The sequence below is a fragment of the Bos mutus genome, chromosome 20, assembly GCF_027580195.1.
Source record: "Bos mutus isolate GX-2022 chromosome 20, NWIPB_WYAK_1.1, whole genome shotgun sequence".
Taxonomy (NCBI): Eukaryota; Metazoa; Chordata; class Mammalia; order Artiodactyla; family Bovidae; genus Bos; species Bos mutus.
The window spans coordinates 3,711,951-4,000,308 of record NC_091636.1 but is presented as its reverse complement, the minus strand read 5'-3'; the positions used below and the strand labels follow the sequence as shown (position 1 = coordinate 4,000,308).

At 45.6% G+C, this 288,358-nt stretch overlaps 3 protein-coding genes across 3 annotated transcripts; 2 read left to right on the top strand and 1 right to left on the bottom strand.

Annotated features, from left to right (window-relative positions):
* The first annotated feature begins 48,498 nt into the window (after positions 1-48,498).
* On the top strand, positions 48,499-172,172 carry SH3PXD2B (SH3 and PX domains 2B). The gene is made up of 13 exons (XM_070357423.1): positions 48,499-48,725; positions 83,678-83,758; positions 100,837-100,912; positions 107,773-107,849; positions 119,666-119,757; positions 127,557-127,582; positions 135,456-135,590; positions 141,266-141,370; positions 146,383-146,500; positions 149,533-149,759; positions 151,357-151,406; positions 152,278-152,403; positions 165,743-172,172. Exons 1-13 carry the CDS (start codon positions 48,651-48,653, stop codon positions 167,339-167,341), a joined length of 2,787 nt encoding a protein of 928 aa, XP_070213524.1. The 5' UTR covers positions 48,499-48,650; the 3' UTR covers positions 167,342-172,172.
* Positions 172,173-206,797: 34,625 nt separating this feature from the next.
* On the top strand, positions 206,798-268,559 carry UBTD2 (ubiquitin domain containing 2). The gene is made up of 3 exons (XM_070357422.1): positions 206,798-207,294; positions 250,008-250,244; positions 266,060-268,559. Exons 1-3 carry the CDS (start codon positions 207,225-207,227, stop codon positions 266,455-266,457), a joined length of 705 nt encoding a protein of 234 aa, XP_070213523.1. The 5' UTR covers positions 206,798-207,224; the 3' UTR covers positions 266,458-268,559.
* Positions 268,560-281,720: 13,161 nt separating this feature from the next.
* Positions 281,721-287,277, bottom strand: EFCAB9 (EF-hand calcium binding domain 9). The gene is made up of 4 exons (XM_005909134.3): positions 287,142-287,277; positions 283,856-284,004; positions 282,882-283,058; positions 281,721-281,915 (listed from the first exon to the last, which is right to left on the bottom strand). The coding sequence occupies exons 1-4, from the start codon at positions 287,275-287,277 to the stop codon at positions 281,721-281,723; spliced, it is 657 nt and encodes a 218-aa protein (XP_005909196.2).
* Positions 287,278-288,358: the final 1,081 nt, after the last annotated feature.

The window sequence follows — 288,358 nt, the reverse complement described above, 5'->3', positions numbered from 1 at the left end:
ATTTGCACCCTCACAGCTCTTGTAGGAGGTTGGTGCTATTACTATCCCAGGTTAGGTGTTTTGCAAAGTCACACAGCTGGAAGAGATGGGCCAGGATTCAGGTCCAGACAGACAGCTAGTTCCAGGGCCTGCAAGAGCTGGAAAATGCTGCTGGGGTAGCTGGGGGAGGGGGCAGGTGGGGTCTGTTGCATTTGGGATGATGGGGACTGCCAAGGGGAGGTCCCGGGAAGTGAGAGACAAATGCTGGAGACAGGAGTTTAGACCCATCCCCCGGGGCAGAAGTCTGCCTCACTCTCACCGGTGTACACGGGCTGTGTGCCAGGACCACTGCTTTTGCACCCCTTGAAATCCTCCCCCAGCCCTGCAAAGAGGCAAAAATCATCTTCCTTTGGGGGTGAGGAGGCTGAGGGCATCACCTTGGCCACCCCACGCTGCGAGGGAGGCAGGGAACGCAGAGGCCCTCAGGCTGAGTGCATTGCCACCCCAAGGAGGAGCAGAGTTTCGTTCACCAGGATGACTTGAGACATGGCTGTCTGGTTGGCAATTGATAGTATCTGCCCCATGGAGGTTCAGAGAGGTCAAGATACTTGCCCAGAGTCACAGAGCTGGTAAATGTCAGCAGGGATTTGAACTCCCTTCTGTCCACTCTCACGGAGCACCCAGGTCCCGGCTCCAGCGCCTTCCCAGGAATCTCTCCCCACTCCTTAGCATTGCGCTCAAGCCACCATCCACTCAGGCGCCCCTGGCTCACCCGTCACCCTGCCCCCAGCCTCTGCCTCTGATTCCTGTGCGTTTCGTCTCCTGCTACAACTGCTCTAAAAACCTCCCTCGACACAGTGCACACACCCAGAACTCTGATTCTTGTTTTCATCTGTCATTCTTTCCAGATTCTCGGCCCTCTAGCCTTTCCTCCCCCTCCCGCTTTCCCCAGAGGCCCCAGAGGCCACCGAGGATAAATTACATCATCTGTGCTCTGGACCTCACGGGGCCCAATTATCAGGCTATAAGTGGAAACGCCCTGCATTTTCCCACAGGAAAGCGCGCTCCCTCACTCCTGGCCCTGCATGCTTCTGGGGATCTGGGTAGAGTCTATGGGCTCATGCCTGAAGGAAACCAGTGCCCCCCAGGGCCTCTTTTTTATCCACTGCAGACCCTCTCAGTTTCTTCCACGTGGGCATGGGTGGCTTTCAACAGAAGAGAGGCAGCACCACGGGGTCAGGGAAACAGCAGTTTGGGAGTCTCATAGACCCACATTCCTGCCTGCTAAGGCAGGAGACAAGAGATGCAGGTTCGATCCCTGGGTTGGGAAGATCCCTTGGAGAAGGAAATGGCAACCCACCCCAGTATTCTTGCTTGAAAAATCCCATGGACAGAGGAGACAGGCGGGCTATAGTCTGTGGGATGGCAAAGAATCGGACACGACTGAGTGACCAAGCACAACAGCAGTATTCCACCAGCTCCTCTGCTTTCCACCTTTGGACAGGTGGCTTCATGGCTCTGGGATTCTATTGTCTCACTTTTAAGTTGGGAATAATAACAGACATCATCTCACTGAATCCTGTTAACAATCCTCTGAGGTACAAGCAACGTCCCCATTTGATAAGAGAGTAACCAGGCACAGAGAGAGTTGGACATTAGCCCAAGGCCACAAGCTAGCACAAGGGGACGCCGGGGCCTGGATTAGAACCTGTGACATCAGGAGAGCTCTGAACTGCTAAGGAGTGACCCGGAGAGGTGGGCATGGTTTTTTGCAGCCCAGATATGCGGAACCTGGGCATTCAGTGGAGTGAGGTCAAGTGTCAGGGGACATCCAGATTCCAGAACTGACTCAGCCCTTGCCCATTGTTGGGGAGAAGGAACTTTAATTTTTCAGGACTCAGCTTTCCCAGCTATAAAATGTGGATGACAGTCCCCACTCCAGAGCTATCGTGGGGATCACAGAGGGTAATGCTCCCAGACCTCCACCACGCCTGGTTTATAGGCCTCATCTCCCCAGCATTGAGAGCCCTTGGACAGCAAGGAGATCAAACCAGTCAATCTTAAAGGAAATCAACCTTAAATACTCATTGGAAGGATTGATGCTGAAGCTGAAGCTTCAATACTTTGGCCACCTGATGCAAACAGCCAACTCATTGGAAAGGACCCTGATGCTGGGAAAGATTGAGGGCAGGAGGAGAAGGGGACGACAGAGGATGAGATGGTTGGATGGCAACACCAATTCAATGGAGATGAACTTGGGCAAACTCTGGGAGATGGTGAGGGACAGGGAAGCCTGGCGTGCTGCAGTCCATGGGGTCGCAAAGAGTTGGACATGACTTGGAGACTACTCCCCTGCATTAACCACTAGAGGCTTTTTCTTTAAATGAACCACAATTTATTACTCAAATATATTTATAGGAACTTTATTGAAACTAACTTCCTGTTGCTACCTTAAAAAGGAAACCGGGCACATTTGCCACAAATAGAAGGTATTTAAACAGTGAATGCTGGCAAACAAGTGTTCAAGTGTTAAAGCGTTAGCGCCCGCTCTCACAGGCAGCGTGCGCTTCCTGCTCCTTCCCATCTCCAGGCTGGGTTATCCAAGGCCGGATCCGGAGACCCTCCGAGTAACTTGTCACCTCTCTGCGAGCACACAGGCCACGGCCTGGCTTGGTACGCAGGAGATGGCCAGAAACCCGAGTTCCTCTCTCCAGCCTCACTCCCCAGGAACAGACCTCTCACAGGAAAAACTGGCCTTCCTCTTCCAAAGGACAAAGTGGCCCCAGCAACAACCTACAACTACATTTGAGTTCCCTCTCCACCTCCACTTACAGAGGGCTGAGGTTTACTGCTGACCGTGACTCAGCGTGGCGTGAGATGTGGCGGGCCACGAACTGTTGTCCCCAGCCACCACCCTGAGGCTTCTGGACGGGAGCTAAAGCGCTCCTCGTGTACTGAGAACCGGCGGTGCTCCAAGACCTCCGTGGCTCCCCAGTGCCCAGAGGAGCATGTCTACCTCAACACATCTACCAGCAGCACCCTCCCCGTGCTCAGTCAAGACACACTCTCTGCCACGGCCCTCTGTGCCTGAATCTTTCCGCAGCTGTCCCACAGGTTGAATGCCCTTGATCAAAGCACTCAAACTCCCTGAGGGCCAGACCCCTGGGAGGGGAAGGGTCTCTGTCTCATTAGCTTGTCTTGAGGCCCTACCAGCAGAATGTCCATGGGCAGCACTGTCTTTGCTTCCCAAAGGGCCCCTCAGGGCAGCTGCACCCCCTCCGGCCATCTTAGCATGCATGCACTTGGCAGTCTGCCTGAGTTTCCTCAGCACGCCTCCCTCCCTTCTGCCAAAGGGCTTTTGCACCACTGTTGCCACTGCTCAGAGTGCTCTTCCTCCACCTAGGGGCCCTGTGACCTCCTTCATGCTCAGCTGTCAGTTCAGGGTCACCTCCTCCAGGAAGCCTTCCCAGACTTCAGACCAGCTCAGATCCCTGTTACTGCTTAGGGAGAAACAAGCACCCCCTAGTCATTTGAGCTCCAGCCCCATCCCTGGACTCCATCTGGCCAGGAGCATTTCCCTTTTGTTGTCTCTGTGGCCCAGCACATCATACAGAGCCAGGTACAGGGCAAGAGCCCCCCAAATAGATGCCATCATTAGACTATTAGCATCTAAGGGCTTGTGGGAGGAGCTGGTGTGTTTCCCCCTCCATCCCTTGCTCCTGCTGGTGCCCCTACGGTATATGTCCGTCTCTCTCCTCTCCTGTAACATCTGGCACCAGTTAGATTTTCCTCCCTCTGGATGCTCACAGCTGCCTCGTGAGGCAGCAGGGAAGATTGTCACCCTGCTTTCAGGTACAGAAACTAAGACCCAGAGAGGACCCTCGATTTGCCTGCGCTCCTGAAGCTGAGAAGTGGCCAGATCTTGAGGCAACTGTGGTCTTCAGACCCTAGTATGAAACTCAGCCAGGGTTTAGGGGTTTTTCCATCCTTCCTTGTCCCCACAATCTCTGGGACTCCCGACACATGACTCCTCTTCCTGCTCAACTCATTGCACAGATGTTTAACTGTACCTCATTTCTTTCTCATGGCAGCCCCCCAGAATGCTGTTACCATTCCCATTTTAGAGGTAGAACAGAAGGATCCACAGGCTAGCAACCCACCCCCTACCACACAAGTGCTGAGAAGTGGAGCCTGGAGTCAGATCTAGGTCAAGGAAGGCGTGGAGTGATCTTCCCCCTCCACTGCCCTCGTGCTGGCAGCCTGGTTTCCTATGGATTACCACCTCCCACCACCCATCTCGCACACAGTCCAGCAGGGCTGTCCATCAGGGTGCTTCAGCCACCCTTGACCCAGACTAGCAGAGGGACTCCACATGGTGACCTTTGCTGAGTGCTTCCTGTGAGAGTGTCTATTTATCCTCACTGCCTGGATCCCCAGAGCACCTGCCCTTTCAGAAGCCTCCAGCTTCTCTGTGGAATCTGGGAGCCACACCATATTTTTCCAGTGTGTTCCTTTGAGCTGAAGTTGGACAACCTGTTTCTGTTGCTTGCAACCAGAAGCACCGGCTGCTTCCCCCAAGCTAGTGATGAGATCCATGAGCCTTGCCTCACGCTCCTTTTATATTCTCCTTGTGCCTGGCCCAGAGCGAGGCAGCTGGTATGTGTTGGAGAAGCTGAGAAGCGTGGAGATCCTGGATGGTGCGATCCTTCGCCATTCTTAATGTCTTCTTTACGTTTTGTGTCAGTTTCCACATTTTCTACAATAAACTTGTATTGCTTGATTTTCTTCTAAAGAAATAAGCTAAGGATCCCTCAAAACAGTGACCACTGAGTCCCCATTGAAGTGCTCATTGATTCCCCAATCCTCTGCCTCTGTGGGAGCTTTCAGGAGGTGTGGGATTTCACAGACAAGTCTACTTTGGATCATCAACTGCACACCCTCCAGAGAGCCCCAGGTATGCATGAAAATCCCCGGCTTAGGAACCTGATGCCAGCTTAAGCCAAGGAAAATCTGCCTCACTCTCCTCCCCAAATTACAATATACCCACTGGAAAAGGGAAAGGTAATATTCTCATCTTGGATTTTTAAAAGATATTTTTCCTAAGTACAGAAGGAATGCAATTTGTTTTCATATCTATATGCATGCATGCGTGCTCAGTTGTTCCAGTCACGTGCGACTCTGCGACCCTATGAACAGTAGCCCGCCAGGCTCCTCAGTCCATGGGATTTTCCCAGCAAGAATACCAAAACGGGTTGCCATGCCCTCCTCCAGAGGATCTTCCTGACCCAGGAATTGAACCTGTATCTCTTGCATCTCCTGCCCTGCAGGCAGATTCTTTACCACTGAGCCACCGGGGAAGCCCATATATATACTTCAACTTCTTTCTCATTGTATTACCTGCTTTTAATTATCTATATGTATTACCTCCATTGTTAAAGTTTCTAATGCAAATTGAAAAAACAAAGTCATTTTTAATCATAACACAAATTTTTAAACAATGCAGAAGAACATGAAAAAGAAAATTAAAACCACCTGTTTTTGCTGCACTCAGAGGTAAATATTAGGATCAGAATGCGAATGTATTTCCTTCCAGTCACTTTTCTGTGCGGATGGCTGTGCTTTCAGGGTGGCTGTCTTTCTGTCTCTTGGCTTCTTTTTTACTCTTAGAGCCGCCATCTGCTTGAATCATTGTAAAATTATGTATGAGCGACATACTTATAATAAAATGTCACATTATTGTACAAGTATTGTTTGTCAGGTATCCACACACATTTACACATATACCCACACACGTGCACACAGAGTGCTGTGTTCAGGTACCTGGGTACCTTGGTATGGTTCATATACCATAGTACCTTGCTAGGTACTTGTATACACATGTAAACACTCATATAGATGTATTTGATTTGTGCTCACCAACAGGAGGTGTGTTTAAATATGTAGGAAAAGAATACCATATTACAAGTAGAACAAATATGAAACCTTAAATAGAAGTATCAGGAAATTATAGATCCCTGGGTACTGCATGAGTCATCGGGGGTGGACTGATAATTTTAGGACCAAAGTTGACGGAAGGAGTTCACCACATCTTTAACTTCCTGCTTCAAATTCCATTGCATAAAATAATTTAAGGGGACATTTTTTCATGTATGTATGCTAGTCTTTTTCTAATTGTCCTTCCATGTCATAGTACTGAGATTCACATCCTCCTAACTTGTTCTATTTGCTGACTCTGCCCTGTGGTTGATCGCTTTTCTTACATATTAATAATTTGTGTGCTGGGAATTTTGTGAGAGTATCCTGTGCCCGTGGAGAAGTGTCTTTGAAAACCAGTTTTACATTTTCTCTTTGGTGCTCCCGAGTCTTCGCTAGTCAAGATTCAGTTTCTACAATGTTGTCTTGGTATGGGCTTCCTGTTCTAACTGGATAGCATAAATTTAATCTCTACTCTCTCACATGGTACAAGCTTGAGATTTCAAATTCTCCAGGGGTACTTATTCATTTCCACCCAGAGCTTGAAGTGGAGACCACATTTTGGGTGAAGGTCCTCCAGCCCCTCTTCCATGGATAGTTATGGCAGTCGGGAAAGGAACAGTTATGCTTGGTGATAAACAAGCCCAAACTCTTTGTGGCTCAACACAGTAAAGGTTTATTTCCTACTGATTCCCCATATCCATCAGGGATCAGTTGAGAATTCCGTTCAATGTGTCCTCACCCAAGGACCCAGGCTGATGGAATAGCCATTCCCAGTCTGGACAATCTGCACAGGCACTTAAATGCTCTAGAAGTTTTTGGTGAACACTAGGAGGTTCTTGCTTCATTAACATGTCTCAGTTCTATCTGCCACCAGAGGCATGTCAAGCCCATGTCTTCTGTCCCAGTGGGGATTTCCCTTTATTTAAGCTCAGCTAAGTTTTTTAATACCTTTGTTTTGTATTATCCAGCACTTCTAGATGTTTCTGTTGGTTGAGGAATGAGAAGTGTCAGCCCAGTTTGCCATTTTGTCAGAATCAGAAAAATTTATATCAGGTCTTCTAGATTAGAAATGTGCTGTTAAAACCCTCTTTCATCTAACAAAAGATTATAATGATTTTTTCATAACCTTGCATATTCTTCGGAAGCATACTCTCCTTTTTTAAATTTTATTTTATTTTTTATTGTTTTTAAGGTTAATACTTATTTTTTGTTTATTTTTTAAAATTTATTTATTTTAATTAGCAGCTAATTACTTTACAATATTGTATTGGTTTTGCCATACATCAACATGAATTTGCCACGGGTGTACACATGTTCCCAATCCTGAACCCCCCTCCCATCTCCCTCCCCATACCATCCCTCTGGGTCATCCCAGTGCACCAGCCCAAGCATCCTGTATCCTGCATCGAACCTGGACTGGCGATTCGTTTCTTATATGATATTATACATGTTTCAGTGCCATTCTCCCAAATCATCCCCCCCCCCACAGAGTCCAAAAGACTGTTCAACATTATGCAGTAGTCTATGAATATATCGTCATTTATTTAACCAGTCCGCTCCTGTTGCACACCTAGGTCGTTTCCAGTTTCTTCCTATTAATGTTAGGGGTACAATGAGCATCCTCACACACTGAGTGACTTTCAAAGTATGTGACAGCTGGGGGGATCTGGGCTTAGACACCAACCAGCTGGAGTGTGCAGTGGTCACAAGTGGCTGCTTTGGCAGCGCTGTGTATCCCCACTGCACACACATTTTTCTTTGCACACACCCTGTGATTTCCCCTGCATACATTCTAAGAAGCAGAATTTCTAAGTGGCCCAAAGGATAAGGGAACATTTTAAGATTGTGACATCTACTTCTAAATGTCTCAAGCCTCACTCTCACTTTAGAAGAGATTCTAAAAGAATCTGAATGATCCTAACAGAATTCCCATTTTCCATTTTCCCAGCTGCTTATCTGGTAATCGGTCAAAAAGGCGCTGGGATGGAATTTCTCACCAACAACTCCCTGGTCAGCTGAGCTTGTGGTTCCCTAGAAGAGGCTGATAACGCTCACAGCTGATGGGGTGTCTAAGGTCCCCGTAGGAAGCCCAAGGGAAGGAGGTTGGAGATGTGAGCATCCAGGGAGCAAGCACGCCTTGCTTCAGCGGTGGGGGGCTGTGGGTGCTGTGGGTCTGTGGGGGCCCCAGCAGCAGGTGCATCAGGTCTTCAAAACCTGCCCCAGGTTAAGAGCATCGTCTCTGGTGTCTGGGCTCGAGTCAGCATCAGTGCCAGCTGTGTGACCTCATGGCTGTCTTGATGAGCCTCACTTTTCTCATCTGTCGCATACGGGTGCCTCCTCCCAGGGTCGCCACGAGCATACATTAATCAAGATGACGTGCACTTCCCCAGGCCTGGCACCAGGGAGCTGAGCTAAAGAAAGGATAGGGGTGAGGCAGAGGATGGTGGCCGCATCTCTTCTGGTGTGCAAAGGCAGCCTTGTGAACACCCATTTCCTTTCTTCCGTAGACTGAGTGTCCCTGGTTCCTTCCTGGTGCTTCAGAAGGGAAGGAGCCCCAGAAACCTGGGCTGACCTGGAGAGGAGACTGTGAGGCATGCAGTACCAATCTTCCCACTCGGCGGCCCCAGCACCCTGTGTTCCTGCACACATCCGTTCTCACCATGGCCTGCCGGGTCCCCTACATCCCGGCCCCGACTCCCCGTTTAGCCTACCGCCCTGCCCACCTTGCACCTCACCAGCCTTCTGCTAGCGCTTTGAACACGCAAGAGCCCTCCACCTCAAGGCCTTTGCACTTGCTGTTCTCCCAACAGAAATGCTTTTCTGAATCTTTACAGGATCGGGTCCCTTGCTTTATCCAGGCCTCAGTTCAAATATCACCTTATTAGAAAGGCCTTCCTCAGTCACTCCATCTGTGACGCAGCCTGTCCTTGCCACCATCCCGTCCCTCCTTCTCTCTGTTCCCTTACCCCATCTGTTTTTTTTTTTTTTCTAGCGCTTACCCTTACTTAAAACTATTTTTATGTTTCTTTGTTGCTTGTTTATTGCCTCTCACCTCACTAATAAAATATAAGCCCCTTGGGATGAAGGCCGTGCATAGTCCCCCACTGTGTCCCCAGCACCCAGAGCCATGCCTGGCGCACGGTAGATTCTCAACAAATACCCACCCCCTTTCACATGAGTGACCCCTTTCACTCATTCCCAGTTTGGTCACTTTATAGCAGTGTGCTCTCTGCTCTCTGCTCCTCAGTTTTCCCATCCATACAATGGGGCTAACTAGTCTTTATACACTGCGCAGCTGGCCGGCCATAGCATAAAGGTTGCAGAAAGGCCTGGTGCTGAGGAAACCTGCTGCCGCGTGCCCCTCCCAGTGCAAATCCTTGAGGAACAGGCAACCCAGAAAGCTCCTGCAGCTCAGTTCCAGGAAAATAAATGACCCAATCAAAAAATGGGCCAAAGAGCTAAACAGACATTTCTCCAAAGAAGACATACAGATGGCTAACAAACACATGAGAAGATGCTCAACATCACTCATTATCAGAGAAATGCAAATCAAAACCACAATGAGGTCCCATTTCATGCCAGTCAGAATGACTGCTATCCAAAAGTCTACAAACAATAAATGCTGGAGAGGGTGTGGAGAAAAGGGAACCCTCTTACACTGTTGGTGAGAATGCAAACTAGTACAGTCACTATGGAGAACAGTGTGGAGATTCCTTAAAAAACTGGAAATAGAACTGCCTTATGATCCAGCAATCCCACAGCTGGGCATACACACCGAGGAAACCAGAATTGAAAGAGACACGTGTACCTCAATGTTCATTGCAGCACTGTTTACAGTAGCCATGACATGGAAGCAACCTAGATGTCCATCAGCAGATGAATGGATAAGAAAGCTGTGGTACATATACACAATAGAGTATTACTCAGCCATTAAAAAGAATACATTTGAATCAGTTCTAATGAGGTGGATGAAACTGGAGCCTATTATACAGAGTGAAGTAAGCCAGAAAGAAAAACACCAATACAGTATACTAACGCATATATATGGAATTCAGAAAGATGGTGATGATGACCCTATATGTGAGACAGCAAAAGAGACACAGATGTATAGAACAGTCTTTTGGATTCTGTAGGAGAGGGCAAGGGTGGGATGGTTTGAGAGAAAAGCATTGAAACATGTAAATTATCATATGTGAAACAGATCGCCAGTCCAGGTTCGATGTATGAGACAGGGTGCTCAGGGCTGGTGCACTGGGATGACCCTGAGGGATGGGATGGGAAGGGAGGTGGGAGGGGGGTTCAGGATGGGGAACACATGTACACCCATGGCAGATTCATATGAATGTATGGCAAAAACCACTACAATATTGTAAAGTAATTAGCATCCAATTAAAATAAATAAATTAATTAATTTAAAAAAAGAAGGCCTTAGCTTAGCTCCCCATGACTGGAGAGGGAACCAGCCTGGAGGGGCTGCCCCTGGGTGAGGCGCCTCCCAGTTCTCACCCTATCATCCCACCCTGCTCTCCAGCTGGGCTTTTCACATGGGTTCCTTTAGGCCCCATGAATAATAAGTGATGTGTGGGTCCCTTTTGAAGCCTCTCATAATCCGTGGGTTGGGGGAGAAGCCTTTCTTTGTCTTGTTTTGATGCCCTGTCTTGGCCTCCCTCTCTGTGCATGAGTCACCCGTACCCATCCTGCAGCTTCTCTGGGCGGGCGGCCCAGAAGCCTCGCCTCGGAGCCCCAGAGGCAGGGCTGGGGGAAAGAACCTCCCAGGAGTGTGGGCAGATTGGCCCAGGAGTGGTGCACCCAGGCTGGCCTGGATCGCTCCAAATGCAGTTCCAGCTCAACCTACAGACACCAGGCAGAGCCCCCATGCCTCTCCAGGAGGAAGCCTGGAGCCACCGTGGGGGCAAGCATGTGCCCAGGGAATGGACCATCTGTCGCCCCACAGGGAGCCACGCACACTTATTGGGCAGTGGCCATGGGCAGGCATCGTGCTGGACACTTCTCATATCTTACGTCGTTTCTTCCTCCTGACCCTCTGGAGAAGTAGGGGTGATTGTTCTCATTATACAACTAAGGGGGCAACAGAGGTGAAGTAACTTGCCCAAGGTCACACAGCCAGCAAGTGGTAGGTCTCTCTGGCTCTTCATCCACGTTCTTTCTATACCAGAGAGACAATACCAGGAATTCGGGGTGAGCTTCTGGGATTGCCCACCAGGAGGTGACCCGAAGCCTAACAGACAAGTGCCTGGGGCCACTTCAGACTAGAGAGGGCTAAGCCCACCCTCAGAGGCAATGCCCTATGGCACATACACCACTCACCTCCACCTAGGAGCAGTTACCCACCTTCCCTCCCCCCAGGGGTGTAACTTTTGGGGCACCAAATTACACCACCCAACTGAGCACTCGTCCCAAAATTAAAAATCTTAAATTCTACCATCAACTGGATCATAGCACTTCTGTGTGACCCAGGCAAGTTATGACTTTCTGTTTCCTTATTCATGAAATAATAGATCTTGTTCTCTGTTGGGAAATCTAGTTTCTAGAAGCTATGATGCTTGTAGGTGATTTTTAAAGCACTGCAGTGGTCATACCTCTTCCATGTACAGACACAGGTGCCTCAGTCCTCACCTCTGTTCTACTGAAACTCACCCCATCTTCCAGCCTTGAGTATGAACAAAGGGTGAGTGTTCCTACAGCCTTCAACGCACAGGGGGTTAGCTGCCCAACATCCTTCCCAACCCTTGGTCCACGTGACAGTTGGGGAAGTTGGCTGACCCCACACCAGGGCTGACCCATGAATGGCCTGGCCAATTTAAGTACCCATGCACCAGCTAGCCTGACTCGTTTAGGGAAAGCCTGGGACCCAAGACGACCCGTCAGGATGGATCTCAAGGTTCTGCTGGAAACACTGAATTACGTGCTTGTCCTCTGCTCAACAGGAATGAAGAACGATGTCACTCTGGGCTGCTGGCAGCCCTCCTGGGACCACAGAGGAAAGGCCTGCTTGAGGCAGAGCTTCATGGAAGCAGCCAACCCATGAAGCAGATAGAGAGAGACACAGGAGTCCTGGACCGAGCTGCCCTTGTCTGCTCAATTACATGAGCTTTTTTTTTTTTTTTTCCTGTCATGTGCAACCGAAAGCATTCTAATGGTTATAGGCATGCAGCAGAGGACGGATACATGTGCACCAAATTGAAGTTAGCTCCAGAGCTCAGCACCACGACTTGACAAACAGCGGGACCCTTGATCTAAGAAAATAAAACCCAGGCTGGTTGAGAACCCACTACATGCCAGGGACAGAGGGTCGTCAGTCAGTTAAGAAGTGAAGGCCCAAGAGGGGACTTTCCCCCAAATGCAGCATTGGCCAGTGAGCCTTGGGTCCCCGTTGATCCGATTATTAATTCCACAGACGTGGGATAAGAAGGTGGCCCTGTTTCCTGTGGTCAAGAGGCTTACTTCATATCTCAAGTGCTCTTTTTCCCACCCAGAAGCGGCCTCCAGACTGGCCTCTTCTCTCTGAGAGGCTACTGTACAGCTCAAATCTGCTGCGCTGTTCCTCCCGCTGGAGTGGCTCTGACGGGCCACTTCCGCATTAGACCCCCAGGAGCCTCCCTTCCGAGGCACTACTGGGCACAGAGGCAGAGCTCAGGGTCTCTGATGCGGTGCCCAGGGGCCTGGGCAGAGGCGGTGCCTGAGATTGAAGTGCAGGGGCTCTTGTAAACACCCACTGTGTGCCAGGCAGCAGGAAAACCAGGAACAGGACAAAGGCAGTGCTGCCTCAGGGGGAGCAGTCTATGACATCAAAGGACAGTTATCCAGTGTGCACAGCTGGCTCCTGGCGCGCCTAATAACCCTGCACAGGCATGCACACAAGCGCAAATGTACACACACGGTACATATACACAGTACACACACATGCACACATGTGTACACACATGGCACACACACATATACAGCACATGCACAAATGCACACACAGTACAGCATACATGTACATGTATGCGCACATGTGGCTCACATATATATATAGTGCGTGCACACATATACACGTACACACATGCACACACATAAATGCACACGTATATAGAGGACATACACACACGTACACACAGTACATATACACTGTACACACATGCATATGTGCACACACGGTGTACACACATGTGTACACGGTGCATATACACAGTGCACACGCCTGCACACATGTATGTGCACACATCGTACACACACACATATACAGTGCCTACACACATGTCCACACAGTACACAACAGTGAAATACATTGTTTTAAGAGTACGAATAACTAGATACAAAACGCAGGGGAGAAATCTCTGCAGGGACCCATATCAAACTGCTAACAGTGGTTACCTCTGTAGATGAGGGCTGTCCAAAGGGACTTGAGCCTCATTTAGAGTGCTTATCCCCCGAGGAGAATGTATTCTTGTTTAATTTGTGCTCTAAAGATTAATTTAGAAAAAAGATCAAATCCGGGAACATGGTTAACTCATGATAACTACGTTTTTCTGGGAAGAGCATCCAGGGTGCTGACCGCTCCTCTCAAAGCAGAGTGGAAGAAACACAGGAGGCGGGGATAGACTCCAGGGAGGAGGAAGCCCAGAGGCCCCGCTGCTCCCCACCTCTAATCACACTGGGCTTGTGCACCCACGTCAGTCTGGCCCCCGGGACTGGGGAATTTCCCGGAAGCCTTGACATCCTGAGAAAACCCATCTTCTCACGGCCTTTGGGCAAAGGGAGTTGGGTGAGTGTCTTTGAATTAGCATTTTCATCATTTTTTCTGTCTTTTACAAAATCCAGCATATGATGAGTGGTCGTAGGGGTGAGGCTTCAGAGAGGAGAGGTCAGGATTTTATTAGGTCTGGTACCCAGAAGAGAAATGTTTTCTAGACAAATCTAACCCCAGGGTCAAACAAACTTTTGACAATGATTTTTAAAAAATATTTTGTATTCCATGTTTGAATGACACACATAATATATGAAAAGATTCTCTTAAAAATTAAAACCATCTTGATGAAGTTGAGATTCCCTCTGCCCCACATTCCCCATTGGGTCCCCTCTTGAAAGTGACCATCCTACCTGACTTGATGAATGTCCTTCGGAACTTTCTTGAGGCCTTTATATACATACACAGACCTATCAAAACATGTCATTCTGGCTTGGCTCTGTTTTTTTTTAAGTAGTAGCATGCTATATATATTCTTCTGCAGCTTTTTTTCTCTTAACAAGCGTTAGAGATGTCTGCTGGTTCATACACATCTTTTTTCTTCTTTTTAAATCCTATAAAGAACCATAGCATTGAGGTGGCGTACATTATTTAACTATTTAATGCAGTGATTATTTAAAAGAAAATGAAAAGTGTGTGTCAGTTTATAAAGAAAACGAGGTCTCTCCTCCAACCACAGACCCAACTCTGAACCTCAGTTTCTTCATTTATAAAACGGAGTGTGTGTGTGTGTTCAGGCGTGTCCACCTGTTTGCAATCCTGTAGACTGTAGCCCAGCTTCCTGGTGGCTCAGCAGTGAAGAATCCACCTGCAACGCAGGAGACACTGGAGACACAGGTTCAATCCCTGAGTTGGGAAGATCCCCTGAAGGAGAGTATGGCAACCCACTCCGGTATTCTTGCCTGAAAAATCCCACGGATAGAGGAACCTGGTGGGCTATAGTCGGTGAAGTCGCAGAGTCGGACACAACTGAAGCAACCGAGGATGCGTCACACAGACTGTAGCCCGTCAGCCTCCTCTGTCCATGGAATTTTCCAGGCAAGAATACTGGAGTGGGTTGCCATTTCTTCCTCCAGGGGATCTTCCCCGACCCAGGGATCAAACCCGCATCTCCTGCGTTGACAGGCAGGTTCTTTACCGCTGACCCACCTGGGAATCCCATAAAACGGAGGCATCAGCCTAAATGATGTCTGCAGGCACTTGGGATTGAAAACAGCTTCTCTGCCTCCTGTGCTACCCTCGCTGGAGGCCCGCTGCTGCGCCTGGCTTCCCCTCTGGCCATGACTTTGCTGGGGTCTGGGTGTGTCAGCCTTCCTCCCCTCACCCAGCTCCTGGCCTGCTCCCACCACACCAGCTTCTCGGGTTTGCTCCAGCTCCTCTGACAGGCCTGTGACAAGAGAGTGGACACGCAGCTCCCACAGCTGCCTCAAAATAGTAGGTTTGTCTCACCCGTGTGCTCCTCCAAAGCAGTCACACTTGGTTTTGTCTAGAACTGTCTGGAATCGGAGACAATGGGCCCTGTACATGGTCTCCAACTCTCAGAAACTGGAGGCTTCAGGCAAAGGACAAATCCCTTACACCAAGTGTCCTTTCTGATCAGTGCGGAGGAGTGGGAGGCTCAGGCAGAAATGGGAGGCTCGAACGCACCTGACTGCCTGCTTCCACTTCAGCAGGGCGATGGCCAATGTTTTACTTGTCCTGGCTGCCCCCCAAGAGGGCTGCCCTCCGGAGGGACAGAGTTGGCGTCTGCCTCTGCACAGCTCCATCACCCACAAAATGCAGGCATGCTCCGTGTCTTTGGTCATGTCCCCCTCTTTGTGACCCCAGGGACTGTAGCCCACCAGGCTCCTCTGTCCATGGGATTCTCCAGGCAAGAATACTGGAGTGAGTTACCCATTTCCTCCTCCAGGAGATCTTCCTGACCCAGGGATCGAACCTGCATCTCCTGCATTACAGGCAGATTCTTTACCACTGAGCCACCTGGGAAGTCCTCACAATATAGCACCTGTGTGTTGTAAGTGCTTTCCATCCATACGCTCACTTCGTGATGCAAAAACGTTGTGAGTAGGTTCTGCTATTGTCCCCATCGGCAGATGAGGAGGCTGAGGCAGCACCCCGGGTAAGCGCAACTACGCAGTGGCAGAGCCAGGCTCAGGCAGCCTGTCTTCCAAGCCGTGGCGCTAGGCACTCCCTGTGGTCTCACCCCTTTGGAGGGTGTAGGACCTTTGCACATGCTATTTCCTGGCCTGGAATATTCTCTCCATCCTACCCATCCTCTGCTTATCTCCTTTTGCCTAATTCTTCCCATGGCTGATCTTTGTAAGACTTATAGATCAGAGCTGGGCATAAAATGTTCAGCCAAGTGACTGGCACATAGTAGGTCTTCAGTAAACAAAAGAGAGGCTTGGAGGAGTTCTGATGAGGCGCCACTGAGGACGTGGAGGTGAGAGGGTTTGTGCGTGGGAGTGTGCAGAGCAGGCAGCCACTCAACTGTCTCCCCCACCCCACCCCACGCTTCTGGGTGCCCTTTTTCCAAGGCGGTGAGAACAGAGACTAATTCCCACCTCCTGAGCCATTTCACAGAAAAATTACCGCAAACCTCCCAGCTCCTTAGCGGGGCCCAGGCTGCTCTGAGATCTCCATGTTGTGGTTGCCATGGCAGCCAAGTGGGTTCTCATCCACCTCAGCATCCTGTTAACATCGCTGATACTCTCTGTATTCTCTGAGGCAACTTTGTGCCAAGGCCTGGGCCAGACCTGGGACATACAGAGGAAATAAGACGTTCCTGAGTCCAGGCAGAGCCCAGTAAGAAGGAGACATGAAGGAGAAGATTGGTGACTTTAGTGCGCCGCACACACACACACACACACACAGGCATGCACATATACACTTGAGATCCTTGAACACAAGTGAATTAAAAATCAAGGCATTCACAAGCTGGTTGCGGGGGAAGGGGAAGAGACATCCACAGATTATGGAAGTGATGTTCTCATTGTGACTTACAGGCCATAGGAGGGCAGCCCCACGGTAGCCAGTGCTGTGTCCCAGCCGTGTTAGTTATCTACCGCCACATAGCAAATTACCCGCAAACTAAGCAGCCTAAAACAACAAACACTGATTACCACCCAGTTTCGGAGGATCAGGTATCTGTGAGCAGCCGAGCTGGGTTGTTCCTGCTCAAGGCCTCCCAGCTGGTGGCAGCCGGGTTGTCAGTGAATGCACAAAGAAGAGGCGACCGCACGGGACATGAATGCCAGCCTGAGGGACCACAGGGCCGCCCTGGAGGCTGACTACCACACCCAATAAAAACCTTTCCTCGTCTCTTGCTAATAAAACCCCCGTTTCAATCAGACAATCCCTCCTTAGCTCCAAGGAGAATATATGATTTATTTGATTTAATCAGATAATCACATATTCCTTGTTGGTTTAAAACAGTTGATCCAGATCTGTCCAAGGGAAATTAAGAAGCTCTTGAGAAAGCTTTTGCCCCCCTGCTACAAGGAAGAAACTATCGCACCTTCTTCAGATGTCATATGCCAATTTGTCTGAAGTTATGGCAGCCATTTTTCAGTCCTGAGGAAAGTCACCACCATCAACGAGATGCAACAGAAGAAAGACCTAGTTGTGCCTAAATTAACCAATTCTGGAACTGGCCTATCTCTAGACTGCTCATTAAGTGAAGTGATAAGGTCCTCATTGCTTCAGCTTCTTTTCATTGAGTGTTTTGTTGTATTTGACCAATAAAGTACGGCAATAGAAACAGGCGCCTTGCCAAACATTGGGAACTCAGGGCAGGCTTCTGAGAGGAAGTGCCTCGATGAGTGATTAGAAAGTCACCAGATAAACCAGTGGCAGAGAGCATTCCAGACAGTGGGGAGAGCCTGACAGAGGTCAGAGGTCATGGGGTCAAGCTAAAGTGGCTGGACTCTCTCCAGAGGGTGATGGGAGCCGCGAGGAGGGATGTGGTTTTGCTCTTCAGAAGGGCCTCTCTGGAGGCAGCGCAGAGGGCGCAGAGGAGGCAGAGAGGCAGGAGAGAAGCAGGTGATCCCTCTCTGGCTCATGTTTGGACCCGTCCAGACCAGAGGCCTAGCTCCCTGCAGAGGGGTGAGCCAAAGGGCTGTATCAAGGCCCCTGGCCAGATTCAATAGCCTTCAACCCCTAGAACTCTGAGGAGGGACTTAGCTCTAGAAAGTGACAAGGTCAGGTCACATCACACCACTCCCTGCTCTAAAACCATCCTGTGCTTTCTCCTCACACAGAGACTAAACTCCAAATTCCTCTCCTGGCCTCACAGGCCCCATGGGATCTGGCCTTGGCCAACCAGTGTCTCTGGTCTTGCCTCACCCTGCTCTCCTCCTTGCCTAGCATGTTCTAGTCTCTAGATGTGCTGGCCCTCTGCATGCACGAATTCTTAGTTGCTCAGTCATGTCCAACTCTTTGTGACCCCATGGACTACAGCCTGCCAGATTCCTCTGTCCATGGGGATTCTCCAGGTAAGAATACTGGAGTGGGTTGCCATGCCTTCCTCCAGGGGAATCTTCCCAAGCCAGGAATCAAATTCAGGTCTCCCGCACTGTAGGCAGATTCTTTACCATCTGAGCCACCAGGGAAACCCAAGAATACTGAGTAGGTAGCCTATCCCTTCTCCAGGGGATCCTCCTGACCCAGGAATCAAACTGGGGTCTCCTGCATTGCAGGTGGATTCCTGACCAGCTGAGCCACCAGGCTGCTGTCCCACAACTGTGCCAACCCTGCTCTACCTCAGGGCCTTTGCACGTGCTCTTCCCTGCCTGGAATGTGCCTCTGTGGCTTCTCATTTGCTGCCTGTGGCTCAACCTTCTGGGCATGCTCAGAGGCCACCCTCTAAGAGGGTCCTCCTGGCCTCCACAAGCACACTAGGTCTCCTCTCCCCTGTTACCGTCTGCTACATCACCCTGCTCATCCAGCGCTGTTGCTGCTGCAAAATGCCGTGTGTGTTTTCCACTTGCTCTATACTGTCTATGTGATTGCCACTGGCCCCAGCATCCTGCTTCCTCCTCCTCTCCCTAGTACTAGAAGATCCCCAGCACAGCTCCTGGCACAAACTGGGCTAGATAAATATTTTTCAGCTCATATGCACGTCTTTGCCTTCATGTGGAATATGAAGCCATTTAAGCAGATAAGGAACCACTCTCATAGGCAGGAATATTTCCAACCCATTTCCCCATCTTATTGCTGTTATGTCTGAATCAATCCCTGGCAGATGCCATAAATAACTTCGAGGACAGAGACTGTGTATTTAACTCCCCACAGGGTCTGAGTGCTGTGCTATGTAGAGATATGTAACTAGCACTTGTGTGTTCAAACTGATGGTGATGATGATAAGATTGGCTTTTACACACCAATTTTCAGAGATTGCTCTGGACTTTGTATTAGTCAAATCATCAAACTTCTTGGGACCGTGGAAATAGACATGTGAGGTAGAGCCCTTACCCTGAAGAATTTACAATCTTAACAGAGAAGCCAATTGAAATTCCAAAGGTTACAGCACAGGACAGAGGAAAGGATATGGACTCTGGAGTCAAACAGGCTTTGGTTTTAAACTCCACCTCAACCACTCACTGCTGTGTGACCCAGGAAATGCCTTAACCTCTCTCTATCTCTTTTTCCTTGCCTACAGATGGAGATAGTCATTCTCACCTTAAAGGGTTGTAAAAACATAGCTCGGTAGTTAGGATTGCCCCCCAAAAATGGTCATCAGGTATATAAGTGTAGCTAGATTATAACACCGGAGAAGGCGATGGCACCCCACTCCAGTACTCTTGCCTAGAAAATCCCATGGATGGAGGAACCTGGTGGGCTGCAGTCCATGGGGTCTCGAAGAGTCAGACGCGGCTGAGCGACTTCACTTTCACTTTTCACTTTCATGCATTGGAGAAGGAAATGGCAACCCACTCCAGTGTTCTTGCCTGGAGCATTCCAGGGACGGTGGAGCCTGTTGGGCTGCCATCTATGGGGCCCGCACAGAGTCGGACACGACTGAGGCAACTTAGCAGCAGATTATAACACGATAGTCTAATGGTTCACTACTGCTTGTGTTTGCAGTCAAATGATCCAACAATCAATAAGCAAGAGCATGTGATTATAATTATTCTTGGAAAACTCTAATGGCGGGACATGAGAGCTCTCCTCAGATCCTGTAAATTTTGTTAAAAATCCTGGTCACAAAGAATAAGCTCCATGAAACCTCTCCAAAGCTATGTTTTAAAAGAGAGACGTGTATCATGATATTTACAAATAAAATACCATAATGATAGGAATTTGCTTCAAGATAATCCAGTGGGATGGGGGCAACATGGGTGAAAAAAGTAATGAAAAAGAAGTGTCTAAAACGTCAACACTGTTGTAGCTACAAGGTGAGGACGTGGGACTTTAAAGTGTCCTGTCTGTTTTCCTTATTTGTGTTTGAAGTGTTTCATAATGGAAAGTATACTTTAAAGCTCTCCAAAGAACCTCATGAGAAAGATACTCTAATTTCTGTTTCACAGATGAAGAAGATGAAACACAGACAGGTCCAGTAACTTGCCCAAGGTCACACCACTCATTTAGCCACAGAGTCAGAATTCAAAACCAGGTCAGCGTGATTCCAGAACCAAACTCTGCCCGTGACACCAGTCACTCAGGGGAAAAAATGACAAGACAAAAATCTGTGCAAATGTTCACAGAAAGATATATTTAGTCAAACTAGTGAAAAAGAACAGTTTTAAGAAGTCCAGACTGAAGTATATGAAGGAAAACATTTCCTCTCAATCATCAATCTGGTGGAGAAGAAATCCTGCTCCTTCTCCTCCAGCCTGGTTCTGTTTCTCTTCCTCCAGGATTTCAGAGAGTAGTAACAAGCAAGGGCTTCCCTGGTAGCTCAAGTGGCATAGAAACCGCCTGCAATGCAGAAGATGTGGGTTTGATCTGGAAGATCCCCTGGAGAAGGAAATGGCAACCCCTCCAATATTCTTGCCTGGAGAACTCCACGGACAGAGGAGTCTGACGGGCTACAGTCCTTGGGGTTGCAAAGAGTCGGACATGACTGAGCAACTAACACATGCACAATAATAAATAACAATAGCAGTAAACAGGTCTCATGTTGCCAGCAGGCTGATCATTCTCCCTATATCTCCCAGAGACACCCACACAGGCCTGGGCACAGCACTGACTCTCCACAAAGGCCGCCGGTTTGGGGCTGGATGGAGAACGGGGAAGGCATCATGGTTCTTTAGCCCGACAACTGGAGTTCAGATCCAGATCCACTCCGAGCTGTGTGACACCGCGGAAGTCACTCTCTCCATCTGACCCTTGCAGGACCCTTAGCACACTGTTGGGCAGGTAGGGCTCGCTGGAGAGCATTTCCTCTCTATCCCCGCCTCCTTGCTCTTACATAAGCAAGACTGGCATAGTCACAGTAAACATGAATCCAGTCCCCTGTGTGAAGCCACCATGAGTTGTGAGTTGTGAAAGCTGACTTACTCAGGCTGGAGTTGAGTCGCCCCTGCACCTTCAGCACCTGTGGGGGCTCAGAGTAGAAGGCAGATGAATGGGCAGAGTGTGCATCTTTGGCGAAGCAGCTCTAGCGTTTTCAAGCTTGGCACTGCCACCAGATGACTCCTCTCTCACATGGAGGACAGAGCAGGGGCTCACCTGTGTACCTGGGCAGCATCTCTCTAGAAAATCGGGTCCCCGTCAGGGCACCTGGAGTGGGTGTGAGCTCAGACCGAGCTCAGAGTGGGGGGCTGTCTGACCGCTTGTTTCAGATGAAGACGCAATCAACTGAGAAGCAAATTAGAATCTGATGGCTTTGTCTGTCATCCAGGACTCTGTCTGTCCACCCAAGAATGCTTTTAAAAGAGGCGACAAAGCCCTCTGGTGGCGAGTGAGCCAGCTCCTGGAAAAGTCTTCTATGAGCATGCGGGGAATAAGAAAGCAGTGACTGCCCCCGTCTGGCGGGAGACAGGAAAACAGGACTCTTGATTAAAGAGCCAAGAGTCCCAACAGCCCCAAGCTGGCAAAATAGCCAGTAAGATTGACCTTTCAATGAGCACCTGCCGCGTGCTGGGCTCTTTCCGTGAGCCTCCTCATTTAATCCTCACAATAACCCTGGAGTGCCCATTATACAGAAGAAAACACTGAGACTTTAAGCGGTTTGCTGCTCTGGCCAAGGTCACTCAGTTGTTCAATAGGAGAACCAGGGTCAAACCCAGGCCAAAGAGTCCCAAAGCCCAGGCTCTATTTGCCAGATGGAGAGGAGAGAGGAAGGGACGCAAACAGCATTTGTTGAGCATCATCTGTGCCTTGGACAGCGTGGCTCCTTTGTGAAAAGAGCCGCCAACACTTCCCAAGTGCTTGCTACGAGTCCACTGTATTCTGTTCTAGGGGCATTCTCCAAGCCAGCTCCGTTCACCTTCACAATAACTCTGGGAAGTAAGTGCTACTGGTATTTCCAGTTTATAAATGAAGCCCGGGAAGGATAAGTACCCAGGATTGCCCAGAGCTAAGCTGGGCCCTGACCCAGGTAGCCCAGAGGCAGAGCCTGTGTACATAACTGGTCTACTGTGAACTTCTCAGATGAGCACTCATCCTTCTGAACAGGGAAAGCTCTCCATGTTTGATGAAGATAATATCCACTAGATTGCTTCATTGTACCCTGGTCCTCTTGTAACTGATGAGTAAAGTGTAGGACAGCTCTGCAAGACCATGCAACAGTTCTGTTCAACAAATTTTCACCTACCGGCTTTAGCATTCACTCAATCTTTGCCTGCAATCAATTATTGCTTACTAAATGGTGATTTTATACTCCTTTCATCCCTTCTAAATGTATTCATTGGTACTCTACTATAAAAGAGAGCTCTCTTTCCTCTTCTTCAGTGTTATTATAGATTCATGGATTTAAAAAATTCGATATATTATTATCCATTTTCATTGCTCTTCTTTTTGATATTTAAGTCATGTCCAAATTGACCAGTGGGAGGCCCTTCAAGCAAACTCTGTGTCCCTTTTGTCCTTCTAACAACTGTCTGTGTGTCTGTCTCTGGCTGCGTCGGGTCTCAGCTGTGGCTCGCAGGCTCCCCGCTGCTGGCGGTGTGCAGGCTGCTCTTCGGTTGTGGCATGTGGGCTCAGCTGCCCCTCGGCGTGTGGGATCTTAGTTCCCTGACCAGGGGTCAGACCTGTGTCTCCTGCATTGGAAGGCAGATTCTCAACCCCTGAACCGCAAGGGAAGAGCCTCCTTTTGGTCCTTTCACCTCATCTTCGTTGGCTTTTAAGCTACAGACTTAACCTGTGCTCTCCGTGCCCCAACCCAGGAATCTCTCATGTCATCAGAGTTCTTTTTGGTGAGAAATGGTGTTTAGAAACCAACACCTAAGGGACAGATGTGCTAACCGCTGCTTTACTTTAGTTTTAGTTATCAGTTTATAATGATTATCTCAATTCAAGCCCAACACCACAGGTTTCCTTGGCACTTTCCCCCATTCCTATTTACATCTTCCTTCTTCCAGAATGAGAACTCCGGCTTGTAATGACATCAATATATAAGTCTGTTTCACAGCACATGCAAACTACTACACCTATATCACTAGCAACAGCAACAACAAAAACGCTACTAAGTAAAGTTCATGATTTACTTGAAGTTCTTTTCATCCTTAAAATATATCTGATGAAGAGTACGTAGTCACCGTCACGAAGCTACTTCTAATCTCTCGGTTGTTGTTGTTCAGTTGCTCAGTTGTGTCCGACTCTGCGACCCCATGGACTGCAACATGCCAGTCCTTGCTGTCCCTCATCATCTCCCGGAGTTTGCCCAAGTTCGTATTCATTGAATCGGTGATGCCATCCAACCATCTCGTCCTCTGTCATCCCCTTCTCCTCCCACCGTCAGTCTTTCCCAACATCAGGGTTTTTCTAAGGAGTCGGCTCTTCACATCAGGTGGCCAAAGTATTGGAGTTTCAGCCTCAGCATCAGTCCCTCCAATGAATATTCAGGATTGGTTTCCTTTAGGATTGACTGGTTTGATCTCCATGCAATCCAAGGGACTCTGAAGAGTCTTCTCCAATACCACAGTTCAAAAGCATTATTTCTTCAGCGCTCAGCTTTCTTTATGGTCCAACTGTCACATCCATACATGACTACTGGAAAAAAATCATAGCTTTGAATAGATGGACCTTGGTTGGCAAAGTAATGTCTCTGCTTTTTAATATGCTGTCTAGGTTTGCCATTGTTTTTCTTCTAAGGAGCAAGTGTCTTTTAATTTCATGGCTACAGTCACCATCTGCAGTGATTTTGGAGCCCAAGAAAATAAAGTCTGTCACTGTTTCCATTGTTTCCCCATCTATTTGCCATGAAGTGATGGGACAAGATCCCATGATCTTCGTTTTTTGAATGTTGAGTTTTAACCCAGCTTTTTCACTCTCCTCTTTCACCTTCGTCAAGAGGCTCTTTAGTTCTTCTTCACTTTCTGCCATAGGGTGCTGTCATCTGTAAATCTGAAGTTATCAATATCTCTGGGTAGTTGGTATCAATTTTACGGACAACTTCATTTGTTTCAATTTATATTTAAATTTAGGGTTGTTTCCCCATCATTTCTATTTCATCTTAATTTTTGATTAGGTAAACTATTTAAAATTCAAAAACTATAAAAGGATAGTGATTCTTCTATTCCTATCTTTTCTGCACCATTCATACCTACTGTCATTGGTAATCATTCTCATCATTTTAGTATTCTTCCCATGTTTCATTTTTACAAAACAAAAAAGGTAAATACATAGACATATATACATAGATAAAAAAGATCATATGCTATAAGTACTTTTTTGCACATAAAAATAAATATTACTCAAATAGCCAAAGCAATCTTGATAAGAAAGAACAAAGCTGGAGGCATCACACTACCTGATTTCAAACTATATTACAAAGCTATAATAATAAAAACAGCCTATCACAAGGGATTAATATCCAACATTTATGAACAGCTCATACAACTCAACATTGAAAAAACAAACAGCCCAGTTAAAAATGGACAAAGGTTCTGAGTAGACATCTTCCCAGAGAATACAACAGACGGCCAGCAGGTACATGAAAACATGCTCAGCATCACTGATCATCAGGGAAATGGAACTCTAAACCACAGTGGGACACCACCTCCCACCTGCAGGATGGCTGTTATTAAAAAGACAGACAACAATTGCTGATGAGGATGTGAAGAAAAGGGAACGCTTGTGTATTCTTGGTAGGAATGTAACTTGGTCCAGCCCCATGGAAAACAAAATGAAGTTTCCTCAAAAACTTAAAAATAGAACTATTATATGGGACTTCCCTGGTGGTCCAGTGGTTAAGAACCCTCCTGCCAATGTCAGGGACAAGGCTTTGATCCCTGCTCTGGGAAGATTCCATATGCTCTGATGCAGCTAAGCCCATGGGGCAGCTAAGCCCATGCACCAACTAAGCTCATGAGCTACAGACACTGTGCCCTTTCTCTAAAGCCTGTTAGCTGCAGCTGGAGAGTAGCCCCTGCTCCCTGCAACTAGAGAAAGCCTGTGAGCAGCAATGAAGATCCAGGGCATCCAAAAACAAATGAATTCATAATTTTTAAAAAAAGAACTACTATGCATTCAGCAATTCTACTTCTGGGTATTTATTGGAAGGAAATGAAAACACTAAAAAAGATAAATGCACTCGCATTTTCATTTCATCATTATTTACAACAACCAAGACATAAAATAATTTAAGTGTCTGTGGATGGTGAAATGGATTAAAAAAACAAATGTAGTATCGTATCTGTATTAGGGGCTTCCCTGGTAGCTCAGATTGTAAAGCGTCTGTCTACAATGTGGGAGACCCGAGTTCAATCCCTGGGTCAGGAAGATCCCCTGGAGACAGCAATGGCAACCCACTCCAGTACTCTTGCCTGGAAAATCCCATGGACTGAGGAGCCTGGTGGGCTACAGTCCATGGGGTCGCAAAGAGTCGGACACGACTGAGAGCTTCACTTCACTTCATGCATATATGTAGGTATGGGCTTCCCGGGTGGCACCAGTGGTAAAGAACCTGCCTGCCAGTGCAGGAGACAGAAGAGATGCAAGTTCGATCCCTGGGTCAGGAAGATCCCCTGGAGGAGGTCTTGGCAACCCACTCCAGTACTCTTGCCTGGAAAATCCCATGGACAGAGGAGCCTGGCAGGCTATAATCCTTAGGGTCGCAAACCATTGGACATGACTAAAGCAACTTAACACACATGCATATATAGGTATACACTGGAATATAATTCAGCCATAAAAAGAAAGAAATCTTGCTATTTGGAGTAACGTGAATGGACCTTGAGGGCTCTGCGCAATGTGAAATAATCCAGAGAAAGACACATGATGCAAGATCTCACTTATATGTGGAAGTAAAAAACAGCATCGAAGAACGAAACATAAATACAAAGAATAGATGGGTGGTTTCCAGAGGCAGGGTTTGGGCAAGAGAGCCAAAATGGGTGAAGGGGGTCGAAAGGTACAAACCTCCAGCTCTAAGATGAAAAAGTCACCGCAAACCTCCAGCTCTAAGATGAAAAAGTCACCGGGATGTAACGCAGAACAATGCATGAGACTGTAGTTAGTAACACTGTACTGTATACTTGAAAGTTGCTAAGAGAGTAGATCTTAAAAATTCTCACCACAAGAAAAAAATTGTAACTATGTGTGATGATACATGTTAACCAGACTTACTGTGGTGATCATTTTGCTATATATACAAGGATTAAATCATTATGTTGTACACCAGAAACTTGTATGATGTTATATGTCAATTATGACAAGAGAAGACTCTCAAGATTCCCTTGGACTGCAAGGAGATCAAACCAGTCAACCCTAAAAGAAATCAACCTTGAATACTCATTGGAAGGACTCCAATACTTTGGCCACCTGATGCAAAGAGACCCTGATGCTGGGAAAGATTGGAGGCAAAAGGAGAAGGGAGCAGCAGAGGATGAGACGTTAAATGGCATCACCGACTCAACGGATATGAATCTGAGCAAATTTTCAGGAGACAGTGAAGGACAGGAAGCCCGGGTGTTCTTGGGGTTGCAAAAAGTTGAACTCAACTTACTGACTGAACAACAGCATGTCAATTGTATTCAATTGTTAAAAATACATCCTGGGGGACTTCCCCGGTGGTTAAGCCTCCACAGTCCCAACACAGGAGCCTGGGTTTGATCCCTGGTCAGGGAACTAGATTCCACATGCCACAACCAAAGATCTTGCATGCCACAGCTAATAGGTTCTACATGTGGGGGTTTTCCTGGTGGCTCAGTAGTAAAGAATCCACTTGCCAATGCAGGAGTCATGGGTTCAATCCCTGGTCCAGGAAAAACCCCATGCTGCAGAGCAGCCAAGCCTGCATGCCACAACTATTGAGCCTGTGCTTCAGAGCCTGAGAGCCACAACTACTGAGCCCCCAGGTGCCACAGCTACTGAAGCCTGCATGTTCTAGAGCCTGTGCTCACCAACAAGAGAAGCCACCAAAACGAGAAGACCACTCGCCATGATTAGAGAGTAGCCCCCGCTTGCCACGACTAGAGGAAAGCTTGTGCGGCAGTGAAGACCCAGCACAGCCATAAACAGATACATTAAAAAAAAAAATCGCATGCCACAACTAAAGATTCCACATGCCACAGCTAAGCCCTGCACAATCAAATGAATAAATAATTAAAAAATAATACATTTTGGAAATTACTCCATATCAGTTCCTAGAGATCCTTTCAATCTATTTGAAAAATTAATCTTTAATGACATAATCAATAATGACTCTCCTCTGGTTTTTTTAAAAGCTGAACCTTGCGTGTAAGGCTGACAGCTCTCTAAGACCCCTCCAATCACCATACCCACGGGCAGCCCTCCCCAGAGTTTGGTGATTATCTTCCTAGGTCTCTCCCCACATGTGTGTGTCACCATATGCATACTTCAGGAAGGTTTCTTTACTACATTAGAAACATTAGTACTACATTAGAAACATCATGGCTGACAAATGTTTTTGACTCAATAATGCATGGGGATTCAGCCATGTCGCTAGGGAACATCCCCCCTTTCCTACTTGAAGAAATTCATCAGCTCTTGCAAGCCCAGATCAAATATCACCCCCTCTAAAGGTCTGCCACAGCCAAGAGTATACAGTGGAGTAGATAGTCTCTTTAGTAAGTAGTCCTGGGAAAAGTGGACCACGTGAAAGAATGGAATTAGAACACTTCTTAACACCATACACAAAGATAAACTCCAAATGGATCTAAATGTAAGGACAGAAACTATAAAGCTCTTAGAGGAAAACATAGGCAGAACACTCTGACATAAATCACAGCAAGATCCTCTGTGATCCACCTCCTAGAGTACTGGAAATAGACACACAAATAAACAAGTGGGATCTAATTAAGCTTAAAACCTTTTGCACAACAAAGGGAACTATAAACAAGGTGAAGGAAGAGCCTCTAGAATAGGAGAAGATAACAGCAAACGAAACAACTGACAAAGGATTTTCAAAATATATAAGCAATTCATGAAGCTCAATACCAGAAAAACAAACAACTCAGTCAAAAAGTGGGTAGAAGACCTAAACAGACGTTTCGCCAAAGAAGGCACACAGATGGCTAATAAACACATGAAAAGATGCTCAATAACACCCATTATAAGAGAAATGCAAATCAAAACTACAATGAGGTATCACCTCACACCAGGCAGAATGGCCATCATCAAAAAATCTACAAACAATAAATGCTAGAGAGGGTGTGGAGAAAAGGGAACTCTCATGCACTGCTGGTGGGAGTGTCGATTGATAGAACCACTATGCAGAGCAGTACGTGCTTAGTCACTCAGTCGTGTCTGACTCTTTGCAGCTCCATGGACTGTAACTCCTCTGTCCATGGGATTCTCCAGGCAAGAATACTGGAGTGGGTTGCCATGCCCTCCTCCCGGATATCTTCCCAACCCTGGGATCGAACCCAGGTCTCCCACGTTGCAGGTGAATTCTTATCATCTGAGCCACCAGAGAAGCCCAGAGTGGAGATTCCTTAAAAAACTAGGAGTAAAACTACCATATGATCCAACAATCCCACTACTGAGCATATGCCCTAAAACCAAATTGAAAAAGACACATGTACCCCAATGTTCACTGCAGCACTGTTTACAAAAACTGGAACATGGAACCCACCTAGGTGTCCACTGACAGACGAATGGATAAAGAAGCTGTGGTACATATACACAATGGAATAAAGCTCAGCCATAGAAAGGATCACATTTGAGTCAGTTCTAATGAGGTGGATGAACGTAGAACCCATTGTATAGAATGAAGTAAGTCGGAAAGAGAAAAACAAATATCCTATATGAACGCGTATATTTGGAATCCAGAAAGATGGTATGATGGACTTATCTGCAGAGCAGCAGTGGAGACACAGACACATACAACAGACTTGTGGTCACGGGAGAGGGGTGGGGAGAGGAGAGGGTGGGGCGAACGGAAAGAGCAGCATGGAGACATACACTGCCATATGCACAACAGGTGGTCAGTGGGAACTTGCTGTATGACACACCCCTCTAGAGAGGTGGGATGGGGTGGGAGGTGGGAGGGAGGTTCAAGAGGGAGGGGACATGTGTGTGTATACCTATGGCTGATTCATGCTGATGTATGGCAGAAACCAACACAATATTGTAAAGCAATTATCCCTCAATTAAAAATAAATCAGTTCAATTCAGTTCAGTCGCTTAGTCGTGTCCCACTCTTTGCGATCCCATGGACTGCAGCACGCCAGGCTTCCCTGTCCATCACTAACTCCCGGAGCTTACACAAACTCATGTCCGTTGAGTTGGTGATGCCATCCAACCATCTCCTCCTCTGTCATCCCCTTCTCCTCCTGCCCTCAATCTTTCCCAGCATCAGGGGCTTTTCCAATGAGTCGGTTCTCCGCACTGGTGGCCAAAGTATTGGAGTTTCAGCTTCAGCATCAGTCCTTTCAATGAATATTCAGGACTGATTTCCTTTAGGGTGGACAGGTTGGATCTCCTTGCAGTCCAAGGGACTCTCAAGTCTTCTCCAACACCACAGTTCAAAAGCATCGATTCTTCAGTGCTTAGCTTTCTTTATGGTCCAACTCTCACATCCAAACATGACCACTGGAAAAACCATAGCTTTGATTAGATGGACCTTTGCTGGTAAAGTAATGTCTCTGCTTTTTAATATGCTATCGAGGTTAGTCATTGCTTTTCTTCCAAGGAGTAAGCGTCTTAATTTCATGGCTGCAGTCACTATGTGCAGTGATTCTGGAGCCCCCCCAAAAATAAAGTCTTTCACCGTTTCCACCGTCTCCCCATCTATTTGCCATGAAGTGATGGGACCGGATGCTGTGATCTTCGTTTTCTGAATGTTGGACTTTAAGCCAACTTTTTCACTCTCCTCTTTCACTTTCATTAAGAGGCTGTTTAGTTCTTTTTCACTTTCTGCCGTAAGGGTGGTATCATCTGCATATCTGAGGTTATTGATATTTCTCCAAGCAATCTTGATTCCAGCACTTTTTTTAAAAAAAGAAGTCTGCCACAGCATGGCAACACTAAAGGCATCCTTGCCATTCCTGGGCTCCCAGTACTTGTGGCTCAGCTTGACTCTGTCCTGATTAGTATACGTCATATACAGTCTGTGACACACAGAAAGCCCTCGGCATGGCCACAGGACAGGCCTACAGCAGGAGGTATGAAAACTCCTGAGAGCAAGGCCCACGCCTTCATTCCATGTTCTTTCAACAAACATTGACTGTGGACCCGCTACATGCAAGGGCCTGCAGTGGGATTGGGCAGAGAGAGGCAGAAAAGGCAGATGTGGCCCGCTGGCCAGGATAGGGCAGTGGGTAATGCGTGGATCCGCAGACAGCTGCCTGGGTTCAGATCCTGCCCCTGCACTTACAAACCGTGTGAGCTTGCTGATTCTGTTTTTATTTAAAATTCTAGTATTTTTTCATCATAGGTTTCTTCACATTAATTTTGATCCCCTTAAATATTGTATTTACATAGTACTTATCTTGATTACTGAGGGTCTTCCTCACCACCTTTAAACTTTGCATCTCTGGTGAATGCCTCACTCAGCTCACCCTAGTTCCGGCTGTGCCTTGTACAAAGGTTTAATTCCTTTGTACCTTAGTTTCCTCATCTGGACAATGGGAATAACAATAGCACTTCCCTCTCAGTGTTGCTGTGAGTATTAAATAAGATGATATAGGCACAGAGGACTTCCCTGGGGCTCAGATGCCAAAGAATCCACCTGCAATGCGGGAGACCCAGGTTTCACTAGTGAGTCAGGAAGATCTCCCAGAGAAGGGAATGGCTACCCACTCCAGTTTTCTTGCTTGGAGAATCCCATGGACAGAGAGAGGAGCCTGGTGGGCTACAGTCCATGGGGTCGCAAAGAGTTGGACACGACTGAGCAACTAATATCATCATCATGATGGTGCACAGAACTAATGCCAGAGCTCCGCAAGTGTTCAGTTCAGTTCAGTCACTCAGTCGTGTCCGACTCTTTGCGACCCCATGAATCATAGCACGCCAGGCCTCCCTGTCCATCACCAACTTCCAGAGTTCACCCAGACTCACGTCCATTGAGTCAGTGATGCCATCCAGCCATCTCATCCTCTGGCGTCCCCTTCTCCTCCTGCCCCCAATCCCTCCCAGCATCAGTCTTTTCCAATGAGTCAACTCTTCGCATGAGGTGGCCAAAGTACTGGAGTTTCAGCTTTAGCATCAGTCCTTCCAAAGAAATCCCAGGGCTGATCTTCTTCAGAATGGACTGGTTGGATCTCCTTGCAGTCCAAGGGACTCTCAAGAGTCTTCTCCAACACCACAGTTCAAAGGCATCAATTCTTCGGCGCTCAGCCTTCTTCACAGTGCAGCTCTCACATCCATACATGACCACTGGAAAAACCACAAGGGTTAGGTGAGTGTTACCTGTCATGTGAGCACAGTGCCAGGCACACGAAGAGCACACGGGGAATGTTGGCTGATAAACAAGCACTACAATAGCTACTGCACGCTCCATATTTAATTCAGCACCTCTTATAATCTTCACAGCAAACAGGGGTTTCCACAGTTCTCTGGCATATGTAATATGTTCAGCGCTTCTCTCGCCCTGCAGTGATTTATTTCTAATGTAATCTCCCAGTTCCTTTCTGAAGGATAAAAAGGTCTTCCCTCCAACCATTCATCTTTGTCCGTGATCGTATCTTACCTTTTCCTGCGGCAAGCTCTCTGAGGCTCCAGGACCCCTTCCTGGATACTGCATCTCAAATGAGATGATTTACAAATGCTTCCCAACTGTCGGGCATCACTCCTTCGTGACCTCGCTTCCGCTTCAAGTTCAGACGAACTCGTGAAGGACATTAACAGATGTGTTCTCCCGTTGTATGTCTTCTGTCAGAGCAAAAACCGAGGTGTGCCCAGCAGCCGGGCCTTTCTCATTACTTATGATCTTGTAACTCTCAGCCATCCATCTTTCAGCTCTTCATTTACGCCAGCTCCTTCCTGTTCTAGTTGGCTTTTAAATACAGCTCAATTATTAATCTTCTCTGATTGAATTTTTCCTTTTGCCTTTCTGACTCCATACATAGTAATTCTTTTCCCCTGCTTTCCATATTCTCTCTACGTGCTTTCAGTTCAGAATCTCGATGTTCTAGTCCCAGTTCTACTCTCTGGCTTCCCAGCCTGTTCAAATTCAAAGGAATCAATATTGATCGACATTTCCATTTTGCACTTCCTGATTGTCCCCAGTGCCACTTAATGCCTCCATTTGGAAAGCCTCTGTCTTCCGGAACCCATTTCCCTCTCGCTGATTAAGTTCACAATACAGGCCCCTGTGCCACAGCCAAAGCCATCATGCTCCTGGCTCCACTCCCAGGTGGCTCTTCTACCCTGGCCTTCGTCCCCGGGTCCTCCCGCACTGCTCTTTGCTTACAGAAATCTCCCCTGTCTGACCCTAACTCTGCTGAGAAAAGAAAATGGCCCGGGCGGCCAGACCCAGAGCGCCTGAGACGCCCTCATCCCTGGGACAGGAGGCAAAATTGCCGCGGGTTCTTCATCACAATGAGAGCACGTTTATTGATTTCCCTCGGGTCCAAGGTCTATGCAGGAGAATGGTTTTTGTTTTTATTTTTTCCATGTATAAGTATGTGGGTTTTTTCCCTTAAACTTGTGTTATTCACATCTCAGTCGTATTGGTTTGTGAGTAAAAGGTATGGACCATCCACTTTCTGCCTTTTGTGTTTAAAGTAACTGTTCTTAGTGGCTTCAGACAGTTTCTACTTTTGTGCTCGGTACATGGGCACCAGAAAGAAGGTATTTTATTTCTTTGCAAAGGACAAGACCCGTGAGCCGCACTATCATTCCAGCGGCAGCAGTAGTAAAAGCTGCCATACGCGCAGAGCCCGCTGTGCCAGGCTCTCATGTAGCCCTCTCAGCGTCCTGCAAGACATGTGTCTTGCTGTTGTTGTTGCTGTTTTGTTTGTTTTGGCTAGGGGAGGGGCTGGTGGTGTGGGGTTTTGTTTTTCAATATAATTTATTTTTGCTTTCCAATTTTTTTATTGAAGTACAGTTGATTCATAATATTCTGTCAGTTTTTAGGCATACAGCAAAGTGATCGGTTATATATACAGATATATGTATTTACCTCTACTCTTTTTAAAAATTCTTTTCCATTATAGTTTATTGCAAGACATTGAATATAGTTCCCTGTGCTATACAGTAGGTCCTTGCTGCTTATCTATTTTATATACAGTAACGCGTATCTTGGAGAAAGCAGTGGCACCCACACTCCAGTACTCTTGCCTGGAAAATCCCATGGGTGGAGGAGCCTGGTGGGTCGCAGTCCATGGGGTCGCTAAGAGTTGGACACGACTGAGCGACTTCACTTTCACTTTTCACTTTCATGCATTGGAGAAGGAAATGGCAACCCACTCCAGTGTTCTTGCCTGGAGCATTCCAGGGACGGTGGAGCCTGTTGGGCTGCCATCTATGGGGCCGCACAGAGTTGGACACGACTGAAGCTACTTAGCAGCAGCAGCAGCAATGTGTATCTGCTAATACCAAACTCCCCTTCCCCTTTGGTAACCTTTTTCTTTCCATGTCTGTTTCTGTTTCATAAATAAATTCATTTGTACTAGTTTTTAGATTCTATGTGTGACATCATATAATATTTGCCTAAGAAATGTCTCTTGTGAGCCTCATTTTACTGATAAGGTAACTAAGGCTTAGAGAGGTTTGCTGCCTAGTATAAGGTTCAGTTCAGTCGCTCAGTCGTGTCTGACTCTTTGCGACCCCATGGACTGAGCATGCCAGGCTTCCCTGTCCATCACCAACCCCCAGAGCTTACTCAAACTCATGTCCATCAAGTCGCTGATGCCATCCAACCATCTCATCCTCTGTCATCCCCTTCGTCTCCTGCCTTCAATCTTTCCCAGCATCAGGGTCTTTTCCAATGAGTCAGTTCTTTGCATCAGGTGGCCAAAGTATTGGAGCTTCAGCTTCAGTCCTTCCAATGAATATTCAGGACTGATTTCCTTTAGAATGTATAAGGTTGCCATCAGAGATGTGGAGCTGGAATTCAAATTTAAGTCTGATTCTTAAGATTGGGCTGAATTATAATTAGAGTCTTCAGTATCAGGAATTCACGGAGCTCCTGCTGGGGGCAAAGAGCGCCTCAGATGTGTGTAAAATACTAAACTACCATCAGATTTGCACTTTTCTGGAGCAAGGGTTCATTGGGCTCATTCAAGTCTGCAAAACGTCAAGAAACATTGCTCTGTGTCCATATGCGGTTGTTGTCTATTTGACCTACCAAAGAAGGAGATGGATGTTTAAACCTGCCCATCCCCTCTTGGGGTTCTTTCTTTTTCTTTCTATTTTGTTTTCATCTTCTTCTCTTCTTTTTTTTTTTTTGGCTGCAATGTTTTCCAGCACACCTAGGCTGATGACTCATATCATCAATTCAAATTGTACCTTTCTCAACATAAAATGACTCTCTACAACTAAATAACGATTTTCAGAATCCAAGTTTACAGCTTGCTGGCTATGTGACCTTAGAGCACACATTCTCTCCTCTGAGCTTCTGTAAAGCAGGGGCCCCATGCCTACCATGGGGACCCTGGTTAGACTCTGCAGAGACCCCCTCAAGCCTGTGAGGCTGGAAACACGTGTCCACAAATGAAGTCCTGTTTCCTCACTATGGACATCCCTCCCCTGACCCAAGCAGGTAGCAGGCTCCACGCTTCCTTACCTCCTGGGAGATTTGAGGCAGGGCTTTTCCCTCTCAAACTCGAGCCTGCTGAGGAGAACAGGATTTGAAGAAGAGAGGGAAACAGGAAGAAGCATTCCTGCTGGACGACAGCTGGCAGCTGGCCTCTTGCTCCTGGCCAGGCTGTGCCACTGCATCCTAAGCATACACAACTTCCCAGAACATCAGTGTCAGATGAGGACGTCTTGTGATGGTGAGGGAACGAACGAAAAGCAAACGTTCCTTCGTCACACCCAAGCAAGCGTGGAGACAACCACCTCTGAGTCAGCAACACCCCCTCCTGCCTGACTTGCGACTGTGACTCTGTTTCTCCTGCCTCCTGGGTGAAAAGCACTGCCCGATCCTCTGAGTACCCCCGCTTCCTGACAGCACCCAATCTAGAACAGACCCCACTTCCTTGGGCCCTCTCCACACCCTCCAACACAGGCTCCAATCCCCTAACAAGCCCTTCCTCACCCTCTCTCCCCCGGACACGAAGCTCCCCATGGTGTATATCCCCTCCCCGCCCCCTCAAAGCAGCAGGTGGCACACTCACAGGTATGTCTGCCTACAGGTGTGTGCTGGGGTGCTTGGCTTGTAGGCATCAACCAGGGATTTCCCCCAGGACAAAAAGAGCCCTCCCTGGGCGTGGGAGAAGCAGGAGGGCCTGCAGATCTGAGAGCAGAAGGGAGCTGTGCCTGCTCCCCAGCTTCACCTTGAGGTGGACTCTGGAATTACCAGTGAGGCTGGACCCCAGGTCTCCCCCGAGATCCTGCGCCCCTAGCAGGGTGTGGACCTGCCAACCAAGGGACATGAAGGGACAATAAGAGCCAGAGCTAAGGGTGACTTGGCATGAAAGGCTGGACATGATGAATGGAAGGAAAGCTACTGAGGCTTTACTTAATGTGAAATTCTGTTAGAACCTAGGGAAGGGGTACCCCAGCAGCGGTTGAGCATGTAGGAGGTAAATTCAAAATGAAGTTGTTCTAAGAAAATTTAGAACTGATGTCATTATCGGACACTTACATCTGTGACCTGAGTTTCATACCTACTGCATGGGTTAAGAAAAAAAAAAAAAAAACGGGGAGGGGGCGGTGGTTAAAGGGACACTGGGGTGCCTTCAGTAACTTCAGGACAGATGCTGTGGGGCTTCTGGGAGAGTCTGACCCCTGCCTAAAAGGAAGCCTAGACTGTGTGTTCCTGCTTCTCCCCACGGATCTGACTGATCCTTTTCTCTCCAGTGTTTCACAGGATCCACCGTTCAGTCCCTGTGGCGGGAGATGCCTCCTCACAGCATCCAGCAAGACTCCTCTCTCCCAGTCTGGGATCCTGGAAAAACAGAACCAGAGGCCAGGGCGAACACTGTGCTGGAGACAGGGGTTCGGGAACCCCGGGGACGAGCAGGAACTGACCTGACTGCATCCCTGACGGTCTTCAGAACCGCTGCAGCCTCCCTCCGCCCGCTCCTGGTCATAGCTGAGCAACATCTCTATCTCTTCCTCTCAGAGTGAGCTTTGTAGGGCCTTTAAGCTTCCCACCACTACGGAGACCTTTTCCTGCCCAGTCCCTGGCTTAGGTCTCTGTGACTCTCCTTCAGATCCCCTACTTTGAGGGTCCACCCCTCAGACTCTTTCTGGCAGGCATTCCCACTCCCAGACCCCTCAGAGGCCCCTTGCTCTGGGAAGGGAGCTTTTACGAAGCTCTAGCCCAGTGCGAAAAGGCTGGTTTAAAACTCAACACTCAAAAAAGAAAAATCATGGCATTCGGTCCCATCACTTCATGGTAAATAGATGGGGAAACAATGGAAACAGTGACAGACTTTATTTCCTTGGGCTCCAAAATCATCGCAGATGGTGACTGTACCCATGAAATTAAAAGACACTTGGAAGAAAAGCTCTGACCAACCTAGACAGCATATTAAAAAGCAGAGACATTACTTTGTTTCCAGTGGTCATGCATAGATGTGAGAATTGGACCATAAAGAAAGCTGAGTGCCAAAGAATTGATGCATTTGAACTGTGGTGTTGGAGAAGACTCTTGAGAGTCCTTTGGACTGCAAGGAGATTAAACCAGTCAATCCTAAAGGAAATCAATCCTGAATATTTATTGGAAGGACTGATGCTAAACCTCCAATCAATACTTTGGCCACCTGATGCGAAAAGCTGACTCACTGGAAAAGACCCTGATGCTGGGAAAGATTGAAGGCAGGAGGAGAAGGGGACGACAGAGGATGAAAAGATTGGATGGCATCACCAACTAGATGGACATGAGTTTGAGTAAGTTCTGGGAGTTGGTGATGGAATGGGAAGTCTGGCATGCTGCAGTCCATGGGGTCGCAAAGAGTCGGACACAACTGAGTGAGTGAACTGAACTGAACTGGTCTGAGCCCAGTGTTTGTTCTGCCTGGTTCTGGAAGTGGAGGCCTCACCTCCTGAGCCCTCTCATTTGGCTCGGTTTTTCATAACACACTTTACCTTCTCATGCGCTTCACAATTGCCTTGTTTCTTATGTTTATTGCTTTTTGTCTGCCTTCCTTACTAGAACATGAGCACCACAGGGAAAAGAATGTTTACCTATTCAGCTCACTGATATATTCCCACCACCTCTTACTGTGCCTAGCGCATATCAGGGGTTCAAGAAAACCTGTTTAGACAAATGATAAATACTTGTATACAAGTGATGTATAAATAGGAATGAATACATAATGGGGCTCCCTGGGCTACCTGCCCTTTGGGCTCATGCTCTGATACACTTTGAGTAGGCGAGGCTGAGTCACAACCTTCATAACCACTGGAACAAATTTATATGGTAACAAAGCACTTAGGTTCCCCTGGGAATGTGGGGTGTGGGAAGCCCTGAGGATGATCAGTCAGGGCTGGGGACCTGATTCTGGTGGTGCATTGCGGCCATTACAGGCTTCCACCTAGTGGCTAAATGAGGAAATGCACCCAGTCTGACTGGGAAGCGGCTCTATGGCAGGTGACCTCTACCTCTTAACACACTCAGTGTTTGCACGTTTCTCTAGGCGCTGTTAACAACATGAGAGTCACCAGTCCCGGCCCTCTCAGAGGTCTCTGGAGTATGTGCCAATTGATCTGAAATGCAAGCCCAAACCCTTTTTGTGATCAGCATCATCTTTTACACACATGCATTCATCCATCCATTCATCATTCATTCAACAAACATTTGCTGAACAGTTATGAGAGGTCTCACACACTAGCAAGTAATGCTCAAAATTCTCCAAGCCAGGCTTCAACAGTACCTGAACTGAGAACTTCCAGATGTTCAAGCTAGATTTAGAAAAGCCAGAGGAACCCAGAGATCAGACTGCCAGCATTCATTGGATCATAGAAAAAGCAAGAGAGTTCCAGAAAAACATCTACTTTTGCTTTATTGACTATGCCAAAGCTTTTGACTGTGTGGATCACAACGAACTATGGAAAATTCTTCAAGAGATGTGAATACCAGATCACCTTACTTGCCTCTTGAGAAATCTGTGTGCAGGTCAAGAAGCAACAGTTAAAACCAGACATGGAACAATGGACTGGTTTCAAATTGGGAAAGGAGTACGTCAAGGCTGTATATTGTCACCCTGCTTATTTAACTTATATTCAGAGTACATCACACAAAATGCCGGGCTGGATGAAGCACAAACTGTAATCAAGATTGCAGGGAGAAATATCAATAACCTCAGATATGCAGATGACACCACCCTTAAGACAGAAAGTGAAGAGGAACTAAAAAGCCTCTTGATGAAAGTGAAACAGGAGAGTGAAAAAGCTGGCTTAAAACTCAACTTTCTAAAAACGAAGATCATGACATCCGATCTCATCACTTCATGGTGAATATATGGGAAACAATGAAAACAGTGACAGACTTTATTTTCTTGGACTCCAAAATCATTGCAGATGGGGACTGCAGCCATGAAATTAAAAGATGCTTGCTCCTTGGAAGAAAAGCTATGACAAACCTAGACAGTATATTAAAAAGCAGAGACATTACTTTGACGACAAAGATCTGTCTAGTCAAAGCTATGATTTTTTGCATTATGGATGTGAGAGATGGACCATAAAGAAGGCTGAGCACTGAAGAATTGATGCTTTTGAACTGTGGTGTTGGAGAAGACTCTTGAGAATCCCTTGGACTGCAAGGAGATCCAACCAATCCATCCTAAAGGAAGTAAGTCTTGAATATTTATTGGAAGGACTGATGATGAAGCTGAAGCTCCAGTACTTTAGCCACCTGATGTGAAGAACTAACTCATTGGAAAAGACCCTGATGCTGGGAAAGAGAGAGAAGGCAGGAGGAGAAGGGGATGACAGAGGATAAGGTGGTTGGATGGCATCACCGACTTGATGGTGATGAGTTTGGGCAAGCTCCGGGAATTGGTGATGAATACGAAAGTCTGGTATGCTGCAGTCCATGGGGTCTCAAGGAGTTGGACATGACTGAATGGCTGAACTAAACTGAACTATAAATGACCAGACACTGGGGGGAGAGGGGAAAGAGGTCCTGCCTTTCCTGTGAAAAGAAAGCCATTCAGTAGTCAGCAACAATTTACCAAGAGCCTGCTGGCTCCATGCTGGTGTTTGTGAATCGTAACTACTGAGACAGAGTAGACAGCCATCATGGAGCCAATCTTCCAGTTGAAGATAAATAAATAACCTTGTAAGACCATAGATAATACATACATTGGTCTCTGCCCACAGTTCCTGGCACAGAGCTCCGAAACCTTTATAATTTCTTAAGTGATAGGAATGCTAGGAGCATCTTATGTTCTAATGAGGCAAGTCTGAATGGGCTGCTGGGGGCCTCCTGGTTGGGGGCTGATCACCAGAAAGACCAAGTCTGATTAGAAGCTTAGAATTTTCAGCCCACCCCAATCTTCCAGAGAGGGGAGAGGGGCTGGAAATGAAGGGGCTAGAAATGGAATTAATGTTATCATGCCTAAGTGAGGAAGCCTCCATAAAGTTCCAGTTGTAAGGGGTCCTCTGAGCTTCCAAGTTAGTGGGTAATGCAGTCCAATTCCACGGATACTAAGAAGCTCCTGTGTGCAAGACCCTCCCAGACTTTGCCCTGTGTGTCTCTTCAACTGGCTGTTCATCTATATTCTTTTTTTTTCCTCTGGTTTTATTGAGATAGAATTGACATACACCACTAAGTCCATGGGGCCTCAAAGAGTCAGACACGACTTAGCAATAACAAAAACTAAGTTTAAGGTGTGCAGTATGGTGATTTGACTCACATATATCATGAAACGACTGCAACAGTAAGTTTAGTGAACCTCCATCATTTCATACAGATACAGAACGAAAGAAATAGAAAGGATATTTTCCCTTGTGATGAGAATTCAAGATTTACTCTCTTAATTGTCATACATAACACACAGCATTGTTCATTACACTTCTCATGCTGCGCATTATTTCCCTAGTACTTATCTTATAAATGGAAGTTTTTACCTTTGGCCACCTTCATCCAATTCCTTCTTTCCCCGCCTGTGGTTTTCCACTCTGAAAACCACAAATCGGATCTATTTTTCTATGAGTTTATGAAGTACAGAAACTACAATACTGTGTTAGTTCCTGTTACAGAACATAGTGATTCAGTATTTCTACACATTTGAAAATGATCATCGTGATAAGTCTAGTCATAACCTGTCACCATACGAAGCTGTCATATAATTATTGTCTATATTATGCCCACATTTCACCCCCATGACTTATGGATTTTTCAACTGGAAGTTTATGCCTCTTAATGTCTGTCACTTATTTCTCTCTTCTTCCCTTCTCTGGATTCTTCATCAGATCCTTCAATAAACGGGTAGACATAAGTAAGGGTGTCTGAGTCCTATGAGCTACTCTAGCAAATTAATTGAACCTGAGGAGAGGCTCGTGGGTAGCCTGGGGACCTACTGCTTAGGTGTCTGAAGTGGATGGGAGCAACCTCAGGGGACTAAATGCCTAGTCTGTGGGACCTGACACTATGTCCAGGTAGACTTTGTCAGAATTGAGTTAAATTGTAGGACACCCAGCTGGTGTCACCGGAGAAGGCAATGGCACCCCACTCCAGTACTCTTGCCTGGAAAATCCCATGGACAGAGGAGCCTGGTGGGCTGCAGTCCATGGGGTCGCTAGGAGTCGGACACGACTGAGCGACTTCACTTTCACTTTTCACTTTCATGCATTGGAGAAGGAAATGGTACCCCACTCCAGTGTTCTTGCCTGGAGAATCCCAGGGCTGGGGGAGCCTGGTGGGCTGCCGTCTATGGGGTCGCACAGAGTCGGACACGACTGAAGTGACTTAGCAGCAGCAGTAGCAGCTAGTGTCACAGACAATTGCTTGACGTTGGGGAAAACCTTCACGTACTTGGTGGCCAGAGTGAAGTGTCCTTTGTAAGTAGTGAAGGAGACAACAGGCGAGGAACAGCTGTCGGAGGGAAGAACCGCTATTTTTCTTCATTCCGATGACAATGGTGATGAGTGCTGTGAAGGAAACACACACGGGAGAGAAACGAGGGGCTACTTAAGGAAGGCCCCCCAAAGAGACGGCATCTAGAAGCCTGCGAGACAGGAATGGGCCAGGTGAAGGGAAAGCACTCCTGGAGGACAGAACGGCAGGTGAGAAGCAGCGAGTGCTCTTGGAACGGAGAGAAGGCCCGAGTGGGTGGAGGGTGTGTGTCAGGGAAGAGGCCAGCAGAGGCCAGATCCAGCTGGCCATTGAGGGCTGACTTTATACAGATTATCCAGCTTGCCTTTTCTTTCCTAAAGACCCATCTAGCTGGGTATGGAGAATGGCTTTACAGGATGTCTTAGTCCTTTTGGGCTGCTAAAAGCAGAATGTTATAGACTGGCTGCCTCATAGGAAAAAGAAAAAAAACAGAAATTTACTTCTCACAGTTCTGGTGGCTGAGAATTCCAAGATCAAGGTGCTAATTTAAAGTCTGGTGAGGGCCTGCCTCCTGTTCATAAATGGTTGTCTTTTCACTGTGTCCTCACATAGCAGAAGGGACAAGGAAGCTCTCTTCAGTCTTATTTATTTATTAAATGTTACATTTAATAACAAAGGGATTTGTTTTTGTTGCTTGTATGCATCTAGATGTCTTGTCTTCTCTTGCCTTATAAAGCAACGTAATGATATAACATTTCACTGTGCATTTTTGCAGACTTGAAATACTTTGTTTCTTTGGGCTTCCTTATTTTCACTCTCTGAAGTTTTTGCTACTGTATATTTACTGTAAATAATGTGTTCATGAATAAATTCAAATTGATAAATTTTGTTTACATTTACATTTGTTAAAATGTTAATTCATAAGCTTATTTTTACATATATCCCATGACATTTTTATTTTATACAATTTCTTTTTTAATTGAAGTATGGTTAATTTATAATGTTTTGTTACTTTCAAGTGAACAGCAAAGTGATTCAGTTACAGATAAATTTATAGTATTTTTCAGAGTCTTTTCCATTATAGGTTATTACATGACATTGTGGAGAAGAAAATGGCAACCCACTCCAGTATTCTTGCCTGGAGAATCCAGGGACAGGGGAGCCTGGTGGGCTGCCATCTATGGGGTCGCACAGAGTCGGACACGACTGAAGTGACTTAGCAGCAGCAGCAGCGAGTATGGATGTGAGAGTTGGACTGTGAAGAAGGCTGAGCGCCGAAGAATTGATGCTTTTGAACTGTGGTGTTGGAGAAGACTCTTGAGAGTCCCTTGGACTGGAAGGAAATCCAACCAGTCCATTCTAAAGGAGATCAGTCCTGAGTGTTCATTGGAAGGACTGATGTTGAAGGTGAAACTCCAATATTTTGGCCACCTGATGTGAAGAGCTGACTCATTTGAAAAGACAATGATGTTGGGAAAGATTGAGGGCAGGAGGAGAAGGGGACAACAGAGGATGAGATGGTTGGATGGTATCACCGACTCAATGGACATGAGTTTGGGTAGACTCTGGGAGTTGGTGATGGACAGGCAGGCCTGGCGTGCTTCGGTTCATGGGGTCGCAGAGTGACTTAGCAGCAGCAGCAGCAGCACACGATATTGAGTATAGTTCCCTGTGCTATATGGTAGGTCCTTGCTGTTTACCTGTTTTAATAGTGTTTATATGTTAATTATGGGTGTCTTTTAAAGGGGCACTAACCCCGTTCACAAAGGCTCCACTGCCCCCCTCCCCCATCTCCCAAATACCAACAAATGAGGGGCTCGATTTCAATGTAAATTTCGGAAGGATGCAAACATTCAGTCTATAGCAGAGGGATGCCTACTTTACGGCAGGGAGTGGATACCAGCCCTGTCCTCAAAGGAGCTCTGACTCCAGTGGAAAGAACAAGGGTCAGGCGGCCCAGCAATTCTGAGTTCAAAGCCCAGCTTCACCACTTTCCCATGCTATAACTCTGAGCAACCTCTCTAAGCTTGGTTTTCTCACAGGAAAATGGGGGGGATAGTACTCACACTGTGGATTTGTAAATGAGAGAAGTGGATACGGAATATCTGGTGCTATGCACAGCACTTGGTAGATGCTTGATAAGAGTTACATTATCACACACATCCCTTTACCAAGTAGAGAAAAGACAGCCACATGCACAATTAATAAACACAAAACAGGGAGAGAGGAAAGCGGTACTAAAGGGACCAGGGCGTGGAGGCCTTGAATGCCAACCTAAAGCACGAAAACCTCTGTGAGCAGTGGAAGCCTGTGAGGGTTTCTGAGCAGGGAGGAGCAAGGACAGAGCTTCTTTTTCAGAGGAAGACCATTTTTGGCTTCCAGAAAAGAGGAAGAAGGTGGGAGGAAGGAAGTCATGATCCCCTTCTTGACCCTGAGTTACAGCTTCACTCACCCTCCTCCCAACCCCGGAAGCTACATCCTGCAGCGGGCACCGGCCATGTTGCCTTAAGGCCTGCTTCCTTCCAACCCACGGCCTATTCCACAGGGCCACATGTGCCTGGCCACTTGGTATTCGCAGGCTTAGCCCTGTTAATTATGGCATCTTGCCGTGCCAGCCAATCAAACAGCAGCTGGGGGGAGAGGGAGCAGGCGTCTGTTTCCAGGTCTCCCGCTTTGTCCTGGAAAGAAGCCTAGTTCCTTCTCAGAGGCAGTTGAGGGGAGAGGCAGAAAAGGAGCAGGCCTCAGCTTCCTGGGCCTGGCTGTCCATCCTGGGAACTTGGGATCTGGTAGAAGTACAGCCTGCCAGCCCGATAGACACCAAAAATCACAAAAAGACCAGAGCCTAATTCAGGCTGATGGACTAAATGCTCCTTGAAAGCGCAGCCCTCCTCCCAAATAAACCTGCCATATGGAATTCTGAGGTCCACTGGCTCTGGCACTGATTTTCCACGGTCTGCAGCTCTCAAGCTTGCAAAGTGCACTCCTGAAAGAGGAATTTGGAAGGATAAAGTCATTCTAAAGCAAAAACAGCAGATTTACCATCTTCTCTACACTGTCCACTCCACACCACAATCAGTGAGAATGCCAGTGTTCCCAGAAGCAGTGGAGCTCGGGATGAAGATGTCTTTTGGGGGTGGGGAGGGACAAAACTAGGCCCTGCCTGGAGGTTTGATTAATGCTGCCAGTGGAGACTGAGTTCCAAGCTAGGGAGGTGGAGTTGCGTTCTTTCATCTTGCAAACATTTCCTTGGGGCCTCTCAACACTAGTCTGTGCCGGATGCTGGGGGCATTTGAGACCCACTCCAGCTCTTTGGAAGCTCAGAGTCTGGCAAAGTCATCAGATCTATAAGAAGGCAGTTACAGCCCAGAGTAATGGCTGCAATAGTACACAGTGTTAGCCACGGGAGGAAGTGATGATATATCTGGGAGGCAGAGGTTCCTGAAGGAAGTGACATCAAGCCGGGCTTTGAAGGCTGAATAAGAGGTCACTGGCAGACAAGGTGTGGAAATAAATAGTTTATGCCAAGGATGTCAGTAGGAAAAAACAGAATATGTTTTCTTCTAGAGATGACAAGCCATTTCTCTGGTTGGGACGAGGAAAGTGGAGATGACTAGTGGGAGATGGGAACTTCCAAGGTGGAGCTAGTGGTAAAGGCTTGCTAACGCAGGAGACGAAGGAAACACAGTTTCGATCCCTGGGTCAGGAAGATCTCTTGGAGGAGAAATGGCAACCCACTCCAGCATTCTTGCCTGGAGAGTCCCACAGGCAGAGGAGCCTGGCAGGGAGAGTCCATAGGGTCACAGAGTTGGACATGACTGAGCGACTGAACACACACACAGTGGGAGATGAGGCAGGACATGCAACTGGGGCCAAAGAGAGGGTGAGCACTGGGAAGAGTGCATGTAGGTCAAGGCAGAGTCAGGATTAAAATTAGGTTGGGGAGACTTCCCTGGCAGTCCAGTGGTGAGGAATCTGCCTTGCAAAGCAGGGGACATGAGTTTGATCCCTGGTTGGGGCAAGTAGGCCACGTGCCACCACCACTGAGCCTGCACGCTGCAGCGGAAGGTCCCACACGAGGCAACAAACAAAAATACTTTAAAAAGTTAGGTTTGGCATCTGGATGCAGGTTAAAAGGAGATATTGAGGGGTATCAGATTGGCTAGTAGCAAAATAACGAAAATAAGACTCTGCTTTAGACTCTGATGCTGGGAGGGATTGGGGGCAGGAGGAGAAGGGGACGACAGAGGATGAGATGGCTGGATGGCATCACTGACTCAATGGATGTGAGTCTGAGTGAACTCCGGGAGTCGGTGATGAACAGGGAGGCCTGGCATGCTGCGATTCATGGGGTCGCAAAGAGTCGGACACGACTGAGCGACTGAACTGAACTGAACTGAACCCGTATTATCTCATTTAGAGCTCAGAACAAACCTATGTGGTCAGTGGGTATTCTTATCGCATCTTACAGATGCAGAGATGGAGGTATGGAGAGGTCAGGTAACTTGCCCAAACTCATACGCTCGGTAAGAGGCGGTTGCCAAGGGCTTGGGGAGAGGAAACGGGGAGTTGGTGTTTAAGGGGTACAGAATTTCAGTTTGGGAGCATCACAAAAGTCCTGAAAGTGTATATATGTCAATTGAGAGAGTTGTTAAAACAGATAGCTGGATCCCATGTGTGAGATAGATAGCTCGTGGGAAGCTGTTGCACAGCACAGGACCTCAGCTCCGTGCTCTGTGATGACCTAGAAGAGGCGGATGGCAGGGGTGGGCTGGGAGGGAGGCTCAGGAGGTGATAGATGTGTACATAGAGCTGACTCATGTTGTTGTACAGCAGAAACTAACACAACATTGCAAAGCAATTATCCTCCAATTTTAAAATGTTTTTTTTTTTAAGTTCTAGGGATGGATAGTGGTGATGGTTGCGCAACAACGCGAATGCACTTAATGCCACAGAGCAGTATGCTTACAAATGGTTCAAATGGTAAATTTCATCTCATGTGTATTTCAGTACAACAGAAGAAAAAGGAAGGGTGGGCGTGGAAGGATGCAGGGATTGTGTCTCTGCTACAGGCAGGTAGGGGGACGGTGCCTCCTCCAGCCAGGCCTGCCGCAACGGAGGAGGGGAAGACACTCAGGAGGACGGAGCACCAGCTCCACTGCGGAGGGCGCAACTGAGGACAGGTCTCATTGCCTTTCTGGGAAAACCGAGGAAGCAGGCTGATTCACAGACTTCCTCTAGCGTCTGCCCTCCACGGCTCTGCCTTATTAGGAAGGCTTGGCTCATGCACACGATGAGGCAAAAGGCACAAAAAAGCCAAGCCTTCAACCCACTGGACATTTCCATGTCCTTTGACTTGTAATTGTGATGCGGAAGAAGGTGCCTTACACGAGTTACATCAATGAGGGTCCCACAAAACAAATGTCACCCACAAACTGGGTTACAGTGGAAAGTTTATTGAAGAGTCTGTTTACAAAGTTGTGGGCAGGGTTCGAAGAGTCAAAGAAGGGCGCAATACAGGCAGGACTGTCACCACCCTTGGAGGGAAGGCTGGGAGAGCTGGTAAGGGAAGGTGGCTTTGGTAAGGACAACCCGGCAGGAAGAAAGTTTGGGAAGTGAATTCCCACACCTCTCTCTCCTCCTGCCCTCAGTCTCTTGCCAAGCCACCCCTCTATTCACCCAGCCCAACACGAAGCCAAAGGACAGGGAACCCATCAGTGAAATCCGTACCAGTCAGCCTCCAGGGTCAGAGTGGGGTGGTAAAACCTGGCAAGAAAGTCAGAGAGGCAAGGGGTGGCACAGAGCTAAAGGGAAACGGTACTGAAATCTCTAGCTGCCTGGCCAGGGCTGCTGAGAAGCATCCGCTCTGAAAGACCCCCACCCACTTTCAAAGGCTGACCTTGGACCCAGGGTGGTAAGGAGCCCTGGGCTCTCACAGGCCCAGAAAGGAGCTGTGTGGTTTTTTGTACCTGCTTACTACTTACTATATGGGAACATTGGCCAGGAGCCTGAACTTCCCATCCCTGCACTGTGTACGCTCATTCAGACGGTCTGTTCAGTCAACATCTCCTGAAAATGACTCACTGCGGAGCCAGAGCTGGGAGGCACTGGATAAAGAAATGTGGGGCGGCCCCAGGCACCCTCGGCTTCAACCCGTGATTGTGCCTAGGGCTGGCCGGTGACAGGGTCTCTCCCCTAGCTCTGTGACTCCAGAGGTTGCTCTCATTTGCCTTCTCGGAGTGTGAGTACTCTTTGCAATCCTATGGACTGTAGCCCGCCAGGCTCCTCTGTCCATGGGATTCTCCAGGCAAGAATACTGGAGTGGGTTGCCATTTCCTCCTCCAGGAGGTCTTCCCGACCCAGGGATGGATCCTGCGTCCACCGGTGCACCTCGGAAGCCCACCTCCTCTATAATATGAGTCAACCACTTTTCCCCCCCACAGTTGGCCTGAGAATTCAAAGAGAAATTATTTTTTACAAAACAGGAGGCACTGGGCCAGGCATGGAGTAAGTGCCCCAAATCTGGGAATCGGTGTTCTTGTTAAAAAGCACCCACTGCGTCTCCCCCCTTCACCACCCTCTTGCTCGGTTTTGCTGCTGTTATTGACATTATACCACACTTGCATACTGGGGGTGGGGGGCTCTTTTCTTGCTCCTCCTTGAATACCCATGGCTTTGGGCTGAGCTGACAATTACCAATATTTATAGTGCACTGACACGCGCTTAATCCTGAAGACAGCCCCGCTTCGAAGGCAGCAGTACTAGGCCCATTTTATACATGAAGAAATTGAGCCCAGAGAGGTTAAGCCACTTGCCCAAGGTCACAGTCGAAGAGCAGCAGAGCCCCCCTCAAATCCGGCGCCAGACCGCGGCTACCACAAGGGGTGAGGGAGGAACGAAGCCACCAGTCAATCATGATCGCAGGGCGGACGCGCGCCCGTCCCCTCCCCCGACCGCGGGGGCGCAGCGCCGGGACAAAGGCCCCGCGGCGGCCGGACGTCGGCCAGCCGGGTCCGCGCGGGGGGCGGGAGCGGGGGCCGGGCCCTTTAAGCTGGGCGGGCCGGCAGCGCGGGGGGCGGGCCGGGGGCGGGCCGGGGGCGGGCGGCGGCGGCCGGGCCGGAGGGCGAGCGGAGCGAAGGGCGGCGGCGGCGGCGGCAGCTCGCGCTCGGCCCGGGCTCCCGATCGCGCCCGGCCCCTGGTTCCCGGCCCGCGGCGGCGCGCCCCCGCAACCCCCGCGCCCGCCCCCGGCCCCGCGGAGGAGCGGCCATGCCGCCGCGGCGCAGCATCGTGGAGGTGAAGGTGCTAGACGTGCAGAAGCGGCGGGTGCCCAACAAGCATTATGTGAGTGCCTCGCGGCCCCACGCCCCCTCGAGCCCGGGCCCGGTCGGAGGCGGCCGGGAGCCCCCCAGCTCTGAAAACTTCTGCCTCCTGCTCTTTCTCCCCCACCGCCCCTGCGCTCCCCCGCCGCCCTGCTGCTGCGCGGCCCGGGTCTCTCCCGGCTCCTCCCTCTCCCCCTCCCCCTCCTCCCTTTTGCCCTGTTCAGCTCCTCCACCCAGTGCTCGGGCATCGCCCCTCATCGCCTCTTTGCGTGCCATCTCCCCCTTTCCCTCTCTCTCTTGTCCCCCAGTAGTCCCTCCCTTTCCATCCGTGGAGAAGTCTGGCCCCAGCCGGTGTAGGGAACGAGAGGCTGAGAGGCGCCTGTTTCTCAGGCCGCCTGCCCTGTCCCTCGTTGTCCGGAGGCGCTCAGACCCGCAGTGCCCAGCCACAGGTAGCCCCGCTGGGGATCACCAGGTTGGCCCCGTCCTTCTGGAAGAGGCAGCCTGAAATCTCTGAGAATGGATCCTTTCAGTGCCTGCACCATGAAAAGGTTTTTTTTTTTTTTTTTGCCCCTTCTCTCCAATACTTCTGTTTAAAAATGTATGAAAGTTTTTTCCTGGTATCTCCCTTTCAAAATGAGAACTTGTTTAGAGCTGGCGAGGACTTGAGAAAATGGGCCGGTGTCCTCATTTTGCAGATGGGAAGGCTGAGACTCTGGGAGGCATTGGGTTCTGTAACAAGGCTGAGCTGCATTTGGTTTTTCTGTGCTTCTGGAAGATGTGCCTGGGGTAGACGGTGACCTCCCCCCCACCCCGCCCCCCCGCAGATGGGAATGGATTCCCTCACCAGCCTAGGAGCTCAATCTGTGGGTTCAGAGGGCCCTCAGAGGGCCTCAGAGGTTCTAGATGAGGACTAGTGGGGCTGGGGGGTGTTGGGCCCTGGGGAGGCCTCTCTGCAGGAGGGAAGGGGCTCTGGTGTCTCTGGTGGTGAGAAGGGGGCAGTGGCAGCGCCTAGTTGCAGAGAAGTTAACCGGGAAGGGAAAAAAGAGCAAGAAGGAGGGAAAAAAATCCTAACAAAGAAGTGTAGAACAATAAAGAGCAAGGGGCGTTGGCTGGCTAAATTCAGCTCCTTGACATCTCGGCAAGTCCTCTTTGGGTCTCTTGTCTTAAGAGGCTCCTTCTTTTAAGATAGATCTACATGCCCTCCACAGATAGTCTACACAATTCTGAAAGGAGATAGCCGGGAATCCACTCTGCACTCCCTACAGAAAGGCTGTGCTGTGTGAGCCTGTATTGTTATTGGCTGGGCAGCCAGTTATTCAAGCCTTAGCCAGGCGGTGGGAAGCTATTTCCTGGACCTGTGGCATCTTTAAATAGAGTGAAGTTTCCCTTGATTCCAAAGCTAGGTTAAACTGTCTTTTTTTTAATCCCTTATTTATTTATTTTTAACTGTTTCAAATGCTGCCAAGTCTTGGTTTCTTGTTTGAGCTTGTTGACTGCTTAACTGAGTTGCCTCTTTGGTATACAGACAGTTTTTACCAACTTGGCAACAGGAGGAAGTCTGAAAGTCTCCATGCTGCCTCCCCCCAGATCTGTGAGCCACCAAGAACTGGGCGTCATCGTCCACGCTCCTGTCCTCTCCTATCACATCAGGTGCAGGTTCTTAATTAAGCCCACTTGACAGATGAGAAAACTAAGGCTCAGAAAGGTGAGGTCCTATGCCTGAGGTCACAATCAGGGCGAAAGCGGGAATGTAAACCCAAGTCTGTTCAACACCAGAAAGTGTTTTCCACCAGGCCACACCATTTTGCAGATTTCATGCCCCATAGTTTCCCTAAGCAGACTCCCCTCAAAGACTAGGAAATCTGCCATCATTTGTGATCACTCTGAGGCTTTTCATTCTCTGCTTAGATCCCTCCCTACCAGTGTTTTGGAGGTTCTGCAGCTCTGAAGGGCATCTTTCTAAGCCTTCAACCACTTTTTAGGAGCCCCTTCAGATAAATCTCTACATATTAACATGGATTTCAGTTTAAATCTTGGCATCACAAGTTGCTAGCTTGTGACCTTGGTTTCCTCATCTGTAAAATGGGGGTAATGGTGCCCACTTCTTAGGGGGAGAGACCTTGTGACTGGCAGGGTTGACATTCCATAACAGCTAGCCGCCTGCCTCCCTGCCCTGTGGTATCCATGTCACTTTGGTTGGGAACGTGCCGACGTCATGTGAGGAGGATTTCACCGAGAATTTGTTTTTCTGCATGTGGGTTTAGTCACTCTTGTGATTCAAAAGGGCCCCCTCCCTTCCAGCCAGGCTTTTGGGTTTATCAGATGAAGAGGGGTAGCGAGTTGAACTGAAGCCTGAGTCATCCACAGGAACAGAGAAAATTAAGTGCCTTGATGGCAAGAAGCCCACCAGAAACTGCCAGTGATCCCCACTCGTTCTCCAGTCATACCTGCCTCCGCCACTCTGGGAACTGGGATGGAGGTAGCTGTTGGCATGAGCCTGAACTTTCTCCCCACGTAGTGTCCCCTTATCTGCAGCTGGCCCAGCCGCTCTGGAGAGAGAGCATGAGCAGGGGAGTTGGCCCGTCATGGGCTCTGCCACTTCCTGCTGTGCCACCTTGGGCTGCTGTACCTCTGTTTACCTCTCTGAGCCCCACCTTCTATATCTGCAAATTGTAAATACTGCTTTCCTCCAGAGCAGAATTTCTAAACCTTCACACTGTCGATATTTGGGGCCAGATCATTCTTTGTTGTTGGGGGCTGGTCCTGTGCATTGTAGGATGTTCAGCAGCATCTCTAGTTTCTACCCCTGAGATGCCCCCCATAGAGCGTCCCCCTCCCTAATTATACCAAAAATGTCCAAAATGTCCCCACACATGTCCCCCAACCTCTAACCCCCTGCTCCAACGACTCTATGAGAATATACAAGTCAGTTACGGAGGGTTCCCCACCACCTGCTCCCCATTTGCAGCTACTTTGATCTCCTCTGCTCATAGCTTGGTTGCCTGAGAAAGAAAAAGTCATAGATGCTGTATCTCTCCAGCTGCACCTGGAGCTTAGGGCTGCCCATCAGGACTGGGCTACTTGTTCCATCTGAAATGGCATCTTCTCCATAATCAAGCGGCATCTTTATTAGGCCTGGTCCCAGCCTCCTTCACCTTATGGGCAGACACATCATCAGTGGGCCCAAGGGCACAGCCAGAGGCCACATTTGGAGAATTCAGGCACAGAAGCTCCCAGGGCCTCCGAGATCCCAATGGATGGGTAGGGATTATTGTTGCCAATAATATCAACAGTATTATCATTTGGAGAGGACTTCCCTGGAGCCACTGCCCTCTGTCTGTTGGCCTCTCTGCTGGCATCTATCCAGGCTTTCTGAATGAATGGAAAGGGGGCTTTCACGTGTGACACCCTGAGAGACCCTCCCAGCTAGGTTATCTTCCAGCTTGAGGGGAGAAGGATGTGCTTCCTGTAGGTTTTGCAGGTTTTATTTGAATTGTCCCAGTTCCGGCACTGGAGAGGGAGGTACAGAAGCCTTGGGGTTGGGAAAACAGTCTCTGTTAGCAGGGGCCAGGAGACACTAGCTTGCTCTGTCTTGAGATCTTTAGATGTTAAGAAGAACAAGATGCTAGGAGTAGTTATAGAAGCAATAATCTTAATAGCTGAAATTTAATTTGTTGCTGTGGGCCAGGCATTAGATGAGCTCTCTGTGTGTTCATATTTAGTCATCAGAGTGGTCCTTTTAAATAAGTACTTTTCTATTATCAGATCAGATCAGTCGCTCAGTCGTGTCCAACTCTTTGCGACCCCATGAATTGCAGCACGCCAGGCCTCCCTGTCCATTACCAACTCCCGGAGTTCACTCAGACTCACGTCCATCGAGTCAGTGATGCCATCCAGCCATCTCATCCTCTGTCGTCCCCTTCTCCTCCTGCCCCCAATCCCTCTCAGCATCAGAGTTTTTTCCAATGAGTCAACTCTTCGCATGAGGTGGCCAAAGTACTGGAGTTTCAGCTTTAGCATCATTCCTTCCAAAGAAATCCCAGGGCTGATCTCCTTCAGAATGGATTTCTATTATACTCATACATAATTTTAAATATACAGATACATGGAATAAGTTAAATATCTATCTACCATCCAGCTGTCAGATCTTTACATTTTTCCGTAGTCAAGTCATTTTTATTTTTTAAGAAGTAAAATCTTGCAGCTGCAAAGCCCCCTGCGCATTCATCCCAACAAGCTCCCCTATAAAACAAATCACAGTATCCTACATTTGGCGCTTGTCGTTCCCGTGCACACTTTAAAAATAACCAACAGACATGATTTTTTTAATTCACTAGCTTTATTGAGGTATGATTTACATACCATAAATTCACCCATTATAAGTATACGGTTGGCTTATTTTTTAAAGAAATGTATAGAGCTGTGCAGCCATCATCTCAATCCAGCTTTATCATATGCCCATCACCCCCAGAAAGATCCCCTGTGCCCTGGGGCAATCACTCCCCTTGCCACCTGGGTCCCGTGTACCTTTTAATGTTCTTACCTTTTCAGCACTCCCCAGGATCTTATATGGAAAGTTTTAAAAACTGTACAAAAACATACTTTTGCGATCTATGTTGGTATATGGAGCTCCAGTTCATTTCAACTGCTGCTTCACATTCCATTTATGAATATGTTTGTGTTGGTTCATGCTTCTGGAGGAGACTTTTAGAATGCTTTCTTTTAGCTGCTTTGTACATACAGCTCAGTATGGGTCAGACCCAAGGCTCAGACCCAGCTTACTGGGCCTTGGGCTTTGTGCATTTTCAGCTGTGCATTCAGTGTCCCTGGGAGCGGTGTTTGTGTGTCTCTTTGCTCTGGGTCCTTGCTAACACTCTGAATTGTCAGACTTCTTGTTGTGGCCCAGTTGTGTCCGACTCTTTGTGACCCCACGGACTGCAGCATGCCACGGTCTGTGTCCTTCACTATCCCCTAGAGTTTGCTCAGATTCATGTCCACTGAGGCAGTGTTGCTATGTAATCATATCATCCTCTGCTGCCCGCTTCTCCTCCTGGCTTCAGTCTTTCCCAGCATCAGGGTCTTTTCCAGTGAGTCAGCTTTTCGAATCAGGTGGCCAAAGTATTGGAGCTTCAGCTTCAGCATCAGTCCTTCCAATGAATAGTCAGGGTTGATTTCCTTTAGCATTGACTGGTTTGATCTCCTTACCATCCAAGGGACTCTGAAGAGTCTTGTCCAGCCCCACAATTCAAAAGTATCAGGTCAGTGCTCAGCCTTTCTGGTCCAACTCTCACATCCTGTACATGACTACTGGATGGACTCACATCCCCTGCATGACTTTTTAGTGGGTACAGAATAGTATCTCATAGCAGTGTGTGTTTGCATTTCCCTGCTCTCTAGTAAAATTAAGCACCTTTTCACACCTTTCTCAGCCATTTGAGTTTCGTCTTCTGTGAGTTAATTGCTTGTTTTATCTTTTGTCCCCTTTTTCAGTATATTGAGTTATTGGTTTTCTGTTAATTTATAGGATTTATTTATACACTTGGGATCCTGGTCCTTCATTAGTGTTCCTGTTTTCCCCTTGAAACCAGAGGTTCAGAGTGGTACAGGCACATACCTGAGGTCACGCAGCAAAGCATGGCAGGGTGGGGATCGATGTATGTGTACTCAGCAGCCCTGTGATCCCACCCCTGAGCCAAGTGACCTTGGGTGGATCATTTAAGCCTCCAGGCCCCAGCTTCTGCATCCTGGCCTTTCCTCATCTCACTGTCCGCCTAGCCTGGATTGACGAAGCACAAGCTGCCGCCAGCCCTTAGTCATTGTCACCCCAGGAAAGCTCTAGGTTGATTGTGCCCCTGGAGTGACGGGTTGGCAGACCCTGTGCTCCTGGCTTTGAGACCTCCCTCCTCACTTGCCATGCTCTAAGAGCCGAGGGTCTCTCCTCTGAGCAGCTGACTTTTGCAGGATGGATCATGCCCATATGAGGCATTATCAGCATTCTTGTTTCAGTCTATGGGAGGCCACTGGCTGGCAGGCTCAGTGGTCTGGAACGAACTGTGAATCTGCTGCCCAAATTAGCTACATTCTGCTTTCCAGCCTCCCCCGCCCCTCCCCCCAGACATCCTGGCACCCCATTTTGCAGAAACATGCAGGGCAGGCCAACAAACTTGAGTGAAAAGAACTTGGGCGTCAGAGACAAACATTTCTGCCTTCAAATTCTGCACGGTCTTGGGTGACTCACTCAACCCCAGGCCTTAGATTCCGTATGTGTAAAATGGGGACAGTGTCGCCCTTCTAGGATGATTGTGTGCTTGTTTAGATAATGTATGCACTGACCGTTCTCCATCCCTCCTGCGGAGGGATAACTGCCAGCTCCTAGCACGTTTCTTACGGCTGCACCATTGCTTTGTGAAGGAAGGACCTGACTCTGAGTTCTCTTCATGAGCTCCCAACCTGGGTGACCTCGCACAGCAGCTCCCCGAGGGTCTGTAAAATAGGAGCAGTAATGGTGCTTACCTACAGGGACTTGGTGCTCCTCACACGCTGCTGAGCCTGATGCCTCCTGTAGAAAAGGCACTCAATCGTTGGCCGTCATGAAAACTACTATTAATGATAGTCATTGCCATGATCCACCTCTCTGCCTCTCTCCTGCCTACTGCCCTGGGGGCCTGCGAGTGTTTTCTCTACTCCGGGTGCTGCCACAGGCAGGGCACTTGCTGTCCTGAGAGAGGCCCATGAGCGAGGCAGAGCCCACCTGCCTTCCGTATAGGTGGGTTCTGCGCCCTGTCTGTGGCACACAGTTAGTGCCCTCAGGAGACATTAAGGCCCCTCGGGTAGGTTTGATTTGTTTGTTTGTTTGTTTCATTGGCTGTTGGCTTTGTCAGCCATGCTGTGCCATCCTGCTCGCTCTGGTCCATGGCTGCAAGGAGCCAGGCCCCTCACCTCACCTGCCAGGTCATCCTCAGCCTGCCAGTCTTATACTCTGGACCCCTGCACTTGTCTGAAGATCCAAGAGGGTGAGGCTATCATAGCTTCATATTTACTTAAATGTCACTTTAGTTCAGACTTTGAATCAGTGCCATTCCTTGCTCCTGGTAAGCAAAGAAAGTGCACCAAACGGCCTGGGTTCAAATCCCGGCCCGGCCACCTCCCAACAGTGTGACTTCAGACAGATTACTTACCTTTTCTGCACCTCATCTCTGTTTCCTCATCTGTAAAGTGGGAATAATAATGGTGGTTCCAGTTTCATTGAGCTGATGTGAGGACAGAATGGTCCTGGCACACAGTAAGGGCTTAATAGCTCTGAGCTATATTAGGAGTGTACAAACGTAGTATCATTTATGATAGTAAAAGTTGGAAACCACTTAAACACCCACCAGTAGAGAATAAGATAAATAAAACACACTATAACCTTGAGCTACAAAGAGCTAGAATACCATCGAGATGGCAAAAATGCGTTCCGTCTTCTGTCACGGGAATGTAAAATAGCAAAACCAGTGGCAAAACCACGTGCTCAGACTGACTCCCACCTGGTTACAAATGAAAGCTGAAAAGATGCGTCGGTGAAAGCACAGAAGCATAGCTCATGAAATATATGTCACTTTCTTTTTGCTCATCTGTGCATTTCTCTGTTTTCCAAATGTTCTGCGGAGAACCCATATTCCTGTTTTTAGTTAAAAATTTAAAAAACAGCAAATGCTCACTTTAAAAGAGAAGCAGTGCCAGGCCATGGCAGCTCCAGCCAGGTTCCCACATCCCCGCCCCACTGTCCTGTCCTGAAGCTGCAGAGTTCTCCAGCTCCTCCGAGAGCCTGTGCTCTGCAGACAGGCTCTGGCCTCCGAGACTCTCCCCTGACTCGTCCCGCGGAGTTGGGGCTCTGGGTGTGGCTTTCCAATCCTTGAGCCCAAGAAGTGGCAAGAGATGAGTTCACAGTTGCAAGAGGGAAGAAAGTCCAGAGCAGATGCTTTTCTGGTTGAAGTGCTCCTTGCTTGGGAGCCAGACCCTCTCCCCACCGGGAGGCCTGGGGTCTCCCACCAGTCGGCTAGTGGGGGGAGCTGCTGCAGCTCCCCAGGGGCTCTTATATCAGTAGTGCTTATACTGGAATAGGTTGGAAGGGTCTGCACCATGAGGTCATAGAGGCACCAGAAAGGTCGTTCAGGTTAGAGGTGTGCCCCACACCCACTCCCCTGAACGGATCGTCCATTGGCTTGTCACCCATCCGGAGGTGCACAGGCGCGTCACACAGCAGAGTCATCACACAGCCAAAAAGGCCTAGCGGACTGTTCCATGCACGGACGCTCGTATCCTGTCGCAAGTCGTCCATGCTTTTTTCCGTGAAGAAAGAGCTCTGGGGAGGCGAAAGGTCTTACTTGGTGGTGTGACTCTGTTTTCTCCTTCCCCTGGGAGGCCAGGGCCAGCTGCAGGTCACTGCAGCTATGAGAAGGGCAGCCGCCAACTGAGCGTCCTGTCAGCCTGGCGGCCGCGTGGCTGAGGCGTGCGCGCCCTGGCCCACGGCGAGGAGGCCTCTTCCGGAGGCCGTCAGGGTGCGCGCGCCTCTGCGCCGAGACTGGGCCCGGGGCTGGTTCTGTTCTTCACTCACTCTGGGACCTCAGCCTTCTCCTCTGGGAAATGGGCGGCTTTGGCGGGGAAGTTTCATGAGCTTTTGTGCAGAGTGCCTGAGGGCGCTGCTGGCACGGCTGTACCTTGGTGCTTCCTGGCCTGGGGTTGTGCCCAGAAACTGGGGCCCTGGGGTTCCTCTCAAGCCCTTGTCAGTGGGGTCACCCAGACCAGGGTGGAGCTGGCATCCCTGCCCTCTGCTGGTTTGTGGGGACTGGCTGATGCGATAGACGGGAGGCCTGGGGTCTCCCACCAGTCGGCCTCTGGGGAGGGGCTGGTGCCACTCCTGAGGGGCTCTTCCCGGAGCCCACAGGCCCGAGCTTTGCTGGAAGCCATCCTCCTTTGGTCCCATTTTCCAAGCTGCAGGTGTTCTCTCCTCATGATTGCTGGCCCAGGTGCAGACCTGCAGATAGGAGATGAACCCAAGCCTGGGGCCTTTTTCATGTAGCGAAGGGACAAGGGACCAGAGGTGCATCTACTCTGTGTGTGTGTGTGTGTGTGTGTGTGTGTGTGTGTGTGCGGCGTTTAGCGGTTGGGGAGGCAGAGCTCTCCTGCCAGCTTTTGCAGGCCTCTCTCCAGCCGTCCCAGAGCCTAGGGCTGCCAAATTTACCAAAGAAAATACAGGATGCCCAGGGAAATTTAAATTTCAGATAAACATACAAAATTTGGGACATACTTATACTAAAAAATCATTCATTATTTATTTGAAATTCAAATTTCCCTGGGCATCCTGTGCTTGATCTGGCAAGACTGCTAAAACTACCACTTTCAATAAGACAACTACCAAGAAACGATCATACTTCGTGATTCTGACAGTTCTTAAGAATTCACTGAACACAGGTAAATCCCTTCAGGGGCCAGGCACTTTTGAGCAAAGAGATGACACCCAGATGTGCAAAGCGGGGATTCAGACCTCAGGGAGGCCAGTGTCCTGAGAGATAGATGGATGGCAGTTTAGGACTAGTCTGGCACTGAGGAATGAGCAGGGGCCTGTGCCCCTGGATTCTGGGAAGCTGGACTTGGAGAAGGCAGCACGGTACCCAAGGCTGCTCACACGCCATAGGAGAGACGCTGCCGAGTGGCAAAGGGTAAAGGGCTTCAGGCGGAGAGGACAGAGGACAAGGAAGCAGCAGCCCTGGCATCTGGCATGTTTGCAAAAAGCAGGAGAGGTTTGAGTGATGGAGATGGAGCTTGATGGGTGGCTGGGGGCCCCAAGGGTCTGGGGGTTTCTGACTGGGCCAAAACCCACAGAAGAATAAAAGCAAAGGGGACTCCCTGACAGTCCAATGGTTAAGGCTCCACCCTATTGCTACCCAGGGCCTGAGTTCAATCCCTGGTTGAGGAACTAAATTCCCACAAGCCACATGGTGCAGCCTAAATAAATAAACATAGACTCTACCTTTAAGAAGGCCATGCCCTGCTCCTCTCACTTCCCCCCCTCCTCCCACACATACATACACACGCACACACACACACATACCCAGCCAGTGCTCAGAATCAGAGGTGTCCCAAATGAAAGTTGCTGGAGAGGTCAGGAGGAGCTGGGACTCAAAGACACTCCCCCAGCTTGATGGGTGGGGGGCACACCTTTCACAGGAGAATGGAAGGGGCAGACACACAACAAACCTGGGAGGCTAGAGGGAGAGAGCACCTGTGCACAGGGGGACTGAACACCTGTGCACAGGGGGACTGAGCACCTGTGCACAGGAGGACTGAGCACCTGTTCATAGGAGGACTGAGCACCTGTTCACAGGAGGACTGGACACCTGTGCACAGGAAGACTGAGCACCTGTGCACAGGAGGACTGAGCACCTGTGCACAGGAGGACTGTGTGCAGACAGGAGAGATGAAGTCAGAGAAGGAGTGGAGGATGGGAAACAGAGAGGGGTCTGTGAAAGCCAGTAGGGCTTCCCTGGCAGCTCAGCAGTAAAGAATCCCCCTGCGGTGCAGGAGACATGGGTTCCATCCTTGGGTCAGGAAGATTCCCTGGAGATGGGGATGCAACCCATTCCAGTATCCTTGCCTGGAAAATCCCATGGACAGAGGAGCCTGGCAGGCTACAGTCCATGGGGTCACAAGTCAGACATGACTCAGCAACTAAACCACCACCACCAACACCATGAAAGCCAGTAGGAATTCTGAAATTTGGGAGGGATTAAATAACTCCGGATTGGTTTGGTTCTCAAGACTTAATAATTACTTATTATTGTTATTATTGAACAGCTTTCATTTACTCAAGTGCTTATTATATGCTCAAAAGCTTTTCATGCTTTATGTCGCAGAATCTGAGCAGCAGTTCTGTGAGATAAGGAGTATTACTCAGGATTCTTGGGTAGCAAGTGACAGAAATGAACCTAGCTAACGTAAGCCAGAGGAAATGTATTGGATAAATGGCTCTGGCAGGACTGGCTTAGCCCCCCATCACAGACAGGACCTGGCCAGCTGGGGCCATCCAGGGAGTTGAAACTGCCAACAGGCATCAGCATCACGAGAAGCAGGCCCCTGCTCCATCCCTCGGTCCCTGTGGCCACTCATGAGTCCAGTTCCAGGGAGAGAGAAACTGATTGGCCCAGCCGGGTCACCTGATCCTCCTTTGGTTAGGAAGGGCGAGGAGCTGTGATAGACCGGCCCACCGAAACTGTCGGTAGTTGTTGTAGGGGACTTGGGGTGCTGTGTTGCTGGAAGAAGTGGGGCATGGCGCCCGAATGGGTGGAAACAATAGATGTCTGCTACGCAGGCACTGTTACTAGCCCATTTCACAAACATGGAAACTGAGGCTCAGATGAAGTACTTTGCCCAGGATCACACTCGGCTCTGCTGCCTGTCACTGAATGTAAAGAATGGTACGCTCAACTCGCCACCACCTCCACCCCTCAGACTTGCCTTTAAAGCACATAAGGATAGGATTTTCTGTTCCGCTTAATTAGGCAGAATTGCAGGGACCCCCCTGCCTGCTCCACTGACAAAGAAAGCCAGAAGCCCACACACTGGCGTCCCCGTTTCCTCCTTCCTGGCCAGGGTGTGAATCAGCAGCAGTGGCGTTGAGCCATCCTTGGCTGCCAGTCAGTTGCACAGATGTGGTTTGTTGTCTGCCCCGGGCCAGGCCTGGCCCCAAGCCAAAGAGAGGCTGAGATGACCAGGCAGCCTTTGTCCTCACAGAGGTCACCATCTGTTTAGACCATGTCACTACGACGTAAGGGCTGTGGTGGGGCCTGCTATAGGGCCATGGGGACAAGGCAAGGGGCCGAGGCCTGGCTTGCCTGTGCCCCGCTAGGACAGAGAGGCAGCATTCTGAGCTGGGGTCCACAGGAGATGGATGTTCCCGGACAATGAGAGCCAGCTAGCAGAGTTCTTAATACGGGAAGAATTTGGAGGGTCCTTGAACTTCGAAGGGGGAGGAGTACATCTTTATCATCAATAACCTCCAATAGCAATTTAGCATTGCTTTCCTTTATGAAGACAGCGACCCTTGGATATTTACTAATGCCTGTGACTTTGTCACAGGTGGAAATTCACAGGTATTCCCACTCACTTTACAGTTGTCTCATGGACCCCAGTAGATCATTTACACTTACCCCTGCTTCAGAATCATGATGCTTTTTGACCTACTGCTGGATTTTGTTACTTATTGCATTAATAAAGTGTGTGTCTATTCATTGTCTTTTTGAAACATTTTTATTCAGTATTAGTTTCATTTGGAATGTTACATGCTTTATTCATTTTTAAGTTATTTTGAGAAGGGGACCATAGATACCATCAGATTGCCAAGAGGCTCCATGGCACATATACGCAAAAAGATGAAAGACTTCTGGGTAGAAGTGTCAGAGTTTGGGCTTGGGAGTCAGGCGGAAGTTTGACCTGGCCCTGCTAGTGAAGTGGCTGAGTGTGTGACCTTCGTAAGTGACTTCTTTGTGCCTCAAGTTTTTCATCTGTAAAATGAGGGTAAGAATAGTACCCACTGTGGGTTATTTCCTGTAAAGGGTTTAGAGCAGTGCCTAGGACATAAAGTACTGAATAGTTACCTGTTAGTATTATATTTATCATCATCATCATTCTCATCCCCTAACGAATGATGTGCATTTTTAATAAGCAGCCTTGGACGATGTGACATGGGTGGTCTGGAATGACCTCACCTTGAGAAACAGTCTCTAAATGGACACACCCCCTCCTAAGATTTAAAAGCAACATTCCCTGAAGATTTATGTATTCGGATGTTTAGCAGTGTGGTGATTAAAATAATATTGAAAATAACATCAGTGCTTATCAGAGGCATGATTAAATAAATGGACTACTGAAGATCCTTCAAAAATTTTTCTCAAAGAATTTTTAATGAAATAGGGACTCACTCACCATATAACACAAGTGAAAAAGATCATATATACAATGTGATCTTAATTTCATAAACTAACGTATAGAAAAAGGATCTGGGAAGAAATACGCCCAAAGCTTCATCTCTGGTGGTAGAAACATGCATGCTTGTTAAGACCTCAGACTCTGCCATCAGACTTCATTACCAGCTGGATGGAACAGGTTACTTCACACACTGGGTCTTACTTTCCACCACTGCTGAGTGGAAACAGTAATGCAGTGTAGCCCCGTAGGAAACACGATGGAGACCATTGGTGGTTGTGAGCAATTACATTGTTTTATATTTTTATGTATTATGCCAGGTGTCTCTAGAGGGGAGAGGACTGGGTTAGGACCAGAGTCAGGAAAGCGTCCTGAAGGGAGGGAGAAGGAGGGACCCCGCTTCCCCTGCTCCGTTTTTTCTGTCTTATAGACTTGTATATGAAGCCCCAGAAGCTGGTGAAAAAGTCCACACAGGGGTTCACATCAAGGCTAGGAGGAATAATCTGCTGGGTGAGGAGACCAGCAGGGCACAGGTACAGGGGTGGCCAAGGAATCCACAGAACCTGACCTTTGGGAACCACATGCAGTTTCATGCAGGAAAAGGGGCTCCTTGGATGTGCAAAGTTTGGTACCCACTTATGCAGCCTCCCCTCCTTTATCTGGGGTGAGAATCCCTAATCCTCTTCTGGTACCCCTAATAGATGGCTGTCCCCAGGGTTTGAGAGCTCAGTCCCTCTACATTCTCATCTGTTTCTTTTCTCCCTCATGCCCTCAAGCCCAGGGGGATAGGAAGATGGAGCTGCACTTACATGGAGGAGGCAGATGTTTAAGGAGTATCCTAGACCGTCTTAATTGGCCTATATCTACCTGTCACCCAACCAGGGCGTTCAGCTTAGATGCTTCCTACTGGACCAAGCCTGTCTCAGTGCTCCTGCATCGGGTCTAGTTGTCTGTTAACTTGTCTCCTCTCCACTAGGCCCTGAGTCCCTCACAGTCCAGGACCTGACCCAGAACAAGTCAGTTCTTGTTCTTTCAATGAACCCTCTTAGTCCCAAGGTCCCATGATTCTAGGGTGATGGCCATGGATGGCATCCTTCAGCTGAGACAGAGTCAGATGCCTTGTGTTGACCCGCTCCTGCCACCAGACCAAGCATTGTGTCATAGTGGATAAGGCACAGGCCTTGGAGGCAGCCAGGCCTGGGTGTAAACCCTGGCTTTATTACTTTCTGCCTGTGCGGTTTAGGGTTTGTTACTTAACCTCTCAGAACCTCAGTATCTTCTTCATCTTTAAATAGAGGAGTCATACCAGTAAGTGACACATAGCAAACCCTCAAGAGTCCAGTGGACATGGATGGAATACTATAACCCTTTGGGATGCTACAAGGTCAAACCGTATGAAATTGCCAGTTTTTGACTTAACAAATGGCAATTTCACTTAGTTCAACCTAATAATCTAGTTTGATTTGGGCCTACGGAACCCACTCTGCTTGCACGGCAGGGGATTAGGGGCCCCCACTCTACCAGGCATCTTATTGAGATTATCCCTTTACAACAGCCCTGAGAGACAGGTAACACTCTTCCAGTCATCCCTTGGTATCCATGGGGGGCTGGTTCCAAGGCTCTTGTGGATACCAAAACCCATGGATTCTGGAGTCCCTTATATACAGTGGCATAGTGTTTGCACATAACCTTGTTCAGTTCTGTTCATTCGCTCAGTCGTGTCTGACTCTTTGCGACCCCATGAACCGCAGCACACCAGGTCTTCCAGTCCATCACCAACTCCTGGAGTTTACCTAAACTCATGTCCATTGTGTTGGTGATGCCATCCAACCATCTCACCTCTGTCGTCCCCTTCTCCTGCCTTCAATCTTTCCCAACATCTGGGTCTTTTCAAATGAGTCAGCTCTTCACATCAGGCGGCTAAAATACTGGAGTTTCAGCTTCAATATCAGTGCTTCAAATGAACACCCAGGACTGATTTCCTTTAGGATGGACTGGTTGGATCTCCTTGCAGTCCCCTTGTGTATCCTCAGCAAATACTTTAATCGTCTCTAGGTTACTTATAATACCTAATACAATGTAAATGCTATGTCAGATCAGATCAGATCAGATCAGTCGCTCCGTCGTGTCCGACTCTTTGCGACCCCATGAATCACAGCACGCCAGGCCTCCCTGTCCATCACCAACTCCCGGAGTTCACTGAGACTCACGCCCATCGAGTCAGTGATGCCATCCAGCCATCTCATCCTCTGTCGTCCCCTTCTCCTCTTGCCCCCAATCCCTCCCAGCATCAGAGTCTTTTCCAATGAGTCAACTCTTCGCATGAGGTGGCCAAAGTATGTAGATACTTGTAAATACAATGTAAATGCTATGTAAATAGTTGCCGGCAAACAGCAAATTCAAATTTTGGTTTTTTGGAACTTTCTGGATTTTCTTCCTCTTTCTTTTTAAATCTGAGCTTGGTTGAATCCACAAAAGCAAAGGGCTGACTGTATTAGCATCCCCACTTACCAGATGGGGAAACTGGGGCTCCTAAGTAGCTTGCTCAAGGAAGTATATAGCCAGGGTTGGAACCCAGGTCTGTCTGAGTCTGTGGCTGTTTGCTTTGCTGCTGTCTTGAGACGGGGCTGCCTGTCTCCCCGTGGAGTGGCAGGAGAGCTCCCAGCACTCTCTTGGAGCCCCTGACCTAGGGGCTGGCAGCTATAGACTGAAACTCCCTGAGCTGCCGCTGTGGGATGCCACGGTTCTTGTTCTGGTTTGGACAGTTGGCTTCTGCAGTTTCTGCTGCAGTGTCTGTAGCTTTGGTTGGGGACTGTAAGGGGCATTATGGAGTCAGACAAACCTGGGTTTGCATTCTGGCCCCCTCCTCAAGCAGCGGTGTGGCTTTGGACCCACCATCAGTTCACCATGCTGTGAAATGGGATGGACGGTAAGCCTCACTCCATAGGGCTCCTGAGATCAGAGTGAAATCCTGAGGATTTCACAAGTGTTCATTAGTGTTGGTCCTCAGCTGGAGAACCCCTGTGAATCCCTCCAGATTCAGAGCCTCTCCAAGCTCCACCAACAGAATTAGCTCCTCCTCCACCGTGCTCCATCAGTGGCTGTAAAGTGCTCCCTGAGGGCCTGTGGCCTGTGAGAGGATTCCACCACTCTCTTCTCTGCTGAGTACCTACTGTGTGTCAGGCACTGTGATGGGCCCTTTAGGTGTGAACCAAGACCCCAGGTAGCGCAGTGGTAAAGAATCTGCCTGCCAGGGCAGGAGATGCGAGATCCCTCAGTCAGGAAGATCTTCTGCAGTAGGAAATGGCAACCCATCCAGTATTCTTGCCTGGGGAATCCCACAGACAGAGGAACCTCGTGGGCTCCAGTCCACGGGGAAACAGAGTCGGACACGACTGAGCACACACTCAGTAAGACCCATGGGACCGCATGTCCCACCGTCCTGGTTGATTTCATGGCTGTGCCACATGGCACGCAGGAGCTTAGTTCCCTGATCAGGGGTTGGACCCGTGCCCAGCCCCCTGCAGTAGAAGCACAGAATCTTAACCACTGGACCACCAGGGAAGACCCCCACAGCCCTGGTTTAGATCTTAACTCTGTCACGTGCTGGCCGTGTGGCCTCGTGCCAGCCAGTGTCACCACTCCCCATGCCCAGTCAGCCAAGTAAACTGGCCGTTTGGATTCTTTTGCGTTACTCAGCTTCATCCCTGCTGCCTGTGCGCTTGCACACAGTGGGTGCTCCAGGTGGCTACCCAGTTCTCCCCGTAGGAGAGGCACTGATTTAAAATCTCTCAGCTGCATTTCCTGCATTGCCCCGGGCTCCTCTGAGGCCTGGCAACCTGGGCCATCTCCACGAGCCCTCAGTGCTTGCCCTGGAGGCTTTCCTAGAAAGCTAGCCTTCAGGTTAGTTTCAGCAGAGCCTGGGCTCCGGCTGCCAACACCTCTGCTTGCCATTGGAAAGTTCCCCGTGCCGCTCCGGCCAGATGTGTGCAAGGCCATGAGCTGGCAGCCAGAGGCCCGGCTGATGCTGCAGACCCGGTCCAGCGAGAGTTTCCACCAGCTCTGAGTCTCCGTCTAGAAGAACAGAGGGGCTGGGCCCCCTGGCCCTGCGAGTGGGTCATGCCCATCCTCTGGGTGAGACCCCAGCAGTGAGGGAAAGATGGGCTTCAGGGAGGGCAGTTGATTGGATTTCACAGCGAGACATTCCTGACTTTTCCCTTTAACATAGCTTGTCTCGACAGATTCGAGTCAGCCTGGAGGGGGCTGGGGGACAGGCTCAGCCTGAGCCTCTAGGGCCCCATCTCTGACAGAGTTATTAGTGATTGCACTCGCAGCTTCCTGTAAGTCAGGCTGTGTGCCAAGATTCTGCCCTGCATTAGCCTGTTGAATCCCTAGCCAACCCTGTAAAGTAGGTACGACTGTTCTGTCCATTTTACAAATAAGAAAATGGAGACTCAGAGCCATGAAGTGACTTATGAAGTCCCACAGCAGCGGTAAGCTATAGAGCCCAGAATCACACCCAGGTACCCGAAAGCCAGTGCCTTTTTTTTTTTTTAATGGCATTAAAGAGTAGTTGTTAATTTTAATTTTTGATTTATATGCATGCATTCAGGAGGATTCGGAGAAGGCAATGGCACCCCACTCCAGTACTTTTGCCTGGAAAATCCCATGGATGGAGAAGCCTGGTAGGCTGTAGTCCATGGGGTCGCTAGAGTCTAACACGACTGCGCGACCTCACTTTCACTTTTCACTTTCATGCACTGGAGAAGAAAATGGCAACCCACTCCAGTGTTCTTGCCTGAAGAATCCCAAGGACGGGGAAGCCTGGTGGGCTGCCATCTATGGGGTCGCACAGAGTCGGACACGACTGAAGTGACTTAGCAGCAGCAGCAGCATGCAGGAGGATTCCCTTTTTTGGTATCACATTCTGTTAGCTTTTGTGCGTGTATAGGTTCTCATAACCACCACCCCAGACAGGAAGAATGAGCCCATCACCTCCTAAGAGTCCCCTCGGCTGCCCGGACTCTTGGATGATGTGAAATGCTGCCTCCACACGCAGTTGGAGTTGCTCCTATGCTGTTCTCTTATTCTCCATCGCCTGCCCAGAGAGGTCTCGGGGTGAAGAGTGGACCTCTCTCCCAGGCTGGGCCCTGTGCCTGCATTCTTCTCTGTAACAAAGCCGATTCTGTCTCTAGCATGCTTGGCGGTTGAACTGTTCACTCAGCCATTCCAAGAGCATTGTTACCCCAGACTCAGAGCCTTGAATGAGGCCACCTTGATTTATGACCGTGTGGCCCTGTCTTGGCTTTCTCTCATTCTGCCCGCCTGCCTCTCCATCTGCCTGTTGGTCTCCCACTGGGCAGTTCCTGAGAGCAGGCGCAGCACAGACTAGGGTGAGCCCTACAGGCCTGGCTTGAGGGCCCCCAGGGGAGTGGGCTGAAGTCATGTGAACAGATTTCCCGGAAGAACATGTGCTGAGCAAGGGCAGCCCTAGTGGGAACCTGGAGAATGAGGGTCTCCAGGAAGGCTTCCAGGAGGAGGCGACCTCTGCACTGACTCCTGGGAAGTGACGAGTTGCTATACAGGTGAAGGGAGAGAAGATGCTCCCTCCAGAGGCAATGGGAGGCGCAGGGGTCACAGGCAGGGGAGCACCTGGTCAGGTGGGAGCGGGAGGAGGCCCCCTAAAGACCTGACATGCCTTTGTTGTCTTCACTGTCTGAGAGCTCCAGAAGGGTCAGGACTTCTGTCTTCCTGGTTCATGGCCGTATCTCCAGCCTTTGGAAGGGAGCCTGGTACACAGTAGGTGCTCTATATTTGCTGAATGAATAAATGAACTGAAGTGTTTGTAGCAGAAGAGAGACTCAGTTCTACTTGCACTTTAGAGATAAACTGGACCTGTCTCCCACCTCCCAGCTTGGCAGCCCTCTGCCCGTAGGCACAGTCTGAGACCAGCCTTATCGCCCACCTGAGCATTTACTGTGTGTCCTAGGGGCGAGGAGTACAGTCAGTCCTGAACCAGAGCGTTCTATCTGCTGCTAACACCACAAGCACTTGTATTTGGGCCCCTTTCCAAGCATTCACTTAATTGAAAAGATTGAAAAGAAAAAACCTTGGCTGCCAGCCGCACTCTGTATGTCACTTGCTGTGGCGCCTGAGCTTGGCAATCCTGACGCTGACTCGGGACAGGAAAACGCTGCCTGGGGCCAGGCCTGGCCTTGGGGATCTGGGAGGAGGAGAAGGGACTTCGGGGGCTGAAGGAGCTGGGCTTGAGACTGAGGTCGCCAGCTTCCCAGCTACCTGGCCTTGAGCATGGCAGCATGGCCCTGGGTTTCCACCTCCCCCACCTGAGGACGGCCCCACCTTCTGACAGGCCTTTCATGATGATTGACATGATGTTGGTAAAATCCCATGGGCAAAGGAGCCTGGAGGGCTACAGTCCATGAGGTCACAAAAGTGTCGGACACAAGTAAGTGACTAAAGAACCACAAAGTGCCCAGCACAGGGTCAGCATGTAGCCAGCAGGTTTCCTGGCATGGATGCTGCTTTTATTTTAGGCCCCCACTCAGCTCAGGAAGATCCCCTGGAGAAGGAAATGGCAACCCACTCCAGTATTCTTGCCTGGAGAATTCCATGGACAGAGGAGCCTGGCGGGCTACAGTCCATGGGGTCGCTAAGAGTCAGACAGGACTGAGCAGCTAACACACACACACACCACTCAGCTTGGTCCTGCCTCACTCTGACATCCTAGGTCTCAAGGGCATCATGACACTCAGTGGCATTTCTCCAGGATTAAACTTAATGTCTGGAGAAGGAAATGGCAACCCACTCTTGTATTCTTGCCTGGAGAATCCCACGGACCGGGGAGCCTGGTGGGCTACAGTCCGTGGGGTCGCAAAGGGTCAGACACGACTGGGTGACTAATATAAATTTAATGGACCTTCTTTAAAAAGAGAAATAACACGTTTCTCAGCACTTCCGGTGGTGATGCTGCTCTGGGGTGTTGGGAAATCAAACATGCAGCAGGGTTTTGCAATTCTAAAAAGAGGTTGGGAATGCTGACCTACATAGGCCAGATGTTGGGCAGACATCTGGGGAGAGCTGACAGATCGGGTACCAAAGGGAGCGCGTGGTCTCCATGGGGAATGGCAGAATCATGTTTCCCGTTAGTTAAGCTGGTGGAGCCTGGCCAGCTGCCCCTGCCCTCTCCCCGCTCTCCCCTTCTCCTCCACCCTTCTCTCCTCCTCTCCCTCCTTACCTCCTGCTTCACCCCACCCCAGCCCCACACCTCCCCGCCCTTTAGCGACTTTGTCCTCCGCCTTAAGCCCTGGCAGCAGATAGCCAGCGAGGTGGGCCTGGAGCCCAGCCAGTCTTTAATCACCAAGCTCTTCCCAGGAACCACCAACCCAGAAACCCAACCGGTGTGGGAGCTTTATTGGGGTGGCCCAGAAGGTCGCAGTTACCTTTCAAAGTCGGTTTCTTAAACGAGGGTTTATAGACTCTTGGGCGCCCTCAGACATATCCCCAGAAACCCATCTAGATCTTGGAACTAACACTGCTGCTTGATTTCAGGGCTGCACATGTTTTGTGTTTAATAAAGGTTGTTCTGGCTGCAGTGCAGGACAGCTTTAGTTATCCTGGGCTAAGGACTTGCTGCAGGAACTGTGTGGTCTGTGAACAGAAGTCATAGCCCCTCAATATGGAGAATTCCCTGGGCAGAGGAGCCTGGCGGGCTACAGTCCATGGAGTTGCGAAGAGTTGGACATGACTGAATGACTGACACTTTCACTTTTCTTCGTGCTGCATGAGAGATGGAGTTTTTCCTCTCTCAATCCAAAAAGAGCTCCCCACACCTGAGAAACAGCATTCCAGATTGGAGCTCCAGCATCCTCAGCCCTCATCCTAAGAGGGCCCTAGATCTGGTTCCAACTCTCCTCCCCACTTGCTGTGTGGCCTTGGCAAGTCCCTTCCCCTCTGTGACCTCATAACCCCAACTATAAAATGAGGGATGATCTAGAGCAGGATTTTTGTATATTTTAAAGTCTTGGAACCCTGTGCTGTCGGCTTGAAGCAGGCAAAGGAAGACCGTGAGCAATGGAGGAGCCTGAGCCCCGTCTAGAGGCTCCACTGAGGGTTGCCTTGTGGCAGTGTGGACCGGTTACACCCTCTTCCACATATAGAAGAGCTAAAAGCGGCAATGCCTAGTGGAAACCAGGGTGGAGAGTCTGGGAACCCACCCACCTCACCAGCAGCCGCGGGCTTCTTGCAGGCCAATTTGACCACTGGCTAATCACCTAAGAACTCTCCAAATGTGAAGTCCTCTGGGGTGTCATTGTGCAGGAGGCCCCGAGGAACGTGCAAGGAAATTTGCATACTACCATGGAAGTTTAAAGAGTCCATGCTGGGAGTGGAACCCCTAGCAAGTCATGACACTTCTCTGAATCCCCATTTGTAGAATGGAGGAGCTGCCCTAATCAGAGCTGTGTGGTACATGTCCGCCCGGGGCCCGGGGCCCAGGGCAGGCATCACTAATGGGCCGCAGAGTTGTGTCTTGCTGGTGCTCCTTTCTCTCAGCCCTTGCAGGAAAACAGCCCCAACCCTGCTGTCCTATTGGTACCCTTGCTTTCGATGTGTTCTTTGGTCTCCCAGGTCATTCCAGGCTCCCCATCAATACTTCAGAGCCAGGAGAGGGCTTTCACCTTGAGAAATGTGGGCTCATTGGCCTGTAAACAACAGCTCCAGACAGATGAGAATGGTAAGGAATTCCACTTAAAACAGCCCTGCCCTCATTGGGGACTGTCCTGCCGCCACCATCCTGCCACAAACCCCTGTACCATATATCCTTAAACCTTAACTCAGTGTTGTTCTTCAAACTGACTCTTTTTTTTTTTTTGACTTACATTATTTTTAAAGGAAATTTTAGCTGTCCACTGTAAGTGGAAAACCAGCAGCCCTCGCTAGAAATAGAAGGGAACTAAATAGAAAGGAAAAAGAAAATCAGCGTGTTAAAGTTCTTCCTGGCAAGGGTTGCCTGCCCTGAGGTCTTCTGTCCCTTCTTCAGGAAATGAGACCAACAAGTGCTGGAAGGGGTGTTAAGAAGCCACGACTGCCAACTTTCTGAGCCAGTCAGGGCTGGAAGGGAATGGCAGAGACTGACTTTCTCACTATGGGATTCCCTGCAGTTTGAGTGCCGAGCCCTGAATCACCTGAAACCCGCTGGTGTGCCCAAGCTCCTGCGTGCCCTGAGACTGTCATCTAAGCAAAGACCGTCGCTTGAGAAGAGCTTGGACCACACCCGTCCCCAGACCCTCCCCCAAATGTAAACCTCTGGCCACCGCACCCCTCCCATCAAAATGAAATCCCTTTGTCCCGTGACTAGTGCAGAAGCCACGCCCCTTCTAATTAACATCAGTGGGGAATTTCAGCCCCAGAAACCCCACCACAGAGATCTGCAGAAACAAAGTGTGATTGGAGGCCATTCCCCTGTGCCTCAGGGATTTTATTCTCAGGGCAAAAACACCTTCTCATGTTTTGTGAGTTCACATGATGAAAGCATATGAGATCACAGCACTCCCGAGGCAGGAAGACAGCTGTTTCATATCATCCTGCCCTGGGGAGGCTGTATCGGTGGAGTTCTGGGGCCTCTCCCAGGGCCGCGGCTGTGGGCAGAGCTCTGGGCCAGTGGGTCTGCAGGGAGAGGGCATGGCAGTTAAACCGAGCTGCCTGGGGCTTGCCCGTTTCTGGGCCACTACTTAGCCATGCCCAGCCCTGGTTCCAGGCATTTTTTAAAGGCCTCTAAACTTTGTTCTAGTTTAAATCTTTATTCATGGGTGACCTCTTGGCTGTTGTCACTTAGAAATGGAATGTAAATTTCTGTGTGTTTAATGGGGTCCTCCAGGCACTGGGAACCCCCAACCCATGGGGCTAGGTTGGACCTGCCAAAAGAGGTGACTGGAGGCCATAGGAAGCATTTATGGAACATTCTCTCTCAAATCCCAGCCATGGGCAGAGATTCTGACCAAGGTAGATTCCATTTCAGGAACTTTGAAAAAAATACCTCATTCAGTCTTTGCCTGTGAGACAAGAAGGACGAGCATCCTTATCCCATTATCCTCAGAGAACACAGAGGCTGAAAGGCGCAAAGGACCTCCCCAAACTTGGAGTGCGGTCAGGGCCGAGGCCCCCCTCTGCCCACTCCCAGCTCCTCCCCGCCCCGCACTCCCGCCTCTGTCCTCAGCTGCATCTGCACCCAGGGTGCTCTGTGATCCGGACTGGCGCACCAGAGGGTGAGCCAGGGTAGTGCGGGAAGCTGGGGCTCGTTCCACCTTGGAGTTCACGGTGCTGAGTCAGACACATTTCTTCCTGTTCTCCTAGGAAAGTGACTTTTTTTTTTTTCCCCTAAAAGAAAACAGACTATAGAAAATATGAAGAAGACTACAAGAAAGCATCAAGAAGAGAAGTTTTTAATATTCATTTATTTTTGGCCCTGCTGGGCCTTTATTGCTGCAGCCAGGCTTTCTCCAGCTGCACCAAGCCGGGGCTGCCTTCCCGCCGTGGCGCGTGGGCTTCTCTCTGCGGGGGCTTCTCTTGTGGGAGAACATGGACTCTGGGCGCATGGGCTCAGTAGTTGTGGCTCGTAGACTTCGTTGGACCCTGACATGTGGCATCTTCCCAGACAAGGGATCAAACCTGTGTCCCCTGTATTGGCAGGTGGACACTGGACCACCAGGGGAGTCTCAAGAAGAGAGTTTTTAAAGTCTAATATTCCTACCAACCCAGAGCAAACCGTGTATGTACATTTATATGTCTATTTATTTATACATATCAGGGGGTTATGTACGTATGCACATTTATATAGAATACAGTCAATCCGTGTTATTTGTGGATTTCATATTTGGGGATTTGCCTATTTGCTGAACTTTATTTCTAATCCAGCCAATACTTGCAGTGCTTCCCCAGTCACTTGCAGATGTGGGCATGTGCATGGCAGCAGAAATTGTGTGCGGCCTGATGTGCGTGTTCCCAGCTCGGGCTGAACACAGCGACCTCTGCTTTCTTGTTCCAGCTCTTAATACTCTGCATAAGTGTCTTTGTCATGGCCTATTTAGTGCTACATTCTCTTCACATTCTTGTGCTCTTCATCAGCCATTTCGCTGTTTAAAATGACCTCAAACGTGGTGCTGAAGGGCAGTCTAGGGTTCCTAAGCCTGGGATGGCTGTGTTGTGCCTTTTGGAGAAAATATGGGTGTTAGGTAAGCTCCTTTCAGGCATTAGTTCCAGTGCCACTGGCCATGAGGTCAAGGTTAGTGAATGAACAACATACACTAAGTAAGGTGTCGTTAAAGAGAAACATACAACCAGGCTGTGTACTGTTGACTACTAGATGAAAATGCTGTGATCAGAGGCTTGCAAGGCCCCAGCCCTCATTTCCCCTGGGAGCGGCAGGTCTGCATTCACTAAGTCAGTAGTCACAGTGACTGTAGAATGTCACTCTGTGTGTGCGCATGCACACTTGCTCAGTCGTGTCCAACTCTCTGCGACCCCATGGATTATAGCCCACCAGACTCCTCTGTCCAAGGAATTTTCCAGGCAAGAATACTGGAGTGAGTTGCTATTTCTTTCTCCAGAATGTAACTACACAGATTAAATATACACAAGCACATGCATACATGTATATATTGTATACATAGTTTTTTTGAGATTGAAATCTGTTCTTATACCTAAGATGATGCCTGAACTTTCCCTGAAACTACAGAATTCTTTTAGCTGCACACGGACCTTCTTCATGCCGGGAGGGGTGTTAACTGGAAGGCCAGTCCCCTGTCCTGTGTCCCAGCAGCCCCGGGCGGGCCCCAGAAGCAGGATCTGGAGAGTGCGTGGGAGCCAAGCAAGGCTCCTGTCTGTCTCCTTCCTTCATCCCGCTCTGCAGACCAGACGTCTGTCGCAAACTGGAGGTGGCTCGGGCTGCAGCAGTATCCTCTCAGAGCCAGCATATTCAGGTCTGATTTCAGGTTCCTGAGAGAGACTGACCATCCCTGGCTGTGGGATGGGAGAGGGGGCACTTCTCATGTAGGGGGTCCATGGATGGATTCTTGGCGTCTCCCAGGGGGCTTCTATGTCTCCCAGAAGCAGTCTGAGTTGAAGAAAAGTGGTCTCTGGAGGCCCCAGGACAGGGTGGGTTCCTGTGGCCCAGGCTTCAGGACACCTAATGGCATCTATGAGCAGGTGGGGTTTCCACCCTGTTTATGATGACTCCTGGCAGGTCACACTGCCCTGGGCCTCCCTGGAATGGTCCTCAGCCCGGAGAGAGGAAGGGTCAGGGCCGCTGAAGCCCCAGCACCAAGCAGGCTCAAGACGGAGGCCAGGGGTTGGGGTGGGAGGGGCAGCACCCTGGCTCATCCAACAGCTGGGAGACCCGTGCCCAGGCCCTGGAGGGGCAGTCCCTCTGCACGGCCGTGGGCCCAGAGAAGACAGTGGAAGAGGCAGGGCCCTGGGGCGATGGGGACTGGAGAGGGGACTCTGGGGGGCTCCCCTGTCAAGATGGAGAGCAGGGGCAAGGTCCCCTCAGCTTCATGTCCCTGTGTTTAGCTCTTAGTGAGGATGACGACGACGGTGGCTTCTCTTCATGGAACGTTTACCCTGTGCCAGGTCCATGTTAGGCACTCTCTGTGCGTTTTCCCATTAATTATCACACAAGCTCTGAGGTTGATGCTATTATGATCCCCCTGTTTTTACGGAGGAGGAAGCTGAGTTGCAGAGAGGTCAGGCCCCTTTCCCAAGACCATGCAGCTAGCTGAGATGGAGGCAGAGGGTGAGTCCAGGCCCTCTTAAGCCCTGAACTCAGAAGCCTCCAGCAGGCTCTCAGGAGGAGCTCTAAGATAGAAAGCGAGCAGGCACCTTGCCAGGTCAGCTGTGGCCCAGCTGCTGGGCAAGGGCATGGTTCCCCGGGGTGGCAAGGCTGTCGGGGTTGGAAGTAATGGGAGGGCAGAGTCCTTGCACTGCACAGCGTAGCTTGTGACCTCAGGCAAGTCACTACATTTCTGAACCTCCAGCCTCAACAGGACAGCGTGGAAGGTGTTCGCCTGACCTGCAAGCTCACGAGGATTTGGGGAAGACCAAGCCCACCTTGACCCCAAGCACCCTGTTATGGCTCATTGCCCCCACCTTAGCCTGCCCCTCGCCACCAGTTCATCTCTCTGTGGACTCAGAGGAAGTAGAAGCTCAGGACGTCTGGTCCTGGTGACTCTGAGCCCCTGTGGGAAACCCAGGCCTGGGGAGTCTAGACTTAGTTAATCATGCAGACTCTGCTGCTGAGATTGTGTAAGAAGGGATTTTGATGGTGGCTAATTCCAGTTTAGAGCCTCCTGTGGGGAGCAAGAGGAAGCCCTTGGTGGCCCTCAGACACCAGTATGGTCTCTGCTTCCTCATTCCCAGAGGAAGGGAGTCCCATGCTGAAGGGAGTCCCATGCTGAAGCAGGACAGAGCCAGAGAGGGCTGGACTTCCTGGCTTCTCTGTTTCTTCCTCATTTTTTTTCCCACAAAGTATAGATTTTTCCATTGACCTCAGTGCTGGGCGTTCAGTGTGTGTACAAGACAGTCATGGTTCCTGCTCTCAGCAATTGCTGTAAAATGTGATTGACTTTGTGATGAGGAGGTGGGTTCCAAGGAGACGTGTGCCACGGAGACCCAATCTAATATTGATGGGGTGGGAGCAGTCAGGGAGGGCTTTCTGGAGGAGGTAGCATTTGAACTCTGCCCTGTGAGTGGACTTGTAAACCATCCCATCTTCTGGATCTGTCTAATTGTTTCCTTTTGGTGTCATTGAGCTTGTTTCTCGACCTCCTGTATTTTCTATGAATTGAAACTTGGGTCAAGAGGCTTGAGATTCAGGTTAAATGTTGTGGTATCGATACTTGACAGATTTTGTATACTCCTACTGTATCACCTCAGGGACCATTCCGTGTCTAATTATCCCTCTTATTGGTGACATTAGGTTTGATCACTGTTACAGTTGTGGTCACCAGATCTCTCCACTGAAAAGGGATATTTTCCCCCTTTGCTGGGAGAGTAATTCCTGGGGTGATATCTTCAGCCTGTGTGACCCTCCCTTTCTCCAATAACCATTCACCCAGTGGTCCAGCACCCATCAAGGATCTTTCCAGAGTAGCTGTGCCACCTTGCTTTCCCAGCAGCAATGTCTGAGAGTTCCTGTGCCCACGTTTTTGTCAGCATCACCTATCTCCGCCATTCTAATGGGTGTATGGTGATACCTCATCATGGTTTTAATTTGCCTTTCTCTAATGCCTAATGGTGTTGAACATCTTCTCATGCACTTACTTGCCATCCATATATCCTCTTCAATAAAGTGTCTGTTTAGGTCTTTTTTCATCATGTAATCAGGTCGGTTTGTTTCCTTACTGTTGAGCCGGTTTTGTGTTTTTGAAAATATGTTCTGGGTATAAAAGTTCTTCAGGTATGCAGCCCATGTTTTGAGGACTACACTATAAAATTATAGTGTCGTGTCCAGGGAGTATGACAGGTACTGTGTAAATTTCTGAAGGATGTCTGCTTATTTATTTATTTAAATTGTGATAAAATATGTATAACATGAACATTACCATTTCAGCCGTTTTTAAGGGTCCAGCTTAGGGGTGTTAAGTGCACTCACATCGTCGTGCTCCATCACCACCATCCGTCTCCACAGCTCTTTTCATCTCCGGAACTGAACCTGCATAACCCATTAAACACTAACTCTCCGTTCCCCTTTCCCCAGTCCCTGGCAACCGCCATTCTACTTTCTGTCTCTAGGAATTTAACTACTCTAAGTACCTACTATGAGTGGAATCACACAGCATGTCTTTTTGTGCACCAGCTTATTTCACTTAGCATCTCATGTCTTCAAGTTTCATCCATATTGTAGCATATGGCAGAATTTCCTTTTTAAGGCTGAGTAATATTCCATTGTATGAATATACCACAATTTGCTTACCCATTCATCCATCAGTGGACACTTGCATTGTTTCCACCTTTTGGCTGTTGTGAAGTCTACTTTTAATTTCTTAATGCCAGGCCACTGGGTATTAAACTGTTTTGGAGATATAATCTAAAAGCCAAGATCAGATGTATTAGGATTGCTTTGGTTGAAAGTAACAGAAACTCACTCAAACTGACTTAAATAAGTAAGGAAAAATTTGGGCCTGTGTCTAGGTAATGTCCAGGATACTGGATCCAGGGATTCAAACAATGTCATGGGACTTGGCGCGTCTCTCTTGCTCTGACCTCTGCTTACTTCTGCGCTTTCTCCATCTTAAGTCTCGGTGTGATGGTCTCCCAGTTAGTTGCTGCAGTGAGGAAAGCAGTCTCTTTCCTGATTGTGCCGTCAGACATCCAGAACTGAGTCTCATCACCCTGGCGTGGGTGACGTGCCCATCCCTGAGCCATTATTGAAGCCAGGGACCGATAGTACCCTGGTAGCCAGGCTTGGAACGTGACACTCTCTGTCACAAAGACAAGGGAAAGAAGGGGCATGGCTTTTCAAGGGGAATTGGGGGCCGCCACCAAAAGGAGAGACGGGGCACCAGGCCAGCCAGGGGAATTGGGGGCCGCCACCAAAAGGAGAGACGGGGCGCCAGGCCAGCCAGGGGAATTGGGGGCTGCCACCTAAAGGAGAGACGGGGCGCCAGGCCAGCCAGGGGAATTGGGGGCCGCCACCAAAAGGAGAGACGGGGCACCAGGCCAGCCAGGGGAATTGGGGGCCGCCACCTAAAGGAGAGACGGGGCGCCAGGCCAGCCAGGGGAACTGGGGGCCGCCACCTAAAGGAGAGACGGGGCGCCAGGCCAGCCAGGGGAATTGGGGGCCGCCACCAAAAGGAGAGACGGGCGCCAGGCCAGCCAGGGGGAACTGGGGGCCGCCACCTAAAGGAGAGACGGGCGCCAGGCCAGCCAGGGGAACTGGGGGCCGCCACCTAAAAGGAGAGACAGGGAGCCAGGCCAGCCAGGGGGAATTGGGGGCCTCCACCAAAGGAGAGACGGGCGCCAGGCCAGCCAGGGGAATTGGGGGCCACCTAAAGGAGAGACAGGGAGCCAGGCCAGCCAGGGGAACTGGGGGCCGCCACCAAAGGAGAGACGGGCGCCAGGCCAGCCAGGGGAACTGGGGGCCGCCACCTAAAGGAGAGACGGGGCGCCAGGCCAGCCAGGGGAACTGGGGGCGCCACCAAAGGAGAGACGGGCGCCAGGCCAGCCAGGGGAACTGGGGGCCGCCACCTAAAGGAGAGACGGGCGCCAGGCCAGCCAGGGGAACTGGGGGCAGCCAAAAGGAGAGACGGGCGCCAGGCCAGCCAGGGGTGGGGCCGCCACCTAAAGGAGAGACGGGCGCCAGGCCAGCCAGGGGAATTGGGGGCCGCCACCTAAAGGAGAGACAGGGAGCCAGGCCAGCCAGGGGTGGGGGGGCCTCCACCAAAGGAGAGACGGGCGCCAGGCCAGCCAGGGAATTGGGGGCCGCCACCTAAAGGAGAGACGGGCGCCAGGCCAGCCAGGGAAATTGGGGGCCGCCACCAAAAGGAGAGACGGGCGCCAGGCCAGCCAGGGGAACTGGGGCCGCCACCTAAAGGAGAGACGGGCGCCAGGCCAGCCAGGGAATTGGGGGCCGCCACCAAAAGGAGAGACGGGGCACCAGGCCAGCCAGGGGGAATTGGGGGCCACCAAAGGAGGACGGCGCCACCTAAAGGAGAGACGGGGCGCCAGGCCAGCCGGGGGAATTGGGGGCCGCCACCTAAAGGAGAGACGGGGAGCCAGGCCAGCCAGGGAAATTGGGGGCCGCCACCAAAAGGAGAGACGGGGAGCCAGGCCAGCCAGGGGAATTGGGGGCCGCCACCAAAAGGAGAGACGGGGCGCCAGGCCAGCCAGGGGAATTGGGGGCCGCCACCAAAAGGAGAGACGGGGAGCCAGGCCAGCCGGAACACCAGACACAGCTCGTGGGTGCTGGGCACTGGACAAGGCCCTGTGTACCTCAGTTGTTATAGTGAGTCCTCGGGGGAAATACTATCCCCATTCCATTTTATTTGTTTTTAAATTAATTTTTATAGTATACTTGATTTACACTGTTGTGTTAATTTCAGGTACGCAGCAAAGTGAATCAGTTGTACTTAAACGTATATCCACTCTTTTTTAGACTCTGTTCCCAGAGAGGTCATTACAGAGTATTGCGTTCCTGTGCTAGGCAGTAGGCTCTCATTAGTTATCTAGTTTATATATAGTAGTGTGCATATGTCAATCCTAACCTCCCAGTTTCGGAGAAGGCAATGGCACCCCACTCCGGTACTCTTGCCTGGAAAATCCCATGGACAGAGGAGCCTGGTAGGCTGCAGTCCATGGGGTCACTAAGGGTCGGACACGACTGAGCAACCGCACTTTCACTTTTCACTTTCCTGCATTGGAGAAGGAAATGGCAACCCACTCCAGTGTTCTTGCCTGGAGAATCCCAGGGACAGGGGAGCCTGGTGGGCTGCCGTCTATGGGGTCACACAGAGTCGGACACGACTGAAGCAACTTAGCAGCAGCAGCAGCAGCAGCAGCCTCCCAGTTTATCCCTCCTCTGCTTACCCCTTGGGAACCATAAGTTGGTTTCCTGTGCCCATGTTAGAGAGGAGGATGCTGTGGCCAGAGAGACTAATACCTTGTGAGTTTCAACCACAGCAGGGCTGGCATTAGAACCCATCACATGGGCTCCTTCACCAGCCCCCAAGCCCTGGGAAAGGCCAAAGCTCTGCAGTGGGACCATTCTTATTAAAAAGTTAGATCTGTGCCTAAAAAGTGAAGCTATCAAATTGTGTTCAGAGGTTGATTCCAGTAAACCAATTAGATCTGCTGCAGAGTTCTTGTACCATAGGGACAGAACTTTAAAAATTGTAAGCAAGAGGTCAAGAATGAATTATGTAAGCAGAATTGTTTTTCTCCATTTATGGGTGTATGCTCTGTGTTGGCTTTTACATCTTCAGTTCTTTTTTTTTTTCTTGTTTTTTAATCCACATTGGCATTGTCCTTCACAGATAGTCATCTAAACTTTGCTTGTACATCCCCCAGGATGGGGGCTTTTGGTAAGGTGCGTTCTGGGTCTCAGTTTACCCATCTGGAAGGTGGGACCATTTGGTTGACTGAGTTCCGTGGTCCCTTTCAGATGCGGGGAAGCCCATTTACTAGTTTCCCTGCCCCTTTTCAAGACCATTTTCTACACAACAGCCAGAGGTATGCCTGTGGGTATATTTATCTATCTATCTATCTATCTATATATATGTATTTATTTTTAAATATACATTAAATTATATCTCATGCTTTTTCCCCAACCCCTGTGCCTCTCAAACCTTCAGAAGAATAAAGTTCCTCGCCCTGGTGTATAAGCCTGCGGTGATGCCTCTGCTGCTCCTCCTGGGAGCACCCCCTTCCCCGCCAGCGCTGTTCTGCCATAATGGTCTTCTGGTTCCTCGACAGGCCAAGCGTTTTCCAGCCTGCGCATCATTGTTTGCACTTCTCTTTCTGTGTGGAATACACATTCCTCAGCTCTTCTCCAGACCAGTTCCTTATCTTTCGGGTGTCAGTTCAGAGTCTGCTTCCTTGGAGGGACTTTCCTTTCCAGGAACGCTCACCCCCACCACTTGTGTCTTGCACTCTCACAGCAGGCTTTGGGGTCCTTCCTAGCACGGACTGTAACTTAAATTATACACATATTTCTTCATCAGCTGGTTTATTGCCCATCTTCCCACTCTCCAAGAGTAGGGTCCGGACTGTCCGACTGTCTACTTCATTCTAGTGAACTAGAATTGGTGTTTTCTTTTTCATAACACTAATGACTATTGGTGTGGCTTTGATAACAACTCTTTTTGTTGTAAAATCACTTTTCCAGGGTGACTGTCTCCCAGAGGATGCCTTGACCTGTTCTTTGGCTCCATGAGTGACCCAGGACTAGTGGGAGAGAAAAGGGCCAAGATACGTGAATCCCTGGTGAAATCATGAAATCATTTCTTTCTAAAACAGGGGCTGGGTAGGCATTGGGGAATCGGGGTGCAGGATACTAAGATTTCTTGAACCTTTCCTCTCTGCCAGGCAAGGAACTCAGAGCTTTATCTCTGATAATCATCATAAAGCTATTTGAGGTGGGCTTGATGACTCCATTTTACAGATAAGGAAACTGAGGCTCTGGGGGTTGGGAGACTGTGATTCAAGAGCCCAAGTCCCTTCCTCCCTGCTGTGCTTCACTGAAATGAAATAGATGTTGGATTTGGAGAGGTCGTCCCCGGTGAACCTCTGAGTTGGGCATTCAAGGGCACCTCCCACCTGGTCCTGATTCGTCTTTCAATTTTTCATCTCTTCTCACCAGAAGAAACTTCTCCCATAAGTCCCTGGTGTTACAGTGGGCTCTGGCTCCCTCTGCCCAAAGCTGCTCCTCCTTTTCCTGTTTTGAATGAAGGTATCCTAGCAAGAACTCATTTGGGAAGAGACTTTGTTTACCACCACCTTGGAAACCACTGCCAGGTGTGGCCCCCCGTACTCCCTGAGCTGGTCTTTGCTCCACCGTCGTCCCCCACCACCCACGGCCTCTTCCTTCCTCTCCTGCTCTCTGGATCGACATGCCCTTCAAGGTACACCACAATGACTTCAAGCTTTAGAGAGCTCTCCTGCCCCGCTTCCTGTGCCAGTCAGGACTAAATTACATGTGTCAAAAACCCAACTCAAACTGGCTTCAAAAACATTCCCGGAGTGTGGGTGTGGCCCGAGATTTACTGGCTCAGGAGGGACCAGGAGTAGACCGAGCTACATGCAAAGCTGGGTCTAAGGGTCAGACCGTGTCATCAGAAATCTGCTGATTTCATTCTCAGGCACATTCCTCCCAAGTGATGATGCTGTGATCCCCCAGCGACTCCAGGTCGTGTCCTAACAGCAGAGCAACCTCAAGGAAGAGAGAACTGGTTTTTCTCAGGGTGGGAGCAGAAGTCCCAGGGCTGGTTCTTAGTGCCTGTGATTGGCCTGGCATGAGTCACGTGATCACTCCTTAACCAGTCACCGTGGACAGTGGTACCCAGCGTGGTGTCTAAAGGACTGTGTTGAGGTGGGAAAGGAGGTTCCCAGGAGAAAAGTCCAGGCACTCTGGTTGAAAGAAAGGTTTATCAACACAGTAAAATAATGATACAGCAGGGGAAGGAGAGGGTGGGATGAGTTGAGAGAGTGCCATTGACATGTATACTCTGCCATGTGTAAACATAACTAGTGGGAACCTGCTGTATGACACAGGGAGTTCAACTCAGCACTCTACTGACATAGAGCTGGAGGTGGGAGGGAGGCTCACGAGGGCGGGAATATATGTATACTTACAGCTGATTCACATTGTTGTATGGCAGAAACCAACACAACATTGTGAAGCAGTTATGCTCCAATTTAAAAAAAATTAAATGCAAAAAATAATGATGTCTACTGTAGTTGATCAGTCACTCGGTTGCGTCTGAATGTTTGCAAGCTCATGGGCTGCAGCACACAGGCTTCTCTGTCCTTCACTATCTCATGGCATTTGCTCCAAATCCTGTCTGTTGAGTCGGTGATGCTATCCAGCCATCTCATCCTCTGTTGCCCCCTTCTCCTCTCGCCTTCAGTCTTTCCCAGCATCAGGGTCTTTTCCAATGAGTCAGCACTGCACATCAGGTGGCCAAAGTATTGGAGCTTCAGCTTCAGCATCAGTCCTTCCAGTGAATATTCAGGGTTGATGTCCTTTAGGATTTACTGGTTTGATCTCCTTGCAGTCCAAGTGACTCTCAAGAATCTTCAGCACCACAGTTCAAAAGCATCAGTTCTTCAGCGCTCAGACTTTATGGTCCAACTCTCACATTGGTACAAGACTACTGGAAAAACCATGGCTTTGACTAGATGGACCGTTGTCAGCAAAGTGACGTCTCTGCTTTTTAATATGCTGTCTAGGTTTGTCATAGCTTTTCTTCCAAGGGGCAAGTGTCTTTCAGTTTTATGGCTGCAGTCAGCATCTGCAGTAATTTCCACCGTCCACATGTTATTTATCTTCATGTATGCACATGCTGTCTCCCCAGCTCACTCTGCACTCATGGAGTCAGAAGCCTTGCCTGTGTATTCCTGTGCCTCTAACAACACCCAGCCCCTCGGGTTTATTTCTCTTTCTAGGTGGCTTTCACACATGTATGTTTTACATGTCAAAATCGCCCTGTAACCACAGATCATTTGTGCAAAGCAGAAATAGATGTGCTCATCCCTTATCCCTTGAGTACCCAGGTGGGGTCCAAGGTCACCAGAGTCCCCAGCCAGAGGCCTCTGACCTCCTGTCGTCACCTTTTGTGCCTGAATTTGTTGTCGATGTATTATTTTCTGTGCGTGCTTCAGTTAGTGACAGAGATTAGAAACATGGCCCTGTGGTTTGTAGAGTGGTTTCCCATCCTCTGCTTTATCGGAGCCTCACGCTATCCTGGTAGGCAGCAGAAACAGTTGTTATTAGCACACTTTACAGACGGAGAAACTGCCCATAGAGGGAAATGATGACTCGGCCCAGGCCCTAACTGGAGGAAATGACACGATGGCTAAGCTTATGAGAAACTCGGGAGAGCTGAGAGCCACAGGTTGCTGTGACTTCTGACAATTCCAAGTTTTAAGAATGATGCTGACAAAATAGCCAGCCCGATGGCTCTCTGAATTGAGTGGAGAGTAAGAAATCCTGAAAATAGCAGCATCTCCTGAGATAAGCAGGGTGCTTATGCTTTCCTAGACTTGATTTCCTGTGATCCTTTGCACAACTCTCAGAGGTGAGGGTATTATACCCATTTTACTGAAGAGGAAGCTGGGTTGCAGAGAGGGCGAGTAGCCTGTCCCAAGTCATAGAGCTGGTCAGGGGCAGAGCTGAGAGTCAAGCCCAGGCCTTGCTGCCTCTAACCCTGGTGCTTTGCTCTAGAGCCCTGGCGATGGAGAGGCTGCCTCGGCGTTAACGGCTGCCTCCCTTCCTCCCTGCAGGTCTACATCATCCGGGTCACGTGGTCCAGTGGCTCTACGGAGGCCATTTACCGGCGCTACAGCAAGTTCTTCGATCTGCAGGTAAGGATGTGGGGTCTCCAGGGAGCTGCAGGGTAGGGAAGAGTGTGTATGGACCTACTTTCCGCTTTGACTTCAGAGCCTGGGTCCTCACCCACAGGGGATGCGCAGTATTTATTTCCTAGACTTAAAAATGATGTCCATCTGCTCACCTCAGCAGCTCACATACTATAAAAATGTAGAGAAGATGAGTCTGGCCCCTGTGTAGGGATAACACTAATTTGTGGAGCATTCCATATTAAAAAAAAAAAAGGTGTCCATCACTTTGGGGACATAAGTGATGGGCTGTATTGCTTTTGCTTTGGTATTCAGTATTTTTTAAATAAAATAAAGTCTCATGTTGCCTGCTCCAGAATGGAGGCTAATCTGGAAATTGTTTGTGTTTGGCTTTGGCGTTCAGATCGTAAACTTGTGTAATCGTGTTTGCTGGTGAGTTACGTGTGATCAGACTTTATGGGGCCATTCTGCTCTCAAGACAGACCCAAATCTTCCTCACCTTGGCCTCCTCTCCCCATCAGGCTCCATGTTTAGCCTGAAACACCTGCTGTGTATTGAGGGCATCGCACTTGCCCTTTCCTAAGGCCTGTCCTCACCTGAAACGCCTCCTGCACCCTGCAGGCCCTGTCGGCTTGCCGCCCTCAGGGCTCTCATCCCCTGGAAAGCCTGGTCTGACTTCACTTCCCAGCCAGAGAGAGCCATGTCCCCTAATCCCCACAGCTCTGTATCCCTTTGTGCTGACTCTTTTGAAGTTGTCTGCCTGTCCTGCTCTAATCTGTGACCCTTGTGGGCAGGAACCGCATCTTCTTTATCCTGTCCCTCCTTTTTTTTTTTTTTTTTTTTTCCTGTCCCTCCTTTGTGTTTTACTCAAGGACACTGTATGTAGCCAGTCAGTGTTTGTGAATGAATGAATGAACAAATGAACAAAGGGACGAACTAATACCCACACCGAGCACCACCAGTCTCATAGGGAGCCTCTGTGGACAGCTCCGTGTTAGCCCCTCCCCACTAGGGCAAAAGAACTCTAATCCATGGATCAGTAGCATTATGCTGACATCACCAACAGCCAGCAGATCAGAGCAAGTGTATCTCGATGAGAAGTCACAGTGCCTGATATCATGTTGCAAATTTCTTTAGGAAACACAGGCCTTAGGAGGAGATGGGAACTGGCTTGGCTTCCTGAATCCACAAGTGTTCCGTGCCTTGTGGTGAGGGGCTCACATACCCGACAGACCAGTGTGAGGGCTCGTGGAGATGACTGTCTTCTTTTCCTCTGTACCAATTAGGCTGCTTTTGTTGCAAATGACAGAAACCGGACTCAAACTGGCCTAAGTAAACAGGAGGATTTAGGGGACTGTTGTAATAGAATGCCCTGGGAGAGGGAAACTGGCAGGCTTCAGGCACAGCTTGATCCAGGGTTTTCCACTGTGTCCTCTTGTCCAGCTTCTCTCTCTTGTTCTGGATTCCCAGTTCCCTTGCATTGGCTTTATCTTGGGTCTCATGTGGTTGCAAAATGCTCTGGGCTCACACTCAGCAGGAAAGAGTGAAAGGTCAGTTCACAGAAGTGCCAGCAAACACAGTGTTTTCTAGGCTCATCTCTAAGCCAGTCAACAGGGCTGACGAACGTGGCGGCCAGTGGACTCGTCCGGTCCCTGCTCTGCCTCTCAGGCACGGGGCAGGGGCTGAGACGTGGCGAGAACAGCTGGGATCCGAGGGAGAAGGGGCACTGTGGGGCCTCCAGAAGAGCCCTTGTCCTCCACACACCAGCCTGCCTCTGTGCCGCCCACCTTCTTTCTGAAGGTTAGGTGATATTAACCACAGGCATCCTTGGTCGAGCAGACCTGATCTGTTCCTGAAAATGTCAAATGGAAGATTTTCAGAGCCTGTGTTCCAGTATTTTAAAGGGGGAGGAGCAATGTTAATGTGCTCTTAACCAGTTTCCCCAAACAGTCACCGAGCAGTCTACATTACAAACTGCCAAGAGTCACTGCACACGGGCCAGCCCTTAACCCCTGTTGCCTAACTACTTAAAATGTGATGAACTCAGTGATGCAATAAAACCAAACAGGGTCATATACAAACTATTTTTCTTCTGCTGCTGCTGCTGCTAAGTCGCTTCAGTCATGTCCGACTCTGCAACCCCATAGAGGGCAGCCCACCAGGCTCCCCCATCCCTGGGATTCTCCAGGCAAGAACACTGAAGTGGGTTGCCATTTCCTTCTCCAGGGCATGAAAGTGAAAAGTGAAAGTGAAGTCGTTCAGTTGTGTCCGACTCTTCGTGACCCCATGGACTGCAGCCCCCCAGGCTCCTCCATCCATGGGATTTTCCAGGCAAGAGTACTGGAATGGGGTGCCATTGCCTTCTCTGATTTTTTCTTCTGGTCCACAGCAAACATGAACCGAATGTCAATACCCGAAGAGGCTCTGTGTTAAAGATGCTAAGATACTATCTAAAATGGACTTGGCAGGGGACATTCCTGGCAGTCCTATGATTGAGACTCCAGGCTTCCACTGCAGGGGGCGTGAGTTCAATCCCTGCTTGGGGAACTAAGATACTAAGATCCCACAAACCGTGTGGCACAGCCAATAAATAAAGGAAGGAGAAGACACAGGCATGGTGAGGGGTGTCGGGTAGGGCTGACCCTGGGGCAAAGGCAGGGAAGGTGATAGCTATAATGCCCAACACCTCCAGACACCATGAGCCAAACCTCAGTCCTGTGTGAAACTGATGGAGATCCACACCCTCTTTCCCAGACACAGAGGGGATTTATGCAGACCCTTTATGGCAGATCTCTAAAGCATAGGTGCTGGGTAAATGTTTTGCAAGTTGTTAGACTGATTTTTTTATGCACTGGGGGGAGTGGGGAGTGCTGCCTGTATTTTGCTTTCAGAGGCCTCTTCCCTGCCTGATGCATCCAAGAAGGAACAGAGGGGGCAGAGATGGGTGACATGGGTGACTGCTCGCCTGGAGAATAATGGCGTGCACAGAACAGACAGTTTCCCAGCTAGCTGAGGCAGACAGCAGTGGGGTGGATTGATGCGAGGAGGCAGGTGTGCCCCCCTGGGACCCAGAGCGAGGGGTGTAGTTGGCTTCACAGGGTCCCGGAGCCAGCAACAGAATGATCCTCCAGAAGCCCCCAGGCCACGTGTCACATGGCCAGAAACTCTCCGAACAAGCTCCCTTTCCTGCCAACCCCTCTGGACCAGCTTCCTCTGCTGGCCCGTTGACCTACATGCCCCTTCAGTCCTGAGGTGAAGTGCCCTTCCCCGTGTCCAGGCAGTGGAGTTTGGGTACCGATTCCAGTGTCTGAGAGAGAGCACCTGAGTGTCAGTGTCCAGGGTCAGAGTCCACCCCCGAGCCTGCCATCTGTGGCCCGAAGGGTGGAGCGTGGGCCGGGCAGTGTGTGGGGAATTTGACTGGGTCATCGATTTGCCCGTTGCAGCTGCGCTCAAGGCTTCTGACCTTGACTTCCGGGGTTTGACAGACCTGGGCTCACATCTCAGTTTGCCGTCTCAGTCTCAGCTTGGTGTCCCACTCTGTTTCTGAGCCTCAGTTTCCCTGTCCTTATGTTGAGAATGAAAGCGCTTTCCCCGCATCTCCCGTGACAGTTCGCTGAGCGGTGCCTGGCTCAGTAAGCAGGAGCAGTCACCTGCTGTCACTCTGCCCAGATGGGACCTGCCCAAAGTGACATCATTAACGGAACATTTGAGGTGGGGTTGGATCCCAGGGCGCCCTGGCCCAGAGCCTGTATTCCCTCCACTCTCCTGTTCTAACTCAACTTTCTTACTTCTCCCAGAACTTAAAAGTGAGGTTTCCTCCCCGCCTCGCCATAATAGGTATTAACTGGAGGTTTACTGTGACATAAAGCTGCCTGAGACTCCACTCCCAAAACAAAGTCGTCTAGAAGCAGGGCTTAAGGGAGCTTTAAAGAGTTCCAGATGGGCAGCTGGAGTGGGAGAGTTCTGAAATTCCAGAGGGGCCTGCCCTGCCTCCAACCCCATACCTGCCTGATTGGGGGAAACTGGAAGAAGTCAAGGCAGGACCCCATCGGCCAACGTGGGCTGATCCCAAGGACCAGGCAGGAGGAGGCCGCCCGCATGGGACCTCAGCACCCTGAAGTCGGTGATTTCATGACTCACCCCACCCCCACTCCTGGCTGGGAGTAGCCTTGGCTTTTTCAGACAGCTTGGCTCAGAGCATAGGGGACAGTCGATCTTTCGTGAAGGAGCAGCTTGGCCAGTGTGGCGTAATGGAAACAGCAGAGGACTCGGTCAGGAGACTTGGGACCCAGCCACCTCTGCTGTGTGGCCGTGGGCACACCCCTTAACCCCGCTGTGCCCACATTTCTTCATCAGTAGCATGGGGGTGGCGATAGTAGAAACAGCTGGCATTGCTGGGATGTTGCCCACTCAGCCTCAAGATAAAATGACTTGTTTAATCCTCTTGTCAAGGTTATCAAATCATACAGATGAAGAAACCCAGGCTCAGAGAGGTTCAGGCATCTGCCCAAGGTCACACAGCCGGTGAGCATTAGAGCTTGGATTTGAAGCTGGGCGGTACCACCGGGGTCCACAGCCTCATCCACTCTGCTGGCCTGTGCGCCCCTCGTGAGTCACTACTTCACAAGGCCCCTCTGGAGTTAAAAGTGATGACGTGTGTCCGGAAGAGGCAAATCCATACAGATAGAAAGCAGATTAGTGGTTGCCAGGAGCCAGGGGGAGAGAGAGAGGAGGAGAGCCTGCTAATGGGTACTGGGTGTCTTTCGGGGGTGATGAAATTGTTCTGGAATTAGATAGTGGTAATTGTTGCACAACCTTGTAAATAGACTAAAAACCACTGAATTGAACACTTTAAAAGGGTGAATTTTATGGTATGTGAAGTATATCTCAATTCCTTTTTGTAGAAAAGTGATGATGTGTGCGAGAGCAGTTTCTGGGCTGTCAAGCCCTCAGCAAATGTCAGCTGTTGGGATTATTGATGGGCATGGGTTGCTGTTAGGAACTGGCATGAAGATTAGAGCAGGAGATGATGCCAGTTTAATAGAGTGGTTAGGATCCTGGGCTTTGATCCAAATGCTGCCACTTCCTGGCCATGAGACCTTGTTTTAGTCAGAAGTGTTTTGGTTATGGATGACAGAAACCTAGTCTGTATGGATTATTCAAAAAGAACATTGATTAGCTAAATGGAACTGAGAAGACTGAGGGTGCTTGGCTTCAGGTCTGCCTGGATCTAGGGGCACAGTGTCAGTGAGGACCTGCCTTCCTCTGGTTCTCAGCCTGCTCTGTGTCCAGACGGGGTGTTGACTGTATGGTGGTGGCCATACAGTTCCCAGCTTATCGAACAACTCAGCTCAGTGACTTCAGGGAAAAACAGAACACCCCAGCGGTTTCAGCACAAGTCTTAGGGGTTCATCCTGGGTGTCTGGCCAGGAAGAGCCCAGGAAGTGGAGGAAGCCTACCACATCCATGCTTGCTGGCTGGCAGAGGAGTAGAAGATCCCCCAGAAGAAGTCAGAGACTTGCTGCCAGAGAAGAGAAGATAACCTGTGGGTGACACAACAGTAATTGCCCCCTCTGGTGGGGGCAGGACACTCAGGCAGAGGGGAAGGTCTGCACAGAGGCCACCAGGGTGGAAGGAAGGAGCATGACTCAGACTCCTCTGTGGGAAAAGAGACTCACAGTTCCCAGCAAGAAGGGCCCCTCTGGCACTTTCTGGGGACAGTCACGCCCACTGCTGCTGCTTGACATCTGACCATACGACTTGTGTGAGGGTGTCAGCGGGAGAGCCCTGGGCTTGGAGTGAAAGGCCTGGTGCCGTCCCAGTCCTCTGTCTGACCCTCTGTGTGGCCTTGGGCAGGCCCCTCAGCCTCTCTGAACCTCCCTTTCTGCCCTCATCTGAGCCTCTCTGGAGAATCTCGCAGAGTGTAACAGAGAGCTGGCCTCAGAGCAGGGCACTGGGCGGGGACAAGAGAGCCCGGAGAGCCCGAAGGGCCCAGGGCGGAGCCTTGAGGAAGTGTGGTTGGTGAGCAATGTAATTTTTTTTGAGCAATGTAATTTTTGAACTGTGGTGTTGGAGAAGACTCTTGAGAGTCCCTTGGTCTGCAAGGAGATCCAACCAGTCTGTCCTAAAGATCAGTCCTGGGTGTTCATTGGAAGGATTGATGTTGAAGCTGAAACTTCAATACTTTGTCCACCTGATGTGAAGAGCTGACTCATTGGAAAAGACCCTGATGCTGGGAAAGATTGAGGGCAGGAGGAGAAGGGGATGACAGAGGATGAGATGGTTGGATGGCATCACTGACTCAATGGACATGGGTTTGGGTGGACTCCAGGAGTTGGTGATGGACAGGGAGGCCTGGCGTGCTGCGGTTCATGGGGTCGCAAAGAGTTGGACACGACTGAGCGACTGAACTGAACTGAGCAATGTAATAACAAACAGTATTGGTGGCTGTTTACTAAAACATGCTAGCTGCCTGATTTATGCATCATTTCATATAGTCCTTGGGCCTCCCCAGTGGCTCGGTGGTAAAGAATCTGCCTGCAAGGCAGGAGATGCAGGTTGGACCCTGAGTCGGAAAGATCCCCTGGAGAAGGGCATGGCAGCGCACTCCAGTATTCTTGCCTGGAGAATCCCATGGACAGAGGAGCCTGGTGGGCTGCAGTCCATGGGGTCGAGAAGAGTTAGACATGACTGAAGCGAGTAAGTGCACACACACGTACATTAAGTCCTCACTCACAGGCATGAAGTCAGATGGGGGAAGGGAAGCTCAGAGAGGCAAAAATCATGTGCCTAGAAGGCAGCGTGGGTGGGATTCAGCCCTAGGGGTGGCTGAGTCTGAAGCCTGTGCTCCTAACCGCTGCACCCCCACCTCCTGGAGGCCCAGGATTGCCTTCGAGTCTGTCTCCTCATAGAGTTCTGCCCTTTGAAGAGAGCTGCTCTTTGAAGGCCCATTTAGCACCTCCTTGTGAGATTCAGGTAGCATCTGTCCTGCGGAGGGCTGCTCTGAGCATGACGCGGCCCCTCACAGACAGACCCTGAGTGTATGATGGATCTGTGCCTTGCGACCTTTGCCCTCTGAGTTTTCCCGAGAGTTCATTGCATCCTCAAGGCTGAGATGGTCGTCCCTGGAACCAAGGGTTCCCTCATGGAGGGCACACTTAAAGGTTTGCTGAGCCAGACTCCAGTTACTGCCTGTCCCTGCGTCCTCTGTCCTAGCCAGGGAACTCAGGCAGGGCTTGCTTCCTGGAGGAGGTGGCAGCTGAGCAGAGTCTTGACTATGAGTAAGGAGTTGCCTCACCGACAGGGTGGGGGAGGTCATCCCACACAGAGGACATCATGTGTGCAAAGATGCAGAAGCGTGAGAGAGCAGGACTGTTAGCTTGGCATCTTGCAGAATTCCCGTGGCGCACGAGCCAGCCGGTCAGCCTGCCAGGCAGGGAGCTGGCGAGAGAAGCCCTGACTGCTTGTGTCCTGTAAGCAGGAGCCCTCCACACTGTGGGGACGGCTTCTGGGCATGGGTGCTTTCAGTGGGGTCTGTTTCCCAAACGTAGCACGTCACAGAGCTGAAGGCAGGCTGCTACATCTTGGTCTGAGCCTTTTGTTTCTCCCCAGAGAAGGGAACTCAGACCCGGAGACGAGAGAGGCTGTCCAGTGTCGCATGGCAAGCATCGCTTGTTTCCACTCTCTGTTGAGATAGGACAGCCCCTGACGCACTTCATGAGCCCTGGGAACTGCCGGAAGCCCCTAGGCTGCACCACAGAAGCCACGGGGAGGGAGTGTTTTCTCCCGTCTTTTCTGGAGCAGGTGTAGGAGGGGCACAGCTGAAGCTCTCGCTCCGCAGGCAGGCCTCGCCCAGTTGGGAAGACTTCCCGGCGAGCTCGTAGCCAACACTTGGCCTGGGATTCCACCAAGCATCTTTACCCAGATACTGTCTTTGCTGGCTCCTCAGACACACTTTCTTTCCCCAGACATTATCTTCTGAAATTGGGGTGTTATACACACCAGCATATTTGTTCCCTTGTGTCTGAAAACCATTGCCATATTGATGGTGTAGAGCTGAGGACATGTAAGCGTTACCTTTCTTCTCACAGCATCTGTGGGAGAATTGATTCCAGGACCGCTCCCTTTCACCCCCCAACAGACACCAAGATCCAAAGATGCCCAAGTCCCTTGTATTAAATATTGTGCATGCGTACTCAGTCACTAAGTCGTGTCTGATTCTGTGGTCCCCATGAGACTGTAGCCCACCAGGCTCCTCTGTCTATGAGATTTTCCAAGCAAGAATACTCGCTCTAGTGAGTTGTCATTTCCTCCTCCAGGGGATCTTCCTGAGCCAGAGTCACACCTGCATCTCCTGCATTAGCTGGTGGATTCTTTACCACTAGTGCCACCTGGGAAGCGCATTAAATAGTGTAGCATTTGCATATAGCCTACACACATTCTCCTGTATAGCTTTAAATCATCTCTAGGTTACTTATACCTAACACGGTGTCAATGCTATGTAAATAAAAGGTAAATGCTATGTAAATGGTTGCCAACCGTAGTAGAATCAAGTTTGCCTTTTCTAGAACTTTCTGAAAGTTTTTTTCCCTCAAATATTTTTGATCTGCCATTGGTTGAATCTGCAAGTAGGGGACCTGAGGGTATGGAGGGCCAACTGCAATTCTTTATTTGGAAAACAGAAAGAGGGAAGATTGTATTGGTTGATTGCATCTAAGGCCCAAACCAGGGCCTGCTAGCACCACCTGGAAAATAACGTCTCCGTTTCTAGACAGCGGCTGACAAGCGGCTGACAATGAACAACCAGTTCTTCATGCATTTGTTCGTCCATTATCCATTCATTCTTTGCACATATATATCCCAAGGGCCTACCATGTACCAGAGAGGAGGTGATGGGGAAGGGGGTGGGCCAGAGGGCCGCCCAGTAAGGGAGTCAGGCTGAGAACATGCTGCCCTGACTGAGAAGGGGCCGTAAGAAGGAGAGAAGTGGGGCTGGGGACAGACAGGACGGACAGCGGGCTCCAGTGGAGACCAGGACATGCCGACATTTAGCAAAGCAAGGTCGTCGAGGGGACAGGATCCCCAGAGGCAACCAGCAACGCACCATCTGTGGTAACTGTAGTCGATGGTAACTGCAGTGAGACAGCTGTTTGCAAGGAGAGGCGATCAGAGCCTGGGAGCTGATTTGCTTTTGGTCTTAGCGTGTCCTGCCCCAAGAACCACATGGCTCCCTGCCAGCCTGCAGCTGCCCGTGACGGTCACCTGGGCCCTTGCACACTGCCTGCCCTGGCTCTCCTGGGACACGGGGCCTTTGTCCCAGTGCGGTAGTGCACCCCTCCAAGTCCAGTCTGCCGCTAACACAAACCACGTGTGGACCTCCACACCAGCCTCCACAATGTTTTCCTTGGACGGCCCGTCTCCTCTCCCTCCACCACAAGCTGCGTCCTGAAAACTGCTGATGGAGTGTTCTCCCGTTCCCTTGTGATGTGGCTGCTTGACGTGGCTCCCTCTCCCTTCCCACCCCCGAGACTGACTCACTTTCCTCCGGGGTTTCCAGTCCTCCTCACTCTCAGCACCACTTCCTTTCATTCTCTGAGGGGCGGGGCATGGACGTCCAGTCTCCAAGGACACCGTCTGCCGTCGGACTTGCCTGGCATGCCTCTGGTCCTGCTGCTGCAGGCCGCCTGGGGTCCCCACAGAGGGTCTGGGATGCTGCCCGTGTCTGCTTCAAAGCCTATGGGGCCAAGTGTGACAGCTCCCTGGCTAGAAGTAGCTTGTGGCCTGTGAACCCCAACACACTGAGACCTAAAGCCAAATAGCTCCCAGGCTTTGCTCGCCTCTCCTGGCGAATAGCCGTCATACAGATTGCAGTTACCACTGATGGGATAATAAAGAAAATGAAATAAAACTGGAGTGGGTTGCCTTTCCTTCTCCAGAAATAAAACTGCTGCTGCTATCGCTTCAGTTGTGTCCGACTCTGTGTGACCCCAGAGACAGCAGCCCACCAGGCTCTGCCGTCCCTGGGATTCTCCAGGCAAGAACACTGGAGTGGGTTGCCATTTCCTTCTCCAGTGCATGAAAGTGAAAAGTGAAAGTGAAGTCGCTCAGTCACGTTTGACTCTTAGCGACGCCATAGACTGCAGCCCACCAGGCTCCTCCGTCCATGGGATTTTCCAGGCAAGAGTACTGGAGTGGGGTGCCATTGCCTTCTCCGATAGATATGGCTAAAAGAGGAGAATGAGTATTATAGTCCAGCCCTGTGCTATCCAATATAGTAGCCACTAGTCATGTGAGGCTACTTAAATTTAAGTTAATTAAAATTGAATAAAATTAAAAGGTCAGTTCCTCCATCCAGTGAAGGTTCCACCTCCAATACAGGAGCTCCCTTTCAAGTGCTTAATAGCAATCCAAGGCCAATGACTACTGTAAGGGACACCACAGATGTAGAACATTTCTATCATCATAGAAAATTCTACTAGAAAGCCCAGCTCTGGCCATTGTGGGGACCTTGATAGTGGGAGGAGTTTGGCCAACCTTAAAACACAGCCTCATGGTGGAATATTATTCAGACCTAAGAAGGAAGGAAATTGCAGTGCATACTACAATATAGATGAAACTTAAAGATATTATTCTAAATGAAATAAGCCAGACACAAAGGACAGATATTTACATATGGTCCCTAGAATAGTCAGATGTAAAGTCAGAGATAAAAAGTAGAGTGGTGGTTGTCACAGTCTGGAGAAGAGGAATGCGGAGTTCGTGTTTAATGGACATAGAGCTTCAATGTGGAATGATGAAGAGGCTCTGAAGATGGAGGGTGGCAGTGGTTGTACAACAATGTACTTAATGCCACTTAATTATATACTTAAAATAGTTGAAATGATCAATTTCATGTTATGTATGCTTAACCCCAAAGTACAGTCTTATAAAATACTGATAATTATTCCCAGATGATTCTCAGAATAGCATTCTTTGTGGGCAGAGTGCAAGGAGGGGTCTTCCTTGTTGGGCACCTGGTGCGCCCCCGTGTCCAGCTCACATGCAGAATCATTTACAAAACCCCCCTGCCCAGCAGGCCGCATCCGTCGGTCTGCAAATGGTGACTCCGACTCACTGGGCTAGGTCTCTGGCCAGGGACACACAGCTGGCATGAAGAAACATCGGGATTAAACCCCGGGGCTGTCTGGTCCTCAGGGATAATGTCTGTGGTTAGACTTTGCAACATTAAACCCGAGACTACTGCTTCAAATTAATAATACCTGCCTCAAATTAATACCACTTGGGGAGACACTTCAGCTCTTTGAGCTCCACTTATGTGGGTAAAAGCAAGTTAGGACAGAGGATGAATAACTTCCTGACCGAGCGGTGAAGACCACAGGGCAACGCAGCAGTGGGCTGGGCCGCTGAGCCTGTGTGCGCACTCAGACAGAAGCGCAGCAGAAGCCTCGACGAGTGTACACAGGCAGGGTGTGGTTGATGGGTTACCAGGGCATACCTTCTAAGAAAATGTTCCTCTGTATTCCAACATTGTCTTCACAAGTAAAATTGAGAGGAAGAAAAGAAGATGCGTACGTGCTAAGTCGCTTCCATCGGGTCTGACTCTGTGTGCCCCTGGGGTCTGCAGCCCACCAGGCTCCTCTGTACACAGGATTCTCCAGGGCAGGATGCTGGAGTGAGCTGCCATGCCCTCCTCCAGGAAAAAAAGGATAGCGTAAATACAAAACTTAAACAGTGCCAGAAAGACTCTGCAGCTGAGCTTGACTAATCACTCTGCTTTTAAACAGAAAGCATACTCCACCTGTGCATGGAACATGAAACTTAGCCTGGCTGATTTTTCATGTTCATGTGATGCTCTGAAGCTGCCTAAGAGAGTGGTCTGAGGGGAAAAGAAGAGGATTTAGGCTAAGATATCTGAACTGGCTGTACCTCCACTTAGCTGTGTGACCTCAGGCAGGTCACTGTGTCCTTCTGCTCTGTAGCTTCTCCATCTGTGACTTGGGGGTTGTGCACTGATTTCATAGAATTATTCTGAAGGACAGATGAATCCAGGTGTCTGAGAAGGCTTGTTAGCTGTAAACTGTCAAACCAACATTCATAGTCATTCATTTCAGTTCAGTTCGGTCACTCAGTCGTGTCCGACTCTTTGCAACCCCATGGACTGCAGCACACCAGGCCTCCCTGTCCATCACCAACTCCCGGAGTTCACCCAGACTCACATCCATCGAGTCAGTGATGCCATCCAGCCATCTCATCCTCTGTCGTCCCCTTTTCCTCCTGCCCCCAATAACTCCCAGCATCAGTCTTTTCCAGTGAGTCAACTTTTCTCATGAGGTGGCCAAAGTACTGGAGTTTCAGCTTTAGTATCATTCCTTCCAAAGAAATCCCAGGGCTGATCTTCAGAATGGACTGGTTGGATTTCCTTGCAGTCCAAGGCTCTCAAGAGTCTTCTCCAACACCACAGTTCAAAAGCATCAATTCTCCGGCGCTCAGCCTTCTTCACAGTCCAACACTCACATCCATACATGACCACTGGAAAAACCATAGCCTTGACTAGACAGACCTTTGTTGGCAAAGTAATGTCTTTGCTTTTGAATATGCTATCTAGGTTGGTCATAACTTTCCTTCCAAGGAGTAAGCGTCTTTTAATTTCATGGCTGCAATCACCATCTGCAGTGATTTTGGAGCCCCCAAAAATAAAGTCTGATGCTGTTTTTCCCATCTATTTCCCATGAAGTGATGGGACCGGATGCCATGATCTTCGTTTTCTGAATGTTGAGCTTTAAGCCAACTTTTTCACTCTCCTCTTTCACTTTCATCAAGAGGCTTTTTAGTTCCTCTTCACTTTTTGCCATAAGGGTGGTGTCATCTGCATATCTGAGATTATTGATATTTCTCCCGGCAATCTTGATTCCAGCTTGTGCTTCTTCCAGCCCAGCGTTTCTCGTGATGTACTCTGCATAGAAGTTAAATAAGCAGGGTGACAATATACAGCCTTGATGTACTCCTTTTCCTATTTGGAGCCAGTCTGTTGTTCCATGTCCACTTCTAACTGTTGCTTCCTGACCTGCATATAGGTTTCTCAAGAGGCAGGTCAGGTGGTCTGGGATTCCTATCTCTCAGAATTCTCCACAGTTTATTGTGATCCACACAGTCAAAGGCTTTGTCATAGTCAATAAAACAGAAATAGATGTTTTTCTGGAAGTCTCTTGCTTTTTCCATGATCCAGCAGATGTTGGCAATTTGATCTCTGGTTCCTCTGCCTTTTCTAAAACCATTACTAATTATTATTTATTATTAGTAATGCAGTGGCTCAGTGGTAAAGAATCCTCCTACAATGCAGGAGTCACAGGAAATGCAGGTTTCATCCCTGGGTCAGAAAGATCCCCTAGAGAAGGGCATGGCAACCCACTCCAGTTTTCCTGCCTGGAGAATCCCAGGGACAGAGGAGCCTGGCGGGCTGCAGTCCACAGGGTCACAAAGAGTCGGACACGACTGAAGTGACTTAGTGCACACACTCATGCATTAGTAAATTGAATATTATTAATCAGGGATGCATTGCAAATATCTTCGCAAATAAGCTGCCCGTATTTCCAGACTTCATTTACGTGCATTCATTGGCTTAGCCAATTTTTATTGCATGCCTACTATGTGTCAGCATTGAAAAACTCTTGGATTAAAAAGGGAAGCCTGCCTTTCCAGCAAGTCCTTTCCAGATGCTGGTAAGCCACAGTTCCCCATCACTGCACAGCATAGCACAGAGTAAGGGCCAGTTGGCAATCACAAATAAAACCACAGCCTCATGGGCAGCCCTTCAGGGTTGTCAGCCAAGCTGAGGGTGACCACCCCCTACCCAGGGGTGTCACACTGAACAGTACTAAGGAGGCAAGGCGCTCTTAAATGACCCTGTTTCCTGAATACTGGGGAGCAATCCTTTTTAATTACCGCTGTAGCATCTCAGAGGCAGGTGATACAATGGCAGAAAAACCATGGGCTTCTGTCTGTGTCCCTGCCCCTTGCTGGCTGCAGGCCCATGGTGGATTTCTTCACTCTGGACTTCAGTTCCCTACATGATAATGTCCGTCTCTTGAAGGGGTATTCTGCAGGTTTTGTGAGAGGATGTGTCCGAAGAATCTAACTGGGCTTGGCATGTATACATGTTTCTCTGCTCTCCCACTTCAGGCCTCTCCTCCGTCCCCCTGCACCATATCTGTGCTTATTTTCCCCAGGCTATTCAAAGCTGCTTTCATGCTATCAGAGGCACGCATCTTTTTTTTAATCACAGTATAGTTGATTCACCAACTTCCCTAGTAGCTCTGTGGGTAAAGAATCAGCCTGCAGCGCAGGAGACCCAGGTTTGATCCCTGGATTGGGAAGATTCCCCTGGAGGAGGAAATGGCAACCCATTCCAGTTTTCCTGCCTGGAGAATCCCATGGGGAGAGGAGCCTGGTGAGCTACAGCCCATGGGGTCGCAGAGTCGGACACGGCTGAGCGCCTAAACCACCACCATGTAGATGATTCACAGGGCTATGTTAGTTTTAGGTGTACAACATATGATTCAGGATTTTTGTAGATTATACTTCACTATAGTTTTACAAGATAATGGCTGTAATTCTCTGTGTTGTACCATATATTCTTGTTGCTTATCTGTGTTATATATAGTAGTGGTGTCTGTTAATCCTGCACCCCTAATTAGCCCCTCCCTCCTTGCCTTTCTCGCTTGGTAACTACAAGTTTGCTTTCTGTGTCTCTGAGTCTGATTCTGTTTTGTATATACATTTATTTGTATTATTTTTTAGATTCCACATACAAGTGGCACCCCACTCCAGTACTCTTGCCTGGAAAATCCCGTGGATGGAGGAGCCTGGCGGGCTGCAGTCCATGGGTTCGCTAAGAGTCAGAAACGACTGAGCGACTTCACTTTCACTTTTCACTTTCATGCATTGGAGAAGGAAATGGCAACCCACTCCAGTGTTCTTACCTGGAGAATCCCAGGAACGGGGGAGCCTGGTGGGCTGCCGTCTATGGGGTCGCACAGAGTCGGACACGACTGAAGCGACTTAGCAGCAGCAGCAGCAGCAGCAGCACAAGTGATATTGTTAATATATAATATTTGTCTTTCTCTGACTTATTTCACTAAGCATAATATTCTCTGGGTGCATCCATGTTGCTGCAGATAGCAGAATTTCGTTCTTTATGGCTGAATACTATTCCACTGTGTCTGTGTGTGTTATATGTGTATATATGCACCCACACACCCCACGCCATCCTAATCCAGTCATCTCTTGATGGGCCCTTGGGTTGTTCCTTGTCTTCGTTACTGTAAGTAGTGCTGCTGTGAATGTTGGGGTGCATGTATCTTTTCAAATTAACGTCTCCATTCTTTTCAGATATATGCCCAGGAGTGGAATTGCTAGGTCATATGGTAGTTCTTTTTTAGTTTCTTGAGGAACCTCCAGACCATTTTCCATAGTGGCCGTACCAATTTACATTCCCACCAGCAGTGCACAAAAGTTCCCTTTTTCCACATCCAGAGGGACACATCTGAAGATCCAGGGTGACTTTCTCCTTGAGGCAAAATGATGGACAGGTTTCTCACATTCGGCCACCACTGTGGGAGGTTCAGGACTCCCTTTTCTTCTCCTTGAATCCTGGGCCTGCATACTAATCAGAGTGGCTTAAAATGGTCTGCTATGAGGCATACAGCAGACACAGGTGGACACGCGGGTGGGAGGGGAGGGTGGGACGAACTGAGTGGTGCCAACATATATACACGCCCACATGTGAAGCAGGTGGTGAGAAGCAGCTGCACAGCACAGGGAGCTCAACTCGGTGCTCTGTGAACCTAGAGGGGTGGGAAGGGCTATATGTGTACTTAGAGCTGATCCACTTCATTGTACAACAGAAACTAGCACATCATAAAGCAGTTACATCCAATTTTTTTAAAAAAGATACGATGCTATGACAGACAGCCTCACTGTACACGCGGTTTACTTCTCGCTTGGGAAATAAAGATTGTCCACAGAGGTTGCTGGGGCCCTGGGCCCTCGCTCTAGGTCCCTTGCTGACAGAAAAGCCACACTATGGAGCATGGTTGTCACATGGCAGGCAGAACTGGAGAGGGATGGGTAAAGTACCACTCCTAGCTCTTCTCCCCGAAGTGAGCCATGTCCCTTCTGCTCACCTTGAATTTGCCGCATCTTATTTCAGGGGGGTGGGGAGGTAGGAATCTACCACGTGCTGAAAGGAAGAACCAGAAATCTGGTGACAGCATTAATGACCACCACATCCCAGCTTTAATCTGTAAAGCAACGCTGGCAGTGGGTACCATTATGGTCACCTAAGGATGAGGCGCAAGATATCACAAATAACAGATCCTGATGATTGTGTATATCCGATCAGATACTTCACATTAATTCCTTAAAATATCAGGGATGCATTTGCTGTTATCAGAAGACATGAAAGGTTTTTGTTTGGGGTGTTCCATCCCTCTTCTTCCTCTGTGCCCACAGCAGTCTGTACTACCTCTCAAGATGCTTCCTACACCACCCGTCAATGATCAGTTTACTTTTCAGTCTCTCCCTAGACTCTGAGTTGCTTCATTGCTGCACCCCATGTGCCTGACTCAGAGCTAGGAACGGAGCTGAGCCAGCCAGGGCAATTTTTCCTGCGGCAGGAGTGTGTCATGACCTCACAGGTGGAGACCTAACCAGATTAACTGAGTCTCCGTGGTTTGAGCACCACCCGGCAATTCTTAGGAAACAGGATGACCTGCCATCCGTGGAATTTGGGGGGCTCTAGTGGGCGTTGTTCATGCTTCAGGTCCTGTGACTAGAGCCCACGGGAAAACTGAGATTGGTCTCTCCCAGCCCTGAGCCTGCACCAGGCTGGCCGTTGCGGATCTAGAGAATTGTTTGTATGGAGATCCTAGGTCTGGTTGACTTTGTCTCCCACTAGTTTGAGTTTTTGGAACACTGAGCAAAGTGAGCTTTTCTCTATCAAATCACGTAGTTCACGTAATTCCTGTAAACTGTCAGAGACGCTTTTATCATTTAAAGGCTTTCATTTTGTTATTCTTCCCATTTAGATGCAGATGTTGGACAAATTTCCCATGGAAGGAGGACAGAAGGACCCCAAACAGCGGATCATTCCCTTTCTCCCCGGTGAGTGAGACGCGTGCTCTCAGATGGGACCTCTAGGCTCTCATACAGCTCTTGGATCGCTCCCCTCTTTGTCCCTGTCCATTGTCCCGGTGACCAGACCTCAGTCTTTTGTAGAACTCAGTGCTTAAGAATACGGGTTTTGGAGTTAGATGCTGTGCCATTTACTAGCTGCGTGACCTTAGGCAAGACACTTCGCCTCTGGGATCCTCAGTTTCTCCCATCTCTGGGAGTAGGGACTTCCCTGGCCGCCCAATGTTTAAGACTCTATGCTTCCACTCCAGGAGGCACGGGTTCAATCCCTGGTTGGGGAACTAAGATTCCACGTGCCACGTGGCAAGGCCTTCCAAAATAAATTAATAACAAAATAAAAGGAATAATTCGAGCTCATGTGGTCTGTGTAGTGAGTGGCACCTATTTTAACAGCTTCTGTTAAAATATTTGTTTTCTGTTGTGCATAACAAATTACAACCCATTTAGCAGCTTAAAATAACACCCGTTTATTATCTCACAGCTCTGCTGGTCTGAAGTCCAGGCAGGCTCAGCCTGCTTTTCTGTTTAGCATTTTAGAAGACCAAAGTCAGGGTCTTGCCTGGGCTGGACAGTTACCTGGAGGATTTAGGGAAGAATCCCTCCCAACCTCATCTAGGTTGTTGGCAGAACTCGGTTCCTTGCAGCTCTAGAACCTAGATGCCTATTTCCTTCCTGGCTGTCCGCTGTGAACTCAGCTTCCAGAGGCTGCCTATATTCCTCATCCACCTTCAGGCTGGCAACAGGGCATGGAATCTCTCCTGGGCTCGGAATCGCTCTGACTTCCCCCGCCTGCCTCCAATGGGGAAAGTTGTCTGTGTTTAAAGCCTCATGGGATTACCTTGTACCCACTTGGCTAATCCAGGATAATCTCCTTCGCTTGAAATGAACTGAGGCATATCATGTAACATGATCCCAGGCGGGAGCTCCCACTCTGTTGACAGGTGCTGAGATTGAGAAGAGATATCTTCGGGAGCCATTTAAGAAATTCTGCCTGCCTGCCCGCCTACCACAGCCACCAAGCACCTTTTAAGGGCCAGGCTCAATGCAGCCATCGCTGGTTCCTGCTCTCAGTACATCCCCCCCAAAATTTTTTTACCCAAGAAATAGCATCAGGGCTTCAACTCAAAAAAATGAGCTACCCAAACCAGTGTTATAGCTTCCAATAATAATAGCTACCATTAGATATCTGCTGTGGGCCAGTCACTGGGCCAGGTGCTTTCGTTAGCTCATTTAGTCCTTAGAACAACCCAGCAGGGCAGACCTTACTATGCCCATTTCACAGATGAGGAAATGAAGACTGAGAGAAATTATGATCTCTTGCACAAATGGCAGAGCTGGGATTCAGACACAGGTGTGACAGGCTCTAAAATTTATGCCTGAAAGTCACACACCACAGGCTCAAACCCCAGTGTCCCTAATCATCCAGTCTGTTCTCTTGGGTAAGTTATGCAAGCACACAGAGTTTCATTTCTACACTTGCACACTGGAGATCATAATGGTACATAAATGATAAACTTGTTCTGAGGATTAGGTAAGTGCCTGGTGTGTAGCTAGCAACAAGTAAGCACTTACTACTACCTTTCTGTACAGATGATCAGCAGATTGACAATCAACCTAAATCACAAATATTTGGAGCTAGACTGGCCCTTAGACTTCCCTGATGGCTCAGATGGTAAAGCATCTGCCTACAATGAGGGAGACCCAGGTTCAATCCCTGGGTCAGGAAGATCTGCTGGAGAAGGAAATGGCACCCCACTCCAGTACTCTTGCCTGGAAAATCCCATGGACAGAGGAGCCTGGTAGGCTACAGTCCCTGGGGTTGCAAAGAGTCGAACACGACTGAGTGACTTCACTTTCCTGGCCCTTCAGTCTTTTTCATTTTGAGGGGACAGGGGGGCAAGCACCAAGATGGGGAGACTCTGAGTCACCCAGGAGCTCGTTCTCCCCTCTCCCATTCCAAGATCCTGCTATCAGCATATCATTGTGTTCTTTCAAATATTGTCATTGTTGAGTGAGTTTAGAGACAGGGTAGATGTATTTGCTCGGAGAAGGCGATGGCAACCCACTCCAGTACTCTTGCTTGGAAAATCCAATGGGTGGAGGAGCCTGGTAGGCTGCAGCCCATGGCGTCACTAAGAGTCGGACACCACTGAGCGACTTCACTTTCACTTTTCACTTTCATGCATTGGAGACGGAAATGGCAACCCACTCCAGTGTTCTTGCCTGGAGAATCCCAGGGACGGGGGAGCCTGGTGGGCTGCCATCTGTGGGGTCGAACAGAGTCGGACACGACTGAAGCGACTTAGCAGCAGCAGCAGATGTATTTGCCAGGCCCCCATTTACTGGGAGCATCGTTTACCTAAAAAAATGAATGTTTTTAGTTCTTCCATGGGGAAAGAACACTGGAATTTTCCTCTATTGGAGATAACCCAGTGTGCCAGCTGCAGGAGTCAAATCTCAGCACCCAAAGCGTGTGCTTTGGAGTCCAGTGGACCAAGTCCTGTGACCTCAAGCAGACAACATCTCCCACCACTGAGCCCCAGTTTACTCATCTGTAAAATGGAACAGTGACCCCTGCTTCATAAGCTTCTCTCCCTGGCACATAGAAGGTTCTCAGTAAAGGCAGAAACAGAGTCCGGGGACATTCTTTTGGAATTTCAGGGTATTTCGTATCATGGAATCCTGCTTAAGTGATCCATCTGGATATTCAAGTTGAAATGGGCTCTGAATGTATATTTTTCTTCAAGACAGGAAAGGAAAGCCGTGAGTTAGAACTCTGCTGGATGAAAGGCAAAACCAGCTCTGGAAAAACTTCCCCGAACAGGGAAGAACTTGAGCCGACCCTCTCCCCAGCCCCTGAAAGCTTTCGTGGTTACGTAATCCTTATCCACCCACGAGTGCATGGAGATGCCGTTCTCAGGGACTCGGCTCCATTGTCCCTGCTCAGGAGACCCACTTGCAGCTTGGAGAGGTCCTGCTGGGCCCCAGGACCCCTGGAGCATCCTTTACCAGCCCACCTCTTAGCTTTTCCTCTAGGCCAAGGCCAAGGGCAGGGACGGGTGGGAGAAACGTCCCCCACTCCGAGGGGTCAGTTTTCTGCCAAGACTGCCGCGTCAGCAGAACAAAAGCAAGTTTCTTGTTAGCACAAAGGCGGGGGAGGGGAGGGGAGAACAGGCCTGTGCAATTTTCCATCCCAGCAAGAGCTGGGGAAAGCCAACTTGGCAGAGGATGTGGCTTGAAAAATAAGAATTACAGTTTGGCCTTTCTCCACTGTGGAAAACAAAAGCTTGCTCGTTCCCACCAAAGGCTCTTCTCTTCTCTGAGGACCCTTTCCATTCCAGCAAGGCTGGCCTGCCTGGGAGGGCTGGGTGCAGGCTCGCTTGCCTTCCTTCCCCACAACTCGCACAGAAACACCTGGACACAGGCGCGGCCGGGGGTGCGGCCCTCCCAGCCTTTTGCCCAGAGGCACCAGCCAAGGGGGTGCTGGCCACGCAGTTCTGCCCCCAAGCCTGAGCGGCACTCCAGCTCTGCTGGGGGTAAATGATAAGGGAGCCTGTCGGTGACAGGTCTTAAGAAACCAAGCTGGGAGTTGAAGAAAAGACATGTGCCCTTCCTAGTGGGGAGTCAGGCAGTGCCCTGTAACTTTTTTTTTTTTTTAATTACCCTTTTTTAAGCACCTAGCAAGGGCCAAGCGCAGTGCCCATGCGTCTTGGAGATTACTAAGACATGGGGGCGGTTCTCCCTTTTTGCAGATGAAGAGACTGAGGCTCCAGCAGGTAAATGCATTTTCCAAGGCAGCGCAGGAAGGAAGAGGACCCCCTGGGATTGGCCCGGGGCGGCCTTGCTCGTCACCCCAGAGCCTCTGTGTGTCTCCCTGGCACATGCTAATCCTGCCATGGGGCTTCCTGCCTCCTGTGTTGGGCAGGGGCCCTGACATGAGCCCAGAGACTGGTCCCACTGAGGCCACACAGGGAAAGGAGAGACACTGCTGTGTCACACCCCAGGAGACACGAAGGCGCCTGAGTTCTCTGTCCTCTCCCAGCCTCTGCAGGACAGGCCTCAGGCAGATTCTCTTGGGCGGTGGTGGCTCCGAGGCGGCCTGTGCTGTTCCCGCCGGCCAGGGCTAGCACCACGGCCGCTGTAAGTCGCAGCCTTCTCAGCCAAGCCTGTACACCCCACTCTGCCCACTTCCTCTGATTTTATAGAAGGGGAAATTATACTAAACGGAGAGCAAAATGTTTTTGATAGGGGCTCCTCCCATTTTGAGAAATGGATTAGAGGCAGGAAGCGTTTGCCCTGTGGGATTTCTCTCTTTTTTTTTTAAAGGCTTAGGACTCTCCTAGAGTTTGTGATCTTCAGGTGGTCCCACCCGTGAGAGTGGTGATTTGATTATCACAGTGACTAGGGCTGGTATGGAAACAGGAAGGCCAGCGGCCTTCTCTGGATTGGAGGCCAAGGATGCAAGCCTCCTGCAGGGCAGGGGCCCTGTTCCCCTACTGGGAAACATCGACTGTCAAGTGTAGAAAAGGCAGGCCCCCAGCACCCTGCACACATGGGGCTCACGCAGAGCCTGCGCCTCGGGAGTAAATGAGGGAATGCCATCAGTTCTAGGGAGACCAGGTTGTAAACCCCTTCTCACTTCCTGCGTAATTTCCTTTCTTTGTTTTAAATGACATGAATGTTTTTGATAGCACAAGTAATCAATGTTTAGGGTAGGGACTTTGGGGAAAGTATAAAGAAGAACACAAGAAAGCTTTGTCTTCCACCCTCAGAGACAAGCACTTTGAACCGTGATGCATTTTCCTCTAGATTTTTTCTCTCTTCTAACAGGCATGGTATATCAGAAATTTGACTGATTCATCAGAATTAAGCCCGTCACCACTATAAAGAAAGGAGATCTTCGTTATTAAGAAATACATGTTTCATCTCCTTGTGGGTTTTTTTTAATTGATGGAAATGAACAAAGAAAGGATGAATATTAGGTCTATCATATGTACCTAATTTCCTAATTGTGCCCTTTTGCCCAAGAGCAAGCTGTCCGATTATTTTACATGTGACATTAAGCATATGGCCTCTTTGGGTGCACATCTCCTGAGCACCTTAGATTGCAAATCTTCAAAAGTCAAGAGGCTGTTTTCCGTTATCCCTTCCGATTCTGTCCTATGACGAAATTCTTTATGGACCTTTCCTGCCGTCTTGTCCCTGCTCACCCAAGCATGACCCAGGCAGACAGCAGTCCCTCCAGTGCCATCTCTCCTCGCCCTGCCAGCTTCGTGACCCAAATTTGTCTCCATGACCTGCCTCCTCGGACCAGAAGTAGGTGAAGTTCTCAGTAGGTCTCCTCGCTCTGCTGTCTGGAGGGCTGTGGCCTGCCTGTGCTGTCCTCTTTGAGCCCTGGAGACCCCCTGGTCGCCCTGCGTAAGCGTGGTGTGGGGGCTTGTCCCCGTCTCCCCCTCCTTGCTGTCTTATTTCTGATTTTGCCTGCCCCCTGTCTGTGTGGTGTGGCCACACTGTCTGGATCTTCAGTGCGTGAACCTTGCCACCATCTCCCCATGAGAAGTGGCAAATCAGAGGGAACCCACTGATTTGCTTGAAACAAACCTCACCTGTAACATTTCAGCCTCTTGGATATTTCCCAAGACCCTTGGTGGCACCATTTATATACTTAGCTTTGCCCGTGACCCACATCCTCTGCCTCTACGTCACACTGGAGGCTCTGGTATCACACCCCAGCACTCAGGTGTCGCCAAGCAAGTAGTGAGTGGACCATCTCTTAGTGTTTGGTGGGGGGAGGCATGGAGCCTCTGCTACACACCGACTAGGGAAGGGATGGGAGGGATTTGTCGTCTTGGCAGGTAGAGTGTTAATTTCTACAGAGAGTGACTCAGTTACACATATATATGTTTTCTCATATTCTTTTCCATTACAGTTTATCATAGGATATTGACTGTAGCTCCCTGTGCTATACAGTAGGACCTTGTTGTTTATCCATCCTTTATGTACTAGTTTGCTCTGCTAATCCCAGACTCCCAATCCACCCCCATCCCGTGGCAACCACAAGTCTGTTCCGAAAGCCACAGGAACTCATAACCCATTTGAAGTGGGTAAGAGTTTCCCAGCAGGGATAGTGGTGAGGTTGGATGGGGAAGGTATTCCAGGAAGAGGGAAAGGCGCAGAACTACGAGAGAGCAGAGCACACCGGGGACACGTCAGGTGAGGGCAGGAAATATACGCAGGAAGAGGAGGGAAGGAGGCTGAGCTGTTGGCTGAGGGCACAGCTGAGTGTTCACTGAACCGCTCACAGGTCTGAGAATGTTATATTTAGACAGGGGGCCTCTGAGCATCAGGTCTTCCTTGCTTCCAGTCTCCCTTATTTCACCAAAACTTAAGCACCAAGTCCAACTTCATCAGACTCTTGTACTAGAGCTGTGAACAAGGTTTTGGGGGACCAGGCATGGGGTCATCCAAACCCTGTGGATGAGCAGCAGTGGGTTTTGATGGCAGCCAGGAATTTAGGGACCACTTCCCAGATGGTGCAGTGGTAAAGAATCTGCCTGCCCAGTGCAGGAGACCCAAGAGACAAGGGTTCAAGCCCTAGGTTGGGAAGATCCCCTGGAGTAGGAAATGGCAACCCACTGCAGTATTCTTGCCTAGAAAATCCATGGACAGAGGAGCCTGACAGGCTACAGTCCATGGGGCCCCAAAGAGCCAGGCATGACTGAGCACGCGCACACAAGCATGCCAGAGGCAGGCACGTCCTCATCCTCCCAAGCCGCTGAGAGCTTGTCACGGCTGCCTCTCAACACTGTACGCACTCTTGTCCTCCGCAGGCAAAATTCTCTTCCGACGAAGCCACATTCGGGACGTGGCCGTCAAGCGCCTGATCCCAATAGACGAATACTGTAAGGTAAGTCTGAGAAATTCCAGTACTTCCCTGTTTCTCGTCTTCTCCTTGGATAGTTTTTTTTTTTTCCCCTTCTCTTTTTCTGACTGAAGGATGCCCATTGTGAAAGATCTGTACAGGTGAAAGAAATGTAAAGAAATTAGAAAAACCAATCACCCATGATCCTTCAACTCAAAGGCGACAATCGTGAAGGTGTTTACATATTTCCTTTCTTTTTGTGTGCCTTTCGTTATGACGTTGAGACCATCCGACGTGTTATTTTTGTCGCTCTTTCTCTTCTTTTGCATTATAAGAATTTCCTGTGCTATTAAAAAATCTCCTTGAACCTGCTTTTCGTGGCTTCATAGTATTCCATTGTGCGTGAATGTTCTAGAAGCTATTCAGCCAGCTCCTGTTGTTGCACAGTGCAGCTGGCTTCCAGTCCCTTGAATGTTCTCAACCACATGGAGCCTGTCTGCCTCTTGCTTTTATTTCATTTGATTTGAGGTTGTGGTTGCGAAAGAAGCCTATTTTTCTTTTATTTAGCTTCCCTAATTTTTAGTATTTGTTTCTCTGACTCAACTAGCAGTTTGATTGGAGAAGGGTGGGAACAGCAAAAACTGCCTTAACAATGGAGCAGTGACCACTTTCTCCCCCGAAGCTCAGGAGCAAAGCAAGTATGATTGCGCTCTCCACCTCTGTTCTGTGTTTTCCGGAAGATTGTGGCTGGCGTAAGCAGGCAAGAAAAAGAAATACAGGGAATACAGATTAGAAAGGAAGAAGTAGGGATTTCCCTGGCAGTCCAGTGGTAGGAAGTCCGTCCTTCCAATGCTGAGGCTCAATCCCTGATCAGGAACCTAGGATCCCACATCTGTGTGGCATGGCCAAATGAAAGGAAGAAAGAAGTAAAACTGCCTTGATTCACAGATGACATGATTCTACTCTAGAAAATCATAAGTGAAATGAAGTTGCTCGGTCATGTCCGACTCTTTGCAACCCCATGGACTGGAGCCTACCAGGCTCCTCCATCCAGGGGATTTCCAGGCAAAAATACTGGGAGTGGGTTGCCACTTCCTTCTCCAGGAGATCTTCCCAACCCAGGGATTGAACCCGGGTCTCCCACATTGTAGGCAGATGCTTTACTGTCTGAGCCACCAGGGAAGTTCTCATAGAAAATCATAAGCGATCCACAAAAAAAACCCTGCAGAAACTAATAAATGAACTTAGTAAGATTATAGGCTACAAGACAAATATTTAAAAAATCAATTGTATTTCTATATACTAGAAGTGAAAATCCCAAAAATGAAATTAAGAAAATAATTCCACTTACAATAACATCAAAAAGAATGAAGTAATTAGGAATAAATTTAATAAAAGAAATACCAAGTTTATACACTGTAACTGCAAAACATTGTTGAGAGAAATTAAAGAAACTAAATTAGTGGAGAGATATTCCATACTCATGGATTGGAAGACTCGATAGTGTTAAATGGCAGTTCTCCCCCAGTTGATCTACAGAGTCAGTATAAACTCTGCCAAAGTCGTAGTAGGCTTTTTTGTAGAAAGGAACAAGCTGATCCAAAAGTATATGGGGAAGTACAAAGGGCTCAGAATAGCCAAAACAATTTTGCAAAAAAAGAAAAAGAACGAAATTGTGCTACCCATTTTCCAAACTTCTTATGAAGCCACAGGAATCAAGATGGTGACACTGGCATAAGGAAAGGCACATGGACCCGGGGAAGAGAATTGAGTCTGCAAATAAACTCTTTAGGTTTATACTCAGTCGATTTTCAACACAAATACCAAGAAATTCAATGGGCAAGGGTCGTGTAGTCTTTTAACAAATGATGGGATCATGCGATATTCGTAGGCAAAAAAAAATTTTTTTAATTAAATTGGACCCTGACCTCACACACATGATTAAAAAATCAAGTCAAAAGCTCAAGCTCAAGTCAAAATGGATCATAGACCTAGATATAAAAGCTAAAACTATAAAATTTCTAGAAGAAAGCATAGAAGAGAATCTTTATGACCTTGGTTTAGGCAAGGAGTTCATAAATACAGCACCAAAAGAAGTGATGCACTGGACCTCATTAAACTTACACATTTCTGTGCTTCGAAAGATGCCATGAAGGAAAGGGAGAGACATGCCACAGATGGGAGAAAATATCTGTAAATCCTGTCTGAGAAGGGACTTGTGTTACGACTATATAAAGAGCGCTTACAACCTCGAAATAAAAAGACAACCAGGCTAAGGCTTCCCTGGTGGTCCAGTGGTTGGGACTCCAAGCTTCCACTGCAGGGGACACAGGTTCAATCCCTGATCAGGGAACTAAGACTCCTCATGCCATGCAGCATGATCAAAAAAATTAAATAAATACATATATAAATAAGTAAATAGTTGTTGTTTTTTTAAAACGCAGCCAGTTTAACAATAGACAAAAGATTGAATAGAAATTTCATCCATGGAGACATACAATGCTTATTAAGCACATGAAAATTGTTCAACATCATGAGTCATTAGGGCAACATGAAATAAAATCATCATAAGATGCCAACACAGCACCCCAAATGCCTGCAACTGACAAGGCACACAAGACCAAGAGCTGGGGAGGATGTGGAGCAATGGGCTCCTCATTCTGCTAGGTGAGTGGCCGCATCACGTGGCGAGTGGGATCTCAGTTCCCCAGCCAGGGATCAAACCCACACCCCCCGCATTGGAAGCATGCGGTTTCAACCGCCGATGGCCGGGGACATATGAGGGAATCTACTTTGGAAACCAGTTTCGGCAGTTTCTTCCAAAGTAAAATTGACCACCCAGCTAGTCTCAGGTGTATACTCTCAAGAAGTGAACACTTCTGTCCACACAGACACTTGGATGCAGTTGTTCATCACAGCATTAATTCATAACAGCCCCAAAGTGGAAGCAATCCCTATGTCTATCATCTGGGGAATAGATAAAGAAAATGTTCAATAGGCATTCAATGGAATATTATTCAACAGAGCAATGAAGATCAGTGCTGCAAAATGAATGACTCTCAGAAACATGATGCTATGCAAAAGAAGCCAAATGCAAAAGGCTACATATTGTATGATTCCATTTACATGAAATGTGCAGAAAAGGCAAATTTCGAGAAAGCAGGTCAGTGGTTTCCTGGGCCTTGGGGCGGTGAAAATGAAGATTGACTGCAGATGAGGTTGGGGAAATTTTTGAGGTGATGGAAAAGTTCTAAAACTAGAGTGTGGTGATGATTGCCCAACTCTGTAATTTGAATTTGAATCATTGAATTGTACACTTATAATGGGTGAATTTTATGGTGCATAAATTTTACTTCAGTAAGTCTACTGAAAAATTTGAAGGGGGACAGTGTGGGGACAGATGCCCCCTCTCTTGGCAGGAGATGTCACGCAAGGGCAGAACATCACTTCTGATTGGGCCTCTGCTCTTTATCAGACATGACCTTGTTTCGTCCCTCCAGTAACTTTGAGGAGGAGGTTTTCTTTTTCCCTTTGTGTTGATGAGAAAATGGAGACCTAGTCAAGTTACTTGACCTAGTCAAGTTACAAGTAACAGTGTTGGAGGCTTTGAGAGTTAAACCCGAGCCTTTTAGGACTCAGCACTCACATACCGCTTACTGCCTCTCTAAGAAAGTACTTGGCCACCTGATGCGAAAAGCTGACTCATTGGAAAAGACCCTGATACTGGGAACGATTGAGGCAGGAGGAGAAGGGGACGACAGAGGATGAGACAGCTGAATGGCATCACCAACCTAATGGATGTGAGTTTGGGTAAACTCCGGGAGTTGGTGATGGACAGGGAGGCCTGGCGTGCTGCAGTCCATGGGGTGACAAAGAGCTGGACACGACTGAGCAACTAAATAACAACAACGAGAAAGTACAAATTCAAGAGGCCCAAAGAGTCAAGCACAAGTTTCATAGAAATAGACTTTTCCCTCTCCTAAGGATGCCTTTAAAAGGGATGGGGATGAGGGGCAGGGCCAGTCTCTCAGGCACAAAGAAACCACTTCTGCCTCCCAGATCTCAGAGGAAGATTCAGATCTTCTTCTCTTTGTCCTTTTTCAAATGTCTAGAGCCTGAAATTCCTTTGTCCAGGCCCTGCTGGCAGAAACTTCGTACTCTGGAGTCATCTTAGCCAACTGGCAAGTTCTACCTGGTACCTTCCCAGAAAGTGTTATCTCTCAGCCCATATGCATTCTCCTGCTTCTTCCCCAGCCCACCCAATTTCTCTCCAGAGTCACACCTTCTTCTCACACCCGGGGTTCCCCGAACCCCTGGACACTTGATTTGAAAGAGGAAGTATAAAATGCAGGAGAAGGAGAAGTAAGGGACAGCGGCAGCTGCCTGCATCTGCTCTGCTTGGAGCAGTCCAGAGATCATGAATTGACCTGGATTAACCATAGGAGAGAAACTGCTTATGTTATATGAGTCATGTAGAAGTTACCACCCCAGCTATTAATGCAGCATAAGAAGCAGAGCAGATATTTGGGGGGTTTGGTTGGCCAGATTCCCTGAACTTGGCTTAGGGACACTGCCCTCCTGGAAGGAGATGAAACCTTATGCCTTTTATCTCAAGGCCTGTGGAGTCTTTTAGAGACTGCATAGACCTTTATGTAACATTTGGGCTCTGTTATTGACATCGTTGTGAGCTGACTTAAGCCAATTTGATCTATCTCTGTTTTAGCATTATTTTGGTCGAAATTGGGCAGTTTCCAATAGATGAAGATAGAAGAGGGCTGTAGATGTCCCTAAAACTACCTACCAGCTAGGAAGTAACTTGCTGCTCTCTTAGACCTATTATAAAGTTTCGGTGATTAACACAATATGCTGTCAGCACAAGGATGGACTAACCATTGCAACAGAATAGAGAACCCCAAAACAGATCCATGTGTATTTGGACACTTTGATACTAACAAAAGCAGCTTTGTAGATCATTGAGGAAAGGCAGGATTCCTCAGTAAATGGATGTCCGTATTGGGAAAAAACAAACAGGATAACTCCTGCCTAGGCAATGGCACCCCACTCCAGTACTCTTGCCTGGAAAATCCCATGGACGGAGGAGCCTGGTGGGCTGCAGCCCATGGGGTCGCTAGGAGTCGGACACAACTGAGCGACTTCACTGTCAGTTTTCACTTTCATGCGTTGGAGAAGGAAATGGCAACCCAGTGTTCTTGCCTGGAGAATCCCAGGGACGGGGGAGCCTGGAGGGCTGCCGTCTATGGGGTCAAGCAGAGTCGGACACAACTGAATCGACTTAGCAGCAGCAGCAGCACACTACACATATAATCATTTCCAAGTACATTAAAGACTTAAATGTACGAGGCAATTATAAAAGATTTTAGAAAATAAAAATAGGAAAATTCCTCATAATCTCAAGGTATTGAGGGACTTCTAAAGACACAAAAAGTTCCAAGCATAAAAAGATTGATTTATCAGACTACATGAAGTTCAAGAACTTCTGTTCATCAAAAGACACAATGAAAACAAGACTCAGCCAAATCCTGCCCCACACACAAGCATTTGTTATCAAGCAGTTCCCTAAACAGCTTCTCGAGTTGTTCTGTAAACTTGGTGAAATACCAGCTGTCTTGTCTGACGCCACTTTGCATGAAAGTTTTCTCAAGACAGATGCAATGATATCGTAGTGGCAGGATCAGCTAATCCTAACCATGGTGTGACAGTAAAATCTTCAGGAAGAGGCCGAACACAGAGGATTCAGAATCCAAGAGCTACACCATGTCGAAGGGTGTTTAATGCTGGGCTCAGCACGTTCTGTTCATGCAAGGGCCATCCCTCATTTTGCCAGTGAAGAAAATGATTTCTGACAACTGTTATGCTAGTGGATAGAGGCTGTGGTGTTGGTCAGAGGGGGATATACCTGAAGCCCCAAAGTTGCCTTTTCTGAAGTGAGAACTTGTGATTAGAGTCTATTACTTGCTAAAGTGTTCATTCCTGATGAAGGTCCTTCAGATATTAACTCACCATTATTAGAGTATAGGTTACATTAACACACACATATGCATTCCTTTGAGTTTGTGAGTGTATATGCTCATGCCATGGTACTTGATTTTTTTATTTTATTCAAGTACAATTGATTTACAGTGTTTTGTTTATATCTGCCGTACAGCAAAATGACTCAGTTATGCACATATGTATTCTTTTTCATAGTTTTCCATTATGGTTTATTGCACGATATTGAATATAGTTCCCCATGCTATCCAGTAGGACCTTGTTATTTAACCATCCTATATATAATAGTTTCTATCTGCTAATCCCAAACTCCCAATCTATCCCTCCCCCACTGCCTCTACTGTGCTGTAGGCAGTGTGGGGACTTCCCTGGTGGCCCAGATGGTAAAGAATCTGCCTCCAATGCGGGAGACCCAGGTTCCATTGCTGGGTTGGGAAGATCCTCTGGAGAAGGGAATGGCTACCCACTGCAGTATTCTTGCCTGGAGAATTCTATGGACAGAGGAGCCTGGCGGGCTACAAGCCAGGGGGTCACAAAGAGCTGAACGTGACTGAGCAACTAACAAGAACAACATAGGCAGTGTAACAACAGTGTTTATCAGACTCCAGTCCCTGAGACCTCACCTGAAGGTTCTTACCATATTCAACCACCTGTATTACTATTAATATTTTTCTTTAATTATTCACTTTTTTAACTTTTTTAAGAATATATATTTTAGAGGAAATTTTATAGCACAATCATAATATAAAACTGATTTCACTTACCCCAAAAGTAAAAATTAAATCAGTGATGCAACAGCAACAAGAAATGTTTTTAAATCTAGCCAGCTGCTGTTACCTACTATTGGAGGAAGGTCTGCAAAGCCTGGTCCTGCTCGTGGGAAGCAAGTTAGGAAGTACTTTCTTCTAGGAATTTTATAGTTTCAGTCTTACGTTTAAGTCTTTAGTCCATTTTGAGTTGCTTTTTTGCATGGTATAAGATAAGGGCGCAATTTCATTTTTTTTGCATATGGGTATCAGTTTTCCCAGCGCCATTTGTTTAAGAGATTGTCCTGTCCCTGTATGTATTCTTCGCGCCTTTGTTGAGGATCAGTTAACCACATGCATGGCTTTACTTCAGGACTTGGCAATGATCTCGTGGATATGGCACCAAAAGTGCGGGGAACAGAAACGAAAATAAAGAAGTGGGAATAAATCAAACTAAAATACTTCTGCACAACAAAGTATACAATCTATAGAGTAAAAAGGCAGGCTATCAGATGGGAAATCACATATTTGCAAATCAAATATCTGATAAGGGGTTAATCCCCCAAATATGTAAAGAACTCATACATCTCAATAAACAAAAAGAGCTAATAGCCCAATTTTTAAATAGGCTAATGGCTTGAATTTCTCCAGAGAAGATGCACAAGTGACCGATAGGTATATGAAAAGTTGCTCAGCGTCACTAATGATCAGGGAAATGCAAATCAAAACCACAATATAATATCACCTCACGTCTGTCAGGATGGCTGGTATCAAAAACAACGGCAACAAGACAACATGCTGGTGAGGATACAGGGAAATTGGAACCTCGCACACCGTGCTGGAGTGCAAAGTGCAGCTGCTATGGAAAACAGTTAAAATTAAAAATAGAGCTGTCACGTAGTCAAGCAATGCTATTTCTGGGTATTTGTCAAAGGAATTGAAATTGGGATCTGAAAGCGATGTTAACACACCCATGTTCATTGCAGCACTGTTGACCATAGCCAAGATGTACAAGCAACCTAAATGTGGCCTGTACATACAGTGGAATACTATTCAGCCCATACAAAGAAGAAATCCAGCCATACACAGCAACAGGGTAAACCTTAAGCCCGTTATCCTAAGTGCAGTAAGCCAGTCACAGAAAGATCAAATATTGTATGGTCCCACTCACTTGACACATCTAAAATAGTCAGATTTGTAGAATCAGAGAGTGAAATGGTTGGGACGTCCCTGGCCATCCAGTGGCTAAGACTCCAGCGCTTCCAATGCAGGGAGCACAGTTTCCATCCCTGGTCAGGGAGCTAAGATCCTGAATGCTGCAGGTGTGACCTAAAAAGAGAAGAGGTGAAACAGTGGTTTCCAGGGGCTGGTGGGGAGGGAAAAGTGAGGAGTTAGTAATCAATAGGCACAAGGTTTCAGTCAAGCAAGACAAATCAGCTCTAGAAATCTGCTGTACGGCAGCCAATAATACTGTGTTGTGCGCTTAAAATTTTGTTGAAGACACAAACTCTGTCTCTCTAGCTGAGGCGTTGTTACTGAACTGAATCACCTTGCTGACTCTAAAGTCACCCCGGAAGCAAGCAGCACACTGTTGTTCTTGGTACAGTCCAGAGGGCCAGAGGGTTAACCACATGTTTATCAAGCAGCTAGTGTGTGATAAACACTTGCTCACTTGTTCTGTAGCCCGAGTAACCCTCCAGGTAGGGTGTTACTTATTTCCGTTTTACAGACTGAAGCTCAGAGGTGCCAGAATGTGGCCAGCGCAGACCCAGGACCTGTCTGACGTTACACAGACAAGCAGGACTTGCTCTCCTCACCTCTCCTTGTGCCCTATGTCATGTAGCCACATCTATCAATTCCACGGGGAACAGAACCAGAGTTTTCCTGGAACTGTGGTTCTCTGTCATTACTGACCAAACACGAAATGATTCTGGGGTATTTCAGAAGCAGAACTGTTGCTGTGCCCTGGGTCATGATTTTGGAAGTATCAAAGCATTTGGAGCCGCCCTTTATGAGTAACTTGGATTTATTTTATGCTTCAGGGGTTTGGTTGGGCTTTTACCTCCTTAGGAATTGCTCAGAAACAGAGAACGTGGTCTTGTCTTCTGTGGGCCTCGTTGACCCTTCTTCACTGGTCCTTTGGGGTCTCTGCCCATTTTAGCAGACAGACCCCCTCCAGGCAGAGACTGTGGCCACCTCCAGGCCTCATCCTCATTTATCCAGCAGACACTTTGGACCAGATATCAAGGCCCTCTCGGCACTGTCGAGGCACCTAGGGAAGGTACAGGAGGAAACACTCTGTCGATTTGAGGTAGAGGAGCTGGAGTCAGCTCCTTTGGCCCCCACGTGGCCTAGTTAACCTCCCCAGAACCTCCATTTCCCCATCTCTAGAGTGGGCCAGCCCTCTGAGGATGATATGACATGATGCAGACAGATGTATTTTAGGAGCCGTCAAGTGCTGAGCCCACAGAAAGGGAATGTGGTGTTTGCAGTCTGGCGGGAGCCGCAAGATTTCTGCCCACGAGGCAGCCAGGACACACCACAGTCCAGCATAGTATGATCAGCTCCTTCATTATGTGGTTCCAATTGCAAGAACTGCAGGATTTCGGAGGAAAGAGCGAACCACAGGGAGCCCCAGGACAGCATGAGAATAAATACTGTTCCAAACCAGAAAGAGGGTCAGAAATGGGAGGTGGGGGTGGTATCCGTTTTCTCCCTCTTGAGCTCTCCGCCTCTGGCCTGGATAAGACTGGTTCTGGGAAGTTGCTGCAGGGCAGAAGATACTTATGCAAGGCTAATAAAAAATATCAGTGAATCACAGATACCAGGCCCTTCAAGCCAACATCCTTTATCCTTCTATCCTTATCCATTGTAGAAAGTTGACAGTGACCAGGAAGGCACACTACTAAAACATGTCCACCCACTTCTCCACTTTAGGTTTGGGCCAGGTCATACATCAGGAGAAGGCAATGGCAACCCACTCCAGTACTCTTGCCTGGAAAATCCCATGGATGGAGGAGCCTGGTAGGCTGCAGTCCATGGGGTCGCGAAGAGTCGGACACAACTGAGCGACTTCACTTTAACTTCTCAGTTTCATGCATTGGAGAAGGAAATGGCAATCCACTCCAGTGTTCTTGCCTGGAGAATCCCAGGGACGGAAGAGCCTGGTGGGCTGCCGTCTATGGGGTCGCACAGAGTCGGACACGACTGAAGCTACTTAGCAGCAGCAGCATACATCAGGAGAAAGGTCCTGTTGGATCAGCAACCCACTTGAATCTCAAGGGGTGAATAAACAAATGTGTCATATACATACAATGGAATACCGGTTAGCCTTGAAAAGGAAGGAGATTCTGGCACACTGCATACAATATGGGTGAACCTTGAGGTCCTGATGCTAAGTGAACCAGCCAGTCAAAAGAAGACTAGTACTGTGTGATTGCCCTCATATCAACGAGGTGCCTGCAACAGTCAGATGCGTACACACAGAAAGTGAAATGCGGTGCCCGGTCAGGAGGGGAATGGAGAGCTGTTATTTGCTGGGTGCGGGGTCGCAGTCTCCCAGGATGAGAAGAGACCTGTGGATGGTGGTGATGGTCCCACCACAGCGTGACTGTACTCAATGCCACTGAATGGACACGTAAAAATGATCAAGATGGTGATGATGTTATGTATATTTTACCACAACTAAAACTTCTTTAAAACCAGAAAGATAAATCATGGATGGGCAAAATACCCCCTGAAAATGCTGTAGAAGGTGCCACAATCGAGACCCCCCAGCCATTTCTCCATAGTCCATCATCGTCCATGGTAGGGTTAGAAAATCACTTCGCGTGGGGATGGCTTTTAGAGCCTTGTTTCACAGAAATTACAAGACAAATCTTTTTCACTCCAGACTCAACACTCAGCATGGTAAGAAGGCACAGGATAAGCACCAGGGAATGAGGCCTTCTGCGGGGAGAGCAGGGTCCTGCCTCACTCCATAGCACAGCTGTGCTGTTTAAATTCCAGTATCTGCACTGGCCCTCTCCCTGCTCGGAAGTTTATAATAAAGTGTGTACATGAAACAGCTCTACTGCACTCAGATTTGCATCCTCAGAACCTGTGCCAGAGGGGGTTTAAGTGAATATTTGCTAAATTGTTTATTCATTTTGGAGCCATGGTCTTTGTTTCAGATCCTTTCATGATGGGATGTACCCTGTAATTCTGTCCTGTTTGACCCAGAAATCAGTCAGTGCTGGGCATAAGTAAATGTCTGTTGAATCACTGAATAGCTGTTGGTAGATAAATCAGCATAAGAAATGCCTGGGTCCACTTTGTTTCCTCCCCCCACCCCCGCTGCCTCCTTATCTAGCTGGTTGGGACAGTTGAAGCTCCTTAAAATGATGAGCCACAGGGGCAGATGAACATGGACATGAGCAGTAGGACGTCCCGGGTATCTCAACCTCTCTGACCTCTACCTAAATCATAAAATAGTCACTTCGCTTGACCCCTCAGATCCGTGAGTTAGGACATGTGGGCAGGTCACGTTGGAGACAACCTAACTGTCACCAGTCAGCAGGCAGCTAGTTGAATAAAGCCTGAGATTTCTATCCAGCAGACACTGAGTGTCCCGTAGAGATGGTGATATAGAGGAATAATGACAGGGCATGAAATTCACAATTTTTAAAAGCATTTTAATTGAAGTTTAGTTGATTTACAATGTCGTGCTAGTTTCTGGTGTACAGCAAAGTGGTTTAGCTATATGTATGTGTGTATATATTCTTTTTCATATCCTGTTCCATTATGGTTTATTGCAAGATGTTGAAATAGTCCCTGTGCTCTATAGTAGGACCTTGTTCACAATTTATTGTTTTGTCTAAATATGTACATATTATTTGTCAAAGTATGCCTGTAATATATGTGTGTATATATTCTGTGTGTGTGTGTTCCCTAAGCCAGCCATGGAGCATCACCTGGAAACTTGCTAGAATTGCACATTCTCAGGCCCCACTCCAGACCTACTGAATCTGAAACTCTGGGGGGTGGGTGATCACGATGGAGTCTTGACTTTCTGCATCCTGACCCCTCTTCCCTTCCGTTGAGCTCGCCTGCCTGTCTCTTCCCCAGGCCCTGATCCAGCTGCCCCCGTATATCTCCCAGTGTGATGAGGTGCTACAGTTCTTTGAAACAAGACCGGAGGACCTGAATCCCCCCAAAGAGTAAGTTGGTTTGTGGATCTCCCTCGGGCGCGTTCTCAAAGCCCTCCTTCCTGCCGGACCAGCCAGCCCAGGATCAATTACAGGAAAGCTAAGTAAAAACGGAACTAGATTCTCTCATTGGAGCCCCTGCCAGGCCTTACCTCTTACGGCCTCCTCAGTGACCACAGGCGGCGTCGGTGAGTTTTACAGGTGAAGGAAGCCGGCCGCATGCACCTCTGAAATCCCTAACGCCCTACGCTCCCCATGGCACGTGAACGGGAGACGGTGAGCCCCTGAGGTGGGACCGTGTGCCCTGTCCTCGAGGGCGGATGTGCACACGACCACCGGGGGTGTGAGTGAGAGAGACCCCGTGGAGGCCCCGTTGCTAGCGAGTGGCGGGACCAGGGTGTGGTCGCGTTCTCCTGCAGCAGACAGCCTGCGCCCCCCCCCCGCCCCCCAACGTGCAGTGTGCATCGCATAGAACCCAACACGCCCTGCCTGCCGGCCTTCTCGTGCCAGCAGTGGCTGGCACCCGCAGGAAACGCTGACTTACGCAAGGTGCTTTTTAAAAAAAGCCCTTTTGGGGGAAGAGGCCTCCTGCCTGTTTGCAGAAAGAAGGATCTGTCTAATGGAGAAGTCACAGTAGAGGGAGTGGAGGACACAGATCACAGGTGCTGGGCTCTCCTGGGTCCTAGGAGCAAGAGCTGGCAGGCTTGGGGGTCCACTGGGACCCTGGCAGGAAGAGCTGAGAAGTGCCAGCCAGGCACAGTTTTGGGAGGAGTGCGAATGTTCCTCTTAGCTCTGAGCATAACTCACTGCCTAGAGCAGCAGCGGCGACCCAGGCTCTCGTGGGTTCAGTATTAGGTGGGGCTCGAAAGACCCACATTGCCTTCTGGAAGTGAATCTGGTGAAGACACAAAGCTTAGTTTTTCAATAGTCCTGTATGGTGAAAGCAGCAAAGAGTTCTAACAAGTAGAATCAAGCCATTTATACACACTCACAGAGCGACACGCAGAATCAGGTTTGGAGGTCACCCAAAGTGAGCTGCTTGCTCAGGACTAATGGCTTAGCTATCTACCGGTGATAAACTTAACTTTCCGGAATAAATATCGTTTCCTGTGACAAGCCCAGCATAAGCGAATATACCTTCTCAGAGACAGCCTACAGAAGTGTGGGGGCGATTTCATAAGGGACCCCAGTAAATCTTTTGAACCAGAACATCACAAGGGAATGCCTTGCCAACCCGTGGATTTTTTTGGAAAGATGCAGAATAAGTATAAATCTGTTCTTGGGCCTGCAGCCCATCCTGGCTGATATTTCCGTTCCTGGTGTCTTCATCATTTGTGCCTGGTCAACATTCCCCAGCTTTTATGGACAGAACAAGACATGGTGAAATATTCTCAAGGGATCTTTGTTTGCAGTGCTCCAGGCAGTCGAGTTAAACTGTCAAGTTCAGGCTTGTAGCCCGTGGCTTTGAGTCTCATTTCTGGGCGGGGCGGGGTGGGGTGGGGTGGGGTGGGGATGTGAATCAAAGGATATGGAGCATAGCGTGTTCGGTTCCTACTTCATTGTCTCACAGAACTGCCAGGGAGGAGTTGTCATTCCATTTTACAGGTGAGGAAGTTGAGGTTCACAGTAATGAGAGACACTTGCCCGAGGTCACACAGAGGAGAGGTGAGGTGACTCTTCCCCAGGTCTCCCTAAGTCTGAACGTAAGCTCTGTGTGTTCCTTCCACCAAAGGGACAACCAGACTAAAGAGAAAGAGTCTGGATTTGCAATCAGGTACATCCAGGTTCAAATCTCGCCTCTACCACACATGGGCTGTGTAGCCTTTGGCCTTGATTTCCATCCCTGTGAAATGGAAATAGCAATGTATCTTATGGTTATAGTGACGATGGAGTGGCTACCACAAGTAGAAATTCCAGGAACCTGCCAAGAGCTCAAAAAGTGGTGGCCCATGGTATGTTTTCCTCTCTGGGTGCCCAGCCATAGCTGTTTATATCCCAGAGTTGTCCAGGATGCCCCTCGGTAGGCCCTCACCAGGAGGATTGCTGGGCCACTGTTAAGCCGAGTGGCTCTGGGCAGGCTGCTGCTCACGCCTGCTCCCATCTCCTGTCTCATGGGGTGGATCTGATTGCACCTCCCTTGCAGCTTTGCTCGAGTCCAATGACAAGATGCAGAGAGAAGTGCTTGGCCAGCACTCTACAAACCAGACTCGGCACCCACGGGAGGAAGGGCAAAACGCCAGCCCCTGAGGGGCAGATCTGACCTGGGTGTGGCTTCCCTGGGCCACTGGATTCCATAACATCCAGATTTTCTTCTGCCTCATCTCAGCATCCCAGGGATTTTAACTTTGAGGAGGATCACAGAACATTTAGAGAACCCAATAAATGCTTTCTTCCTTCTCAAAAAAAAAAAAAAAATGCCCCAGTTTCTGGAGGTCCTCAGTTCTGTCAGATCCCATTCAGGGACCTGAAGTTAAGAACTGCCACCCAGGCGCCCCTTGTGAGTGTTAACACTCGCATGTCCTCAGCCTCCTGCTTGGCGAGAATGGTGTGTGCATCCTCAGCCTCTGAGCAGGCCTCACCCCAGCTCATCTGCAGAGATGGGCGAGGGCCAGGCCTGGGGCAGCCTGCTGTGCTGGAGAAGAGTCTGGCCACTTCTGTGCAAGAAGGAAGGACGCTGCGGCACGCGGGGTGGAAGCCAGCCCCCTAGAGGGCCCGGGGTGTCAAGAGAGGCTGGTGCCATGGCGTGACCTTCCCCACTTACTGGCTGGCTCAGGCTGGCAGAAGGAGCACAGGACTGGGAGGTCTAAAGCCAGTGGTGTTCCCAGTTAGGAGTGCCAGCATTGTTCATCCATCAGGAAATAGGCATCGAGGTCCTGCCCCCTGCCAGGCCCAAGGGCTGGGCATGGGGACATGGAGATGACGTGGCAGATGCAGTCTGTGCCCACAGGGCACTTCTGGTCTGCTGGCCAGGCAGCCAGCTGTTCCCGCCGGGCAGAACGACCCCCTCTCCTCCCCTCCCACCCCACTGACTTCATCTGTGAAACGAGACCGCGTCCCCTGCCCCACCCACATTATGGGGTTACCGGGAGACTGAACAGAAATAACAATGGGGAGATTAGGACATGATCAGTGCTGGTTTTCTGAAGTTTGGGGGCTGAAATCATGATGGTGCCCCCTGGGTATTATTAGAAAATTCTAAACATAGATTTTCTCCAGTTTCCTGGAGTTAGAGTTTTGTTCTTATACTTTTCAGGTGAATCCGTTTCCTCTTAGGTGGGAATAATAGTACTGTCATTATTGACAAAGGAATTGGTTCCAGGGCCCCCCACAGATACCAAAATCCACGGATGCTCAAGTCCCTTATGTAAAATGGTGCAGTGTTTGCATGAAACCCACACACATCCTCTCATACACATTAAATCATCTCCAGATTACTTATGATACCTGATGCAGTATAAATGCTCTGGAAATAGTTGCCAGGCACACAGCAAATATAAGTTTTGCTTTTTGGAACTTTCTGGAAATTTTTTTCCAAACATTTTCAATCCAAGGTTGGTTGAATCCATGGATGTGGGACCCACAGTCATTGTGAGGTTTGGCTGTATGTGTGAAGGGCTTAGCACAGTGCCTGGCACATAGTAGGTACTCAGTTTTCACATCTCCTTGGCTGTCAGGGCCAAGATGCTTGGATTCTGCAGTCTTTTATGAGATGCTAAGAAAGAAGCTAGTTGGTCTGTTTGGTTGTAGTACGTCCCTGGAAGGAGTGGGTACCAGGAGTGGGTACCGTGTGTAGATGCTTGTTCTCCTATGGGAGGACCAGAGTCTTTCCTCGCAGGCCTTCCAGATGGCTCTCCCATCCCCCACATCTCCGGGCGAAACCCAGCAGAGACAGGGTCAACCCATTCAAGTGAGTTAATTTCCTAAATGTTTCCCACAAGTGCCACCCACACTGAAAGCCTGGAAAACAATCCCAGTTCTTGCCTTGGGGAGCCTTACAGGCTGGTGGGCACTTTTTGAGCTAGAAAAGAGGCAAGCTGGTTGGCATTAAAGTTCAAGAGTAAGAAGCTCTTAAAAAAAAAAAAGCTCTTGACTCATGGTTGGAAGGGGAAAATCTCTTTGCTCGGTTTTTCTGTTGGTTTTACTGTTGTATATAGTAAGGAATATTTTGTTATTTATATAGTAAGGAATTAGCTTTGCTGTATTTGTTGTAAATATGTGTACCTTTTATCGTGCATTTATATTTTGTTTCTGGATTTTATGATGTGCATAAGTCTTATATTTTTGCGAAGTCAAATCCGGTGCCCAGTTTTTTTAGTTGTGACTTCTTTCACTTGCTTTCAGTCTAAGAAGGGCAGTTACCATTCAGACACAAGATAGTTCCCTTAATTTTTTTCTAGTTGATTTATGGTTTGGGGTTTCTTTTAATATTTACTCATTAAATCGATTAGCATTCATTTCAACTGACGGTATGTGCTGAGAATCTTAAGTTTTTTTCTACAGCTATAACCTTTTGAGTGCTAGAAGAAATCTTACTGCTCCGATTATTTAAAAACAAAAAATAAAAAAGACTACAACCTATAGTGTTTAATGATCATTTCCCTTTCTTCCCTCAGGAATAATACAAGAGAAATATAGCACCTGCCCTCAGGAGATTTCTATACTTGTGGGAAAGGCTGTGTGAGCATGTGAATACAGGTGTGCATGCACACACACAAGCACACCCACAAATAAGAACATCCACTAAAAATACAAAACACAGCCTAGACTGTACCCCGCAAAAGCACAAGGTAACAGCTAAGATAAGCTAACCGGCATCCTGCGGAGTGTGTCTATCTGGTTCCCAGAGTTTTCCTGGAAGGAAAGGGAAGTTTCCTATCTCTCTATCCATTCCCTGCTTTGTCCTTGGACAAGTGACTTGACATCTCTGAGTTTCTCTTTCCTCATCAGTAAAGTGGGCACAGCTAACCTTGCTCACATCTTGGTGAAGCAATATCCTGCTCGTGAAGGGTGATAATGGTGTCAGGCACACGACAGATACTTTCCTAGTGATGCCTTCCTGTCCTTAAGCCAGACTTTGAAGAGGAAGGAAGGGAGGAAAGAAGGAAGGAAGGAAGTTAGTTGCTGAGAGCCCAAGGGGTGGCTCTGGGGCCACAGCAGACAGCGTCACCTAGCTGTTGTTTAGGGAGTACTGAATTGTGAGGGCAGCCGCTCAGTGGCGTTAGTCCCTTGATCAAGTCTCTGATGCTCAGCCCTGAGTAAGGGCTTGCAGTGGAGATTGGGAGATTTGCCCAGCATTTCTAAGCAAAGACATCATGGGTTCCAAATGGTGCTTTTTGGGAGGGTTTTTGCTGCCATAGCTGGGAAAACTTGGGATCACCCTGAGCAAGTCACACAGAGGAAATAGTGTGCTTGTTTGAGCCCACACCAGCTGCTGCTTGACCCCGAGAGCCCCCTGCCGCCCCTCACTCCCCGCTCCAGCTGGGCCAGTGCAGCGGTAGCAGCGGGGACAGGGCAGGGCAGGAGCCGGGATTTCAGGTGTCCCGGACCACGGTCCAGGTCACAGCCTGGACAGCCATGCGGACAGAGGGCGCTCTGCTTAGAAGCAGACTTTAGGGGCCTTTGCTGGTGTGTCCTGAACCCGGCCGTTTTAAGGATAGCTCCTCCCGCAGAACTGTACGGGGCTTGGTCAGAGAGTGAGCTCCAGCCAGGCCTGCCGGGTTCCAGTCCTGGGAGAAGCGCCTCACCTCAGTGGGCCTCCATGTCTCCACCTGCGGAGTGGAGTGATGGGAGGGTTCTGGGGGTCAGTCGAGGTACAGCGCTCCGACCAGGACCCTGTCCGCAGTGGACGGCAGGGACAGTGAGCGGGAGATTCCCCTGTCACCCTCGCCTTCCTCCACACAGAGTGTGACACTGGGCCTCGCTGGACAACACCTGGCCAGAGGACATCACTCCTGACCGGCCCAGCCCTGCCGCTGCTTCCAGACATGCAGAAGGGCAGCCCCGGGCTCCAGAGCTTAGCTCCCTGCTCCCCAACTTTTCAGATTACACCAAAACATTATTAAAAAACCCAGACTTTAAAATCAGACACTGAATAGACATTTCTTCAGAAAAGATACAGAAATGGCCAGTGAGCATATGAAAAGATGCTCAGCATCCTTAGCCATCAGAAAATGCAAGTCCCAACCACAGGGAGATACCACTTCATACCCACTAGCGTGGCTGGACTCAGAAAGATAAGACAGTAACAAGTGGTGTTGAGGACATGGAGCAATTGAAACCTCCTCATGTTGCTGCTGAGAATGTAAACGGTGTAGCTGCTGTGGGAGACAGCCTGACAATTCCTCAAAAATTAAACCTAGAGTTACTGTTTCATCAGCGATTCCATCTCTATGTATGTAACCAAGAGAAATAAAAATTTGTACATGAAAATTTGTGTATACCGTTCATAAAGCATTATTTGTAATAGCCAAAAAGTGGAAACCACCCAAATGTCCATGAACAGATAACAGTGTGATTTATCCACACAATGGTATCCCATTGAATAATATTTTATTCAGCCATAAAATGTAATGGAACACTGATGTGAGCTACCACATGGATGACCCTTGAAAACATTATGTTACACGGAAGAAACCAGTTACAGGCCACCTATTGTATGATTCCATTCATAGTGCACGTCCAGAATAGACAGAGCCTTAGAAACAGCAAGTGTGTTAATAGTTGTCAAGGGCTGGAAGGAATGGCAATGGAGAGGAGCTGCTAAGCGGTACGGGGTTTCTTTTTAGATGAAAATTTCCTGGAATTTGATGGTGGCAGTGGTTGCACAACTTTGTGAATATTACTAAAAAAACAGTGAATTCTATACTTTAAAAGAATGAAATTTACGCAAGTGAGTTGCATCTCAATCCTTAAAAATTTAGACAGACTTGGATTCAGACCCTGGCCATGCTGCTTGCAAGCTGTGTGACCTTGTGTGAGTTAGTTAGCCTCTCTGTGTCTCAGTTTCCTCATCTGTAAAATGGGTGTTCAGAGAGCACGTATTTCTGAGGGTTATTATGAGTATTAAGTGAGTGAACTCAAAATACCTAGCAGGATCCTGGCACAAGTTAACAGTATTTATCAGAAATTTAAGTATTAGCTAATACTGCCATTGCCACAGTATCTATCTCAAGCCAACCATCTCATCTTACTTTCTGTAACACTGGACAGCTCTTTACCAATGGGATAATTTACTTAAAAGTATGTTGTAAACCCTCATTTGTAACATTGTGTTCATAATGCAGTTGTGTATATAAACTCTGCCGTGGTTCACAAGTATAAAACGTGATTGCTCATTCTGTATGGGTTCCAGCCTGTAATGGTGTCCTGGGTGTCGCCATGAGGGAGGGGTGCAATGTATTCCCCTCACCACCAAGAGTTTCCTGCTCCAGTTGTTCAGCTCAGGGCACTGCTCAGGGTAGGCGAGGCCGCCCCCGAGCCTGATGAGGTGGCCTCAGGCCCCTTGCAGCGTGGGGGTCTACCTCCTGTTTTCAGATTGCATACCCACCCCTGCCCATCAACTCCCTGGAGCACCCTCCTCTACAAACAGAGTGCAGATGCTGTCCCCAGGGCACCAGAGCAAAAGGAGAAAATTAAAAGGAATTCCTTCTTTTAAGGAGGTCTGGGTCCCTGGGGCTAATGTGGATCTTACGTTCATTCACTGGAGATGTTGTGGGAGGGAAAAATCTCCTTTTCCTAATGGAATAACTTGTAGCAATACACAAGAGATACTGACTCATTACTCTTCCCCACCCCCATTCTTTCCTATACAGGGAACATGTTGGGAAAAAGAAATCTGGTAAGAATATTTTCCATTTCTTCTATTGATTTGATGTTTAGTATACCCCTACTGAGTGATGTCCAAGGCCCTGGGCACCACATGGGGGATACAGCGATGGGATGAATGGATGGATGGATGGATAATGAGGAGCACTTGGGGCTGAGGGGACAGCGTGCAAGCTCAGAAATGCGAGTGTGCAGTAGATTTGGGCCTGATCCATTTGCCAGCCTCTGTGCCAGGCCTGTCTGTGTGCTTCCTTCGATCAGCCACTGATCTGGGCAGTGATGACTGCTCTTGCAGGCAGCTCCCGTACTCACTTCCACATAGTCAGTTCTCTGCCTTCTTAATGCACTTTCATTCCCTGGACAGCATGACTCTTTCATCAGGAGCAATTGTGGAAAAAAAGAAGGTGAGATTTTGAGTATGTGCAGAGTAAAGATTGAGTTCTCACAGACCTGGGGTTGATAAGCTTAGATTTACAATCGCCCAACTTTATCCTCCTGCAGCCCAAGAACATCCTGCATGTCTGCAAAGGCCCAAGCCCGTGCCACATCTGGAGGCAACACGGCCTTCAGAGCTTTCCAGAGTTCTAAATTCTTTTATTTATCTAGAACTCCAAGAAGTTTGAGGGGGTTGATAAGGAAGAGAGGAGAGGAGGCCAAGCAGAGATCCCCGAAGTGAAAAAGGATGCCTTCTTTATGATGGGCCTCAGTTTCCTCATCTGTAAAATGGGGATAAGGATAGTATTCTACCTTGTAGGATTATTATAGGATTTATTAATATAATAATATGTAAAGCACTTAGAACCGTGTGTGGCATGCACTAAGGATATATATGCTCTTTTTATGTTGAATAACTCATTCAACGCACAAAGGTGTTCTCATCCAGCATCAGTAATAATGCCAAATTCAACATCTTTTACCCCTTTACTTCCCCCTGGGTACCAGGCTTGTGGTCAGCTTTACAGGCCCCAAGGCTATTCTTGCAGGGAAGAGTAGAAAAGAACTGCATCTCTTTGCCTTAAGGTATGGGGTCATGCATGAACTCCAGCCTTTCCCCCATCAGTCTGTTTATAGCTCTGCTTTCTTGCTTAATAGGTACTGGCCGGAGCCGTGACATCCTGCTAAATCTACAAATAGCCCTTGAACCCTGAGGATAATGATAGGTTTCTTAGAAAAGAGCAGAGAGAAGAGAAGCAGACAGTCTTAGGCCGGTCATAGAGTTTCTGGCTTTGAGTGTGCGGAGACTTTCTTGGAGTGGACGGGTGGGAGGGAGGGAGGAAACAGACAGCTCTGGTTGGTGAAAACCAAGGTATTCAGTCAGAACAGGCTTAATGAGGGGACCAGTCTGGAGAAGAAAGAAGGAGCTCTATAATTTGTGGTGACCACTGTTACATCATTCACCTGCAATGATGGGGGACAGATTTATTTATAGTTCAACTGGGTGGAAAATAGCATCTTTCTTCATTCAGACTAAGAATCCTTGCTGGGATTAGCCTTATTTTTTTAATCTGACCTTTGAACACTTCCTTTAAGTTAGAACAAGCCTCCCTGATTAAATTCAAAAAGGATTTAATGTTGACAGCCCAACCCTGCAGTTTCTGTGCCCGAATTGTGAGTTGGAGAAGGCTTATCTCTCCAGAACGTGCCTGTTGTGGCTGGCTGGCTGGTTCCTGCAGACGTTGGCTAATGTGGTCTCAAATTCTGCTCATCCTGCAGGAAAAAAAAAATCCTCTTACCAAAATTTAACAGAGCATGTGATTATTTAAGGACCATCTCTTTCTGCTTTTTCTACCCTTTACTTATCGAAGTAGTCTCTTGTTTGGGGGCTCTTTCAGCAAGACAGACAGTATAGTGAATTTCTAGAAATAAAGTCCTGCTTTACTATTACTCATCAGTTAAAAAATTCTAAAGCTACCATCATGAAGAAAAAAAAATAGCCAAACAGAAAGCTTTTGTGGTAGGTGAAAGCTATTACCTTTTGAGGATATTTTATAGTATAATACTTCCTTAATGATAAAATTGCCCTTCCACTGTCAAAGCTCCTCCTTTCTCCTGACCTTTCCCTTCTCTCTTGTTCCCTGCTGAACCACAGGAGTGACATTTCTTATCTAGAAATACTTTGGTTTTACGCTTATAACTCCTAGAACTTAGTTCTCTCTGTATCAGCTTCTAAGTACTGTGATTACTATGCATTATAAAGCCTGGTTGCAATATCATAGTCCTCTAGTAGATGTCTCCACCTAACACTTAAATGGCCTGTGGCCTAGTTTGAGACTCCTTGTAGATCAAACGAATGATGTTTTTGATAAGTTGAGTCCTCTGGGTAAAATGAAGGTAACCTGCCCTGGAAGAACTGATGCTGAAAAAGCAGCTCCAATTCTGAGCCACTTAGTGGCAGGAAACTACAGTCTAAAGCTATTGTTAGAGAAGAATAGGAAGGAGATGTAGGTAAGGCTCAGCCCTGGCCCCTGAGCAAGACTTGGAAGGAGTGCCAGCCCTGAGCCCTGAGCCAGCACCTGGCCCGCTCAGGCCAGCGCTGAGTCCCTTACCCTGCCCCCTGCCCTCCTCACTTCCTGACTTCATGTCTTGTTCACCGTGAGTCCCCTCACTCTCCGGTCCCGTCACTGCTCATGGTTATCCTAGACTGGTTGGCAGCTTGGTGAGGAGAGTTGGTGCAGAAATGAATAGATCAGTCCATTGACCAGAGTCCTGACAATTGTATCTGGTACCACTGCACCACCGTCAGTTGTTGAAAGCAGGTGGCAACTGCTAAACTTTCTGAACAGAGTAACCCAACTTACCCGGACCCTGACTTAACCAGAGCCTCTGTCCCTGCCTACAGATAAGAAGGAGTAGTCTTTGGCTGCTTGTGAGGTGGACCGGTGCCTGCCGATGGACTCAGCACGAAGTGTTCTCAGGAAGAGGCCCGAGCTGTGTAGAGCAGGAAGGGTTTCTAGATGTCTCCATCCCCTCTTTGTTCATTCACACCACAAATGTTCACTGAGCCTCTGTGCTGCGTGAATAAGACCAACATGGTTATTCGTTCATTGTCTATTAAGCACCTACTGTGTGCCTGACAGTTTTCTGGGTCCCCAGGGAATGCAAAGGCCAGCATCATGTGGGCAATAACCTCACAGTTGGGTAGAAAAGACAGATGTGTAAACAAAATAAAACTGTAAATGCCGTGTGAGAAGGCATTTGAGTGTCTCCCTGAGGTCAGAAGTCATTTAAAGCTGTTTTAAAATATTCATTCTTCTGTTCAAATATTTATTAAGCCTTTGCGGATGCCATTCATATTCTGGGGTCAAGGGTTGGCAAACGTTTTTTCTCTAAATGGCCAGATAGTAAATATTTTCGGCGTTGCAAGCTGCATACAGACTCTGTCACTAATAGTAATTTTTTTGTTTCCTCTTCTTTTTATTCTCTCTCTTATTCTTTACAAGGTTTTAAAACATAAAAGTACATTCTTTGCTCCCCTTGCACAAGAATGGAGCATGGGCCTGTGAGCCTTTAGGGAGTGTGGGTACAGCAGTAAGCAAGAAACTGAGTCCCCGGCCTGACGGGAGCTTATGTTCCAGAGTAGAAAACAGACAAGGAGACGAGGAGATATATAGAACCCATGACGGTTTAAAAAAAAAGCATGGTGGCACGAAATAAAAAGGCGTGAAGTAGGGCAGGTGGTCAGGGGACATCTCTGATGAGATGCCACTTGAGCAGGAGCCTGAAGGAAGGGAGGGAGGGAGGAAGCCCTGCAGATATCTAGAGGAAACTTGTCCCTGGCAAGGGAACAGTAAATTCACTGTGCCCTGAGGTGGACATTGCTTTGTGTTATCAAACAGTAGCAAGGAGGCCTGAGCATAGTAACTAAAAATAATTGTGCCTTTAAATTTTTAATTGTATTTCTTAGTTCACATTCCATAGATAGTCCAGAAGTAATATTGTGTTTCACAATAGGAGTGACCCAGACTCCTGTCTTGCTGCTTTGCCACACGTGGCCAGCATTTTCTGAGGTCATCTCATGGCCCAAGGTGGCTGCTGCAGCACCAGCCATCACTTGCACATTTTAGTGAGCAGTATCAAGTAAAGGGTGAAATACAGTAAGCCCCTCCTGTAATGATCCTTACCAAGCAGTTACATAGAACACTTCTACTTATATCCTACTGGCTAACAGTTAGTCATGTGACCACTCCCAGTGTGAAGGAGTCTCATTCCAAGTAGCCCTGTGCCAAGCTAAAACTCAGGCAAGTCTATTTATTGCAGAAGAAAGAATGGGGGAGAAGTAGCCATCTGTGCCACCTTGGAGAGAGTGGAGGAGAAGTAACTATCAGCACAGACCAGGGAGGGCTTATAGGCCAGAGGGACTTTTCCTGAGTGAAGTGAAGGCCATTGCCAGGCCTTGAATTTCGAACTGTGATCCACTTTCTTTTTAAGTGTGATTCTTTTAGCTGCTGTGTCCAGAACAGACTGTAGGGGTCAAGGCTGGCAGCAGGAGGCCACTTAGGAGGCTAAGAATAGGTGGTTCCTATTTGAATGCGGAGGAGAAGAGGAGACATCCCAGGCAGAGAAAACAGCTATGCAAAGGCACCTGCATGCTTTCCAGTTTTACAAGTGAGCCAGGAATGAGGTGGCCAAAAAGTGTAAGCAGAGAGAAGAGAACAGTGCAGGTCATGGAGGACCTGAGGGCGCAAGGGAGCCACAGCAGGTGCTGAGCAGAGGGTGGCGTGACCAGAGTAGCGGTTCTGAGTGAGCACTCTGCCTGCAGTGTGGAGGGCCCACTGGAGGGGCGCGATGGAGAGCAATCACAGGGTGCCCCGCCTCTGCACCCCCGGCCCCAAGAAGCCTTTCTCAGACCCTGGTGCAGAGGATGTGGCTTCATGAGGATGTGGGTGAAGCGAGGTGATAGAGTGCTAGCAAGAAGGTCCTCCCACATCAGGCCTGCGGCTCTGGGAGGGTGAGTCCTGACGGCCACCTCTAGGGGCAGCAGAGAACCACCCCCCCACACACACACATACACACATGTGCGCAGACACCTCTTGCCCCCTCTAGCCTGCCCAGAAGACCTGGGCTGTCTGAGCACTAACCCGAGCAGCAGTCTCCGCGTGCAGCCTGACTGACGTGGGCGCTTCTCTAGTTCTCTGTCTCCAGGGGAGACCCAGGGAAGCATAGTTAAAATGAACCCAGCCCCAAAGGGGTTAAAGCAGAAGAGTAGCTGCATTCCTGGGGCTGCAGACCCCAGGGCAGGCTGTATTCTGGGGTAAACCTGTAGACCCATGGTTTCTATCTATTGCATTCACTAGAGAATGTGTCTCCTGCTCACAATGACCTGAGCCAAGAGCCTCCAGCAAGCCAGCGTCTGCTTTACTCGTTCACAGGAGAGTACCTCCTAGGAGCACAGTGCCGGGGGGTTAAGGAGCCGGTCAGGAGGTCACTGTCCAGAAGGGCAGCAGGGGAGACCAGGCACCAGCCTGCTCTGCGGCCACTGAAAGGTGTTAGCGCTCAAGTGGCCGGGCTGGTTTGGGCTGTCTGTCTTGCTTGAGGCTGGGAAGAAGTCAGCTCTGCAGACTGACCTAGGTGAGAGGTAACAGAGGAGGAGAGGGCTGGCAGTAGTGAAGACCCCCTGAAGCTACAAAGAAATAAGACTTGGGGGCGGTCAGGGAGAACCCACAGAGGAGGAGAGCAAGACCTCAGACACCCTTCCTTCCTACCATCTTTTCTTTCTCACCTGCTGCCACCACATGGACCTGCTTCAGATCTGGCCTTGTCACCAGCTGGCTGCGGGATCTGAGGCAAGTCACCTGATAGCTGAGCCTGTGTCTTCTTGTCCATAAAAGGAGAGTGGTAATACCCACCTTCAGGGCGGTTGTGTCGAGGTGGTTTATGAACAGTGGAGCCTGTGGTAGGCGTTCACGTGGGGCCACTTCCCTCCCAATCTTCTGAACCTTCATTCCACATCTTCCATCTCTTTTTTCCCCTCTTTCTCTGCTCTCACGCTTTCTCCACCCAGGGAGTGTGTAGCGAGGTTACCCTGGGGCCCTGCCATTTTGCTTTGTGACCCTCAGCCTGGGAGGGTGAATGGCCAGAGCGTGGTCAGAGAGTCAAAATGCAGTGACCCTTCACCCGGCTACCATGCCCTGCTCTGATTTTCCGCCTCAGAAATGCAGAAAGCATGGTTGTAACAAAGGGCTCTTGTGTTGCTTCTGAATGCCAGAGGCTGGGTGCAGTGGCCTGCTGGTAAATACTTCACAACCAGCCTTCTGATGGAAAGCCCAGCTTTGTAGCATTTGCCAATTTCCATGGTGTAAATACTCCCACTATGGCCAGTTTCAGTAAGGCACCACCCAGCAGAGTTGGGAAGAGATGCACAGACTCAGCTCCGTATGGGTGTATTTGGACACAGAATATAAACGGCTATTTTAGCGGTTTATGGAAACAATATAAGGGAAAATACTTCGAATCAGGACTTTCAGAAAACCAGGCCTGGTGGCAACAAGAGCCAGGCTGCCCTCCCACCACATTCAGCTTGCTGCTCTGAAAGTGCTGCCCCCTCTGTTTGGAGTGTCTGATGTCCCTTTACATTACCCATATCCTGTGATAGCTTTTCATTGATTTATCAGATATGTCTTAGTACTTAACCAGGGCTGCACAGCACTGCATCCTGTGGAAACAGCCTCCTTCGGGTCGCCTCTCCCCCACTGCCCCTGCCCTCATTCAAAGCTACCATCCTGTCTTGTCCTGCAAATCTACAGCCTCCATCTGGTCTGCTGCTTTTTTTCTTGCTAGGCTCTAATCCAGTCTCCGTGTGGCAGCCAGAATTGTCTTTGGAAAGATGTAAATCTTGTCATTCCCTTCTTAAAGCCCTTCAATGGCTTTCTCCTTTAGGGTTTAAAAAAATCCAGACTCCTTGCCTTTCCAGCAGACCCTCCCTGCTCTGGCCCATGCCTGCAAAAGTGATCTCAGACAGGAATGCCCTCTCCTTGCTCCTGGACTTCAGCCACCCCATTCCAGTTCCTAGAAGGCTCCCGGCCTGTCCTGTCCGACAGTGCCTGCGTTGCTCTGTCCCCACTTCTTTATGCCTTCTTGTCTCAGAGGTCTTTGCTTTACGTCACCTCCCAGAGGGGTCCGCTGACCGCTCCATTTAATGTAACCTCCTTTTCCTGCTCATTCTTTGTCTGCCATCTTGGTTGTTTCCAGCAATGCATCAATCAAAAACTTGTTGTTGTTCAGTCGCTAAGTCATGTCCAACTCTCCGTGACCCCATGAACTGCAGCACGCCAGGCTTCCCTGTGCTTTGCTGTCTCCTGGAGTTTGCTCAAATTCATGTCCGTTGAGTTGGTGATGCTGTGTAATCATCTCATCCCCTGCCACCTCCTTCTCCTTTTGCCTTCAGTCTTTCCTGGCATTAGAGTCTTTTCCAATGAGTTGGCTCTCTGCATCAAGTGGACAAGTATCAGCTTCAGTATCAGCCCTTTCAATGAATATTCGGGGTTGATTTCCTTTCGGATGGATGGATGGCAACAGATGGATGTTTGGTTGGATGGATGATGAGTGGATGCTTAGTTGAGTGGATGTGATGGATGAATAATGGCAGATCGATAGATAAATAGATATGAATGAATGAACTTTCCCACTAGGCTGTCATCCTATTTGGGGCAAGTACCATATCTTAATGAACTCTGAATCCTCAGTGCCTGCCAAAGGACGGGCACTTGGTAAATTGCAGTGGTTGAGGGAGCAAATGAGTGAAAGAATAAATGGATGAGGTGACCATTGAGACCAGTCCTGCCACAGCTTCTGTCTCTAATTGGAATATCCTCATGACCCACCTGCCCGCTATTCCCGGCTCCTGGTCCTTCACACATGGATTGTGTGATGACAATTTGTACCCCCAGGGGGCGACCTGACCTCAGTGGACCCCATGGTCTTGGAGCAGTATGTGGTGGTGGCAGACTACCAGAAGCAGGAGAGCTCGGAGATCAGCCTCAGCGTGGGGCAAGTGGTGGACATCATCGAGAAGAACGAGTCAGGTAGGAGGCCTGGACTCCCTCCCTTCCACCCTACACTGTCAGCAAGCCCCTGGGACAGGGAACACTGGGGAGTGCAGAAATGGCAGTAGCCAATCCAGGCTGGTCACTTTCCACAGACCCGGTTGATGACTCTCTAGAAATCTGACCTTGTTTGATCACAGTGCTTGAGTACTCCACTTGGTCACAGCTCACCAGCATCCTTTGGGTCATATGTTATCAACTGTCCTGAGGTTCACATCTGATGGACATTCCTTCTGGTTTCAAAGCACCTGGAGACAGAGCCCCCCATTGCAGCGGAAATTTGCTCTGTTGGCTTGCCTTTGGCTACCATGGGAGTCCTCATGCAGGTTCTGTCAGCTGTGGGCTCTGGCGGGATGCACACCCTGCTTCAGCCCTCTTGCTGTCACAGGAACCTCTATTCACATACCATCAGACCTGAGAGATGTTGCAGATTCAGTTACAGACCACTGCCATAAAGCAAATCATGTGAATTTTTTTGGTTTCTCCAGTGCAAATAAGAGCCCACAATACCGTGGGCTTCCCTGGTAGCTCAGCTGGTAATGAATCCACCTGCAATGCAGGAAACCCTGGTTGGATTCCTGGGTTGGGAAGTTGCCCTGGAGAAGGGAAAGGTTACCCACTCCAGTATTCTTGGGCTTCCCTGTTGGCTAAGATGGTAAAGAATCTGCCTGCAATGCAGGAGACCTGGGTTCCATCCCTAGGTTGGAAAGATCCCCTGGAGGAGGGCATGGCAACTCACTCTAGTATTCTTGCTTAGAGAATCCCCATGGACAGAGGAGCATGGTGGGCGACACTCCATGAGGTCGCAAAGAGTCGGACATGACTGAGCGACTCAGTGCAGCAGCACAGCATATAGTACTGTAATCTGTTAAGTGTGCAATAGCATTGTGTCAAAAAAACAATGTACGTACCTTAATTTTAAAAATACTCCCTTGCTGACCATCATCTGAGCCTCCAGTGAGTCATAATTTTTTTGCAGTACTAACATCAAAGATCACCAATCACAGGGTGGTCCAGTGGCTAAGATTCAAAAGTTTGAAATATTGGGAGAATTACCAAAATGTGACACAGAGACAGAAAGTGAGCAAATGCTGTAAGAAAAATGACACTGGTAGAGTTGCTTGATGCAGGGTTGCCACAAACCTCCAATTTAAAAAAAACATAGAACACATTATCTGTGAAATGCAACAAAGAGAAGCACCATAAAACATTTGTCTGGTTACTGGCCGGGACAGACTGTGATGAGACGCTGAGGCACTTAGCCTGGGTTCCTACCTGAACTCCGCATTTCACAGCCATGCAGGTCGCTTCATCAAAAAGGGTGCTCCAAGGATTGAATGAGGCAATACATAGAGAGTGCCCAAGCCTGTGTTTGGCACACAGCAAGTGCTCAAAAATATGAATTTCCTTCCCTTTTGTCTTTTTTAGCGGAATAGGGCATTGGCACCATTGAAGACAGATCAAGGAGCAGGGCATAAGTGGACCCTCTCCAGGAGAAAGAGGCATAAACCCACTGACTTTGTTGTGGCTAAAATGTGACGTGGGCTGGTATTAGTGGGCCAATCTCTGTGATATCCCAGTGACTAGCTGCTGCTGCTAAGTTGCTTCAGTTGTGTCCAACTCTGTGCTACCCCATAGATGGCAGCCCACCAGGCTCCCCCGTCCCTGGGATTCTCCAGGCAAGAACACTGGAGTGGGTTGCCATTTCCTTCTCCAATGCATGAAAGTGGAAAGTGAAAATGAAGTCGCTCAGTCGTGTCCGACTCTTCGTGACCCCATGGACTGCAGCCTACCAGGCTCCTCCGTCCGTGGGATTTTCCAGGCAAGAGTACTGGAGTAGGGTGCCATTGCCTTCTCCGCAGTGACTAGCTAAGGTCCAACAAAAAGGGGAAAAATCATTTCCAGCAGTCTCTGGATTGTGTTCCCTTTAGTCAGGAGATGAGCATTTAGCCAACCAAAACTCCTTGATTACTCAATATAGCGGTTGTTATTCCTGCTTCACAGCTGAAGACGCTAAGACTCCAAGTGACTCGGTCACTCATCCAGAATCTCGTGACAGGTTGCCGAGCTGGAACTCCTAACCAGTTCCAGCTGGCCCCAAGGCCATGTGACGTTCTAATTCCTGGAAATGAGTATAGTCAGCTCATGGGTGTGACTGGGATGCTCCATGGAGACAGAAGAAGGGAGCACCCCCCCCCACCCCGCTTTGCTTCAGCCCCTTGAGTGATGTTAGGAAGAACATGTTGCTGGGAGGAGAGGAGCGAGCAGGGATGGGGTGGAGGACGAGCCTGGTGTGTCCAGAGGGCAGCAGGGGAAAGAGAGCAGATGCTCAAATCTTCAAGTGGTCCGCAAAGTCAACAATTACTTTTAATTATGTTTTACTTACACAAGTAATATATGGATATGTTCCTCTTGAAACATTAATGATAAAGTTAAAATGTAATTTTCCCCACCAACTTCTTGCCTGGTCCTCTTTCCAGACAGGTTGCTCTTCTGTCAGTTTGGGGTGAATGCTTCTTGATAATTGTATACACAGGTGTATATAAGTATGTGTATATGCGTGTGTACACGTGTGTGTACATATATGTATATGCACAGTGTACACATTTGTACATGTGTGTGTGCATGCACACCTGCATATGCATGTGTACATGTATAACTATACACACACGCATACAGGTCATATTTCATGCATATTTATAGATTTTTTAACCCCAGTGGTGTATCATTCTATGCATTTTGACCTGCAGCTTGCTTTTCCTTTTTTGTTTTTTGTTGTTGTTGTTAAATTTTTTTTATTTTTGGTGATGCCGAGTTCCCCAACCAGGGATCGAGCTTGCACCCCCTGTTGTGGAAGCACAGAGTCTTAACTACTGGTGTATGCTTAGTCGCTCAGTCATAACTGTAGCCTGCCAGGCTCCTCTGTCCATGGGATCCTCCAGGCAAGAATACTGGAGTGAGTTGCCATTTCCTTCACTAGGGGATCTTCCCAACCCAGGAATCGAACCTGGGTCTCCTGCATTGCAGGCATATTGTTTACCGACTGAGCTACGAGGGAAGCCCTCTTAACTACTGGACCCCTGGGGGAGTCCCAACGTGCTCTTTCTTAAGTCGACTTTTAGCTCTTATTCCCATAACATCTGCACCCTACTTGGAGAGATGGCATACCAGAAGTCTTCTCTTCCTCTAGTTTGAACAGTGTATCTATGTATACACTGTGACTGTCTCTTTAAGTTAGAAACCCAGAAGGCTGGCATGGCAGTGGGCTTCGCAGGTGGCGCTAGTAAAAAGCCTGCCTGCCAGTGCAGGAGACATAGAAATATGGGTTCGATGACTGGGTCAGGAAGATCCCCTGGAGGCGGAAATGGCAGTCCACTCCAGTATTTTTACCTGGAGAATCCCATGGACAGAAGAGCCTGGTAAGCTATGGTCCAGGAGGTCTCACAGAGTTGGACATGACTAAAACGACTTGGCACGCACATACCCAGAACACTGCAGGACCATAAGATAGGCACATTTTAAATCTTAAGACACAGCAAACAACCTGCTTCCAAACTGTGGCCAAACCCATTTACTCTTCCTCCAGCAATGTGTGAGGCGTTAGTGCCAAGTTAAGAGCGGAGGCTTCGAAGCCAGACAGGCTGGGTGTGAATCTCAGCTCTACCACTTTCTTTGTGACGTTGGTCAAGTCACTGCCCCTCTCGGAACCCTGCTTCCCCATCTGTAAAATAGGCTCATAATGGAACACATATTGCTATCGTGACAGTGTCTTTATCTGCCACACACATACCTACAAAGATGAGTCCTTAGGAAGACATATATGGCATATTTCCTGATTTTCCACAGGTTTATCAACCCCATTCATTCATATACACACATACATATACACCCACACTGCTCAGCCACCAAAACATGTATTAAGAGGTGCACCCAGTCAAGCAAAGCCGAAGGTGGCTTCTGCTTCAAGGAGCTTGAAAGCCAAGGCCTCCCTGTGAGACCAGGAAGCTAGTTCAGAGTCTGCCCCTTCTTGCTCTTCTCCTTTGGGGTCTCCAGAGCCTGGAGGTCTGTAATCCTGCAAAGCAGATCCTGTTTTTCCCATTCATGCTGTGCATGAGCTGTTTGGGCCCTGAGTTGATGCGCTATGACTGTTGTAATGAGATACCACAAACTTACAGACTTAACACAGATTTATCATCATATGGTTTGAGGGGTTAGAAGTCCAGAATGGGTCCCACTGGACGAAAAGGCACTGTCAGGGCTATGTTCCCTTCTGCAGGTTCTGGATAAGATCTGCTGCTTTGCCTTTTCCGTTTTCTAGAGACCACCCACATCCCTTGGCTTGTGGTCCTTTCCTCCATCTTATGTCTAGCAGTTGCCCCCTTCTATGCCTTTCTTCCTTACCACATCTCCCTCGAACTGTTCTGCCTCACTTGAGATTACATTGGGCCCATCCAGATATGGAGAAGGCGATGGCACCCCACTCCAGTACTCTTTTGCCTGGAAAATCCCATGGACGGAGGAGCCTGGTGGACTGCAGTCCATGGGATCGCTAAGAGTCGGACACGACTGAGCGACTTCACTTTCACTTTTCACTTTCGTGCATTGGAGAAAGAAATGGCAACCCACTCTAGTGTTCTTGCCTGGAGAATCCCAGAGACCGTGGAGCCTGGTGGGCTGCCATCTATGGGGTCACAGAGTCGGATGTGACTGAAGCGACTTAGCAGCAACAGCAGCATCCAGATAAGCCAGGATCTTCCTGTTTGAGTTCAGCACATTAGCACCCTTAATCCTGTCTGCAACCTTAATTGTAACTGTTTGCCACCCGAGTCATTACTCTGCCTACCACAGGCCCCATGACAGCCCCTTCTCTAAACAGGGAGGGCCTGAGTCTGAGTGAACAGCCTCTCAAACTGTTACATCTGCAGCCAGGTTTACCTTGACATGAACAGAGGCAAAATCAGTGTCTCAGATGACTTACTAGGGCAGTGGTTTCCGTGTCAGAGAGCCCTGGGTACAAGTCTCAGCCCAGCCATAAGCTCTGTGAACTTGGACAAGTCTTGTCTCTTGTAGCCTCAGTTTCGTCTGCGCAATAGGGATAATAAACTACAAGTAAAATGGTAAGTGCTTTGCTCACCTTAGTGAAGGTAGCTACTTTCTTCACTCTCGTCCTTTAGAACAACCTTTCTCCACATCCCCACCCCTGACTCCCTTCCCCAGCCCTGTCCCAGGCTCAAGAGCAGGTTTCCTGTTAGCCTGTCTGTAGCAGTTAACAGTCGGTAAACACGGGTGTGCTTAGTCACTTCAGTCCTGTCCAACTGTTTACAACCCTACGGACTGTAGCTCACCAGGCTCAACTGTCCATAGGATTCTCCAGGCAAGAATACTGGAGTGGGTTGCCATGTCCACCCCCAGAGAATCTTCCCAATCCAGGGATCAAACCCACATCTCTTATGTCTCCTGAGTTGTTAGGTTCTTTACCACTAAAACCACCTGGGAAGCCCTGCATGGGTATTTGTGTTCTCTAATAAAGTGGTGACTTTTTTAGCCTCACCCTGAGTGTTGACTCCTCTCACGGCTGAGTCTGTTATTATATTCTGACGCACAGGCCTCATACTTGACCCAACTACATTCAGTCTGCACTCTCACTTTCTCAGGTTGGTGGTTCGTCAGCACTGCTGAAGAGCAAGGCTGGGTCCCTGCAACCTGCCTGGAAGGGCAGGACGGTGTGCAAGATGAGTTCTCCCTGCAGCCTGAAGAAGGTAGGAGGGGCCAGGCCCCCGGGCCTGCTGTGCCGCCGGCCGTCACCCGCGGGGGCCTCCTCACCCAGTGCAGTCTCAGCAGCTTCCTGGCTCAGGCTCTGTAGCCTGTGGACAGGAAGCCAGGCCCTGTGGCTGGGACAGGGCAAGCCCGCCCGCTCTTGGTGGCCTTGGGGAGCCAGCCCAGGTGAGCCTGGCCAGAGCTGGGGCCCTCATGCCTCCGTGGGGCCTCAGCGGGCCCGGCTGGATTGCTGTCCACACCCCACTCATCCTCCCTTGAATTATTCTGATGGCCAAGGTGCTGGCGCTGCTTCTGGCTCGTTTACAAAACATCTGAAGCCATCTGTAAAGATCTCTGCTTTGTCTGCTTTCTGTGTCGGCTTAATGGCCCTGCCTGGGTGTCAGGATCAGAACTGACCCTCTCCACTCACTTCTGTTTCCCAGAGAATTTTCCCCACAGGTGTCCTAAAGAGTGGTTCCTGCTGCATCAGAAATCCTAACCCAGCCACCTCCCCTCCCCTCACCCACCAAGAATTCCTAAATCGAGACTATGAACTCACTTTAAATACTAAACAAAGGGGTTCTGGAGTCAGGCCTGAATTTGACTCTCACCACTGAATTTGAATTTGTACCACTAACTGGCTGAGTGATCTTGGACCAGCAACTTAACCTTTCTATGCCTCAGCCACCTCCTCTAAAAATGGAAATGATGGTATCGACATCATGGGATTCTTTTAAGTTAAATGAGATCCCACATGCAAAGCAGTTGGCAAGAACCTAAAATAATAAATAACTAGGAACGGTTTTTACCACCGTTTTATCAGAGCTGTGGCTTACCTAGGGTTGAATATTTGCTGCTTCTAGTTGACTCTTTTTAGAAAGCACAGAGCTTCTTATGTATGTATTTAACATAAGAGAGAGTGAGGAAAAGGGGTTTCTATGCTCAAAGGTTGGCAAAAAAGCACACACGTGGTTTTACATCTAGTTTTATTACAGCCAGCACCAGCAGAGTAAAATGCATTTTTTTTGCTCTGTGTTTGCAGGGCCACCAGGCTCTAGGGGCGGGGCTAATGAAGAAAAAGTACAAAAACCAACTCAGCTTAAAGATAGTGGTGTGCTGCCTGGAAACTATAGCTCTCTTAGACAGTTAATGATGCCCACCATGGGGCGTGTCTCTGTAAAGGACTGATTATTATCCCCATTTTACAGATGGGAAAACAGTCTCAGAAAGGTAGAAACACTGGCTCGGGATCACACAGCTAGAAGATGGGAGAGGGACCACATTTTCCTAAGGGTCTGTACATTTTTTCCCTCTGCCATGAGGATTTCTCTTAGGGCCTCTTCATAATCATGCTGGGAATAGCACTGTGTCTCCTGGGTGGCTCTTCACTCAAGTTCAGGGCTAATACTGAGGAATTTGGTCCTTCTGAGACAGCTAGGGCTTGGCAGAGACACAGAATTAATTGCTCCTAAGTGGGAGCACGTGCTTGGTGCTGCCTTTGCCTCAAGACCCTGGAAGTGCTTTCTTCTCACCTCTTCCTTCTGCCCTTCACCTCCACATGCTGCCCGACCAGTCTCTTGGAGGTACTGGTCTCTGCCCCAGCCCGCGGGTCGCCGCCGGACACTGGGGGACTTGTATGCCATCAGCTGGCGTCAAGGTGCCTACCTTGGAGTTTTCCTCCCCATTCGGTGTTCAGAACCGGATCCTGCATCTGCATGCATCCCCCTGCTCCAGGACTGCCTGTGCCTGTTGCACGTGAAAAATGGTGATCTGGTCTGTACCATGTGTGTGTCGGCATGTATGCTTGGGAGGAGGGAGCCTGGGGTGTTTCTCGACCTGGGGCCCTAAAATTTCCCAGGTTAGAAAATGATACCTAGAGGTGTAGGTGCTAAAATTAATGAACAAAATAAAAATCCTTTTCCTAAGGTTGTGTTATGTTGCAGAGACAAAACTATCAAAGCCAACTGTATTTTATATCAAATCAAAAGCAAAATATTTAAAAAATAAAGCAAAAATATAAAAGCAAGAAAAGTTAAATGTAAAAAACAAGTCAAATTTATTGCAAGAAGGATAAAGATCATTTTATTCTAAAATAAAATAAAGTAAAAATAAATGATTCCCAGAGGCCTCTATAATGTTGATCCAGTGATCTGTTCCCTGTATCTGGCACATCTGAGTGACAAGAGTAAAGAAACTCATGTCACACCAGCTTAAGCAAAAGGGAAGCGTGTTGACTCAGGTCGCTGAAAACTCTAGGTAGAGGCACCTTCAAGCATGGCTGGATTCGGGAGCTTGAAAACATCTGTCGACTGAAGAAAAATGCACAACCTAACAGCTATGAGTTAAGTTTTATTCAGGCACCTTACTGAGGACTGTAGCCTGGGAGACAGCCTCTCAGATAGATCTGAGGCACCGCCCCCAAAGAGGTAAGGGAGGAGCCAGGATATATAGGGGAGTTTTGTCTGAAAAAAAACAAAACATGTAGTCTAACATTGAAAGATTACTGCTAATCACAAAAGGCAAACATCTTAAGTTAATGGTTTTCGTGCTTTTCTATGAGTGGAAAGATGCAAGAGTCTGGACTCATTGAAATTACTCCTTTGATATGTACCTTATCTATCTTGGGCCAGTACCCAGAGCAAAGAATGCTTCCTGTTTTTATACATCTGAATTACCCTCAGGGTGCACTCTTGGGGGTGGCTGCAGTGGCTGATGGCTTGATGGTGGGCATCATTCTTTGTTTACTGGCTTGGCAGGTAACATTTCCTTTCCACCTGCCCTTGGCACCTGAGACTCATGCTTGCCACCCTCAGCTCCATTCTCTGCCCTGCTGGAACCATTCTCTCATGGTGATGGTAGTTACAGGCACTCTTTGGGGACACCCACCAAAGAACATGCTTCTCCTTCAACACAGTCCCAGGATTTGATTCCAGCTGAGCCAGCTGGGTCATGTGCCATCCCTAAACTAATCACAGTGGCCAGTCACTTTGGACCCTCCCTTTAGGTGCTGGCGAGGGCAGCCTCACCCAAACATGTGGCTGGAGGCCGGCGGTGCCACCAGGGGAAGGGCAGATGGATGGTAAGCAGGTGGTGTCACCACCATGCAGTCCACAAGGTCTCCCGCCTTCAGCTTTGTTAGGGGTCACTGGACTTTCGATGGAGTCCAGAAAGGGCCTCTGGGTGCTAGAGAACCCCTAGGAGTTTGGAGCCCGTAGTAATGACCCTATTTATTCTGGGGCCCAGGCAGTGCCCTTCTCACCTAGCCAGACAGAACTTCTCTGCCTCCACGGGGTTGGATTCCCCGCGGCAGCCCTCACAGCCTGCATCCGTGAGTGAGGAGAACCGCTGACTCTGCTGTACACAGGATGTGTGGCGTTTGAGTCAGCTCAGCCCCCGCCGCGCAGGTCAGGGGGCTAGATCAATAAATAAATAAACGCCCTGTGTGTTTTCCGCCTCCCTCTGCACCAGCTGGGCAGGCCACAGGCAGCCCGTGGTGTTTTCCCCGACACACTCACCATCAGCATCGGTGCACAGCTGGCTCGGTGACTCCCTGGGGTCTGGAATGTAACTGAAACAGGAAGGCCCTCTTCCCCTGCTCACTGTCTCCCCTGGGACTCTCATCTGTTATCTGTTTCAGCAGTCACTGCCCGCAGTGCCGGGGGTGGGAGCTGTGCCCTTGCTCTGGGGAGGGCCCCGTCTGAGGAGGACAGTGAACAGCCTTCCAGCAGGGCCTGCAGGGCAGTGGGAGTGACCCTGCTGGAGGCAATTCTCTTGGCTCTGGGGGTAAGGGAGCCGGGATCCACCGAGACGGGGATGGAAAGCACCCCGGTGACATTAATAAAAACAGAAGCAGGCAATCTTTTCATGATACATATCTCAAACCGTTACGTTGTACACACGAAACTAACACAGTGTTAGGTGTCAATTATATCTCAATTAAAAAATAATTTTTTAATAAAACTTAAGCTTCAGGCTGGAGAAGGCACTGGCGACCCACTCCAGTACTCTTGCCTGGAAACTCCCATGGATGGAGGAGCCTGGTAGGCTGCAGTCCATGGGGTTGCTAAGAGTCAGACACGACCGAGCGACTTCACTTTCACTTCTCACTTTCATTCATTGGAGAAGGCAATGGCAACCCACTCCAGTGTTCTTGCCTGGAGAATCCCAGGGACCTGGGAGCCTGGTGGGCTGCCATCTATGGAGTCACACAGAGTCGGACACGACTGACGTGACTTAGCAGCAAGCTGCAGGCATGGTTGGATCCAGGGACTTGAAAATAAATGAAAAGTGGAAATCAGCTACCAGCTAGGTAATGAAAAATGGCTATCTCCTCCGTGATACTGATTCAACCCCAAACCATATGCTGCCAAGTCCAGCTTGTTCCTGACCCCTCCACCAACAAGGACTGCAGAGGAACTACCACAAGGGTTTAACACCGGTCCTCTACCCCAGCATGAGCAAGGTGACTCCCACCAGGCCTTCAGGACTTATTCATTTACTAAACCTTGGCTATTTTACTGAATAGTTCCGAAATATTCCCAGTGCTAGAGATAGAGGAATGAACAAGACAGACTCAAATCCTGCCTTTCTGGAACTCTTTATTCTATCTGGGGAAAGAGAGATGAAGCATAATAGATAAATAAATAATCTGGTATGTTAGAAGGTTGTTCCTGTTAAGTAGGGTGAGGGTGCCCTGGATCTGGGTATTACATAAGGCACGTTCAAGGAAGGTGACCTTGAGGCACAGATTGGAGGAAGGTGAGTGCGATGTGTGATGCTGAGGGATTTCTGAGGACCTGCCCTTTGTCCTGTGTCTTGTTGCTGCTTGACCAGGGTCATCCAGGGCTAAGTGAGGGTCACTGGGGCATGGTGGGGGACTGGGGGAAGGATGGTGCACAGAAGCCTCTGGAAGAAAGCCTTCCCTGCAAGGGCATCTCAGGATCACAGCCTTGGCCATCAACATTCCAAGCTTACAGCATCCTTGACTTACCCCAGCATACCTTTGTCCCCACAGAAGAGAAGTACACAGTCATCTACCCCTACACAGCCCGTGACCAAGATGAAATGAACCTGGAGAGAGGAGCCGTGGTGGAGGTCATCCAGAAAAACCTGGAAGGCTGGTGGAAGATCAGGTACCCTCTGCAGCTGGGTGGGTTTCAGGCCACGTGGACTCCAGCTGCACAGATGTCTGTAAACGATTGCAGAGGAGATGAGGCTTCAGCCTGAGCCATAGAAGGACACTTCTCCTCTGTGCTATTTGGCGTCCTTCCATACCCATATCCTTCTCTAAAAAGCCATAGTAAGCAAAACTGTCTCTGAACACACTGAACCACAGATAGCAATAACCCCATTGAGCAAGACTGGTCTTCACCTCCAGGTGTGTCTCATAATGAGTAACTGGAGGCTGAAGCTGCTGTGTGGGAGTGATTTCCTACTCCAGCCCCACTCTGAGAGCAACAGGGTGGGTAACACCACATGGACTGTAGCCCGTCCTAAAGCTCATCATTTGCCGTCGTCTCTGCGAGTCTGGTGGAGACCGGCATTTCCAACACTTTGTTACAGTTCTTTCATCTATGTGATGGAATCAAAAGCTCATCGGTAGGTAAGGTGGCCAGTTCATCCTGCTGTGCTTGGGACTTTCCTAGTTTTAGTAATAAGAGTCCTGGGAACTCCCTCCTTGATTACTCTGGTGGGCAGGCGGCAACCTCAGGAGTTTTAGGCAAGAGAGGAAGTCTGGGGGCCCTACCCCCTGGTGTCTGTGCCTTGGTGTGAGGCAAGACACTGGGGCCAGTCACCGGGGCTGAGTGTGTGACGCTTCATTCATTGAGCCAACCTACACCAGAATCTATTCTGGGCCAAGCTGTATTGTGAAAACTGGGGACTCAACAGTGAGAAAGACACAATAGTTTACACCCTCAGGCGTGGAAGACAGACTCGGACACACATACAGGGCAGGGCAGTGAGTGAGTGCAGGAGGAATGCATAGGGGACTTTGGAGCCCAGAAGACAGCTCCTCAGCCTGGGAGTCAAGAAGGCTTCCTTAGAGTCAGGACCTCAGAACTGAGGTATGAAGGCGTATTTAGGACAGTGATGGGCTTCCCTGGTGGTTCAGACAGTGAAGAATCTGCCTGCAATGTAGGAGACCCAGATTCGATCCCTGGATGGAGAAGAAGGGAATGCCTACCCACTGCAGTATTCTTGCTGGGAGAATCCCATGGACAGAGGAGGCTGGTGGGCTACAGTCCATGGGGTTGCAAAGAGCTGGACACACTGAGCCACTAACACTTCAGCATACGCTTACAATGACAGTGGCGGCTCACATGTCTTGAGTGTGTTTTATCTTGTGATATAACAAATTATCCCCAAACCAAGTGGCTGTGGAATGCAGGTGGCTTGACTGGGCTCAGGCTCCCTCACGGGGCGGCAGTGGGATGCTGCCGTGGTCATCAGGAGCTTTGAGCGAAGCTGGAAAGTGACGGAGCCAGGATGTGAACCTGTACCTTTCCGACCCCAGAGCCCACTCAGCAGTGCCTCCAGATGATGAACTGTCTCATGGTGATGCCTGCATTGTGTGGCGCCCAGCATTTTCCAGCTGGCACGAGATTTAGTCCTTCTCAAAGGGTGTTTTAAGGTTGATAGACACCAAAATCTGCAGATTTCTGTCTCCTTATAAGTTTGCTTCTAGTTAAAAAGGACCCTTTTTATTGAAACACAGTGCTGTTTAACACTTAAAGTGATTCTTGACGAGAGATGGCCCTGCTCTGTGCAATCTCCAGTCCATTAGGCTTATTCCCCAAAGGTCTGGGCACCTGTTTTGTGGTTCAGACTAGTGGTCTGCTGGCAAATGTTTCACAGCCAGTCCCAGAAGGAAAAAGTGCTCTTGAGTTGTGGTGTTTGCCAGTTTCCATGGTGTACGTCATCCCTCCGGGGTAGATTTCAGGCTTCCACTGTGATTGTGCTAAACGTGGAGCTGGGAAGGGACATGAACAGTTGGTTCTCACGAGCTACCTTCTGCACACCTGTGGTTCCCCAATCAGCCCCTCCGGTAATGCTATTCAACCACACTCCATCATGCAGAGAATTAAATGATTGTTACACTTGTTGAATTCCCTTTGGAATTCAGTGAGCTGGGCTCTTAGGGTGTCAGTCATTCTGGAGTTCAGTGACCCTTGGTTACCCTAGAACCAGCCCCCGACCTGCTCCAGTCCCATCTGAACACATTTTAATCTGCTTGTGACTGGAGCCCCACCCCGCCTATACCAGGCTTTGTACCAGCAGCTGTGGCTGCTGGGAAGAGGCTGCAGAGCAGAGGTGAACAGCACAGACAGGTGCCAGCTGTCTAGGGCTGAACCCACTCCTGCCACCCACCCCCACCAGATTGGATGGATGAAATGCATCAATGGCTATAAAGTGCTTGAAACAGGACTGACACGGCGTGGTGTGCTTCAGTGGCGGTTCCCATCGCTGTTGTCACTGCAGTGGTGACTGTGGGATGTGTGAGGACTGAGCAGAGCTCCGTGGCCGCTCACTCCTGCCAGTTCTGTCGACAGTTTGTCCACTGTCCCCTTTTTCTTCATTCAGCTCACGGGCAGTGAGGCCCACGCAGAGATGAATCGCCTGTGATCTCCACCCCCAGGACCTCACATTCTAAGTGGGGAAACAAGACCATCACTGCCAAGTGTCACTGTGCATTTTAGATGGGATGCTGTTGTGTGGGCAAGACCACCGGGGCACTGTGGAAGGAGGCTCAGGAAAGCCTTGAGAGGGCACCTTAAGCAGAGCTGGGATGATAGAGAGGAGGATGATAGAGAATGGGCTTTCCAGGCAGAGGGTCTCCCAGAGCAGGAGCTTGGGGCAAGAGGGTGAGAGATAGTGGAGCATTTGCAAGACTGCAGGCTACATGGGGTGGGTGGGATGTGGAGGTTGCTGTGAGAGCCAAGGCCAGGAAGGCAAGGAGAGGCCAGACTGGGGAGGCCTTGAATGCCCAGCTAGGGGCTTAGGCTTCAGCAGGAGGCAGCAAGCAGTGTGCCAGCCTCTGGCCCTGGGCAATGATGGTCCATCGTTCCTACCATCTGGGGCCAGAAGGGAGTTTCACTGTAGAAGCTCGGCTTCTTCCCATGGGCCTGGCAGAGCAGGCTGGACGACATCTTTCCCCTCCTCCCAGGTACCAGGGCAAAGAGGGCTGGGCCCCAGCCTCCTACCTGAGGAAGAGCAGCGGGGAACCCTTACCCCCAAAGCTGGCCCCTGGCTCACCCACCCACGTGGGCGTCCTGGAGCTCGACGGCGTCTCCCGGCAGCAGAACTCGGTGGGCCGAGAGAAGGAGCTGCTTAACAACCAGAGGGATGGCCGGTTGGAGGGCCGCCCTGTGCCCGACGGTGACATCAGGCAGAGTAAGTGGCACCCACCTGGCTCCCAGAGTCACGGCAGGCTCTGTGTCCAGAGCTGCTCACAGGCTGTCGCTATCCCTCACCCTCACAGCAGCCCTGTGGCCCTCCATCCTGTAGATAAGAAAATGGGCTCACAGCCCCAGGTCACTTGTTTCCAGATCATCCCACCAGCAAGTTACAGAACCTGAGTGGAGAAATGTGGCTCTCCTACTCAAGCTGTGGTTTTTCCACTGTCTCATGATAATCACCAGACCTCCTGTTTCTCAAGCCCCTACCGTGTGCCAGGAATGTTATAATCAGTCTTACTAATCCTTCATAACAAACTTTGTAGGACTCACTGCTTTTGTTTTACAGGTTAGGAAGCAGAGACATGAAGTGGTTTGTCCAAAACCACCCAGATAGTGAACAGTGGGACTTGAACCCACAGCCTTCTGACTCAAGGGCCAGTGTTCTCTCTGCAGGGCCTCATTTCTGAGCCTGGGGAAGAAAAAATGGACCCTTGTGTTGGGTTTACTCCAAAGATAGTTCTTTACTTAGCTTGCTTTTCAGAACTTTGTTGTATATATTTTACGACTGAATGTTCCCAGCACACCTGAGAGTAGATTGTCTGGCCACATCCCATTGGCCAGACTTAGAGGATGAGATGGTTGGATGGCATCACTTACTCGATGGACATGAGTTTGAGCAAGCTACAGGAGTTGGTGATGGACAGGGAAGCCTCGTGTGCTGCAGTCCATGGGGTCACAAAGAGTCAGACACCACTGAGCAACCGAACTGAATGAATTCAGTCCCGTGCCATTAGCTAGCTGCAAGGGAGTCTGGGAAATGTCATCTTTATGTAGGCAGTCAAGTGTCTGGCTAAAATTCTGTTGCTATTTATTCTAATAAGAGACAGAGGAAATGGGTATTTAAGAGTTTAGCAGTCTTCCCCACACCCCAACTGACAAACCACCCCTCTGTGTAGACTCAAACTAAATCAGCTCTGGCAGCATGTGGGGTGCCTTCCTCAATAGTCTGCCTTTAGCCAGGAGCATTGGCCCACTGCAGAGTCATCCTCTTCCTGACCCAGAGCAGGAGCAGCCCAATTTCAGAGGAAAAACCCCTGAAGTCATCAATCCAGGTTTGTTTGGCTCTGTTTATGCATTATTTAATTTGGGTTTGCTCCAGAGCAAACAAAGACAGGGGCAGTAACATTAATGCGTCCCTGCCACGTGCCAAGAGGCAAGCCTGTACTGCTGACTTTCATCTCCACCAGTACCTCCAGGAGGCAGGCATTATCCCCACTCCTCAGAAGAGGGCTGCATGGTTCAAAGTCACATAACTTGTTGCCTCCCACCTCACATTACACTTGTTGCCTTTCCTGGAAGGCTTTCCGTCGCTCCAGGACTCAGAAGCATCCCATTGCTAATAGAGAGTCCTGGACCCAATCTTCGTGGCCCCGCCCCCATCAGGCTTCTCCCACAGGAAGGGTCACAGCTGCTCCCTGACGCTTGTACAAAACATGATACCTCATCTCCTGCAGGAGAGGTTGGATCTGTCATGGTGTCCACCTCAGGGATTATGTTCATCGTTTGTGAAACAAGATCTTGTCTCTTTATAGGATCACCCAAGATGAGGCAGAGACCCCCTCCTCGCCGGGATATGACCATAGTAAGTGGACCCTTGCAACTGGGGAGCCAGCCCCCGACCTAGGACTGGACCCCAACACTCACCTCGCGCTTTCCAAGGATGGGTTCTTTTACACAGCAGCCTTGTGAAGCTAATCCCATTGACAGGTGGAAGAGCTCGGGTCCAGGGAGATCGCACAGTTGGCCTGTGGCTTTGTGACAGTTAGGCCTGGTGTGTGCTCTCTGCCTCCTGAGCGCACTCTGCGTTGTCGTAAATGAGTCTTCTCCAATAAGGTGACTTAAGACTGAAACAGAATGAGGGACACATTTCTCTTTTGGTGCCATTCTGGCATTTTACTCTCATATTCCATTTTTAATTCTTAGGTACCTCTTTAAGCAATACCGTGAAAAACGGGCCTCTCGTTTTTAGTGTCTGCCATCTACGGAGCACCTACTGGGTGCTAGGCAGTGTGCTCATGTTTCACTACGTGAAGTCATCGAATGCTCAGGGTGACCCCACCAGGTAGATCCTGTTATTATCCCCATTTTACAGGAGATGGAACTGAGGCTCTCAGGAGGGGATGGGCTTTGCCCAAAGTCACACCAGTGTGTCTGACTTGGAAACCTGTGTTCATTTCACAACCCTCGCTATTTCTTAGGTTCAGAGAGTATTGTCTTGCACCTGATTTTCATGACTGTGGGCAAATGTCCCAGGTTTTTTCTTATCACCCTAAAGCTGAAGGGTTTATCTAGAAGATTGATAGTCATTGATCCCCTTTGTTTTGTCCCTTAGAATCCAAATGGGCCCACCAGCACCCCTTTAAGGGTGATTGTGTGCCCCTGTCCCTTAGCCCCTCATTCAGCACTGGGGAATGGAGTTATATTGGATTTAACACTGTGTTTAATTGTACCAGCCTCGAGGTCTCAACCTGCCCAAGCCTCCCATCCCACCTCAAGTGGAGGAAGAGTATTACACCATTGCCGAATTCCAGACGACCATCCCTGATGGCATCAGCTTCCAGGCGGGCCTCAAGGTTGAAGTGAGTAGACCTGGTGTTCTTTTGCCTACTTGTGATTCTTTTTCTTTCTCAATTTTTTTTTTTTGGAGTGTAGTTGACTTGCAATGTTGTGTTAATTTCTGTGGTACCAAAAAGTGATTTGGGTTTATTGGGTTGGCCAAAAAGTTTGTTCGGGTTTTTGATAACATCTTACAGAAAAACCTGAACAAACTTTTTAACCAACCCAAAACTTACATATATTTTCTTTTTCATGTTCTTTACCATATGGTTTATCACAGGATATTGAATATAGTTCCCTGTGCTATCCAGTAGAGCCCTGTTGTTTATCCATACTGTATGTAGTACTTTGTATCTGCTGACCCCAAACTCCCAATTCATCCTTCCTTCTACTCGCCCTTCCCCTTAGCAACCACAAGTCGGTTCTCTATGTCTGTGAGTCTATTTCTATTTCGTAGATGAGTTTATTTATGTCATATTTTAGATTCCACGCATAAGTGATATCATACCGTATTTGTTTTTCTCTTTCTGACTTACTTCACTTAGTGCAATAATTCTGTGCCATCCATGCTGCTGCAGTTGGCATTCATTATTTATGAGTGAGTGGTACTCCATTGCATCTCTACATGCACACACTGTATCTTTATCATCTGTCACTCATGTGTCAGTGAGAGGCACTCCATTTTATCTCTGTGTGTGCGCACACTGTATCTTTATCATCTGTCACTCATCTGTTAGTGAGTGGCACTCCATTGTATCTCTGTGTGTGCACACACTGTATCTTTTTCATCTGTCATTCATCTGTCAGTGAGAGGCACTCCATTGTATCTCTGTGTGTGCACACACTGTATCTTTTTCATCTGGCTCTCATCTGTCAGTGAGAGGCACTCCATTGTATCTCTGTGTGTGCACACACTGTATCTTTATCATCTGTCAGTCATCTGTCAGTGAGTGGCACTCCATTGTATCTCTGTGTGTGCACACACTGTATCTTTATGATCTGTCAGTGAGAGGCACTCCATTGTATCTCTGTGTGTGCACACACTGTATCATCTGTCAGTGAGTGGTACTCCATTGTATCTCTGTGTGTGCACACACTGTGTCTTTATCATCTGTCAGTCATCTGTCAGTGAGAGGCACTCCATTGTATCTCTGTGTGTGCACACCCTGTTTCATCTGTCAGTGAGTGGTACTCCATTGTATCTCTGTGTGTGCACACACTGTGTCTTTATCATCTGTCAGTCATCTGTCAGTGAGAGGCACTCCATTGTATCTCTATGTGTGCACACACTGTATCTTTATCATCTGTCAATCATCTGTCAGTGAGTGGTACTCCATTGTATCTCTGTGTGCACACACTGTGTCTTTATCATCTGTCAGTCATCTGTCAGTGAGAGGCACTCCATTGTATCTCTATGTGTGCACACACTGTATCATCTGTCAGTGAGTGGTACTCCATTGTATCTCTGTGTGCACACACTGTATCTTTATCATCTGGCACTCATCTGTCAGTGAGAGGCACTCCATTGTATCTCTGTGTGTGCACACACTGTATCATCTGTCAGTGAGTGGTACTCCATTGTATCTCTGTGTGTGCACACACTGTGTCTTTATCATCTGTCAGTCATCTGTCAGTGAGAGGCACTCCATTGTATCTCTATGTGTGCACACACTGTATCATCTGTCAGTGAGTGGTACTCCATTGTATCTCTGTGTGTGCACACACTGTGTCTTTATCATCTGTCAGTCATCTGTCAGTGAGAGGCACTCCATTGTATCTCTGTGTGTGCACACACTGTATCATCTGTCAGTGAGTGGTACTCCATTGTATCTCTGTGTGCACACACTGTATCTTTATCATCTGTCATTCATCTGTCAGTGAGAGGCACTCCATTGTATCTCTGTGTGTGCACACACTGTATCTTTATCATCTGTCAATCATCTGTCAGTGAGTGGTACTCCATTGTATCTCTGTGTGTGCACACACTGTATCTTTATCATCTGGCACTCATCTGTCAGTGAGTGGCACTCCATTGTATCTCTGTGCGCACACTGTATCTTTATCATCTGTCACTCATCTGTCAGTGAGTGGCACTCCACTGTGTCTCTGTGTGTGCACACACTGTATCTTTATCATCTGGCACTCATCTGTCAGTGAGTGGTACTCCATTGTATCTCTGTGTGCACACACTGTATCTTTATCATCTGTCATTCATCTGTCAGTGAGAGGCACTCCATTGTATCTCTGTGTGTGCACACACTGTATCTTTATCATCTGGCACTCATCTGTCAGTGAGTGGTACTCCATTGTATCTCTGTGTGCACACACTGTATCTTTATCATCTGTCAGTGGACCTGTAGGTTGTCTCTACCCGTTGGCTGTTCATAGTGCTGCAGTGAACACTGAGGTGCTTATCTGTTTGAGTTAGAGGTCTCCCTGGATATGTACCCAGAAGCGGGATTGCTAAATCATTTGGCAGGTCTACTGGTTTTGTGAGGAATTTCCTTACTGTTTTCTCATGGCTGCACCAATCTATATTCCCACCAACAGTGTGGGAGGGTTCCCTTTTCTCCACAGCCTCTCCAGCATTTGTTATTGTAGATTTGTAGATTTTTTTTAATGATGGCTATTCTGACCCATGTGAAGTGATATTTCATTTTCGTTTTGATTTGCATTTCTCTAATAATTAGTGATAGTGTGCACCTTTTCATGTGCCTGTTGGCCATCTCTGTGTCTTCTTTGGAGAAATGTCTGTTTAGGTCTTCTGCCCGTTTTTCAGTTAGCCTGTTTGCTTTTTGTTGTTGAGTTGAATGAGCTGTTTATTTATTTTAGGAATTGAGCCTTGTCAGTTGCATCATATATAAATATTTTTTCCCAGTCTGTGGGCTTTTCCTTTAGTTCACGGTTTCCTTTGCTGTATACAAGCTTGTTCTACTTGGGATTCTTGGTATAGCCACCATCTTCTACTTCTGCATTTTTAAAATTTTGGTAACAGCTTTATTGAGATATAATTCACATACCATACAAGTCAGTGATTTAAGGTATAAAATTCAGTGGTTTTTTAGTATAGTTAGAAAGTTGTGCAACCATCACCATAATCAACGTGAGAGCAGTTCATCACCCACATAAGAAGCCCTGTGCACATTAGCAGTCCCTCTCCATTTCTCCTCATTCCCTCTCAGTGCCCCTGCCCCAGCCTCAGGTAACCACTTCTCTGTTTTCTGTGCCCAGAGACTTATCAATTTTGGACTTTTCATATGCGTGGAATCATATACTTTGCAGCCTTTGTGACTGACCTGTATTCTGTTTTGATCACCTCCTTCCCTACTTGCCTCTTCTCTCTCTTATTTTTTCTTCTCTCCCATTTCTCTTCTCTTTCTCATGGGGTTAGAGCTTGAACGGAAGTCCATAAGTAACGGAGAAGCAGTTAGGTGCCAGCCACAGCACTCAGCACCTTGCAGGCTGTGTCTCCCTTAATCATATTATCATTTATTCTTATGAGGCAGGAATGGTTCAATCCCTGTTTTTCAGATGAGGAAGTTGTGGCTCAGAAAAAAGGTGCTATTCAAAGTCACACAGCCAAAAGGTGACAGAGTCAGGATTTGAACCCTTGTCTGTCTCCGGATTAGAACCAGACGTATTGACAGCCTGCTGGTTATCTGCCCAGTATTTGAGGATCTCAGGAGGATGGAGACCGTATCTGTTTTTTTACTTCTGTAACCCCAGAGCTAGCACAGTGCCTGGCACATGGTGGATTTGCAATAAATGTTGTTAAATCAATGAAAATCCATCTCCCCGCTAGCCTCCTGCTAATACCCAGAAAACCAGGGAATGTTTTCCTCTTCATTCTCGCCTCTAACCCTGTCTGGTCCGCAGTAGGTACTCAGAGAGCCATTCCTTTGTGAATGCACATTGGAATGAATGACAGGTACAGAGAGTGAACAGATGATTATGAGCCAGTACATGAGTGTGGTGTGTGTCCTAAGCGTCTTTTTTTTGGCCATGCTGGGGCTTCCCTATGCCACGTGGGCTTCTCTAGTTGCCATGTGTGGGCTTAGTTGCCCCACAGCATATGACATCTTAGTTCCCCAACCAGAGACAGAACCCATGTCCCCTGCCTTGGAAAGCTGATCTTTTTTTTTTTCTTCTTTAACTTCTTATTTTATATTGGGGTGTTGCTGATGCTGAAGCTGGAGCTCCAGTACTTTGGCCACCTGATGCAAAGTTCCGACTCACTGGAAAAGACCCTGATGCTGGAAAAGATTGAGGGCAGGAGGGGAAGGGGGAGACAGAGGATGAGATGGTTGGATGGCATCATTGACTCCATGGACATAAGTCTGAGCAAACTGTGGGAGATGGTGAAGGACAGAGAAGCCTGGTGTGCTGCAGTCCATGGGGTCACAAAGAATAGAGTCAGACAGGACCGAGCGACTGAACACCACCACAGTTGATTAACAAACAATGCTGTGACAGTTTCAGGTTAACAGTCAAGGGACTCAGCAGTACATATGCATGTATCCACTCTCCCCCAAACTTCCCTCCCATCCAGGCTTGGAAGGTGGATTCTTAACCACTAGACCACCAGGAAGTCCCCTAAGGGTCTTCAGTCCCTTTTCTAGACCTCTGAAGCACCCACCATTTTTCCCCAGCTCCAACTCTGCCTGCCTCCCTCTGTCTTCCTCTCGCGTCCCGGGACAGTGGCCTGGTGAGCCCTGGAGGAGCTGCTTCCCGTGCCTCACCCAAGCTGCTTTACGCCCTGTGCTCTTCAGTCCATGCAGGCATCAGAGGGGCTGTCTGAAGTGGTATTTAAAGAACCTGAGTTGAAGCCTCTCAAACTTATTTTTATAAAATTCAAATCCCAATTCTCACAGAGAAACTGAGGGGACAGTAGAAGTACCTCCAAGACTCTAAAAGGGTCTTTATCTGCTCCTATTATTTTTCTCCCAATCTGTTCTTACTAACTTCAAGTCCACAGAGCAAATTCTCAAGATATCCTGCTTGGGTTTCAAGATAAATTCTATGTCCACTTCTCCCATTTTGCTGTTGTAAAACATGTACTGATGTTCTGGTGTGAAACATACGCCTGTTCCTTAACATCGTTCCACATCAAGGGCTGTTCCTCCTCCCACTACTGATCAGCCTTATTTTCACTGCTTTCGTCTGAACCCTTGCCCCACCTCTCTTGCTCTCTCTGCCTTTTGTTGTTCAGTCACCAAGTCATGTCTGAGTCTCTGTGACCCCATGGACTGCAGCACGCTAGGCTTCCCTATCCCTCTCTGCCTTTAACCTAGCTCTTAGCCCACTACCTGCTTTCTCGTGGAAAGCACTCAAGGCCGTTCTTTGAATGGAACTTGGCATATCAAAATCCAACTTATTCTTCATATCCCTGCCTCATCTGGGAAGCCTCCCTGGGTTCACAATGGTGTCCCTTCTCTACCCTTTGGTAGTTTCTGTGGGTTTGTATGGGGTTCCCAAGTGGCTCAGTGGTAAAGAATCCGCCTGCCGACACGGAGGCATGGGTTTGATCCCTGGGTTGGGAAGATCCCCTGGAGGAGGAAATGGCAACCCACTCCAGTATTCTTGCCTGAAAGGTTCCATGGACGAGGAGCCTGGCAGGCTGCAGTCCATAGCGTTGCAAACACACACGTATGCACGATGGGTCCATACATTTCAGTCCTTAACTGAGGGCAGGCCCTTATCTGTGTCCAGAATGCTTTCTTGTTTTAATCCTATTTTTGGCTGTGCTGGGTCTCTGTTGTTGCACACGGGCTTTCTCTAGTTGCAGCAAGCAGGGAATCTTCCCAGACCAGGGGTCAAACCTGTGTCTCCTTCATTGGTGGGAGGATCCTTAACCGCTGGACCACCAGGGACGTCCCATAATGCTTTCCTGGCATTATGATGAGTGAATGTTATCCTCCCCCATTCTTCAGGGATTGACTTTTGAATTCCGGTCGTCTTCCCTTGGCGTGCTGAACAGATTATTCCATTCTCTTCTTGCGTCGACCGTTGCTAGCCAGGTGCTGCTATCACCTGTTCCTTGTTCTTTCTCATTAGCTGTCATTCCTCTGATTTTCTCAGGAGCTCCTCACTGTCTTTAAAATGCTGGCATTTCTCTACAGCATGTCTAGGTACCTTTCTTTATTTTTATCCTGATCAGTATATGGTGGATCTTTCCAATTGTAGGACTAGGAGATCTACCTATAAAATTTCCCACTTGTACGTAATTAAATATTGACTATCTTTGCTCTTTTTATTCTTCCCCTCTGGAATGGTTATGAAACGGTATGAGAACTCCATGTCGCTTAACTTTCCGTTTTTTCATTTTCGTCACTTTGTTCTGCATTCCTGGCGTATTCTGCTTCATCTTTTAGTCCATTAATTGTTTTTTTTTTTTAAACAATTCAGTCTCTTTATTATTTTATTTCAGCAATTATCATTTTTATTTCCAAAAGCTCTTACCAATTCTTTTTCATAGTTACCTGTTCATGTTTCACAATAGCCTATTCTTTCATGATTTCTATACTGTTCTTTATCTAAGAATATTAAATGTGTTACTGTTCATGATCTCTTTCCTCAATGTTAAATCCTTTGCAGTGGTGTTGGTATTTATTTCAGTTCTTTTCATGGTGTTAGTACTTGGGCTGTACAAAAAGAGGCGACAGACAGTCAAAAGCCCAGCTGGGGAGTATCTCCAGGGGCTGGTTGACTTCCAGTGGCTTCAGGGCCAGATTAGAGACGATGAGCAGTGTCATGTCTCTGACCCAAGCTTACCTTTCCACTGTTTCCACTTGTGAGCAATCACTTCGTTCTCTCCACCTGCTTTACAGAAACGGAGTGGAGGGCACAGAGGGGTCAACCAGCGTGGTTGCTTCTGCCCTGGTATCACGGGTAATCAATCCCCGGTGACTTCCCCCCGGACCTCACTACTCCCAGATTCCACCTCCTGGAAGCCTGGCAGGCCGTTTGCGGCAGAACTCCCGTAGCATTCCTGGGCCACTGACCCCACTTACAGCTTCCATCCATTAGTGATTCCTCACAATTCCTGGTCCACCGACTTCTTGTCTGCCTCCTTCTGAGCTTGGCTTTGTGTTCGTTTATTCATTTCCTGGCTTTATTGCACTAAAAGAAAACTGCTGTTCATTCCATCTCCCATCTTGAAACCAGAAGTCCGCTTTGCAAATTATAAAAGTGTTTTGCTTTTTTCCCCAAGAGTGCTGAAAACCATGATAAAACCTTTTCCTTTAAGACGAGGAGTTTCCAGGATTTTGTGCAAACACACACCACTGTTTGAGCATGCCAGCTAACAGGACATTTGCTGATAAGTACCAGCACTCATTGGCTTAGAACGTTACAAAATCCACCAGGGAATCCCAGACACTGTGCTGATGCTGAGGGCTGACTGTGTGCCATAGGTAGTGAGTGGATCCCTGGGGTTTTCTGGGGAGCTGGGGAGTCTCCCTTCAAGGCCCCAACCCCACTTCAAGCAGACCCATTCCCCTTTCTTGTTTCTGGCTTTTATCCTGTCTGCTTTTGCTCAAGCTGAGCCAATAAATAGCTCACATAGCCAGCATTCTTTTCCAGAAGCACAAATGTAACCCATCCTTGAAACTTCTCTGCTTTATTGTTCTATGATGTTGGCATAGGTTCTGGGAGTGGTGACTTGAAGGACTCAGGTGAGAAATAGTTGTCTCTGAAGTTTTTGGTTTAACCAGGTAGTCTTCTCTTAACATGATAAACACTGTTATCCTTTGTTTTCTTCTCTTTCAGTTTTGCTTCCTGGTTCAATTCAACACCATCTTAGTTTCAGAATTCATTAATGGAAGCACAGCATTCTAGCAGTGTAGCTACAGGAATAGCTTAGTTCTTTGTGTGGTCTATGTATCTTCAAGACATGTTTAACTAGTGATGATATGATGATACAGGCACTTGTCTGTGCCAGATCCCTTATATCCTGGATAACTAATCTTCACAGAAGTCCCAAGAGGTTGATGATATGTTTAGCCCATTTTATACATGTGTTTGAGACAAAGAGAGGTTAGGTAAATGTCCAAAGTTACATATCTAGGAAGTGGTGGAGGTAGGATTTGAGCTTAGATCTCTCCTGTTTGAAAGTCCATGCTCTTTTCTTTCATCTCCATTCTTGTGATTTTGCATTTGCTTTTACAAGCCAACCTTGGAGATACCGCAGGTTCAGTTCCAGATTACCACTATAAAGCCAAATTACAATAAAGCGAGTCACGTGAATGTTTTGGTTTCCCAGTGCATATAAAAATCGTGTTGGAATTCCCTGGTGCTCCAGTGGTTAGGGCTGTATGCTTCCACTTCAGGGACTGTGGGTTCAGTCCCTAGTCAGGGAACTAAGATTCCACATGCCAAACAGCAGAGCCAAAAAAAAAATGTTATGTTGACACTACACTGTAGTCCATTAAGCATTATGTCTAAAAAAAAATGTGCAGACTTTAATTTTAAAAACACTTAATTGCTTAAAATAATGTTACCAGCCATCTGAAACTTCAGTGAGTCATAATCTTCTTGTAACAATGACACCAAAGATCACTGATCACAGATCACCATTACTTATATGATAACAATGAAAGAGTTTGAAATATGATGTTGTTCAGTCACTAAGTCCTGTCAGACTCTTTGCAGCCCCATGGACTTCAGCCCCCCAGGCTCCTCTGTCCTTCACCATCTCCCTGAGTTTGCTCAAATTCATGTCCATTGAGTCAATGATGCTATCTAACTATCTCATCCTCTGCTGTCCCCTTCTCCTTTTGCCTTCAGTCTTTCCCAGCATCAGGGTCTTCTCCATGAATTAGCTATTGGCATCAGGAGGCCATAGCATTGGAGCCTCACTTTCAGCATCAGTCCTTCCAATGAATATTCAGGGTGATTTCCTTTCAGATAAACTGGTTTGACCTTCTTGCAGTCCAAGCAATTCTGAAGATCCTCTCCAGCACCACAATTTGAAAGCACCAATTCCTTGGCACTCAGTCTTCTTTATGGTCCAACTCTCACATCCATACATGACTACTGGAAAAACCATGGCTTTTACTAGGTGGACCTTTGTTAGCAAAGTGATGTCTCTGCTTTTTAATATGCTGTCTAGGTTGGTCATAGCTTTCCTTCCAAAGAACATACGTCTTTTAATTTCATGGCTGCAGTCACTGTCCACAGTGATTTTGGAGGCCAAGAGAAAATCTTTCACTGCGTCCATTTGTTCCCTGTTTGCCATGAAATGATGGGACTGGATGTCATCATCTTCATTTTTTAAATGTTGAATTTTAATAAGCTTTTTCACTCTCCTCTTTCACCCTCATCAAGAGACTCTTTAGTTCCTCTTCACTTTCTGCCATTAGAGTGGTATCATCTACATACCTGAGGTTGTTGATGTCTCTTCCAGCAATCTTGATTCCAGCTTGTGCTTCATCTAGCTCAGCATTTTGCATGATGTACTACTGCTAAGTCACTTCAGTCGTGTTTGACTCTGTGTGACCCCATAGACGGCAGCCCACCAGGCTCCCCCGTCCCTGGGATTCTCCAGGGAAGAACACTGGAGTGGGTTGCCATTTCCTTCTCCAATGCAGGAAAGTGAAAAGTGAAAGTGAAGTCGCTCAGTCATGTCCGACTCTTAGCCACCCCATGGACTGCAGCCTACCAGGCTCCTCCTTCCATGGGATTTTCCAGGCAAAGTACTGGAGTGGGGTGCTATTGCCTTCTCTGATGATGTACTCTGCATATAAATTAAATAAGCAGAGTGACAGTATACAACCTTGTCATACTCCTTTCCCAATTTTGAACCAGTCAGTTGTCCCATATTCAGTTTTAACTGTTGTTTCTTGACCTGCATACAGAATTCTCAGGAAACAGATAAGGTGGTCTGGTGTTCCCATCTCTTTAAGAGTTTTCCAATTTGTTGTGATCCACACAGTCAAAGGCTTCCCTGACGGCTCACTGGGTAAATAATCCACCTGTAATGCAGGAGACACAGGAGTCGTGGGTTTGAACCCTGGGTCAGGAAGATCCCTTGGAGGAGGAAATGGCAACCCAGTCCAGTATCCTTGCCTGAAAACTCCATGGACAGAGAAGCCTGGTGGACTACAGTCCAAAGGGTGGCAGAGAGGCAGACAGGACCGAGCAACTAAACACAGGCACACACAACAAGTACGCAGTCGAAGACTTCAGCATAATCATTGAAAAAGAAGTGGATGTTTTTCTGGAATTCCCTAGCTTTCCCTGTGATCCAAGGAGTGTTGGCAAATTGATCTTTGGTTCTTCTGCCTTTTGTAAACCCAGCTTGTACATCTGGAAGTTCTCGCATACAGATGAAGCCTAGCCTGAAGGATTTTGAGCATAACCTTGCTAGCATCTGAGATAAGTGCAATTGCACAGTAGTTTGAACATTCTTTGGCATTGCACTTCTTTGGGATTGGAATGAAAACTGACCTTTTCCAGTCCTGTAGTGAGAATGGCCAAAATGTGACAGGAAGATATGAAGGGAGCAACTGCTGTTGAAAAAATGGCACCAGTAGACTTGCTCAATGCAGGGTTGCCACAGACCTTCAATTTGTTTAAAAAAAAAAAATGCAGTATCTGTAGAGCACAATTGAGTGAAGCACAAGAAAACAAGGTATGTCTGTATTCACAGTAGCTCATAGCTTCTCTCTAGTAAGTGAAAACTACCATACGTGATGATTAAGAACACAGATACACAGGGACTTCCTGGTGGTCCAGGGGGCCTGGGTTCCACCCCTGGTCAGGGAACTAGACCCCACAGGCCGCAACTAAGCGTTCACATGCTGCATCCTGCACGCCACGACTAAGACTCCGTGCAGTCAAATAAATAAATAAAAGTAAATTCTAGAAAAGGATAAATTAAAATTACCTTTTAACAACAACAAAACTAAAAAGAACAAAAATGTTTAGAGCTTCCGCCACGGTACATGGTAGAGTGTAAGCTCAGCAAACCCTCCCTGATGTATTAGTTTGATTGCTGTTCTGTTTTCATTCGCTTATGTACATACTTAGAGTTTAAATTTATGGATGTGCCAGCAATGACTTGTACACCAAGAATCACCTGTAATCATCACCAGAGCTAGCATGTGTTGGTAAGATGCTGGCCACCTGCACATAAGAGACTTCCATTTCTCATTACCCTTTCCTGGAGAGACTCCAATGGGACGTGTTAAATATCTGCCTGCCACGTGCCTGCTGCGCTCCCAGTGCTCTCCCCTGAAGTTGAATTACTAGTAGGTAGCATTTGCCCTCCTTTACCAAGCGCTGCTGCACATTCCCTTCTGTGGTCATCATGGAAACCCTGCTCGTGGGCATGATTGTTCTTCCCCTCCTCTCTGTTTTGTGGCATGGCGTCTCAGGCCCGGGCCTGAGCGGGGCTGTTCAGGCGGCCAGAACCAAGCCCAGCCTCTGCTCCTGCGCTGGGTCTGTGGCTGCCCTTCCTCTGTGGTCTGGGCAGCAGAGCGCAACAGCAGAACTGCACCCACAGCCCTCTGCCTCAGGGGTTTCTCACCTCAGGCACCATTTCCCTCCCCCCGCCCCAAGCAGGGTCCACTTTCCAGGGCAGGGCTGGGTTGTGGTAAAGACCCAGGCTCTGGAGCCTGCTCCCCAGCCTTAGACTCCCACCTCCACCCCTGATATTCCGTGTGAGCCTCTGTGAGTCCTTCAGCTCTCATGGGGCTCAGCTCTGCAAGTGGACAATGGCGTGAAAATCCCTGTCTTCTCGGGTGGCTGTAATGATTAGTCAGCTCTCCTGTGCACAGAGCCTGCTGACGTATTGCTGTGTATTCGTTTGCCCTCGCTGCCCTCACCAAAGACCACAGACTGGTTGGTTTAAACAGCAGAGGTGTATTTTCTCATATTCTTAAGGCTGGATGTTCAAGGTCAAGGTGTCAGGTTTAGCCTCTTCTTGGTTCACAGCCGGTCACTTCCCTGGGTTCACACGTGGTCTCCCCTCACGCTGGATGTTCTGTGTCCTAATCTCCTCTTAAAAGGATAACAATTCACAACCCCACCCCAACGACCCTGTTTTAACCTAATTACCTCTTTAAAAGCTCTGTTTTCAAATATAGTCACGGTCTAAGGTAGGGAGGTTAGGGCTTAGTGTGTGAATGCGGGGCGGGGGTGGGAGGCGCCTCAATGCAGCCCATAATATCGAGCATGTACATTTTTCACCCATGTGAATTCAGCCACATGGTTCTAAACAAAAAGGAGACAGGAAACATAAGATCTTAAATAATATGAGTGATTCTACCCACCATTCCAGTCAATAAGCCAGTCAATGAGCCTGTGTCCCAGAGGGATAGAGAGATGAGAGGGGGTCTGTTAAACTTCCATCAGCATCAGTTCCCCTGTATCCAAACAGGAGCGGGTGTGACTCCCACAGTTAACGATGCACGTTTTTCATACACCATGCCTGTAAACACCAGCCAGCATCTTTGTCTGGTGCTCAACCAAAGGAGCAATGATCAAGGCTAGTTTGGGCTGTACTGGGGGTTTGTCTTGAACCACTTCAGAATTTTAGCAGACGCTGCTGGTGGACTGCCCTGCATCCCCGCCCCCTGACTGCTTCCCACCCCCTATGCTCGCCTGAGCGCACCACCCCGAAAGGGGGGAGGTTAATGTCCAGGCGGTGGGAGGACTAGGAGTCAGGAGGTCAGTGTCCCCACCCCGTGTCTGATTCTGCACTGTCTCTCATAGGGTCCTGTTGAATTAAGCCCCGCTGGCCTAGAGCCTTCAGAGAAGGCAATGGCACCCCACTCCTGTACTTTTGCCTGGAAAATCCCATGGATGGAGGAGCCTGATAGGCTGCAGTCCATGGGGTCGCTAAGAGTCGCACACGACTGAGCGACTTCACTTTCACTTTTCACTTTCCTGCATTGGAGAAGGAAATGGCAACCCACGCCAGTGTTCTTCCCTGGAGAATCCCAGGGATGGGGGAGCCTGGTGGGCTGCCGTCTCTGGGGTCGCACAGAGTCGGACACGACTGAAGTGACTTAGTAGTAGTAGTAGGCCTAGAGCCTTAACCTGTTCCTAATTGGCCCTCCCTTTCCTCACTTCCGCTTCCTGGAACCATCTCTCAAATTACCTACCTACACCAGAGTTCATGTCTCAAGGACTGCTTTTTTGAGGAATCCTAAAGTAGACAAGCACCTACCCCTGTGTAAGATGTTTCTTATACACAGCAGTCTCCATAGATGGTCCGCCTGGTAGATACAGTCTGGGAACCTGCCGAATGTAAAGTCTCTGATTGTAGAGCCTCAGTCGCACGTGGGCTCTCCCGGCCCACCCTGGCCCCTGGCCCTGCCTCCATTCTTACTCAGAGCTTTCCTCTGCCCTCCCTTTCAGGTGATTGAGAAGAACTTAAGCGGCTGGTGGTACATTCAGATTGAAGATAAGGAGGGATGGGCCCCAGCGACCTTCATTGACAAGTATAAGAAGACTAGCAATGCCTCAAGACCCAACTTCCTGGCTCCATTGCCCAACGAGGTGGCACAGCTCCGGCTGGGGGACGCAGCAGCAATGGAAAACAGCTCGGGCAGTGAAGCCAGCGGCCCCTCCCGGCCCCTGCCCGACGCCCCGCACAGCGCAGGGGACTCCGGGACGCCGTGGGCCAAAGACTGGAAGGGTGGTAAGGAGGTGCTGAGGAAGGCGTCTTCAGACACGTCTTCGTGTGCAGGCTACGAGGAGATCTCAGACCCCGACCTGGAGGAGAAACCCAGCCTCCCTCCCCGGAAAGAATCCATCATCAAGTCGGAAGAGGAACTGCAGGAGCGGCAGAGGATGGAGCAGTTCAGGGGTTCCTCACCCAAGCCACCTGGCATGATCTTGCCAATGATCCCAGCCAAACACGCCCTGCCAGCCCGGGACAGCAGGAAAGCAGAGCCCAAACCTGAGAAAAGCAAGTTGTTCCAGCTGAAAAATGAGACAGGGCTGGAGTGCGGCCACAGAGTGCTGGCCAAGGAGGTGAAGAAGCCCAGCCTGCGACCTGTCTCCAAATCCAAAGCTGGCCTGCCGGAGGAGAAGCCGGAAGCCGTTCCCCAGAACCTTTTCTTGAAGTCCAAACCTCAGGTTAGGCCAAAACCAGCTCCTTCCCCCAGGACAGAGCCACCTCAGGGCGAAGACCAAGTGGACATCTGTAACCTCCGGAGCAAGCTCAGGCCTGCCAAGTCCCAGGAGAAGGCCTCTGTAGACGGAGAGAGCAGCCACCAGGCGGGAGGAGGCCAGGACGGGGCCTTCATTCGTGGCTTCCCTCCAGGGGAGGGGCCTGGCCGTGCCCAGGACAGGACGAGCAAGCAGGAGGGGCCCAGCCCAAAGGAGGCGCCCTGCAGAGCCCCTCCAAGGCCAGCCAAGACCACCGATCCTGTGCCCAAGGCCACGCCAGTCCCTCTCCAAGAGGCATCCCTCCAGAGACCTGTGGTCCCACCTCGGAGACCGCCACCCCCCAAGAAAACCTCCTCATCATCTAGGCCCCTTCCAGAGGTCAGAGGTCCACTTCCAGAGGTCAGAGGGCCTCTTCCAGAGGTCAGAGGGCCCCTTCCAGAGGTCAGAGGGCCGCAGCGGGAGAGCAGTGAAGGCAAGGCAGCTCCTGCCCCAGGCCGGGCCCTGCTTGTCCCCCCGAAAGCCAAACCTTTTCTCTCCAACTCCTCAGGGGGCCAGGATGACATGCGAGGCAAAGGTGGGCTGGGGCCACGGATGATGGGCAAGACGGGAGAAAACAAGGAGAAAGTGGCTGCAGGCCCCTTCCCCAGCACCGACGGCCCGAAGGACTTGTACGTGGCCGTGGCCAACTTTGAAGGAGACCAAGATACCAGCAGCTTCCAGGAGGGGACGGTGTTCGAGGTCCGGGAAAAGAACAGCAGCGGCTGGTGGTTCTGCCAGGTCCAGAGTGGGGCCCCGTCCTGGGAAGGGTGGATTCCTTCCAACTATCTCAGAAAGAAGCCCTAGCCGCCTCCTCTCCTGCCTGGAGGTCTTGCGTGTCCCTGCTGGCTTTACCCACATATTTAATATGCCTCTTAATTTATCATCCTCCACGCAACGTCAAAGGAAGGAAGAATGGAATACTGTGGTTTCTTTCCCGCTGGAGAGTGATCCCTCCCATCATAGCATCCCCTGGAGGCTTCGAGGCCACACCCCTTTCTCTTGACTCAACATCCCTGCCTTAAGGCCAGTGGCATTCCTGCCCAGCAGCTTGCTGCCCACCCAGCAGTGGGACCCTGACTCTCTGAGGCTTCTGGGACCAGAACCCATCATCTGGAGAAACTGCAGAAACGGTTTCTCGTTGCTCGGATCAGACAGAGTCCTAAGAATGTCCCCAGCTTCCTACCCAGTTCGTTCATGTCCAGCGACTTGATTCACTCGCTTCCCAAATGCCTGGTCCCAGAAAGAACTTTCTCGTGCAGAAGTCGGCTCTGTTGCTGATCCCAGGGAGGTGTCCTCTTGCCCAAGGCCTTAGGTCCCCGGGCCTCTCAGGTTCAAGCAGATGCAGCTGCCCCAGGCATGGGGCCTGGAGGCCCGCCCAGCCGTCCTCCCTTCTGTGCTGGGACCGTGATCAGTTCTAGAGGAGTGCAGCCAGCTACAAGCATGCTTCACTTTCCTGCTGCAGACTCTGGTCCAATCCAATGCATTTAAACAAGAATCCCCAAGGCTTTTGGGGGGCCTTTCACTTCTGCCTCCCTAGTGCCAGAATCTCAAAGTTCGTTTGAGAAAGGGGACCCTTCACAGGCCACACCCCCTGGGAACTCCTCTTTGCTGAGTAGCTAATTGGTGCCAAACGCTGTACTTGGCACTTTCCCTTCATGTGGAGCCCTCACAATAACCCTCTCTGATCCAGTGTACCTGTTTTATAGATGAGGAAACTGGGGTTCGGTGTGCCCAACGGCACACTAGCTGGGAAGAGGAGGGAAGGGGGTGTGAGTCTAGGCTGGCCTGACCTCCATGCCTGTGCCCTGTGAGAGCCAACCAGGCGGGGGAGAGGGAGATACCGGTGGGCTGCCATGGGTGTGTGTCAGGGGGCCACATGGCTGCTCCTGCTCCCACCACCCCTCCAACCCCTTGTGGCATCTGCTAAAGGCTGCCCTGAACCCCCACAGCTGCACCACCCAGGGGCTGCCCAGCACCCTGGTGTTGCCACGGAGCCCTGCTTCCTGCTCTTGTGCTTGTGCCCCCCGGGGGATAGAGCTTATGAAGCAAGGGGAGCCAAGGTGGTCTCACATGCCAGTCCCAAGGGGCCCCAGTGGCTCAAGGGCCAGCGACTGGATCTCCAGCAGACTGAGCAGAGTTAAGCAGTAGCCCCATAGCGGAGCCCAGGGGCCAGGCAGAACCTTCTGTCTCTCTCTGCTGCTGCTTCCTGCTGCTCTCTGGTTCTCGAAGAGTAGTTTTCTTCCTTTTCTTTTTTTTCCATCGCATTCTCCCTCTCTGTGGTCTCGTGGGAAGGAACCCAGGGCAGCCCTTGCACCCATTTGACTGATGTGGTTCACTGAGGCACACAGAGGCACAGTTACACTACAGAACAAGAATCAGGACCCAGGGTTTCTGGCTCCTAGCCCACAGCCTGTGGCCCAGGTTGCCTGGGCTGGGGTAGGGCTGGGGAACGACGTGAGAGGGCAGCACACACCCTATCCCCCCCTTCCCTGCAGGACAGGAAGTAGCCCCGTCCTGCCCCAGAGGCTCTGACTCAGAGCCGTCATCTGCTGCCATGCTCTTGTGGCTTCCTGGGGGCTGCTCGCAGTGCCAAGGACTGATGTGCAGACAGTCCTCTACGCTCTCCCCCGACTCCCGTCCTGCCCCCCGCCCCCACTGCCACGTGGGCTGTGGACGCTGCTGCAGGAGAAGGAGCCTCCCCTGATCCACAGTAGCATCTTTATTCCTTCCTTCAGCAGGTCTGTACATCCCACACCCCAGAGTCTGGGGCAGGGCTCCAAGGTTCCCTTGCAGCACCCGCTTGCCCCTTGGCCCTGTGCCCAGAACTTTGCAGGGGTGAGTAGCAGCCAGAGGCAGGAGAGAGAATGGGAGAGGGCCACCCACCCTCCAAGGTCACCTCGTCTTGGGGGAGGCCCCGTAGCATGTTTCCCTGTTTTTGACCCACGTTGGTTTAAACACCATTTGTGAAGCTGTTATGTAGGATTTGACTACCTTTCAAAAGACAGAACTCTCAATTTTTTTTTCCAATTCTTTCTCTGCCTTCATGAAACTTTTCACTATTTTGTGAGAGCCTATGTGCCAGGCGCTGAGTAAAGACCAGGCCGTGGGTGGCTCCATGCCTGGCTGTGAAGAGCTTGGGTTCTTGTGTGCGGATTCCACTGAAGGGGTTTGTCATTGACCTCATCTCCTCCTCTGAGGGGTCAGCTAGGTGGGAAGGACAGCTTCTCCCTTTTCCAGGGCAGAAAGTTTTCCCTGCACTTGAAAGAATTCGCCTTTTTACTATTATTCTGACATGAACTGAAGGTACTAAAGCCACACTCCTCTCTCTTCACCATTCTTTCTTGAGGATGCCTTTGTAGCCTGGGTCTTGTCTCTCCAGCTCTTCCTATCGCAGTGACAGCACTTCCCCAGGTAGCTGCAAGGGGTGGTCCCGGTGGCCAGGGGCGCTCCCTCGCTGTCCTCCCCTGGGGACCTAGGTTTACACCATCCAGGACTGTAGCCACCACTCTGTGAGCCTTTGCTGGAACAAATGCAAACTTCCTGGACCTGGAGTCACCACCGTGGCACACGTCATAGGAATGGCCTGGGGCCGTAGGAGTATCTGCCGTGCCGAGCGCCGGGCAGGTTACCGGTGCTCAACACTCCCTCCTTTAACATCCTCTTCGCTTCAACCCTGTGAGGTGCATAGGGTCAGCCCCAATCTGCAGTGAGAACATTGGGGTTCAGAGGATGAAGTCACATGCCCAGCATCATCCAAACAGTGACCAAGCCAAGACTTGAATCCGGGAATTTTTCTCCCCAGGGCCCATGACCTTTCCTCTGCCATCAGCAGTGAAATGTTGATGTTGCTTTCAGGGAAGCAGTGACCCTCCCTCTTAATTTAGATTTTTCCTCCCCGGCCCCACAGTCACACACGTCAGTAGGTCACAGGCCAAATGCCAGTCCAAAAAAAGGCAGGTATCCTTGGGATGGCTATCTTATCTTACATCTTAGGGTAAGACTACAGCTCGTGGTAACACTAAATCTTTGGGAAAAACAGTTTTAGGGCCTAAAATAAGCCTTTGCTCAAGTTTTTTACTCTGAATTTATTTGCCATTTGATGGATTTATGTCCCAGTCTCAGGATGAGACTTGGGGAGAGCTGGGCTGCAGCTGGAGCCCTGCCAGGCTTCCAGGAGGTGTGTTAGGCGTCAAAGCCTCTCGCTGTGATTGGTTTCTTAGGCCAAGTTCTTGGCCTTAAAACATTTCTGGGCACACTGGGGATTTCCTCATCAAATAGAATGTAGGAAAACAAACTTGCCACATTAAAGGACCAGTGCCAAATCTCCCCAGTTTGGAAGGCCCTCTGCTTAGGCTGAGAGATGGGACAGTCTAGTATTCATTCAGTTTGTACTCAGTGGGATGGAGAAGAAATGGCTCCTGCCCTCAAATAGCTGGCAAGTCAACATCAAGAACAGGCGCGTGCGTGGCCCGGCTCAGCTCCCATCCTCTGTTTGAGTCTCGGGCTGCTCTCTGGGAGGTCTCGCCCTTCACTTTGGGCTGTGACATTGGACACAAAACAGCCTGAGTCACGTGTGGCAGTCTTGTCCCCTCCTTGATTTTCCAGGCCCACCCTTCAGGGCTTCTGCTGCAAACAGCCATATATGACATAGACCAAAGATGACCTATCGTCAGACCGTGGGGCCTGAAAGAGGAGGAGACTGGCTGGCACTGAGGCCTGAGGGTGCAGAGAGCCCTCCCGTGGCCTGCAGGAATTGCTCCTAACTTGGCTAAGCTTCTCACGTCCAGATGCGCCTCAGCCCGTGAAGATCACAGAGCTGTGGAGCTGCAGGGTTAAATCGAATGGGCTCCAGAGTGGCCCAACCCCAGATTGTACCATCCAGCCCCTGGGGGTAACATCGGCTTTCTGGTGCTACCTTGCCAAGTTCTCAAGCCACCCATTGTGTGCCAGCATCCTACCTTCTCTGCCACTTCTATCTATACTCCAAAGTCAGCCTTTTTGGCTCCACTCGGGGACAAGGGACTCAACTTCTGTTGTCCTTAAAGAGACCAAACCCAGTGCCACGGCCAGCATCCTTCACTTCCTGGTCTTTATAAACATACAAAAGGAGGTGCCCCTGCCAGGCTTACTACAGCAATAAGCAATCCTAACACAACTAAAGGTGTCCATATTTTATCCCGGTGTGTGCCTGTCTATGCCATTGTGCCCAAGAAATCGTTAATAGCCAGCCCCCTTCATTCTCAGGGGGTGATGACACAATGGTCACCTTGGCTACAACCCACATTTCCTGCTTCAGGAAGCCACCAAGTAACTAGGATGTTTCTGGCATGTCTCCAGAACAGTGGGCACTGACAGCATTGCCCACCACCTGGTGTCTGCTCCCAGGATGATGCTGGAGGTCTCTGGGTATCTCAGTACTCCTCGTACCCGTGGCAAGCTGACAAATTCTGGTGGTGTTTTTTGTTTCCTTTTCACACACACACACAAAAACACATGAACATATATAATGTGAGGGGGAGGGGCGATGAACAATGAGTTAGCTGTAGCATGTATAAACTATATACTTTACCATTAGACTTTTCTTTCTTTTTTTTTTTTTTTTTAATAAAGAGTGCTTGACTGGTTTCAAGCTTCATTGTGAAGATGTGTCTATGGATTTTATTTGGCTGAAGAAAGGGTGAGTAGCTTTGTGCCCTCACGTCTTGGCCTGGATTCGAAGATCAGAAAGCAGAAGCCTGTGTGAGCTCGATTTGGGCATTGCTTAGAAATAGGGATGACTTCTCTCTGGGCTTTTGTGCACTTTGATTCTTTTAACTGCAGTATTCAGAAACCAAGAGCAAGCTTCCTTGTATTTGCTGGGTCTCCTCCATCTTGGCCCGGTGTCTAAAGATGGAAAACTTTATGTGTTCAGAGAGCTTGGACCTCTCTCTGGTATTGCCTGCTGATGGACAGGGAGGTGGTGGGTGTAGCCAGGGTTAGGACTGCCCAGGCCGCTTTCTCCTGGGAGGCGGAGAGCATTGCCTGTTGGACTTTCCAAAGGGCTGAGCTAAGGAAAACCAACCACCAGTATGGAGCCTCCTCGGTCCCAGGTGAATCTTTAAACAAAAGGACGTGACCACCCACCTTCCTAAGAACAGAAGAATGGAACCAAGCAGAGCCCCTGCAACAGAAGAACTTCAAGGGGGAGTGTTTATATACAGTATTCATCCCGCCTTGGAGGAAACAGTCTAAAGCTGTGATCTTCTGGTGCACCATAAGAATCATCTTTGTTCATATATTAAACTCTGTTCCCATAAGAAAAGTCATTATGTGGTTTACCCCCTGCTCCTTCCCCTCCCCCCCGCCAAGGAGCATTTTCTCCCAAATCTCCCAAACCAGGAGGGCTTAGTCACAAGAGCACAACTGCTAATGACCACGGCATGGCTTCCCAGGGCAGGTGCGCAGCGGCCCCACAGCCTCATGGCTTGGGATGGGAACTGGTCAGGAGTTACGACTTTGTCTCTCAGGGGTCTCTTACCATTCCCCTCCTTCAGGTCTGCCTTGGCACTGGCATACTCACCAGTCCTCCTCTCCTGTTGCAGGAATGCCATGCCAAGCACGAGCCTGCTCACCCACAGCTGCAAACACTCCAAGGGGTCGTGGTGAACTCGGGGGTAAAGCTCGTATTGAGGGGCCACTCTTCCCATTCCTTCTCTAGTTCTGTCCATCTGCTCCAGGTGTGACACCTCGTCATCTTGGAACCCCCATGCCTCCCAGTCACCAGTTCTCAAATTTTGGTGACCAGAAGATTTAGTCAGGGGGCTTGCCAAAGTGTGCATGCCGGGGCTGCAGCCCCTGAAGGTCAGAATCAGCAGGAATCTGCATCCTTTAAAAGTACATTGTGGGGCTTCCCAGTGGTTAAGACTGCGTTCCCAATGCAGGGGGCCTGGGGTTGATCCCTGGTCAGGGAACTGGATGCCACGTGAAGCAACTAAGTGTTCACGTGCCACAACTAAAGATCTAAGGTCCCACGTACTGCAGCTAAGACCCGGTGCAGCCAAATAAAAAAGTTTTTAAGTACATTGTGAGGAAATGGTCTGCATGCTGCACTGTGAAGAAATGTCCAAACTCAGCTGCTTGCCTGGCATTGTATAAGTGTTCAAAAATGGCGCGTCATACTAATGTGATCATGTCACCATTATTTTTCTGAGCATTTGCTGTGTGCCAGGCCTGGGGGCACATTGCCTACACTTTCATTTCATCCTCAGAATGCTCCGTGAAGTAGATACTGCATTTTACACCTGTGAAGGTGCTAAATTTCAGGAAGGTGAAGACACTGGCTGAAGGTCTTGCATAGCTAGGACATGGCATGTCTGACCCTAAAACTGACTTTTTTACCCCATAATATGACTCCTCCCAAATGCTAATCTAGGCACATTTCTTATCCTGATGTAATTCTTTCCTGGATTCAAAATCATACTCAAGAACTACTTTCTGTTTCCAAAACCTAAAGCTGCAATTAAGAGGAAAGGCCTACTTTTTGTTGAGTACATGCTATTGGCTGGTTGCGAGCCTGCGTGCTCAGTCGTGTCCGACTCTGTGCAACCCCATGGACTGTAGCCCACCAGGCTCCTCTGTTCATGGAATTTTCTAGGCAAGAACCCTAGAGCAGGTTGCCATTTCATGTTCCAGGGGATCTTCCTGACCTGAACCCACATCTCTTGTGTCTCCTGCCTTGGTAGGTGATTCTTTACCACTAGTGCCACCTTGGCTAGTTACCTTGTACGTATTGTCTCTTCAATCTTCACTGCAATTCTTCTAGGTCAGGATTATACCCATTTTATAGTTGAGCTTCCCTGGTGGCTCAGATGGTAAAGCGTCTGCCTGCAATGCGGGAGAGCCGGGTTTGATCCCTGGGTTGGGAAAATCTCCTGGAGAAGGAAACGGCAACCCACTCCAGTACTCTTGCCTGGAAAATCCCAGACAGAGAAGCCTGATAGGCTGCAGTCCATGGGGTCGCAGAGTTGGACACGACTGAGCGACTTCACCTCACTTATAGATGAGGAAATTAATAGTCTGAGAAATTGTTCACAGATTGTCACAGCTAATATGAGGATGACCTTGGATCTATAGCTCCTTAATAGAATAAATCTATAATTTTTCCATTCAGCATTTTCTAAAGTGTGCTCTCCAAAACAAGTGTCAACACATAATGAAATAAGTGTCCTGTGAACACATTCATTTGAGAACTGCTTGGTAAAATTAAGTTATTCTGTTTTTGTTTGGTGTGGGGGTTCTTCATTTTATTCTGTTTTTTTGCAGAACTTTTTGAAGCTCCTTGTGTAAAACCATGTAGTATGACTATCTGAGAGGGGGTTTATTTATAGCTAATTCTTCAACTGTACTAGACTGAAACCACAAAGCATCTAGCAAGAGTACTATTTCATGTCATAAATGCTGGAAAAGGTCAAACTTTACATTTCATCTCTACCTTGAGTTCTGAACTCAAGCTGATCCCTCCTAATTCCAGCTGGAACTCCACCCCTCCCTGCAGCCCAGGCTTCAGTGCTGTCACTCACAGCATTGTGATTACAAAGTATTAATACTTCATTGAATGGAGCCATGAGATTCAAGTCTTCCTATTTGCTATTGGTCTAACTTGGAGCTCTCCAAGTGGATTTCCCCATAGCAAGATCACCACTCAAGTAGGAAACTTCAGAAAACAGCCCCTGGAAATGGAATTTGTTTTCTAGCTCATAAACAAGTTTTCCTTCAGAGACCTGTAAATTAGTGGCAGTGTTCAGAGCATTCAAAAGCAAGTCAGTAAAGTCCAGATTCATCTCCTCTTAAGACCCAGGAGGCCCAGATCCTACAATAAACTGTGTTCTCTGTTTCACTTTCAACTGCAGGGAACTTTAGCCACACATGTGTACAGTCTAGTATAGAATAGTGGTCTTCAGATGGTTTTCATTGTATACCTGATGGAATATTGATAGAAAAATATTTCACACAAATGCAATAATAATAATAATATAAAAACATATATCACTAAATAGATATATCATGTACAACAGGGGTCCCTTTCTTTTTCGGCACCAGGGACCTGTTTAGTGGAAGACAATTTTTCCATGGACCGAAGAGGGTGGGGGATGGTTTGGGGACGATTCAAGCACACTACATCTATTGTGCTCTTTATTTCCATTATTACTTCATCAGTTCCATTTCAGATCATCAGGCATTACATACCGAGGCTGAGGACCCCCGATATACGATATTGTTAGGTAGAAAGTTCTCACACCCCGTGCCTGGGGTTCCTTCCCACAGGAAGGGAGAGCTCCATTAGCATACTGCTCCAGCCCTCCCTTCTTCCCTCTCCCTATAGAAGAAGAGGGAATGATACAGAAGACTGCTACTTGGGAGTACAGGAGCCAGGCATGTGTAGCTCAGCCCCGCCTCTCCTGTGTGGGGACAGATGTCTTCAGGGAGTACCCCTTCCCCTCTTCCTCTGTCAGTGGGAGGCTTACTAGTTCAGGGCCCCCCCAGAAGCCATCCTGTGCTGTTCAGGGGTGCCTGTGACTGGATCAAGGGACATGGCTATTTCCGAAATTCAGCCTTAGGAAGCCCATTAACCACCACACACCTCATCTAAGCAGATTCTCGCACGGCTCTCTCAAGGGGAAAGGTGGCATTTTGTTCTCTGGTCCCTGGATCCCTCTGTCTTTCTTGGCTACTTCTGAACTCAGGTAAGGAGAAAGGGGAGCAAATTATGAGGGTCCTGAAAAACTGTCTACTGGCTACTGATTTAGGCTAGTTTTAGCTGATTATTATAATAACTATGACATAGTATAATGAAATAGATACTCAAATTTTAAAGTGAAGGATAAGTTAAAACTATGTGAAATGAAAAGATCTAGGTTTCCTCTGTGCTCCAGTGGTTTGTCTTCCCTGTCCCCCTGGAACATGCGGACCCACTGACAAAGGAACCATGACCGACTTTGGGGTTGGACCTGGCTTTGAGTTCTGTCTCCTCCCCACCATCCTTCTCTGACACTCAGCTTTCTCATCTGTAAAATGCCTTTCTCACAGAGTTGTTTTGATGTAAATGGAATAATACATGCCTTGCACAGGGCTTCCCAGGTGGCTCACTGGAAAAGAATCCTCCTGCCAGGTAGGAGATGCAAGTTTGATCCCTGCATTGGGAAGATCCTCTGGAGAAGGAAATAGCAATGCATTCCAGAATTCCTGCCTGGAAAATCCCACAGATAGAGGAGCCTGGCGGTCTACAGTCCATGGGGTTGCAAAGAGCTGGACATGACTTAGCAACTAAACAATGACATGCCTCACACATAGTAGGCACTTCTAACAGGACATCATAATCATTACTGCTCCTATGAAGAGTCAAAAACAATGAACATTCTTTAAATATTTTTATTGCCTAGTACATGAGTTGAAAGACTTTTTCTTAAAGAGCCGGATAGTAAATATATGGGGCTCTGGAAACCAAAACGCAAAACCAGAATATTATTCAAGGATTTACATAACTATTTAAAATGGAACCATTTGAACATGTAAGTTATTCTTAATTCTGTGAAAAAACAAGCAGCCGGATGTAGGCCCAAAGGCTGCAGGTTGCTGACCCCTGACTAGGTGTATATCCATTTCCTACTTTACTACTTTTCTCTAAATGAAAGTTTTTCCAAAGTGGGTTTATGAAACATCAGTCCTTCCCATGATCCTGAAAAAGCATGATCCTGTGTGGTCAGGTTCATTTGGCAAACACTTGCATGAGTGTTCTCCAGGCCTCCCCACTTGGAATCCCACTTGGGTCACACACTAGCACGGCTCTCAGAAGACTGCAGTAAAGACGCTGTTTAACCTGTTTAATCCAGTGTGACAAAGTGTATCTCATAACAGAATTTTTTTCACATAACATTTATGGACATCTCACAGAACACACTTTGCAAAATGCTGCTGTAGATTCTAGAGTTTAATGGCTATTCAGCATTTCACTGTATTAAGTTGAGTTTATGCTCCACCATGATGCATCCACCTGAGAACTCTGGCTTGGACTCTGTGTTAGTTACTATCTTTGGCAGAGAGAACAGGCCAAGTTGGGCTTCAGTTTGCAAGAGCTGCAGGTTTGCTGATTTTCCTCCCTGTGTTTGTCTCGGGACCATAAGAATGCTCACTTGGAGAGCCAGTGAAGTGCCTCTCGGAAGGATCAGGATGCCTCGGGCGGCACTCGTGCACCTTGGGAAGTAGGTAGAGCTGCTGTGTGTTCTTGAAGAAGATTGAAAACCAGGCCCGTCCTTGCTGCTGTGACACGGATTTGCTAAGCTACTTTCACTGTATGTTGTGTGTGTGTATTCACTGTATGTTGTTTGCATAGTGTGAATGCACGCAATACCTCTGAACTGTATACTTAAAAGTTAGAGAAGACAAATATCATGTGATATCACTTACACACAGAATCTAAAACAATGTTACAAATGAACTTATTTACAGAAATACTCATAAACCTAGAAAACAAACTTAACGGTTGCCACAGTGAAAGGTGAGAGAAAAATATACATAACACAAAATTTAACATTTCAATCATTTACTGGAGAGGACTCTGGAGAGTCCCTTGGACTGCAAGGAGATCAAACCAGTCAATCCTAAAGGAAATTGCCCCGAATATTCATCAGAAGGACTGTTGCTGAAGCTCCAGTGCTTTGGCTACCTGATAGGAAGAGCTGACTCATTGGAAAAGACCCTGATGCTAGAAAATATTGAAGGCAAAAGGAGAAGAGGGCAGCAGAGGATGAGATGGTTAGATAGCACCGCTAACTCAATGGACGTGAATTTGAGCAAACTCTGGGAGATAGTGGAGGACTGTAGCCTGGCCTGCTATAGTCCATGGGGTTGCAAAGAGTCAGACACAGCTTAGCAACTGAACAACAGCAACAAATTGACCGTATACCCTGTATGGGCTCATTTCCGAGCTCTCTATTCTGGTCCACCGATCTGTGTGTTTGTTTTTATTGCCAGTATCATACTACACTTATTACTATAGCTTTGCAATATGGTTTGAAATCAGGGCATGTGATGCCTCTAGCTTTGCTTTACTTTCTCAAGATAGCTTTAGCTATTCAGCATCTTTTGTGGTTCCATACAAATTTTAGGATTGGAACTCTGCTAGGGATTGCATGGAACCTGAAGGTTGCTTTGGGTAGTATGGACGTTTCACAATATTAATATTTCTAATCGGTGAGCATGGAGTATCTTTCCATTGATTTGTGTCTTCTTCCGTTTCTTTCCCCAGCATCTGATAGTTTTCAGTGTACAGGTCTTTCACCTCATTGGTTAAAATTATTCCTACGTATTTTATTCTTTTTGCTATAATTATAAATAGGATTATTTGTCTTAATTTCTCTTTCTGTTTGTTATTAGTGTATAGAAATGCAACTTATTGTTGTGTGTTGATTTTGTATCCTGCAACTTTACTGCGTGTGTTATTAGTTCTAATGGTTTTGGTGGTGGTGGTTTGTTTGCTTTTTGTTTTGGGGGAGGGGTTTGGTGGAGTCTTTAGGGTTTCCTATGTATAGTATTATGTCACCTGGAAGTAGTAACAGTTTTACTTGTTCCTTTCAGATTTGGGTGTCTTTCATTTCCTTTTCTTTCTCTATTGCTGTGGCTAGGGCTTCCAATACTATGTTGAATAAAAATGAGGAGCGTGAACATGGAACACATTTTTGAGATGGAGTTCCTTATGTTTAAGAATGACTTCTCAAATTTGAATTTGTACCCACTAATTCTAAAGATAATAAAATTCTTACAGGCTCCCAACGTTTACACTCCTGCACTGGAAGGCGGGTTCTTACTACGGCTTCCTGGGACGTCCCACCGGACGTTGAATATAGCTCCCTGCGCTATACTTCAGGACTCTGTTGTTTGTCCACTCTAAATGTGGTAGTTAGTCTGCTACTAATATAAAAAATTACTGTAGACTGGCTTATAAACAACAGAAATTTATTTCTCACATTTCTAGAGGCTGGAAGTCTGAGACCAGAGTGATTGTCAGGTTCTGATGAGGGCTGGACTTGCAGACTGCTGCCTTACTGTATGCTCACATGGCAGGAGGACAGTAAGCTAGCTTTCTGGCCTCCATTATTAATCTAAGGGCACTAATCTCATTCTGAGGGTCCCTCCCTCATGACCTAATTACCTCCCACAGGCCCCATCTCCAAATATGCTCACACTGAGGATTAGATTTCAATACCAGAATAGCGGGGTGGGCACACACATTCAGTCCATGACGTGTATGTAGTTAAACGTGGTTATCTTCTTCATGGCCCATGAAATTGAAAGTACTAGCCTGGGACCACTGTTCACTTGCTAACAGAACTATCGTTGAGGCCAACTTTCAGATGATCTAGAATATGCCTATCCATCTTTTAAAAAATATCAGAATGGAAACACAAAATTTAAATACCCTCATAGAGAAGTGGTATATCCAAGTTAAGAAATACTGTCTTCCTTTTTAATCCTAAGCCTCCCCTTAACTGTGCCAAGCCCTGAGGATGAGCAGACAAATGGTCTCCAGTCGGAAAATCTTTTTACCACCAACCTCTCCACTTCCTGTAAGGACCCTCCACGAATGGAGAAGGGCATACAGAAGCTCTGTGTGTGTTCTGGAAGATATTTGAAAAGTGGTGGGATCACCTAGCAACTCACTTTCACCCTGGGGCTGGCTCCCGAGGAGCACACAGCAGCAGTGTGTTAAGAGATACCCCAAGCTGCTTCTGGAACGTGATTTTCATCCAAAAGTTGGTGATAGGAAAACAGTTGGGAGTAGAGATTTAAGCAATTTCACCAGGAAGTTATTTTACTCATTTTCATATTGAAACAAGCAAGAAAATGTTATGCTATAGAAAATAAAACTCACCTGCATTTTTAAGATAAACCCGCAGAGCAGACGTCAAAGAAATGTTGGCTTCAATGGCCTCCTTTGGGCCAGGCCCCAGGCCCCTTGAGAGAATTTGAGTAAGCAGAGTTGGAGAAACAAAGTGATTAATCACTCCTGCCACTGGCAAGTGGGTCAAAGCCAATTAGGAGACTTCCTTTTTCCAGGTGCCTCTCTGCTCATTGGGCTTATTATCAATCAAAACCAGATGTGCCACGGGGGATGCGCTGCAGAGGTTCTCAGAAACACACTCCATGCTAGTGATCTAGGGTAGGCAGAAAGGGTTTGTTTATAAAAGCAAATACCTCCAAGAGCCTCCTGCTTTTCAGAAGTCTTTTAGTTCTGGTCATGTGATGGGTAGCGCTTCGATTAAGTTCTGCCTGTATTTAATTACCTTAAAAAAAAAAATACTCGGTAGTTTTTCAGCCAAGGGATGAAAGTTTGGGGTGGGGGTAGGGTGGAAAGAAAATGCCTGGATTCCCCAAAGTGCTTTTCAGAATTGGGAACTAGGGACTCATGCAAGACCAAGGTTTGATGTTCAGGTGCTCCCTCCTCATCTCCTGCCCTCCCTTACACACACACACCGGATAAGAATTCCTAATTCATCGCTCACTGAAAGCTGGGTGTTCCCACATCAACCAAAGTGTCCCTTCTAGATGAGCTGAAGGACAGCAGCCCAGGCGCATGCTAGCAAGTGGCTTGGTGGCGAGGAGAAAGGGGAGCCACACCCCGTTACAGACTGCTCTCATCCAGTCTATGGGGCCAATGCGTCCCCTTCGGAGTCCAAGTCTGCCCCTCCCCTCTAATAGTGGGTCCGTAACATCAGCCAAGAACACACTCTGGGCTGTGGTTCCCTTACCGCTCGGGATCCAGTGTGCCCTGCTGAAGTTCCTTCCTACATGTCCCCACTGACTCCAGCAGATTCATGACAGAGATTGCCAAATGGCAGGGCTGCCTTGACATGAGGCAGTTGAGTCTTGATCCCATCGGGACAAACCTGCAACCTCCATCTTCACAAACAAGAGCACAGGAATAACTAGCCTAGTCCAGGACCTGCTCTGGGAGCTGAGGACAAAGAAATGAATAAGGCAAATTATAGTCTAGCCGGAAAGACTGCCCTGTAGACAGTTAACAAACCACAGTTAACTAACCACAGTTAACTACAGGTAACTGTGGGGAGAATTTTGCACAGAGTGGGAAGGGAAACCTGCCTGGGGGCAATGATTATCAAAAACTGACCGAAAAGCCAAAACTAAGGCAATGGCACCCCACTCCAGTACTCTTGCCTGGAGAATCCCATGGATGGAGGAGCCTGGTAGGCTGCAGTCCATGGGGTCGCTAAGAGTCGGACACGACTGAGCGACTTCACTTTTACTTTTCACTTTCATGCATTGGAAAAGGAAATGGCAACCCACTCCAGTGTTCTTGCCTGGAGAATCCCAGGGACAGAGGAGCCTGGTAGGAGGCCGTCTATGGGGTTGCACAGAGTCGGACACGACTGAAGTGACTTAGCAGTAGCAGCAGCAGACTCAGTAGATAAGGACATTGTTCCCCGAACTTGAGCTGAGCAGCACCCTCACGAATGTTGCTCTGTCCACATCCCCCATATCAGCATTTTCTTCATAATTTACTTGAAGTTGATAAACTCAAAAGTCAAACATGTTTCTTTAAAGGGAAGCTATAACATGACAGTTGGAAAGCCTATACAGGTCTCCATTCATAAAAGCGAACTCTAAAAGGAAACACAATGAGGGACTTCCTTGGTAGTCCAATGGTTAAGACTCCACGCTCCCAACACAGGGGTGCCAGGTTCGATCCTTGGTCAGGGAACTAGATCCTACATGCTGCAACTAATGATCCCACGTGTGGCGACTAAGACCCTGTGCAGCTAAATAAATAAATATTTTTAAAATAAAATAAAACAAAAGTAAACACAGTAAAAGCAAAATAGTGTCATTTAGCTCCAGCTGGGTCCTGAGGATTTCTCTCTCTGTGTCTCTCTCTGCTAAAAGGAGATTAGCATGTGTTGAGGAGGTGTTGGGGCTTCCCTGCTGGCTCAGATGGTAAAGAATCTGCCTGCAATGTGGAAGATCCAGGTTCAATCCCTGGGTCAGGAAGATCCCCTGGAGAAGGGAATGGCTGCCCACACTAGTATTCTTGCCTGGAGAATTCCATGGACAAAGGAGTCTGGCGGGCTAGTGTCCACGGGGTTGCAAAGAATCTGACATGACTGAGCAAGTTTCAGTTTTCACTCTTTCAAGGAGGTGTTAAAGACAAGTTAACATCAAAATGAGATTTGTATACTCCATTAAAAGAACTATATGAAGATGTATATACAGGAGGATTACTAAATCAACTCTATTTCAATTAAAAAAAACCAGAATTGTAAGAATACTGGAAATGGTAATAATTGTACACTAATTTTGATGTCATTTCACATATATGAGACTACTACCCCACAAGCCATTTCCTACACTTAAATGACACTGGATTAATCAGGATGCTTTTGTGATTAGGCGAAACAGGACAATCTAGCCAGAACATGGACTAGACGTTTGGGGAGAGGTGGACACATCAAGGTGGACAAAGCACTCTGAAGCGGACAGCAGGGGAGCAGCATTTTCCTTATTTGACCGGGATCACCCCCATCTGATCACTCTTTTCTGGATCTAAGAATGTTTGTTGAGGTACATGGTACAAATAATTTTGATGCTAATTGAAATTCTTTGAGCCTCTTTTCATAACACTACTGAGTTATAATAAGATTTTAAAACCCCTTTGTGTGGAAGGAAACAAAAGAAAAATTCATTCTAGAGAATGTTGCTCAGACACAGCACCCTGTGCAGTGTGGAAGTGAGAGGGCTAGTTGCTCAGGCGCGTCCAGCTCTTTCGTGACCCCGCGGACTATAGCCTGCCAAGCCCCTCTGTCTGTGGAGCTCTCCAGGCGAGAATACCGGAGTGGGTTGCCATTTCCTACTCCAGGGGATCTTCCCGACCTTGGGATCACCCCAGGTCTCCTGCTTTGCAGGCAGATTCTTTGCTGTCTGAGCCACAGGGAGACAATCTTGTGTTTATGTGTCTGTCTCCCTGACAAGACCGGCACCCCTCTGGGCCAGGGATCTCCTGTTACTTTTTTTGAGTATCTGGTAGAAGACTCAGACTGTTACAGAGCTCAGTGTTTGCTGAATGAACGGCCAGATTGGGTGGTATAAGGGGGAAAAAATATCAAATACTCTCCTATACTTCTGACCTGTGTTGTCTTAATTGGAGACAATGTAACCTGATAATTAATTTGAGTTTAGACAGACTTGAACTCTTGCCTGTTAAGTGAGGATAGCAATAGCACCTGCCTCATGGTACTGGGGTAAGAATTAAATGAGTCACTAGACGTAAGACGATTAGAACAGTGCTGGTGTTGTTTTCGTCGTGTTTTGTTTAGTTGTGTCCAGCTCTTTTGAGACCCCATGGATCGCAGCCTGCCAGCCTCCTCTGTCCATGGGATTTTCCAGGCAAGAATACTGGAGTGGGTTGCCATTTCCTTCTCCAGGGGATCGTTCCTGGATCGACCCAGGGGTCAAACCGCGTCTCCTGCATTGGCAGGTGGCTTCTTTACCACTGAGCCACCTGGGAAGTCCCCAGAACAGTGCTAGGATATAGTAAATACTTAGTTGGTGGTAGCTATCATTATTATTGTTACTGTTATAACTGCACACAGGAATTATCAAATGTTTGTATATAATGCACATTGTGAGGTTTAGCTATTTTCCTTTCTTCAGTTAATATGACCCTCATTTTTCTCTGGGGAACTCTTTCCTCTACTCTCGATCCATGTGATTTGGATGAAGCTTCACTCCTTGGTGCCAAGAATGGCCATGTGACTCAGACCAGGCTAATCAGTGTAATCCAGTCTCCAGGCTACAAGTGGCTTAGTAATGGTCACATGACCCAAGCCAAGCCAATGAGATTTGATCTCAGGACCTTTGCCAGAGATATTGAGAAAGAGAAACTTTTTCCTACTGGTCTTGTTAAGCTGGCAGAATTTAGCCCGTAGATGCTGGTGACCATCCTTGTCATCTGCACAGAGCTCGCCTAAGAATGAAGCCTAAAGCAAAGGAAAGCTGAGGCAAAAGACACAGAGAAAGAAAGTGTGGGGGACACTGAAAATCTGGATCCAACTGTTCCTAAAGGCAACTGATGACTGGTTTTTGAATTTTGCTTTGTTCAGTTTGAGCTTCTGGTAGTGGTCATAGGGAGTCAGAGAACACGCATATCTTTGATCATTTTTTTTGGATCAGATTTATTTAGAGACTGAGTTTCACCAATTCAATTCAGCAAACTGGCATTAAGGACACCGTGGAGAATGTGGGGAGAGCTGGAAAAAGAAACCTGAATAAGACTGTCTGCTCTCAAGGATCACATCTAGAAAGAATATAAACTGGTCCGTTACAGTCATACCATAATACAACTGGTAATTGAGAAACGGCGAGAGTAAAAGAAGAATAGAGGATAAACATCAGTCTGCCACAGGATTGTCTGGGAGAAAAGGGAGTGGGGATGTTTGACCATAAAATAGTTTTCAAACATTTAACAGTCTTCTCTTGCCTGAATTCTGGAAGCCATTCACAGGATGCTTGTTTCAATTAGATTTTAATCACCCACAGCTAGCGCATCCCTTTAATGAGTGCCTGATGTTGCCCTGCAGAGTGAAGCGTGCTTTACTGCTGGCTCTCGATGTGTGCAGTCCTGCCTTGTGGACACCTCAAAGTCTCCTTGTGGGAGTAGCCAGAGTTGGTAAAAGGGGAGGCATTTGGGAGAATTACCAAACAGAACCCCTATTGCTCACATAGCGCTAGAAGGGGCTTATAACTCAGGTAGGGCTCCAGCCTCCCGTCATCAGCAGGCGTGTAATTTCAGCTAGGTGGGCTACGAGGTAAGAGTGTCATGTTCATCACTGCTTGCTTTTGCAAGCAGCCAAAACGCCAGACTCTTTCCACCTGTGGCTCCAATACACAAAATACCGCATGTGTCTGCTGCTGAAGGTCCTTCAGTGGTTCCTCAACCTGTCCAAGATAAGGTCTAAACCCTTTTACCTTGAAACACAAGGAAGGTTCTTCATGAGGGTGCCAGCAGGGATTGCTTTAGATGCTTCAGAGACAAAGAGAGATAAACTCTAGTTCCTATTCTCAAGCAAAGGAATCCCAACTCAAACAGACTTACAGGGAATACAATGAAAAATGAATTGACTTATGGATCTGAAAATTTCAGGCAGTAGATCTAGCTCAAAATGGCAGTCCACTCTAATATTCCTGCCTGCAGAATCCCATGGACAGAGGGGCCTGGTGGGCTACAGTTGACAGGATCGCAAAGGGTCAGACACAACTGAAGCGACTTAGCTCGCACACACGGATCCTGCTCAGATCGCCTTCAGGGCTTGGCTTCTCAGCTGTATTTTCCTCAGTCTTGGCTTGCCTGTTTGGGTAGGCTTTCTCCTATTGGAAAGTGGCCCCAATCTTTCCCCTGATGTAGGCTCCAGGTAGCTCCAAGTTTATGTCCTCCAAATTCATGTTCAGAAAAAAAAAAAAAAAAAGATTCTTTCTTCTAAACAATTGTGAGAAAAACGTCTTGAATCTGATTCTAATTTTTCCAAAATGGGTCACATGTCCATCCCTTCATGGACACAACCACCCCTTCATGGTTTTCAAATGCACTGATTGGCTAAGTCTGGGTCTTGGGATTATCCTGGAGAGGGGGATGGAATGGACTGACTCATGGCTAGGAGCAATTTTTTCCTCAAAGTGAACTCAGGGCACTGTTCAGTTCAGTTCAGTTCAGTCGCTCAGTCATGTCAGACTCTTTGTGACCCCATGAACTGCAGCATGCCAGGCCTCCCTGTCAGAGAAGGCAACGGCACCCCACTCCAGTACTCTTGCCTGGAAATTCCCATGGGTGGAGGAGCCTGGTGGGCTGCAGTCCATAGGGTCGATAAGAGTTGGACACGACTGAAGCGACTTAGCAGTAGCAGTAGTAGGCCTCCCTGTCCATCACCGACTCCCGGAGTTCACCCAAACTCCTGTCCATTGAGTCAGTGATGCCATCCAACCATCTCATCCTCTGTCGTCCCTTTCTCCTCCTGCCCCCAATCCCTCCCAGCATCAGAGTCTTTTCCAATGAGTCAACTCTTCGCATGAGGTGGCCAAAGTACTGGAGTGTCAGCTTTAGCATCATTCCTTCCAAAGAAATCCCAGGGCTGATCTCCTTCAGATTGGACTGGTTGGCTCTCCTTGCAGTCCAAGGGACTCTCAAGAGTCTTCTCCAACACCACAGTTCAAAAGCATCAATTCTTCGGCGCTCAGCCTTCTTCACAGTCCAACTCTCACATCTATACATGACCACTGGAAAAACCATAGCCTTGACTAGATGGACCTTTGTTGACAAAGTAATGTCTCTGCTTTTGAATATGCTGTCTAGGTTGGTCATAACTTTCCTTCCAAGGAGTAAGCGTCTTTTAATTTCATGGCTGCAGTCACCATCCACAGTGATTTTGGAGCCCAGAAAAATAAAGTCAGCCACTGTTTCCACTGTGTCCCCATCTATTTGCCATGAAGTGATGGGACAGATGCCATGATCTTCGTCTTCTGAATGTTGAGCTTTAGGCCAACTTTTTCACTCTCCTCTTTCACTTTCATCAAGAGGCTTTTTAGTTCCTCTTCACTTTCTGCCATAAGGGTGGTGTCATCTGCATATCTGAGGTTCTTGATATTTCTCCTGGCAATCTTGATTCCAGCTTGTGCTTCTTCCAGCCCAGTGTTTCTCATGATGTACTCTGCATAGAAGTTAAATAAGCAGGGTGACAATATACAGCCTTGACGTACTCCTTTTCCTATTTGGAACCAGTCTGTTGTTCCATGTCCAGTTTTAACTGTTACTTCCTGACCTGCATACAGGTTTCTCAAGAAAGAGGTCAGGTGGTCTGGTATTCCCATCTCTTTCAGAATTTTCCACAGTTTATTGTGATCCACACAGTCAAAGGCTTTGGCACAGTCAATAAAACAGAAATAGATGTTTTTCTGGAACTCTCTTGCTTTTTCCATGATCCAGCAGATGTTGGCAATTTGATCTCTGGTTCCTCTGCCTTTTCTAAAACTAGTTTGAACATCTGAAAGTTCACGGTTCACATATTGCTGAAGCCTGGCTTGGAGAATTTTGAGCATTACTTTACTAGCGTGTGAGATGAGTGCAATTGTGTGGTAGTTTGAGCATTCTTTGGCATTGCCTTTCTTTGGGATTGGAATGAAAACTGACCTTTTCCAGTCCTGTGGCCACTGCTGAGTTTTCCACATTTGCTGGCATATTGAGTGCAGCACTTTCACAGCATCATCTTTCAGGATTTGAAATAGCTCAACTGGAATTCCATCACCTCCACTAGCTTTGTTCATAGTGATGCTTTCTAAGGCCCACTTGACTTCACATTCCAGGATGTCTGGCTCTAGGTGAGTGTGAGTGATCACACCTTTGCGATTATCTGGGTCAGATAAGATCTTTTTTGTACAGTTCTTCTGTGTATTCTTCTTAATATCTTCTGCTTCTGTTAGGTCCATACCATTTCTGTCTTGTATTGAGTGCATCTTTGCATGAAATGTTCCCTTGGTATCTCTAATTTTCTTGAAGAGATCTCTAGTCTTTCCCATACTGTTGTTTTCCTCTATTTCTTTGCATTGATCGCTGAGGAAGGCTTTCTTATCTCTCCTTGCTATTGTTTGGAACTCTGCATTCAGATGCTTATATCTTTCCTTTTCTCCTTTGCTTTTCGCTTTTCTTCTTTTCACAGCTATTTGTAAGGCCTCCCCAGACAGCCATTTTTCTTTTTTGCATTTCTTTTCCATGGGGATGGTCTTGCACTGTTACTAGGAGAAGAATGAATGAATACTCAGTTCAGTTCAGTTCAGTCGCTCAGTCGTGTCCAACTCTTTGCGACCCCATGAACTGCAGCACGCCAGGCCTCCCTGTCCATCACCAACTCCTGGAGTTCACTCAGACTCATGTCCATCGAGTCAGTGATGCCATCCAGCCATCTCATCCTCTGGCGTCCCCTTCTCCTCCTGCCCCCAATCCCTCCCAGCATCAGAGTCTTTTCCAATGAGTCAACTCTTCACATGAGGTGACCAAAGGACTGGAGTTTCAGCTTTAGCATCATTCCTTCCAAAGAAATCCCAGGGCTGATCTCCTTCAGAATGGACTGGTTGGATCTCCTTGCAGTCCAAGGGACTCTCAAGAGTCTTCTTCAACACCACAGTTCAAAAGCATCAATTCTTTGGTGCTCAGTCGGCAAGCGCAAACTACACGTACTCAAATCTAACCTTCATTCAGCTATTGCAATAAGTCCATTGTCTAGTCATAATACAGAGAGTTCGGGATAGAGTCCAGAAAATTGAATTAGAGAACAAGATTTTAATCAGGTCTCTTCCACACTTTTGAAGGGACAGGATATTCTGGTTTTCAGAATTGATTCCATTTATCCAGAGAAAAGTGTATCTGCTTATTTGCAGACTAGAGGAAGAAAAGAAAGAAAACAGGTTAACAGAAATATTCCTTAGAAAGATCCTTGGCCTTGGATCTTCCTAAGGATCCAACTTAAGCTTCAATTATTTGCTTAACAAGCAACCTTCTGAATTTGGTCTCTTTAAAGGACCCACCTGTGACACTAGGTGGGAGACTGGCACAAATGACCAGGACTGGATAATTATCTTCCCAGGTATAAATGAATAATATGGCACTCCATCACATTATCTATTCCTTGCATTTCCCTGAACTTTCACCCTCCATGAAAAGATAAAATCAGGTACCTGGGGTTAGAAAGCCTCAGGAAGTAGAGATGATGTCTCAATCAGGCAGGCTGGAGGAACTAGTCTCTCTCTTTGCTACAACATGCCCTTTTAAGGGGAAAAAACCAAAACAGGAAAGGTAATGTTTTCATACCTATCAATTTCTCAAGATTTTTTTTTAAAGCTTTCAGGGTCTTTTGAATTTCCATACAAATTTCAGAATTATTTGTTCTAGTTCTGTGATAAATGCCATTGGCATTTTGATAGGGATTGTACTGAGTCTGTGGATTGTTTGGGTCATAGGGTCATTTTAGCACATTAATTTGTCCAATCCATGGGCACAGTATATCTTTCCACTTGTTTATGTTGTCTTCATTTTCTTTCATCAGTATCTTAATAGTTTTCCGGGTACAGGTCTTTTACCTCCTTGGTTAGATTTATTCCGAGGTATTATCCTTTTTGCTGCAAATTGTAAATGGAATTGTTTCCTTAATTTCTCTTTGGCTACTGGGTCCTGCCTCGGGTGGAGTCTCTGATTAGGTGGGGCTGAGTTCCCACAGGACTGGCAGGTGGGTCTGGGGAGGCCGGGGCGGGGTCCCATTTTGGCACTGGCCCACTGGTGAACAGGGCTGGCTCCTGGTGACTGGCCGTGGGGCCCAGTGGGTTTTGGGGCTGGTGCTGACCTCCTGGTGGCCAGGTTCTGGACCTTCTGGTGGGTAGGGCTGGATTTCCACTAGCAGGCTGCTTGGCTTGGGTTGTCCCAGGATTGTTGCCAACCAGCTGGTGGGTGAATAAGCTCCCAATGCTAACAGGACAGGAGGAGGACTCCAATATGGCTCTTGTTGAAATCAGCCTCTTCGTGGTGTATCGAGCTCCCAAAAATGTCTTCTGCCAGCACGTGTGTGCCCAGGGGGAGTTCCCACTTGCCTCCTGCCTCTCTAGCATAGGAGGCTCCCTAAGATCAGCAAGTGGGCCTGATTCAGGATCTTTTCAGATTACTGCTTCTACAGTAATCTGTGAGATTTTGTTTGCACCCTTTAGGGACAGAGTCTCTGTTTCCCACAGCCTCACAGCTCTCCCATACATAAGTCCCACTGGCCTCTAAAACCAGACGGTCTGGGCCTTTGGGTGCACGAGTCCTGGGCTGGGGTACCCAGTGTGAGGCTCAGACCTCTCACTCCTTGGAGATAACCTTTGCAATTGTGATTATCCTCCCATTTGTGAGTCATCTACCTGTGGGTGTGGGTCTTGACTAAACCATGTTTCCAGCTCTTCTACCTGTCTCATTGTGGTTGTTTTTTATATCTTTAGCTGTGGGAGGTCTTTTCTGCTAGTCTTTAGTTCGATCTCATTGTAGGTTGTAATTTTGGTGTGCCCATGGGAGAACGTGAGCTCAGGGTCTTCCCACTCTGCCATCTTGATCACTCACCTCCTTGTGTGTTAATTTTATTTGCTGTACCCTTCAGAATTACTGTTTGATTTAATATTATCATTGATTTCCTAGGGTTTACAGGTACACTATCACGTCTTTGGCAGATAGAACTAATTATATTTGATTTTTTTTCAATTATATATATATATTTTCAATTCTTATGCCTATCTTGACTTTCCTTGTCTAACTGCATTGGCCTATACCTTCAATTCGGAGAAGGCGATGGCACCCCACTCCAGTACTCTTGCCTAGAAAATCCCATGAATGGAGGAGCCTGGTAGGCTGCAGTCCATGGGGTCGCGAAGAGGCAGAGAAATGGCAACCCACTCCAGTGTTCTTGTCTGGAGAATCCCAGGGATAGGGGAGCCTGGTGGGCTGCCATCTATGGGGTCAAACAGAGTCGGACACGACTGAATCGACTTAGCAGCAGCAGCAGCATACCTTCAAGGCAATGTTAAACATTAGTGAGTTAGTGGGTATCCTTGCCTCACTCCTGATCTTTAGTGTTTTCCATTTAAGATGCTGACTTTAGGACTAAGGTATATGTACACGCTCTATCACGTTAGGGCAGTGTCCATTCTTATTTCCTTAAGAGGTTTTTGTTGTTTCATTAGTTTCTGTTTGTTGTTTGGAATTCAACAAAATTGAATTTTGTTAAAGTTTTTAAATCACATATGGTTAAAGTATATAATTACATGGTTTTTCTTCTTAGTTCTTATGGGAATAACAATATGATTTTTCTTCCTAGACACAAATACGTCAAATTATATTAACAGATTTCTTAATGTTAAACCATACTTTCGGAGAAGGCAATGGCACCCCACTCCCATACTCTTGCCTGGAAAATCCCATGGACAGAGGAGCCTGGTAGGCTGCAGTCCATGGGGTCACTAGAGTCGGACACGACTGAGCGACTTCACTTTCACTTTCCTGCATTGGAGAAGGAAATGGCAACCCACTCCAGTGTTCTTGCCTGGAGAATCCCAGGGACGCGAAGCCTGGTGGGCTGCCGTCTATGGGGTCGCACAGAGTCGGACACGACTGAATCGATGCAGCAGCAGCAGCAGCAGCAAACCATACTTGCATTATTTTAAACACTACTTGACTGTGGTTTATAATTTTCTTAATTTTCTGTGTTCTAAAGTTTGGACTTTTAAATCAATATTTGTAAACAACATTAGTCTATAATTTTATCTTGTGTGTGGCATTTAATCAACTAGTAGTATCAATGTTAACCTGCATCACAAAAAGAATTTAGAAGTTGACCTTCATTTCTCTGTACTCTGAAATGATTTATATAGAATAGGACAGTCTTTTAAATATCTGGTAGAATTCTCTTGTGAAAACATCTCAGCTTGGTATTTTGATATGGGATAGTTGTTTTTTTTTATAGCATTCTATATTTCATCCTTCAAGTTGATTTGTTAAACTTTTTATCTTCAAGGGGTGGTCAATTTTTGTCTACTATACTGTCATAAGACATTATTCATTTTATTAGGTTTACAATTTTTGCATGGCACTATGGAACTAAAAGAACTTTTTATGACCTTCTGACTTCCTCTGTGTTAACAGCTACTTTTCTCTTATTATTTCTTACTCTTACATATTTTTGCCTTCTCCCTCCTACACGCTTTAAAAATTAAATTTCCTAGTGGTTTGTCTATGTTCTGACTTTATTCAAAAAACTGAATTTTTGTTTATTTTGATCTACTGTTTTCTAGTTCTGTACTTCATTACTTCTTGCTTTTATCTTTATTATTTTTTTCTTTGTGGTTTCTTTTGTTCTTTTTCTAACTTAAATGGGAAATTTAAATAATTAGTTTAATTCAGTTTATTGTTTAATTGTATTGATATAGATTTTAGGACTATAAATTTTCATTGGCTCTATGTATTTTCCTTGGGAATATACCATAGATTCTAAACATATAGCAATTCTGTAATTTATGTGATTCTCTTATACCCAAGCATTGTTAAATATAAGGTTTTAAGGTTTCCATGTAGAAAATTATGCCAATTATCAAATTACTGCATCTCAAATCTAAAATCACTCTTCATTGCCTACTTTGTGAAAATGGATGTGGGCCCTTTAAATATTGTGCCTTTGCCAGTAAGCACGATGTTTAGCTTTAAGGGTAGAGGGCAGACACCGCAGGAGGAATTCCCTTTGGTGGCTATAACATGGGTAACTTTAGGGCCAGGTTCCCGTGATGTGCGCAGCCTGTGCATTGCCTCGCTCCCGTAGCACAGACAGCTTCTCTCATGCAGCTCCTTTAGGATACACAATTGCTTCAACACCAGGTTCCTGCAATGGCAGCAGCTTCCCCAAGATCCGGCTCCTGCAACACACAGAACCCAACACCTAGCAAGCAACAACTTCCCCAGGCACTCCCTCTCAGGTATTCAGAGCAGAATGGCTCTGGTGAGACAATTCCTAGCACCCTATAGGATGGATTTCTAGCCAGTCCTGGGGAGTGGATTTCCAGCAATTCCACTGATGTAATACAACAGTAACCACTCTGCATGCATGCATGCTAAGTCTCTTCAGTTGTGTCCAGCTCTTTGTGACCACATGGACTATATAGCTTGCTAGGCTCCTTTGTCCATGGGGATTCTCCAGGTAAGAATATAGAAAATTTTTTCCAAAAAATTGAAATGCTATTGATACCAGGTGGCACGGTGGTAAAGAATCTGCCTGCCAGTGGCGGAGAAGCAAGTTCAATCCCTGGGTCAGGAGGATCCCCTGGAGAAGGGAATGGCAACCCACTCCAGGGTCCTTGCCTGGGAAATCACATGGACAGAGGAGCCTGATAGGCTACAGTCTATGGGGTTGCAAAGAGCCAGACATGACTGAGCAACAACAGCATGCATGCACACATTGATACCAAAACTAAACAAAAATGTTAAGAGAAATAAATATAGACAAATATCCCTCACAAACATAGATGCAAAAATTCCAAGCATAATTTTAGCAAGGTGAATCCAATAGTATATAAAGAGGACAAACATCATGATTAAGTCAGATTTAGCCAAGGTTTAATATTTGAAAATTAATCAGTATAATCCATCATAAAGTGGTAGTCACTCAGTCGTGTCCAACTCTTTGCAATCCCATGGACTGTCACCCACCAGGCTCCTCTGTCCATGGAATTCTCCAGGCAAGAGTACTGGGGTGGGTTACCATTTCCTTCTCCAATAAACTAAAAATGAAAAGCCATGTAACCATCCCAAAGCATTTAGCAAACCATTTTTGATTAAAAATAAAAGCTGTAAACTATGAATGGAAGTAGTCAAACAGGAGATGGCAAGAGTGAACATCGACATTCTAGGAATCAGCAAACTAAGATGGACTGTAATGGGTGAATTTAACTCAGATGACCATTATATCTACTACTGTGGGCAGGAATCCCTTAGAAGAAATGGAGTAGCCATCATGGTCAACAAAAGAGTCCGAAATGCAGTACTTGGATGCAATCTCAAAAATGACAGAATGATCTCTGTTTGTTTCCAAGGCAAACCATTCAATATCACAGTAATCCAAGTCTATGCCCCAACCAGTAATGCTGAAGAAGCTGAAGTTGAACAGTTCTATGAAGACATACAAGGCCTTCTAGAACTAACACCCAGAAAATATGTCCTTTTCATTATAGAGAACTGGAATGCAAAAGTAGGAAGTCAAGAAACACCTGGAGTAACAGGCAAATTTGGTCTTGGAGTACAGAATGAAGCAGGGCAAAGGCTTACAAAGTTCTGCCAAGAGAATGCACTGGTCATAGCAAACACCCTCTTCCAACAACACAAGAGAAGACTCTACACATGGACATCACCAGAAGGTCAACACTGAAATCAGATTGATTATATCCTTTGCAGCCAAAGATGGAGAAGCTCTATACAATCAGCAAAAACTAGACCGGCAGTGGACTGTGGCTCAGACCATGAGCTCCTTATTGCCAAATTCAGACTTAAATTGAAGAAAGTGGAGAAAACTTCTAGACCATTCAGGTATGACCCAAATCAAATCCCTTATGACTATACAGTGGAATTGAGAAATAGATTTAAGGGACTAAGACAGATTGACAGATCTGATAGAATGCCTGATGAACTATGGATGGAGGTTCATGACATTGTACAGGAGTCAGGGAGCAAGACCATCCCCAAGAGAAAGAAATGCAAAAAAGCAAAATGGCTGTCTGAGGAGGCCTTACAAATAGCTGTGAAAAGAAGAGAAGTGAAAAGCAAAGGAGAAAAGAAAAGATATAAGCATCTGAATGCAGAGTTCCAAACAATAGCAAGGAGAGATAAGAAAGCCTTTCTCAGTGATCCATGCAAAGAAATAGAGGAAAACAACAGATTGGGAAAGACTAGAGATCTCTTCAAGAAAATTAGAGATACCAAGGGAACATTTCATGCAAAGATGGGCTCAATACAGGACAGAAATGGTATGGACCTAACAGAAGCAGAAGATATTAAGAAGAGGTGGCAAGAATACACAGAAGAACTGTACAAAAAAGATCTTCAGATAATAACCCAGATAATCATGATGGTGTGATCACTTACCTAGAGCGGACATCCTGGAATGTGAAGTCAAGTGGGCCTTAGAAAGCATCACTATGAACAAAGCTAGTGGAGGTGATGGAATTCCAGTTGAGCTATTTCAAATCCTGAAAGATGATGCTGTGAAAGTGCTGCACTCAATATGCCAGCAAATTTGGAAAACTCAGCAGTGGCCACAGGACTGGAAAAGATCAGTTTTCATTCCAATCCCAAAGAAAGGAAATGCCAAAGAATGCTCAAACTACTGCACAATTGCACTCATCTCACACGCTAGTAAAGTAATGCTCAAAGTTCCCCAAGCCAGGCTTCGGCAATATGTGAACCGTGAACTTTCAGATGTTCAAGCTGGTTTTAGAAAAGGCTGAGGAACCAGAGATCAAATTGCCAACATCTGCTGGATCGTCAAAAAAGCAAGAGAGTTCCAGAAAAACATCTATTTCTGCTTTATTGACTATGCCAAAGCCTTTGACTATGTGGATCACAATAAACTGTGGAAAATTCTGAAAGAGATGGGAATATCAGACCACCTGACCTCTCTTTTGAGAAACCTATATGCAGGTCAGAAAGCAACAGTTACAACTGGATATGGAACAACAGAGTGGTTCCAAATAGGAAAAGGAGTATGTCAAGGCTGTATATTGTCACCCTGCTTATTTAACTTCTATGCAGAGTACATCATGAGAAACACTGGGCTGGAAGAAGCACAAGCTGGAATCAAGATTGCCAGGAGAAATATCAATAACCTCAGATATGCAGATGACACCACCCTTATGGCAGAAAGTGAAGAGGAACTAAAAAGCCTCTTGATGAAAGTGAAAGAGGAGAGTGAAAAAGTTGGCCTAAAGTTCAACATTCAGAAAACGAGGATCATGGCATCTGGTCCCATCACTTCATGGGAAATAGATGGGGACACAGTGGAAACAGTGGCTGACTTTATTTTTCTGGGCTCCAAAATCACTGCAGATGGTGATTGGAACCATGAAATTAAAAGACGCTTACTCCTTGGAAGGAAAGTTATGACCAACCTAGACAGCATATTCAAAAGCAGAGACATTACTTTGCCAACAAAGGTCCATCTAGTCAAGGCTATGGTTTTTCCAGTGGTCATGTATGGATGTGAGAGTTGTACTATAAAGAAAGCTGAGCACTGAAGAATTGATGCTTTTGAACTGTGGTGTTGGAGAAGATTCTTGAGAGTCCCTTGGACTGCAAGGAGATCCAACCAGCCCATCCTAAAGGAAATCAGTCCTGAATATTCATTAGAAGGACTGATGCCAAAGCTGAAACTCCAATACTTTGGCCACCTGATGTGAAGAGTTGACTCATTTGAAAATACCCTGATGCTGGGAAAGATTGAAGGCAGGAGGAGAAGGGGACAATGGAGGATGAGATGCTTGGATGGCATCACCGACACAATGGATATGGGTTTGGGTGGTCTCTGGGAGTTGGTGATGGACAGGGAGGCCTAGCATGCTGCAGTTCATTGGGTCACAAAGAATTGGACACGAGTGAGTGACTGAACTGAACTGAACTGATGAATGGAAAGGAACTTCTTCAATCTATAAAGGGCATCTATTAAAAACCTACAGCTAACTCTTACAACTCAGCAACAAAAAGAAAAGCCAACTTAAAAAAAACATAGAGATGGGTGGCATTGTAGAGGTTTCTAGGAGCTTGGAGGAAGAGGAATGGGTAGTGGCTACTTAACGGTCATCAGGTTTCCTTTTGCGTCTGCCTGCAATGCAGAAGACCTGGGTTCAATCCCTGGGTCAGGAAGATCCCCTGGAGAAGGAAATGGAAGCCACTCCAGTACTCTTGCCTGGAAAATACCATGGATGGAAAAGCCTGGTAGGCTACAGTCCATGGGGTTGCATATGGTCAGACACGACTGAGCGACTTCACTTCAAAAAGTTCTGGAACCAAATCATAATAATGTTTGTAAAACATGAATGCTCTTAATGCCACTGAATTGTACACTTTAAAATGATAAATAGCATGTTATGTATATTTTTTCAGACTACTTAAAAATAATCCTAGAGCTAGCATCATACTTAATGGTGAAGTTGAATGGAACAAGTAAGGATATTTGTAGATTGTCATTCCTACTAACCAATAAAATTAGTCAAGGAACAAAATCATATACCAACTGGAAAAGAAGTAAAGTTCTCTTTATCCACAGGTAACCTGAGCGTCCATTTAGTAAATCCAATGGAATCTGTAAAGAACTACTAGAACTGACAAATGATTTAGCAAGATTGCACAATATCAACATCCAAAAATCAATTGTATATCTATATGCTAGCAACAAACATGTAGTTCAGTTCAGTTCAGTTCAGTTGCTCAGTCGTGTCCAACTCTTTGCCACCCCATGAATCGCAGCACGCCAGGCCTCCTTGTCCATTACCAGCTCCCAGAGTTCACTCAAACTCATGTCCGTCGAGTCGGTGATGCCATCCAGCCATCTCACCCTCTGTCGTCCCCTTCTCCTCCTGCTCCCAATCCCTCCCAGCATCAGGGTCTTTTCCAATGAGTCAGCTCTTCGCATCAGGTGGCCAAAGTATTGGAGTTTCAGCTTCAGCATCAGTCCTTCCAATGAACACCCAGGACTGATCTCCTTTAGAATAGACTGGTTGGATCTCCTTGCAGTCCAAGGGACTCTCAAGAGTCTTCTCCAAACGTGTAGTAATTGGAGCTATAAAAACACTATTGTTATTGATAACATCAGAAAATGAAGTCCTTAGGGATACATCTGACACAAGATATACAAGTGTTGTGCATTTGTGGGGTTCTCTGGCAGTCCAGTGGTTAGGACCCGGTGCCTTCACTGTTGTGAGCCTGGGTTCAGTCCCCAGTGAGGGAACTAAGATTCTGCAAGTGGTGTGGCACAGCCGAAAAAAAAGAAAAAGGCCTGTACACTTAAAATTACAGAGCATTATTGAGGGAAATTAAAGATTAAAAATGACATAAACAAAAAATATATATACTGTGTTCGTGCTTCAAAAGATTCTGTATTGTTCATGTGTCAGTTTTCCCAGTCTATTTATAGAGTCAATGTTAATCCAATCAAAATCACTACAGGGTATTGTTTGCTTTAAAAAAATCATTGAAAAGATGATTCCAAAATTAGCATGGAAATGCAAGGAACAAAGAATAGTCAAAACTCCTTTGAAAGGAAAAAACAAAGTTGAAGGATTAATACAATCTGATTTCAAGACTTATTACAGAATAGGCAGAAGGTGATCTTGTCATCAGCATCAAATAGATCAATGAAACAGGGTAGAGAGTCCAGACATAGACTTACCCATATATGGATAAATCTTTTTTAAAAAATTGAAGTACAGTTGATTTACAATGTTGTATTAGTTTCTGGTATATGGCAAAGTGATTCAGTTACATGTATGTACATATACATATATGTGTGTATATTATTTTCCATTATGATTTATTATAGGATATTGAATATAGTTTCCTGTGCTGTACAGTAGGATCTTGTTGATTACTTATTCTATATATGATAGTTTGTATCTGCTAATCCCAAACTCCTAATCTATCCCTCCCGTCTTTCCCCTTTGGTAACTGTAAGCTTGTTTTCTATGTCTTTGAGTCTTCTTGCATTTTATAAATAAATTAATTGGTATCATATTTTAGATTCCACATGTAAGTGATATCATATGATATCTTTCTGACTTATTTCACTTAATATGATAATCTCTAGGTCCATTCATGTTGCTGCCAACGGCATAAAGTCCGAGTAGTATTCCACTGTGGGCTTCCCTGATGGCTCAGTGGTAAAGAAACTGATTGCCAATGCAGGAGACCAGGGTTAATCCCTGGGTCGGGAAGATCCCCTGGAGAAGGAAGTGGCAACCCACTCCAGTGTTCTTGCCTGCAAAATCCCATGCTCAGAGTAGCCTGGCAAGCTACAAGTCCATGGGGTCACCAAAGAGTCAGAGGTGACTTAGTGACTAAATAACAAGAAGTATTCCATTGTGTGTATATATATGTAATATATATATATACACACACATATATGTGTCTATATATCTTCTTTATCCATTCATCTGTCAATGGACATTTAGGTTGCTTCCATGTCTTAACTATTGGAAACTGGATAGATTTTTTTTTTAAAGGTACAAAGGCAGTTGAGCAGAGAAAAGAGTCTTTCAACAAATGTTGCTAAATATTGATAGATGTATATTTATATTCAAAACCAAAGTCACAAAAAAACACACTTTGATCCATATCTCACATCATATGCAAAAATTAATTCAAAATGGATAATAGACCTAAATGTAAAACCCCAGACTATAAAGGGCCAAGAAGAAAAAAAAGGAGAAAGTTTTTTTGACTTTGATTTAGGCAAAATTTTTTTATATAACACCAAAAACATGATCTACAAAAGAACACATTGATAAACTGTACTTCATCAAAATGTTTAAATTGTTTTTTCAAAAGACATTCTTAAGAGAATAAAGAGAATTACCTGGTGGTCCAGCGATTAAAACTCTGAACATTCACCACCAAGGGCCCAGGTTCAATCCTTGGTCAGGGAACTAAGTAAGATCCCAGAAGCTTCATGGAGCAGCCAGTTGAAAAAGAGATGGAGAGACAGTAAAAATATAAAGCAAAGACTAATTTGCAAATTAAATATTTGATAAAAGAGTTGTATCCAGAAAATATAGAGAACTTTCAAAGCTCAAGAATAAGAAACTCAGCATCTGCTGCTGCTGAGTCACTTCAGTCGTGTCCGACTCTATGCGACCCCATAGACGGCAGCCCACCAGGCTCCCCCATCTCTGGGATTCTCCAGGCAAGAACACTGGAGTGGGTTGCCATTTCCTTCCCCAATGCATGAAAGTGAAAGTGAAAGTGAAGTTGCTCAGTCGTGTCCGACCCTCAGCGACCCCATGGACTGCAGCCTACCAGGCTCCTCCATCCACGGGATTTTCCAGGCAAGAGTACTGGAGTGGGGTGCCATTGCCTTCTCTGTACAGAAATTGGACTATAGAAATGGCACTATATAGAAATGGAACTATAGTCCATCCAATTTTTCAAGTCTCAAACCTAAGAGTTATTAGTGATTCCTCCATCTTCCTCACCTCTTGCACCCAGGGATTACCAAGAGATAGGAAGAAACTTGGGGGCGATGAATGAATATATTGACTGTGGTGATGGTTCCACAGGTGCATATATTTGTTAAACTTTTAAACGTAGACACTTTTAGGTACGTGCAGGTTTGTTGTTAAGATTCTTTTTGATCATGCTGGCTGCTGACTAGAGAACGAATTATAGGAGGAGGCAAGAAAGAGTGCAGGAAGGCAAGTTGGGAGAATATTGTAGTAGCCAAAGTGAGAGATGATGGTGGCAACAGATACAGAGAAAAGGAGCAGAGATTCAGAATATATTTAATGGATAGAGTATAAAGGATTTGATAATGGGCTGGGTGCAAGAGGTGAGGAACATGGGGAATCACGAATAACTCTTAAGTTCAAGACTTGAAAAATTGGATGGACTATAGTGCCATTTCTAGAGGATGAAAAAGACTAAAAGTAAAAACAGTTTGGCAGGGGATATGGAGAATCAAGTTTTGTCAAGAACATGTATTCTCTGAAATTCCATCTGTGGACCAAACTGCCTCAGGAAATGCCTGATGCCTGCATTAAAAACGCTGGTTCCATGACTCCACCACAGACCTACTGAATCAGAATTTCTGAGAAATTGTGATTAAAAAAAAATATTTATTTGGTTATGCCAGGTCTTAGTTGCAGCATGCAAGATCTTCAGTCTTCTTTATGGCATAAAGGATCTTTAGTTGTGGCATGAGAACTCTTAGTTGCAGCATCTGGGATCCAGTTCCCTGACCAGGGATCCAACCCAAGCCAGGGAAGTCCCAGTAACATACACTTTTAATCAAAATTTAAAACGTTCATGCTTCAAAGGGCACTATAAACAAAATTAGGAAATAATTCACAATGGGAGAAAATATTTGCAAATCATGTATCTGCTAAGGGATGTGTTATCAGAATGTATGACAAACCCTTATTACTCAATATAAAAAGACAAATAATCCTATTTTTAAATGGGCAAATGATCTCAGTAGACATTTTCCCCAAAGCAGATATACAAATCATCAGTAAGTATATGAAAAGACACTCAACATTATTAGTCATTGGGGAAATGCAACTAACTCAATGAGATATTCTTGGTGTTGTTCACTCAGTCGTGTCTGACTCTTTGTGACCCTATGGATTGCAGCATGCCAGGCTTCCCTGTCCTTCACCAACTCCTGGAGCTTGCTCAAATTCATATCTGTCAAGTCGGTGATACCATCCAACCATCTCCTCCTCTGTTGTCCCCTTCTTCTTCTGCCCTCAATCTTTCCCAGCATCAGGGTCTTTTCAAATGAGTCAGCTCTTCGCATCAGGTGGCCAAAGTATTGGAGTTTCAGCTTCAGTATCAGTGCTTCCAATGAATCAGTCCAATCCAAGGGTTGATTTCCTTTAGGATTGACTGGTTTAGGATTCCCTCCTTACCGTCCAAGGGACTCTCAAGAGTTTTCTCCAACACCACAGTTTGAAGGCATTAATAAAAAAGGTGCTCAGCCTTTTTTATTGTCCACCTCTCACATCCACACATGACTACTGGAAAAACCATAGCTTTGACTCTATGGACCTTTGTAAGCAATTATTAGTCATTGGAGAAATACAAGTTAAAATCTCAATGAGATATTCTACATACCCAAAATGGCTGCACCATTTTATATCCTCTTATAAATTGCTAACGAAAATATAAAATGGTATAACCTTCTTGGAAAATACAATTTGCCAATTCCTCAGAAACTTAGAGTTACCATATGAGCAAGCAATTTCACTGCTAGGTATATGCCCAGAACAATTGAAAACCTACATTCACACAAAAACTTGTACATGAGTGTCATAACAACTTTATTCATAATAGCCAAAAGTGGAAAGAGCCTAAATGCTCATCAACTGATGTATAGAGAAACAGAATGTAGTATCCACACAATGGAATATTATTCAGTCATAAAAGAAAGAAGTACTGATATATGCTGCAACATGAACTTTGAAAACATTATGCTACATGAAGGAAACCAGTCACAAAAAACTTCCTATGATTCCATTTGTATGAAAGGTCCATTAGCAACTTTCAAATATGCAATATGGTATTAATTAAAGCCATCATGCATGATTTATGGTGACTTACATCACTATGATTTATTTATTTTATATCTTGAAGTTTGTATTGTTTGACTTCTTCACCCGTTGTGCTAACACCCTACTTGCTGCCTCTGGCAACCACCTATCTGTTCCATGAGTTTGACTTTTTTTTTTTTTAGGTTTCACATATAAATAAGATCATATGGTATTTATCTTTCCGTCTGACTTATTTCACATAGCAAATGCCCTCAAGCCCCATGTTATCACAGATGACAAAATCTTTTTTAATGGCTGGATAATACTCCAGTGTATATACACACCACATTTTCTGTATCTATTCATCCATTGATGACACTGTGGTTGTTTCCATACCTTGGCTATTGTAAATAGTGCTGCAACGAACATGTGGGTACATATATCTTTTCAAGTTAGTGTTTTTAATTTTCTTTAGATACATACCCAGAAGTAGAATTTCTGCATTATATGGCAGTTTTATTCTTAATTTTTTGAGGAATCTCCATACTGTTTTCCACAGTGGCACCACTGTTTACTTGAATCCTACCCTCTAAATTGGTGAAATATATGGGCACCCCACTCCAGTATTCTTGCCTGGAAAATCCCATGGATGGAGGAGCCTGGTAGGCTCCAGTCCATGGGGTTGCCAAGAGTCGGGCACGACTGAGTGACTTCACTTTCACTTTTCACTTTCATGCATTGGAGAAGGAAATGGCAACCCACTCCAGTGTTCTTGCCTAGAGAATCCCAGGGACAGAGGAGCCTGGTGGGCTGCTGTCTATGGGGTCGCACAGAGTCGGACCTGACTGAAGCGACTTAGCAGTAGCAGCAGCATGGGATGTGAATTATATCTTAATAAAGATGTTATTAAAAACTAGAAAAGCACACACACACACAGAGAAGGCCTGTTTCTATAGAATATCTTCTTAAGTGGATTGGTTCATGCAGTAAGTTTAGACAGGTCATGCTAGAGCAGAGTAAAGAGGAGAGTTAATGAGTTCCCACAGCGTTTACAGCATTGTTACTGGCCCTGTTTTACAGGTGAGGAAACTGAGCTCTACAGAAATTTATGGTCATATAGCTAGTACGGGTCAGAAATCAGATTCTGTGGGGCCCTTCAGTTCAGTTCAGTTGCTCAGTTGTGTCCAACTCTTTGCGACCCCATGAATTGCAGCACGCTAGTTCTCCCTGTCCATCACCAATTCCCGGAGTTCACTCAAACTCACGTCCATCAAGTCGGTGATGCCATCCAGCCATCTCATCCTCTGTCATCCCCTTCTCCTCCTGCCCCCAATCCTTCCCAGCGTCAGAGTCTTTTGCAATGATTCAACTCTTCGCATGAGGTGGCCAAAGTACTGGAGTTTCAGCTTTAGCCTCATTCCTTCCAAAGAACACCCAAGACCAATCTCCTTCAGAATGGACTGCCTGGATCTCCTTGCAGTCCAAGGGACTCTCAAGAGTCTTCTCCAACACCACAGCTCAAAAGCATCAATTCCTCGGCGCTCAGCTTTCTTCACAGTCCAACTCTCACATCTATACATGACCACTGGAAAAACCATAGCCTTGACTAGACGGACCTTTGTTGGCAAAGTAATGTCTCTGCTTTTGAATATGCTATCTAGGTTGGTCATAACTTTCCTTCCAAGGAGTAAGTGTCTTTTAATTTCATGGCTGCAATCACCATCCGCAGTGATTTTAGAGCCCCCCCAAATAAAGTCTGACACTGTTTCCACTGTTTCTCCATCTATTTGCCATGAAGTGATGGGACCAGATGCCATGATCTTCGTTTTCTGAATGTTGAGCTTTAAGCCAACTTTTTCACTCTCCTCTTTCACTTTCATCAAGAGGCTTTTTAGTTCCTCTTCACTTTCTGCCATAAGGGTGGTGTCATCTGCATATCTGAGGTTATTGATATTTCTCCCAGCAATCTTGATTCCAGCTTGTGTTTCTTCCAGCCCAGCATTTCTCATGATGTACTCTACGTAGAAGTTAAATAAGTAGGGTGACAATATACAGCCTTGACGTACTCCTTTTCCTATTTGGAACCAGTCTGTTGTTCCATGTCCAGTTCTAACTGTTGCTTCCTGACCTGCATATCGGTTTCTCAAGAGGCAGGTCAGGTGGTCTGGTATTCCCATCTCTTTCATAATTTTCCACAGTTTATTGTGATCCACACAGTCAAAGGCTTTGGCATAATCAATAAAGTTGAAATAGATGTTTTTCTGGAACTCTCTTGCTTTTTCGATGATCCAGCCGTTAGCAGCCCTATTACTATCTCCTGAGAATCTGTGTCTCTGTTTTAAGATAAAAGCAAGGTGGAGAACATCCACAGCTAAGGATTTCTCAATGGCATTGCTCTCTCCTCTCAGCTGCCAAATCCTCGGTGCTCCTTGGGCTTCCTTGATAGCTCAGTTGGTAAAGAATCCGCCTGCAATGCAGGACACCCCAGCTCGATTCCTGGGGTGGGAAGATCTGCTGGAGAAGGGATAGCCTACCCACTCCAGTATTCTTGGGCTTCCTTTGCAGCTTAGCTGGTAAAGAATCTGCCTGCAATGTGGGAGACCTGGGTTCAATCCCTGGGTTGGGAATATCCCCTGGAGGAGGGGAAGGCTACCCACTCCAGTATTCTGACCTGGAGAATTCCATGGACTCTATGGTGCATGGGGCTGCAGAGTCCGACAGGACTTGGTTTCTTGGTTTAGACCAAAATTTAGGACAAAGCAATCCCTTTGAAGCTATCAGTATGCAGCTTCTTTCCTTCCAGGAAGTGATGAAGTGATGTCTGTCTGGCTATGCGAATACTTAGCTGAGGATGATCAAATAGAAGACTTTATGACACAGTACCTGAATATCAGAGCACCCTCTGAAAACTCATAAAGATATCACTTGTATATAAGCTCTTTGAATGTTCATGAGTAGCTAGGACAACACTCATTTGTCAGTCAGTATAAATTTAATATAGCAGACTTCTATTTTTCACAAGGCACTTTGTTTTCATGTATGCATAGGGTTTCGTTTGTTTATTGGACATTCGTTTTAATCTGATTGTCAAATGAATACAAGGACTGAAACCTTTGCCTCCATTTTGGACTGTTTCTGTGAGCTACATTCCCATCCTGAGTCAAAGGGTATGAACATTTTTAAGTCTCTTGATCTGCAATCCAAATTGCTTTGCAAAAAGACTGAACCAATTTACACTCCCACCAGCAGTGTATGAAAATATATTTAAATGCAAATTCCAAGCGGCATAGAGCCACTTTCCTAGGTATTTTACTTGAAAATTTTTCTTTAATGCTAAGCAAAAGCTGACCCAGGACGTTAAAAAAAGAAATCTGATTATAAAAATGGAGCAGATAGTTAAAACAGCTCTTAGGCAGAAGTAAGCTTTAGAAAGACCCAAGCCAGGTGATAAAAATTTTTAAGGCATCCTGGCAAAAAGCACAATTCTAAAGGGACCATTAACAATTTGGCTTCAGACTGGAAGAGCAGCGGCCAAGAATGTCGGGCGTGGTCAGTGTACCAAATTCTAGTTTAGAAAAAGCGGGGTATTTTACTTATTTATATTTCAATTTGTTCTAAGGACGATTTAGAACCCTTAAAGGCAGGATCTTGAGAAGTAGCATTGTGTCTGAATAATCGAGAAGGAAACAAACCCACGCCCCCCTGAACTACGGTCCACGCTTATCTCTCGCAGCCCCGGATGCCTTGCCTCTGTAATCTCAGTCCAGTTTGCAACCACAAAGACAGCCTCTACGTCTAGTAATGGGGCACCGAGATTGCAGGGGGGCAGGGGGATGGGGCAGGCAAGGAGAAGCCAGGACTTAGGATAGCAACCCATTGGACTCTACACAAATCCAAAAGGTGCTGGGACTTCAATCTTCAGCCAGGAGCACCCCTCCGCCGGGTAAGTGGGACCCCGCCCGCGAGCCTTCCATCGCTACTTCTCCGTGCGCAACCCCCGCCCGCCCCCGACCCGCTTCTACCAGAAGGAGGGGACGCCCGAGGAGTCAGAAACTCTATTTCTCCCCTTTCCACTTTTCCTATTCACTTTTACTCCGTCTGTCCTGCTCTCTCCCCCTCCATCGCTTTCTTGGCTCATTCCCGTCTTTCCCTCTCCCTCCTCCTCTCCCGCCTTCTCAGCCTCTTCCCGGGGACGGAACCCCCAGGCGCCTCCTTCCCTCGGGTTTGGTTTGGGGGCCCCCTCCCCTCTCGCCCGCCTCGCATCCCCTCGGCGCCTCCCCGCCTCCTGCCCCGCCCCTCCGCCCGCGGCCACGCCCGCAGCCAATCAGCGCGCGGCCTCCCACGGCCCCGCCCCGGCCTTTCCGGGAGGGCCCCGCTGAGCCCAGGCCTGGATGCGGAGGGCGGCGCCGTGGGGCGGGGGCCGATGGGGTCTGACGGACGCGGGGCTCCGGCGCAGGGCTCGCCTGCACGCGGGAGCGCGGGGCTGTGAAGGCGTGAGGTGGGCGCCGCGGCCCGCCCGGGATGGGCCAGCCCCAGCCTGGCGGGGCCGAGCCGGAGGCGAGGGCGGCGCGCGGGCCAGGCCTGCTGGGCGGGCGGCCCGGGGACTGAGGTAGAAGTGGGCGCGGAGGAAGGGGCCGAGCCAAGGCGGTGGGTGGAGCGGAGAGGGGGGCGGAGGCTGGGCCGCGGCGGGCGAGCGGAGCGGAGCCTGGTCCGGAGCTCGGCGGCGGCGGCGCCTGAGGAAGCGGAGGCGGCGGCGGGCCCGGACGAGCGCCCGGAGGTGGCGGACGAGGCGCCGGGGGCCCCCATGGGCGGGTGTGTGGGCGCCCAGCACGACTCCTCGGGCAGCCTCAACGAGAACTCGGAGGGCACCGGAGGTAGGTGAGCGCCAGGGGGCAGCCTCGGCCCCCCATTGTTCCCGGCCGGGCCTGGCCACCTGTCCCGGCCCCTGCGGGCCTCGCGGCCGGGGCCCCCGCGCCCCTTTGTCATCCCCTCTTCCACGTCACTCCCCGCGCTCCGCTTCCGGCCGGCCGCCGGGTCGCCCCCTTTTTTCCCTGACCCCCCAGTCCCCCGCCCCAGAAAAGCACTCCGCGCTCCGGGAAGGTAGCCCACGGCCTCTCGACCCCACCGCCTCGGCTGGGGAAACTCGGACCAGAAACTGCCTCTGGCTCCCTCGCTCCCTCTCCAGCCCGTTTAATTATTCAGGAACAGGATGGCGGCGCTGGGGTTGCAGGAAAGCGAACTGATGGGGGTTGGGGGGGGGGGGGAGGGGAGCCTAATGTATTCCCTCAGACGGGCCCCGCCACATCTCTCCGAACCCGGCCTTGTTCAGCAGAGTTGGCTGGTCTCCGCTTTCCTGAGTTTCAGATGACAGCTGCCCTGGTTGGTTCCAATTTGGCCATTTAAACCTGCAAGTTTCTGGAACTCGGCTGGGGAAGTCTCAAGTGGCCTCAAGCATTATTTTAACGAGGGGTGGGTAAATGGTCTGCCGGAGTAAAACGTGGCTTCTTTCTCCAGCCTGGGGTTATTGGGCCAGTGCACTGTTGGGGTGGGCTAGTCAAATTCCTATCCATCTTACGTAAAGGAAAATATGTAGGATAAAAGTACAAGTGCTGTTACCCCAGTAGGATCCGTAGTTTAAAAGTTTCTGTGACACGGAACGCACTTGTACTTTATTGTAAATATGTTTGCTGAGGAGAGGTATTTTAATTCAATCAATGTTGTAGTATAGGAGAAGAGTAATCCAGTTAATTCTGCTTTTAGTTATATGACCTCTTGCTGGGCCCATTCTATACCTTGTGTAGAGGACAGAATGTTTTAGTTAAAGAAGAAACAGCTTTTAGGAATAGCAAAAATGACAGTGTTGGTTTTGTTCCAACCTTATGTTAGATGTCACAGAAATGTGGGGTGTAAGTTCCTAAACTAAGTCGTTGGGGTGGGTGGGTTGGTTTACAACTTTTTTCTTATCGTGCTAGCATTTGGACCAGTTGCTTGCCTCGTTAAACTCCATGTACACCTAACTTCTGACTTATAAATGTCCTGATTACATGATGTTTAGCCATGCTACTTCATTAAAATGTATGGTCATCCTGTATGACTAAATCCTGGGCAAATCGAGAGCTCAGCAAAGCGTCTTGAAAAAAAAAACTGTCCACGGAAAGCGGTACTTTGTAGTGCCTTTCAAGTCATAGCATAATTACTCAGTGGCACGTTAACAATGAGATTTGCAGTAAAAACAAAGCAGGAAGATAAAAGGGGGCGTGGTTTAAAATAACCTTGGGTTAAGATCAAACTGAGGGTCAAAATCCTGTGGGTGAGGTGATCATTAATGGTACCAAACTATACAGGTACAATTACTTTTTGGTAAGTATAGATAGTGTGCTTGTTATATGTAGTTTAAGTTATACGTAGTTTAAGTTTTTTCACACTCGTTTTAACATTCTGATTCAACATTTTTCTGTTGTTGGTAGTGCACTTGAACTAATTTATGGTTTTAAGGCCTTTTGGTGGTGTGACTTGTGACCAGCCAGACGTTATTAGCACGGGCTTTTAAAAGCAAGAAGTATTAGCTTTTGGTAGTTTATTATTATCAGTGGTACCTAGTTAGATAGTTATAGTGTCAGCTTCTTTGTGAACTGAGTTCTCTGGGTTTTAAGCTGTGCTTTACCTTTCCAGAGTAAAGTTTAGAAAAATTGTTGTGAAACCTTCGTTTTATTTCTGGAGAGAAGGCATGACCCTGATGTAACTGGGGTGAAGGAGTGAGCTGTGTGGGATAAAAGGATTATTTCTAGAATTTAATTTGTGGAGGCCTTTATTCTCCATTATTGTCATGAAAGTTAAAGAGTTAATTGTGATTTAAAGGAATTAGCCCAGGTGAGTGTTTCAGGTTAACTTGTTAAATAGTTACTAGCTTATTATAGTAGATTTTTGTTTGGGAGGGAGAGACTTTTCCCTAAGGGTGTTGGCACAGATCTGTCACTTTTCAGATGTACAGTAGTAGTTTTAATCTGGACATATTGGGCTATGAAAAAATTTTTTTCAGCATGGAGTAAAACACAGTTTCCCAATGTTTTTCATGACAGATTTAAGATTTTCATGACAGATTTAATTACGTCCACAGTGTTGTGCAAACATCATCATTTTAGGATGGCTTCACTTTCTGAATATCAGCAGACTTAGTAAAATGACTTAAAAAACTTTTTGGCCATTTGAGGTACTGTACTTTCCCTTTCCCTCTGAATCTTAAGTCTCTTAAGTATGCAAATAAATGTGTATATTGAGAATAACTTCCATTCTAGGTGCAGTACTTTGAAGAAATTTGGAAAATTTTTGTAAGAATTTTTAGAATATGGAAATGGCTTAATGTTGTAAGATTTGTGTTATGTATTGTTTTGGAATCAGTTGCTGTATCTTCTGGTATACCTTGCCTAGAATTCAATTTTTGAGTTTTAGCTTTTTTGACCATTTTTTAAATGCCTAATTTTAATCAAGAAAGTTATATTATAGAACTTATGCAAGATTATTTAACAATGCTCTCCAAGCTTCCACATCCTAGAATTTCCAGCTGTTGTGACATTTTCAGACAGCATATTTTGTATAGTTCTCCACCTTATTATGATGACATTGTGATGCTGAGGTTGGCACTTAGGTCCTCTAGACAAGAATGTGGCCCGTGGCATTTACTAAGTAATTAAATCTCTGATGAGTTTTAAAAATAAGAAATACATGAATAAAAAAACAATAAAATGAAATTCATTGAAGACAGCCGATTCCCTTTTCATATTTCAATCCTTTAGTGAAAGTAGTGATGTGTCAGTGGAAAGTAGGTTCTCACCTCTGGGTAAGTCATTTATTCTGTACCTTCAGTGATATCCCGAGAGTACTGACCAAGGTGCTCACCAGTTTCTAGGTTTACAGGAGGAGAACTCTGAATACTGAATATTGACTTGTTTGGGTTTTTTTTTTTTTTTTGGCTGCATTCAGCATATGGGATTTTAGTTCCCCAACTAGGGATCCAACCCACCCATGCCCCTGCAGTGGAAGTGCAAATTCTTAACTACTGGACAGCCAGGGAAATCTCAAACATTGACTTCTTTATTTCAGAGTGTCTTGAGAATATCGTGGAGTTCTTTTGGATATCCATTTATAGCAGCCTTAACACCTACTTGATGAGAACAATGCTTTTTGAGTAATAACAGCTACCATTTAATCCAGTATTTATTGTGTAGCAGGTATTGTGATTATGTTCTCACTTAGTCTTCAACAACTCTGGGAGGTGGATAGTATCTATTTTATAGATGGATTGATGCTGGGAGAAATTAAATAACTTGCTTAACATGGCAGAGTCAGAGCTTAAACTGGGGCTAAAATAAAGAATGCTGACTTTTTTTCCTTTTCCTCTAGTTTAATTTTTTTTTAATTTTAGTAAAATACATATAAAACTTGTTATTTTAACCACTTTTAAGTGTATACTTCAATGGCATTAATTATATCCACAGCATGCAATACATCACTATGTATTTACAGAGTTTTTCATCACTCCAGACAGACTCTGGATCTGTTAAGCAATATCTTTTCTCCCCTCTCCTCCTAACCCCTAGTAACCTCTGGTCTATGATTTGTCTCTGAATTTGCCTATTCTCGATATCTCATATAAGTAGAATCATACAATATTTATTGTTTTGTTGGTAGTATATTTTACTTAACAGGTCTTAAGGTTTATCCTGTTGTACCAAGTATCAGTAATCCTTTTTATAGCTATTGTGTGTACATGCCATATTTTGATTATCCCTTCATCCGTTGAAGGACGTTTGGATTGCCTCCACTTTTTGGGTATTGGGAATAATGCAGCTATGAACTTTAGTGTACAGAGAGTAAATCCCAGTTTTCAGTGCTTTGGGATATATACCTAGGAGAACGTAGGAATTGAGAGATCATGTTAATTTTATGTTTACTTCTTAGAGGTAAATTTTCCCACAGTGATTGCACCATTTTACATTTCTTCTAGCAGCATACAAGGGTTCTAGTTTCTTCACATTTTCACCAATGCTTGTTATTTCCCATTTTAAAAATTGTAGCTTTTATAGCGGGTGTGAAGTGAGGGACATCTTATGGTTTCAGCTTGCATTTTGTAATAGTGATGTTAATGTGCTCATTTGGCATTTGAATATCTTCTTTTAATAGAAATATCTAAGTCCTTTGCCTTTTTGTTTTTAATTGAGCTTGGGCTTTGTTTTTGCTACTGAGTTGTAGGATTATGTTAATCTTTATTCTGTATATTAAAGCCTTATCAAGATACATTCCAAAGAATTGCACGGAGAGATAAGAAAACCTTCCGAAGTGATCACTGCAAAGAAATAGAGGAAAACAGTAGAATGGGAAAGACTAGAGATCTCTTCAAGAAAATTAGAGGAATCATGCAAATTAGAAATCATAGAAAATTAGAGAAATTCATGCAAAGATGGACACAATAAAGGACATACAGTATAGACCTAATAGAAACAGAAGATGTTAAAAAGAGGTGGCAAGAATACACAGTAGAACTATACCAAAAGATCTTCATGACCTAGGTAACCACGATGGTGTGATCACTCACCTAGAGCCAGACATCCTGGAATGAGAAGTCAAGTGGGCCTTTGTCACTACGAACAAAGCTAGTAGAGGTGGTGGAATTCCAGCTGAGCTATTTCAAATCCTAAAAGATGATGCTGTGAAAGTGCTGCACTCAATATGCCAGCAGATTTGGGTAACTCAGCAGTGGCCACAGGACTGGAAGAGGTCAGTTTTCATTCCAATCCCTAAGAAGGGGAATGCCAAAGAATGTGCAAACTACTGCACAATTGAACAATCTCACATGCTAGCAAAGTAATGCTCAAAATTCTCCAAGCTAGGCTTCAGCAGTGCATAAACCGAGAACTTCCGGATGTTCAAACTGGATTTAGAAAAGGCAGAGGAACCAGAGATCAAGTTGCCAACATCCATGCCAACGTTGGATCATAGAAAAAGCAAGAGAATTCCAGAAAAACGTTTATCTGCTTCTGCTTCATTGACTATGCCAAAGCCTTTGACTGTGTGGATCACAACAAACTGGAAAATTCTTAAAGAGATGGGATTACTAGACCACCTTACCTTCCTCCTGAGAAACCTGTATGCAGGTCAAGAAGCAACAGTTAGAATCAGACATGGAACAACGGACTGGTTCCAGTTTGGGACAGGAGTACGTCAAGACTATATATTGTCACTCTGCTTATTTAACTTGTATGCAGAGTACATCATGCGAAATCCCAGGCTGGATGAAGAACAAGCAGGAATCAAGATTGCCAGGAGAAGTATCAATAACCTCAGATATGCAGATGACACCACCCTTATGGCAGAAAGTGAAGAGGAACTAAAGAGCCTCTTGATGAAAGTGAAAGAGGAGAGTGAAAAAGTTGGCTTAAAGCTCAACATTCAGAAAACGAAGATCATGGCATCTGGTCCCATCACTTCATGGCAAATAGATGGGGAAACAATAAAAACAGTGACTATTTTTTGGGGCTCCAAAATCACTGCGGATGGTGACTGCAGCCATGAAATTAAAAGACGCTTACTCCTTGGAAGAAAAGCTATGACCAACCTAGACAGCATATTAAAGAGCAGAGCCATTACTTTACCAGCAAAGGTCTGTCTAGTCAAAGCTATGGTTTTTCCAGTGGTCATTTATGGATGTGAGAGTTGGACCATAAAGAAGGTGGACACCAAAGAACTGATGCTTTTGAACTGTGGTGTTGGAGAAGATTCTTGAGAGTCCCTTGGACTGCAAAGAGATCCAACCAGTCAATCCTAAAGGAAATCAGTCCTGAATATTCATTGAAAGGACTGATGCTGAAGCTGAAACTTGAATACTTTGGCCACCTGATGCGAAGAGCCAACTCACTAGAAAAGGCCTTGATAATGGGAAAGATTGAAGGCAGGAGGAGAAGGGGATGACAGAGGATGTGATGGTTGGATGGCATCACCGTCTCAAAGGACATGAGTTTGAGCAAGCTCCAGGAGTTGGTGAAGAACAGGGAAGCCTGGCATGCTGTGGTCCATGGGATCACAAAGAGTTGGACATGACTGAGCGGCTGAACAACAACAAGATACATGACTTGGAGATATTTTCTCACATTCTATAGGTTGTCTTTTCATGCTCTTGATGGTGTCTTTTGATTCACAAAAGTTTAATGAAGTTCAGTGTATCTATTTGTATCTTTGTTGCCTGTGCTTATAGTTTCAGTTTTAAATTTATTTTTAATTGTTGATGGATAAAGAATAAATATATAACAATAATTTACAAATCTGATAACTAACATTTGTTTTAACTATGAATAGAAAGCTGTTTTAAGCTTATTTCCTCTGTCAGATCTGATGAAAAGGTTGATAGGCAATGAAATTGTTTTTTAAATTTGACAGGTGATCCATAAAGCCATTTCAGTTTCTTAATCAAGAGATGAGTATTGTCTTTTCTGGGGAAGCGTTTTACAATCAACAACCATTGAGTACCCACAGTATGCCCAACTTTGTATTGGTTGCTGTTGTTCCAAAAAAAGGAATCATTATCCTATTTCTTGTGTATGTCAGAATCCTTTTTTAGGAAAACATAATAAAATGTGCATGTATGAGGCAACTGAAAAGCACTATTTAAACAGATAAAAAACACCACTGAATAAATTGGGCAAGTGCTGAGAGAGCAACGGAACACGAAGTGACCTCTGCTGCTAGGAGGTGTGGTTCCTCAACCAGCAGCACTGTCATCAGGTGGGAGACATCATGTTAGAAATGCAGACTCTCGGGCCCTGGCCGTAAACTGCTGAATCAGAATCTGCATTTTAATAGTGTTCTCCAACAGTTGCCGTGCACGTTCAAGTTCAAGAAGCATTGGTAAAGGATTGCTTACAGTGGGAAGAGACGAGAGAGGAATACATTAGGGGGAAAAATGGCAAGAGTTGGTTTTTTGGATGTGGGGATATAGAAAATAATCCCATATTTGTGAACCTGGGTAAACCAAGAATACTGAAGTGGCATGTCAGATTTTGGGGAATAAGAAAGAGCTGTCTGGAGAAAGCAACCTTTCAGTATGTTAAAGTTCAATTGACAGAAGAATTTTTAAGTTGAGACATCATTTTGAAGTTTAGATATGGAACTCCTAAATGTTCAGGATTATGAATGTGGATTTTGGAGTCAGCTGGCTAAATTGGCTGGAGGTGTAAAAGTCAATGAAGGCTATGCTGCTGCTGCTGATGCTAAGTCGCTTCAGTCGTGTCTGACTCTGTGTGACCCCATAGACGATAGCCCACCAGGCTCCCCCGTCCCTGGGATTCTTCAGGCAAGAACACTAGAGTGGTTTACCATTTCCTTCTCCAATGCATGAAAAGGAAAAGTGAAAGTGAAGTCGCTCAGTCGTGTCCCGACTCTTAGTGACCCCATGGACTGCAGCCCACCAGGCTCCTCCATTCACAGGATTTCCCAGGCAAGAGTACTGGAGTGGGGTGCCGTTGCCTTGTCTGGAATGAAGGCTATCAGTACAGTTCAGTCGCTCAGTCGTGTCCGACTTCTTGCGACCCCATGAATCGCAGCACGCCAGGCCTCCCTGTTCATCACCAACTCCCAGAGTTCACTCAAACTCATGTCCATCTAGTCGGTAGTGCCATCCAGCCATCTCATCCTCTGTTGTCCCCTTCTCCTCTTGCCCCCAATCCCTCCCAGCATCAGAGACTTTTCCAATGAGTCAGCTCTTTGCATGAGGTGGCCAAAGTATTGAGTTTCAGCTTTAGCATCAGTCCTTCCAATGAACACCCAGGACTGATCTCCTTTAGAATGGACTGGTTGGATCTCCTTGCAAGTTAAGTGAAAAGAGGAGGAAAGTACTAAGAATTGAGTCATGAAGTTTTCACAAAGTAGAGAAATGAGAAATCACTTCTCAGGACCTGACTGTAGTGAGTACTTAGTATACTGAATTTTGTTGAGTTACTGGGAAACAGGTCTGCCTGTGAAACTGATAGATCTAATTGCATTTCAACTTTTCATTCTAGTGTGGTTGTGGAAATTCTAGTCGTAGTTTGGTACTCATATCCTAATATAAGACAGACTTCTTGGGCGTCCAACTCCAGAATATAGCAACAGCCCCTTTGAGATTGGCGTACTTCAGAACAGATGCATTCTCTACAAGACATCAGTTACTTTCTTCAAGAATATCACGGACATCTATTCTTTATATATTTCCAGTGTTTTACACTTGTCATCTCACTAGGTGCTTCATTGAATTTTCTTTTGCTGCTTTTCTTAGGGCTGTGCCTATGGTAAAAAAAAAAAAAAAAAGAAGAAGAAAAATCGAACATGACTGGGACTAAAGATTAAGTCTCCTCGTTTTCTCCCTAGTGTGACAGTAGAAGTAAAAATCTTTCATGTTTTTCCGGGTTGGTGAGCTCTGGGGCTTCACGAGAGGATGCATAAAATTTCATACCAATTGGAGAGAGACGTACTGTGAAATAGGAGGCATTTACTTGATGTAAAGCAGAAGGGGGCTGATTTTGCTAGGAGGAATGGAGTTGTGTGGAAAGAATCAAAAGGAAAATATACAGCAAGAAAATGTAGGTTGGAAATACAGTGGTACTTTGGGTAGCTCCATAGGTTCAGTAGGTATGAGAACTGAAATTAGATGGGAAGCGACAGTTGGAAAATACTGCCATATGGGGCAAGCTGAATCTTCTTTGAGAAGAGAGTTAAGCACTTCAGTTTACATTAAAAACTGCTGTGGTATGTGGTAGCCCCTGCCTCATTTGCTTCCTCCCATTGGGCTTGTCCCACTTGTTTTCAATTTTCTACTAAGTAGAGGGTTGAAGTTTTTTCGCAGATAAGATTCTCTGGGAACTTAAGTTGGAAAGACATTTTAAATGAAGAGTCTTATTTATGGCTATTAAATGAGCTGTCCTTTTCATCTCTGATTTTACATTTAGGAATCAGTGGCTAGAGTTACATAGTATGAACAGAAGATTTAAGCCATTAGAAATATAGGAATTGTTATTCCTTTGATTTTTGATAGCCCTAGTCTATGACACCTGTCTTTCTTAGGGAGAAATTTGAATCAGTGGATTTTTAAATCTAATTTTCTTACTATAAATGCAAAGCTTTGGCAGCACCTTGCTAGTAGTACTATATCCAGGTGAGTCTTCCAGTGAGAATAATTATTGAGTGTTAATAACAGTAGTAAGGAACTTTTGCTTTTATGTAATGAGTTATCTCATGATTTTTGACTGAAACACAATCTTCTCTTGTTGCAAGAAAGCATTAGGTTGGTTTTGTTAAGCAATATGATCATATTAATTGGGCGTGATGGTCAGTTTGCTGATTTAGTGATTCTCTCATTTTTCCTTACTGCAGACCACCTGAATGGTTTATCTTCATTTGGTGGACCACTGCACCTGATTCTTCCCGCCGCCCCTCACCATCCCTACCCAGCTTTCTGCTTCTGCTTATTGGGCAGTACTAGGCTACCAACAAGTTCCTCATGATTCACTGGTAGTTCAAGAACCATAGGTTGAGACTTTACTAACGCGTATGTACTTAAAGATGCATGTGGTTGGCAAGAACAGTCAAGCATATATTCCATTTTGCATCAGCTCCTTTGACTTGGAGCTAGCAAGAATCAAATTTGGTTTGGAATATACTCCATATATTGACCCGAGAGGTTAAATATTGCTGAGTATACATTGGATATTGTAATGCCATACTTTTGCATGTTTGCAGTAAAACTTGTAGAAGTTTCCATTATAGCTCAGTTTTTAGAAATCAAATTTCTATTGGAGTTATCTGAGAACAAGAAATATTTACATGTGGGGGATAATTTTATGTAAATTTTACTTGAATGTGAAGTGTTAATGATACATTTGCTCACAACTTTAAAAAATAATGAATTAATGACTCTTGGGCCTTTCTGATTAAATTTTAACATCACCAGAAACCCTTCAGATAGCTTTTGCATTTATTATAATTGACTTGTAGGTATAAGCAAGGTCAGATTGCTCCTTTGCATTTGTTCAGATAGTTTCCATGCTTGTGGTCTGTGTGACAAAAGTATCACAGGGAAAGAGTAACTGGAAATTAGATCTAATTCTAACAGAATATGTATGATTCTTTACTTCCTAGGCTATAGTAGATCCAAAGTCCAAGCTTTTCCTGCTTTTCTGCTGTCTTCACTTCCAACGTTGGGATAATCTTTCATCAGTGAATAAGTATGAACCTTTTCTTTTCCACCCAGGACTAATCCTGCCATCCTGAACATCGTAGCACTGTTCTTCAGTGCTTATTCTCCTCCCTCCTCCTTTCCCTCAACTTTATTGAGGACTGATTGACAACTGTTTGTTGACAGATATAGTATACAATGTCATGATATAATATACATATACCTTGTGAAACAGTTACCAGAATCAAAATGATGAACACATTCTTGTTGTGAGACTCTTTAAGATCTCCTCTCAGCAACTTTCAAGTATAAAGTACTGTATTATTAACAATAACCATACTGAACATTAGATCTTTATAACTTGTGCTTCTTAAAACTGCAAGATTGTACTAAATAAATAATACTAAATTATTGTACTAAATAAATAAATGGTACTAAATCCACCTTCCCCCCTCCCTTTTTCCCAAAAATCTGTCCTGGTTATTTTTGTACATTTACTTATCTCCTCAGAGCATAAGCCACGTTGGACCTGGGGACAGCGACCTCAGTTTTCTCATAGTACTTTAGGTTTAGTTAACAATTGTGTGAAGCACATCTTTGACTTTATAACAGTTTTAGGGAGAAAATGATAACTGTCTTAATAGTAGGCTCACTTAATTCTAGAGCAAGAACCTTGTTAAATAAGACCATGTCATGTAATAAAAAGATTTAGGAGTCAGAATTCTTTAGTTCTGGTTCCACTTCTGCTCTTTGTATCTGCTACCTTTAAATGAGCATGTTAATGAAATCAGTAGGCTCCAGCATTTTAAACAGTTGAATCTTCTTTTTAGGTATATCTTACATTGAACAGTAACATCAGTCTCAGCATTTGATTTCTTTTTATTTTGATTGTATATAGTCTCTAAAAAATAAAAATAAATGATTTAGAGTCTCATAAAGTTCTGTAGAAGATTTTTTTAAAGTTTGACTCACAAACACTTTCAGCAACTGTGCTCAGAACTCAGACGATAACATGTCACACAGTATTACAGTTTATGTTTTATTTTCACTGAGCATTCTTCAGTTAACTTGATAAGAGCATATACGGAACAGATGAGATTGCTGTGACATTTAACGAAGCCTAGACATCCATGTACTGTATTAGTGTGTTCCCTCCGTCAGTTCAGTTCAGCTCCCTCAGTTCCCTCATCAGCTCAGTCGCGTCCGACTCTTTGCAACCCCATGGACTGCAGCATGCCAGGCCTCCTTGTCCATCACAATCTCCCGGAGCTTGCTCAAACTCATGTCCATCGAGTTGGTGATGCCATCCAGCCATCTCATCCTCTGTCATCTCCTTCTCCTGCCTTCAGTCTTTCCCAGCATCAGGGACTTTTCTAACGAGTCAGCCCTTCACATCAGGTGGCCAAAGTATTGGAGCTTTAGCATTAGTCCTTCCAGTGAATATTCAGGATTGATTTCCTTTAGGATTGACTGGTTTGATCTCCTTTCTGTCTAAGAGACTCTCAAGAGTCTTCTCCAACACCACAGTTCAAAAGCTGTGTTACATGAGTGAACATGTATGTGCATGTATTAATAAAAGGCACATTCAGAGCTGTGGTTTTCCCAGTCAGTGACACAGTTAGAAAAATTTCCTTAAGTTCATATATGCATAGAGTAGACAGCATAAGCTAACATGTTTCATGATGGGTCTTTATGTTTGAAATGTGTGATACTTTTTGTTAGGGTTCTTAAAAAAGAGTAAAAAAATATATTTTACAAGATAGTTTAAATTACATTTTGGAATGCTGAAACAGTTGTTTGTTTCTGTCTCTTGAGTTTTTGGGGACCAATTTAAAAAGTCATGTGACTAGATCCTAGAAAAAATCTTTACATGACACATGTAATTTCAATCAATTTTTATCTACTCTCAGGATAGGTGCACTGTGTTGGGCATTGTATTACATATTTGAAGTTTCATAGGATTACTGAAAGAATGCTGCTGCTATGTCGCTTCAGTCGTGTCCGACTCTGTGCGACCCCGTAGACGGTAGCCCACCAGGCTCCCCCGTCCTTGGATTCTCCAGGCAAGAACACTGGAGTGGGTTGCCAGTTCCTTCTCCAGTGCATGAAGGTGAAAAGTGAAAGTGAAGTCGCTCAGTCACGTCGGACTCTTAGCGACCCCATGGACTGCAGCCCACCAGGCTCTTCCATCCATGGGAGTTTCCAGGCAAGAGTACTGGAGTGGGGTGCCATCGCCTTCTCACTGCCTTCTATACTGAAAGAATAGTACTGTATTAAGAATGCAGTGCTATCCAAGTTAATTTTGATGCTAACTTTGAGAGAAAACAAAGGCAAGATAAAACATTAAAATAGTGAAGGGATGAAGGAGATGGTGTCTGTTGTAGCTATACCACTAACTACCATCTGGTTACAGATCTGGAAGTTGGTTCACTTACTCCCACCAACTGATTGGCCTTCACCTGGAATTAAAAGGGTCGGGAACAAGCCCTCAGGGTGGTCTTTCTTTTCTGGAGCAACTGTTGGCTTAGAATGCACCTCTGTAAGTGAAGATATTGATCATGTAAGGTGTGAACTTTACCTCTCAGTTCATTTGAAGCTGAGAGTGCACCTTGGTACTGTTAGGCCTTTGCTTCTCCCTGTCTTTGACGTGGCTTCACTTCTCTTTTTTCTCTCGGGTATAAAATATTCCAACTCTGCCTACAGTTGGGGCAATCTAGTATTATATTTAACTTTTGGAAGTTCAAGACAGTGAGTGCTTCATAGAAAAGGGATTGTTGGATGAGATCTTGTATTTGGGGTTTATGCAGGAGGAACTAGAATAAAAAGAGATGCTGAGAAGGACCTGGTAGGTGAGGTCTGGTGTCTGCCATGTTTGTGAGAGTCTGACTCTTGCTTATGAAAAATGGACTGGATTGAGATGAATCCTAGTGGGCATGGCAGCGGATCTCTGTATCTAGTAAATAAAGCTTGAAGTGAAGTGAAGTGAAAGTTGCTCAGTCGTGTCCAGCTCTGTGACCCCATGGACTTGATACGGTCCATGGAATTCTCTAAGCCGTACCCCTTCCCCTCTCCAGGAGATCTTCCCAGCCCAGGGATTGAACCCAGGTCTCCCACACTGCAGGCAGATTCTTCACCAGCTGAGCCACAAGGGAAGCCCAAGAATACTGGAGTGGGAAGCCTATCCCTTCTCCAGCTGATCTTCCCACCCCAGGAATCGAACTGGGATCTCCTGCATTGCAGGTGGATTCTTTACCAACTGAACTATGAGGGAAGCCCGCCTAGGGCCTTTGCTTTAATGTAAATATTTGCTTTGTGGTGCTTTTATTACAGTTCTTAAAAGTAGCATGATCTCCCTCATTTTTTAATACTGCTTTTGGAAATTATTTGTTTACTTATTTCTTTGTTCTCCCACAATGTCGTAAGCTCTGAGGCCCAGGCCTTTTCTGATTCTTCTTTACTGTATGCCTAGTTGCTTGTGTGGTTCCTGGTACCTGTGCATTCAGTAGCTGCTGACTGAATGAATAAGTGAAATAATGAATGAATAGTTACCAATTGCTTTATCATTTGGAGGATGAAATTTTTTTCTACTTGGCTTTAGTTATTTGCTTTTGGGGGTGAAATTTATAGTAAAAACTATTGTAATGTTGTACAATTATTTTCCATTATCTTTAGAGACTTTACTCATAATTCTGGGATAGATTCTTATTTGGCTATTTGGTAAAAGGAGGGAGTGATCTAGTTTGCTTGTTAAAATCTCCCCAAGTGTTTATTAATGTATTATTCTGTCATCCTTCGCAAACTTAGTGGTGAGTTGAATTGCTTTGTATATGAAAAGAGGGTTAATTGTATTTAAAGCCACCCAGACCAGTGGTATTATGTTAGGTTGTTCTTGAGCTGATTCTGTGCTTATATTGAATGCAGCAGAAATCCAGGTTTTGCATGCAGCCTATAAAGTATAACAGGAAATAATGAAGATGCCTTTTAAGAATTCTCTGAATTTAGGTGTTGGGGGGTTTTGAAGCAGGTATTTTGGAGGATGTTGGAGGAGGGCAGAGCCTAGGAACAAATTGTAAGGTAGAAGTGCTCTTTACAGTACTTTGCTCATGCTCAGTTGCTTCAGTCATGTCTGACTGTTTACGACTCTGTGGACTATAGCCTACTAGGCTCCTCAGTCCATGGGATTCTCTAGACAAGAATACTGGAGTGGATTGCCATGTGCTCCTCCACAGAATCTTCCCAACCCAGGGATCGAACCCACGTGTCCTCTCTGACAGGTGAATTCTTTACCACTGAACCACTGGGTAAGCCAAAAGAAAGTTGCAGTCACTTACTGAGGTTGTAGTGTTGATGGTTTAGTCGTGTCTGACTCTTGCGATCCCATGGACTGTAGCCCATCAGGCTCCTCAGTTCATGGGATTTCCTAGGCAAGAATACTGGAGTGGGTTGCCATTTCCTTCTCCAAGGGATCTTCCCAACCCAGGGATCGAACCTGCATCTCTTGCATTGCAGGTGGATTCTTTACTGCTGAGCCAGTGGACGTTCCTTAATGTACTTTATTAAAGACTGATTGCACTCTGAAAGTTGGAACTGTGTGTCCTTTATTTACTTTCTAAACCACATTCCTCCATATAAAAACTGTAAATAAAGAATTGTGTTTGGGGTAGAGATAGTCATTAATGTAAATATAACTTTATAACGTATAATTTTGTAACACATGCCTGATATTTTGAGATATTTAGCAATGCAAATACTTTTTTTTTTAGCAATGCTAACAGCTTTTAGCTTTTTGTCCTAAATTTTTAGATTTATTTATTTTATTTTTTGACTGTCATGGGTCTTCGTTGCTCCATGCAGGCTTTCTCTAGTTGTGGTGAGCAAGGGCAACTCTAGTTGCAGAGCACAGACTGTAGGAATGCTGAGTTCAGTAGTTGCAGCTCATGGGCTCTAGAGCACAGGCTCAGTACTTGTGGTGCAGGGGCTTAGTTGCTGCACAGGATGTGCAGTCTTCCCCGACCGTGGATAGAATGGTGTCCCACCTGCATCGCAAGGTGGATTCTTAACCACTGGATCTCCAGGGAAGCCTGTTGTCCTGTTTTTTACTTATTAAAATCTCCCTTCCTGACTATGTTATTTGCACAGCAAACATGCATTGAGTATACTGTGTGACATACTTGAATTTGTATGTAAGTATCTCAACAGGGTCTGGCACAGGGGTTCATAGGTTGTTGGTTTGTAATGTTGAATGAGTAGATCTTACTGAAGTCATTAAAATAATGGTTTTTCAATGGTTTAAGGTTTACAGAGACAGCAACTATCGAGAAGAACCATGATTTCAACACATTCTTTGGTGTAATTTTGTTTTTTTAAAAATCTTCATATACATTTTCTTGATTCTTAAAAGGAAGCTTTGACTTCGAGGAAGTCTGATATTAATATTTCCATTTTAGAAGAGAGAAAACTGAGGCACAGGGAAGTTTTAATCTGATTAAGGAATAAAAAGAGTAGCCCAAACTGTAAGTTTTGTCTTCTGTTTTCTAATTCAGTATTCTCTCCACTGAAGGTGAGGGTTTTGGTCGACTCTTCTTTCCTTGCCGCAGAAGTGTATGTGTGAGCGTTCTCTTTCATGGCAGTAAACACAGTTTGCTGCTGAGTCACTTCAGTCGTGTCCGACTCTGTGCGACCCCATAGGCGGCAGCCCCCAGGCTGCCCCATCTCTGGGATTCTCCAGGCAAGAACACAGTTTAGGGAAGTTAATGAAACATGGTTCTTAAGGACTCTCATGTTCATACTCCAAAATGGAGATCGCAGCAGTGAAAAATGAGTTGAGAAATTGCCTTTAGTTTTAGTCAACAAATTATATTGCATCTCACAAGATAGAAATTTCAAACTAAAATCTTAATTATCTAACAGGATCAAATGGAAAAAAGTGATCATCTTTTCTAAAATTCTTTTGTGCCCATTTACTCAGTTATCTTCCTTTTCATCATTACCTCTGCTTGCTATCCCAGACTGAATGTTTTCAGCTTAATATTCAGTTTTACTTAAGCTTGACTTGAGTTTAGCAGTTGAGCTTTGTGGGGAAACCAGTTACCTTGAGGTCCTTAAAGTACAAGAAAAAGAAGACTTTGTCTAATTATAGAAAGCATAATAAAGTCTTTCTAGGCCTGTGATCTTAAATCACCATTAGTGGAGTATTAAAATATCTATCTGTTTCAAATCAGAGTGGTGATTCTCCTGAGGGGTGAGTTGAAGGAGGTGTCATGAAAGTTCATTCTGATTGGCATATCCAGCAATTTAAGGATGAAGATTGGAACCCATATGTTAATGACTATCTGTACTTATAATATCAGTGTATGGATATTTGGAACCACCTCCTGGGAAGCCCCGGTGGCTCAGCAGTAAAGAAACCACCTGCAATACAGGAGACATGGGTTCTATTCCTGGGCTGGGAAGATCCCCTGGAGGAGGGCATGGCAACCCACTCCAGTGTTCTTACCTGGAGAATCCCCATGGACACAGGAGCCTAGCAGGCTGTAGTCCAAGGAGTCTCAAAGAGCTGGACATGACTGAACTCACACACATGGTTTATAGCTGATAAAAGGAACTGAGGCCATCTACCACCAGGAGTGTCTCATTTAAAAGTGGGGAGGAGGGGACCTGTGGTCCAGTAATACAGCTTCATTATCACAGCTTGTACTTTTTCTGACAGTCACCAATTTGCCTTGGACTTCAGTTACCCTGGAAATAAAAATTTTAACTTGGTGGTGATTAGAAAGCTTTGGGCCTTTGATCATTGTTTTGTTGCCAAAAATTAACATATATGGCCTGCTGAACAAACCCTTCTGTGAATTTGGCTTTTTTGATTCTTGGTTTGTGATGATTGCATCTTGTGTGAATACGTCTCTCTTCCCAAATGACTTGGAATAGTTTATATGCCCTTTAATCCCTCATAATTATGAAGTGAAAAATTGAGGTGTGTCACTACATATAATAAGTAGGACATAAGAAACTTGAGAAAACAATAAAATGATGCCCAGTATTTCTGGAATGAATGTTGAGTAAGATATTTAAGCTATAACAGGAGTTTTGAGAATTGGAAAAATTGTTTACCTGTAATAAAATGTAATGAATACTCCTGGAAGCAAGAAGGATACTATCTTTTTGTATTGACTCCTTTGTGGGGTAGAAAACAGATTTTTGTGTGTATTTTCATTTTCTGTATACCAGCACTAAATCTACTGTCTAGAAATTACAACACAACTTCATAGGGCAAGCAAATGACTGGGATAAAAGTTTCTGTTTTTTCTGTCACAGATGATCCTTAACCATTTTAAGGAGGGAATATAAATAGGGACAGAACTTACATTTCAGTGATAGAGGTAGGTTTTTCAATTTGGGACAGGGATGTGTACTGAAAGTCTTACGTGTATGAAAGTAAAGTTTCACCGTTTATTAAAGAAGGGGGAAAGAAGACATTTTCAGATGAAACATTGAGGAGGATTAAAGAAAATTTAGATGTAGAGTAAAATTCCATTTGCATTGAGAAATTATTCTAATTTAATAATAAATAGGAAGCATAAGGGACTTCCCTGGTGGTCCAGTGGCTAAGACTCCAGGCTCCCAAATGCAGGGGGCCTGGGTTTGATCCCTGGTCAGGGAACAAGAGATCCCACATGCTGCAAGTAAGAGAGCTGCCTGCTGCAACTAAGATCTGCCTGCTGCAACGAAGACCAAAGATCCCAAGTGCCAAACTAAGACCCGACATAGCCAAAGAAATAAGTAAATAAATTAAAAAAAAATAATAATAAAAAATAGGAAGTATGAACATCATTGGCAAGTTATTTTTGTGATAAAATCTTGGGGGGAAATGCTACACAATTTTAATATAGTTAAGTATTGATTTGGAGAAGGCAGTGGCACCCCACTCCAGTACTCTTGCCTGGAAAATCCCATGGATGGAGGAGCCTGGAAGGCTGCAGTCCATGGGGTCACTGAGGGTCTGACACGACTGAGCAACTTCACTTTCACTTTTCACTTTCATGCATTGGAGAAGGAAATGGCAAGCCACTCCAGTGTTCTTGCCTGGAGAATCCCAGGGACGGGGGAGCCTGGTGGGCTGCCGTCTTTGGGGTCACACAGAGTCGGACACGACTGAAGTGACTTAGCAAAAAAAAAAATTGATTTACAGTATCTTTAAATTTGCTCCTGACACAATCTAAAAGCTACTTATAACATTGCTAATTTGTGGTCATTATTAAATCTTTTTAAAAACTGAAAAAAATTTTAAGTGTCAAAAAGCATATCTAAGAAAAAATTTATTCAATGACCTACTGTAAGTATTTTGCTGTACATCGCATCAGACTCAGAGTATATGGCTATGAGTCGAGAGAGAGAGTGAAATAAAAATGGATTCATGTATGTTGAGAGAAATTGTGACGTGCTTCATGAGGTCAGCTACAACTTCTAGAATTTAACTTTATTGATGTTTTAGCTTTGGGTTAAAGTGAGTGTCGTTAGCTTTTCATTTAGGAAGGATTGTCAGTATTTTTTCTAAAATTGAGCTTGCTGGTTTAAAAGTTAGGATTTAGTAGAGTCATCACAAGGATGTGAGAGGTGCACATCCCAGGACTTTTTAAAAAAAAGATTTTTATTGGAGTGTAGTTGCTTTACAATGTTGTGTTACTTTCTGCTAACACGCAGTCAGCCAGCCATATGTATACATATATCCCTTCTTTTTTTGGATTTTCTTCCCATTTAAGTCATCACAGAGCATTGCGTAGAGTTCCCTGTGCTCTACAGTAGGTTCTCATTGGTTTTCTATTTTGTACACAGTAGTATACATGTCAGTCCCAATCTCCCAGTTTAAAACCCCCCTACTCCCCTTGGTATCCATGCATTCTGTTTTTTTCTCTACATCACTGTCTTTATTTCTGATTTGAAAATAAGCTCGTATCATTTTTCTAGATTCCACATATAAGTGATATTACGTGATATTTGTTTTTCTCTTTCTGAGTTACTTTAGTCTGTATGACAGTCTGTAGTTCCATCCATGTCTCTACAGATGACCCAATTTCATTCACTTTTATGGCTGAGTAATAGCCCATTGTGTATATGTACCATATCTTCTTTATTCGTTCCTCTGTTGTGGACGTTTAGGTGGCTGTTGTAAATAGCGCTGCAGTGAGCACTGGGTGCACGCATCTTTTGAATTATGATTTTCTCTGGGTATATGCCCAAGAGTGGAATTTGCTGGGTCATATGGTAGTTCTGTTTTTAGTTTTTTTCAGGAACCTCCATACTATTCTCCATAGTGACTATGAATTTAAGTCATGGGATGTACTGGGAATGTAATGTGAGGAGATGCAGTGTAAACTGTAGCAAAGGAATACTCTGATATAACTGGGCAAGCTTCTCAAGTCTCTTGTAGGGGCATTTGCAAGAATATAGTATTTTTTTCTGTTGACAGTACTTCCTTCTGAACAGTTCAGTTAAATAAGATGAAAATAAAGCTTGGGATTTTGTAATGGTGATAGCCATAGATGCAGTTTTAAAAGGATTAAGTGACATCCAAGATAATATCTATTTTCCCATGAATCTAACCCAGAGGCAATACATTTTCTAGTAGTTTTTCTGTTATTTTGAGTATTATTTTCTTTATACATGGATAGAATTGATGTTTAAGCACCTGTTCTGCTTTATGGCTTTTGTGGCAAAATCTTGGACAAGCCAAAATAGCATTGTTTTATGGCTCTGTGGCACCCACTCTTGTGTTCTTATATGTTCTTAGAAGCATGAGTGCTTTGACTACACTTAGAAACCCATTCGAGGAGAAGGACTTTGCAAATGAACACAATTTCAAGTGAAGTGTGTTTACCCATATTTTTGCCAGGCTCTTACAAACATTAAGCAAAGGAAACTTATCAGATTGAATCTTGAATAAAGAGTTGTATGAACTGCTGATGTCTTTTCTCACGAAACAGTACTAATTTTGGAACTGGGCTTGGAACAGGTACCAGCCTGCTTTTGGTAATTGGTATATGCTGATTAGGAAATAATGTATTGTTTGGGCACTTCAGGTCAGTGTCGACTTGCTATGCTATCTTAAGCACTGGTTCACACCTTTGAAACCTCATGGAAGCCCAAGACCTTAGAGATGGATTGATCATGTAGTTTTACTTTGTAGGTGAAAGTCTGAGACCAGGTTGAACATTTATTCTAGTAATTCTTAAAGCCATGAGGCAGTATAGTCCTGCTGCCGCTGCTAAATCGCTTCAATCGTGTCTGACTCTGTGCGACCCCATAGACAGCAGCCCACCAGGCTCCGCCGTCCCTGGGATTCTCCAGGCAAGAACACTGGAGTGGGTTGCCATTTCCGTCTCCAATGCATGAAAGTGAAAGTGAAGTTGCTCAGTCTGGTCCAACTCTTTACAACCCCATGGACTGCAGCCCACCAGGCTCCTCTGCCCATGGGACTTTCCAGGCAAGAGTACTGGAGTGGGTTGCCATTGCCTTCTCCAGTATAATCCTAGTGGCTGAGAATATAAACCTTGGAGTTTGTCTAGGTTTGAATCCCAGCTGTACCATTTAGCTATATGATCTTTGGGATTTATTATTATTATTCATCTAACAGACACAGATATAGTTTTTTATGTTCCAGAAACTGTTGTAATTGTGTGAGAAATATTACCTTATTAAATCTTCCTAACAGTCCTATGAGATATTATTACTGTGGTCTCCCTTATGCTCCCCCTAGGTGGTTTCTCCATTTTAAGGTGGAGGTTACACTAGAGTTATTGAGAGGATGAGTGGGACTGTATATAGAGAGCACAGTGGCTGGACCACGACAGTGTGCATTCTCTGTTGACTATTATTTTTTCTGAGAAAAGCAACATTTTTGGCAAACTGCTGCCTTCACCAGTAACGTAATGGTTAGACTAGTAGGAATCCTTCCCTGCAGGGTTTTCTAAATGCTTACAGGAACTTTCCTTTTCCTGAAGAATTTTTGAGTTGGTCAAGTAAAGTCTCAGAGCATCTAATTCTCTCTAGACATGATCAGCACCGTTGGGTGTCCTGTGTCTTTGGGGCCAGGTGAGATCTGAATTAGTTTGGCAGGCTGTAATCGATGCGGTGGTTAAGAGCCAGACATGACTGAGCCAGCTGAGCATGCACGGGTGAGGTCTGAGTTACCATGGCTGCTCTGCCAAATCCAAACCTGTATCCAAGGGATTATTGAAGGGTCACAAGTCCTTTTTTTTTTTTAACTTTATTTCAAAATAATATCAAACTTACGGAAAAGTTGCAGAAACAGTACGAAGTTCTGATACCCTTCATTCCAGTTTCCCCAAATGTTAATATTTTATCACATCTGCTTTGTTATATTTTCTTTATATGTACATATTGTTGTTGTTGTTGTTTGTTTACTAGGTTGTGTCTGACTCTTTGCGACCCCATGGACTGTAGCCTGGCAGGCTCCTCTGTCCATAAGGTTTCCCAGGCAAGTATACTGGAGTGGGTTGCCATTTTTTTCTCCAGGGGTTCTTCCCAACCCAGGGATCAAACCCATGGCTCCTGCTTTGTCAGGCAGATTCTTTACCACTGAGCCACCGGGGAAGTCCTTTATATATATACATACATGTATGTAAATACTTAAACTTTCCTGAGCCATTCGAAAAAGTTGCACAGAGTAAACCCTTTTACCCTGAAATACTTGAGTGTGTATTTCCTAAGAATAAGGACTTTCTCTCACCTACCCACAATTCAGTAATCAAAATCAAGAAATGAGTATTGATATAATGCTAATTTTTACAGCTTTTATTCAGATTTCATCGTCTTCATTAATATTCCAAGAAAATCGTCTAGGATCATGCATTATGTTGTCATATCTCTTTAGCCTGCTGTAATCTAGCACAGTTCTGGAGACGTTTTGTCTTTTGTGACCTTGGCATTTTGAAAAGTATGTGCCAGTTATTTTGCAGAGTGTTCATCAGTTGCACTCTGTCTGCTGTGTTCTCATGTGTAGGTTCCTCCATGATTGTGTAGTCTGGGCAAGCGCACCGCAGAAGTGAGGTTGTGTCCTTAGTGTATCATGTCGAGAGTCATATAGTATCTTTTTTCCTATTTTTGTTGATGTTAACTTTAATCACCTATGGTGCCAACCAAGTTTCTTCCTTGCAAAGTTACTATTTTTTCCTCTGCAAATAATAAGTATTTAGTATGAAGATTGGATCTATGTAAATATTTTTTTTTATTATCAAACAGGTACTAGCTTTAGCATCCATTGGTAGTTCTTGCCTGAAATAATTATGGTGGTTGTCAAATGGTGATTTTTCTAATTTCACTATTTCTTTTATATAATTTAATTTAAGAAAGAGCTCTCTCATCTCAACTGTGTGTTTGCTGATTTATATTGGTATGGACTCATGGTTTTCTGTGTTTTTCCATGGTTTTCTGTGTATAATCTGTTGCTATTGTTACTTACTTTGATGCTCAAATTGTACCACATTGGCCAGCGGGAGCTCCTCCAGACTGATCTCTGTGTTCTTTTGACATGACTTTGTTATTCTTTGAATACTTTGTTTTCTGGCATAACAAGTTGTTCCAGGCTCATATTACATTTTACCTGTCAGAGTCCTGAAATCAGCTAGGGACCCCTAGTTCCTTTTAGTGGAGAATGATATTCAGAAGTAAAAATCTAGACTCCAGTGTGTTTGATGGTACTGGAGTAACATTGCCTGTAGGTCGTCTTAAGTGGAAAGAGCTTGAATACATATATCCCCTGTGTAGCCCTCAGCTCGGAGAAGGCAATGGCACCCGACTCCAGTACTCTTGCCTGGAAAATCCCGTGGATGGAGGAGCCTGGAAGGCTGCAGTCCATGGGGTCGCTGAAGGTCGGACACGACTGAGCGACTTCACTTTCACTTTTCACTTTCGTGCATTGGAGAAGGAAACGGCAACCCAGTCCAGTGTTCTTGCCTGGAGAATCCCAGGGACGGGGGAGCCTGGTGGGCTGCCGTCTATGGGGTCGCACAGAGTTGGACACGACTGAAGTGACTTAGCAGCAGCAGCCCTCAGCTATATAGAAGATATGGGTATATATGATATCTACATGGTGAGTGAAAGTCTCCATCCCATGGTCCAGGCCAGAATACTGGAAGAAGTAGAGCCGGAAGGGAAAGAAGCTTTTCCCTTCTGCAGGAGATCTTCCCAGCCCAGGGCTCAAACCCAGGTCTCCCACACTGCAGGTGGCTTCTTTACCAGCTGAGCCCAGGGCCATGCGTCTATATATTTTTACATATTAAAAGTGAGTTCATACTGATAGCTCTCATTCCAGTCTAATAGTATTAATACAAGATTTATTCTAGACTTTGCCTGTTCATATATTTACAATTCTCTTTCTAAAAGTAAAGAAATGTGACTCCTAATTTCCACAAATATTTACTTATTTACTCAATCTGAGGATACACATAAAATAGTTTGGATTCACTAATTTATTTCATTGTGGAAACAAAACTACTAACTAGAGTTCAGTATTCATTTACAGTTCTTTATATCTGTAGCCTGAGGATAAAATTACTAAAAAAAATACTGTGTTCAAATGTTAGGTACACACCCTTTTAATGTAGTTTGTTAACCCTTTGAAATACAGTTAAGTTCATTTATTTCTAGTTGTGTTCTTTTTTAGTTTTCCCCCTTTTTGATTTTGTTTGCTTATTTGAGTATGTGTGATGGTAGTATTAGTCACTTAGTCGTGTCTGACCCTTTGCAACCCCATGGACTGTAGCCCACCAGGCTCCTCTGTCCATGGAATTCTCCAGACAAGAATACTGGAGTGGGTTGCCGTGTCATTCTCCAGGGGATCTTCCCAACCCAGAGATCAAACCCAGGTCTTTACTTAACAGATTCTTTACTGTTTGAGCCACCTGACAAGCTGTGTGATGGTAACGTAGTTCTAAAGGTTAGAACTAGGCAAAAAGGTATACTGAGAAGTGTAACCCTTACTCATTGCTGCCTCTTACCCATCCTTCCATTGTTCCCATTCCATTTTTACCCACCCTCGGTAAGTGACCAGTATGCCTGGTTTCTGGTTTATCCTTCTGTTTTCTTTTGTACTAATGAGCTGGGCGTACATGTCTGTCTGCTTTCCTTTCTTTTTCTATTTGTAGGACTTCCTATGTATAGTGAGTATTTGGTTCTCCAGTAGGGATATTATACCTTTCAGTCTATTTTTTGGCCTTACAGTGACTCATCAACATGTACCTACTCAGTACATCTGTATAAACACATATAAAAACATTATACATAACTTGATTTAGGTGTTGTGTTTGGTATACGGCTTCCCAGGTGACGCAGTTGGTAAAGAATCCATCAGCCAATTCAGGGGATGCAAGAGACATGAGTTCAATCCCTGCGTTGGGAAGATCCCCTGGAATAGGAAATGGCAACCCACTCCAGGAATCTTGCCTGGACAGTTCCATGGACAGAAGAGCCTGGCGGGCTACAGTCCCTGGGGTTGCAGAGTCAGACACGACTGAGCACTCATGCTTGCGCACCTTTGGTGTGCAGTCTCATTACTTTATAGTTACACCATCTTGCACAGTGATAACTACGCTGTAACATTTTTAATTTCTCGTAGAATTCCTTGTTTGAAATAAGGCTAGTTTCTTTCCATTGTATGTAGTGCAGATATTTAATGATTGTCATCATTGCAGATATTTAAATGTGTTTTTGTACATTCTCTTAGGTAGTTTAAACATGGCTGAAATTAAAAGTTTTAAGTTCCCAAAGAATAGTTAACTTTTTTTTTGCCTGGTTGTATGATGAAGCACACCGGTACTTAGTGTCTCTCTCTCTCTCGCTCGCTTGCTCTCTCCCACACTCTCACAGCAACAATAAGAATGTCAGCTTGTCTTCTTGATCTTGGTGTGGGGAGGGTGCTTTCAGTGTGTGTGCTTTCACTGAGTGTGATGTTAGCTGTGAGTTTTTCATAAAGACTCTTTATCATGTCATAGAATTTATTGTTTATTCCTAGCTTTACATGTTTTTATCATGAAAGAGTATTGGGTTTTGTCATGTGCTTTTTCTGCAGTCGTGGAGATGATTGTGTGGAGGATTTTCTCCTTTGTTTTTATTAATATGGCATATTATTTTGATTTTCCTATGCTGAATTAGTCTTGCATTCCTGGGATAAATCCCACTTGGTCTTAGTGCATAATCTTTTTAGTGTACTGTTGGATTCAGTTTGCAAGAATTATATTGAGCATTTTTGCATTTATCTTCTTAAGGGGTATTGGTCTGTAGTGTTTTTATATTTGTCTCATTTTGGCTAGGGAATGATGGCTTTATAGAATGAGTTAGAAAGTGTTCCTTCCTGTTCTATTTTTTTGGAAGCATTTGAGAGTTGGTCTTAATTCTTCTTTAAATGTTTGGTAAAATGCCCCAGTGAAGCCATCTGGTCCTGGGCTTTTCTTTGTTGGAAGGATTTTGCTTAATGATTCAATCTCTTGTTATAAATCTGTGGAGATTTTCTGTTTCTTCTTAAGCCAGTTTTAATAATTTTGTGTTTCTAGGAACTTGTTCATTTCACCTAGATTATTTAATTTGTTAGTGTACAACAATTCATAGTATTCTAATATTCTGTCTTTTTGTATCTGTAAGATCAGTAGTAATGTTTGCTCTTTTTGATTTTAGTTATTTGAAACTTCTGTTTTGTAAGAACAGAACAGAACAAAAAAGTCTAGCTAGATGTTTGTTGAGTTTGTTCATCTTTTAGAAGGACTGCTAATGCTAAGTCACTTCAGTCATGTCCGACTCTGTGCGACCCCATAGATGGCAGCCCACCAGGCTCCCTGTCCCTGGGATTCTCCAGGCAAGAACACTGGACTGGGTTGCCATTTCCTTCTCCAATGCATGAAAGTGAAAAGTGAAAGTGAAATCGCTCAGTCGTGTCCGACCCTCAGCGACCCCATGGACTGCAGCCTTCCAGGCTCCTCCATCCACGGGATTTTCCAGGCAAGAGTACTGGAGTGGGGTGTTAGAAGGACTAGCATTTGGTTTTGTTAAATCTGTTTGCTGTCCTTTGTTCATCTCCACTCTAGTCTTTATTTATACCTCCTTTCTGCTGGCTTTGGGTTTACTTTGCTTTTCTGTTTTTAGTTCCTTAAGGTATAAACTTGGGTAACTGAGTAAGATCTGCTGTCTATTTTAATGTAGATGTTTAGAGTTCCAAATTTTCCTTTGAGCACTGCTTTTGCTGTATCCCATGAGTTATTTGTGTTTTTGTTTTCATTTGTCTTAATGTATTTTCTCATTTTATTTTTGATTTCTTACTTGGTCCATTTGTTGTATAAGAGTGTGTTGTTTAGTTTCCATTCACTTGTGGATGTTCCAGTTTTCTTTCTGTTAGTAATTCCTCACTTTATTCCATTATGGTCAGAGAAGATATGTTGTATGAGTTCGTCTAAAGTTTACTGAGACTTGTTTTGTGGCCTAACCTGTTAGTCTGGGTGGAGTGTTCTATATATGTACAAGTGTTGAACAAATTGTGGTTAATCTGTGTATAACTTATAGTTGATCCTCTGCATCTGTGACTTCTCCATGTCTGTGGATTCAGCCAACCTCAAGCCATATAGTACTGTTGAAAAGCATCTGTGTGTATGTAGACCTGAGCAGTACAAACCCATGTTGTTCAAGGGTTAACTGTCTGTCTGTAGATTAGATTGGTTCATGTTGTTGTTTAAGTCCTCTGATTTTGTACTGATATGCTGTCTAGGTATTCTATCCGTTATTGAAAATAGACTATTGAAGTTTCTGTTATTGTAGAACTATTTCTCCCTTAGTTCTGTCAGTATTTCCTTCATATATTCTAGGGCTCTGTTGTTAGGTGCATATATGTGTTTAATTGTTAGGTCTTCTCGATGAATTGATCCATTTATTATAAATGTCCTTTGTCTCTAGTAAAAAGTTTTGTCTTAAAGTCTATTTTGTCTGATATAAGCATGGCCATTCCACTTTTGATGACAGGTTGCTTGGTATATCTTTTTCATCCTTTTGCTTTCAACTTAAATATGTCTTTTAATCTAAAATGTCTCTTTTGTAGATAGCATGTAGTTGGATTGTATATTTTGGTCCATTCTGCAAATTTTAGCACTTTGATTGGAATACTTTACATTTAATGTAATTACTAGTAGTTTAGGATTTACACCTGCCATTTTGCTGTTTATTGCTGTATGTCTTATTCTTTTTTTACTTTCATCCTTCCATTAGTGCCTTCTTTTGTCTTAGATATTTTCTAGTGTATCATTTTAATTCTCTTTTCATTTTTTTTGCTATATATTTTTGAGTCATTGTCCTAATGATTGCTCTGGAGGTTATAATTAATATCTTAATTTATAATATTTCAGTTCTAATTGAAACTAACCTAATTTTAGTAGCATATAAAATGCTACTTATACAGCTCCATTCCCTCCCTCCCTTCTTTGGACTGTTATTAATATACAGATCACATCTTTAAGCATTGTATGTTCATCAACACAAAATTTTAATTATTATTTATGCATTTGTATTTAAAATCAAATAGGAAGCAGAGTTACAAAGAAAAAATAAACATATGCTGCCTTTTACGTGGACTTGTGTAATGTTACTGATGGTCTTTATTTCTTAATGTATATTCAAGTTATTGTCTAGTATCCTTTATTTAATACCTGAAGACTCCCTATAGAATTTTTTGCAGCAAGTGATGCCAGCAAGTCCTTTCGGTTTTTGTTTACCTGGGAATATTTTATTTTCTCTGTAATTTTCAAAGGATACTCTCTTCTGGATATAGAATTCTTGATTGACACACTCTTCCTTTCATTAGTTTGTCTGTGTTGCCCCACTGCCTTCTGTTCTCCATGCCTTCTGATGGGAAATCAGCTGTTAAACTTTTTGAGGGTGCCTTGTATATCTTGAGTTGCTTCTTGTTCTTTCAAGATTCTTAGTCTTTGACTTTTGACAGCTTAATTATGATGTGTCCAGGTAGTGATCTCTGAGTTTGTTGAGCCTCTTGCATGTGTGGATTGGTTTTTCATCAAATGAGTTCAGCCATGACTTCTTTCAGTGTTCTCTGTACTCCTTTCTGTCCCCTCTAGGGCTCTCATTTTGTGTATATTGGTAATCTTGATGGTACCCCACTTGAGGCTGTGTTCGTTTTCTTTCGTGTTCCTCAGACTAGGTCATCTCAGTTGACCTATCTTAAAGTTAACTTATTCTTCCTTCTGCCTGTTCAGATATATTATTGAGCCTTTCTAGTGAATTTTTCATTTGTTTTTACAATTCCACAATTTTACAAATAATTTCTTTTTATTGGAACATAATTCTCATTGCTTTAGTTCTTTACATGCAGTTTCATTCAGGTTTTTGAACATATTTAAACTATCTAATTTAAAATTTTTGCCTAGTAAGTCCAATGTCTGGGCTTCCTCAGTGACGGTTTGTATTTGCTTTTTTTCTCATTGTGTGTGGGCCATGCTTTCTTGTTTGTTTGCATGCCTAATAAATTTTGGACACTTAATATTTGGCAACCCTGGAAATCAGAGTCTCCCTTCTCCCTTAGGGTTTGTTATTGTTGTTGCCTTTTGTTTACTGACTTTCCTTGAACTTATTCTGTAAAGTTTATATTCTCTGTTAGGTGTAGCCACTGAAATCTGCTTAATGAGCTTAGTGGTGAGCTAATGATTAGACAGATTTCCTTAATAGTCTAGAACAAGTAAGTCTCTTGTTCTTTGCTAAGTGGCTCTGTGTTCATATTAGGGCTTACTTTCAAAACTCAGGCAGTTTCCTTAACTCCTACTTCCCATGTGCTCAGAGCCTCAATATCAGTCAGGATTGAGAGCTGAGGACCTTTTCAGATATTTCCTGAACGTATGTATGTTCAGCCCTGTATGTACACAGTTATATACATATATGTACCCTTTTAGATTCACAGTAAGATGTCAGATTTTCTGCATATCTCATTTCCCAGCTTTGATTAGTTTCTTGTTCCAAATTTTTCACTGCCCCATGCAAGTTCATGGTTAAGCAATTGCTGCTGATTGTTTTTGACAAATGAACCCAGGAAAAGGGTGTTCATACTGGGTTATCTCATGTCAGGTCAAATAAGGACAAGAACTTTCAGACAGGCCAAAAAATGACAGTTCTCTACAAATGGGGCTTTTAATGCATGCCAACCCTGTTTTGACCCCTCCTGTGGCTGCTGAACTGGTGGCTTTCATTGTAATTGCTATCTGTTGATTTTCAAGGCTGCCCCTGAGCTGGGGAGAGGAGGATGGGTATAATACATGCTAAAACACCACATACAGTAGCTGTTTTCCTTGAATAAGAAAAAATAAATGTTCCCTGGATTGTTGCAAGTCTTTGGTTAATTTCCAGAGTACTTAAGTTTGAGTTATTGCCAATGTTCTCATTGCATTAATGGAGAAGATTTTTGGAAGTCCTTACTGTGCCTTTTCCGATGATATCACTCATAATGAAGTATGAATAATAATTTTAAATGTCTTTTATTTTTATCCATGTAGTTATCCATTTCTGGTGCTCTCTATTCCTTTATGTAGATTAAGGTTTCCATCTGTTATCATTTTATTTCTGCCCAAAGACTTTTTAATGTTTCCTTTAGTACAGGTATGTAGATGATGAATTCTTTGAGCCCTGTTACGACTGATAAGGTCTTTATGTCATCTCTGTGTCTACAGTACTTTTGGTTTTGTTGATAGTTGATAATTTTCTTATATTTGTCTGGCTTTGTCATCAGTGCAGTTTAGATCTCATGAATAAGAGTGTCTTCATTGCCGGGTGTGGGCTTCTCATTGCAGTGGTTTCTCCTGTGGCTGAGCACAGGCGCTAGGCTCCGAGCTTCAGCAGTTGCAGCATGCGGGCTCTGGGATACACAGGCTTCAGCAGTTGTAGCTCACAGGCTTAGTTGTTCCATGCATGCCAAAGCTTCCCAGACCAGGGATCGAACCTGTGTCCCTGTGTTGGCAAGTGGATTCTCATCCACTGTATCACTAGGGAAATCCTCCTGAGCTCTTTTGTTTTCTGAAAGTTACTTGGAATAATTAGTATCATCTCTTCCTTGTATATTGATAGAATTCAGTAATGAAACCATTTGAACCTGAAATTTTCTTTGTTGGGGATTTTTAAAGAAAAATAAATGTAGTATCTTTATCATATAGACAATATATAGAGAGCTAACCAAATTAGCTCTTTGTGACTTCTTTCCGACTGTGCGACTCCTCTGTCCGTGGGACTTTCCAGGCAATAGTACTGGAGTGGATTGCCATTTCCTTCTCCAGCGGATCTTCCCGACCCAGGGATTGAACCCGGGTCTCCCGCATTGTAGACAGATGCTTTACCATCTGAGCCACCAGGGAAGTCTTAACCCAATTATCCTTTTCTTCATGAATGGATATTCCTTTATTATCCCTTTAATGTCTGCTGAGTCTGTAGTGAGATGACCTCTTTCACTCCTGATATTGGTAGTATTTGTCTTTTTTTCTTGATCAGCCTGAGAGATTTATCAGTTTAATATTTTAAAGAACCAGATTTTGCTTTTATGATTTTTCTGTTTTCAGTTTCTTTGGTTTTTGCTTTTTATTTTTTTCTTTGAGTTTAATTTGTTCTTTTAGTCTTAAGGTGGAAGCCTGCTTCACTGATTTGAAACTTTTCTAATAGAAACATGTTAATGCTCTAATTTTTCATCCAAGCAGTATGTTTTAGCAGCATCATAAGTTTTGATGTATTTTCATTTTCACTCTGTTGAAATTATTTTCTAATTTCCCTTTGACTCATGACTTATGTGTATTATTTAATTTCTAGTTATTTGGGGATTTTTCCAGGTATCTTCATGTTACTGATTTCTAATTTAATTTCATTGTAGTTATAGAACACACTTTGTATGACTTCTGCTCTTTTCAGCTTTGTGTGATCTGTGTTGGTGAGTGGTCTGTATATGTGCTTGACAAGAATGTATGTTCTCTCTTTGTTGGGTGGGACGTCCTACAATGTCATTTGAGTCCGGTTTGTTGATAATGTTCAGGTCTCCTGTGTTCTTGCTGATTTTCTGGCTCCTTGATCTATCTGTCACTAATAGAAACTGTTAATGTGTTTACGTGTGATTGTAGGATGGTCTGTCTCCTTTAATTCAGTTTTTTCTTCATGTACTTTGAAGTCCTGTTGTTAGGTGCATACTCATTTATTGCTGTATTTTCCTGGTAAATTGACTCTCTCATTATTATTTAATGTTCTTTCAAATATTGCTCAGTTATTAACTCCTTGTTCTAAATAAGCACTAACCCATAGATGAAAATTTAAGAAAACAACTGTTCAGTGCTTCTGTTGCTTTTGAGTTTTGTGGATGGTCCCAGTGCTCAGGGACAGGCGTTGGAATCTGAACATGGGACTGTATAAGAGGACTAGGCATGTGCCTAAAAGCCTTGCCCTGGTAGAACTCGGAAGCTGGGGCGCAAGGATTCAGCTTCTGAATTATATGCTTAGCATCTTAAATATATAATTCCTGTATCTTTTATTAAAATCAAATATGGGTGTATGGCAAAACCAATACAGTATTGTAAAGTAAAATAAATAAATAAAACTGAGATAAATAAAATACGGGGAGATTCAACAGCTGTGTGAGCATAATGAGGAGCATCCAGAAGGTGCGATACCAGGCTGAGAGCTGAAGTGCCTGGAGTGTTGTGTTCAGGTCTTTCTGTTTTTCAGGGTTTGTGTTTTTTCCCCTGAATTTTTATTGTGAATGTATTCAAACATGAAAAAATAATACAATGAATACACATATACTCCCCATGTAAATTTAGTGCTTCTTGCTATATACACATTTTCCTCTTCTGTATGTGTGTATATGTATAGACATGCTCACTCTCCATTTTAATAGCTGAACCAATTGAAAGTTGTAGGCATCATAACACGTAACACTTCCTGAAAACTCCATCATGCCTCTGCTTTATGAATAAGACTATTTTCCTGTGTCATTATAATATCATTCCTAAGAAAATTTGAAAGTAATTTCTTAATGACATCTGTTATCTAGCCTTATTTAGATTTATGTAGTTGTCCCACATTGTCTTTTACAGCTTTTTTCCATACTGGGTTCCAACCAAAGTTCATATTTCGTCTCATTTGGTGTAGACCAGTGGTTCTCAACAGGGGACAGTTTTACCCTCCAGGAAATGTTTGGCAGTGTCTGAAGATGTTTTAACTTACTGCTTTAGTCTTTTCATTTCCTGTAAATGAGAAGTTAGGTTTAGAAGTTTAATTAGATTCAAGTTACACGTTTTGGATAAGAATCCTTCATCTTTGTATACTTCATATTGTGGCGCCTCAGGAAGCTACCAGGTCTGGTCGCTTGGTTAAGGTAACAAATGTCAGATGTCTACTGTCTAATTTCTTCTTAGCAGTTTACAATATTGGTGGTGGTCCTCTGACACCTTGTATGTCCTGCCATGATGTTTTAGTATATTTAGTAACAATCCTTACCTGAGTCAGGTAAGGAATTGTAAAGAATGATTCTTTTAAATATGTCATTCTTTTCTTCCTTTATTACCAGCATTCTTCGGTAAGAAAGAGTCTTTCTCCTCTTATTTTTCCCTTTTAGTATTTCTCTTTTTTTTTCCTCTTATTTTTCCTGTTTAGTGTTAGTATTAGAATTTTTATTTACTCAGTATTTAAAAAATTATTTTATTTTTGGGCTGTGCCGAAAAAATGCAAGATCTTAATTCCCTGACTAGGGATTGAACCTGTGTCCTCCACTGGAAGTGGGGGCAGGGCATGGGGCTTAACCACTAGACCGCCAGGCAAGTCCCTGATTTAGTATTTTAAAGTCTGTTTCAGTCATTTTGAAAACTGTTTATGTGTTTTTGTCTGCACTGGGTCTTCCTGTGGCGTTCACTGTGGCAGTCCCGGGTCTGATGGTGGCATTGTGGTCTTCATGGTGGCATCTGTTGTAGTTGTGGCATGTGAAACTCTCAGTTGCGGCATGTAGGATCTAGTTCCCTGACTAGGGATCGAACCTGGGCCCTCTGCATTGGGAGTGCAGTCTTAGCCTCTGGACCACCAGGGAAGTCCCGCAGTCATTGTTCTTGATGCTCCAAAACTGACGCAGATGTTGTCTCCTTCAGACCCTCTCCTTTGTGCCTTTGACATGATCTCATTAATATACTAGTTTTTTGAGGACTTTCTTGCCTTCTTAACAGCCAGCTGTCCCAGTTTTGCTTTGTTTATGTTTTTACCCATTTATCATTTCTTTATTATTATTATTATTATTTTTTACTTTACAATATTGTATTGGTTTTGCCATGCATCAACATGAATCTGCCACAGGTGTACACATGTTCCCCTTCCTGAACCCCTTTCCCACCTCCCTCCCCATACCATCCCCCTGGGTCATCCCAGTGCACCAGCCCCAAGCATCCTGTATCCTGCATCGAACCTGGAGAATGGCATTGAAACATGTATGATATCATATAAGAAATGAATCACCGGTTTTGCTTTAAATTTTCCCAGCTCTGGCCATGGAACTAGCCATTTCTCTAAATAGCCCTTTTTATTTCTCTAAATAGGGCCTTTTTAGGGGGGAATGGTGTTTAAAACTAAGATCTGGGAGCTGGGTATGCTCATTGCTACTGGGTTGTCCTTGTTTGTAAGTCCCTTTAGTCAACAGAACTATAAAGTACTTTTTATTGTTAAATTATAAGTTCCTATTGGTATTTCCAATTCAAAATTAACCTAAGTTTTTTCTTTTTCTTTTATATTTTATTTTCTCTTTAATAAAAAATCTTGCTTTCTATTGATAATAATACTGTTCCTTACTTGCTTCATCCTGCAGTAAGCATCATATGTTTTAAAATTATAGTAATTGGTATTCTTCATTAATTCTTGGTTTCCTTTAGTCTCTAGAATAAAGGTTAAGGTGTCTTGGGAATCCTCTGGTGGCCCAGTGACTGGGACTCTGGGCTTTCCCTGACATGGGCCTGGTTTCAGTCCCTTCGGGAAACTAAGGTTCCACAAGCTGCATGGCATGACACCTCCCAAAAGGTTTAAGACGTCTTTGTGGTGTGTCTCTTGTTCCTTAGGATTTGTCCCACTAAAGATGTATGGTCATGGTATCGTGTTCAAAATGAGCTGGAAATCACTGTATTCTTTGTATGGTACTTTAAATACGTGATACAGTTAGATTAGTTTCTCTGTTCAGTGTTTGGGTTTGCTGCTTGTGTTTTTGGTTTGCTTTTGTTTTGCGAATGTAAAATACTTAAAATTTTTCAAAAGTCAAATCTATATAAAGAGTCTTGCTCTTATCTCTGTTGCTTCTACCACACACACATACATATATATATATATTTCCTAAACAAAATGTATATATGTACTGCTCTCTGTCTTGCTTTTACTTATATATTCTAGAGATCTCTCCATTTGAGTTCATAGGGCTTTTCCTTTTTCTGTACAGTTGCATTGTACTTCATCGTGTGGATGTATGGTAGTATCTATTAGATTGTTTCTAATACAAATAAGCCTGTAGGATATAACCTTTTATGTTTCATATTTATGGAAGTATATCTTGAAAGTAGAATCCTAAAACCAGGGTTGCTGGCTCAATGAGTGAATGAATAAGTGATTTTCTTAGATGTTGTCAGAGTCCCCCTCCATCTAGGATTCCTTTAAGTGATAATCCTATGGGATCTTAGACTCTTAGCATGTGTAGAAGCATATCTATTTCTGCACAACTCAGTAGCATAATGTGTTGTCAGATTCCTGATTATTTCCTTTCTAAGAGCCAGAGAAATAATTCTGGCATAGTTTTCACTTTGCTTTCTCTTATATCTGAGGCTTGGGGGGCTTCCCTGGCAGTTCAGCTAGTAAGGAATCTGCCTGCAATACAGGAGACCCTGGTTCAATTCCTGGGTCAGGAAGATCCACTGGAGAAGGGATAGGCTACCCACTCCAGTATTCTTGGGCTGCCCTGGTGATAAAGTCTGCCCACAGTTCAGGAGACCTGGATTCAATCCCTGGGTTGGGGAGATCCCCTGGAGGAAGGCATGGCAACCCACTCCAGTATTATTGCCTGGAGGATCCCATGGACAGAGGAACCTGGTGAGCTATAGTCCGTGGGATCACAAAGAGTCGGACACGACTGAGCACCTAAGCACACAGCATAACTGAGGTTAGAAATTTTTTCATATGTCATTTCCTATTTTCCTTTCAAATACAAGGTCACATCTGTTGCCCATTTTTCTGTCACAGAGTTTTCCCTTTTTTCCTTCATTTTTAAGAGTTTCACTATGAGGGAAATCAGCCTTTTGTGATAAAAAGTTGCAGTTATTTTCTCTAGGCTTGTCATTTGTGTTTTGACTCTTCCTGCCCCCATACAAAAATTTATATAAGATTAAATCTGTCAGTCTTTTTTCATTTCTTTTGAAAAGCATTCACTATTCCTAGGTTATAGAGAAACTTATCTGTATTTTCTTCTAGTACTTGTAATTAATTTTTACATGTCGATTCCTGTGGAGTTTATTTTGGTGTGCAATTTAAACTATTGACCCAATTTTATCTTTTTGTAAAAAGCTGTCCAGTTCTGACACTATTTATTAAAATTCCCATTTTTCTCCAATGATTTAAAATAAAATATTTATCGTATACTAAATATCCATTGCATACATGGTTTTTTTGAACTTTATTCTGTTCCATTGATCTAAATAGTCATGTGCTTTACATGCTTCAATTGTAATGCTTTTATAATGTGCTTTATATTTATAGGACTAACTCACTTATGTTTATTTTTCAGGATTCTTTTAACTGTTCCTCCTTGTTTTTCCATATGTGTTTTAGAATCAATTCATCTAGTATCAGAAAAAGTTTTAAAAAATTATTTTCACTGGAATTGTACTAAATGTGGATATTAACTTTAGAAGAATTGATATCCTTGTAATGTTCATGTCCAAGTACAAGAGATTGTTTTCATTGTTTCAAGTCTACTTTTATCTTTCAGTAGTTTCAAAAGCTTTCCTGAGGTGTTGCATTCCAAGTATTATATCTTTTATGTTTCTGTTATAAACAGGGCCTTTTCGCCCACTGCGTCTCCTAGCTGGACGTTTTATGTATATAAGAAGGCCTGCATTTTATGTTCTGCCACCATGTTAGTTTCTATTTCTTTTTAGCACCAACTTTCTCGTATTTTCCAGTCGTACCATCATATCATCTGCAATTAGAGGTGATTTTCTCCCATTCTGGCCCTTATGCTTCTGTTTCGTTTTGCCTGATTGTGTTGGCTAGCACTTCAATACAGTGTTAAATAGTAGTGGACATTGTGGGCATCCTTGACTTGTGTTTGCTTCCCTCCCTCAAACTGTCCATAAAGTGAGGGAAGAGAAGGTCCCTGCATTCTGAAGAATGTAATACTGGATGAAGCCATCCCCCTCCCCGAGTAGAATGAACCATCTGAAAGTGTCAGTATCACATAAAAGCTACAGTGTGCTGGTGTTAGGTGACCATATTCTTTCCCCAACTTTGTGTAATGTTACCCCTTTTTACAGGTGTGTGTGTGTGTGTGTGAGAGAGAGAGAGAGATTTAATTGTATGCTTTTACAACATCTTTAATGATTCATTTAAAAAGTCCTTGAAACATTATGTTGCGGTTAGGCTTTCCTGTGGGCTTCCCTGGTGGCTCAGCTGGTAAAGAATCCACCTCAATGCGGGAGACCTGGGTTCGATCCCTGGGTCGGGAAGATCCCCCAGAGAAGGGAAAGGCTGCCCACTCCAGTATTCTGGCCTGGAGAATTCCATGGACTGTATAGTCTATGAGGTCGCAAATAGCTGGACATGACTGAGTGGCTTTCACTGTATTAGACTTTCCTGCTGCCTGTTTGTGTGCTCAGGCTATTGTAAGGAGGCTTAAACTCTGAGAAACAGCACAGAGAAGTCTATATGACTCATAGACTTCTCTATTTTTTGATTGATAAATCAAAAATTATGTTGATATTTTCCCCCTCAATAAAGGTAGCTCAAACATTAGAAATGATCATATATGCCTTTAAAATTATGCTCCAGATGCTTAATTTTTATAATCTTTGGGATAGAAACATACTCACAGTTCTCATTTTTATTTATTATAAAATTGCAGCATAGAAAGTGGTGTGTCTAACTTAAGTATGCACGCATGTGATCTTCAGTGCCTGATCTTGTATAGGTACTGAGTACTTTGTAAATTGAAACTGACAGACCAGAGAACTGTACGGCCTCTTCCCCTGTGGGATTCTCTTTTGGAGAGGTGGAGTTTCTTGGTTAGCTTTTCCTTTGTCCTACCAGAGCCATTGCATTGGTCATAGTGAAGCTTGGAAGAGATGGATGCATGCTGCTAGAAAAACAGCTTGGCACATGCTTTATTTTGAGTGAACCTTCATAATTGATATGGTACTTCTGTAAAAGCAAGCATACTTGTCAGCTCTGGTAAGACATGGAGTGCCGTAATGAAAAGAGCTCTGGCTTTTGAATCTAGTCATCTGGATTCTAGTCTTAGCTCTTTTTGACCCTCAGCAGTGTATTTATCCTTGTTAGGTTTTCTGTCAAATGTTAATAGTAAGCTGAGCTTATAACCGTCTGAGATCTCTTCCACCTCTAAATCCTCAAGACAGTAGAGCAGATACGGGTATGATGTTGACTGTTGGCTTGTTGATGCTCTTATTTGAGGCATTTTAAGCCCCATATCCCTATTTTTTTTTGACAGTTAGTTACTTTAGGGAATATATGTGTGTGTGTATGTGTATATATAGAGTATTCTAAATTTAAATGAGAATAAAATATTTTACAACTGTCCTCTTAGGCTAGCACAGTCTGTTACAGAAGGTTCTGTAGGATCTATTCTTAATTCTTAAAGTGAGGGGGAAATTTCCTTCATTTTCATGGTGTTAAGACTAATCAATCTAAAATAGGTACATTAACCTAGTTCTGTTCCATGCTGCTTTAAAGTCTTCAGAATTCTTTTAAACAACATTTTTCCCTTTGATGGTGATCTTTTTAAATATTCAGTTTTTTCCCTCAGCCTGTTGTGCTAGGAAAACTGATTCTTTAGGTTTACAGCCTTTAAAGCTATTATTTCTTGAGTCATATCTTGATATCTACAGTACCTATGCTTTATGGCCTCTCCTTCCTTTATTTGAAGAGTCCCAATATTAAATCAGTTTTCAGAAAGGAACCAAAAGCAGGCAAACAATCATAAACATGTTTCACTCTGGATGTCATTGTTTTTTTGCCAATAAGGTATCCAGATGACTTGCAAAATGCATTCAGTTGATAAAAATATTTAAGATTATATTGCTGTTTAGCTCTGAGAAGCAAATCTTTCTTGGGGTTTTACATGTTAGATCTATTTATTTGTCACATCGTGGGAAGAAATGTTGAAAGGTTGCAAGGAAAGATAAGGAGTAGATGAAAAGACTGCTGAGAAGGTGAGTTTTTGGCAAAGTTTTGAAAGTAAATGTGCAATGATAGGGAAAAAAGGATGTTTCCTAAAATAACCTAGATTTTTAAAAAATTAGATTTCTTTATTAATCTTTGGGATCTTGTATGTTAAACCATGGGATTAAATAAACTTAGTATCATTGGTTGCCTATAATTTAAAGGTTTAGAAACAAAGATTTGGGGAATAAGTTGTTTCCTGTCTTTAAATGTATTGTTGGAGCACAGTGCTTAGTTCCAGATACTGTAACTGATACTGAGCATCTCTCTCTTGGCATCAGGAGTTTGAAGTTGTGGGAAGCAAGATAAATTTGAAAGGTTCAGAGTATAAAATGTAATCTAATTGAATACATATATTTGATGTCTTATTTCTTAATAATTGAAAATGGTTGACTTGGTGCAAACATGCTTAGTTGCTAAGTCGATTTCTGTGTTGTAAGTGGACATTTGATAGGCAGTCAGTCGCTCAGTCGTGTCTGACTCTTTGTGACCTCATGGACTGTAGCCTATCAGGCTTCTCTGTCCATGGGATTTTCCAGGCAAGAGTGCTGGAGTGGATTGCCATTTCCTTCTCCAGGGGATCTTCCCGACCCAGGAATCGAACCCGGGTCTCCCGCATTGCAGGCAGACGCTTTACCATCTGAGCCACCAGGGAAGCCCATTTGATAGACAGATATTCTTTATTACTTACGTTTGAGATACAGGAAAAGCAGAGACCTAGATGGAAATAAAAGTAAACTTACATGTCACAAGCATTTATTTTCGGTGATTTACTTTTGCCTAAAGTAATTACTTTGAAACTGTTGACAGCATAGATTTGAAAATGCATTTACAACAGTGATTATCCCTAAGCAGCATAATGTATCATCTGTCCTTTTTATTTGGCTTTATTCGTATGTCTTCTACAGATAGGGGGAGGTAAAATAAAACCCTATATTTGTAAGGAAGGCATTTTACTTTCTTTTTGCAAACTGTTTTCCACCTTTATTACAAGATAGTTTTTCTGTTGGGTTCCTCTCTTTGAGAGCCTATTTGGCTTTATTCGTATGTCTTCTACAGATAGGGGGAGGTAAAATAAAGCCCTATATTTGTAAGGAAGGCATTTTACTTTCTTTTTGCAAACTGTTTTCCACCTTTATTACAAGATAGTTTTTCTGTTGAGTTCCTCTCTTTTGAGAGCCTTTTTGTTTCCTTCATTTAAGTACCAAGATTGTGGAGGTTTCTTGTCTTTACTTTTGCCTTGCTCTTCTCTCACAGTGATAGAGTTATACCGGTTTTCCCTCTGGTACATTTAATACATATGATATTAGACAGTTCTCTGGAACTATTCAAGTAGACATGAAATTTTACTCAAATAAGTATTTATTTGAGCATTGAGTTAGATATCTATGATGCCTTATCTTCCACTCTCTGCTCAGTAAACTAATAGTGTTGTCTCTAAACTGTTTCTGACTCATCTAAAGGTTAATGTAGCAGAAAATAAAATTTATCTTCAATTTTACCTTGTGGAATCATTCAGGGGTGGAATGTCATTATCTGACATATTTTGAACACCTTTTGGGGAATAATGCTTAATCTGCATCTGTCTGTATTATTGAGAAGATACAGGGAAAAGTCAATAGTATAGATTATGTTTCTCACATTTGAGTTGAACCTGATATGAACACCTGATATAACATATATAGTGTTATCCTTAGTGGGCACTCAGTAAATACTCGTTCATTAAGTAAGGAGACGGGTTCTGTATTCAGCTCTGCCACTTAATAGACAGTTTTCCTTCTTCTGTACGTACTCTTTTAGAACTCAACTGGTTTGCATCTCACTAAGACAAATTAGAGAGCCAAATAATACAATGGGTCAAAATACTGAGTGTTTTCATATATATGGAATCTAAAGAGATGGCACTGGTGAATTTACTTTCAGGATGGCAAAGGAGAAACAGACATAGAGAACAGACCTGTAGACCTGGGGGGAGGAGAGGAGGGAGAAGGGAGATGTATGGAGAGAGTAACATAGAAATTTACAGTACCGTGTGTAAAACAGATAGCCAGTGGGAATTTGCTGTGTGATTCAGGGAAGTCACACAGGGCCTCTGTGACGTGCTGAAGGGTGGGGGGCAGGGAGGGAGGGGACATGGGTGTACCTATGGCTGATTCTTGTTGATGTATGACAGAAAGCCACAAAATTCTGTAAAGCAGTTATCCTTGAATTAAAACATTAAAAACGAAAATACTGAATGTTTTAAAGGAAAACAGCTGGCACTGGCACAGTGTGCTACTCTGAAGGGGGGAGGGCGAGACCTGATGTGCTGCTTTGGGATACGCTGGCCAGATAGGGTGTGGAGAGATCATGGTTTAGTCCAAGTGTCGAACCAGGGACATTGTGCAGCAAGAAATGGTTCTGTCATCTGGGAATATAGCCTGGTATAGGACGTAGAGATTGCCTAGGGGCTAGAGTCGTTTTATTTCTTTTATGAATAACCCAAATTTCATTTGGCCCTGGGCCAGTGAGGGAGTGGTTAATTTCTGGGATTCTTTAGAATCATTTTGAGAGTAATATCTTTTAAATTATTAGTCTTCCTGTAATTAAATATAGAACATTGAATTTTGACATACACCCTCTGCTTCCTACCCTCTGTCATTTATTTCAAACCCACTCTTACCCAGTACTCCATGGAGCCTCAGTTTTCTTTTTACCTGTTGTTCCATCTGTTGAACAACTTCTCAGCTATGGCACTGTACAAGATAAGAGTGTCTCTGTATGTCAGTTTGCGATCAGTGATCACATGCCAGGTAAGTTTCTGGGTGTGAAGAGCTGCTTCAGACTCACTCTAGCATTATGGTAGCACTGCTGCTTTTCTCGAAGGAGCCATGCTGCCACCGAGAGCAGGAAAAGGAGTGGGCTCCTACCCTCTGTTTTCTTCTCCTCCTGAACTGAAACTGGAGTGTTGTAGTTCTTCTCCTTGTAGTGGGGGGTTTCTCCCTTGGCGCAGTATCAAGGATCGCCGGTTCAGCCCTCGTCCCTCCAGAAAGTAAAGCACTACCTACCTCTCTCCCTCATCCCTTTCTAAATTAGCTTCAGTATTTGAGTCTCAGAGAAGGGTTTTAACAGTTCCTAGACTCAAGTCCAGAACAGGTTCCTAGAGGAAGCTTTTCTAGGGTCAGGCTTCCTTGTGGATCTCGTGGTTCGGCTGTCCTTCGTTTGGACACCACAGAGCAGTCTTTTCCCGCTGCGAGATTTCTCAGTTCCTGCTCTATGGCTTCACAGGATCCTGAGATTCAGTCCACTGCTGTGATTTGGTTTCTCCTAGAACCTCACCTCTCTTTTATGGCACCCTTTAACTTTTTATTTTTTATTTTAATTTTTAAATGTTTTTTGGCTACACCAAGTCTTAGTCGCTGCACACAGGGTCTTTTTAGTTGCCACATGGAGTATCTTTAGTTGCGATGTGTGAACTTAGTTGGAGCATGCAGGATCTAGTTCCCTGACCAGGGATCGAACCCAGGCCCTATGCATCTAATAGCATGGAGTCTTAGCCACTGGACCACCAGGCAGTTCCCTCCTTTGACTCTTTTCAAATCCTGCCACCACTGATGGACTGATGGAACACTTACTACTGTTTTTCTAGGTAAGTTTAAAAATCATCCTTTGGAGGAGACAGATTGAATGAAAAAGAGGTACTAACTTGCCCTGGAAGATTTGACCTAATGTCTCCATTTGCCCTTGTAGATCTAAAACAAAATAGGTTAGAGGAATTTCAGAATGTAAGAATTAGCCAGTAGGCCAGCTTCTAGCTATAATTTTGATGAAAGAATCAAAGAAGAATGACCAGATAACTATTAATACATCTTTTATAAATTTTGGTTTTGATGTCAGCCTTTTATTTTTCTTCAGTTGCTTTAGGTCGTAACCAGCCTTTGAAAAAGGAGAAACCTAAATGGAAAAGCGATTATCCCATGACAGATGGACAGCTGCGCAGCAAGAGAGATGAATTTTGGGATACTGCACCAGCTTTTGAAGGCCGTAAAGAGATTTGGGATGCCTTGAAGGCTGCAGCACATGCTTTTGAAAGCAATGATCATGAACTGGCACAAGCGATCATTGATGGTGCAAACATAACGTTGCCACACGGTAGGTCTAGTTATCTTCCAGAACAAAGCAGAGCGTCATCAGCTCCTTTCCAATGGCCATAAACCAAATAGAAAGTGGTCATTTTCCTAGTATGTGTTATTCTAACTGTTTTTCTTCAGTGTAGTGAAGAGGAGCATTCCTCTTTGCTTCTTTTAGCTGGAGATAGGTTTACTCTATGTGTGTGTGTGTGTGTGTGTGTGTGTGTGTTGGTCTCAAGAAAGAGAACACTCAATAAACCTGTATTTTCTTTTTTATATATATTTATTATTTATTTAGCAGCACTTAGCTGTGGCATTGGAGAAGGAACCTTGCCTGGAGAATCCCAGGGACGGGGGAGCCTGATGGGCTGCTGTCTATGGGGTCACACAGAGTCGGACACGACTGAAGTGACTTAGCAGCTGTGGCATGCAGAATCTTTTAGTTGTGGCATGTGGGATCTAGTTCCCTGACCAGGGATCGAACCCGGGCCCCCTGCATTGGGAGCATGGAGTCTTAGCCACTGGACCGCCAGGGAAGTCCCTAAACCTGTATTTTCTAACTTCCATATAATCTAGCTCTCCATCAAGGCTTCCCCCTGCCCCAGTCTTCTGGAGGTTCTACTTCACTGATTTCCTGCTTGCACTAGAGAAGTAATCTCAGATTACATCTCAGAAGCCATAGAGAGTCAGTGAACTCACCTTTAGTCGTTAGCCTTCATCGAGGCCTGTTTTCAGCATAATGAGCAAACCTAAACTTGGAAGTGAGTCTCATGTATTTTTAAGGACAGTTCTATGATTGTATCCCTGAGCATTATTAGAAACCTCTCTCCTTTGCTTAGGAATGTGACTCTAAGAACCACCATAAGCTTTGAATGTTTCCAGGGACACATATATCCTGGACACATGCATATCCTCATATTTAGTCTCCTGGATTAGAAACAAATTTCATGCTATACTAAGATTTAGATGTTAATTTTATATTATAATCTTGTTCTGTTTACTGTATTTATAAATTTTTCTTGTCACTTTTTCAAGTTAATATTTTTCTAAGTTGTCTATCTTGCTCCTATATACTCTTTTGTGTAGTTTTCTATTTCTGTTTTTGGTTATACTTTTATTGGTTGTTTCTTTTTCAGTATCCTCCTATTTTTTCTCCCCGCCCTCACCTCCCCAGGAATCTTTAGTGAAAGGGAAAAGATTCATATAATCTGAAGAGAAACACAGCTATGGATCAGTATCTTCCTTTATTTGTCTACATTTTGAAAGGAGCAGTGCTTTCCACTGTTTATCTGCTTTATGTCCTTTGATTCCTTTTCAAATAAAGGATGTTCAACTTAGTAACCTTCCCAGTTTTCCAAATCTCCATTAATTTTTTTGAATTAATTGTATATCTAAGAAACTTTTTAAAAATAGATCAGATCAGATCAGTCGCTCATTTGTGTCCGACTCTTTGCGACCCCACGAATCGCAGCACGCCAGGCCTCCCTGTCCATCACCAACTCCTGGAGTTCACTGAGACTCACGTCCATCGAGTCAGTGATGCCATCCAGCCATCTCATCCTCTGTCGTCCCCTTCTCCTCCTGCCCCCAATCCCTCCCAGCATCAGAGTCTTTTCCAATGAGTCAACTCTTCGCATGAAGTGGCCAAAGTACTGGAGTTTCAGCTTTAGCATCATTCCTTCCAAAGAAATCCCAGGGCTGATCTCCTTCAGAATGGACTGGTTGGATCCCCTTATATATATTCCATAGCTATCTTATTCTTTTATTAGTGAAAGCTTATTAGGATTGTCTTGGGTTAGTAACATTGGCACCCACTATATATAGATCACTTTTTCTACACAGGTATAAAAATGATCCCTTCTACTTTTGAAAAATTTATAATAGAATGCTATTTTAATATGACTCTTAAGTTGCTATTTTCATGGATAATCTCTGAATTCTTTACCTCTTACGTGACTGAAGTACACATCATTTTGCTCCATTACTTTTTTTAGTTCTATAATTTGTCTTCAGATACTATCTTTATATAATATAAAGGGAAGGGCTTTCCTTTATAATTGATTTTATCAGCCTCTTTTTAATGCTTGTGAGTGAGTGAGTGAAAGTTGCTCAGTTGTGTCCGACTCTTTGTGGCCCCATGGACTATATATATAGTTCATGGAATTCTCCAGGCCAGAATTCTGGAGTAGGTAGCCTTTCCCTTCTGCAGTGGCTCTTCCCAACCCAGGGACTGAACCCAGATCTCCCACATTGCAGGTGGATTCTTTACCAGCTGAGCCACAAGGGACCCCAAGAATACTGGAGTGGGTAGCCTATCCCTTTTCCAGCGGATCCTCCCAACCCAGGAATCAAACCGTGGTCTCTTTCATTACAGGCAGATTCTTTACCAACTGAGCTATCAGGGAAGCCCTTTATCTTCTATTTAAAGCAGAATATATTTGTATTTCTAAGGCCTACAAGTGGAGTTGGGGGTGTTGTTTATCTGTGATTGTCTTAATTTAGAAGCTCAAGACCCAGAACCTTAGAACTTTAACTTCCTTACTTTGTACTTATCATAGTTACCTATGGGAAAATCTGATTTCATTCAATAAATTATGGCCTTGTTTACAAGTTCATGGAGGTATCATAGTTCTGTTTCATTTAAAGTGGGGCCTACACATGGGCTCAATCTCTAAAAACTCAAGTCTCCCACTTCTGCTTTTATCTGTGTGAACTGAAGAGACATGATCCTGGCAGCTCCAGCAACTGACAGATTAAGGAGAATTATTCTGGGAAATTTGAGAATATTAAATGAGCTTCTAATCTTCCCCTCTATGTTAAGGAATATTTTCCACTTTAGCATGAAAGAATCAAATAGACTTTCTTAAGCTTTCTGTTTGAAAGTTCTATAATAACTTCCTGTGTATTATTATCATTGGTACCCTTGATTGATTTCCCTTGTTCATATCTGAAACTTACCAATAATGTTTGTTGAATGGACTTTTAAATTATGTTTTGTCATATACTCTAACTCACCATCAGTTTATAGCTTAGCTACTTCAGTTCAGTTCAGTCGCTCAGTTGTGTCCGACTCTTTGAGACCCCATGAATCACAGCATGCCAGGCCTCCCTGTCCATCACCAACTCCCGGAGTCCACTCAAACCCATGTCCATTGAGTCGGTGATGCCATCCAACCATCTCATCCTCTGTCGTCCCCTTCTCCTCCTGCCCTCAATCCCTCCCAGCATCAGGGTCTTTTCCAATGAGTCAGCTCTTCGCATAAGGTGGCCAAAATATTGGAGTTTCAGCTTCAACATCAGTCCTTCCAGTGAACACTCAGGACTGATCTCCTTTAGAATGAACTGGTTGGATGTCCTTGCAGTCCAGGGGACTCTCAAGAGTCTTCTCCAACACCACAGTTCAAAAGCATCAATTCTTTGGCACTCAGCTTTCTTTTTAGTCCAAATCTCACATCCATACATGACCACAGGAAAAACCATAGCCTTGACTAGACAGACCTTTGTTGGCAAAGTAATGTCTCTGCTTTTTAATATGCTGTCTAGGTTGGTCATAACTTTCCTTCCAAGGAGTAAGCGTCTTTTAATTTCATGGCTGCAGTCACCATCTGCAGTGATTTTGGAGCCCAGAAAAATAAAGTCTGACACTGTTGCCACTGTTGCCCCATCTATTTCCCATGAAGTGATGGGACCGGAGGCCATGATCTTTGTTTTCTGAATGTTGAGCTTTAAGCCAACTTTTTCACTCTCCTCTGTTACTTTTATCAAGAAGCTCTTTAGTTCTTCTTCACTTTCTGCCATAAGGGTGGTGTCATCTGCATATCTGAAGTTATTGATATTTCTCCCGGCAATCTTGATTCCAGCTTGTGCTTCCTCCAGCCCAGTGTTTCTCATGATGTACTCTGCATATAAGTTAAATAAGTAGGGTGACAATATACAGCCTTGACGTACTCCTTTTGCTATTTGGAACCAGTCTGTTGTTCCATGTCCAGTTCTAATTGTTGCTTCCTGACCTGCATACCGGTCTCTCAAGAGGCAGATCAGGTGGTCTGGTATGCCCATCTCTTTGAGAATTTTCCACAGTTTATTGTGATCCACATAGTCAAAGGCTTTGGCATAGTCAATAAAGCAGAAATAGATGTTATTCTGGAACTCTCTTGCTTTTTTGATGATCCAGCGGATGTTGGCAATTTGATGTCTTGTTCCTCTGCCTTTTCTAAAACCTTCAGTTCAGTTGCTCAGTCGTGTCTGACTCTTTGCGACCCCATGAATCGCAGCACACCAGGCCTCCCTGTCCATCACAAACTCCCATTGTTCACTCAGACTCACATCTATCGAGTCAGTGATGCCATCCAACCATCTCATCCTCTGTCGTCCCCTTCTCCTCCTGCCCCCAATCCCTCCCAGCATCAGAGTCTTTTCCAATGAGTCAACTCTCCGCATGAGGTGGCCAAAGTACTGGAGTTTCAGCTTCAGCATCAGTCTTTCCATTGAACACCCAGGACTGATCTCCTTTAGGATGGACTGGTTGGATCTCCTTGCAGTCCAAGGGACTCTCAAGAGTCTTCTCCAACACCACAGTTCAGAAGCATCAATTCTTAGGCGCTCAGCCTTCTTCACAGTCCAACTCTCACATCCATACATGACCACAGGAAAAACCATAGCCTTGACTAGACGGACCTTTTTTGGCAAAGTAATATCTCTGCTTTTGAATATGCTATCTAGGTTGGACATAACTTTCCTTCCAAGGAGTAAACGTCTTTTAATTTCATGGCTGCAGTCACCATCTGCAGTGATTTTGGAGCCCCAAAAAATAAAGTCTGACACTGTGTCCACTGTTTCCCCATCTATTTCCCAGGAAGTGATGGGACCGGATGCCGTGATCTTCGTTTTCTGAATGTTGAGCTTTAAGCCAACTTTTTCACTCTCCTCTGTTACTTTCATCAAGAAGCTCTTTAGTTCTTCTTCACTTTCTGCCATAAGGGTAGTGTCATCTGTATATCTGAGGTTATTGATATTTCTCCCAGCAATCTTGATTCCAGCTTGTGTTTCTTCCAGTCCAGCGTTTCTCATGATGTACTCTGCATATAAGTTAAATAAGTAGGGTGACAATATACAGCCTTGATGTACTCCTTTTGCTATTTGGAACCAGTCTGTTGTTCCCTGTCCAGTTCTAACTGTTGCTTCCTGACCTGCATACAGATTTCTCAAGAGGCAGGTCAGGTGGTCTAGTATTCCCATGTCTTTCAGAATTTCCCACAGTTTATTGTGATCCACACAATCAAAGGCTTTGGCATAGTCAATAAAGCAGAAATAGATGTTTTTCTGGAACTCTCTTGCTTTTTCCGTGATCCAGAGGATGTTGTTACATGTTTTTACCTAGACCTCCTCAGTGGTATTGGTGAAATCCCTTCCATCTTTTAGATGTAATTATGTAATTGAAATTTTATCTTTGACACATTTTGTTATGTTAAACCATAAAGTCTTAAAGTGTTCAGCACTTCATATTTTGAGTTTACAATATTGCATCGGCTTTAGCTCTTGTTTAGCTCAGGCTTTGGTGTGCGACCTAGCCTTATTTCTTGTCTTTCCTGTATTACTTACAGCTATGTGCCTTTGGGCAAATCACTTCTGTAAGCTTCAGTCCTCTCATCTATAAAATACGGATATAAGTGCCTGCCTTGGAGTGTGGTTGTATTGATTAAATGTGATGATAACACGTGTAAGTTGCTTACCTGGTCCAAAACACACTTAATAAATAGTAGTGCGGATGATTGTATTTCTTAAACTCTGACATTAACAAGTAAACTCCTTGCACCAAAATCTTAAATTATAGATTTCAATCATTTTCTGGATGTAATATTTACTGGTGACATCTTTCTTTGGTTTTTTAGAATACCCTTCTCTTGGGCATATGCCTAATGGAGTTTTGAGGTTGACCTTGATTCAGTAGCAAGCAGCAATAGATTTATTACTCAGACACCAAGCAGTGAGGACATTATTAGTTTAGCGTCATCTCACACCTGACTCATGCCTGTCCCCTTTGTCTGCAGCTGTCAGTGTTACTCACACGGTTACTGAACTGATCATAGACTGACAACCTGAAGAGATCCTAGGATATATGCTCCTTTCTAAATCATCTCCTTTTTTGTTTTCATCTCATCCTCTCTTCTCTTCCCATAATCTTTTTGTTATCTCACCTGTACTCATATTATCTTCCCAGTGTAAATATAAAAGTTCTTTAAAGTTTGAAAGCCGTATGAAAATGTCTTTGTAAATGTGTTTGTAAATAAGCAAGGATTGTGCTGTTTGGTTTGTTGTATTTAGTGTCAGTGTTGTGTGCGTAAAAATTATGTGTTTTTCCATGGCCTTTATTTTTGTGTTTCAAGGAAACAACAAAAAACCTTTTCCCTGTATTTTCTCTTTCGTTTCTTTTTCTAACAGTGGTTCCCTTCATAACTACATTTGTTTTATCTTAATTCCAGTCAGCAGGTCATGTTCATTATATTCCTGCCTTGTGCAAGCATAAAATGAGTCTATGCTTTTAAATTGTCTTCCTCTGTTATTGTCAGTAAGAAGTCTTTAGTTTTTTTTCTTAAAAGGCGGTAGCGATTGTGAAGAGGGAAGTTGGTGACCTAAAACTACCTGGGGATTTTATACATGAAGGTGTGTTTTCACTGTGGAAATTATGACTCAGGTAGAGGGTGGTATGAACATGTGCAATAGTGTACTGTTGTGGAAAAGCTCCCTGGATGATTCTAATGTCTGGTGCTTCTTTTCCACAGCCTCCCCATTCTAGAAGAGCTTTATTTTTCATTATTGACACAGCATTTTTTACTCATGGTCTTACGTTTCTTACAGCTTATTTTCTTTTTCTAGTTGAGTACTGTTTTTTCACTACCTGAAATTCCCCCAAACAGTATTTTGCCTGTGAAACCAGATTATAGATTAAGTGGCTTGCCCAAATTAGCATAAACAGGGTGAAAGAAAGGGAGGTGGTTTTATTTTCATTTTTCACAGAGTCTGGTTCATAGTGGGTTATTCAGATATTTTCAGTGAAAGCTTGTTCAGAAACAATATATGTTTATCTTGTAACGAGGAGGATTTAATGCTCTTTCTTAAATTACTATTTAGAAGATTTACAGGGATTTTTAAAATTGCCTGCTTCCTTTCCCTGCCTTCCATGGAAGGTTCCCTGACTTCTAGAAAGGTTTTTTTTTCTTTGGCATCTACAATTAGTATGTTTTCCAACTCCCTGCAATTCACATGTAAAAGCTCCCTTCTTAACCATCCTTCTGTAGGAGGAGGAGCTGTTCACCACTCCCCAAACACTTTTCTCATATTTAAAGACTTAACCCCAACATTATTCTTACTTCTTTCTCATCACTAAACATTACCAGTTCTTCAGATGAACATTTGAAGGCCAATTTCTTTTGTCCTTTTTCATGCTTCAGGATATGAGAAGTAGGGAGGGTAGGGGAGGGAGGAAGGAAGAGGGTTCAGGATGGGGAACGCGGGTATACCTGTGGCGGATTCATTTCGATATTTGGCAAAACTAATACAATATTGTAAAGTTTAAAAATAAAATAAAAAAAAAAAAAAATGGTATTCTTTAAAACATACCTCTTTTTTAATCACCTTTAAAATACAGGTAGAAGAGGAATTGTCCAGTTTTTTTTTTTTTTCCTGGTCTTTCTTACTGCAAAATATATCAAATGTGAATAAATTAAATTACATATAATGTAGTTTAAATTTTTAAAAACCAAGGAGTTTATAAGTATCATTAATGGAGCATTTCTGTATTTAGGAAACCAACATGATAAAAAATCGTGGACTGAGAATCAGAAATAATAAAATACTACCAATTCATGTTTTGAATTGATATTATTTAATTTTCATCCTGTGATAATCACCTGCAACAGTCCCTATTTTAAACAGCTGAGAAAACTGAAGCACAGGGAGGTTATGTCATTTTTCCGAGGTAGAAGTCATGAAATTGGGTTTTAAACTCCAGTCCTAGATATAACTAACTAAAGCAGTTAAATTACAAGGTCAAGTCATTTCATCTGTGTTTTCTATGAAGTTACTGCACAAGTAATCTCCAGTGTTAATTCCATATCTACCATTTTAAGTCCCTCCCACACTATACAGAGTACTTTAAAATGACATAGTTCTATTACTAGTAAAGAGAAACGAGTGGATTCTCTAAGACATGGACAGGCAGGAAATGCATTAGTGTATTAGAGGCCCGTTAAGAAGCAAGTCATGAATTCTGAGTCCTTTAAAGGTCCCTATAAGAATTTGTCATTTAATAAACTTAATTCATGAAGATAAAAGTTTAAGAACAGAAGCATGAACCTCCTGTACATACAGGAGAGAGGGAATTTTTACCAGACTTGTATCTGGAAATGAAACAGGGTCTTAATAAAGGATCTGATGGCTGATTTATCATAATTAAATGTTGTATCCTTTTCTTCTCTTTATCTTCAAAAAGACAAAAACGATTTGGAGTTACGCAACGTAGCTTCATCTGCTCCTCCGCTGCTGTCACCCTTGTTTTCTTCAAATAAAGCAACAAAGTCCCTAAAATAGCTGAGGTGGGAGTTTGTCCCTGACTCAGTAGGCTTGTCTCTGAAGAAGACCTCCTTTCTTCCATTCTGGGTGGTAAGAATGGAGGGAAAGAAGGATTTCTGATGTGGTCTCAAGACATATATTGCCTCAACTTCTACTTCTGTAAAGCTGGGTCAGCTAAATAAACCAGATACAAGTGCTGCTGATCTATTCCTCTGTCCTTTTAAGGATCTGGACTTAAAAGATCAGTGTCTTCTTAGAAATGTGGCCAAATGTTCCACAAGCTCTTAGTCATGGTCTAACCTTCACACGACTTTGGTAATGCGTCCAGACTAAGTCACTTTTCACCTATGCTTGCTAGAAGAGATGATAGTCTTGGTGCTTCTGAGTCCCGGTCTTAATAGCTAATTTGGTGGGATAAGATACCAGAACCTGCTTCTCCTAGAGCCTGATTACCAGACATAAGCTTAATTTAATTCCCACTAAAGAGTTTGCATGAGGGAGCCTGTAACCTGTTAGTTTTGAAAGACTGCTCATAATATCTGGATGAAGGGTAATTTTGATGGCCCTTTTGACATTGTGGTGTTTACAGAGGACCTTGTGAAGCCTAAAGCAGTAGACTCAAACATGATGAAATTGTTTCATCCTTTGTGATACTGCTATTGGTGAGCTCCCCCCACCCCCCGCCATAAGTTTAGTTTTGAGATTTAAAACTTCTTGAGGAGGGAACTGACATTATTGAGTGTTTCTATGAATTCATTATATGTACCTGTCAATTTTGCGTGTGTTTTATTATTTAATCCTTAAAACAACTTTGTGAGGTAGATACTGTAGTCCTTGAGGAAACAGACTGACTATGTCTAAGATTAGAATCCAAATTAAAATTTTGGTGTGACAGCTCAAAGCCACTGTTCATTCTGTCAGATATCACTGCTTTTCCAACTTCTGTTCCTCTGACAGACTGAACAGTGGGCTGCCTGAGCCACAGGTCTAACCCAGTATTCTCTCCTTCCCATTCTTTGTTACTTCAGATTCTTTTCCTTTTTAACTGTGTCCAGGTCACTTGTGTGTTGGTCTTCTGTTGCTTTAGGAAGTCATGGTTTTTGAAGAGTTCATGCTTTCTTGGTCAGTTTGAAAAGTGAAGTCAAAAATAAAGACATCCTTTCTCATCCTTGGAAGAAACCCCAAGTGTGATACAAGCCTTGCAATTCTAGCGTACAGCTTTCATGATTAATTTTGGGAGGGAGATTTCTTCTATCAGATTGCCAGTATGTTTTCAATATTATTGATAAATGTTTTCAACACTATTAAGGTATATTGAAGAACACATATTTGAAGTATACAGTTTGATCAGCTTTGACATGTAAACACCCATGACTGACAAAAATTTTAATATCCTCAAAAGCGTCCTTACATAAAATTGATTTTCAACTTTGATTTTCAAATTTGATCATGTAACACTGCAAGTCTCACATGGTAAAAGTTTGAAGACCTAGTTGGTCTTAAACATAGAGGAAAACCAGTGAGGCCTTTGAATGCTTACAAAGATGTCTTTTTTTTAATCTCAAAGACTGCTTGAGAAACAGTAAAGTGTTAGATGTTATGACATTTAAGAAAGCTATTTTTATTATTTGGTATTTAATTTAGTCCTGTCTTTATAATTTTCTTGTGAAATATTTTGCAGCCAAATTAAAAGCAGCCATAGAAAACAAGGAAAATTTAACATCGGAGCCAGTCATCTAGATAGAAGATAAATAAAAACAACCTCAAACAATTATGTATGAAATCAGGACAGAAGGTAGTCTTGGCAGCTTTCTTCCTGCCCTGGGGAGCTTTCAGGGCTTCCTGACCAGGGGAAGCAGTGGCCTGGCGGCATTTATCCCTGTGGCCATCTGTCTCTCTGCTAGGACTCGGTTGAGGCCTATAATGATGTTGTGAGGAGAAGGAGGAATAAAAGACGGGTGTACTTCCACAAAGAACGTTTGGTGAGCAATCTAAGCAACCCTGGCTAGCACATCTTTAGAACGAGTGGGGAATTGTTAGATGAGCTGCACCATCAGTGGTCAGTGGGTGATAATTTAAAACCTTTTGTAAATTGCAAATGCAAACCCAGCTAGTAATTTTTGGAAAGGTTAAAAAAAATCCTAATGTTACCTACTTTTAGAGTGGTCCCTTCCCTTTTGTGTTTATACACAGGGTTTCTTTAAGGGAAGCTATCCATCTTCTCACCACACTCTGTTTTTTACACTCTGCTCTCAAATATTGTAGATGAAACACTGACAGCAATATGTCCGTTTTGTCACTACATGTGGTGGCTTCAGAGCACTGAAACTTCTTAGTCACCACTTCCTTTTGCCTCCTCTTCTGTATCCTCCTTTGCTTGGTCACTAACAGCACTGGCAAATGTATTTTGGGCTGCACTGTGCCTTGTGATTCACGTTTGGCTTTTCATCCCTCTTGTATTTGTCCTCTGCCTTTTTCCAAGAGCATTTCTTCCTTCCACTAGCCATATCATTAACCTGAGAGTCCAGTAGAGCTATCACAAGCCCTGAAGCCTTATCCGTGTGTCATACATTTACTTCTTCAGGAATCAGAGTATTGTACTCTGTTACTCTCTGACCCGGGACAAGCTTACCTGTCTCTTCTTCAGTTTTCCCATTTGTAAAATGAGTATGATAAACTTACTTTACTGGGTCATTGTGAGAATTAAATGTCATTGTATATGAAGTGCTCAGACAGAGCTAGTAAGCCCTCTTTTTAAGTGTTTGCTTTTATGTTTAAGCTTGTACATTCAAGATTATTACTGTACACACTGCTTTTATCTTTTTCCCAATATGCCTCTTCAGTTACCTTCAGATAACTCAATTGAAGTATCTCCCCATACCTGCAGCAGTTAAGACTAAGCAAAGAATCTTGTAACCCTGAATTCTTTATCACTCTCATTTCCTAGTTAGGTGATTTGCCTTTCCTAAACTATCATTGGGCTTCCCTGGTGGCTTAGATGGTAAAAGAATCTGCCTGCATTGCAGGAGACCTGGGTTCAGTCTCTGGGTTGGGAAGATCCCCTGGAGGAGAGCATGGCAACCCCCTCCAGGATTCTTGCCTGAAGAATCTCCATGGACAGAGGATCCTGGCAGGCTATAATCCATGGGGTTGCAGAGAGTCGGACACGACTGAGCACACACACAATCTATCATTAGGTCCTGCTAATTACCACCAATTCTTTCAGATCCATTTCTTTCCATTGTTAGGCAATCATTTTAGCTGGTTCCCCTAATTCCAGTCAGTCACTCTCGTTTCATGCAAATAATAAAAGAATCTTTAGGCTTTGTCTTATTCCCTGGCATAATATTGCTTGGCATATAGTAGGCACTCAATATTTGTAGGAGTGACTCATGGACTGGTATTAGCCACCTTTAGAAATGTTCTATAGTATTAAGTCTCCCTAAGCCTTCTATTAGATTTTCACTGTTGCTGTTTAGTAATTTCACACAGTTGATTCTGTATTTCACCTCAGCAAAGCCACTTTTTATTCCATACTTACATTAATTCTTATTTCCATATAATTCATATTTCTTGGGATGCCCGTTATTTGTATTGTGTCATGCCTGTAGTGGAGTAAAGTGTTAGCTGTGCAGTCGTGTCTGACTCTTTGTGACCCCGTGGACTGTATGTAGCTTCCCAGGCTCCTCTGTCCATGGGATTCTCCAGGCAGGAATACTGGAGTGGGTAGCCATTCCCTTCTCCAGGGGATCTTCCCGACCCAGGGATTGAGCCCAGGTCTCTTGGATTGTTGGCAGATTCTTTACTGCCTGAGCCACCAGAGAAGCTCCCTGTGTCATGCTTAGAGCACACTATTTTTATAGAGTTTTTTCTTTCTTGGCTCTACCAGCTCTAGTCCCATCACTGCTGTGTGATACCTTGGCTCCTCTGTCTGGTTCTCAGTGTATCAATTTGTATTTAAACCCTTGGTGGTTACACTATGTCTGCTTCCCTTGACTCTAAGCTCCTGGGGATCAGGGGCAGCCTTTGCTTCCTTGTAACCCTCTGTGCTCAGTGCCAGTGACACACCCTAACACTTCCAGGTGTTTGCCAAGTGACGGAGACCACCGTTAGTTTTGTCTTTAATAAAAAGACGCAGGGCCCTAAAACGGTGGGGGATTTGGGAATATATTGTTCAGAACAGTTTGAGCCTACAGAGGAGTCATTCTGCTCTGTATAGGTAACTCTGGGGTAGTATTCAGCTCTGGTCTATATTGATTAATTTTTTGATACTTTATGGACTCAGATATTTAATGTGGGTAGAGGGTAATCCATAAAACTAGTCTAAAAATATAATTAATATTTGACTTCATGGCCTGAATTTTTGGCATATTTATTTTTTAGTTTAATCTAAAACTGGAACATATTTATAATTCAGTTTGCAATATAATTTGACTGGCAGGAGTGAAGAACAGAGTAAACCAGAAAATTTCATGTTAGATAAATTGAAGTTACCTTTCCCCAAAATATCAGAATATAGGAGCTTCTTAGCCGTAGAGTCTGGATAGTTTATTTACAGCATTATAGATGTGAGGCTTCCTGAGCTGGAGCAAGAAGATATGCCATCCAGCTGTACCTCTTCCATGGAGCTTTTATTCTTACCCATTTGACTCTGAAAACTGAACCCTTGACTTTCTGGGCTGAAGGGCAGGTGGGGAAAGACTCAGCTTTACACTGTGATGCAGAAGTGAGTATTCAGATCTGGGAAGACCACAGTGCCTGGCAGGCTGTGCGTCTGTCGTAAGGGTGCCTTGCGCTGCTGTTCAGCCCTGGACAAGACGCTGCCACAGCGCCTCACGCCCTCCTTTCTCGGGAGGCTGGAAATGCAGGCTGCCTTTTGGTCAAGACATGATTCTGCCCACAGTTTGACAGCTTTGGTTTGCTTTCCTGTTCTCTGTCTCTTGTGGTGCATGAATATGAAGCAGTGTGTGTAAACCTGGAAACCAATTTACAGGTCATTTTTATCCTGCCTCATTTAGCTAATTGAGAAAAGTATTTGAGGTTAAAGAATGCTGCTGGAGGTTGTACACCTAGTTAATAACAAGGCTGGGAGTATCGTCATGGTCTCCTGATTGCAAAAGTAGTGATTTAGCTTGGTCTCTTGGGACTTCCCTGGCATTTAAGACTTCCCGCTTCCACTGCAGGGGGTGCATGGATTTGATCCTGGTCAGGGAACTAAGATCCTGCATGTCATACTGCGTGGTCAAAAAAAGCAACCAAAAAACAAGGTGTAGAATGGTGCCTGTCTAAGAGAACTTTTTTTTTAATAGAATAGTTACGTTAATATATGGGCTTCCCCGGTGGCTCAGTGGTAAAGAATCCGCCTGCAGTGCAGGAGACGCAGGAGACTCTGGTTTGATCCTTGGGTCAGGAAGATCCCCTGGAGGAGGGCATTGCAACCTACTCCAGTTTTCTTGCCTGGAGAATCCCATGGACAGAGGAGCCTGGCGGGCTACGGTCCATGGAGTTGCACAGAGTCAGACACGACTGAAGGATCTTAGCATGCACGCATGTAAATACATGCTCTTGTACCTGTCAGGCTGGTATCAGTGGGATGTGTATCTGAAGTTATTTTCCTGAGAGAGATGATGAGTCTGTAGTGAACTCTCCACCTTTTCTTTGCTAGTTTTCCTAATGGTCAGGCCATCTGAAAGACACTGGTAGGTTTCTTTGCCTTAGAACAAGCCTATATCAAGTATGTACACAGTGAAGTTTGCACAACTGATTTTATAAATAACATTCTACAGTGTGATGGCTGCTAGTTTAGGAAACTGCTGGTGATCACAGCTGGGCTTGAAACATGTCCATCTCTACAGTTTCATAGCAGTGTTCAGATTAATTAGTGAACAGCACAGAGGCTGAACATTAAACACAGAGGAAGGGGAGATTCACGAGTATTGATGCTTGGTGGCTGAGGTCTCACCCCAGCCCATCGTACGTAACTTAGAAAGCAGGCCCAGGTCTACGCTTGGTGCGTTGGCGACTGTTCGAATCTCATGTGGAATTCTTTGTATTTTCCGCCTGTTGATAGTGACCACAGAGACCAGGTTATTAACTCACCTGTTCATTGATAACCATTTCTCAGTGTCCCACTTCCCATGTTCATTAGCCTGTGTGTAGTGTTTTGAATATAGATGTTTTTGGTTTTTATCTATATTGAACAAAGGACACATTATGAATACCTTACAATAAAGCATTCATTCAGTATGCCCTCAAGTTCCCCAAGGGAAGCTCTGGTAATTACAATGCAGTTTATAAAGAAATTAACCATGAATATCTTCTTTTAAACCGCAAACACTTTTTATCCCCTCCCCTGAGCAGTGGGTTATAAACTTCATACTTCTTTTATTCTTCCTTTTTAACCCGTAGCTTCTCTGTAACAGATTGACTAATAATTAGGGTAAATAAAACACCTCAGTCACTTCTGTGGTAATTGTGCTAATGAGATTCATATATAAGCCATGAGCCAGTGGCAGCTGGTAAGCTTGTCATCTCTAGTTTGTGATTTCTTTGGACTGAGGTCTTCTGGCAAAGGAAGTCTGGGCATTAAGAGAACCACTCTGGGATGCTATTGTGGCGAATTGGGCTTAGAGATCTGGTTTTTTTATTTGTTTGTTTTTAAGGTTAACTGATTCGTTTCCTAAAAGATATCCCACTGCAGTTTGAATTTCCCCTTAATTTGGTCTGAGCATTGAAATATTAGTAAATTGGAATTTTGTGTGCTTTTTTTCCTTTTTTAATGAAACTGTAAATTAGGTATAAAATGACTTAGAAGTGTGAGGGTAAGGAGTTAGGGTCCTGGTTCATTTGATAAACACTCAGGTAATTGGGGGCTTCCCTGGTGGCTCAGACAGTAAAGAATTTGCCTGCCACGCAGGAGACCCAGGTCTGATCCCTGGGTCAGGAAGATCCCCTGGAGAAGGAAATGGCTACCCACTCCTCTGTTCTTGCCTGGAGAATTCCATGGACAGAGGAGCCTGGCAGGCTACAGTCCACGGGGTTGCAAAGAATCGGACACAAGTGAGCAACTGACACTTGCCCTTTTTCAGATAATTGGTCATGGGCCATCCATGATAACAGTCGTTGACCACTGACAGAGATTGGTCTTATTTTACATTTTTTTCCCTTTTAAGTGGCAAGCCAGGGAGATGTTTGAGCATTTGCACAATGTAAAGAAAAATGCATTCATTTAGGTTAAACCCTTTTTCATTTCTTCTCTTTCTGAAGGTGCACTTACAGAGTGCTATGATGAACTGGGGAATAGATACCAGCTTCCAGTCTATTGCTTGGCACCACCAATCAACATGATAGAGGAAAAGAGCGACATAGAGACTCTGGATATTCCTGAGCCACCGCCCAATTCTGGGTATGAATCTCAGCTCCGTTTGCGCCTCTCCACTGGCAAAGACCTCAAACTTGTGGTCCGCAGCACAGACACAGTGTACCACATGAAGAGACGACTGCATGCTGCGGAAGGAGTGGAACCAGCTAGTCAGCGGTGGTTCTTTTCTGGCAGACCTCTCACTGACAAAATGAGATTGGAAGAGCTGAAGATCCCAAAGGACTATGTCGTACAGGTTATAATGAGCCAACCTCTGCAGAACCCAACACCAGTTGAGAACTGACCTAGTCCTGTTGGCCGTCCCCAGATCCTTCATGCCCCTTTTTATTGTTCTCATTTCCTACTCTATGGCGTGAAATCTGTTTTCACTGCTCTGAATTCCATATGAATGGATTTAGTTCTGAGGAATTATCAGTGAAAAATTCCATCTGTGATGGAGACCAACAAAAGTAATTAATAAAACACAAAGAGCCAGCCTTTGAGACTCATGTAATTACAATTTTTAATTCAAGAGGCAGTTAAGAAATAGATAACCTTTTATTTTAAAACACCCAACAACTATGTAATGGCTGTATTTAAATGATTTGGACTGTAAATAGAAGATTGCACCCATGAAGAACAGCACCAAGCACCTATGAATACAGAGTTCTCAAATATAATTTCCAGAAATCATCGATAACAGTTATAAAACTTGAGCTTTTTGAAATGGAAACTAACAGAGCAGTACTTGAGGTTCGATAACTTTTCTGATCTTAGTTCTTTGCTCAAGTCATATTTAGCCATAAAGGTGTAGAGACTGGCAAGTTGTGCTTCAGTATTGCTACTCCCATTCTCATGGGTTGAGCTCCTTATTTACGTTCACACTAAATTTTGGTGCCTTTCTAGCGCGTTGGTGGCAGGCATCTTTCTGGAACACTAGGCAATAATTTCGTCAGTGCATTCAGATCTCTGATTTTCAACTGATACTTAGTTGAAAAGTCCATTGTCCTCTTGCTGCATAAGTATTCTGAAATGTCTATATAAGAAGCTGTTTTCATATCCAGGCTTAGAAGGTCACTACTATATAATACCTTCATTGATCTGCCTACTCTGCTTAGAACTTTCAGAGCTAGCTGTGCCCCAAATGCATGCATACTAGGTCAGGGAATGCACAGAATCAATAAAGTAATTATCTTGTCTCCCCCGGTTTGCAGGAAGGGTGTAAAGAAAACCCATTCTGTCTGTGCCTAGGAGAATTGTGCCTGTCTTCAATCTTTCAGAAAAAAAATTTCAAGGCATAATTTACTAGTGAAAAATTTCCTGGCATCACTTAAACATTGGCAGTGAGACCTAATGATGATACGTTGCTTTATACTTCAGTGCTTACCATAATAGCTCACTGTTACCTGTAGTTGTGGTGGATGAGAATTTTCCTCTCTCATCTTTCATAGCAAAGAGGCAAATTAAGAAGCATCGGCAGATTATAAAACTGAAAAATTCCATGGCATAACCTGATTCTTCTGTATAAATTCCATGGCTTCTCAATGGAATAAAGCTGCCAAGGATTGTATTTAATGCGGAGCCTTTTCAAAGTTGGTTCCATAGGTGAGAAGGGGGCTAGCACATACGATGTCCCTGAACCTCTAGGAACCCATGAGATGGAGAAGCAGAGGCAAGCAGGCACTTAACGCGGTTCTCAAATGGGAGATGATCAGACCTCCACACTCATTTTGGATGTGAAGCACCATTATTAATTCAGTGGCAGACTGAAACTGCTATTTAGTTTAAATGTTATGTTTAAAATGTTATTAAATTTCCTATAGCCTGATTAGATACAATATCTATAATTGTAATGTAGCGTGTTTCTGAGAGCTTTAACTGTTTCTCTTTTTTATGCAATCATTTTAAAGATTGTGGCTACATTTAATTTAGCTTTGCTGATAATTGAATCTAAATTCAAGAGGGGACAGCAACATTAATTCCAAAGGAATATTTTTATATGTGGAGGTGGAGGTACATGAGGGTGTTTTAGAATAATGCCCCGTCATCAAAATGTTTCTTAATTTGTTTGCCACATTAAACAGCAGCATCTCTCAAAGTTTGTCAACTGGAGGGAAAAAAATGTTCAAATCTATTTTTCTTAAGTAAATTCGGTGATATAATTATCTATGATTGATAAAAGTTTTTTTGTTTGTTGAGGATTTGAGCTCTGTTAAGAGTTTATTTTATTTTAAAGGAACATATACCTTGAATAACAATTTTCTGGGCATGTTTAACTAACCTAGGTGAGAAAACCATGGTGCTGTTTAATTGTAAATAGATTGATATAAGATTGGACCAATACTTGATGTGTACAATTTTAGTATGTAGGGTTTTTGTGCTTTTTAAAAAAAAAAGTTCAATTTTTCTCTTTGTCTTTGCCTTTATTCTGGGTGTTTAACTATTATTACTGTCCACAGTAAGGGTAATCTGCTTCTTACTGATAAAACTTCTAAAAAGGTTTTCCCCCTTTTAAAACCCTTCCAGGTCAGTAAATAACAAGTTCATCATCACCAAACCTAGACTCTGCTGTATCAAACCATACATGGGCATTTATAGATACACTTTATTTGCTGCCTTGAAACCTTGGGCTCAGTAGGTTGTTGTTTTTTTCTTTTAAGAATCATGCTGTAAACCAAAACCCATCATTCAGTTTTTCAGAAGGATTATCCATTTTGGATCCAAGTGGCAGGTTTTGATTGTTGAATTTTTATTTAAAATAAGCAGTACGTTCACATGGGAAAAAAATCCGAACATAAAAAAGTCTCTCTTCAACTCCTGTGCTTCATCTCGCATTTCTTCTCTCCAGAGGTAACAGCTGTTCACAGTTTTCTGGATATCTTTAGAGATATTCTAGCACAGTGGTTCTGACACTTCAGCATACATCAGAATTACCTGGAAGGCTTATTAAAAACACAGATTTAAAAAACATACTATTATCAACAATTATATGCCAATAAAATGGACAACGAGGAAGAAATGGACAAATTCTTAGAAAAGTACAATTTTCCAAAACTCGACCAGGAAGAAATAGAAAACCTTAACAGACCCATCACAAGCACGGAAATTGAAACTGTAATCAAAAATCTTCCAGCAAACAAAAGCCCAGGTCCAGACGGCTTCACAGCTGAATTCTACCAAAAATTTAGAGAAGAGCTAACACCTATCCTGCTCAAACTCTTCCAGAAAATTGCAGAGGAAGGTAAACTTCCAAACTCATTCTATGAGGCCACCATCACCCTAATACCAAAACCTGACAAAGATGCCACAAAAAAAGAAAACTATAGGCCAATATCACTGATGAACATAGATGCAAAAATCCTAAACAAAATTCTAGCAATCAGAATCCAACAACACATTAAAAAGATCATACACCATGACCAAGTGGGCTTTATCCCAGGGATGCAAGGATTCTTCAATATCTGCAAATCAATCAATGTAATACACCACATCAACAAATTGAAAAACAAAAACCATATGATTATCTCAATAGATGCAGAGAAAGCCTTTGACAAAATTCAACACCCATTTATGATAAAAACTCTCCAGAAAGCAGGAATAGAAGGAACATACCTCAACATAATAAAAGCTATATATGACAAACCCACAGCAAACATTATCCTCAATGGTGAAAAATTGAAAGCATTTCCTCTAAAGTCAGGAACAAGACAAGGGTGCCCACTTTCACCATTACTATTCAACATAGTTTTGGAAGTTTAGGCCACAGCAGTCAGAGCAGAAAAAGAAATAAAAGGAATCCAAATTGGAAAAGAAGAAGTAAAACTCTCACTATTTGCAGATGACATGATCCTCTACATAGAAAACCCTAAAGACTCCACCAGAAAATTACTAGAACTAATCAATGATTATAGTAAAGTTGCAGGATATAAAATCAACACACAGAAATCCCTTGCATTCCTATACACTAATAATGAGAAAACAGAAAGAGAAATTAAGGAAACAATTCCATTCACCATTGCAACGAAAAAGAATAAAATATTTAGGAATATATCTACCTAAAGAAACTAAAGACCTATATATAGAAAAAACTATAAAACACTGGTGAAAGAAATCAAAGAGGACACTAATAGATGGAGAAATATACCATGTTCATGGATTGGAAGAATCAATATAGTGAAAATGAGTATACTACCCAAAGCAATTTATACATTCAATGCAATCCCTATCAAGCTACCAACAGTATTCTTCACAGAGCTAGAACAAATAATTTCACAATTTGTATGGAAATACAAAAAACCTCAAATAGCCAAAGCGATCTTGAGAAAGAAAAATGGAACTGGAGGAATCAACCTACCTGACTTCAGGCTCTACTACAAAGCCACAGTTATCAAGACAGTATGGTACTGGCACAAAGACAGAAATATAGATCAATGGAACAAAATAGAAAGCCCAGAGATAAATCCACGCACATATGGACACCTTATCTTTGACAAAGGAGGCAAGAATATACAGTGGATTAAAGACAATCTCTTTAACAAGTGGTGCTGGGAAATCTGGTCAACCACTTGTAAAAGAATGAAACTAGAACACTTTCTAACACCATATACAAAAATAAACTCAAAATGGATTAAAGATCTCAACATAAGACCAGAAACTATAAAACTCCTAGAGGAGAACATAGGCAAAACACTCTCTGACATACATCACAGCAGGATCCTCTATGACCCACCTCCCAGAATATTGGAAATAAAAGCAAAATAAACAAATGGGACCTAATTAAACTTAAAAGCTTCTGCACATCAAAGGAAACTATTAGCAAGGTGAAAAGACAGCCTTCAGAATGGGAGAAAATAATAGCAAATGAAGCAACCGACAAACAACTAATCTCAAAAATATACAAGCAACTCCTACAGCTCAACTCCAGAAAAATAAATGACCCAATCAAAAAATGGGCCAAAGATCTAAATAGACATTTCTCCAAAGAAGACATACAGATGGCTAACAAACACTTGAAAAGATGTTCAACATCACTCTTTATCAGAGAAATGCAAATCAAAACCACTATGAGGTACCATTTCACACCAGTCAGAATGGCTGCGATCCAAAAGTCTACAAATAATAAATGCTGGAGAGGGTGTGGAGAAAAGGGAACCCTCTTACACTGTTGGTGGGAATGCAAATTAGTACAGCCACTATGGAGAACAGTGTGGAGATTCCTAAAAACTGGAAATAGAACTGCCTTATGATCCAGCAATCCCACTGCTGGGCATACACACTGAGGAAACCAGAAGGGAAAGAGACACGTGTACCCCAATGTTCATCGTAGCACTGTTTATAATAGCCAGGACATGGAAGCAACCTAGATGTCCATCAGCAGATGAATGGATAAGAAAGCTGTGGTACATATACACAATGGAGTATTACTCAGCCATTAAAAAGAATACATTTGAATCAGTTCTAATGAGGTGGATGAAACTGGAGACTATTATACAGAGTGAAGTAAGCCAGAAGGAAAAACATAAATACAGTATACTAACGCATGTATATGGAATTTAGAAAGATGGTAACGATAACCCTGTGTACGAGACAGCAAAAGAGACACTGATGTATAGAACAGTCTTATGGACTCTGTGGGAGAGGGTGGGAAGATTTGGGAGAATGTCATTGAAACATCTGAAATGTCATGTATGAAACGAGATGCCAGTCCAGGTTCAGTGTACGATGCTGGATGCTTGGGGCTGGTGCGCTGGGAAGGCCCAGGGGGATGGTATGGGGAGGTTGGGAGGGAGGAGGGTTCAGGATGGGGAGCATGTGATTTTTTTTTAAAAAATAAAATTTAAAAAAAAAAAAATAAATAAATAAATAAAAAAAAAAAAAAAAAAACCCTTCCAGGTCAGTAAATAACAAGTTCATCATCACCAAACCTAGACTCTGCTGTATCAAACCATACATGGGCATTTATAGATACACTTTATTTGCTGCCTTGAAACCTTGGGCTCAGTAGGTTGTTGTTTTTTTTTCTTTTAAGAATCATGCTGTAAACCAAAACCCATCATTCAGTTTTTCAGAAGGATTATCCATTTTGGATCCAAGTGGCAGGTTTTGATTGTTGAATTTTTATTTAAAATAAGCAGTAATGCGTTCACATGGGAAAAAATCCGAACATAAAAAGTCTCTCTTCAACTCCTGTGCTTCATCTCGCATTTCTTCTCTCCAGAGGTAACAGCTGTTCACAGTTTTCTGGATATCTTTAGAGATATTCTAGCACAGTGGTTCTGACACTTCAGCATACATCAGAATTACCTGGAAGGCTTATTAAAAACACAGATTTAAAAACATACTATTATCAACAATTATATGCCAATAAAATGGACAACAAGGAAGAAATGGACAAATTCTTAGAAAAGTACAATTTTCCAAAACTCACCAGGAAGAAATAGAAAACCTTAACAGACCCATCACAAGCACGGAAATTGAAACTGTAATCAAAAATCTTCCAGCAAACAAAAGCCCAGGTCCAGACGGCTTCACAGCTGAATTCTACCAAAAATTTAGAGAAGAGCTAACACCTATCCTGCTCAAACTCTTCCAGAAAATTGCAGAGGAAGGTAAACTTCCAAACTCATTCTATGAGGCCACCATCACCCTAATACCAAAACCTGACAAAGATGCCACAAAAAAAGAAAACTATAGGCCAATATCACTGATGAACATAGATGCAAAAATCCTAAACAAAATTCTAGCAATCAGAATCCAACAACACATTAAAAAGATCATACACCATGACCAAGTGGGCTTTATCCCAGGGATGCAAGGATTCTTCAATATCCGCAAATCAATCAATGTAATACACCACATCAACAAATTGAAAAACAAAACCATATGATTATCTCAATAGATGCAGAGAAAGCCTTTGACAAAATTCAACACCCATTTATGATAAAAACTCTCCAGAAAGCAGGAATAGAAGGAACATACCTCAACATAATAAAAGCTATATATGACAAACCCACAGCAAACATTATCCTCAATGGTGAAAAATTGAAAGCATTTCCTCTAAAGTCAGGAACAAGACAAGGGTGCCCACTTTCACCATTACTATTCAACATAGTTTTGGAAGTTTAGGCCACAGCAGTCAGAGCAGAAAAAGAAATAAAAGGAATCCAAATTGGAAAAGAAGAAGTAAAACTCTCACTATTTGCAGATGACATGATCCTCTACATAGAAAACCCTAAAGACTCCACCAGAAAATTACTAGAACTAATCAATGATTATAGTAAAGTTGCAGGATATAAAATCAACACACAGAAATCCCTTGCATTCCTATACACTAATAATGAGAAAACAGAAAGAGAAATTAAGGAAACAATTCCATTCACCATTGCAACGAAAAGAATAAAATATTTAGGAATATATCTACCTAAAGAAACTAAAGACCTATATATAGAAAACTATAAAACACTGGTGAAAGAAATCAAAGAGGACACTAATAGATGGAGAAATATACCATGTTCATGGATTGGAAGAATCAATATAGTGAAAATGAGTATACTACCCAAAAAGCAATTTATACATTCAATGCAATCCCTATCAAGCTACCAACAGTATTCTTCACAGAGCTAGAACAAATAATTTCACAATTTGTATGGAAATACAAAAACCTCAAATAGCCAAAGCGATCTTGAGAAAGAAAAATGGAACTGGAGGAATCAACCTACCTGACTTCAGGCTCTACTACAAAGCCACAGTTATCAAGACAGTATGGTACTGGCACAAAGACAGAAATATAGATCAATGGAACAAAATAGAAAGCCCAGAGATAAATCCACATACATATGGACAGCTTATCTTTGACAAAGGAGGCAAGAATATACAGTGGATTAAAGACAATCTCTTTAACAAGTGGTGCTGGGAAATCTGGTCAACCACTTGTAAAAGAATGAAACTAGAACACTTTCTAACACCATATACAAAAATAAACTCAAATGGATTAAAGATCTCAACGTAAGACCAGAAACTATAAAACTCCTAGAGGAGAACATAGGCAAAACACTCTCTGACATACATCACAGCAGGATCCTCTATGACCCACCTCCCAGAATATTGGAAATAAAAGCAAAAATAAACAAATGGGACCTAATTAAACTTAAAAGCTTCTGCACATCAAAGGAAACTATTAGCAAGGTGAAAAGACAGCCTTCAGAATGGGAGAAAATAATAGCAAATGAAGCAACCGACAAACAACTAATCTCAAAAATATACAAGCAACTCCTACAGCTCAACTCCAGAAAAATAAATGACCCAATCAAAAATGGGCCAAAGATCTAAATAGACATTTCTCCAAAGAAGACATACAGATGGCTAACAAACACTTGAAAAGATGTTCAACATCACTCTTTATCAGAGAAATGCAAATCAAAACCACTATGAGGTACCATTTCACACCAGTCAGAATGGCTGCGATCCAAAAGTCTACAAATAATAAATGCTGGAGAGGGTGTGGAAAAGGGAACCCTCTTACACTGTTGGTGGGAATGCAAATTAGTACAGCCACTATGGAGAACAGTGTGGAGATTCCTTAAAAAACTGGAAATAGAACTGCCTTATGATCCAGCAATCCCACTGCTGGGCATACACACTGAGAAACCAGAAGGGAAAGAGACACGTGTACCCCAATGTTCATCGTAGCACTGTTTATAATAGCCAGGACATGGAAGCAACCTAGATGTCCATCAGCAGATGAATGGATAAGAAAGCTGTGGTACATATACACAATGGGTATTACTCAGCCATTAAAAAGAATACATTTGAATCAGTTCTAATGAGGTGGATGAAACTGGAGACTATTATACAGAGTGAAGTAAGCCAGAAGGAAAAACATAAATACAGTATACTAACGCATGTATATGGAATTTAGAAAGATGGTAACGATAACCCTGTATGCACGAGACAGCAAAAGAGACACTGATGTATAGAACAGTCTTATGGACTCTGTGGGAGAGGGTGGGAAGATTTGGGAGAATGTCATTGAAACATCTGAAATGTCATGTATGAAACGAGATGCCAGTCCAGGTTCAGTGCGCTGGATGCTTGGGGCTGGCTGGGTATGGGTTCAGGATGGGGAGCATGTGATTTTTTTAAAAATAAAATTTAAAAAAAAAAATAAATAAATAAAAAATAAAAGAAAAAAAAAAAAAAACCCTTCCAGGTCAGTAAATAACAAGTTCATCATCACCAAAAACCTAGACTCTGCTGTATCAAACCATACATGGGCATTTATAGATACACTTTATTTGCTGCCTTGAAACCTTGGGCTCAGTAGGTTGTTGTTTTTTTTCTTTTAAGAATCATGCTGTAAACCAAAACCCATCATTCAGTTTTTCAGAAGGATTATCCATTTTGGATCCAAGTGGCAGGTTTTGATTGTTGAATTTTTATTTAAAATAAGCAGTACGCTCACATGGGAAAAAATCCGAACATAAAAAGTCTCTCTTCAACTCCTGTGCTTCATCTCGCATTTCTTCTCTCCAGAGGTAACAGCTGTTCACAGTTTTCTGGATATCTTTAGAGATATTCTAGCACAGTGGTTCTGACACTTCAGCATACATCAGAATTACCTGGAAGGCTTATTAAAAACACAGATTTAAAAACATACTATTATCAACAATTATATGCCAATAAAATGGACAACAAGGAAGAAATGGACAAATTCTTAGAAAAGTACAATTTTCCAAAACTCACCAGGAAGAAATAGAAAACCTTAACAGACCCATCACAAGCACGGAAATTGAAACTGTAATCAAAAATCTTCCAGCAAACAAAAGCCCAGGTCCAGACGGCTTCACAGCTGAATTCTACCAAAATTTAGAGAAGAGCTAACACCTATCCTGCTCAAACTCTTCCAGAAAATTGCAGAGGAAGGTAAACTTCCAAACTCATTCTATGAGGCCACCATCACCCTAATACCAAAACCTGACAAAGATGCCACAAAAAAGAAAACTATAGGCCAATATCACTGATGAACATAGATGCAAAAATCCTAAACAAAATTCTAGCAATCAGAATCCAACAACACATTAAAAAGATCATACACCATGACCAAGTGGGCTTTATCCCAGGGATGCAAGGATTCTTCAATATCCGCAAATCAATCAATGTAATACACCACATCAACAAATTGAAAAACAAAAACCATATGATTATCTCAATAGATGCAGAGAAAGCCTTTGACAAAATTCAACACCCATTTATGATAAAACTCTCCAGAAAGCAGGAATAGAAGGAACATACCTCAACATAATAAAAGCTATATATGACAAACCCACAGCAAACATTATCCTCAATGGTGAAAAATTGAAAGCATTTCCTCTAAAGTCAGGAACAAGACAAGGGTGCCCACTTTCACCATTACTATTCAACATAGTTTTGGAAGTTTAGGCCACAGCAGTCAGAGCAGAAAAAGAAATAAAAGGAATCCAAATTGGAAAAGAAGAAGTAAAACTCACTATTTGCAGATGACATGATCCTCTACATAGAAAACCCTAAAGACTCCACCAGAAAATTACTAGAACTAATCAATGATTATAGTAAAGTTGCAGGATATAAAATCAACACACAGAAATCCCTTGCATTCCTATACACTAACAATGAGAAAACAGAAAGAGAAATTAAGGAAACAATTCCATTCACCATTGCAACGAAAAAGAATAAAATATTTAGGAATATATCTACCTAAAGAAACTAAAGACCTATATATAGAAAACTATAAAACACTGGTGAAAGAAATCAAAGAGGACACTAATAGATGGAGAAATATACCATGTTCATGGATTGGAAGAATCAATATAGTGAAAATGAGTATACTACCCAAAGCAATTTATACATTCAATGCAATCCCTATCAAGCTACCAACAGTATTCTTCACAGAGCTAGAACAAATAATTTCACAATTTGTATGGAAATACAAAAAACCTCAAATAGCCAAAGCGATCTTGAGAAAGAAAAATGGAACTGGAGGAATCAACCTACCTGACTTCAGGCTCTACTACAAAGCCACAGTTATCAAGACAGTATGGTACTGGCACAAAGACAGAAATATAGATCAATGGAACAAAATAGAAAGCCCAGAGATAAATCCACGCACATATGGACACCTTATCTTTGACAAAGGAGGCAAGAATATACAGTGGATTAAAGACAATCTCTTTAACAAGTGGTGCTGGGAAATCTGGTCAACCACTTGTAAAAGAATGAAACTAGAACACTTTCTAACACCATATACAAAAATAAACTCAAAATGGATTAAAGATCTCAACATAAGACCAGAAACTATAAAACTCCTAGAGGAGAACATAGGCAAAACACTCTCTGACATACATCACAGCAGGATCCTCTATGACCCACCTCCCAGAATATTGGAAATAAAAGCAAAAATAAACAAATGGGACCTAATTAAACTTAAAAGCTTCTGCACATCAAAGGAAACTATTAGCAAGGTGAAAAGACAGCCTTCAGAATGGGAGAAAATAATAGCAAATGAAGCAACCGACAAACAACTAATCTCAAAAAATATACAAGCAACTCCTACAGCTCAACTCCAGAAAATAGATGACCCAATCAAAAAATGGGCCAAAGATCTAAATAGACATTTCTCCAAAGAAGACATACAGATGGCTAACAAACACTTGAAAAGATGCTCAACATCACTCTTTATCAGAGAAATGCAAATCAAAAAACCACTATGAGGTACCATTTCACACCAGTCAGAATGGCTGCGATCCAAAAGTCTACAAATAATAAATGCTGGAGAGGGTGTGGAGAAAAGGGAACCCTCTTACACTGTTGGTGGGAATGCAAACTAGTACAGCCACTATGGAGAACAGTGTGGAGATTCCTTAAAAAACTGGAAATAGAACTGCCTTATGATCCAGCAATCCCACTGCTGGGCATACACACTGAGGAAACCAGAAGGGAAAGAGACACATGTACCCCAATGTTCATCGTAGCACTGTTTATAATAGCCAGGACATGGAAGCAACCTAGATGTCCATCAGCAGATGAATGGATAAGAAAGCTGTGGTACATATACACAATGGAGTATTACTCAGCCATTAAAAAGAATACATTTGAATCAGTTCTAATGAGGTGGATGAAATTGGAGCCTATTATACAGAGTGAAGTAAGCCAGAAGGAAAAAATAAATACAGTATACTAACGATATATATGGAATTTAGAAAGATGGTAACGATAACCCTGTATACGAGACAGCAAAAGAGACACTGATGTATAGAACAGTCTTATGGACTCTGTGGGAGAGGGTGGGAAGATTTGGAAGAATGGCATTGAAACATATGAAATGTCATGTATGAAACGAGATGCCAGTCCAGGTTCAGTGCACGATGCTGGATGCTTGGGGCTGGTGCGCTGGGAAGGCCCAGGGGGATGGTATGGGGAGGGGAGAGGGAGGAGGGTTCAGGATGGGGAGCATGTGTGTATCTGAAATTAAAAAAAAAAAAAAAAAAAAACATACAGATTGCTGGACTCCTCTCCCAGAGGCTCCAAGTTAGTAGGTCTGAGTCGGGGGCGGGTACAAAATTTGCATTTCTGAGAGTTCCCAGGTGATGCTGCTACTGCTGCTCCCAATGTGAGAAGCACTGCTCTGGTGTGTGTGAGTATGTTCACCCATCCTGCCTTGTCTTTTTCATAAATAACATACGCTATTCTAGACATTTGATTCTGGTGAATCTTATAGATTGTTCCCTATAACTCGAGCTAGATCTGCTTCATTCCTTTATAGCTGAGTGGCGTTCCATTGTTTGGAGTACCACGGGTCTTTCTAGACTTTGGTACTGTAAACGGTGCTCCTGTGAAATGTCCTTTTCTGTAGTTACATCCTTGTGTCTGTGTACAACCATGGAATACACTGCTGAAGAGGGGGTATTGCAGATCGTTGCATACATACAGAGAGCAGATGCTGAATAGCCCTCCAGATGGATTTTTACCAGTTTAGTGCTGTAGACTATGTCTGCTCTTATTTTCCTATACCCTGACCAACTTTTTGCTCTTTGACAGTCTAAGTGGAAACCTGTGTCATGTGTTTTTTCTTTGAATGAAACTTAGCATTGTACTGTATATTTTAAGGCTATTTGTTATTTTTTTTTTCCTCCTATGAATTATCTGTTTCCCATTTTCCTAATCCATTTTGGTCTTTATCCTCTTAATTTGTAAATATTCTTTCTATATTAAGGATATAGTGCCCTTAATATAGGATTTGTTGTTTTCTATCATCTATTGTCATTTGTTTTTGTGTAATTTCCCATGTAAAAATTTTGTTTTGCATGGTCAGATCTATCAGTCTTGTATTTTATGGCTTCTTGGTTTTCTTCCTAAGGTCTTACCCACTCTGAGATTATAGAAGAATTTTCAGGATATGGATAACGGCCCCTCTCAGCAGGTGTTTGCCAAGTTGATTTGGCCTTTTCTAGTCCTTGGCATGGAGAAGGCGATGGCACCCCACTCCAGTACTCTTGCCTGGAAAATCCCATGGATGGAGGAGCCTGCTGGGCTGCAGTCCATGGGGTAGCTAAGAGTCAGACATGACTGAGCGACTTCACTTTGACTTTCATGCATTGGAGAGGGAAATGGCAACCCACTCCAGTGTTCTTGGCTGGAGAATCCCAGGGATGGGTGGGCTGCCGTCTCTGGGGTTGCACAGAGTCGGACACGACTGAAGCAACTTAGCAGCAGCAGCATACCCTATTATTTGGCTGTCCCTCATTCTTCCTGCTCCCCATTCTAAAACAATAAAAGGTATGATATCTTCATTGATTTAGAGACCATGCCTGGGGGAAAAAAAAGACATATACCATTGTTGAGTTGCCCTTTATATATTCCAAGAGTGTTCCCCTGGGAAAATGGGAAAGAGAAGACTTCTCTTCCTCAGACCCCACAGTTTCTCCTTCCAGAACCGCACCCAGGTTGTAAGGCTGTCTGGTAGCAAAAGCTACTGAGGCTGCGTGAAGAGGCAGAAACCCATCCAAGGTAAGCCTGGTGGTGTGGCGAGGCCCTTTGAAATGACGGTTAGTCTCTTGCTGTCATTTCCCAGCCAGATACTGCTAGTCTCTCAGCACAATACTCTTACAGGTGTAGTAGTACCCAAACCTATTTCCAGAGGCTCTTCTCCTTGGAGAATTAACTGTTCACCAAATCAGAGGAGAAGAGCATTGTTCTAAGTGAGATGCTCTCCATCTTCCTGGTCTTCACAATGGTTCTTGAGACCAATCCCATTATCCCTGTGTATAAACCAGAAATCAAGAGATGTGTGTTTCGGGGGACTTCTTGGTGTTTTGCTAGTTCCATTTCGTTTTCATAGTACCATTTTGGGGAAGAGAGAAGGTTTGGTTTCCAAACATGACTCATCAGTATGTTATTAAAATCTCATGACTATTAGAGTAAATATAAAGGATGTTCATAGTGTAACTAACATGATTTCAGTTATTACAACTTTGACTTAATGAATGACAGTCTTTGATAAGCAGTACTTTTGTCTGTTGCATGTTGACAAAGTAATGTTGATGATTATTAAGTACTCTGAATGCTGTGGTCGGTTATATTACGTGGTGTATCCTTAAGAAATTCTTGGTTTATAGGAAATGGGCTGCATTCCTCCAGTCACCAAACTTGTCCCTCAAATCTATGGACGAAGGAGATGTGGTAATTACCATTATGCAGAAGGGGTTTCTGAGCCAGTGAAATGTCAGCTTAAAACTTAAACAGGATCTGCTAGGACTGAGGTGAGTTAGATCAGTTGTTCTAAGCATAGGCATCTAACTGACCTCGAGTCTGAACTCCGGTCCTACCACTGTGAGTCATTAAGAACCTTAGGTAGGTAACAGTTCACAGGGTTAGGAGGATAAAAAAGCCATGTGTCTAAAGCCCCATGCCTTACCTATAGCAAGCACTTACTGAATGGTAGTTAATATTTAATACCACAGTACAGTCCAGTAGGGAGGATTCACAAGTCCCATGCTAAAAGCACTTAAAAATTATTCAAGGCATTACTTACACAAAAAATTAAAATTATACAAGGACATGTAATAATTATCGTACCCTAGTAGATTTGGTATAATTGCTTAAGCACCTAACTCATCAAAGAGCAATTCAAGTTCTAGGAAGAACACAGTCCCCATATCCTTAAAAGTCAATATTCCTTACACATGGAGGCGCATTTCCATTTTGAAGTTTGTTTTTAGCCTTAAGGATTGGGAGAATAGAATTCTGAAAGTATTGGACTACTTGTGGCAAATCTTAGGAAAGCATCGTCTTCCAACTGCTTAGCTCCAGGAAGAGCTGGTAATTGATACACAGGGACCTGGTAGACAGGATTGGTCTGAAAAGCAACAGCAGAACTGGGACATGTCAAAAAAGAGAAGTGATTACATGACTATGAGTCATGTGAGGCCTCAAGGTTAATAAGGTTAAGAATCTGTGGGTTGAAGAACACTCAACCCTCATGTGTAAAAATCAGAGATACTCACTTTGATGTTCTAAGTTTATTTTTAAGACCTGTTAACAATTGTAATTACTTATACTTTCAAATGGTTGTATTCCAAGAAGACTCTCTCTCTGGCTCTCATTCACTTGTGACAGTTTCTTTTTGAGTAAAGCTTTCTCTTTCTTCTTCTCTTTCTCTGCTTTTTGACTCTCCTGATATTTGTCCATGGAGAAGATAGCAAACAGCTTAAATTCCTTGTAATTAAGAAGCTTGTGTTGGGGAGGAAAAAAGGAAAGTTATTTCAGAAAGGATTTGATACTTTGTTTCAGATGGGAGCAGGATTGTAATCACTTCTCATTTAAAACCTTGGAAACTTGATTAAAGAGGCCCAGTAATGAGGACTGATCCCTGTCTGCTTGTGGTCTAGAGCCAGAGACAGCCTACTGTGGGCTCAGAGGGCACCAGGGCCACTTTCTTCTGCTGCCTCAAGTCCACACATGTTCAGGATGCCATCTGAGCTGCTTCACAGTGCGGTCCATCTGTTTAAAGCTTAGACTTTAGCTCTCACTTGCTAGTCCGCATGGACTTGGACTAGGCCGTTCACCGAATGGACTTGAAATAGGTATGCACTGTTTTCTCTTGGAATTAACTCATGTGTTCCCATCTAAGAATTTCTTTGTTTCTACTTATTAAAATCTATAACCCTTCCTCTTAAGACCAATTCCTGCCATATTAAAATAGTTCCTTCTTTCAACTAAACTTCCAACAGAATTTCCTTCTCTAAACTTCTGTAATTTTATATCCACATTATATGATGTAGTAGTTACAACCCTGTCTTCCACAGGCCTGTCCATCTCAGGTTTTCTGTGATCCCCGTACCGTGACTGGGATCACAGCAGGTGATCACAGCACACAGTGCTCCAGCAGGTTTCTCCTTCCCTCCTCCTTCCCTGTCCCACTGTAGGCAGAGGACACAGCCCTCTAGCTCTGGACAGAGGGGCTGCCAGGCCACAGCCTCCCAGGTGGCTCAGGGGTAAGGAGTCTACCTGCCAATGCAGGAGATGCAGGTTCGCTCCCTGGGTCAGGAAGATCCTCTAGAGGAGGGAATGGTGACCGCTCCCTGGAAAATCCTAGGGACGGAGGAGCCTGGTGAGCTACAGTCCAGGGGGTCACAAAGAGTTGGACACGACTGAGCACGCACACTACCGGGCCACATGCTAGGGACCTGCACTTACGCGGTCACCTGTGATGTCGAAGTTATAGTAGAGGTCTCTGAGTTGCTGCTTTTTAATATTAAAGAGAAAGTTGTACATGTGCAAGTTGTCTGGGCCAATTTTCAGCTCCCCATCCAGGTCAAGCAACTCAAAAACAGGCCGGGAATGGCGGAAGATAAATTGCTCTTCCAAATGGTTCTGTTTTGAGAGAAAAACATAAGGAAAGGAATAGTATTGTCGGTGCTACTTTCTAAACTTGTTACATCAAGACTCATCTATTCACTAGTCCACTCCCTAGAGAGCTAAAAGCAAAGGGCAGAATCATAGCAGCTCAGGGCCGGAAGGGTGCTGTGGTCAGTGTATCAGATCCTGCTTCAGCATCTGCCCTCAAGGGGAACTGATGCTATCTGTAGTGATTAGTTCTGCTAGATGGAACTCTCATTAGTAGAATGCATTTCCTTGTGTTCAGTGAAAATCTACGTAAGAAAATGTCAGCGCTGGCGATAAAATGATGAAGACATGAGGTGCCTTTCCTTAAGGAAAGGGAGAGGTGAATACACTCTAGGAGTGTGTGCAAGGTGAGATGGGTACCCAAAGACAAGCAGGTCTTGTCTTGCTCATTCATCCCCTTCAGAATATTCTCTGAGGAAAGGGATCACTGAGGAAGAGAGGCAACTGGGATTACTGGTGATTATTTAAGACCCACCAGCTAGAAGGGGCAAGCAAGGAAGGGCATGCCAAGCAGAGATGTGACAGGATGAGATTTGTTCTTTATAAAGGCAAAGTGGGAGGGAAGCTGGGTAACCTTTCGAAACTCCTAGGTTATAGATGGACCATTTAGGAACCAAAAGTAGTACTCTCCCTGTTTCTTCTTCCTGTTTCCAGTGAAAAGAAGAAAACTTGTGCCGCACTCTTAATTTGGCGCCGCCGTTAGCGACACGGTGGCAGCCGCTGAGCTCTGCCCCCTCGGCCCCAGAGCCTGGCTGGCTACTTGCCTCTTGTGCCAGCAGTATGCACACCAGCATGTAGAACTGGTCAAAACCAATCTCGCCCACCGCGTTCCAGTCCAGCATGTTGAACACAACTGTGATCTGGTTCCTTGTCAAGTCAGTCACGTGATGAAGGAAGTGGTAAAACAGCACATCTGTCAGCAGGGAGATGAGACAGGTTATTCTGAAACAGTTCTAGAATGTTTGACATCTGGGGGCCACCAAAATGGTGGTCCTGTTGGAAGCTTGTTGACGCGGCAATAGTAATGATAATACTTTGTTTCTGGCTTTGCCACTACACATTCCACTGCGCCTGGACTTCTGAAGAAGGGGAGTGGACAGGGCTTGGTTCCTGAGTGCAGCTCATGTGCTCGATGGACCAGACCGATGTGCATACATAACCAATAAAAGGCTCAAAGTGCTCCTAGTACATAGAAGAGCTTAGTTCTCACTGGGGACCTAGGACATGCTCTTGGAAAAGCTGACATTTCACCTGGATCATTCACCTGAGAGAATTAAAAAGAGAAATTTAAAAATCATTCCTCTTCTATAAAAGTATCACTGTGCCTCATGCTTATGTAACGTAAATGCTTTTGACTGGGGAAAGGAGCTAGCATCAGGCACCTTAGGTGCTGGGCACTCTAAGTGCTGCATGTCGCGGAACCCAGGCAGCTACAGAGCCTTTTACAATAAGCTTTGGGTGATAACTAGGCTTGGGGCTTCTCGAGCTGTAATGGGCATACCAGTCACTTGGGGATCTTGTAAACACAGCGGTTGTGATTAGAAACTGGCTTGGGACTACTGAGTCTGCATCTTAACAAGCTCCCAAGTGATGTGGCCTCTGCTGCTCTGTGGACCACACTTGGAGTGGCAGAGCTGGAGTTCATATGTGGTCCATCTGACTCCACAGCCTTGCTCTTTCTACAGTGAAGCTGTATCTTTTGCACATTAGTTAATGCATCTGCAGTCATATGCAATCGGAGGGAAAAAAAAAAAAACACTGTAATTTAAAGGACAGGGAAGGTTTTTGCCTGAAATTCCACTCACTCATCATCTGTCTTGGGGGATGTTAGATGGAAGAGACAAACATGGTGATGTGTTCACACAGTGGTATGTGGCTGTACAGGTTGTATGTACAGATCACCCGTAAGATTTCAGAGATTCTCAAGTGTAACTTTGTCTACATGTGGTTTCTTCTTGCCCACTGATTACAGAGGGCTTTAAACCCACATCTCTTGCAGCTCCTGCATTGGCAGGCGGGTTTCTTACCACTGGTGCCACCTGGGAAGCCCTACCTTATTTATACCCAGTCCTAAAAGAGAAAAAAATCAAAAGACAAATGAACAAACAAAAAAGCCCTGAAGTGTTAAAGCCCTAAAGAACCCACCTGCCAACGCAGGAGACGCAAGAGACCCATGTTCGGTTGGAAGATCTCCTAGAGGAGGGCATGGCAACCCACTCCAGTATGGTTGCATGAAAAATTTCATGGACAGAGGAGCCTGGTGGCCTACAGTCCATGGGATCGCAAAGAGTCAGACACGACTGAGCAACTGAGCATGCACACATACACATTAATTACATTAGTTGTCTTATGTCTCCTGCACGAGACATGGCTCCACTACATCTGTAAAGCATGTCTGGGTGGTTTGGAGTCCTGGCTGAAGTGGGCTAAGGGTACAATGAATCAGTTAACACAGTGTCATGATCTGAGGGTTTCCCACGTCCCACCAGGTGTGAGCACTTGGGAACACACCATGTGCAGACATGCTGATGCCTGTGTCCTTGCTTCGTGAGGATTGCTTTACAGTAAGGCTCAGTAGCTAATCAACAGATACTATTATTCAATCGGCCGACTCCAGGCCAAGCATCTAGGGTTCGACGTCACCACATCCCTGGCAGGCAAAGCTCAAGCCTGTGCCTTCCTCCAGGTCACCATCCGGTCCCTTGGTGACCAGAAGACCCGAGTATGACTTCATCTCTCAGGTGTTGCATCAGCGGGGAGCGACTTAGTTACCAGGGAGATCAGACTGCTCAGCAAACGCTGGTGAGACTATGGGCTTTAGAGTTAGAAACCCTTGGGTTTTGGGGCCAGCTTTTCTGTTTACATCAAGGTGCCCTACAGTTGTCTTATCTAGGACTGGGTTATTGGGAAGATTTGGTGACATGCTGTGTATAAATCTGAGGCATGAAAGTATGAATAAATGAAGGTATCTTTATTATTTTATAAGGATTGAATGAACTCTTTAAAAAATTTTTATGGAAGAAACTCCTTGTTGATAAATGATACTTCTCTCCCTCAGGTTACAATGAGTGAATAGGATACCTTATTTATGCTAAGTCTCTTCAGTACTGTCTGACTCTCAGTGACCCCATGGACTGTAGCCCACCAGGCTCCTCTGTCCATGGGATTCTCTAGGCAAGAACACTGGAGTAGTTAGTCATTCCCTTCTCCAGGGTATCTTCCCCATCCAGGGATCAAACCCACATCTCTTGCAGCTCCTGCAGTGGCAGGTGAGCTCTTCACCACTAGCGGCACCTGGGAAGCCCTATCCAGGTCTAAAGAGAAATAAATGCCAAACAAACAGAAAGCCCTAAAGTGTTGTGCACTCAGCAGCAGGGTTGAGCTCATCAACACTTTTCAGTCACAAGTACCAAGAATTAGAAGGGAGCTTGCCGATCATCTGACTCAATTCTCCCAGTCTATGGACAAGTTTTGCTAAGGGACTCTTGAGGGTTAAGGCCTGAGAGGGGTCGGCCGCCAGGAATAGCTGTAACAGTAACGAACACATTAAACCCTTAGAGCGTGCCGAGCACCGTGCTAAGCACTTTCCGTATGTTATCTAATCTCATCACCTTTTTTTTTGGCTGCACCATGCATCATGAAGCATCTGAGCTCCCAAACAGGACTGAACCCACGCCCTGTGAAGTGGAAGTGCGGAGACTTAACCACTGCACTGCCAGGGAAGTCCCTCGTTATCTTTCTTTTCCAACCATGAGGTGGACTCCATTATTAGAAGCCTCACTTACGGATGAAGAAAATTAGACTTAGAGGATGATGACATTGTGCAAGTCACCAAGGAATAACGCGTGGAGCCAAGATCTAATCCCAAAGCTTGTTGTTTTATCTGCTTCACTGAACTGCCATCAAGTCTCAGCTGGCGGGGTCTCTCTGTGCTTTGTTTCGAAGATGTAATACCTATGTTAATGAACTAGTTTCTGGCTCTGTAAGTTCTCCTGCACATTCATTAAAAACCAAGTCATGACCAGAAGAAGCACTTACGGAAGTACTGACCATTCAAGGTTTTCTTGTGGTGCACGTCAAGAAGGTGAAAATACTCCACCAAGGCCTTCACATTCCTCACGGATAATAAGCAGTACAGTTTGTCCAGGTAAAGGTACCACAGAAACGATCCCTGCTTCAGTTTCATTATGGAGCCCTTTAAGCCGAAGACTCTGGCAACCTGAAGTAGAACAGAGAATTCTGCCTCAGAACTAGAATGTTGGGTGGAGAAAAGCTCAGGTAGTAAAGATCTTCCTAGGTCAGACATCACAGGAAACAGTCAATAAAAATTTAAAATTGCGGCAATTCCCCTGGCTGACCAGTGGTGAGGACTCGGCGCTTTCACTTTGGAGGCCCGGGTTCAATCCCTGGTCGGGGAACTATGATCCCACAAGCCAAGCAGGGTAGCCAAAAATAAAAATGAGAATTTTCCAAAGTCAGTGAAAGACACCCATCCACAGACTGTGCTCATTATCGTTATCAAAGTGAACAGCTATGTAACTACACGCCAGGCACTGTTCTAAGTGTGTTAATATACTAACTCATTTAGTCTGCAGACTAGTCATAGAATCCTAAGAGGCAGAGATTATTATACCTATTTTACAGATTAAGAAACAGGCTCAAGGCACAAACTGCTGTGTATAAAATAAGCTATAAGGATATATTATACAAGGAGGATATATTATATGTTACATGTCTATATATATACATAATATACATATATATATATTTGGCTTTGCCTCACAGCTTGCAGGATCTCAGTTCTCTAACCAGGGATTGAACGTGCGCCCTTAGTAGTGAAAGCATAGACTCCTATCCACAGAACCACCAGGGAATTCCCTAGCCAATATTTTATAATGACTGTAAATAGAATCTAACCTTTAAAAATTGTGGACCACTATGTTGTATACCTGTAAGTTATATAATACTGTACATCAAATATATCAATTAAAACTTAAAAAAAGAAACCAGCTCAGAAAAGTTAAGTAATTTTCCTAATGTCAATAGGCTAGTTAATGGTGAAGTCAGCATGTGAACCCAGATAGCCTGCCAATAATCACTGCTTTTTAGCCATGCAATATTGCTTCTCAAAACCTTGAAGTCCTAAGTAGCTGAAATAAGAAGAAATACATATCTGTACACATCAGAGTGCAACTATATTCTACCAAAGACAAAGATTTTAAAGGCAATCAGAGAAGAAAGATTACTTTCAAAGGACTGATGATTAA

Bases quoted from the DNA above. Each gene is read 5' to 3' on its own strand.
- UBTD2 (XM_070357422.1), top strand. From the start codon at position 207,225: ATGGGCGGGTGTGTGGGCGCCCAGCACGACTCCTCGGGCAGCCTCAAC. The intron at 207,295-250,007 runs GTAGGTGAGCGC...ATTTTTCTTCAG, and splicing joins GAACTCGGAGGGCACCGGAG to TTGCTTTAGGTCGTAACCAG. The intron at 250,245-266,059 runs GTAGGTCTAGTT...CTCTTTCTGAAG, and splicing joins AAACATAACGTTGCCACACG to GTGCACTTACAGAGTGCTAT.
- SH3PXD2B (XM_070357423.1), top strand. From the start codon at position 48,651: ATGCCGCCGCGGCGCAGCATCGTGGAGGTGAAGGTGCTAGACGTGCAG. The intron at 141,371-146,382 runs GTAGGAGGGGCC...TTGTCCCCACAG, and splicing joins CTCCCTGCAGCCTGAAGAAG to AAGAGAAGTACACAGTCATC. The intron at 149,760-151,356 runs GTAAGTGGCACC...GTCTCTTTATAG, and splicing joins CGACGGTGACATCAGGCAGA to GATCACCCAAGATGAGGCAG.
- EFCAB9 (XM_005909134.3), bottom strand. From the start codon at position 287,277: ATGAAACTGAAGCAGGGATCGTTTCTGTGGTACCTTTACCTGGACAAA. The intron at 284,005-287,141 runs GTCAGTACTTCC...CCCTGCTGACAG, and splicing joins CCACAAGAAAACCTTGAATG to ATGTGCTGTTTTACCACTTC. The intron at 283,059-283,855 runs GCAAGTAGCCAG...CTCTCAAAACAG, and splicing joins GCATACTGCTGGCACAAGAG to AACCATTTGGAAGAGCAATT.